We start from the raw sequence: 288,358 nt of genomic DNA on the forward strand, positions 1-288,358 counted from the left end.
AGTACAAAGGAAAAAGCGCTTCTCCCGCGTCATTAAAAAAGTACTTCTTGCCGTTGCGCAGCCAAATCATCACCTTGAAAAACCCAACCTTAAATCCCTTGTAAGAAGCTGTGAAGGGTTGAAGCAAACAATGTTATGTCCGGACCAATGACAGCCATTTTGCCTTCTTTGTTGGTCGAGAACAATAAAAGTATAAGAACAGGTGAGGTGTTGGCTCCATGCCAAGCGCCAGGCATAGCTGCCGAAACCCTTGCATCGCGGCCCAGCTGTTCGGATGCAATTATGTCGGCGCGACGTTGAGAAGACGAAGCACACCCATAAAAAATTTATCAAAAGGAAGGGTCACCCCTAAATCTCGGAATAGATAGTCATATACGAAAAAGAAGTCATATTCACATTCCCCTCGGCCAAGAAACACGAAATCCGATTCCCACGACCCGTCGTTCCGGCACGGCTTAAAGAAAAAGCCAGATGGAACTTCATCATCTGGAAGAGTAACAAAGTTTTCCGAATCGAACAGTAATGTAATCGACTCCCTATCGGTGTATCGAGAAAAAACACTACCAACTTCCCCATGCACCCACCTATAGCCAGGAACTTCTATAGGACCAAACCAACGAGTGGATGAACCAGCTCGGCGAGTATCCGGTCGACCCGCAACCATCTCAAGAGACGATGCTTCTTCCACACTCCGGGACTGCTCAAGCTCCTCAATAATCTCTACACTTGCCGATTTCTGCGTGGCCGAGTCCGAAGCCCCTTGCTGGGCCGATTCATGTGAACCCGAATCGGTAGAATCAGCTCGCTCTTGATAAGACTCATGCGAACCTGCGTCGGCAAAACTAGCACTATTACCCCTAGTAGAGCCAGCTTCCGAAACCCTATCCTCTACATCTATATTAAAGTCAGCCATTAAAACGTACCTTACTTAGACGGTCGCCTCGGACGGTAGCAAGCACTCGAACAACCTTTACGTCGGCTCGGAGCAATCACTCTTTGCAGTCAAGTAAGCGCGTTAGGGCTTGGTCCCCACCACTCCTATTTATAGTGTTCTCAAAAACACAAACGGTAACTGCTAAATCCCCAGGAACCGTTAGATTAATTTGATCCAACGAACCACAGCTTGCAACCTTCAAAGTCCTAATCATTATTACCCAACGGTTACCAACCCAATGGTTATAACCTTTCACATTCCCACGATTTATACCTAACGGTTAAGGTACATTAACACTCAGCAGTCATGCGTGTCCACGTCAAACCACATGCCACAACTGAAAAGACAATTCTACCCTTTGCGTCATTACACTCCTTAAGGCTGGGGGGCTTGTGTACCGGAAGGACCCTCTCGGCCACGTGGATCGGCACGTCATGACCCTCTCGGCCACGTGGATCGGCACGTCATGACCTATCAGATATTGACGCGGCCCAAACATCACCTCGACCCGACCACATGAATCGACCACGTGGATCGGCCACGTGGATCGACACGTAACACGACGCAGCCTAGATACCAATTCGGCTCGGCAAGGAATTGAAAGTTGTACTCCACCCCTATCGGCTCAGCCGGAAGCCGAGAGAAAATGTTTCGGTCGTTTTGTACCGGCTCGGCCAAAAGTCAACATTGAGTAACTAGAATAGCGATCATTATTAACAAGGGACAAAGCACAATTAAGGCCTAACCCGCCGATTAACATCGTATTACCTAATTTGGTGAGTGTCAGAGAAGGCCCACTACGCTCAGGCCCATGTCAGGTGTTATAAATAGGTCACACGTAGCGAGGTATGTCACTGTTAAATTATTATCCTAGATATTCGTGCTTGTCCTGACTTGAGCGTCAGAGTACCTTTTGCAGGTACCTCCCCCCTCTGAAGCATCCATCTGGAGTTCTCGTTCGGCTCTATTCCCACTTGAAGATTACGAGTGTACCCTTTGACTGGTACATCGTGCATAACTCCTCCATGGTATTAATGAGACAACTCTTAACTTGCTCATTGAACCAAAGTGATTAACGTTCTGTCTAATCATTTGTCAAACTTGACCACTAAATATAACTCAAGGAAGACAAATCATTCAGTCTTAATAGTCTTATTATATTATTGAGACAATAATATGATTTTGTATAATTAAAAATATATGCTTTTACTCACGAGTTGATGTTTTTCATTGATAACTAGTATTTTAATCATTGTATAATACAAGAAAAATACTTTTTTTTGTTGAATTAAAATTTAATTAAATGTTCTATATCCATTAAATTTTGTTTTAAATTTATAATGATATTTGAATTTATGATACAATATTATCTTTAAATCAAGATAAATAAATATTTAAGAAAATTACGTATATAAATATAACCAAAAAGTAAAAAACGTTTTTACTGAAGATATATAGTTGAAAGTGATATATTTTTGGTTTGATATGGGAAAATGTACGTAATGTATCTCTTAACGAGAGAAGTAAGAAAGTTACAAGAGTGTATGTGAGAGATAAAGAGTAGAGAAAGTGCAAAATGACCTAATTATTAGTTTTTTTTAGAGATTTTAAAAAAAGAAACTAATTAATATTTGTTTACAATCATAACAATTATTATTATTATATATTAGCAGGAAAAAGGTACTCCATGCCTGTATTATATTAAAATATATATATATATATATATATATATATATAAATAAATAAATACTCATAAAAAGGTAGTTATTAAAAAATAAAATGATTAATGTAAGAATAAAAACTAAAAGTAGGCATTGAAAGTAATATCACCTTTATATATTAATATAGATTCATTAATTTCAAGTTTTTAAATTTGATTAAAAAAATTTGTATAAATTTTTAAAATAAAAAGGATATAATGATTCATAAAAGTAGAGACCAAGTAGTTATTGAAAAGAATATCCTTTTTATATATTAGTATAAGTATATAATCCTTAAAAAAGCAACTAATTTATGTGAAGCTATTTAAATTAGTATTTTATTTAATAATATTTTAAATCTTTTTAGCTAATGATTATTTTAAAAAATTGAAATAAATACATGAAAAACTTAAAATGTAATTATTATTATTTTTTATAAATAAGTGATTTTTATGAAATTTTTTTAAGAAAATACAAATAATTCTTCAAGTCGTGAGTTTTAATTTATAATATAATTAAAATAACTATTTACACAAATTTTAAATATATTTTATAGATTCAAATGTAATATATATTTATATAAAATTTATTATAAATTTGTTATATAAAAATTTTAGTTTGTAAAATACAGAAACTAAAATACTAATTCATCTAATTTTATTTTCAAATCTGATAAATTATCTAATTATCACTTTGTGAATTAAAATCAGCTAAAATTATTTTTTTTTTACCAAATTTGTTACTGTAAAAGTTATTAAAAATTTAAAATTCTATTTATTTTGAAAATTATTTTAAACAATCAACGAAACAAATAATTATTTCATTAAAGGAATCAAACAAAAAACTATTTCATTTACTTTTAAAAAATATTTTTATAATGAAATGAAAATAATGGTTTTTTTTAAGGGGGAAATAATGGTTTTAAATAAGCATAATTTGTTTTTTTTTTAAAAATTTATATATAAATAAGGCTAAAACCCTATTTTAGTCCCTTATATTAATTGTTTGTTTCAATTTAGTCTCACTTCTATTTTTAGTTTCAATTTGGTCCCAAACTAATTAATTGGTTTCAATTTAGTCCCAAATTAATTAATTGGTTTCAATGTGGGACTTCCGTCCAAATTATTTAAACGGAATTAACTTTTGGCCACGTGAATGCCACGTAGATGCATACGTGGATGCCACGTGGATGACAATTTTTGGCTAAAAACCTATTTTGGTCCCTTATAATAATCGTTTATTTCAATTTAGTCCTAATTTTATTTTTGGTTTCAATTTGGTCCCAAATTAATTAATTGGTTTCAATTTGGTCCCAAATATATTAATTGGTTTCAATTTGGGACTTCTGTCCAAATTATTTAAATGGACTTAACTTTTGGCCACGTGGATGCAGTTTTGACCCCTCAAGTATTACAATTGTGCAGTTTTGATCCCCAAAATTTTAATTGGGTAATTTTAGTCCTTAAAGAATTTCAATTGCGCGATTTTGGTCTTTCAATTTTTAATTGAACAATTTTAGTCCCTCAAATATCATAATAGTACGATTTTAGTTTCTCCCATTAAAAATTAATAATTTTAATATATATATATATAAAATGTTTTAAAATTAAACAGTTATTTATCTATTCAAATTAACGTATATTATAATTTTCGATATTATATCAATAATATTATTAATATATTTATAGATAAACTAATAATTTGATAAATATAACTTGTTATATATTAATATACTTTTACAAAAATATAAGTATATTAATTAGAAATATATATCTGATCTTATATATTTATATTTTTGTAAAAGTATATTAATATATATTATAAAATTGTTTACATATGTAAATTAACGTATATTATAGATATTAATTTATTAGTAATATTAAAATACTAATAATATATAAATTTTATTTATTTAGTAATAATAAATATATATCATTTAATACATTAAAAAAAATTATAATATACGTTAATTTAAATATGTAAACAATTTTATAATATATATTAATATACTTTTACAAAAATATAAATATATAAGATCAGATATATATTTCTAATTAATATACTTATATTTTTGTAAAAGTATATTAATATATAACAAGTTATATTTATCAAATTATTAGTTTATCTATAAATATATTAATAATATTATTGATATAATATCGAAAATTATAATATACGTTAATTTGAATAGATAAATAACTGTTTAATTTTAAAACATTTTATATATATATATATTAAAATTATTAATTTTTAATGGGAGAAACTAAAATCGTACTATTATGATATTTGAGAGACTAAAATTGTTCAATTAAAAATTGAAAGACCAAAATCGCGCAATTGAAATTCTTTAAGGACTAAAATTACCCAATTAAAATTTTGGGATTAAAACTGCACAATTATAATACTTGAGGGATCAAAACTGCATCCACGTGGCCAAAAGTTAACTCCGTTTAAATAATTTGGACGAAAGTCCCAAATTGAAACTAATTAATATATTTGGGGCCAAATAGAAACCAATTAATTAATTTGGGACCAAATTGAAACTAAAAATAAAATTAGGACTAAATTGAAATAAACGATTATTATAAGGGACCAAAATAGGTTTTTAGCCAAAAATTGTCATTCACGTGACATCCACGTATGCATCTACATGGCATCCACGTAGCCAAAAGTTAACTCCGTTTAAATAATTTGGACGAAAGTCTCACATTGAAACCAATTAATTAATTTGGGACTAAATTGAAACCAATTAATTAGTTTGAGACCAAATTAAAACCAAAAATTAAAAATAGGACTAAATTGAAACAAACAATTAATATAAGGGACTAAAATAAGATTTTAGCATATAAATAAATATTCATTCATAATTTGTTTACTAAATTATTTTGTAAACTGAAAACGTGCATTTGACTCGCACGGTTGAAATCGGCGACTCGGACGTGACGAGTGATAACCACAACAAACAAACCTCTTTGCTGGAGGGTGTAACACCATCACTAGCAATTTTCCCTCTCTTCTCTTCTTTTTTATTATCCTCACAACCCTAACCTCTCCCCCACAATCCTCACTCTCTCTCTAACACCGCGTTCTTCTGCACGATCCAAACAAACCCTAAACCTTTCGCGAGTCTCCGAAAAACCTCAGAGACTCTTGATTTTCCCTCCGATTCCTCGATGGAGCCTCCCGTCGCAAGATCCAGAGGTCGCCCGCGGAAACGGAGAAGAGAAGAGGACGAAACCGTCGCCGCCGATCCGAAATCGCTCCTCGAAGCGAAGAAGACGCTACCGATAGCATTGGTTGGACGATACGTTTTGAAAGAGTTCCGCAGAAACACTGTTCTTCTCGGTAAAGTCGTGCGTTACGAGCGCGGATTGTACAGAGTCGTGTACGAGAGTGGCGGTTGCGAGGATTTAGGTAGCACCGAGATTCGTAGGATACTTCTCCTTGACAGTTATTTCGACGATGATTTGACTCGGAGGAAGGTTGAATTAGATGAATCAGTGTTGCCGAAGATCGCAGAGGAACCGGAGAAAGGTTCGAGCGAATTGCGCGGTGATTTATTGGTTGAGAACGAAGAGGAACGAGACGAAAAGGACGGTGATGACTCGTCCGGCGAGGCTAGGGATTCGAGTTCCGATGCGGAAACGTTGATACCGTCGCCGCCGCAGCTGCCGCGGTCTTCCGGAACAATTGGAGTGCCGGAACCGTTCGTTTTGAATCTCTTTTCAGTTTACGGATTTCTGCGATCATTCAGCATTCGCCTGTTTCTGAGTCCGTTTACTTTGGACGAGTTTGTCGGTTCTCTTAACTGTAAAGTTTCGAACACGTTGCTTGATGCAATTCACGTGTCGCTGATGCGTGTTTTGAGACGTCACCTTGAAAACATTTCAGCAGATGGCTCGCCGCGTGCATCAAAATGCCTCAGGTGCTCACCTCTCTTGTTTTTTTTGTTATTTCGATTTTTTTATTTTTATTTATTGCATTTGTTTTAGTTTAATGTTACCACTACTGCAGCTTTATCTCATTTGTCTTTAATCATGGTTTCCGTATTCTAGACCGTAGTGTGGTAATTTTATTTGTACTAGTATGTTAAATTTCATTTGATTTGACTGATGAAAGACATAGTATGTTGGTTCACGATGATTATCCATAATTACCTTAAAAAATCAGCTACCTATTCTAGACTGTAGTATGATAATTTTATTTGTACTAATATGTTATATTCCATTTGATTTGACTGATGGAAAACACAGTACGTGTGGATTCACTTTGAATATCCATAATTACCTTGAAATACCGGCTACTGTGATTATAGGGAAATATTGATTTTTGAGTAAACAACTTTAGGTAGCTTTTAGGACATAAAATTTATACCGGGTTTTAGTATTATTTTGCTTTTTGAATAAAAATATTCAAACATGAATCACTTTATTTTCAAAATAAATTTCATTTAAAATCTATTTTGCAAACGCGTCATTTTAATTTTTGGGGGCCATGTGGAGCACATGACTTCCCTTATTGCACTGATTGAAGTTTTTTTTCTTCTTTTCTTGTAGAGTCCAATAACACCGGAGCCATGTTGTATATGTGTTTTTGAGAGAGTAGGTTGAGTGTTGTAAAAAAAAATTGAAGCAACTAAATGTGTTGTTTAATCCGTTGACAAATTTTTATAGAGAACAATTATTCGGTTGTCTTCACATAATTGCAGCATTCTTTTAATATGGTCTTAATGTGTGCTAATAGCATATGCGTTAGTGTCGTTCTTTTCGTGAGATTATTTATATTAAAAAAGATATTAATCTGAATATGTATTTTTTCCAGGTGCAGTGATTGGAGCTTGCTTGATGCTTTGACTTGGCCTGTTTTTGTATTTCAGTATTTAGCAATTTATGGATACACAAAAGGACCTGAGTGGAAAGGATTTTATGATGAAATTTTTTATGGCGAGTATTATTTATTGCCTGCAAGTAGGAAGTTGATGATATTGCAAATTCTTTGTGATGATGTTTTGGCGTCTGAGGAGCTAAAAGCTGAAATGAACATGCGTGAAGAATCAGAGGTTGGGATGGATTATGATAATGAAGATATCCTTCCTGCTGAAAATGGGCCAAAAAGAGTCCATCCAAGATATTCCAAAACTACTGCCTGCAAGGATAGTGAAACAAAGAAGTATGTTTCAGAATTGAATTCTAAGAATCTTCCCAGTAACTCTATTACACATTTCAGAGATACTGAAACTACCGATGAAGGTGATGTTGATGGAAATGGAGATGAATGTCGCCTATGTGGCATGGATGGGACCTTGCTTTGTTGTGATGGTTGTCCTGCTGTTTATCATTCAAGATGTATTGGTGTGATGAAGATGTATATACCAGAAGGGGCATGGTATTGTCCGGAGTGCAAAATAAATATGATCGGGCCTATAGTTGCGCGGGGTACAGCACTTAAAGGAGCTGAAGTATTTGGAAAAGATTTGTATGGACAAGTTTTCATGGGTACTTGCAACCACTTATTGGTGTATGTTGACATCTCTTGCGTTTCTTTCACTCCTTCATTTGTTATACTGGATGATTCCTGGCGTCACTTTGAATTTGTGGTTTGGTTTTTCTATTTACCTGTTTTACTTTTTACTCTTTCTTACTTTCGAAGCACCTAAAATTTTGAGGCTTGATCTTTTATGATTGCAGGCTCAATGTCAACAGTGATGAATTTTGTCTTAAATACTACAATCAGAATGACATTCCTGAAGTTCTACAAGTGCTTCTTGCATCATTGCAACACAGACCAATATATAATGATCTTTGCATGGCAGTGTTACAATATTGGAATATTCCTGAAAGCTTCTTACCCCTTTGTGTCACAACCGGACCACACGTAAACTCAACAAATACAAAGACAGATATGAACATCTCTACTGCATTTCTCCATCCTATGGTCGAAGAAGACCATAAAGCTGTTAGTTTAGTGAAGCCAGAACACAGTTTAACCCTTGCAAATGGGATTTGTAGTGATAATACGGTGACATCATTGGTTACCAGTCAAAGTTCTGTTCCTGGAAGCAGTGGCATTTCAAGAACTAAGGACTCCTCTACTGTGAATTTGAAGCTTCATGACGAAACTACAATGGATTCAGTTGTTTCGACTGTTAACCATCAATCTGACCCAAAGTACCAAAATTCTGTTGATATGTCAGCTGCAGTAGGTCCTTCCAGGTGCTCCATGGTAAGCAGCCAATTTAATAATGATGGGCACATAAATGGCACAGGACTGCCTACGAAATTGTCGTCGCAAACTAGAGGTGACCAAGCTGCTTTTGGGAAGTGCAAAGGCAGTTTAACCAATGATTTTGTGTACATGGGTTGTTCCTATAAACCACAGTCATACACTAATTACTATATGCATGGTGATTTTGCTGCATCCGCTGCTGCTAACTTGGCCGTTCTTTCTTCAGAGGATTCTAGATCAGAGGGTCATGTGTCTGACAACTTGGGGAAAGCAACATCTGGAAACACTTATTTGCTAGCAAAAGCATTCTCACTAACGGCTTCACGCTTCTTTTGGCCAAGTTCCGAAAAGAAGCTTGTGGAGGTACCAAGAGAGAGGTGTGGCTGGTGCATTTCTTGTAAAGCCTTTGTTTCTAGCAAGAAAGGATGCATGCTAAATCATGCTGCTCTAAGCGCCACCAAAAATGCAATGAAAATCCTTTCTGGTCTTGCTCCTGTCAGGAGTGGAGAAGGAATCATCCCTAGCATTGCAACATATATTATATATATGGAGGAAAGTTTACGTGGATTAATAGTTGGGCCCTTTCTAAGTGAATACTGTAGAAAGCAATGGCGTAAACAAGTGGAACGAGCCACATCATTTGGTGATTTAAAGCCCCTTTTACTCAAAGTGAGTGATTATTATTATTTTTACATTAAGGAGACTTGCTATTTTATCATGTATTGTCAGAAAAGTTGGCCTTTGATGCTTTTCTAATTCCCTTCTTCCAAATAAATAGTACAAAGATATTTTCAATTATTTATGATAGAATAAATCTAATTCCTAATTTGTAGGAAGTCTAATTATATGCAATAAATAAATTGATTGTTATTCCTAAAATACATAATATATAATAGGAAATAGTAACAGTAATTTATTTCCCCATTAACATCTCCCCTCAAATTGATGCGGCTGATCAAGAAGTATCAATTTGTGAACTAGAAACTGTTTATAACTATTATCATTGTCCAGCCTCCAGATATATTGTTTTTATGTATAGTAAATATTTTTTAACATTACTTGCACCTGTTATATGAGCAAATTTGTAAATAATTTGTTAATTGGTTAATGAGATTGTAATTTTCAGCTTGAGGAGAACATTCGAACAATTGCCTTATGTGGGGAGTGGGTGAAGTTGGTGGATGATTGGTTGGCTGAATTTTCTACTATGCAAACTACTGCATGTACTCTTGGAACAACACAGAAACGTGCAACATGCGGGAGGCATAAGAAACAGTTATCTATAAATAAAGTTACAGCCGTTGGTTGTCATGAAAATTTTACATGGTGGCATGGTGGGAAATTTACCAAATCTGTATTTCAGAAAGCTGTTTTGCCAAAATCCATGGTCAGAAAAGCAGCCCGCCAAGGTATTCTTAAGTACATAGTATACCATTCTCAACCGCAACTAGTTTATTAGCTAAATAAATTGGATTGATGCTTGTTTAGTCAATTATTGATTAACCATGAGAACTGAAATGAAAAGCCTTTTCCCAAGCCACACCAATTGTTCATTTCCATTTAATTTTTATATTAAATTATAAATTATTGTTAATTTCTAAATTTATTATTAATATATTACATTACATTAATAAATAGTATATAATTAATTTATTTAGCTGGTGAACTTTCAAGTAAAAAATCAGGGGTTAAAAAATGTGTATACCAAACTTGAATTTGATACAATTTGCATATACAAATCCTTTTATAGTTTTATTTGATTCATTGATTGCCATCCTGTCCACCCCTACCTGCTGGCAACTATTTGTCAATTGCTTTCAAGTAATTTAAATTTGTTTGGGAATAAAAGCACACGCATTGACTCTTGTGGGCAACAGGTGGTTCCAGGAAAATTTTGGGTGTATTCTATGCTGATGGCTCTGAGATTCCCAAACGAAGCAGACAGCTAGTTTGGAGAGCTGCAGTTCAAATGAGTAGGAATGCATCACAGCTGGCACTTCAGGTATCCTTTTATTTATTATATAGTTTTGTTTTCTGCATTAGCATTTTTTTTTTTTGCATTAGCATGTTGGGTTCGGCAATAATATGATTATTTGCATCAGGTTCGGTATCTAGATTTTCATATCAGATGGAGTGATCTGATTCGTCCTGAGCATAACCTCCAGGATGGGAAAGGTCAAGATACTGAAGCTTCTGCTTTTAGGAATGCAAATATTCGTGATAAAAAAATTGTAGAGGGCAAAATTTTTTACAGAGTAGCCTTTGGGAGTCAAAAGCATCTTCCTTCTCGGGTAATGAAAAATGTTGAAATAGAGCAAGGTCCTGAAGGAAAGGAAAAATATTGGTTTTCCGAAATGCGCATTCCTTTGTATTTGGTAAAAGAGTATGAAGTACGCAATGGAAAAGTGCTCCCTGATAAAGAGTACCTGCATACATTTCAGTTGCACAAAAGGCGTTATAAAGCTACCTACAAGGACATATTTTTTTACCTTACCTGCAAGAGAGACAAATTGGACATGTTATCTTGCTCTGCATGTCAGCTGGGTGTTTTAATTGGGTAATTACCTTAACCTGGTTCTTCTTTTGTTCACGTTTATGTGCTATTCCTTTCTTCTTTACAACTGTTTTTTTCTAAGACCACAGTTTTTCTCTTGGTTTAATTTCAGGAATGCTCTCAAGTGCAGTGCCTGTCAAGGTAGTAACCCTTGAATGATTCGTCATTCTTTCACTTATTTTGTATGCTGTCATGAAGTTTTAAAAAAATATTGAAATGAGATATCCCAGTATCTTATAAAAAGAATCATATCGAGATCTTTCAGTTTCTTATAAAATGAATCATCCTGTTCCATAGAACAAATACACATGAATGCCCATACATAAAGAATCTACCCATTGTAAGGGTTTTCAAATTGGAATCCAAAATTTTATGTTGGTTAGAGTGGTATGGGGTTTATTTGGTTTGTATTTTGTATCTTGCTTCTCTATTTAGTTCGACTTTGTATCTTGGTTTAATGTTTTGTTTCATTTCATATGGGCTTTAGGTTATTGTCACATGGGTTGTTCCATAAGTTCAACAGTGTCTACATGTGAAGAAGTTGAGTTCTTAGTCACATGTAAACAATGTCATCATGCCAAATTACTTACCCAGAAAGAGTCCTGTAATGAATCTCCAACTAGTCCGTTACTCTTACAACGACAAGAACACAGTTCTATGACAGATTTGAAGGTTCCAAGGTCTAAATGTAATGGTCAAGGATTGATGTCCACTAGGATGAAGAATAGTCGACCTGATATGAAACAAGTTGCTTCTAATTCCCTTTCGGAAACAAAAGGCCGTAGCAGAAATTGTTCTTGGGGTATTATATGGAAAAAGAAGAATATTGAAGATACGGGCTTTGATTTCAGGCTCAAGAACATACTTCTGAAGGGAGGTTCAGGCCTGCCTCAATTGGAGCCTGTTTGTCGCTTGTGCCATAAACCATATAGGGCTGATCTAATGTATATTTGCTGTGAAACATGCAAATGTAAGTTTTTTTTTTTTTTTTCTAGTTAATAATTTGATTACATTTTCAACTGCTTCCTACCCTTTATTTATGTCATCTCTGTTGAGTTTTACAGATTGGTATCATGCTGAAGCTGTTGAACTTGAAGAGTCCAAACTTTTTGATGTGCTGGGCTTCAAATGTTGCAAGTGTCGCAGAATAAAGTCGCCTGTGTGTCCGTACTCTGATTTGTTGCTCAAGACGCAAGAGGGCAAGAAGTCACAGACCAGGGCTTCAAAGAAAGAGCACTTAGGGGCAGATTCTGATTCTGGTACGCCTATTGACATGAGAGCATGTGAGCCTGCAACTCCTATCTATCCTGCAGAGGATGTGTCGAGACAAGACAATGATCATCTGCTTTTCTCCCTTTCAAATGTTGAGCTGATTACCGAACCCAAGTTAGATGCAGATGTTGAGGGTAATACTGTCTCTGGTTCAGGGCATCCGAAGTTACCTTTGAGAAGGCAGTTTAAACCTGAGAGTGATTTTAGTGGTAATCTTCATGCTAGCAATGAAATGGTGTCCAAATCTGTAAAAGATTTATCACCTTCTGTAGAATATGGCTCTGCTGACTGCAATCTTCTTCTGAATGGCTCTGAAATTGTAAAATATGAATTGGTAGATGATTTTGAGCCTCATAAATACTTCTCTCTGACTGGACGGCTCCGCTCAGATAATAATAGTCAATTTGAGGAAGCTAGTGCATCTGGGGACTTCTCAGGATATTTGAAAAATTCTTGTACATTAGGTGTTCCTGAAGAATGTAGGACTGTTAATCTTGCATCCAACTGTGGACCTACAATTTCGTTACAAGAAAATGTTAATAATTGTGAGCAATGTTCAAAAAAGGAACCTGCCCCTGATCTCTGTTGTGAGATTTGTGGTATTTGGATTCACAGCCAATGTTCACCTTGGGTTGAATCACCACCTAGGCTTGGAAGTTGGAGATGTGGTAATTGCCGGGAATGGAGATAGCATACAAATTTTGACAGGCAATTTTAGCATTAATCATACAAGCTGGCTCAGTATATGTTTGCATTGATTGGTTCAGCTATATACCATTGGCGCAGAACTTGGGAGCAAATATGTTGTGCGCTTTCAGATGTTAATTGGCTGGCAGCGGCAGGTTGCTAAGAATTATTTTACCGCTCAAATGATATTGCGGCCTCCCTACGATTGATTGATAGTCTTTGAGCAATTTTGACTTGGACAGGTTCCCAACCTGCTGACAGATTGGTTGAATGATCAGGAACCATATCGGTGTATACTCCCTAGTTGCACTATTGCACGATTTATAGAAATTTGCTCTGATCACGAGAGGAGGATAAGCAGATTTTAATGTTGCTTATCTGACACAATTATTTGTATAGATACACATTTTTTTGGAGGTCGGTCAAAATTGAAACCTTCACCTCGGATCATAGCTCAAGCTGTGACATGCCTTGAGAGCTCCTCTTTCTGCCGGCCCCACCAAAAGTTATTCTTTACCCTTACTGCTCTGTACAACCGCTTTCTTTCTGCTTAATATTCATTCCCTAGGCGCCTCAGTATTCTACTAGTATACTATTGAACATAGGTTTTATGAGTGAAGTGTTTATCATGAATTTGAGAGATGTTTGCAATATCAGTTGAAATTTATTAAAAAAATTACAAAGGTCGTGTTAGGAGTCTTAGGACTTAGGAAGGTATTGCTAGCACCGTGTTTATTTTACGTTTAGTCTATTACAGTGAATGTTTGAATTTAGTCTAACTTTTCAAATGAATTAACATTTCTAATTTCTAATTTTTATGAATAAGTTTTTCTTTCTTTTGCGTATTAAAATTTTTTAAACTTGATTTCTTTAAATCATCACAAATTAAATTAAATGATTTCAAACCTTGTTTGAACTTTATCAATTAAAATATCAAACTTTGTGCAAGATAAATTTAAATGTTATTATATTTTTTATTTTTACTGAATGAGTTCAAAAATTTAAAATTTGTTTAAATATTTAATATTAATCATTTTTAACTACTTAAATAATTTTGTTACGATAATGACTTGATTTATTAAAAACATTTAAGATATTAGAAGTAAACAATTCAAACTAGTGATAGAAATTAAAAAAAGAAAAGGAGTATGAACATCTATGCAAATTCCTTTCAGCTTTTGATTCGCGGTTCGCATTAATAAGCTACGGCCTAAGGGCATACAGGAGCTTCAATAAATTTGCTTCACATGCCACAACCGTCTTGTGTATATATATTTTAATATCTAAGTAGTCGTCTCCATTTTAATATAATCATAAATATAATGGCCATTGCGGCCTTCATTTAACTCCATTTATGAAATTTCTCTAAATAAAGAGAACCGAAATATCTTGACTCGAGTGGTTTGACTATGATTAGTTTCATATTTCACAAATCAACAAAACTTCCATTTCCATGAATTTCACAAACCTTAATGTTTTTTTTTATGAAACATTTAATTTATTGAAAGATACAATGGTACAGAAACATCAATAAAAATAATAATAAAACCAAGTTTTACTTTTCACTTGAATCATTTCTTTTTATCTCTCCCCTATTTCTACCCGGATGTTTGTTAGACATTAAATAAGAAATAAAGTTAACTAAAACTTTTATTATAATATGAATAATTGACTCCAAACTGTTAGATTTTCACATCCACGTTAAACTTATTCAGGAAACAATGTTTTTATAGAAATATAACTTTTTAAATAATAAACTAAGCATCATATTAATTTCTAGCAAGTACTCCCTTAAGCTAAACACCTTTATTTTTACAATATTTCTCACTTATTTAGTCATTTTCATTCAGCTTTTATCAATCATTTTTCATCCAATTTTCCGTCTATTTATTTATTTCCTACCTACACACCTAGGTTTCGTGTTTCTAATATACTGAGCAATTACTGCTTAATTTATATCATCACGATGGATACAAATGAGCAGCAAAGTGCACATAAAAAATTATAATTGATTTACAGCAAAAAAGATGAATAAAAAAATGAGGAGCAGTGTTTCTCTACAGATACAACCCGAGACATTTAAAGCAAATAGCAATGCAATACATACCAAGATGTACTTGGTTTCTCAACATTTAATTTAGTAAGAAATAATGTCACTGTAACTTGTCAAGTATAATAGTATGCTTGCCATTCAGTATTCACACACTTCCAATAAACGTATTTTCCATTAATTAAATAATTAAAATAATCGATTACTTGACTTTTCAGTTCAGTCGTAAAAGCTCCACAAAAATTTTAATAAGACATTCTCTTGACACTTTAATATCAAATAAATTTTATACAAACCAGATTAAAAGATGAAAGATGAATATAATTTAATAAAATTTACTCAATAATAAAATATATGTATTTTTTATTTCTTAAATTCTTAAATATCATATAAATATTCTATTAACCACACTCTGGACATTTTTTTTAAGGTAAAACAAGATCTCTTGACCTCTTGGCTTTTGCCCACGTAATTATTTGCTTTAAGACAAGAATGATCTCCATTAGTGATACCAACCATCTACTTGTTTGTCAATTGACGAGAATAATTGCTAATTTTATTTTCACTAAGGATTACGTGATTGAACATTTTACTACAAAAAGATTCTAGTATTAGGGTAAATGCAAAATGATCTTCTCCCATGCTTATATCGGTACCCTAAACAAAAGAATTTGTTACTAGACCATGCCTAGTCATAAAAAACTTAAAATTTCCCTTGAACATATCTAACATAACTAAGTTACAAAACATTGGATGACCATACATATAAAATTGAGATTATAGAAAAGAAAAAGAGGTATGGTTTATTAACATAACTAAGTTACTAAACAAAAGAGGTATGGTTCTATTTTGATGACATCAGGATGGCCAATAGATGAAAAAATGATGAGAGCTTCACTTCTTGATTTGGTGAGAAAGAACCTTTTTCCTCCAAGACATGAATTTGCCTAGCCTAGCCAACTTTGGATAAAACTTTCAAAAAGGCGAAATTGAAAACATTCATTGTACGCCACTCAATTTGGCCCAGTCTACGAACTGCATGCCACCATAGATGTTGTTACCAAATCTCACACCTACAGTGAATGCCATTGCAACAAGTGGGACCCTCTTTGCCACTGGAGATGCCTCAACAAGGCTTTCAAGTCCATTGATAATTTGATAACGAGTGTTGGATGACACAGCAAGAAAGAATCCTGATCATGAGAAGGAAAACCAATGAAGAAAATTAAGTATCAATGGTAAAAATCATAAAGTGGACTAAAATATTAGTAAATCTTTACTAATTTTATTCTATTTATTGATATCATATCCAAAATATCCTTCATTTACTTGAGATTCTATTTCCAACGATCCTTTTTTATTCTTAATATCAAGCTTCACTGAAGGTAGTTTTTAAGAAAATAAAATATTTTTTTAAATAATATCAACTTTGTTAATTAGTGCATAAATTAGTTAGTTTTGTTTATACTTGAGGATGGAGGGAGTTTTGTTTCAAGTCGTATATGATATGTTTATTGACTTTTATATTAACTATCTTAAAAGTCATAAAAATGATAGAGTATAGAAATTAAACTCTAGCTTATGTTTCTCTCGTCTACCAACTAAATAACAGAAGATCGTGGTAATCCTCTGTCCATCTTGCCAGCAAGCCAATCAAGAAATAAATACTTTATTGAAAATAATAGAAACAACCTTTTTCTTTTAATAAAAGATAAATGAAAACGGCATTAACATAGAAACCTTTTTCTGAAATTAAAATTCAGGCATTTTTTCCGACTCTTAATACAGCCAAGCCAACCACAAGAAACTGAATAAAATAAAGCATAACACATTGGAGACAGAAATTCTGAATAAACGGGACAAGACATACCCCAAAGAGCAGCACTTTGCAGAAGAGGAGGCACAGGTATGTCATCTTCAGATTTGTTAATGCTCCTGTCGCAAATAAACCAAGATTCCTTACATAATGTACAAAAGAAAAAATGACACTGACAAACCCTCATAAAAGAAAATGCATTTGTAAATGTGCCTAAAAACAGATTCAAGCATTTATGATAATAATGTAGCCAACAAAAGAATTGGTCAATATGATATATGTTATAAAATTAATCAACAGAAGCAATCCTGATAGGCATACCTTTTGGCATTCATGATCATATTTGCGATTCCTTGACCAATAATACCACATCCAAAGCCAACTGATCCATATAATGCACCCTGAACACATAATGTCAGGTATTCGCAAGAATAAACTATCACCAGAAACGAAGTAAAAATTCAAACAAAGATAGCAGTATAGCATCATAACTAAGATCAAAAGAAATGGATGCATACTATTCCATGCAGTCAAATAACCTATATTCTGCAATAAATTAAATAGTTATTTATCAGTTCAAGTTTCAGAACACAGGACACCTTGTAGAAGTATGTGGCAAGGCGCTGCATCACAGAGAATTTACATCCTGGCCTTTCAGCTTCAAAAACACTGCATTCAAATAGTAATTCAGTATCATATCAATAATTTGACATTCAGTTAGAACTCTGAAAAGTATGGAGATGTTTATAATCAATTTTATAACAACTAAAAATTTCACTAGGCATAATCAAGGGAGAGAAAACAAATTCTTCCGGGGGTTCCTTGAAGAATCATTCTTCATAATTACTATAAACAAGGAATCAAAATTTAAGAAGTGAATTGCTAAATAACACCAGCCTCCATTTACAATTTCACAGAATTAATGGTTCTTTACACACCGAATACAACAAAGTCATCAAATGCCTTATCCACAAGGTGAGGTTGATTACATGGATCACACAACATCATTCTAAGATACATTACGTTTGCTATATCAAAGATGCACAAAAATGGTGACATTGAACTGAAATAGAATTCACACATTGGGACAAAACCGACAAATCATGACAATCACACATTGAGATAACACTATTGAATTCACAAGATTTCCACCCCTTTGCAAACACTAACCTGCTAGGAAGGGCAGCACAGGCGTGCTGAATTTGTCCAAGCAAACCTTTAGACAGAGAAGGCTTGCCAATTCGAGCATAGGGTGCTAAAAGACCCACCAAAGCAATGTCAACAACCACTCCAACCAGAAGATCAGCAGCGTACAACTCAAATTCAGCCCAAAAATCCTTGCCCCTCTTCTGCATCTCTGCAAACGTTGCACAACAGGAGTCTATAACAATCTACACAAGCCAAAACAAGGATAATCAAGTCAAAACATCAAATCCAAACAAACAAACTAAAATAAAAGCATTCAATCAAGTTCACATTAGGTTTTAAAAAACAGTCCACCACTGGTATTTCAGCCCCAACATCAAGGTTTTTGGAGTCTCTGTCATTGCAACAGAACCACAATTGTGGCCACATTCGCTATATTTGATCGCAATTTCTTACAATTTCAAGGAACAATGATGAAAAAGCCACAATGAGACCGCAATTTAAAAGCTTCGTTCACATCACAAGCACAACCGTATTATGATACTGTACCATCCGGGTCGGATTCCGACTGGCAAATGTGGCCCGACCCGATCTCACTTTAGCCCTCTAGCCTTATAGGCTCAGGGCTGGAAGGCAAGTGTACCTTCCCGGTCGTATTCCGACCTGTTTTCCCATTCAGCAATAAGGTCGAGCAGGATCTTCTGCTCGGCATTAACCCGATTGAAGGGCCAGCACAGACCTAGTCGGTCATAACCCGATTAGACCTGCCAGTTGGATTTCCCCACCTATAAGGGGATTACTCGGCATCTACCCGACTGGACCCTCGGTCGGAGTCCGACTGACTCGTCCCCACTAACTCCGTGCCCTCGTGATAAGAACGGTTAGGGAAATCCCTTCATTCTCGGGGCTCAAGAGGCCCATGAACGACGTATCATAAAACCCAAAACCCTAGAGTTGAACAAGCAGATTTCACTTTTGAATGCTCTGACTCGGAGGCTTGATCTAGGAAAAAACCCTAGTCCACCCTTTGGCCGGAACAGATACCAATACAACAATTCAGTTGGGACATAATTTTGAGTAAATTACTCCAACACTACCTGAAGTTTTGGGAAATTGCACAAACATCCCTTACTTTTTCTATCCCTGCACTCCTTATACATTACATTAACCTCCCTTAATTATTTTAAAAAATAAATAAATTGTTCCGGCCAAGGGGTGCGCTAGGGTTTCGTCCTAGGTCGACCCTCAAAGCCAGAGCATTTAAAAGTGTGATCTGTCTGTCTCAACTCTAGGGTTTTGTGGTACGTCGTTCATGGGCCCCGAGAATGAAGGGATTTCCCTAACCGTTCTTATCTTGATGGCGCGGGGTTAAAGGGAACAAGTCTAGTCGGGTTCTGACCGACTGGGTCCATGCCGAGGACCCAGTTGGATTAATGCCGAGTAGTCTCCTTAATCCTTATAGGTGAGAGGAATCGAGTTCGCAGGTCGAGTCGAGTCATGACCGACTAGGCCTGTGCTGAGCCCTTAGTCGGGTTAATGCCGAGTAGAAGACCATGGTCGCCCTACTGCCAAATGAAGGTGCAGGTCGGATTGCGACCTGGACGGCATACTTGCCTTCCAGCCCTGAGCCGAGAAGGCGACTGGGCTTGTGGCCTGATACACTAGTCGAGGATTACCCGAGCGGAAGGTCAAGTCGGATTTTGACCTAGACGATACAGATAGTATGTGTTAAATGTTTTGGTTATATCAAGCTATCATTAAGAAAGATAATTAGTCGATTAACCATCTCGCAAAGTCTGTCCAGCTTCTGGTCCCTGAGTTCATCGCGCTTCTTGAGGTGAAGGTCTTTCAAGGAGTGTGCGACGGCGGCGCCGATGACGGAGACAATGAGGACGCGGTGGAGAGGAGGAAAGAGGTTCCATGCCACGGCTTGCTCGGCGCTTAAGCCCCCGCTGATGGCGCGCGCCGCGCTGGCTTCGTCGGCGTGGAGCCCTGTCCCAATGGCGCGGATATCGGAGGGACGACTTCTCCACGCCGACGAAGCCAGCGCGGCGCGCGCCATCGGCGAGGGCTTAAGCGCCGAGCAAGCCGTGGCATGGAACCTCTTTCCTCCTCTCCACCGCGTCCTCATTGTCTCCGTCATCGGCACCGCCGTCGCACACTCCCTGAAAGACCTTCACCTCAAGAAGCGCGATGAACTCAGGGACCAGAAGCTGGACAGACTTTGCGAGATGGTTAATCGACTAATTATCTTTCTTAATGATAGCTTGATATAACCAAAACATTTAACACATACTATCTGTACCGTCCAGGTCAAAATCCGACTTGACCTTCCGCTCGGGTAATCCTCGACTAGTGTATCAGGCCACAAGCCCTCTCGCCTTCTCAGCTCAGGGCTGGAAGGCAAGTGTGCCGTCCAGGTCGCAATCCGACCTGCACCTCCATTCGGCAGTAGGGCGACCATGGTCTTCTACTCGGCATTAACCCGACTAAGGGCTCAGCACAGGCCTAGTCGGTCATGACTCGACTCACCTGCGAACTCGATTCCTCTCACCTATAAGGACTAAGGAGACTACTCGGCATTAATCCGACTGGGTCCTCGGCATGGACCCAGTCGGTCAAAACCCGACTAGACTTGTTCCCTTTAATCCCGCGCCATCAAGATAAGAACGGTTAGGGAAATCCCTTCATTCTCGGGGCCCAAGAGGCCCATGAACGACGTACCATAAAACCCAAAACCCTAGAGTTGAGATAGACAGATCACACTTTTGAATGCTCTGACTTTGAGGTTCGACCTAAGACGAAACCCTAGCGCACCCCTTGGCCGGAACATAAACACATTACACTATGACCCCATATAAAAAGGTTATCGTAAACTTTAAAAGTAAGAGGTGTATGTGTAATTTCATGAAACTTCAAGGGATGTCCGAATAATTTACTCCATAACTTTCCCATGTACCCGAAACAAACCTCGGTTCCAACTTTGAATAGAAAAGAAGGGTCCGCCAGCATTCGATTTCTCAACATAGAACAATGCTGCATCAGAAAAGACAGTGGCCAAGACGAACCCTGCAATAACAACAACAAAAAAGAGGCAAATTGAGTGCAAGCAGGGAAGAAAGAAAAATCGATTTTGAACCCAAAAATCAAAACTTTTTGAAAACCCACCTGCAACTCCAAGTAACGAAAAAGAAACATTTCCCGAATGCCAGTGGTCCTCGCTGCCTCCACCATATCCGGAGGCAACTTCACGCCACGAGCTTCTGATTCTCTCAAAACCTCTTCAAACTTCAACAAGGGTCCGAATTCTTCATCTCCTTCTCCACCCCCGTCACCGCCACCATATCCGGCTCCACCGTCACCTCCACCTCCGCCGCCGCCGAAATCGGGTTGATCGTGATTGGTTTGTAGCAATAGGGATTGCGGGGGAACGCAGTGGATCCTGAAGGGGCGGTTGGTGAGGTGCAGAACGATGGGTGGGGTGTGGGGAAAGTGACAAGTGTTGAATTGGGGGAGTGGCCACGTGGCGGCGCTGTTGGAGATGGTGAAGGTTGCCATGTTGGTGTGACGGAGGAACAAAAGTTAAGTTAATGTTTGTGTTGTGTTGGGTGTGAAAGAAGTGAGGGAGAAGAAGAATGAGTTGCGAGTTGGAACAGTTACATAGATCGACTCAAGAGTCACAGACAGACAAATTCCAAGTTATAATATTTATAAAAAAAAATGAAATCTTTAAGCGTCGCCTGAGAGATTCGAACTCTCGCGGGGAAACCCCATGTACTTAGCAGGCACACGCCTTAACCACTCGGCCAAAGCGACTGTTGTTGTACTTACCTCTTATGTATTATTTCTCGAAGTATTCCTACAATCCACTTTGTCTTAAATATTTATTCTCCTTTTGAATTTACTGAGTTGTTTGAAACAACAATTATTTTACGATGGTTGAGTTGTTTGTTCAACTTACTTTAAATATGATTCACATGAGAGTATTGGAAATCTTGCATTTTCGAGTTAAATGAAAAATTTTATTTCGATAAAAAATATTATATTATTTTTATTTATTTATTTAATATAGTAAAAATAATTAAGAAATGTTAAGTTACTTTTATTTTGTTTATTTAATGTAATGATTTTTTATTTTAAGTATTTTTTAAAAAAATTTATTACTAATTAAATAGATTTTAATTATTTTTAAGAATCAAAATTTTCAAGATTTATGATTTCTAAAAAATTATTATTTTTGGATGTGAAAAAGTTTCCTGCATGTCAAATGTTCCCTTACATATTTATTTTTGTACCAAATAGCATCATTGTTTGATTTTTTTTAATTTAACTAAAGTTTACATTTATTTTAGGGCAACTAAATTTATAATGGATAATTATTTTTCAATACATAAATTATATTCTAATTAAAATTTATAATAAATAAATATTTTATATTATGATATAGGTCTATTTTTATCGTAATTTTAAAAAATATTTAATTTTAATTTAAAATATAAATAATAAATTACAAGATAAGAGGTTAAAAAAAACTCTTTCATTAAAAAAAGTAATTAAAAAATACTTTCATTTGAACTTGCAATCTAATTTATATATTAGACCCTTTTGGGTTTTAAGTTGGTCAATAAATAGTTAATTGGTTTATATCATTTATACTTAAAAGTTTCTTTGTACTTAAATGCTTGAGACCATATGATTATGGACCCTCCTAGAGTCGAGTCAATCATGATGGTGTCTATCAATCACAAATCAATCGATTAGAGACTAATTGAATAAAAATACCTGATAGTTAACTAATATCTCTTAACTTATTTTAATCATATAATAATAAATAGATAAATCATAGAAGATAATAATAAATAATTGAATATAATTCGTATAATAGAAAATGTATCTAATGATATCATAACCTATAAAATATATTATCATAACCTATAAATGATAAATAATGGAACAATTATTCAAGATAAATAAGCCAAAAGATAATAAACAATCTAGATTATTAAGAATTAGTGATAGAAAAGACAAAAGAACTATATAATGACATAACTAGGTTTTTTCACTCATTATCATACACTTAGGTATATAAAGAAGGAAATTTTTTTTCATGTTTAAGAACCACAATTCTTGTGAAAATCCCAAAAATCAATAATCATAATTTGTAGAAATAATTAAAATGTGTTTGATTAGTCATAAATATTCTTAAGAATATTTATATTTGTCACTTAGAAATCAATGATTTTTATTGCATTAAATAAAAAAATAAAAGTAACATAAAATTTTATTAGAATAAAACTTTTCATCTAATTATGAAATGTTAGATTCTCATCTACCGCATAAAACAATTTCGTGAAAAACAGATAAAAATCATTCCCAAAAAATAATATTTTTTAAGAATATTATTTTTAATTAATATATCAAATTAAATGTTAATTTCATATTTTTATATTAATTTAATTGATTAAAAACATATAATCAAGCAATTTAAATTTATATAATTAAATGATATATAAAATATGCACTTGTATAATGCTTCCTATATTTTGCAGTCCTTTTTGATGTGAAATAATATATAGTATCTCACTCACACATCAATGTATACGGAGACACCAATATACTATCATTCCAGCATTTTCAACTAAACAAAGTTTAAAAGATGCAAGAATTAGCAGACATCATATAACTCCAAATTGCCGATCCTAACAACGAAATAGCCGCATAAATGACAAAGAACATGCAACATTTGCTTGTCATTTATAAAGAAATTACACTATGTCACAACTATACAGTATTTGTCATGAATGAAATAAGGTATGCTAGAAACACAACTAGTGAGTTCATGGTAAACAAAATTCGTTTGTGAGCTCTCCAACCTTTGTAGATGATTCTTTCTTCGATGACAATAATGTTCTTCACAAATGGGGTCTAAAATAACATCTTCCACTGTCAATATCTCCAAATGAAGAATAAATTTATACGGATGATAAATACAGAAGCTATTCCTCGAACAAACAGGACAATTTGTGAAATTGCCTACACAAGTGTACAACAAACTTTACACGAGGGAAAGAAATGGAAAATGTTCACATATGCAAACTGGTGAAATAAAAAAGGAATAATACATTAAGAAACATTTTCCTTCCCTTTCCCTCGTACAAAAAATTTAAAACCACACAACACTGCTATATGTATATATGAATAAAGAGGGACTCTGGTTTCTTGATACTCAAGTAAAACTTTCTGAGAGTTTGGACTTATGGGAACGCCGTGCCCGCTCTATGGACGCTCTCGGTGTGGATCCGGTGCGGTTGAGGGATTCTGGTTGAGCATCCGAAGGTCGGGGGACAAGCTTACACCCTATTTTCCTGGCAACCAACCGAGGCGAGCTTCGGGAACTGTGAGATTTGGTCACAGTTTTCATTTCTTGCTTTATTTTACTGAACTCTTCTTCAAGTTCTCCAACTCTAGAACTCATCCTATCCATATCCACCTTTAAGACCTGATTTTCGCGCACAACGGTCACCCATCCATCCCTTTGTACAATTTCGCCTGCCATATCGCCTAGGGCAGTTATAGGAACAGGAGCAGCTGCCGGAGCGATTTCGCCATCCAATGCATTGAGACATCCAGCTAATGCTGTTCTCAAATGCAGTTGTTCAAAGAACAGCACTTGAAGAACAACTCTGAGGGGTAACCTATCATTTTGTGATGCATGAGCACAAGCATGGATTGAGAGTTTCTGGTAGTCAATGATGTTGCATAGTTCTTCCTTCTCTCTATCAGAGAGCCAAGGATGAGCCTGCACAATACCATAAGCAGTCATCAAACTAACAATCCATGACCACAAATAAGCCTTTATGCAATAGTTTTTAGCTCAGAAAAATCAAACCTTGAAATATATGTCCAGTGCCCTGTAAAGCCCATCATGCAATAATCTTGATGATTCGGGGAGAGCCTCTGCAAGTCGGCGTATCTTTTCCGGTTTTAGATTAACATCAGAAGCAATTTCTGCAATGTAACTATCTATCAACTTGGCAACTTTCCTTGATGATTCAGATGATGGCGATGCTGATGCTTGCAGGTCACGCGATGAAGGAGAAAAGGAAGTTAAATTTGATTCTGTAGATATAAAGTAATGGACTATCTGTTCAATACAGTCGGTGTTATATAATGCATCAGAATCTGAATAAGTAGGAATCAAAAGACTATCCAATGTTGCAAGTTCCAATTGCATCCCTATTCTCCTCTCTAAAGAATCCTTGCAAGTTTGACTGACATTCAATATCAAAGAGACACGAAGAAGTCCCAGCAGGAAACGACAATAAGATTTTCCCTTCTTGTCAGGAAGAAGTTTCTCAATGCTTTCCAACAGAACCCTCTGATCAATGGTGGCAGGCGTCAAGCTGAAACTCGCAACTGTTCTTGTCTTGCCACCTTGTCCACCCTGCCACCGGCCCAAACCCGGCAAGTGCTTCCTAGAATAGTACATTATGGCACCAGCAAGGCTTTCAGGTCTTATACCTCTCGCTTGCATTGTCTTTATAAGCCTCTCAAACAAACTCACGCTGAGATATGAGATATCTTCAAACCACCAATCGGATTCTGAGCTCCGGATTCTAGCACCAGTGTTTATACCATTCCAAAGAATGCTTCCACCAGGGCTTTGAAAACTACCATACATCATCATGGGCCATCCAAACAGACTTGGGTCCGTGCAAACCATCATAGATAGAGCATTCAAACACTTGCCCACCAAATGAAGCTTTTCGGCTCTTGGTAGAACAGGCTCAGAACTTTGGAGAGCCAATATGCAATCTTTCCAATTGCGCAGTGTGTTTTTATGGAAAAAACTCTCTGATCTTGACAACAAGTTACCTTCTCCAAATTCATCTGTCATTTCAAGGTATTCTGCAGCGCAGTGGACCAATATTACATTTCTGGCTGTCAGTTCCACACGAGACCCGTAACAGAATTTGGCTGCAATTAAGAAAGCGTCACGACCACCAGGAAATTCTTCAAGCACCATTGTCAGAGTCTTGTTATCAGTATTCTTGGACTCTTCAAGTGCTCTAGCAATTTTTCCACATTTTGATACAAGAGGGAACTGCAGATCCATGGCATATCTTACTCAAACTCCAATGTAACAGTATACAAGTAATTTTTCATATCAAAGGCATAACATTATGACTACCATAAAATGAATCCTTGAATTACAGAAATGCCCACTAGCTCATCATACAATTATGCAGAGTCCAAATTGAAAAAATAGGAAAAACCAGTACCCAAAGCAATTTTTTCACAATATCTCAAAACTAACTTTTCCCTCTTAATTCTGATGGGGGACCTAGCAAAGTAATTTAGACAAAAACTGTTCAAGACATGTGCTATACCTCATCTAGTAGCATAACTTTCAAAACAGCGAGTCAAACGTGTTTGAAAACTAAATAAATTCTTAGCTTTATCCCTAACTGTACAGTCAAGCATTACTAGTTAATACACCAATGGAGGTACATCATGAATTACATGATTACATCCTATAACTTAAAAGCAAAATTTTACAACCATCATCTTAATTCTTAAATAACACCAAATGAACTGAAATACAATACATTAAGAATTTAAGACAGACTTGCCCCTTTCCTATCTCAACTTAAGCTGAAGGAATTTCAAAGTCAAAGTCCAAAATATAAACCAACAAGAACATGTGAGAACCACACAAATGGATTCCAGCGTAGAAAAATATGCGAGGTCATAGATAAACTGGTGGTATTGTACCAAATTCCAATGTATAAATAAAATTTATGGTGAAAGGTGTAGTATTAGAAAAAGTTGGTATATCTAACAAGTCTATTCCAATTCCCTTATTTGAAGAGGAGAGTTAGTTTCTACACTTAAACAAAAAGAGATGGAAGAAACCAAAAGCAAAAGCACAAGCCATAAATCACATCAACTGGGTTCGATCAAATTTCAAAGAAAACCACAAAGAGCAAAAGGATAAACCACAACCACAAAAAAGCCCCACAACTATTTCTATTTCATATAACCATAGACCAATGAGGGAGGAGAAGAATTCTGAAAGGAAAGTGTGTACCTTATGAAGATGGAAAGTGACACCCTCGATGGAAACAGTGAGATCACTTGGCAGTCCACCATTGCAGAACCTATCAAAACCACAAATCCAAAAAATTAACAAAACAAATCACATCAAAATCTCTCTCTTTTTTTTTTTCTTTCAATATACATGTCTGACTTGGACTCCACCCAGTAATCAGGTAAACAAAACGTGTCATTTTCTCACCAGTCAATTGAAGAAAAGAAGGAATTGAACTTCAAAAAATGAAATTTTGTGAGAGGGAATACCAGTCACTGCCTTCTCGACGAAACCCAGAAAGCTTCCCAGCTGGAGCCATGGCAAAGACCCTCTTTTTTCCCCGTTACTCTACCAACATCTTTTTTCCCCGTTACTCTACCAACACAACATATTTTTTTTACCTAAATTGTCAAAAGAAAAAGGTATAAATGAATAGTTGGAAGACAATGAAGGGAGCAAGAATAGAGTACCCACTGAGTGTTTCTTTTACATGAAAAAAAAAAAAAAAAAAAACACTACCCTCAAAAGTATGGTACAAAGAGCATAGCCCCCAGAAATAGAAGAATTAAAAAAACTCGGAAATTGGAAGAAAAAGAACAGAAAATGACGCAGGATGATCACGACGGCATAAACGGTCTTGGTAAAGTAAAGCAAAGTTAAATAAAAAAAGGAGCGGCAGTTTCGTAAGTTAAAAGCCTTGGCATAAGTAAAGAACAAGAACCATATATTAAAAATATTGTAGCCATAATAATAATAATAATAATAATAATAATAATAATAATAATAATAACAATAACATGAAGTTGGTGAATGGAAATAAATGAGAAAGAGCATAGGGAGCGTGGTGGAGGCCAAGGAGAACATTACAGATCAATAAAATGACAGGCGAGTGTGATGTGAGGTGGAAATTAATTTTTGTCGCTCTGCTTGTTTTCTTCTTTCAATTCTCTATTTTATTTAAAGATTTGTTTGGTTATTCTTTTGGGGTACTTTGGCCCCAACAGAATCATGTCCAATTACAACACGCGTGGCTTTCCTTCTTACCTTAACGTGCTGGCCGAGTGGTTGCCACTTGCCACTGGCCGGCGTTTGGTGAGAAGGGCCCACTGTCCCACACTTCAACATGCCTCCCATCGTTTATGCTTTCTTTGGTTTGATTTCAGTGAGACTAAGGAAAGTGAAATACAATAAAGTAGAGGAAATAATTATTCATGTTACATTTTTTTTAACGAAACAAGTTTAAATTTTTAATGATGTGAGAGAAATGGAGTGAAATTCAATTGAAATAAAATCTCATTAAAGAAAAGTGAATTTTCTGGTTAAAATTGATTAATTTGGTTACTTACTATTCTATTATAACCAAATTTAACTAATTTGTACATTAATTAAAAATTAGTTAATATTATTTAATTTTGTTAATATTAATTATAAATTGTCCTTTTTTTTATACTGTTCTTTATTGGATTTAATTTTTTGAAGATAAAAAATTTTACAAAAATAATTGTAATGGTCTCACGTGGACTTGATTCTAAAGTCTTAATATGTATCTACAACATATGAGATTCTCTCTAATATCTCTTAGAGTGTGATTGTTTCTGGGATTAAAAATTCATTTTCAAGAATATGAACACACGAGTGTCATATTCCAATATTTATTTGAAGTTTTGAAAAAGTATTTCAGGATATTATTTATTCTCATAAAAGTACTTACAATATTGTTTTCTTCATTTCCATTCTCACAGTGGAATATGAGAAAATTGCATTCTCACGAGAATGTGAAAAATTATATTTTAATTCAATCATTCAAATATTTTTTATTTTAATTTTTAAATTATTATTAAGAATATTAGAATCCTACTAAACACATTTATAAATATTCCCGAAAATAACATTCTAAACAATAATATTTCTAAAATTATACTGTTAGGAATATAATATTATACCTCTAAGGATCAAATCAAAATGCAAATAGTCCAATGATGAAGAAAATTTCTAAAAACAAGCAGGGAAACCTAGGACTCCAAATTCCAGAAAACATTCTTTATCTAGAATGCCCTCTTAGTCCTACATATTGTCCGTATGAATTAAATACTGGTATCTTTATGAGTCATTAAATGTTTAAGAGCAATGCTATCAATTTTCTGTATAAAAACGCGCTCCATATTGTTTCTATTCTAAATGTTAAGAACATGCTTATTTTAAAGTTAAACAGGATTGGTTTTTATAAATTAATTTTAAAATATTATATGTAATTCTTGCGTTGATATTGAATTAATCATAAATTTTACACTTATAGCCATAGTGAAGGAAAAATAATTCTAGATAAATTAAAGATCTTAATTCTTCTGTTTGAAACGTTATATTTTGGGACGGAATAAAGGCTTTGAGGCGGCTGTCCCCTCAAGATTCTTACATAAATTTGTAAAGTTGAGACATTTCATATTTTCATTAAAAATTAAATAATAAAAATATATTAATCCAACTGATAATGTTAATCTTTAAAGTCTTAAATTTAAGTTAAATAATAAAAATATATTAATTCAACGCATAACTCTCACTAATTTATATATGAGTATTACTCTCACAATTTAAAATTTCTAAACCTATCATTTTAAGTAACATCGTGGAATAAAATCACCTAATTAAGCACTTGTCACTTTCCTTTGCTAAAGAAATTTTTATTGATTTTCACTTTCAAAGAACTACACTAAGCCTTCAGTACGATACTGCACCCAATATTTTAGGCTGAAACTTGTACACGTCATTCCCATTTTTGATACAATGTAAACGTGATTTCAACTAGACGGGTCAGTAACATAATTGACATTTTTGTGAGTGAATGAAGGCAGATGGTATATATCAAAATTTAGGAAATGAGAACATAATGCTGCAAAAGTAATCCATAAAATAAATTAATGACCACTAATTTAGGAAACATATGTTACAGCTGAATCCGGGTCAGTAACATTTTTGTGAGTGGATGAAAGTCGGTGGAATTTATCAAAATTAGGAGATGTAAACATATCGCTGCAGAAGTAATCCATTAAATAAATTAATGACCATTAATTTAGGAAACATGATAAATGTTACAGCTGAATATGGAAAGACATCACATGAATGCCTGAGATATCACTATTCCATACAACACAAAAATGCTTCTTTCATCGTATAAATTATGCCCGAAACTCTGCATGAAAATTACAAGGCAGTAGCACAGATTGTCCTTGCTAAATTCCTACTTCCTCATAAATATGCAATAAAGAAGGCATGGGCTACCTTAGCTACCAAACCCAAAACCAAGGGGAAAATTACCATGTATATAAATAAAATCAACCAGTAAACTATACGTAAGTGCCCCTATGGGCTGAACACTCTTCTCAATGCAGTACATCACCATTAAGTTTAACTTGCCACTGGCTTTGCAATGACTTTCTTAATGGCTTCAGCATAAGTCCTGTGCTGATAGGTGAGAGTGGACTCAAGCAGGTCCCAAAGTGAGGTCTTAGGATTCCAGCCTAGCATTGAAGTAACACCCGTTAATAGGTAAAATATCTTAATAATCTTTAAGGTAAAGTAGAACGAGGAAACAATCAATGGAGTTTAGCTCAATTGGTGAAATAGTGTGCGTGAGTGATTGTAACCCTTTAGTACTATGTTTGATTCCTATCGATCAAAAAATAAAAATAAAAAGGCAGAGGAAACATACCAAGCTGCCTATTAATTATGGTCATGTCAGGAATTCTCTTGTCACTATCATCATATCCCTCACCATAAAATTCTTTGGAGCTCACATCAATAGTGGGTTTTTCTAGAGATGCTTCTCCGCTTACCTTTGAATAAACCTGCGGAATTGAATGAAAATAACTATAGAATGGCCCTAAAAACCAAGATGAAATTCTAATACGGTCAATCAATCAAAACTTAATCTTCTTAACCTGAGTCATCATTTCAGCAAGCTGCCTAACTGTAACCTCATTGTTTGGGTTACCCACATTAAAAATATGCCCATTGGCCCTTGCAGGATTTTCCTGTTAAAACGATACCATTCACATTTAGTGGAATCATCCAATAAGAATAGTAATTTATAGATGAACTTGTACAATCCTAATCATCACTTAAGATGCATAATGTTGCATAAAAAGATTGGTAAAAAATGGGAACCTACAATCATCAATAAGACAGCTTCAATAGCATCCTTAATATACACGAAAGTCCTCTGGGATTGGCCACCATCCACAAGCTTGAGGGGCTCTCCACGGAGGAGATTCTGCAGAAAATGAATGGAGACAGAATTTAGAATTGATATTTAAAAGCATTTAGTAACATATAACCATATATACAAGCTTAAACAAAGTCCAAATCAAAATGAAGACTGACATTGCTAAAGCAGGCCAGAACACGGGGAACACCCTCACTTGGCCCATCAACGCCAGGAATGAAATCCATCCTTGGTCCAATCCAATTAAAAGGTCTCACAATTGTGAATTCCAAGCCATTTTCAGCACCCTCAGCTGCCAACGATGTCACCCCAGTGAGACAAGTCAAGACATGAAAATGGAAAGCCGGAAACACCATACACACTCAAAATTAAACCCAAAAAATAAAAAACACCTCACCATAAATCAGCCTCTCAATCAACTGCTTAGCACAGGCATACGACCACCTCTGCTTCTCAATTGAACCAAAAATACAAGGAGACTCATCCTCCTTAAGCACATAGTATGCAGGATCCTATCACAACATTGGAAACAACATTACATAACTCGGCTCATTACCAAAAATTCAAACAACCAAATCACTCCCTTGCTAAAGTCTCATCCGGATAAATTTTTCCATAGTGCATGTACAAAAGAAAATAGAAAGGTAAAATTAATTAAGTTTCTTTCCAAAGCTAAAATTCAACTATGAATTCTATAGAAACACTATCATCTAACTTCTCTAGAAGGTAAAGTACATAAGTTGATAAGTTGTTTTATTGTCCTGTGATTCCTGACATAGCAATTTCAACCTATTGTGATTGTCATCGGAATGAAGGGTGTGCAAAAACGTGTAAGGACAAATAATAAGCACAGAATTTACGTGTAAGGACAAAGTGCTTAACCACTACGCGTGGTTCATAAGTTGATTTTAGCTTATAGGATATTCTCAATTTATTTTATTTTTTATTTTCTTCTTCTACAAATACTTATTGCGAAATTTATAACGTAATTAACATCAACAAAAAGGAAAAGGCAGACAAAAACCGTTGATCGAAAAGATCCATCATTGCCCAATTGAAAAGCATCGATGCATCGCAAATTCGAAAGCATCATTGGCCAATGGGCATGCACGGATCTAAATTCTAAAGTAACACCCACCAATGAAAGCGAAACGTTACCTTACGAAGAGGGCTATCTTTGGGGAGAAAGCTCCCAACCGTTTTCCCATACACTTCACACGTAGAGAAATGAATGAGACGCTTGTTGTTTTCCGAACAGTACTTCACCTGAACCCAAACACCAAATTCCAATCCTCAATTCAAAATCCCACACACACAGTGACACAGAGAGAGAGAGAAAGAGAGAGTAAAGTAAACGCACGACGGGAAGCGCGTCGATGAAGTTGCTGTAAATGGTGTCCAAGGGGCGCGTGTTGTAATCCGCGGGGGTGCAAATAGCAGCGAGATTAATGGTCTGAAAGAAGCAATTTTGAGCGGAACCCATAAGAGAGAAAGAGAAAGGGTATACGAAAAAGATAGGGTTATGGAAGGAACCAGATCTGCGATCTTGATGAGGCCCTCGAGGCGCGAATCGTGCTTGATGTTGAGGCGGTGGAACTGGATGCGACCGGCCCAAGGAAGCGTGTGGGGCTCCAAGAGGTGTTTGATTTTGTCGCTGTAGACATCCAAGGCGAGAACCGTGTGAGGGGTCTCCGACATTAGTTTTTCGCAGAGGTGGGAGCCGATGAACCCACCGGCGCCGATCATGCAAATGGTCATGGGCTTTATGGGCCTTCCGTCCAGATCTACTCGGCCCGAAGCCATTACGCAGAATCAGTGAGCGCTGCTGTGCCTGACACTGTTCTGTTGTGCGTTGTGTGACCCTAGTCTTGTATAAATCATTTCATGTCCCTGGAGTTTTACTATGGTTGTCAATACGTTTTCAATCTATGAACAACCCTAAACACATCGAAGTGAATAATAATCTTGGTTGAAGTTAAATCCTTCAATACAATCTTCTTATTTACTTTCACTTGTAAATACCTCACAAATATTTTTAATATGTGTATGTTTAGTTTTTTTTTATATTAAATATGGATGAAATTAATTCTATTATATTCAAAAAGATTATAATCATTTTTTGGCATGTTTAATCATCGATGAAATTAATTTTAAGATGTAAAAATTTATATTCATTCAATAATAATTACCAGTAACTTTTTTATCAAACAAAAGAAATTTTAAAATTTTATTTGTCTAAATTTATAATTATACACTTAAAATCAATTGTGATAATAAATTTTCAAATTACATTCAATATAAAAATCAAATTTATATTTTATATCAAATCTAATATTTAACGCAACTATTCGAACTCCTGACCTTGCTAAAATATAGATCAATCTCTACTGCTGAACCACACGCTTAGGATTTGTATTAAATATTTTAAAAGAGAATTTTGTCTCCTATTATTATTCTATTTGTATTAAACATAATTATTTCTTACAAAAAATACTTATAACCTCTAGAAAAAATGTTTAAAAATACTAACAAGTTTAAATAATATAATATTTAACTAAAGACGACTTAATAACAAAAAGTAAAGTATATAAATAAATACTTAAATTTGATTCTCATTATAATCGTTATAATCTTGAGGAAAAAATATTGTGTTTATAAAAATATTTTAAATTTAATTTTTTAAAATGATTTATTATATAAATTTATTTATCAACAAAATCCGGAAAATCAAATACACAAACTTTAATCCACAACCACAACGAATCATTCATATAATTTGGATGGCAAAGCATTTATTCCTATCTGAATGTGATGTGTGGGTGTATATGAATCATTCTATTTTCCTAACAGCAACAGAAAATTTGGAGCATAGTTTCGAGAAGTGGATAGCATGTACTTCCAAAATAAAAGTGACACAGTTACATTACATTCCAAAACAAAACAATTTGAACTCAATTGGTACACCAATTCCATTTGAGCTGTACATTTTTCAGACTGCTATCATCCTATCATACAATTTGGAAATAAATCAACTATCAATAGTTAAATTACAGATTTGAGTCTTTTGTAACGTGATTTTTTATAATTATTATTACTTATTTTTAAATTTTATTTTATTTAAAATGCTTTTCAAATTCAAACTATATATATTAAAATGGTAAGTATTTTGTATATATATTATACAAATATTTGACAACAAATGACAATAAAATTTGAAAGAAACACTTTGTGGGTATTATTTAAATTCTTGTTACTGAGACAATCTTAATAGTTTATAAGATATTAAAATTAAATATAAGAAAAAATGAAATTTTAATGTAAAATTTTAAAAGTATTTAAAATTGAAATTTAAGAATTTTTTTTTATCTTAATGTAATCGAAAAAATTAATACAGTAACGTTTTAGTTTTTATGCAAATTATTTTAGAACAATTAATTAAAAATAGTATATTAACTTTTTAATTGAATCATGTGAATTAACCGACATAAAATTATTCTAAGTTATCAAAAGTTATTAGTTCAACCAAGAGTTTCTCTCAATTACTTAATTTTTAAATTATTTATTTTCATTCTTTTGGAAATTTACTTTTTTGTTTTTTTTAATTTTTTTCCAGGTCATAAGCTGCTTTTTTTTATTTACTTAGTCATAAAAATAAAATTATATATCTATCTTATAATTTTTTTATTTTGTATTTATAAACACGTTCACTCTCTCTCATTCTTTCTCTCTCTATATATGTTAAAATTATTATTTTTCTCTCTATTTATATAATATTAACATTATATTTTTTTTATTCACCAGCACTAGACTAAATGGAGTTATTGGTACGATCTGAAAAAAAAATACAAGGATTAAAATTAAATAGAACGATGTTTACAGAAAATTTATAATATATTTAAGTCTAAACTTTTCTTTCAATTGTCTTTCTTTCAAACTAAAAAACATAAAACTTGCAGTTGTTATGAAAAGAAACCATAAAACTATTTCACCCACCAAATATGGCTTATGGTTAAAACCCAAGCTCACAAGAAACAGTTACCTGTTGCCAACAAGAAAAGCAATATTACGAGTTTGCATCTATTTAAAGCCTGTAATGATGTAGAATTTTCTTTTTCTTTGTTATCTTAAGGTAGGTAGTTAGGTTCAGTGCCTTATTAAATTTAACAAAACTTAAATATAATAAATTTGTTATTATTTTTCAATCAAAATTATAATTTTATTTTAATAACATACATTAAAATTTAATAAAAATATTTATTATACGTACAAGTGAAACTTTGATTTTTATAAAATAATATTATCTCAAAATTATAATCTTTCAAGATATGTTACTTTTATCATTGTAAGTTAACATAAATGGTATAAGATTTGATTCAAATTTGTGTTTTCTATAATACAAATTTGATATCATTTACGATTATAAAATTATAATTTAGTGGACAAACTTACTAAAAAAGGATTTTAGTGTTAGAGGTGAAATATGGTGAGTCGCCTTGTCCTACTTCAATACCTATCTACTATTTTTGTAGAAAAAAAAAAGTTACTTTTTCAAATCTCATGAGAAATCAAATATGACTTCAAATCAAGGTTTATCACAATATAAGAGAGGCAACTTGGGCTTAGTTCACAAGTGTGGTAGTTCAAGAACATAGTTAAGAATAGAGGTAGATATACAAACTAGTCTAATTCATTTAAAGTTTGATTTATGAAGTTCACGTTTTTAATGGGTCAGATAAGTTTGATTCGTGAAATAAATAAACTAATTTTTCAGTTCCGTATCCAACCCATAAAGCCTGCAAATAAAAGGACTAATTCGCTAAATGTGTTGCAATAATGAAATGTGTGAGAGTACTTAACAATGACGTGCTTGTGTGTTGATAATTAATTGTGTATAATGGGACATTGAAATTTTTTTATTTTAGACTTTTATCATACTTTGTATTTAATTTTGTATGATAAATTATGACTTATGACTATTAGTGATGCTAAATTTATGATTATTATGTTAATTTATAATTAATTTTAAATTTTAAATTTTTTTGATAATTTTTTTTAATTTTTTGGTGGGTTGGTGGACTAATCCATATAACCTATCAACCTGTGGTAGGCCGGGCTGGATCAGGAAAATTTTGAGAAAATTAAAAGTAGGTAAGACCGGATTAACCCGTTTTTAAAATGAGTTAAGGTGGACTAATCCATATGGGTCAGACTACCTGTTTTGACAGCTAGGGATGGGTAGATGGACCCAGGTCCGCAGACTAGTTCGTAAGCCCAAAAACTTCGCGGATAACAAATCCATTTTTTTAAAATCCGTATGATTATGTTTAATTTTCGAGTCCAGTCCGTGAAGTCCGCAGACTTGACGAATTTAATCTACGGGCTAATCCACGAGCTTCACTAATTAATATTTTTTTATATTAAGATTTTATTATTAAGTTGTGTATTTAATCTTTTAAATTATTATAACATTAAAATTATATTTAGTTGGTATGTATTTGTCATTTAAATTATTTTTATGACATTTTAATATTTTTATTATTGAAAGTTTGGTACTATTATATAAGTTTTTGTAATTATTTTTACTTTAACATTTTAATATTTAGTATTTTAAATCATTTTAACTATTGATAAATTTTAGTATGTGAAATTTAGCTTATAAATAAAAATAAAAAAATTATTCTAATTTTATATAATTTTATTTTTAAAAATTTATTTTTTTAAACCACTATTTAGACCCATAAATCTGTCTGTTATCCGCAAATTTTAACGGATCAAATATAAATTTTAAAAATAAGTCCATTTATTTTATGAACTAAACTTATTCAATCCGTATAAAATGCAAGTTTTACGGGTCAAAATTTAAACAGACCGGACCGATATGTATACTCACCCCAATAACAACTATAGTGACCGGGGAGAAGTGGAGAACATACACAAAAAAAAATATATATATATATATATATATATATATATATATATATATATATATATATATATATATATATATAGTTTTTTTAGTGGACTCATCAATATCATTCAATTCCAAGAGTGAAAATGCATAACATTACTACTATTCATAATAAGGCAACTCACGGAGTACGCAGACTTTGTAAGTGGAGCCAATAACTTTGTTATACTTATACGTATTTAAGAAAACTAAACTCGTATTTGTACGGATCGTGAGCTAAATAGACTGGTCCACAAATTTAGGTTCATATATTCACCCCCTAGTTAAGAGAGGCAAAAGATTATATATATATATATAATATTACTTTCTGTCTTAATTATAAATAATAATAATAATTAATTTCTAAAATCATTTAGGTTAAAATTCTTTTATACCTTTTATTTATTGTTAACTTTATTTTATATGCATTTATTTATGACTAAAATTAAATGTAACAACTACTTAAAGTAAAGGACATGTTTGGAATAAAAATTGAATTTATGATAAAATTAATTAAAAGTAACTATATTAATTATATTTTTTTTATGATTTGTCTATTTATTGTAATTAGAATAAGAAACGATAACTTTTATAATTATTATATTATATAAATAATTTTTTGTTTAATGCAAATTCAACCGATCAAATTATTGAATTGTGTAAAATTATACTTAAGATCGTATATATCAAATTTTACATGATTTGAATTTTTTTAGATAAGTCATCCAAAAATAAATTTTTTTATGTATTTTAAATTTCTTATTATACGTTAAAATAAAATAATGTGATGAACTACTAACTTTTATGATCATGTGAAATTTAATATACATGATCTTAAATATAATATCACGTAATTTGATATAAATTTTATTAAATTTTTATTATATAAAAAGTTATTGAAAATATAAGATTTGATGTAAATTTTTAAATTTACGTTGGATTTTAACAAATCTTAATTTTTTTAAAAAAAATTAAAATTATTATCTTATATTTTTTTTATATCTAAATAAAAATGTGATATGATTATTTGTATTGTTAATTTTTTATGTACATTTATAAGAGAATAAAAATGTTTATGATCTTTCTATTTTTTTTTTTGTTCTGGTTTCTTAAAAGAAATTATTTTATTGTAGTTCTTTTGATACACCGTTTTTTATCTTCAAAGTTGATGGTAAGAACAAAATCTAGTATCTTTAAAAATAAAGTGACTAAATATTCCTAATTTAAAATAAGGAACTGAAGTTGTAAATTAAAAAAAATGGGGCAAAAATACAACTTATCCTAAAGTTTAAGTTTGGCGGTGTAAATTTGATATGGTGGAAAAGGGAGATTGTTGAAGAAGCTGTGAGAACTCAGTGTATCACGTGCAAGATTATACTTGTAACCAACGTCCTTTCTTACCACTATATAATTTTTAGTCAGGTTTTTGGTTTTGGGAAATGTATAAAACAGACCAAGAAAAGGGCATTTGTTTGCTTCTTACATTACAATTCATGTTCATTCATTGCACGCTGAAAATTACATTCAGCCATACCATTTAACTTGATACTATAATAGCTCTCTTTGATCGCCATCTTCTAGCTCAAGACATTGACCATAATTTCGTTTTGGTAATTAGGTTTATTTTTCCACTAAATCAAGTGACACTTCGATGGTGCTAGTAAAGGCGGATCCATAAAATTTTCTTAATAAGGACAAAGAAATAATCTCTAATACTTTCATGGAAAAAAAAAACCATAATTTTTTACAAAATACATAATCTCATGACACAAAAAAAAAAATCAAAATAAAGGATATTTTTGTATATTTGTGTCACGGACTCAATTTTAATGTGCAATTAGTAATGAGAAATATAAAAAATAACAAGGTAAAATAGTAAAATTAATGCTAATTTATTTTCTTTTTATCTTTATTTTAAAAAGTGTGTTATGGAGGCAACATTTATTTTGTTGTGGGGGCAATTTTATTTTTATTTATTAAATATAATTTAAGTATGAAAAGAAAAAAACATAGTGGGAGCAATTGCCCCCATACTCACTAACCTACCTACAGTGCACTGGTTACAGCTAAGGATGTTTATGCTACCTACTTTTAATTAAAAATTGTACTACTACATTAACTTGTCAAATTTAGTTACATTAGTAGCATGCAAGACATTGATATGATACTGAGATTTGATAATTTAGTTACATTAGTAGCATGCAAGACATTGATATGATACTGAGATTTGATAATTTATTTATTTTGAGTAGTGTACCTTAACAGTTAAGTTGAAACATTTATAAGATTCTTGGAACTGTAGCCCTGCCAAACCAGCTCAACTGCATGCTATATAGTAGAGTATAGACCATTCCTCAGAAATCAGTTCCCAACACATTAACACCCCTTTTTTAAAGCCTGCACTCTCTTTCTCCTCTCTGAAGAAGCTCATAGCTGAAGAGAAACTGAGAAGCATGTGGTATTCAAGTTATTTCTTGACTTCATTGCTTTTGGTTGCAGTGTTCAATGTGGCTAAAGGACAGCCTCTGGTCCCTGCATTGTTCATATTTGGTGACTCTGTCGTTGATGTGGGCAATAATAACCACTTATACACCATTGTTAAATCAAACTTCTCTCCTTATGGAAGAGATTTCAAGAATCACACTCCAACAGGGAGGTTTTGCAATGGAAAGCTTGCAACAGACTACACAGGTATTCCTCAAAATTCCCATTCAAGTAAACACCCCCTTTGGTTCAATTCGGATAAACTTTCCTAGAAAAATAATATAACTAAGATGTTTTAGCCTATACATAAATTAAAAATAAGATTTTGAAGAAGTGATTTAAAAGGAAATTTTACAAATTAGTTCATAGATAAGCTAATCTTAATTTATATATAAAGAATATTTTATTGTTCTTTTTTTAGAGGTACTTTGTATAACTTAATCTAAATAGACCCTTATTATCACCTACATTTTCTTGTTTTTTCAACAAAAAGCTTGCTTGCTTGATCTTTGTTATGTTCATTGCAGCTGAAAACCTTGGATTTACCACTTACCAACCAGCTTACCTCAACTTAAAGGTCAAAGGAAAGAACCTCTTGGAGGGGGCCAACTTTGCCTCAGCTGCTTCTGGCTACTATGATTCCACTCCCAAGCTATATGTAAATTTACACTTGGAAGTCTAAGGCACTCCATTTTTTTTTCCCTTCTTCTCATCACTAATGGTAAAGCCTAATATGAGTGTGTGTGTTTTCTTTTCTTTGTTTCCTATTGGTCTAGGATGCAATTCCATTGAGCCAGCAGCTGGAATACTACAAAGAGTGCCAGAATATATTGGTGGGAATAGTAGGGCAGTCAAATGCTTCATCAATTATATCTGGTGCTATATATGTTATCAGTTCGGGGAGCAGTGACTTTATTCAGAACTATTATTTAAATCCACTGCTTTACGAGGTTTACACTGCTGATCAATTCTCAGACATTCTCATCCAAAACTATGCCACTTTCATTCAGGCATGTCTTTCTCAACCCTAACACATTGCCTTAGCAAACCATGTTCCACTTAAAGGGGGGTCATTAGTCATACCCAATAATAATAAGTTTAATTACCTTTTATAATTTTATAAGCCTTCTCTTTTAGTTTTTATGATTTTTTTTTTTAGTTTTGTCTTTATACATTCCTTTTTTTCTACCTTTTTCCCCTACAATTGCATAAATTTTCTTTTAATCTTTATAGTTATATTTTTTTTTAATTGTTATAAAAATAGATGATTGAGACTAAAAAGAAAAAAAATTGGTATATATAAGAATTAAAAAAGACTGTTTTAAACTATAAAAAATTAAAAAAAAAATGAAACTATAGGTATCAAAAACTTAATTAAACCTAAAAAAAAATACCACAAAAGACGAAAATGGTATTTATTTTCCTTTGTTGATTTTGACTTGCATTTCCAAATTCTAAACTTGCATGTGGCAGAATTTATATGGACTTGGAGCAAGAAGGATCGCTGTAACAACATTATCTCCATTAGGTTGTCTACCAGCAGCCATCACTCTCTATGGCTCCGGCAGCAACCAATGCGTGGCTAAACTAAACAATGATGCAGTTAACTTCAATAAAAAGCTAAACACCACATCTCAGAGCTTGCAAAAATCGCTATCTGGTCTCAAATTGGTCATCTTCGATACCTACCAACCTCTCTATGACCTGGTCACTAAGCCTTCTGAAAATGGTACACTTTAAAAGTTTCTAACTATGCTAATCCTAGAAAGCCAATCTTATTATGTATGGCTCATGAGCAAGTTTTGTTTGTGTGGCATACACTACACTTTCACAGGATTTTCGGAAGCAAGGAAGGCTTGTTGTGGAACAGGGTTGCTAGAGACATCTATTTTGTGCAATCAGAAGTCCATAGGAACATGTACCAATGCATCTGAATATGTATTCTGGGATAGTTTTCATCCATCTGAAGCTGCAAACAAGATTTTGGCCGATAACCTGTTGCTTGCTGGCATCTCTCTCATATCCTAATCTCGGGTCATATTTTCTTCGGATTATTTTTAATAAAACTTATATGCACTACCTAGGTATTGTTAGTGTTATTTTTCGATTATGAATTTCACATTGATAATATGTATAATGAAGTACTTTATTAAATGTTAATGCATGAAGTAAAACTTCAATAATGATCAGATAACAATACTAATAATATTTATGCTTCTGTATTGAAGTTTTGTACTTTTAAGAATTGTGTGTACTGTTGTATTTGTTTGTCTTATGTAAAAGCAGCTTAAATATGTTCAATTACAATGCTCAGTGCGTGTTTTCAAGTTTCGTGTAATAAGACCAATATTCCTGAGTTTTCATGTAAAATTTCTATCTCGAGTATTCAAAGCTGCTCCTGATGAATTTGTATTTAATTCAATTATTTTATTTAGAGAATTCAGTCTAATATGACAGATAAACTCAAACCATAAAAAGAAAAGGATATGAAAGTTAAATTTAGTGATAATAGAAAGTGATTTTTTTCACCCTTTAATTCCTAATTTTCTCGTATAAGTTCACACGCGGTGAGGATCTTGTCAACAAATTTGCCCCATAACGTAATTTTAAAATAGTGAGAAACTTGTGGGATTGTTTTGGTTGGCAGCTGACATCTCTACTCTATAATAGTAATACCGTGTCCGTGTAAATTTAGGACTAAATTTACATTAAGATTTTTAAATGCTTTTACATCCTTAATGAACGTAATAAAAGTTTGCATTAAATAAAGATTAACACAACTTATTAAAGTAAAATTATATTTCTAATTGAATAAACACTACGTTATAGTTTGTGAAAAACCCCAAGTTTTGTTCATAAATTTACCAACGAAGTGCCTTTTACTCGTCCATAATCCCAGTGGTTATAGTTTGTGAAATTTCAGATCAGTAAATACCAATCTATCTGTTTTGGACGCTTATTAAAAGATAACAATTTCCTTTGTAACAAACAAGTCACTTTCTTCCAACACCATAGTCAACACCTGGGCTGTGCAACTGTAAGTCATGTTCATTTATGATTCCTTTGATCAGAAGGGAGGTGCTATCAACAATTTTTGAACTAAATTGCGACTCTTTCAGAGGCACTAATTCACGAAATGCATTAGTCCTGAAGGCAGAAATGTGAAAAGAAACATCAAATTAGGAATTCTTTTTAATGCAAAAGGCCAGGTGCAAAACTCCTCCCACCCCCTTTAGCTTCTAAAAAGAAGAGTGTATAACGTTAAAATTTGTATTCATATATATATATATATATATATATATATATATATATATATGTGAAGAAAGATCATTTTATTCTAATTACTCTATTTAATAACTTATGTTCTACATCAAATTTCATCGATCCAACCGATCAATTTAAAATTTTTAATGCATAGATCAAATCTGTAAATTTTTAAAAGGTTTAAAAATTATTTTATACTTTATTTCATTAATTTAAATTAATGGATAATCATAAAATCATTTTATATATATATATAACTGCACAGATACAAAACAGCATCCGCAGGTGCAAAGCTTCCAAAGATTGTTTGGACAACCGTAAATTTAAAAGATACAGTAATTTTACTCGGAGAATTTATGACAACAATCCAACAATCTTTTTACATCTGTCTCACTGACAGGAACTTCAGCATTCCCATTATTCTCGGTATTCTGTCTTGTAGCAGTCCACTGATTCAGAATACTGATTATCCTCCTAAGCTATTGATTGCAATAGTAAAGGGAAACAACAAATAAATGGCAAAACAAGCACTCGGATAAATAAGCATGTGAATCTAACTGACAGTGGATGTGATTGGCATTTTAGAGTTAGGCAGGTCTGAATGGGTAGATAGAGGTCTAATGCTTCAGAGCTAAAGACCAGCAATCTAAATATGCAAAGCTCGCTAATGTTTTTGTTCACTGTTTAAGAATTGCCCTTTACTAAGAACATTGATAGATTGACACACTATATATAAATAAAGGAAAATAATAAATGTCATTAGTTGATTCTACAAAATTAGATACAAACAAAGAACCAGTGAAAAAAAAGGAGACATGATAATAATTTCTGCTACACTTGTACCTGATCTAGTAAGAAATCCTTTAGAACATGTCGCATTAGTAAATTGAAAAAAAAAATAAAAATTGCCCTGTATGTTAGACAGGAAAACAAAAATATGAACTAATTGCTAATGAAAATGATTTTTTGTTGAGTTTATAAATTGACATAAAAAATTATTGAAATTAGTCATGACTCATGGCAGCGAGGATAGGAGTTAAATTATATTCAACATGTTATTTCTACAAAATTTAAATCTCGTTGCAAAAATTGTGATTTTTCCTACATTTCAAATAATGTCATCCAAAGGGGCCCTCATAATCACAAACAACAAATTCAACTAACTATAAGAGAAGGATACAGATGTATTTCTAGCATTTGCTGCTGAGCCAGAAGAAAACAAGCTTTCCTGATCATGACCAGATTCAACTTGTTGGTTGAAAAGCTCATCTTCAATCAGATCAAGTTTTCTGACAAGAACAGAAACATAATGATATAAACTTGAAGGGCTCATTTCAGTTTCCCGAATTCTAACCAATATCCGAGCAATTACATTCCAGAGTGCATTTCTTGCTTCCACATCATCCGAAGCAAAAGGGAATGTGTCGAGCAAACCACCTAAGAGGTTAAAATCTAGAAGGTCCAACGCCATTTACCATTAAATTGAATAATCCAGAGACTCGAAGAAAAGAATACATAGTGAATTGAAGTTCAGAAATGAGAGCGAAAGATGTTTTACCGTGTGATATCTTCGAAGCATAATCAGCAACATCAGACAACATATTTGCTATCAGAACTGAAGCAGTAACACAGCAGTTCCCAACCTGCAGAAGAGATCACCAATAGATCATAGTTTTCAATTAGCAAAATCATTTTCATTCCCTTATCAAGAAGTTTGATATTATCCATAAATTGATCAAGAAAATGATATGAAATAATTATAACTGATAAAAAGTTGAGAAGATGTTTGGATTTAACACTTTAAATAAGTACAACACTTTCATTCCTTGAAAGTGTCAGATATATCAGTATTGAAAGTGTTAACTATAACAACGTACCTCAACTTTATCTTGGAACTTAACCAGATCACATATTAGTTGAAAGAGCTCTGTACTTGAACAAATTTCCTGAGAGTGTTCATCCATAACAGAAAGGGCTTCAATAGCGCGAAGAATTAAATCGAGAATTGAGTACCTGAAACATTAAGATATGAGGTTGTCATACCAATTCCACCAGATAGGTGGATGGAATAGTTATCCACTTATCTGCAAAAAAAATAAAAAGAAAGAAAAAAATTGCAAGACAATATAATTTACAACCATTCGTTAGTGATGTCAGAATTAGAATCAGAGGAAAATAGGACCCGTGCAATTTCATCATTGCAGAATGGTTGTGATCAAGGTACCTTTCAGGTATTCTTTGAGTCATTAATTTGCTGATCTCAAAAGACAAGAGACTGATCAATATATTTGCCAAACCAAGCTCCATCATAGGTGGAAGGAGAGCATCCACAACTTTCTGCTGACTTTCTAAGATAGCTAGAATAAGCCCGATGCTCTGTTAAAGAGTAGAACAATGTTAGCTCTTTGTATTCTGATGAAAATGAAAATGTCAAAAGATAAATCAAAATAAACATTATTTTTGTTCTGAAATTATTCAAGTTTCTCATGCATATATTTCATAACATGCTTTTCACATAGTTTAGTGACTTCCCACATTGAAACCTCTATAAAAGTAAAAAAGTTGAAACTACCTTGGATTAATACCAAGTATTGATTACCTTTTCTAAAAGCTGAAGGTTCAATGTATTTTCTGCAATCCATAATATTTGACATAGTATATGTTCAGACTGTAATACCTCAGCCCATGCAACAGATTCACCACTTTGAAGACCCACAGTCAACAATCTGTTTCAAAAACTAATTATAAGAAAAGTTTGTATTTTGAAAAATCAAGGCACTTATGTCAAAAATTAGTTTGATACCTACTTTACAGCATAACATAAATAAAAATTAATGTCTTTTTCTTATCTATCTATTTGGCTGGGTAAATCTGTGTGTATCTTTTTTCTAATACATACACACACAGAAGGAAATTAATTTAATAAGAGAATAGTACAAAGAAAATCCTCTAAAAAAAACAAAAAGAGCAAAACCAGAGCCAATGAGATCAAATTATGTAGCAAAGCATGTCAATCTTTCTACATGTCTGAAACAGAAACAGTTCTAGACACAACATAAACAGAACACCTGAGGCTGGCTAAAAAAAAGCCCCATCCAAAATGAAGTCAACAGTCAGAGAATATGGCAAATATGTCATGTAAAATTCTGGCCATAAACATCAAAGAATCAGCAAGATTTCACATAACAACAAAATCTTAGCTTCTTTATGAGAGCCAAAAACTCAGAAATTAACCAAGAGAAACTGATGCAAATCCTTAGTACCCAAATAATGAAAGGTTAGTCTGACCTGTTTAAAGTCTAATCTGACTTGACCTATTTAATAAAATGGTCAAGTTAAATTACAAACATATTACATTAAATTATTTATATAATATGTATATTAGGCTTAAAAAAAAGTTTGTTAGGCTTGATAGACTAATCTATTTATTTATATAATATAATAAAAAAATAATATACATATTACATTATTAACAATATAATTAAATAAATAAAAACTAAATTATTAATATTTTTTAAAATTATTACTAAACAAAATGTTTTACATTTCCTATTCATACGAAATCAAGAAATAAAAAATAAAAAATCTAGCAATCATATCTTCTCCTACTTTTTTCCTTCATCTTCACGATTGTTTATGTATTATTGTAAATGGGATATAAGAAATATTTAAAAAAAAATTATTTTATTTTATAAGATTATCTTCTTTCATTACACTTGTACGTGAGTATACATGAGTTGTTCCTCTTATATTATTTTTATTTTTATTTTAAATCCTAAATTTTAATAATAATAGAGTAAACTATTTTTTTATTACAAAAATTAAAAAAAAAACTCGCACATATATTTAAAAATAGATTTATTGGCTTATTTAAATTTAAATTTATTGAACTATTTAACATTATTAATCTAAAATAGGCTTTTAAATAGGCAAATAGACTAAACCAAACTTTTACAAAGGCTAGGCCAAACCTAGATAAAAAGTTTATGATAGATAATAGACCACACTTTTGGCTTTACTTTTATAAAATAGACTCAGCTTGTATATTTAAAGTCTAACTTGATCTGACCTATTTACAAAAATTACCAATATTTGCTAGATCAATTGGTATTGCATTTGGTCTTCAAAGATAAACATAGAACAAAGACACATTATTTCTTTTATAAAAATGACAAAGAAACAGATTTGATACTATCAGTGTTTCTTCCTCACTGAAGTGATGCATTGTAGTAAAGAGAAAATGAAAATAGCAGGAATAACACTAAAAAAAAAGAAAAAGGCATAAAATAGGGAAATAGTAACCAATCATGTAAATTTGGTCCTTAACGGAAAGAAAGATAATCAGATATCCCTAATCCAAAATTGAGAAGAAAAGTGTGTAAAAATGTTTCATACCGGCATGTTTCACATAGGCATAGAGGATCATCCATAAACAATTTGTTCACAATTATCTCAATCAGTCCTTTTGTCGAGATTACATGCTTCATTGGAACTTCATGACAGGCAAGGTTCCCAATAATTCCTATGCTAATTTCCTACATGTAATTAATCCATAAAAATGTATGACAGAATAAATAAGAGCTTCTTAATCATTTGATAGTAATAGTATTATGCAGTCTTAATAACATTGACTTACTGTAACACACTCTGATTTGCAAGCAAATAGATTAGCTAAAAGAACTTCAAGTATGAGATTCTCCACCTGCAGTATTATACCAAGTAACCATTTCATTTAAAAAAGACAAGCAAGTGGTTGAAAAGACAACAAACTAAACATATTTAAATCTCCTGTGTAAGAGGAAATTGCAATGATCGTTTTAACATTAATGATTATGAGCTTGATGGTTGATAATAGGTAAATTGGGTAGGATTGGCAAACATGCCTGAGGACATTCAAATAATCATTATTGTCTTCTTACAAAGCAGACATGAGGGATGTTTAAGACTTATGTCCAATTTTGTTTGAGAAAATATTTCCTATTCCAGCACATAATTACTAAACAGCCAATAAGTTTTTTACTCCCTCTCCTGCTTTTCTTTGTTGTTTTCACCACTTATACTAGCCTTTGAAAACAAGAAACAAAGTAAAACGCTTTCTCAAATCAAACAGAGTAAGAGACCCTTAAAAAATAGTTCAGCGGGACCAAATTCTGCCTGTACAGTCCATCTAACTTGCTCATTGTTTGGAGAGTAGAGACAATAACATGGCTTAGAAGATATTATCAAATGAAATTATGAAACTACTATACCAAAGTTATCATTACGTCCGCGTAAAGTATATTATATTAGGCCTATCGAACGCATTCTCCCGCAAATTTTTGCGATGTCAAGGATTACATCATAACTGTAATTGCGATTGCAACCACAATTTAGAACTATGATGAACTCAAAAGAAACACAATAATATACCATGAGTTCCGCATGTGTTTTACTGGCAGCTAAATCCCACAAAATGCAACCATATTCCTCCCAGGCGTCCTCCTCAACCGAGACACGAGAACGTTCAATTCCACTATCGGTATCTTCGCATTCTCCATGCAAAAATTCACCGGAAACATCAACATCCATATTCTCAGACTTATTCTTATACGATTCAAGGTTTTCATCATTCGAAACAGACGGCGTAGCTCCTTCTTGTTCTCCTTGGTTAGGGTTTTCAGAAGCAACTCCACTGAAGCTACTCCGAGAAGCAGAATCCAACGGCAGAAGCTTCCTTATCAAGGAGATTATGTAACTAGGATCAACTGTCGTTGATAAATCAAAAAACTGCATCAGGAATCATTCAAAACAATCACCGAATAATATTAAAAATAAAGCAAAAAAAAATAAAATGAAATCATATTTTTCAGTGGGTAACTTAAGAGGAGGCGTTGATGAAAACCTCGTGCGACGGAGCAGAAGGGTGGTGCGTGGGACCACCCTGTTCTTCTTCTTCTTCTTCTTCAATGGTTGGATCCGCCGGAACCGCCATGCGATTTTTCTACTTTGATTCTTCCCTCCAATTTTAAAAATTCATGAGAAATATCGATTTCATCCACAACCTAGAGCTAGAGAGAGGAGTTGCTATTTTTTTTTTCGCAAACTTTGGGACAATGGGCCGGTTCTCTGTTCAGGCCTAGCCCAAAGCCAACGTCATATGTCAACTACACGAATTTCTCATAAACTAATTAATTATATAATTTCAGCCACATATATTGTGTACACCAAAAACGCAAAAAGTATCAGCCACAGATGATAATGCCTTTACTCTAAATTTAAATTTGAATTAAAGATAATTTTACTATATTCTCTTTTTTTCACATGAGTTGAACTGTTGAAGAACAAAATCCAGAAAAATATGGAAATGAGAGTTTCGGATAAATTCACTTTTGGCCTTTTTGGTGGTTATCCAATATTACTCGTCACTTCTCTCGTTGTTCCGTCAACTTCATCGGAATATTATTTATTACTATAAAGTTAGATTAGATAATAATATTATAGTAATTAAAAAAATCGAATTCGGATAAATTATTCAGCTGTTCCGTTTTGATCGTTACGGACACAGCTTCAACTACCTCATCCTCTCTGCACGGCATGCACGACCACCATAACCGCTGCTGAACCACACCAACATGGCGCTATCTTGGCCGCACGTGCTGCAGTTCCGTTCTCAACCACTTCTCGGACACGCTAACTGCGTGTTCTTCTCGGATCTTACGGAATCTCGCTCTCTGGAGCTTTCATGCACTGATTCCCTCGCTCTGCTACGCCGGTGCAAAATCTCCGTGCCGTCTCCGGCGGCGGTGAGGCCGGTGAAATGCCTCGGCAGATCTACGGAGGAGAAGCAGTGGAGTGACGCTGAAACTGCCGTGTCCGACTCCGACGAAGTTTCCGACGGGCCGAATGAGCGGAGCCGGAATTCCGTTCCGACAAACGGTCGTGTGGAGTCGCAGAGGATTGTTTCCGCGTCTTCCGGCGATTCTCTATCTCTCGGAATTCGAGAACCGGTTTACGAAGTTCGTTCTTACGAGCTCTTTTTTACTCTTTTTTTTTTGTTTAGTTCTGAAACTTAATTGTGAATTTAGCCATTTAGGAATTTTTCCTGCTCCAGTTCAATGAACTAGAAGGTTAAGACTAAATTAGCAGCTTATTAAGTTTATTGCATCTTCTCAAGTTTTATTTTATCTACTAGTTTCGTTTTCTTTTTTTATTTTTATTTTTTATCTCACGTGTTTGTTGTGTTTTCTTTCTCCTTCTATATATGTGAATTGTGAAGGTTGTTGAAGTGAAGTCTAATGGGAAAGTATCAACTAGGAAAATCAACAGGAGACAATTGTTGAAGTCAAGTGGTAAGTAAAATGCATCTATGTCTAAGCTTGAAGTTGAGACTTGAGAATACTTAATACTCCGTGCCGCTAGTATCTTATCATGTTCTGTTATTCCTGTCATGCATACTTTACTTTCATGAGCTTAAATTCAAAGGAGTTGCTTATAAGCATAAATATAAGGGAAATAAATACTAACAAGTGCTTTAGGATACTGGTTAAGGAATATAGTAGAAAGCTTTTATTGAAAAATGTATATTGGTCACACGAGATTAAAACTTAAGATCTTAATATAGTTTTTAATTAACTACCTTCAAAATATTTTTGGGTGTATATTGGTCACACACGAGGTTAGAACTGGAGATCTCATGCATTAAGGTTAAAACTTTTTAAATATTGATTTCTTAATTAGTGCTAAGGATACTATATAATATGCATAACAATTCTTTTTTAATGGGCCAATGCATCTGCGTTGTGTTCTTTTCTTCTTCTGTGCAATGTTAAGCCTTCATGTTGAGTGCTGTTCACCTGTTATATAATTGGTTTTTTTTTTCATGTTTTAATTATTCAGGTCTTCGTCCACGGGACATTCGAAGTGTGGATCCATCATTGTTTATGACAAATTCAATGCCTGCTTTGCTGGTAAAATTTCTTCTTTTTTGTCCCCTATCAATTCATAATACCTTGTTGTATTGTATGTATAAATGCACACATTCAGAAGTTCATGAAGATACCCACTGAACTGAGTGCCATGTTGTCCATGTCATTGTAAACTGTGAAGTTCACATATTTTTGCTGAAAATTGGTATGTTAAATTACATAATTTAAGAAATATATTTTGATCTTCGCTTTCAAGTTTCATCCTCATCCATTCCAAATTGCTGTAAACTGTAAAGCACTGTCCAGTTACAATCAAGTATGTAGATAGGTAACATGGAAAACTAGAGCTGGGCCCTAGTGGAGTAAAAACTGCATTAGACTTCACTAAGAAATAAGAATTTAATCAACCTATTATGGAAGTGGATAGTTAAGTTGTTCTTGAACTATGTATTACATTGTTAATAGAAATTCAGCTTCAAAAATGAATTTATGGTTGATTGTATATACACGCCCACACACACACACACAAACCTTTTACTTTGAAAAGTTTACCCCGTAAGTGGTAAAGATGAAAATATATATCATTGATATGGATTGCTGCCTTTATCAATTAAACCTTTACTTCGTAAAGTTTACCCCGTAAGTGGTAAAGATGAAAATATATAACATTGATATGGGTTGCAGCCTTTATCAATTAATTATCTATTCCATTTCTTTGTCTTGTATTAGGTCCGGGAGTATGCTATACTTCTAAATCTGGGTTCACTACGAGCAATAGCAATGCAAGATTGTGTACTTATATTTGACTATAATCGGTATTGTTTTAATTCTAAAATGATTCATAAATTATGGGATGCATCACTGTCATTATTCCTTAGATTAAACAACAAAATACACTAAGACCTTATGTTGATATTTATCAGTATAGGAGGAAAAGCTTTTCTAGAGACATTGCTGCCTCGATTGAACCCCAAGAACAACAATGGAGGGCCATCAATGCCATTTGAAATTGAGGTTAGTCTTGAATAGGAGAAAAAGAAAATAGAGTTGCAGTCACTCCCGACATACTATTGTGCACTAATGCTATGACCTTGTGTTCTGCTATATCATTGAGACAACAAGGAGATCAGAAGTCCTATGAGACAATAAGAAAAAAGAAATTAATTTGAAATTAAATATGGTTTATTTTCAAGGGTTGAAATGTGATAGAATATGAAAATAGAATGCATTTCTTCCTAATTTAACTCTGAGGAATGAGGAAACAAGATAGATATTAGAATTATAGTTCAGTACATGTTTATGGCTCAAGGTTTAGTAAAAATAAAGATGGTGGTTATAGAATTGCAGTGGATGTTTAGGAATACTAATATAAAATAATGACAATATTATAAAGTGGTAACTTAAGTATAAATATGAAACAGAAGGATCTAAGCATGGTAACAATTACAAGTGCAGAAGGCCAAGAAAAGTGTGGCCTTAAACAGAAAGCACATAGGGGACTCAACTGTTTTTTACTTTTGGGCAGTCAATTTCCATTTTCCAAGTAATTGGGTCCATGGCGTGTTGCTTGTGGGGGATACCCTCTTCTTACAACTTAAAGGAATTTAAATATGACTGTTTATATGAGCTTTGCATATAATGAGCTGGTTACTGTGGGTGTAAATTTTTTCGTCATTTTGTATATTGTTGAGCATCATTTGGCTTGTCATCTTTGACATACTGTTGTGAACTTTCTTCCCCTAAGTCATTTGGTGGAACTTTCAGGTTGTTGAAGCAGCATTGCTTTCAAGAATACAGAGATTGGAGCAGAGATTGATGGACTTAGAACCTCGTGTGAGTATGGGAACACAGTGAGTAACTGAGTATATTATGTTAATTCTTTGTGTGTATGCTTACAGATGTGTTTGTCTATTTTTGTTTTTTATGATTTTGATAAGTAGTTATTTCCCAACCTGCCTCTGAATAAAAACTGGTAGGATATTTTTGGTCTACTATCTCTCGTGTAATATGTTCCACCCACTCCATGCAGACATTCTATAAAATCTTGCATCATAAAGTGCATCTCATGCTGCTTTATGACATACTTTTAGCATATCGTGTATCCAGAAGCAGAAACTTTTTTTTTTTATGGAGTATATTTGGGTTTTCGCTTGTGGGATTTATAACAGATTATAATACATTTACACCTCTCTATCTCTGAATTCACTCCTCAATTGGAACTTTCTCTCCCTCTTCCCTTTGGTCCTAGGTACAAGCTCTTCTTGACGCCTTGCCTAATCGCTTAACTGGTGACATCTTGGAGCAGCTTCGTATTAGCAAACAAACTTTGGTATTTTTGTGTCTAGATACTTTTAACCAATTTTAAGTGGTTCTGGATAAAACTAGATATTCATTTGCTTTCTGCCAAATTGCTAGGTTGAGTTAGGTTCTAAGGCAGGAGCTCTCAGACAGATGCTGCTTGACCTTCTGGAGGATCCCCATGAAATACGCCGTATGTGTATCATGGGAAGAAACTGCACACTTAATAAAGGAAATGATGATATGGAATGCTCAGTGCCTTTAGAAAAGCAGATTGCTGAGGGTAAGCTATTTTAATGCTAAAGGTGTTTTTTGTTGCTGATATCAATATGGATCTTTCCATTCCACTGTAGAGCTATAACATTGCTTCTCATTCTTTTTTCTCATGATATGTAGAGGAAGAGGAGGAAATTGAAATGCTTTTGGAAAATTATCTTCAAAGGTTATTCTCATTCCAGATATGTGCATTACATTTCATAATTGATTATTTGTAGTACACCATACTGTTACATTTGTGAATTTTCCCAATAGATATATAAGTCACATCCCAAGAATTGAGACAGACAATGTGAGGATTTCCAACACATACAACATTATTACATACCTTCATGGCCTTCCTTTGGTCATGTTTAAGATGGCAGCAGCCACAGAATTAACATGGAAGAAACAAGTTGAAAACCTTAACCCTTCACCTATCATTACTATTCATACACAAGACTTCTATGTTACAATCCCATGGATTATAGATATACAGAAAGCTTTCTGTTAAGTTGTCCTGCAGAGGCTAGGGAAATGATCCAAGTGGTTCTTATAAAATTTGAGCAATCCCCCCTCTTTGATTTAGGTTTTGGGGTTGAGTTAGACCAATCCATTTCAGTTGCTCACTTGTCCATATTACAATGTGTGAAGGGAATCTGCATGCAGAAACAAGTCTCGTAAAGCTTTCAAAATTCACACAATTAGTTGATTATTCAAGAAATTGTTTTTTGTTAAGTCTGCCATTTTTTAATGATTTCATCACAAAATTGATTTCTCTAAATGCACTTGCAGATGTGAATCTTGTCATGGTCAAGCCGAAAGGCTTCTTGATTCTGCAAGAGAAATGGAAGATTCTATATCTGTCAGTTTGAGGTTTGAATATCTTTTTTCTCTCTTGATAATTGATTGTAGATAATTGCATTGATTACGTAATTTGATGCTAGTAATTTTAGTGCTCTTCTAAAGCCATGACTATGCCAACCGTGTTGGGAGGGCCATCTTTGGATACAATGTGACAGCACAGGCTCAGAAATCACATAAGGCATTGAACAATTTGATTTCCCATATTGTCTATGAACTCGAAATCATGGTATAATATTATGATATTTAAGGACTTCAAACAAGACAAGTGAAGATCAATCAAAGAATTTCAAAATGCATATCTCACTATTAAGAATGCATGATATATTGTGTGCTCTTACTGTAAAATTAAAAGAACATTCTCAGCCACTATATATTAGGTTAATTTAAACTCAATTCAAGAAAAGCGATTTGTTGGCATCAATAACTCTATCTATCACACTACAAATGTTCTAATAAAATTGATTTCATTCAACAGTTCACGAAGGCTTGAGGTTAGCAGAGTAGAACTGCTTCTGCAGGTTGGAACATTCTGTGTGGCAATAGGTGCCCTCGTAGCAGGTATAGAGTTTGGATGTTTATTTGATGCGATGTATACAATGGGTTGTATAAAAGTAAAATCACCCGTAGTTTAACCAAAATTTATTAAATCAATCATACTCAAGTTCACATTAACCAGTTAACTTACAGTAAAATTAACCAGTAATCAAAGTGATCTCAAACTTGGTTAGTTATAAATTTTGTTAATGTTTTAGATGGCATCAAAACAACCAATTATTCTCATGTATTAAAATTTAATAAAATATTATTGATCAGTTCTGAAGTTTCGCTAAAAACATATGAACATGTATTTTACCATTTAATCACCTAAATTTGGCACTATGTGATCATGTCACCATTTGCTGTTTTAATATACTTATCTATAAAGGACTTGAGATTTAGAATAGGATGTATTGATTTGATCTTAACATGCAAGTTACATAAGAAATTTTGGTTATACGGTGTGAATAATAATTATGTAAAATGCAGGGGACAGGTTTATTATCTGAGACAAAAATATGTTTATTGCCTGATTTTATTAAGATATATTTTGGTGGCTTCAGGTATATTTGGCATGAACCTGAAGTCCTATCTTGAGGAACATGTGGTATGTGAGTTGGTGTCCGAAGTCTTATTCCATGCATGTTTTGCTTGATTCTTATTGGAAGCTGCTGCCGATTAGTCTTTTTAAAATAACCGCGTTTTTTTATCTGATGCAGTTTGCATTTTGGCTGACGACAGCAGGGATAATTGTTGGTGGCATTATTGCTTTCTTTCTGATGTATTACTACCTCAGAGCTAGGAAAATATTTTGATTGCAAGAAACTTCAAAGTTAGGTAATTTTAACCTGTTTTCCTGGCAACACAGCTCTAAACTTTTTTCTTCCGAGATCTTGAGTATAGACAGAGCCGTGGATCTATTATCGTGATATTGCCTATATAACATCTTTAACCCATGATATTTTCAAGAATTCCAATGACTTACCGAGGTTTATAATCAACATAACCACATTTTTGTATGAAGTCTTCGAACCTGAAGGCTGAAGGGAATCTAATTCATTTTTCAGGTGATGTCAGGTTGTGAACAATAGTAAGCACCCAAAAAGTTCAGTAATGTACACCAGGATCAATCATTCAAAATGGATTTCAAAGTATGCATGATGGCACATTGGCACTCACATTGTCATTGCTGAGCTGTGACGAGCGTTAGTTTTTATTCTTGTTTTGGAGGAGGGGGGTATACATTCTTTGTTTGCTTCGTGAGTTCATAATATATATGGCTATGATAGCCATGATAGCTTGTCAGCCATCAAGAGATCATTCGATTGTTGTCTGGGGGGGTGGGGGAGGATGTACACTAAAACATTATTCAACTTACGATGTTACTCGCTATCTTTAGGTTCAAGGTTACTACCATATGCAGAGACTGCATAAAAAAGGTAGTGGAATGCAGACGTCAATCAGCATTTTAGTTGGGTACTACAACCAAATTTTTAGGGTGGTGATGTTTGTCTAAAATCAGTAAACCAGGTAATAGAAGGACATAATGTGCTTGGTTGCATACGGTGCATGAATTGAATTATTGAACCACATATTAGAGAGAAATTAAGTAGTATAAAATTTACACCATAATAATCATGAACAACATCTGGCTCCTTTAATTATCGGTTTGACCCGCTTAAGTTTTTCTGAAAGTTTGAAAGATAAGAGTAAGATAACTGCACCCTCATCCTCTAATAAAACCCAGTGATTCAAATTCTCCTTGTTCCTCGCACGGCCTGTGAAAATTCGTTTATTTTTGGTTGCCTGAGCCTGTGATGCAAACTGAACAACATACATGTGACTTTCGAACTGTAATTGCATGACTTACATCTTAAGATTCAAACAAAATTAAAAAATTCAATTAAGAGGCTTAAATAACTTTTTAGTCAATGTAAAATAGGGTATTTTTTATTTTAATCCTTTTAAAAATTATTTTTTCATTTTTGTCTTTATAACTTTTTTTTTTTTGGTTTGTTTTTGTTCTTGCCACTGGATTTATTGTCAAATCTAAAAAATTATATGGACCAAAATAGAAAAATAAGAAAATTTTAAAGACAAAATTGAAAAAGGACTAAAATAAAAATAGCAAAAACTTGAGAAGAATAAAACGAAAAAAACTAAAATTGAGAGGATTAAAATGGAAGTAATTAAAATCATGAGAATTAGAATTAAAATAATATTATTTTAAAGAGACTAAACTTTTATTTAAATTAAATTTCTAAAAACTTTAATCTATTCTTATACAAAGTGAAAGTTTAATTTTTGTTGACCATCTAAAAAACTGAGTCTTAAACATAAAATTTCATAGAAGTCATTTAGGAAAACTGTAATCACCTTCAAGTTATGAAGGAAATATAACAAATGAATAAAACATAAAATATGACACAGATGTCAATTAGTTGTAACATACAAACATAAAATAATATAAATTGTGTTTAATGTAATCTATGAAACATATAGGTGTGATGTAAAAAGAATGTTATAATGAAATTTTGTTAATTCTTCATCTAATTTATTTATTAATTTATGCTCATGTGCTACATTTTTTGTTTTATCTCTACCTTATTTTATATTTATTTGTTATATTTACTTTTTGTACATTTATAATAGTGATTGTGTCATCATGACTTTTTTATGAAATTATATGTTTAATTTTTATAAATAAAAAAATATTCACAAATGCATTCATTATAACTATTTTTTATTATGTATTAGAGCATTTATTGTATTTAAAGTTTAAATTTATAAATTTGACTCACATAAATTTTTAAACCCTATAAAATAAGGTTGATTTTATTTTAATCTTTTTAATTTTAGTTATTTTTATTTGATCCTCTCAAATTTTGGGTGATTTTGTTTTTGTACTCTCAAATTTTAGTTATTTTTGTTTTGGCCCTTTTTCTATTTTTATCCTTATAAATTTTTCGCCTATTAGTAATGTATGCCACAGTACTATGCCTGTATCACTGATTCACTGTATGGCAGTAGAACCTAAAATTTAAACTGAATGGTCAAAAGCAGTGACTCCGTAGCTCAAACAACAATCATAGACGAAAAGGAAACTACGACATAAGCAAGTCACCTGCCCCGTAATCAGTCACCGATCGAGTAAGATTCAGAAGAAGAAAAAGTAGAAAGATATATTTACGAATAATTATATATATTGGGCAAAAGAAAATCCGGCCATAAAGTAACCATACATAAAACATGAAGATTGAGAATCCGCTTTTTAATGATTAAAGCCAGTTACATGAAGAAAAAGTAAAGTACCTAACGCTTTCAGGAAAAAAAAAATACTATAATTGTAAGGAAGATTTCTTTCTAAAAGAAGTACATTAATTTATATATTAAAAAATCATTTCACATTGTCTCACAAAGACCAACAATTTAACAACTATTATATGCACTTGCAATGATTTTCATTTTATATTTTTCTTCAACAGCCATTATATGCCCTAAGCTCAATTTTAGGTTAAAAACTAAAATGTAAATTACCAAAACTAGGAAATAAAAAGATGCAGTTTGTAAAATCTACAGCAACAAAATTTAATATGGCACAAAAAATAATAACTCATTAAAATGTACAGTTCGAGCACCTCAAATATAGCACTTCTGAAGAGATGAAAATCTAACCTAGGGAGAAGCCTCAAACAAACTCTCCAAGAAAGTAAAAAAAAAAAACTCGTAGTTATATCACAGTGCAGTTTCTGTAATAGGTGACTAGCTACCCTGAATGGGGTTTCCCAAAATACAACCTCTTGAATATGACCTTGGTTGCTTAATATAACAGTTAAATATAATATGAATCTCCAAGGACCATCTAGGCTTACCATATAAACAAAAACAGGTGCATACCCCATCCAAACAAACCAATTTGTTTCTATTCTGAAGGCTTTCATAGATTGGAACTCTTAGAGTGGCTTTGGATTTCCATCTATGACCATATTTCCCATACCAACTTCCACAGCCTCCTCCTCAGAATTTTCCCTTTGCTTCTTTTCAGATATCTCGCCGCCCTCAATAGCATCATGCTGCACTGTAGTCAATGAGGGCTCGAGAGTCCGGGGACCTGCATGGAACCATGGATGCTGAAGGCATTGTGCAGCCGTTGGCCTCTTTTCAGGGACAAAATCAAGTAATGGAAGAAGGAAGTCAGCCATGCTATTTGCATCTTGTTCACTGAATTCATACTTTTCCATCATCACCTTATTAAGAGGCCAGAAACGCAACCGACGGATGTGCCTCAAATCACCATATCTGTTGAAATAATCGCGGGAATAGCGTCCACCAAGTGCAATCTGAAGGCAATAAATGTTCAATTTTTGTGGAATGGAACAGATAAAATTTTGATAGTAATCAATTAAAACCAGATTGCATAAAACTACCATTTTTTTATGAAAAAAGAAGAAATCATTTAAAAAGCAAAACAGTATAATAAAATAGCATCAGGAAATGGTGCCTATAATATGTTGAATATTTTTTCTTGATCATATCAACATGCAAACCTATAATAACAACTCAGATGATTTACAGCTAAAGGCCAAACATGCCTACCTTGCGAGGCATCATCCCAAGAAGCTCCATCATCAATGCCAGATGATCCTGTAGAGTAAATTCCAAAATGTCAACACTAATTCATAGATTGGAATTGAAGTCCAGATAACCACAGCAGTACTTAACATTTTTATTCATTTATCCCATGAAAATAGGAATTTATGACATTTTCAGTAGCTATATGCAAGACAGTATACATTATATGAAATGAAACACGGGTTTAGAGCCAATAATTTTAAACGTTATTTGGCCTCTATTGGTGGTCTAAACTTCAAAAGTTTTAATAATTAGCGAAGCATAGTGAAGCTTCAATTCTAAGATCACCAAATGAATAAATGAAAAATATGTTCAAAATTAGAGAAGATTGCAACATCTTTTGACAAGAGCACATTTATTTGAAGAAATGCTTTATATGAGTAATCTACTAGCATAACTTTACAGATTGTGAGCTAAATCTCCATTCAACCTTCAGAAGACAAAGCTGAGCACAATTAAAATTATTAATTATAGAATACGTCTGCTTGGTTGGCTGTAAGAAAAGGTGAGAGAAGTAGGATAGAAAGTAGATGAGGAAAGAAATTGAGTATATTTCAAGTTGCTTGAATTTAGAGAGGAAAAACAGTGGAAGAGAAATAAAACCAGAAAAGTTTTGATATGAAGATATTTTATTCCATAAAATTTACAGAATTAATCTTTCTATTGTTAAAAGAATAGTGGTAAGGGTGAAATGGGGATTTGAAGGGCCTCCAATGAAAGTCTACAATTGAAGAGAAAGAAGGAATAAGGGCAGTTTAGCGAATGGGGTAGAGAATTCAGCTATACATGTCCCTGAATGAAGAGACACTTGCAATAGGATACTGGAGTGAAGGATAAAAAAATCAAAGGAAAGGACGTGATTAAAGGGGGTGTAGAAGAAAGGCACGGGATGTGTAATTTGGTAGTGGCAAAAGTCAAAGGGCAGGGAAGCACTGCTTCTTTGATATCTTTCTTTTTGCTTTGATCATTCTATATTCCTACAATTATAATTACAGCTTTGAATTCCTTCCTGTTGTTCCTATACTGATTTCAGTATCTATCAAGTAGTATCAGAGTTTTCCAGCATGTCTCTCAACTGCAAAGGAGGGCACAGGTGGTGACATTGACATTGAAGCGTTAACCTAGGAGCTTAGTGCACAGTCAACCCACATGGGCAGCAAGGCTGCGGCATGTGGTTGGATACAAGAAACCGATTGCAAGGCCAGAGACTTTGGGTCCAATTGGAAGCCTGGTATTCTAGTGTGAGGTTTTTAAGGTCTTGGATTCTCCAACTACAACTAGCTTTTGAAGTGAGGTTCTCTTAGGGTTCAAGTTAATTGGTATCTTCTATAATAATAGGTGTGATTCTCTTTGTTGGAAAGTTACCCTAATTGCGATCACCCCTATCCTACCTTTGTTGCAACTTCTTTGGGGGTTGCCTTAATGCAGAATCAAGGGTGGTGTTTAGCCTCACACTGGGTATAGATATGACTTAAATAGAGCTTATAAAGACTGTCCAGTTCTCACCTTAAAAGTTGATTTTGTTAGGTTAAAGTAGAGCTTCAGCTAAAATTCCAAGATAAAGGTATTACCAATTTTTAATACATTTACTTAACAAAACAAGAAGAAATAATTTTTAATGTAGATGTGATTCTAACAGTATGAGAAGGTACAAAATTGAATTGTACGATTGAATAAGAATTTAACCAAACTGTTAAGGACAACTAATTTCAGAAGAAAAAAAAAAGCCAATCTTCATAATCAATAATGATATTAATATTAACAGCAAGCATTATATGATTGTCGCCAGAAATGAAGCCAGCCAGTTCTTTTGAAGTCCAAACACCTGCACTTACCTCATCCCTATCATAGTTATCACCGCTATGAGGATCAAAAAGAACATCGCCTGCGGCAAGCTCAAAGCAAATGCATGCAAAGGACCATAGATCTGCTGGAGTTGAGTACTTAGATCCAAGGAGGACCTCAGGACACCTATACTGCCTTGTCTGAATATCATTTGTGAATTGTTTATAAGTCCAACAAGCATTACCAAAATCAACCAGCTTGCACTTAAGATCAACAGCTGCAAGCAACTCCTTTCTTCTAGAGCGGCTACCCCTCCTATGACCATGACTTCCTTCAGGAATATCCTTATTTACAGAATTCTTTGATGATTCATCTTTACTCACGGGACTACTTGGTTTAATTTCACCAGATTCTAAACTTGGTTTCACATCATTACTACAATCATCTTGCTCATTAGGTTCTTTTGAATCCTCCTCAGCTTCCTCACCATCTTCCTTCCCAACACAGCCTTGAGCTGCCTTTTTAGCCTTTTTCCGCAATTTCTTTTTCTGGTTCTTGGTCAGATCTCCATTCAAACTTTTATTAGCCATTGTAGTCCCATTCTTGGTCACAATCTTATCCCTTGTATTTGGAAGGATAAGTGGAACGCCTGATTTTCTAGGGTCCTTAGATGGATCTATTGGATACAGAAGCAAAACATTCTCAGGTTTCAAATCTGTGTGTATTACTTTAAGCTCACGATGCAAGTAATCCAAACCCACCAAAATATGGAAACAAATTTCCTTCACCATGGGAAGAGGAACCCCTCGATAATCACTATACTTGATAAGGGTGAGGAGATTATCACCAAGGAATTCAAAAACCATACAAACATGCTGGCCATTAGGCCCTGAATGCTTAAAGTGATCCAAAAGCTTTACTACACATTTCTTGTCATCTGGATCCCCATCAGCAATTTGTTTGAGAATCGTTATTTCATCCATTGCCGCTTCAGTGTAATGAGGAGCACTCTTCTGAATTTTTAAGGCAACATATCTCTACAAACAAATAATTTAGAACATCACTAATAAAGTTCCAAACTATAGATTGCCGTGTGCATGTTAACTAAGAATTGAAAGAATGAAGAATAAAATATGCCTTGTTAGGGTAAACTTCTCTATAAGTACTTATAACAGACAAATGAGAAAAAAAGAATTGAGTTTCTCCCACAAGTTAAAAACCGCTTATGTACTTAACCTTTATAGAAGTTCTTCTCATCTAACATCTTCGAATGCTAAGATGCATAGGTTGATATTAAATTATGGGAGAAGCTCAATACATTGAACCTTTTTTTTTCTTCTGCAAGTGCTTTGGAGAAGTTTATCCAAACAATGTCATAGTCCTAAAGTTAAATGCCACCTAATCACAGCAACACTAGTGTCACACAGTAGACATGATCAACAACATAGCAAATTAGAGAGAGCAAAGCAACCAAAAAACAAATAACTACTCACAAAATGTGTTAGCAGGAGGGGAGAGAGAGAGAGAGATCAATAGCAAGAATAAAATAAAAAAGAAATCAAGCAGCAGAACCTAGGGAGATCCTTTTATTAGATGAATTTTTTTGAACGATAAATTTTACCTAAGAACCAACCATTGACCAATAATGAAAAATATAAAATCCAATAGTGATAATCAATTTGAATCACCAACAAAACGAGGCTTGGCTATGGCAAATCCTTTGTTTAATAATCCCATAACACACACAATAAAAAAATTATAAATAAATAAAAATAAAATAAAATAAAAAAGAGTTTGATAAATAGAAACAAAATCATACACTTAGTTCAAAACCCTATACACATAAACTCCTTCACAACCCAGATAAAGGACAAAACTCAAACTATCTAAACTAATTGCAACTAGTCAAAAGCTTTCATCTTTTTTATCCCAGAGTTGTGTTTTGAGGAAACAAGCAAACGGGCACGCACCGATTTGTGAGTGTCCCAAGCGAGCCAAACAGTGGAAAAATGACCCCAACCAAGCTTGCTCTGCACAACATAACACCCATTCTTGAAAGTGTCACCAATCTGAACCGCATGGTACCCTCCGCGCCTGTAATCTTCGGTTCCTTCGTCCTCCGAACTGTAATCACTCACCTCACTGCGGTCCTCCTCCATTGAAGGACCTTCAAACACAAACACACTCTGAGATTACAGAAGGGAAAAATTGAGGAAGAAAAATTGGAAATTTCAACAATGATGAATCGATTCGTCCAATGGTGAGAAATGTTAGAGTGAGGAAGAGACGAGAGAAGGCCTCGAATTCAGGGAAGAGTGGAGATGGGAAATTAGGGTTTTAAGTTGGTGTTGTTGCCGGGAAAACAATGGAAGAACTAAGAAGAGATGAATTTCTCTCGAGTACGTCACGTTTTACCATTCTAAATATAAGTAATAAAATAATCGGGTGGTGCATAATTTAATTTTGGTCATTTTTGTTATTTCTTTTTTACAAAAAAAAAGTTTAAACATGGATAGGAGTGGATGATTTCTAAAGGGGACCAATATATTATATAGTTCATGATAGAAAAAAAAAGTGTAATTTTTATGTGATTCACTAGTAAAAAAATTTCTAAAAAAAATATGTTAGATATATAGATAATTAAATTGAATAGTTCAAATTCATTTGATGATAAAAAAAGTTATTAATGTATTAATTTTATTTTTTATAGTAAATGATCATTTTGTTTAAAAAATTTGTTTGATCTCCTCTCTCGAATTCAATTCGTAACTTATTTTGTGTCACGTGATAGGTTTTGGCAAACCTCAACATAAGTAAGGTCTTCGTGCGCTTCAGGTTGGTTCCACTCTACAACTTAGAGCTTGACAATAATAGTAGCAAAGGTGCCTTGAGGATTCTAAGAAGGTGGCGTCGTTTGCAAAGACATTGATGTCATGCGCAAATAATGGTGGTGGGTTCTTTGTGTCGCGATACTACACATCTTTTTGGAGTTTGGAGCTCAATGACGACAACAACGAAGAAACCTCAAAAAGTTTAAAAAAGTTGTCGTCGTTCGCAAAGACGTTGATGTAGTTGGACGCAAACAACCAAAGGTTCTTTGTGTCGCAGTCGAACCTTTAACCTTTAGTCCCAAACCCCTAACACTTCTTATTCAGTGATGTTGATTTTGACAATAACAGCAAACCTTAACTCCGACAATGACGACAACATTGACATTAACAACTGCACAACACTCTTTATCATCATTGACCTCGACTCGAAGCACTACGTGAAGCTATACACCACCATGATTGAAGCGATGACCACACAACACTACACATGACTACAAGTACGTGTGGCAAGTGTGCTTTTAGATATTGGCTCGAATCTATTAGATGACCTTGACTCAGAGCACTCCATGAAACTTTTGGGAGAGGTTGGTGCAAATCTACACCACCACGAGCGAAACGACAACTTTGCAGTCATGACCGGTGTGAGGAAGATGTTGAATTAAAAAAAATAGTAATTTTAAATAATTTAAATAAAAATATAAAATAAAAAAGAATTATTATTGTTCACTTGTGCACTAATGGACAATATGTTAAACTTGTTTATCGTAGTCATCACCATAGGAGTGAGTATGACCCAAATTGGGTTGACTTAAGGTTGATTTGAGCATGCTTGAGTTTTGAAATTGAATGTTGTCTATTTTTAGGACATGTTCAGATTAATTTTTTTATAGTAATTGCTTGTAATTCATTTGCATGAAATCAAAATTGCTAATAATCATCGACGAATCTATTCTTAAGCCTTACACACATTTCTCTTCACATGATGGGAGTTGGTTATGCCTAAAGTGGTTATCTTGACCGCAAGGAGAGAGATACCAAAGATAAACAACTCAATTTAATATATAATACTATCTTATAAAGTATAAGTTTTATTGAATTATTGCATATTAATAATAAAAATTGTCTAGTTATTAATATACTTATAACATGATATTATATTTATAATGAAATTATTATTTTAAAAATGTATATTTTAAAATACAACTTAAATTTAGTTTTGCACTTCTTTAATTTATAATTTAATTATACATAATGTTGAAATCAACATCTTATATATTAAACACAAAATTCTATCTTGTATAAGAGTATTTTTTAAGAGTTTTTTTTTCAACGAGAGAGTTTGTAAGAATTTCTAAACTTTTCATTTAATTGAGTTTTTACTTATCATAATTATTTATAAATAAAATATTAATATTTTAAAATAATTTATCAACAAATAAAATAAATTGTTACGATACAAATTATTTGTCATAAAATTAAAATATATTTTACATGTTTAAAATTATTTATGTATACTAATTTTAAATATAATTTATATATTTAAACATAACATTTATTTCTCTCTCTCTTTCTATATATATATATATATTTATTTATTTATTTATTTAAATTTTAATTATATATAATAAATATGTATGTGCAATATACAAACTAAAATATTAGTTAATAAAGTATATCAAAGTTTTGTTAACATAACTTTGTTCCATGTATTTTTTTTTGGCCTTGATTGTGTGAGGTTTGAGTTTTAAAAAGTTTTCCAATAAAAAATTTGGGTAAAGTTTAGATAATAATGGACCCAACTCATGCTCACTGTTAGATTAAGGTATGATAAAAGTCAACCACCAAATTAACTATAGTTCAAGCCCACAGATCCTATGTCTTAGCCTGTAAAAGTAGAGGAATTTAACTAATTATATTACTCTTGTAGAGTTTGTTGACGGGTATTTAAAAAATTTACTAGTGAAAATATTTTTTTAAAAAATAAAAGTTTATTTACCAATATGTAATTTTTTAAAGAAGGACGTGCACAAATAAAAAAAATGTAACAAATGTCAAATATAATTGATTTTAGATTAAATTACATTTTTATTCCTTTTATTTTGTGAATCTGTAATTTTAGTTTTTCTATTTTAAAATATAAATATTTAGTCTCACTGTTTTTTAAAATATAAAATTTCGATCTTACAGTCAAATTTTAAAACAAAGATGTTTAACCTCCCCATTTGATATTTGTTAACCTTTAAATTTTAATATTATTCAATTATCTAACACCATTTAAGAGACATAACATATAAAGATTATAAAAAAAAAGTAAAAATAGCATACAATTTTTTTATTATGTATATTTCAACGAGTGTTTGATATTTATTTTATTAATAAATATTATTTAATTTCTTAGTTTTTTTTAACCTCTTGATGTCATATTTTTTTTTTAATAAGAGCATGTAATTATAATAATTTTTCTTATTTATATTTTTTTAGACAATTTTATCTTTAAGTCTTTAAATTTATATTCATATGTAAGAAGGATAGATTAGTTTATAATCATTTTTCATCTTCATATTCTTTAGATGATTTCACTTTTAAATCTCTAAATAATAAAAAAATAATATTAAAAATTAATCATTTATATAATCATTGAAATCCTCAAATTCTTAACTATCTTTATTACTTAACCTTAATTTTTATTTTATTTTCAAATAAAATCTAGAGATACGGTGAACCTAATAGTGACTATAAAGAAAATGTCAAACAAAAAGAAAAAAATTGTTAAACAAAGAATGTAATGCATTTTGCATAATTAGAATTTAAATGTCAAATAAAAAGGAAAAAAATGCTGAACAAAGAATGCAATGCATTTTGCATAATTTAAATTTACATATTTTTATAGTATGTTTTTATAACTTTATCAAAGAATATAATTTTAAGGCGAGACTTAGACTATAATTTTATAAAATAGACTCGACCCGAATATTCAAAATCTAATATAACCTATTTTTTTTCCTACTTATCACCATGAAGATTCACCATTAACTAGAACAATTAACAAATAGTTATAGGATCTGCAACATTTTGTATCATTAAGAATAGGATAAATACTTTAATCTATAATTTGTTATCTAAATCTTCAATCTATATTTCAAAATCCTTACGACAAATAATTTGTGATCATGATAAGGGGGAGATCATGGTTTTATTGTATTTTTTAATTTAATTTTTTGAGTTTCCTATCAAGGTCTTAGCCTTTCTTTAAATATGGTCATGTGAAAAATTTGCGATATTCAATATATTAGAGGACCATAACCTTTTCATATCATGTTAACCTAAAAAGATTCTAATCATTTCATAATGGGTCAACATTGACATCCGTTCATTTAAACTTATATCACATAATTTAATTAGCTCACTTGATTTGACCCCTTAAAATACATCTTATGATAAATAGTCAATATAATTATTTACTATAATATTGACCTATAATAATTATTGAAGGATAACATTTCCATATTTGTATATTTAAAAATAATTATTTATATAAATTTTAAATATAATTTATGTATATAAATATAATATTTATTTGTATATGTAATTTTTTATAAACTTTAATTATATGTAATAAGTATTTTGTCCGCATAATTTACATCTTAAAATATTAGTTATATAAATAATATAATTCTTTTTGTTGATGTAGGAATTTTTATGCCTTTTTTTTCTTCCCCTTTTAGATTCAGAAAAATCGAGTATCTTGGTTGCCTTGTAAGTTTGTTGTTTGGATTGATCGTTCGTTTTGTAAATTATTTAGGTACCCAAACATATTTGTTGGTAAAGTTGGTACTTCCAAATATTTCACGCCAGATCCGGTTTCGTAAGTTAGCTGTTGGATGAATCGTGTTTAGAATACCAATTTAATAATTTTAAATATAAAAAAATTATATATATTTTTAATCTTTTAAATTTAAAATAAGTTTATTTTTAATTATTTAAATTTAAAATCTATCTTTTTTAATATTTATAATTTAACAAAAAAATAATTTAATTCATATAATCAAATTTCGTTAATAAATATGTGAATTACTCTCTCAATCAAGAATTATAGATGAAAAGGAAACCTCAACGTAAGGGTTTTCAATCCCAAGAAATCAGTCAACGATGGAGTAGCTAAAACCTAAAACTAGATTCAGAAAAAGTAAAATTAAAAAGATATATTGACGAATAATTAGTATGTATTTGGGCAAAAGAAAATCCGTCCATGAAATAACCATACATAAAAAGATGGAGATTTTGCACCTGCTTCTGCTTTTTCATGATTAAAACCCATTACATGAAGAAAAAGTTTAATACCTAACGCTTTAAAATAAACAACTATAATTGTACGGAGGTTCTCTTTCTTAAAAAGTATATTAATTTATATAAAGGTTTAATTGTATTTTTTTTATTAAAGTATTATGATTTTAGTCTTTAAAATTTTAATCGAATAATTTTAATTTTTTTAATATTAAAATTATAAAATTTTGGTTTCTCAAATTTTATTTAAATAATTTTAGTCTTTTAAATATTATAATTATATACTTTTTTTACTTATGTAAATTACAAATACTATAATTTTTATTAATATATTAGATAATATATATTTTTTGTTACTAAAATTAATAATATATGTAACTTAAACAAATAAAAAAATGTATAATTACAGTACTTAAGTGACTAAAGTCATACAATTATAATATTTAATAAATTAAAATTATTTAATTAAAATTTAAAAAATTAAAATTATATAATTAATAACACTTAAGCGATGAAAAATATATAAAGAAGATAGATTTTTTCGTATACACATTTATAAGATTTTTTAACCACTTCTAACACATTTCCATAGATGTACTCTTCAAACTTTTCTCACATCATAAATAACTACCTACTTCACAAATAACTACTTACAATTTTAATAATTATCTATTATTATATAATTTTTATTTATTATTTATAAAAATAATTCATAGACGAATTGTCTTTATACGCTAGCTTCAGATAAGATAATCAATTCAATAACTATTATATGCACTTGCAATAACCTTATATTTTATTTTATATTATTTTTCAACAGCCATGTATATAATTATTTCATATTTTTCTTCAACAGCCATGTATATAATTATGCCTACCAAAGAATCTGGTTTAGTTCATTGAACAAAGTGAGTTATTATAAACTCTGGGACCAAATGCATTTCCGATGTATAAAAAAATAACATGTACCTTCTAAAAAATTTAATTATAAAAATAATAACATGCACCTTTTTAAAAAAATAACACTATCTCCATTTTTATATACAAAACTCAAATACATAATTTACTAAAATTTTAAAAAATTAACATAATGAATAACAATAAAATTGCTTATATTTTTATAATTTTTTTCAAACTACACCTATACTATTTTCTTCTCCAAATTAATACCAATATTTCTATTAATTATTTAATATTGTTTTTCACATGTCTTATATATTTCTCTCTCATTTAATATTGTTCTATCCCATAATCTATTAGGAAACATTTAGAATATTGGGAGACATTTAGAATACGAAATATTTTTACATTTATAAGAATCTTGATTTACTATTTTAATAATTATTTTTTTAAAAGAGATTTATAAGAATGTAATTTTTTAAAAATCATTTTTATCTTACTTTTCTACAAAAATATTATCAAGAAATATGAAAATTTAACTTTTTTAAATTAGAAAAAAAAATTAATATATAGAAAAAGATCATAATATTTTTTTAAAATAAAAAATTCCTTTCTCTCTATCTCTCACAGACACTCCCCTCTTTTCCTCTCTCCCTCTCCCTCTCTCTTTTTCCCTCTCCCCTCCCTCTCTCTTCCCTTCTATTTCTCTTTCTTCTTCCCTCCCTCCCTCTTTCTTATAATTTAATAATATTTGTTATAAAATTTTAATTGATTAATCTAAATAAATAAATATATATATATATCCTTTTTAATCATTAAATAACATTTTTTTACTTATTTTTTTTAAATTCTGTATTTAAATAATAATATAACCAAACATAAAAATCTTAATTTTTAAAAATTTTATACAAACATTTTCAAGAACCTTCGTGAATAACCAAACATATTTTAATTATTTTAAAGAATCATGATTTTCAGAATTTGTAATTCATAAAAATCATGATTCCATATCAAACATCCCCTTAAAGTGCATCTATTCTAAAGAGTCCATTATTAATCATTTTACCAAATTAAGAGAATATAACTTAATTAGAGATATTTTATTCTAAAAATAATAAAATAATATAAATTGGATCTTACGTTAAGAAACCAACAATTGTTCCATAGGAAGAGAGGTAGTACCAATTATAACTACTAATCGTGTCGGAAAATTGGTTCCCACAACCGACCTAAAATTATCTCAAATTTTAGTATTTTACCGCTCAACAAATCTAGAAACTTATTCGGATACCCTAAGCTCAGGATTAGATTAAAAACAAAGATGTAAATTACTAAAAAGAATACCAAAAAAAGGTAGTAAAGTCTACAGCAACAAAATTTAATATGGCAAAAAAAAAAAAAATCATGTAAATGTACAGTTCGAGCCCCTCAAATATAGCACTTCTGAAGAGATGAAAATCTAAACTTAGGGATAAGCCTCAAACAACTCTCCAAGAAAGAAAGAAAAAAAAATGGTTATATCACAGTGCAGTTTCTACTGAATGTAAAGGAAGCTAGCAAGCTATCTTTTAGACATTATGTACTGAAACAGGTGACTAGCTAGTAGCTACCCTTTTTGGGGCTTCACAAATGAGTAATGACAACCTCACGAATCACCTTTGTGGCTTAATGTAATAGTTAAATATAATATCAAGCTCCAAGGACCATACAGGCTTACCCATATAAACGGAAACAAGTGCATACCCCATCCAAACAAGCCAATTTGTTTCTATTCTGAAGGCTTCATAGATTGGAACCTAGAGTGGCTTTGGATTTCCATCTATGACCATATTTCCCATACCAACTTCCACAGCCTCCTCCTCAGAATTTTCCCTTTGCTTATTTTCAGATATCACGCTGCCATCAATAACATCATGCTGCACAGTAGTCAATGATGGCTCGAGAGTCCGGGGACCTGCATGGAACCATGGATGCTGAAGGCATTGTGCAGCCGTTGGCCTCTTTTCAGGGACAAAATCAAGTAACGGAAGAAGGAAGTCAGCAATGCTATTTGCATCTTGTTCACTGAATTCATACTTCTCCATCATCACCTTATTAAGAGGCCAGAAACGCAACCGACGGATGTGCCTCAAATCACCATATCTGTTGAAATAATCACGGGAATAGCGGCCACCAAGTGCAATCTGAAGGCAATAAATGTTCAATTTGTTTGGAATGGAACAGATAAAATATTGATAGTAATCAATTAAAAACAGATTGCATAAAACTACCATACTGGTTTTTATTTTATTTTATTTTTTCTGAAAGGAGAAGAAATCATTTAAACAGCAAAACAGTATAATAAAATAGCATCAGGAAATGGTGCCTTATTGAATTTTTTTATCTTGATCATACCAACATGCAAATTGATAATAACAACTCAGATGATTTACAGCCAAATGCAAAACATGCCTACCTTGCGAGGCATCATCCCAAGAAGCTCCATCATCAATGCCAGATGATCCTGTAGAGTAAAATCCAAAATGTCAACACTAATTCATAGATCGGAACTGAAGTCCAAATAACCACAGCAGTATTTAACATTTTTATGCATGTAGAGACAATAATTTTAAACGTTATTTGGCCTCTATTGGTCTAAACTTCAAAAGTTTTAATAATTAGCACCAAAGAAGCATAGTGAAGCTTCAATTCTAAGATCACCAAATGAATAAATAAAAAATATGTTCAAAACTTGAGAAGATTGCAACATCTTTTGACAAGAGCACATTTATTTGAGAAATGCTTTATATGAGTGATCTAGTAGCATAACTTTACAGATTGTGAGCTAAATCTCTATTTCAACCTTCAGAAGACAAAGCTGAATGGGGTAGAGAATTCTGCTATGCATGTCTCTGACAGAGGGGACACTTGGAAATAGGATACTGGCGAGAAGGATACAAAAATCAGAGGAAAGGACATGATTAATGGGGTGCAGGAGAAAGGGCAGGGGACGTGTAATTTGGTAGTGGCGAAAGTCACAGGGCATGGAAGCACTGCTTCTTCGATATCTTTCTTTTTGCTTTGATCATTTTATATTCCTAAAATTTTCATTGTAATTACTACTTGCTCTTTGAATTCTCTCCTATTGCTCCTATAGTGATTTCAATATCTATCAAGTGGTATCAGAGTTTTCCAGCATGTCTCTCAACTCCAATCAAGCATGTCAGGTGGTGAAATTGACAGTGAAGTGTTCACCTAGGACTAATCAAAGGCTTAGTGCACAGTTAACCCATGTAGGGCAAGGTAGGGGACTTTGAGTCCCATTGGAAGCAAGATACTCTAGTGTGAGGTTTTTAAGGTCTTGGATTCTCCAACTAAAACTAGCTTTTGTTGTGTGGTTCACCTAGGGTTCAAATCAATTGGTATTTTCTATAATAATAGGTATGATTCTCTTTGTTAGAAAGTTACCCTAATTGTGAATTTGTGATCACCCCTATCCTGCCTTTGTTGCGACTTCTTTGGGGGCTGCCTTAATTACAGAATCGAGGGTGGTGTTTGGCCTCACATTGGCTATAGATATGGCTTAAATACAGCTTATAAAGACTATACAGTCATCACCTTAAAAGCTGATTTCATTGGGTTGAATTAGGCGCTGAGCTAAAATTCCAAGACAAGGCTCTTGTCAATTTTTAACACATTTATTTAACAAAACAAGCAGAAATAATTTTTAATGTAGATGCAATTCTAACAGTATGAGAAGGTACAAAATTGAATTGTACCATTGAATAAAAATCAAACCAAACTGTTAAGGACAACTTCTACTTTCAGAAGAAAAAAATGAAAATAAGCCAATCTTCATAGTCAATAATAATATTAATATTAACAGCAAGCATCAGATGATTGTAGCAAGAAATGAAGTCAGAAGTCCAAACACCTGAACTTACCTCATCCCTATCATAGTTATCACCACTATGAGGATCGAAAAGAACATCGCCAGCAGCAAGCTCAAAGCAAATGCATGCAAAGGACCATAGATCTGCTGGAGTTGAGTATTTAGATCCAAGGAGAACCTCAGGACACCTATACTGCCTTGTCTGAATATCATTTGTGAATTGCTTATAAGTCCAACAGGCATTACCAAAATCAACCAGCTTGCACTTAAGATCAACAGCTGCAAGCAACTCCTTTCTTCTAGAGCGGCTACCCCTCCTATGACCATGACTTCCTTCAGGAATATCCTTATTTTCAGAGGTCTTTGTTGATTCATCTTTACTCACAGAACTATTTGGTTTAACATCACCAGATTCTAAACTTGGTTTCACATCATTGCTACAATCATCTTGCTCATTAGGTTCTTTGGAATCTTCCTCAGCTTCCTCACCATCTTCCTTCCCAACACAGCCTTGAGCTGCCTTTTTAGCCTTTTTCCGCAATTTCTTTTTCTGGTTCTTGGTCAGATCTCCATTCAAACTTTTATTGGCCATCATTGTCCCATTCTTGGTCACAATCTTATCCCTTGTATTTGGAAGAATAAGTGGAACGCCTGATTTTCTAGGGTCCTTCAATGGATCTATTGGAGACAGAAGTAAAACATTCTCAGGTTTCAAATCTGTGTGTATTACTTTAAGCTCACGATGCAAGTAATCCAAACCCACCAAAATATGGAAACAAATTTCCTTCACCATGGGAAGAGGAACCCCTCGATAATCACTATACTTGATAAGGGTGAGGAGATTATCCCCAAGGAATTCAAAAACCATACAAACATGCTGGCCATTAGGCCCTGAATGCTTAAAGTGATCCAAAAGCTTTACTACACATTTCTTGTCATCTGGATCCCCATCAGCAATTTGTTTGAGAATCTTTATTTCATCCATTGCCGCTTCAGTGTAATGTGAAGCACTCTTCTGAATTTTTAAGGCAACATATCTCTACAAACAAATAATTTAGAACATCACTAATAAAGTTCCAAACTATAGATTACCGTATGTATGTTAACTAGGCATTGAAAGAATGAAGAATAACATATGCCCAGTTTGGGTAAACTTCTCTATAAGTACTCAGACTACAATAAGAAAAAATGAATTGAGTTTCTGCCATAAGTTAAAAATCATGTACTTAACCTTCATAAAGGTTCTTCTCATATAACATCTCCAAATTCTAAGACGCATAAGTTGATAAATTATGGGAGAAGCTCAATACATTGAACCTTCTTATTTTTTTCTTCTGCAGGTAGTAAAAGAGAAGTTTATCCAAACAATGTCATAGTCCTAAAGTGAAATCCCACCTAATCACAGCAACTCTAGTGTCACACAATGGACATGATCAACAACATAGCAAATTAGAGAGAGCAAAGCAACAAATAAACAAATAACTACTCACAAAATGTGTTAGCAGGAGGAGAGAGAGAGATCGATAACCAGAATAAAATAAAAAGAAGATCAAGCAACAGAACCTGGCGAGATCGTTTTACTAGTTGAAATTTTTAGAACGATAAAGTTCTCCTAAGAACTAACCATTGACCATTAATGAAAAACATAAAATCCAAAATTAATAATCTCTTTCAATCACCAACAAAACGGGGCTTGGTTAAGGCAAATCCTTTGTCTAATTATTCCATAACACAAAAAAAGAGTTTGATACGTAGAAACAAAATGAAACACTTAGCTCAAAACCCTATACCAAATAAACTCATTCACAACCCAGATAAAGTACAAAACTCGAACTCTCTAAACTAATCGTAAATTGTCAAAAAGCTTTCATCTTTTTTATCCCACAGTTATGTTCTGAGGAAACAAACAAAAGGGCACGAACCGATTTGTGAGTGTCCCAAGCGAGCCAAACGGTGGAAAAATGACCCCAACCAAGTTTGCTTTGCACAACATAACACCCATTCTTGAAAGTGTCACCAATCTTAACCGCATGGTACCCTCCGCGCCTGTAATCTTCGGTTCCTTCGTCCTCCGAACTGTAATCACTCACCTCACTGCGGTCCTCCTCCATTGAAGAACCTTTAAGCACAAACACACTCTGAGACAACAGAAGACAAAATTTGAGGAAGAAAAATTGGAAATTTCAACGACGATGAATCGATTCGTCCAATAATGAGAAATGTAAGACTGGGGAAGAGGCCAGAGAAGGCCTAGAATTCAGTGAAGGGTGGAGATGGCAAATTAGGGTTTAGTTGCTGTTGTTGCCGTGAAAACAACTTAAGAAGTGACTACCAAGAAGAGAGGAACTTCTCTCAAAAAAAAAAAAAAAAAAAAAAGAGAGAGAGAGAGAGGAACTTCTCTCAATGTCACGTTTTACCATTCTAAGAACAAAATTTGGTTATACTTCTTTAGATGTAGCTTTTCTTTAATCTTATGATTATAATTTTTTAATCTTTAATTCCTATAGTTAATTTTTTATTATTATATTTTTTTGTGTAATTTTATCTATTAATCTCCAGACAAGTTTTTCAGTTTAATCATTGTAAAATGTGTTCTAAAATATAGGATTAACCTAATAATTTTAAATTTAATTTCTATTTATGTTAAAATTATATTTGATTAGTGGAAGTGATACTACATTAGTAACACTTTTATATTCTATTAAAGTCATGATCCTATAACTCCAAGCGTGTAGTTCAGCGGTAGGAGTTGATTCACCATTAAGCAAGGTCAGGGGTTTGAATCCTGCCTTGTGTATGCAGCCACGTTAAATCTTGGGGCCATATCCTTTGAGGTCCCTCCAGGGACGAACAAAAAAAAGAGTCATGATCCTATATTTAATATATTAAAATTATGTTTGATGAACAGGAGTTATCTCTTGCAAATAACACTTTTATATTATATTAAAGACATTATCAACAGATTATTAGCCTTTTGATCTTTTTAAGCACGTATAAGTAGCACCACTTTTATAAATGAATGAAAACCAATTATGAATGATATTCGATTTAACTTATGCGCCACTTTAAAAGAAATAAGAATGAATGCATCTCAACCGTTTAGTTGTAGACATTATAAATTCATGCTTCATTTTTTTTTTCTCAAAAAACTTGCAGCGAATTGTTTTCATCCTCCTTATTCATTCTCTTTTTCACCCTTTTTTTGAACTCCAGAATCTTCTTTGTCTATATAGTTTCTTTTATGTCTTTAATATGTAATCCAAGATAGTTTCTCATACAGTTTTCCTCCCCCCAAACAATTATCAAATTCTCTAGGTAAACTATTTTGACAAAATTGAAATTTGATATATAAACTATTTTAACAATTAATAATAATTTTTATGTGTCATTATAAATATATTCTCAGTCCATTTAATTTGTTGAAAAATTATGACATTTTCTTTAAACTTCTTGGGTGAAAGAAATCATGATACATAGATTCCCATGACCAGTCATTACCAATGTTGTTTTCATAATTTTAAATATATTGAACATTATAATTTGTAAAAATTATATAACTGTCTATATTATAAAATTTTATTCTTAAATCAATTGATAAGTCGAAATAGTGATGCATTATAAAAAAAAATCTGATCCAACATAAAATAAATTTTTAACTGTAAAGATATAACTTGTCATTGGTCTCAGGGATTATAGCTTTAACAACATAGATAGTTTTTGTTGTTAGTATCTTTTGCAATGACTATTAATGAAAGTTAAGGTCAATCGCTAAAATATGTTAATGTCTATATTTTTAAATTTATGTTGCAATGTCAAAAGTTACATCAAGGAAATATATTGTCAATTGACAAAGAAGAATAAAATATAAACTTCACATCTAATGTTGTATATGGTGATGAAGTTCAGCAAAATCTTGAGGAGGAAAAATAAGCACGCTCAAAGTTTCAACAAGAAGGAAGGAAATGTTGTTCCATTTATTTACTTAGAGTGTGGAAAGTAAGGGCACATCAAGATCGATTGTCCAATTTATCTAAATAAGCAAAAAGAAGATAAGAAGAGTAAAAAACAAGCAAAAGCTAAAGCAAAGAAGGCCTATATAACTTGGGAGGATAATGATACAAGCTGTTTTAGTGAGTCAAATGAAGATAAAAAAGCAAATTTGTACTTAATGGCTGGAGTGGATCAACAAAGTATATTAACTGATTCAGACCTTGAATCTTCCCTTGATTATGATTAGCTGCAAGAGGCTTTCATCCAAGTGCATAAGGAAGCACTAAGAGTTAGAGCCCTTAATAGTAAGTTGAAAAACAAATAGAGTTGGTATGAGGATACTTTGATAAATAAATAAAAAAGCTAGAAGATTTTAAATTAGAACATGATGCTCTTAAAACAATTTATAAACTTAATGAATATTATTGTACAATACTTCATCTACAAAGAAATTGATTGTGAAACTTGTTTAGTTTTAAGAAGAAGAAAAAATGATTTGAAAACTAAACTAGCAAGGTTCACAAACGAAAAAAACAAATTTAAATATGTTGTTAGGAAAGCAAAGATACATATTTGATAAAGTTGGAATTGGTTTCAATTCAAATGATAAAAATGTATTTTATAAAAACACCTCCAACTTGGGTAAAATATGTCTTAACATAGATCATTTAAATAAACTTGTAAAAAAGTAATTGGTAATTGGATTACCTAAACTCAAGTTTTATAAGGATAAACTATGTGGTATTTGTCAAAAGGGAAAACAAGTAAAGCTAGTTTTAAAAGTAAAGCTTATATGATGTTTAATAAAATAACTCTTTAGTAAAGGAATTTGTGCATGTTGTGTTTAATGAAACCAACCCTTAAAAAGAAAAATGTGAGGTCATAGATTATGTTGGAGAATTGCTAAATGGTGCGTACATTGATAATGAACTTAAGGATGAACAAAAAGTGAATGAACATGATTGAACCATAGAGAAAGTAAGTAGTGAACTACCTAAGGATTGAAAAACTACTTGTGACTTGTCAATTGATAACATTATTGGAGACATTGAAAAATGGGTAGCCATTAAACATATCATTAGAAATATTTGCAACACAATGACACTTGTGTCTCAAATAGAACCTAAAACAACAACAACAACAATAATAATAATAATCATTCTAAATAAATATTGACTATTTGCAATGCAAGAGAAACTAAATCAGTTTAAGGGAATTGATCTGTAGGATTTAGTTCTTATACCAAGTGATCATCCTATAACTGGTATAAAATGGGTTTTTAGAAATAAGTTTAATGAGTCTAGAATCATAATTAGAAACAAGACAATGTTAGTTTCCAAGGAATATAATCAAGAATAAGGTATTATTTATAATGGAACTTTTGCCCCTGTAGCTAGAATAGAGACTAATAGGTTGTTGTTAGTATATGTATCTTTTATGGATTCTAGGCTTTACCAAACAAATGTCAAAAGTGCATTTTTAAATGGTTTCATTCAAAAATATGTTTATGTTCACCAACCCCCTAATTTTTTTGATTTTGAATTTTCTAATCGCGACTTTAAAACTAAAAAAAAAACACTTTATGGGTTGAAATAAGTCCCTAGGTCTTGGTATGAAAATTTAAGTAAATTCTTGCTTGATAATAATTATGAAAGAGGTAAAGTAGATAACACATTATTTGTGAAAAGGTTGGAAATGATACCATGTTAGTTCAAATTTATATGGATGGTATAGTATTTTGTACTACTAACTCCTTTTTATGTCAATAGTTTTCTAAGACTATGCAGGATGAGTTTGAAATGTCCATGATAGAGGAGCTAACATTCTTTTTGGGATTACAAATTAAACAACTGAAAAGTGAAATCTTTATAAGCTAAACTAAATATTGCAATGAACTCTTAAAGAAGTTTGACATGAAAATTTATAAATAAATTGTCACATCAATCTCAAACTTCTTGTTATCTTAACTTAAATGAAAGAGGTACAACAACAGAAAAATAATTGTGTTTGTAATAGATGTTTATATTAATTTTTCATTTATATTGATTTAATTATAATTATTTGAAAAATAATTAAATTATTATTTAACTTACAAACATTATATTTAAGGAGTAACAATTTTAAATTTGAGACGCATTAAATAATTATTGCTGACAAGTAAAGTTAATAATTCACGTCAATAATTTTTTAAGAAAATATTTAATCTTTTGTCGTCTATATAAATATATATTCCCAAATTGTCTTTAAAAACATATAGTTATTAATATAATAAAAATTTAAATATTTATTAACATATTAGATCAACCTTAATTTTTTGTAATGCCCCCTACATATAGTAGACAAACAAGATGATGTTGATTGTGGTACAGTTCCTTACTTCCTCACGTTACCTTGTTTATTTATTCATTAAGAAATATTGTAAAGTAGAAAAGACAACTTCAAACATTCGGAGAGGGACCAAGGCAAAGAAGAGAGGAAAATAAAATAAAAATAAAAATGGAGGAGTCTTACGAGGAAGCCGTCTATAGTCCCAACTTACCTAGAAATTTTATTTTTCTAGAAAAATAAGAAAATTTGTTTATATTGTTACCAAAAAGTTGAAAACAACATTGAAGATTCATGAATGTGCATTCATGTAGCTCACTACAAAATAAAAATAAAAATAAAAATTAGTCAATTAGTGACGATTTTTTTCTAGTCGTTTTAATAAACCGCTAGATAAGAAATTAACATGAGAAGAGAGCCAAAGTTGGTTTCCATGCATGATGCATGCCACTATGGTTGTTTGAATTCAAATTAGTATCACTCAGAATAAACCTTAGTTGCCATGTTGAAAACAAAATAATAAAACAGATTTCATCATCTTTTGAATCGGGAATTAATTCGATTTCAAGGCCATAAATCTCTGCCTTCATATTTTCATTCTCCACCAGAAAAGATTGAGCATTGAACTGGAATTTCTAGAGTGGTTTTCATTTGCATTTGTTTATTAAATGGTTAGCTAATTTGACTTTATTTATTGACTCACAACCTTATTGGCGAAAATGTTCATTATTTATTTGTTTAACAATCTAGGGATTCAAACCAGATGTGCAATTCCCTTGGTGTAACGTGGATTAAATATGCGATTAATTAATATGAGTATATTTAATTATCATTAAGGAATAAGATAAGAACAACAAACAAAACAAGTGATAAAGTTATTAGCAAATTTTTTTATTGGATATATTATTTGATGAATAATTGACAACCCAAATAAAATAATATTAAATTTATTATAATATAATTTTTAATATTAATTATCAAATAAATTATTATTATCTTAATAGAGATGAGGATAGAAAAAAATTGTGATGACAATAATAACATATGATAATATCAATAATTACGATAATGATATATATAAGGTGGTAGTGGATGATCGACAACGATAAATTATAATGGTAGTGATAATCTACAATAATGATAGTAGAATAATAATGATAGTACTAGATAACAATGATAAGGGTCAAGTTAGTGTTGGCACAATATCATGATAATAGTGATTAATGGATATTTTTGTATTTGAAACAAAAAAATTATCCCATAGTTTATTAAATAGCAAAAAAATTAAAATTTTAATTTGCCTTTTATCATTTTTTTGTTAGTCTCATGATCCTCTTATAAATTAAATACAAAACAATTATATATATCTTATTCATTATCATAATTTTTAACGAATTAAATGTACATAAAGAGTTGAATGATTTTTATATATAAAAAATATGTATGAAGAATGTTAATTAAGAATTTTTTTCTATCTTTCAATCAAAGATAATTTTGTTAAAAAAAGAAGAAGAAGAAGTGCAATTTCCTCTTAGATGAAGAAGTCTATGTCTTGCAAGAAAAGTTAAGCATAATTAAGTTGGTGAAAATATATAGTTGGCTATATCCGGTGCACAAGTTATATGAGCTTTACTCTATAGTTGCCGGCTTATTTAACTCATTAGTCTATAACCATTATTGCCATCCATGACTTATTCAAATTCTTATAAGAGTTTAAAAAATTACACGCTAATTAAACCCTTACTTTAAATGTATTTTTTACTTCATACGCCAACATCTTAGATTTTTTTTTGTTGGTAATATTAAGGGACGGAGCCAGGATTTCAATACTGGGGGGCCGAGAATTGGAATGATCAAATGAGGCGCTACATTTTTAAAAAAAAAAAAAAATTCCAAAGTGATACCACATAGCAGGCCGTACCAGAAGTCCAAAAGTTGAATAAAAAAATAAATTTGGGTTATTCATTTAATTATACATATGAGTTTATATTAAAAATAAGGGGTGCCATATAGTAATATATATGTATATAAAAAAAAATTAAAATTGTTGGGGGGGCCGTGGCACCCGTAGGTCCCCCCTTGACTCCGTCCTTGGTAATATAGATTTTATATTTTCTTTCCAAGGCTGAAGAAAAAAAATAAAAAAGGCAAACAAACATTAACAAATAAAAAGTATAAACATTTATATACTAAAAATATTGTTTTGATTATTTTGCATATCTCACAAAAAGCACGCTGGTTAAAATTATTTTTCCACACACAGAAAAATATAACTCTTAACTTAAAATGTATTTCTTTTATGGAAGTTTTGTCAACCAGGGGATCCTGTTTTGACAACAAAACAGTTGCAGCTGGTCTATGGTGTATCTATGTCAATCTTCTAGAATATATCATCATCAGTTTGAAATATTTCGTAGACTTTGATAATCAAACAAACACGGTTCCAATCAAACAAATAATTAATGTGAACAGGAAAAACGGCATCGTTTTCTAAGTTTTTACGTCAAACAAGTCGGTTGAACGTGTCACACAACCATTTATATATTCACTTATAGGGAATTATATAAGATGAAAAATTGCGTATACAACATTCAGAAATGCATTTTGTAATGTCCCTCATTTCTTAATATATAATCAATGTAGTTATTATCAACTAACGTCTACTTCTTAAGGTGGGAAATAGTGTAATTTTCTTAAGGATTATCGAAAAACGTTAAATTGTATTTTTATATTTTTAATTTAAAATATATGTGATTTTGATCATAAGTTATAAAGTAAATTAGTGTTTTAGTTTGTTATACAGGAACTTTTTATATATTAAATTTATAATAAATAAATATTTTTAAATATATAAATGATATTATAATAATAAATTTATTTTATTAAATATATAAATCATGATATAAAGTTATTTTACATGTTGGGATTTTTTTTTTAAAAATACTAAAATTTAATTTAAAAATGAGTGTTAAAGAATAAAAAATTGAGATAAAGATAAAAGATTAGTAGTTTGAAATGCTTGAAAAATATTTTGTTTAACTAATTAGCGGGACAATGTATAATATACCTCAAAATAAAAAAAAAGAGAATATATATTAGAGAGTGAGAAATCCACTCTCCGAATTATTTATTTCAGATTATAATATAGGAGAAATTAATTCTCTATTTTTTAATTAAGTAAGCTCTCATTTTTCGAAGTTTCTCTCTCTCTTTTTTTTTTAACATCTTTAAAAAAATAAAATTGTTCAAAATTCACCTGAAAAATCGAAATTAGCCATTTAAATTTAAATTCCACACACTATAAAATCCTTCAAATTATTAATGTTTTCAACAATTTTTTTAAAACATTAACATATTTTATATTCTAAATTCTAAATCCATTATAATGCACTAAATATTTAGATAGAAAATGAAAATTGATGGTTTTTTTTTTTTTTTTTTGGTTCGTCCCTGGAGTATCCACCGCCGACAGCAGTGATTAATCTCGCTACGTTGGAGGCACCTCAAAGGGTGAGATAGCTGGCCTCAAGATTAAAAAATGTCAAAAAAATTCACTTAATTTTAAAAATACAAAAAATAATTAATTGAAAAAAATAAACTAAAATAATGCACAATTTAAATTAAAGAAAATAGAAATACAATAAAAAGAAAAAGAAAATACTAAAAGGAATTTGAGTATCTGACAAGTGGACACAGGCAACTTTACAAGTTTTGTTTTGTAGCCATAGCCACATGAAAAGCATGCAATGGTTTAGAATGAACCGTACTGTCTGCTACGACTTCTCTTTTTGGGCAGCCTCTTGTTCTTCGCGGAGCTCGAAGGTTGTAACCTTCTCTAATAAAGACAATGGCCATAGCAATGTCTTCCTTTTATTAAAAAGATAAAAAAAAAAAAAAAAGCTTCATATTTATTTACAACGTAATAATGGGAATAAAGGCCCTACTAACATACCAAAATCAAAATTCCACCACTACCCATTCAACGTTACATGGGCAATAGTGAAATAGAAAAATAATTGAGGGTCAAATGGGAATATGCAAATTGAGACATGGTGGCTTTTAGGATGTTATTTATTATTTATTGTTATTGTACTTTATCTTTTCGTTTCTAAATCACTACAAGATTGAAAGAAGCAAAAGATGTGTTTGGTTGTTGTGGATGTGGACTATCTTTGAATCTAAAGGTGAAATTTGAAATAATTGTGCATTGGGGTTAGCTAAAGCTTCAATTGCTGCAATTTGCAAAGCAAAAGTTCAAAGTACTCTTGTTTCTTTCTTAGGCTTTTAATTCCCTCCCTATGCTTCCTCTCCCAGGTGGCACTAAATAATTGAGCGTTAAGGAACGCACAATCAATGTATAAGTGAACATTTTTCGGTTGTAGAATGAATATCATACATCGTGAATTAATTAATGATGTAAAAAATATAGACTTTTCCATATAAGTGTGAAAAAATCATTATAAACTAAACACCTCTGCCGAAATATATTACTTTTAATGCTTTGTCTATATCTTTTTTGTAAAGAAAATATCCTATTAAATAATACAAAATAATGTTTAAAATTAACTAAATCTAATACTTGAATCCAAAATCTTGAGATTCAAAAATTAAATATCATATCAATTAATTTAATAAATATTAATAATTCTTAAACATTTTTAAATAAATATAAAAATATAAAATGTTTCGAATATTGTGAGATTGACTTGTTCACTCTATATATATAAGACTAAAGTTGATATTTTTACTTGTTATAGTCATTTATGTCAACATTTGTAACTTTTAAAAATGTATGAAAACTTGAATAATCATAATTAATCACCAATAAATTAAGGAAAAACATTAATACAACAAGATATATTATACTATATATATATATATATATATATATATATATATTTATTTACATTTATCCTATTTTTCAAAAGCAAATCTAAAAGCCTTAATATATATATATCAATTTATTTTTCATCAAATACATTAGTATTATCATTTAGACGCGTCACGCGTACATAGTGAAGAGTCTATGTGCTAAAATATGTAATTTCTTTATATAGATCCATCAAAATTTCAAAAAATAAACAAAGTAATAACTTATAAATTAAAAAAAAAATGAATAAAGCCGATTCAAATTATACTTTCCTTTTTGTCATTTACCCTATTTTTTTATAAGAAAAGTTATATGTCTTACTATGAATATCAAATATCATATATATATATATATATATATATATATATATATATATATATATATATCATGTAATGTAACTATTTAATGATAAATCTAATAATATACCTAAATAAATCAAACCAAATATAATTAAATTAGTGAATAAAAAATAAAAAATTAAACCAATTCAAACCAATTAAAATTGATTGAGTTAGATTAAAATATATCTCAAATCTAATTCAATCCAATCCAATTTATATATATATTCTCAATCTTAAATGTATTTTTAATTAAAATTTATTTTTAATTTAATAATTAATAAAGTAAAATTCATGAATATTAAGAATAAATTAAAAAAAAGAAATTTAAATAAATAAATGTTATTGATTAAATTAATTAGTTTTTATTTTTTATTTTAAGTAATTGAATGTTATAAAAAGTAGGTGAGGGAAAACTGTATTCGGGTGAGTATACAACAAAAACTGATAGTAGTTTTATCTTTTTTGAAGGTAGAATAAAAACTGATAGTTTAATTTGCTGCGAACGAGTTTTAAGTGTATTTGTTTTGACCAACATCAAGAGAAACTTCCAAAACTAAGAGAGAAAAAAAAAAAAAAATAAGAAGAAGAAAGAAAAACGCGTGCGAAGAACGCACATGATTATGTAACATGGTGGAAGAAGTTGCGTCTTCTTCCCTTGAATTAACCGAAGAATCCATAAATAAAAAAGAAGACAGAGAATCATAGCTTTACTTCACGTAATCCACAGTTGAAACTAAACAACCAATTCTCTCTTGAAACCCAAACTTGGTTACAAATACATTCCCTCATCATTCATCATTCATCAACAACCTCTTCATCTTCGACCTTCACACACTCTTCTCTCGCGCGCATTAGACACACGTGTAACTACACATATACGTTAACACTACGCACGTACCAAATCTTTAGGAAGGTTAATTACGACACCACACCAATGGCGGCGGTAGCTTTTCTCGCCTCCGCCGCGCTGCTGTTGCTGTCGGCTGCGGCGGCGGCTTTTGGATCGCCGGCGACTCTCACGCTGGAGAGAGCGTTTCCGACGAATCATGGAGTGGACTTGAGTCGGCTGAGAGCTCGCGACGCCTTGAGGCATCGCAGAATGTTGCAGTCTTCAAACGGCGTCGTTGATTTCACCGTTCAAGGCACCTTCGATCCCTTCCAAGTCGGGTAACTCCGTCGCTTCTTCGGTTTTCGCTTTTCGCCTTTTTCTTTTTTTGCTTTCGTGCTGTTGAATCAATTCCAGTGGCTTTTCGACTTGTGTTTGCTTTTTTGTTCTTGCTTCTTCTCATGTAGATGTTTTTTTTTTTTTTTTTTTTCATTATTATTTTTTTCGTAATTAATATGTGGTTTTCATTTGCATTATATAATTATTATGTGTGTTTTAATTTAAAAGTTGAAATTAATGGCTTGTTGCAGGCTCTACTATACAAAGGTGCAGTTGGGTACTCCTCCGGTTGAATTTAATGTGCAGATTGACACTGGCAGTGATGTTCTCTGGGTTAGTTGTAAGTCATGCAGTGGTTGTCCTCAAACAAGTGGACTTCAGGTAAATGCATTTTTCTCAAAATAAGGCTATGTTTGATTAAACTTTTCATTAAGCACTTATAAAAGAAGAAAATAACAAGGTAAAATGAGTTAATCTTTTGTCGTAAGTTAAAATTAGATTTTGTATAAACTAATTTATTGGAATTCTCCCATTTAGCTCATTTAAACTAATTTTAATTTATGAAAAAAGCTTAATTTATAGAAACTCTCTTATTAACTTCTGCGTATGAAAGATGCTTAATTTATTTTATGGAGAAGTTTTATTTGAACATGACCTAATTTGATGTTATGTTTGTAGAATAGTTAGGTCAACAATATAGCCCCGGACTTTGTAAATATGGTGGTTGTTGGATTTTGTAACAGATTCAGCTCAATTTTTTTGACCCTGGGAGTTCATCAACATCTTCATTGATCTCTTGTTCTGACCAAAGGTGCAATAATGGAATACAATCATCAGATGCCAGCTGTTCCAGTCAGAACAACCAGTGCTCCTACACTTTCCAGTATGGAGATGGGAGTGGGACATCAGGCTATTATGTGTCAGATATGATGCATTTAAATACTATTTTTGAGGGAGCCGTGATCACGAATTCTACAGCACCTGTAGTTTTTGGGTGAGCTTTCAATTTCATGAGCCTGAAATGGTTGATGCCATTCCTGTTTTATTTATTTATTTATTTTTATGTTTGTCGGTTTAATCTTGGGAAGCATTAATTTGTGAATTGAGCAGTTGTAGCGACCAGCAGACTGGGGACTTGACAAAGTCTGACAGAGCAGTTGATGGGATATTTGGATTTGGGCAACAGGAAATGTCTGTTATTTCTCAGCTCTCCTCACAAGGCATTGCCCCAAGAGTATTCTCCCATTGTCTGAAAGGAGATAGCAGTGGTGGGGGCGTATTGGTTCTTGGTGAGATTGTGGAGCCAAACATAGTTTACACTTCACTTGTTCCATCACAGTAAGTTCCTTTCATCAGAATAAAACTGTTTTTCTTGGTGTTTGTTTTTGTTAAATAACAAATGCATGATGGGGGCTAATTCAAATTCTTTGGTAAACATAGTGAGTGAAGGGACATATGTGCCTTTGTTCTTAGGAGCCTAATAAGATGTTTACTTAAATTTTTAGCACTACTGATTGTTGGCCATTCTTTAATACCGGAAGCTCTCAGTATTCTAGGCTTCTAATTATTCATCTAAGCAAGATGATGTTAATATAAAGTTTCTGTCTCTCAATCTTGTATGTTGAAATTACTTTCTGACCTATAGCCTACAGGTTTGGAATGTGATTGTGAAGAATGAAATGCCTAGATGAAGATATGATTTTGGCACCAAATTACGGCTATGAATCTATGTATAGTATGTTACGGTTTTGTCATTTACTTAGGTGCCTGCTCTTGGAATAGTGCCTTGAGCGAGGTAGATGATAAATTTAGTCAGTGGTTGATTAGGTTGTCTATCTATCTGAAAAAGGTTAAACCAGAGAGAAGTTGAAATCAGCCCTTTAGTATCCAGAAGGGAATATTATCTATCTTGATTCAGAGTACTATGTAGATTCATTATTGTACATTCTGAGTTTTATACAGAAGTTGGATTAGGTTGGGGAATTTAAAAACGTTATTATCAATAGGTATCTGTACTGAAGTGGCTTGAAATAATGTCCCTCTATAGAAGCGTTTAGACTAACTGCTTCTTTGCAAATATTTCAGGCCCCATTACAATTTAAATCTACAGAGCATTTCTGTTAACGGGCAGACATTGCAAATTGATTCATCAGTTTTTGCAACATCAAACAGCAGAGGTACCATTGTTGATTCTGGAACAACTTTGGCGTACCTTGCAGAAGAAGCTTATGATCCCTTTGTCAATGCGGTGAGTTTCATTTAGGTAATTTAATGTTATTCAATTTATCAACAAAATTTGTTGCTTTGATGCTCAATGTCATACATTAATTAGCAATCATTACATACTTTTTTCTAGGTTGGAGGTTTATCAAATATTAATGCCAAAATGCTTTTTTTCATTAATGCAGATTACAGCTGCAATTCCACAAAGTGTACGCACTGTTGTTTCCAGGGGAAATCAATGTTTCTTAATCACCACCAGGTTAGGCTGAGCGATTCATACCTCTCTTTTTTCCAGCTCATCCTCCATTTGCTAATTGGTTGCTAAAAAATAGTTCATCTTGATACTCTCTTTTTCTAACTCTTTTTGTCTGTTCTGTGTTTAGTGTCACCGACACTTTTCCTCAGGTAAGTCTGAACTTTGCTGGTGGTGCATCTATGATTTTAAGACCACAGGACTACCTAATACAGCAGAATTCTATTGTAAGTATTCAAGTTTCAATTCCTATTTTTTCAATATTCTGAGGACTAGTCTGGATTGATATTTATTTCAAGTTGAAGTGAGTTGCGATAGACAATGGAATGATGGATGAAGAATATTTGTCATCAATCTAATTTTTCCCCCTTTCCTTCCACTCATTTGTCCCATAAAATCTGATTTTTACTTTTGTTCCTTTAGGTGCCTCGTGTGCCCTTATGACAATTTCCTCGATAACTTTTCAAGTTCTTGTATAGAACTAATAATTTCTTATGGCATGTTTATGATATGATTCAAATTATCATCCAGTAAAAGAGCTCATTTTGCTCTTCCACTATATTTGGTTAGATATTTCCTATTCTTATGCTTTTGGTAGCTCTCTTCGGGTGCATTATCATTAAAAAAAAAATGACAGAAAACTTTTCTTCTAATTCTCATTACATGTCATTTTTCAATTGAAATCTGAAACCTTAAAGTGTTGATAACATCTTTAGACATGTCTCAGATATTTATGGGTAAATTCATGGATATTGCTCATAGCTTTGATTACGTGCATTTATTCGTCACATACACCTTACTACTGCTTTGTATTGTCCAATTTTTATACACTGTATGTGATCTCACTAATCTATGGTGAACCTATGCATGTTACAGGGTGGTTCAGCAGTATGGTGTATTGGCTTTCAGAAAATCCAGGGACAAGGAGTAACAATTCTAGGAGGTACAATACATGAATACCGATTTGAACACTTAAGGCCATATATTCATCTCTTGCATGGTGATATCTAGCATGAATAAATAAAATATTTTTTTTCATTTTTTATAGAAATTTCAAATACTCGTTTCTTGTACATAAAGTCATAAACTATTTTTCATCATTTGTTGGGATCTTTTCTTCAAGAGTATGATACTAAAATCACTTTCTGTTGTGGCAGATCTCGTATTGAAAGACAAAATTGTTGTTTATGATTTGGCTGGTCAACGAATTGGATGGGCTAACTATGACTGTAAGTTTCAGCCGCACTACTAGAAGGGCATATATAATGATGGCATAATTTGCTTTTCTTAATGAGGCTTATAAGTTATAAGTTATTCCTTTTCCACTCAACCAAGAATTTTCGTTTTGTTCTTATAAGTTATAAGAGCTAACTTTGTTTTGTAGTCATAAGATATCTTAAACACTAGCTTCTGATTCTGTTCACTTCAAATTCAACGATTTAGGTTCTTTGTCGGTGAATGTCTCTTCAACAACTGGCACTGGCAGAAGTGAATTTGTGAATGCTGGAGAGCTCGGTGGAAGCACTTCTTTACGTGATGGACTTAAGTTGACAAAGACAGGGTTCTTGGCTTTCTTTGTGCAACTAACACTAATTTACTGCTTTGGATTCTTATAGCATTTATACATTGTGAGAGATATTCTTTTTTTCTATGTATATTCTTTTTGCCGGTATATATTTGTGAGAATCGGCAAGACCACATTAATTTGAATGTTGCTTGTGCCCTCTTTCTGCATAATAGGCTTGTCCGGTTTATCCTTAGGTGATTCTGTTGAACTCTATTAGTCTTGTAGAATCAGATAATTACTCTTTACTTTTGACAGTGTTGTAAATTACTTCACAGGATTACTGATTGAAACGCACACACGCGTTATAAAATATAGCTTTTTGTTATCTTGATTCAATTGAGTTTGGTTTTTGCTGATGATCAATGTAGTTGATGAAAGATGATAATTTAACTACTTTACGTTAAGCTGAATCAGATTAAAATAGCCAAAAATTTATGAGTGATGAAAAGAATATTATTATTCTTGAAAATGGCAAACGAAGAACTAAGAAAATGGGGTTTGACTGATTCAGCTACGGTTTGTTATTGGGAAGTGCGATTGGCTTTCTTTTAAATTTATTTGAATTTCGAAATCAAAAGCAATTAAACAAACACTGTTTGCTTTGCTAAGCTCAGTATTTTCTCTGGGTTTAGAGTGATTAACATTACGAATATTTTAATTTATGTTAAAAGAGAACAGTTTATAATTCTTGTCACTTTTCGCATCTATTAACAGGTGTGCCTTCTTGATTTGTTCTACATTCCCTCAAATGTCTTATTCGGCAGCCTCCTTTTCGGCTAAACGACCAGTAGGGCATTTTTAAAAACTTATTACCAAAATAAGGCTGTTTTGAAACAATTTACATCTTTGGGGCTTTTTTATTGGGTGTTGTTATGGGCCATAGCGACACCCATGACACGTGAGTGTTTTTTTAGGCTTGATTGGGCTGGACCAGTGTCGCTATAGGCTTGTCCAGTACGCCAAAGTGGCGCTGTGGCTCATAATTTTTTTTGTTTTTCGTTTTTAAATTATTTATTACATTATTTTTTAGTAGGCGCTGTGGCCCAGTACGCCTGAGTGGCGCTGTGGCTCACAGCGCCCCATTTTTTTATTTTTATTTTTTCGTTTTTCAATTATTTTTTACATTATTTTCTTAACAGGCGCTGTGGCCCAGTACGCCTGAGTGGCGCTGTGGCTCACAGCGCCCCATTTTTTTTTTTTTTTTTTTCGTTTTTCAATTATTTTTTACATTAAATAAAATAAAAACAGAATTAAATTAAATTAAATAAATTAAAATTTTAAATAAACTTATTTTCTAATTAAATAAAATTAAAACAGAATTAAATTAAATAAATTAAAAAATTTAAATAAACTTTTTTTCTAATTAAATAAAATTAAAACATAATTAAATTAAATAAATTCAAAATTTAAATAAATTTATTTTTTAATTAAATAAAATTAAAACAGAATTAAAATAAATAAATTCAATATTTAAGCAGAAATAAATTAAACGTATTTCAAATATAAATCAATTTTTTTTAATTAACATAAATAACACATAATTAAATTAAATCAATTTAGAATTTATATAAATTTAATGACATAGAAATAAATTAAATCATTTATAAATTTGTAATTATTTATCTTTTTAATAAACATAAATTACACAGAAATAAATTATATCAATTTATAATTTCAATATAATTATTTACGAAAAAAATTTAAATTAAGCAGAAATAAATTAAAGGTATTTCAAATATACATAAATTTTGTTTTTAATTAACATAAATAACACAGAATTAAATTAAATCAATTTAAAATTTATATAAATTGAATGACACATAAATAAATTAAATCATTTTTAAATTTTTAATTATTTATTTTTTTAATAAACATAAATTACACAGAAATAAATGATATCAATTTATAATTTAAATATAATTATTTACGAAAAAATTTAAATTAACCAGAATTAAATTACAGCTATTTCAAATATAAATAAAATATTTTTTTTAATTAACATAAATAACACAGAATTAAATGAAATCATTTTAAAATTTATATAAATTTAATTTTTTAATAATTATAAATTTCATACAAAAATTTTTTTATCAGACATTTTTTATAAAATTAATTTTCATTTTTTATATTTATAAAATATTAAATATGGTTTTTTAATTAGACTCTTGGGAGGCGTCATCAGCCATAGCGCCCCATTTTTTAATTTGTTTTTTTTGTTTTTAAATTTATTTCAGATTATTTTAAGCCGACTTGAGGCGCTTTAGCCTATAGCGTCTCTATAAAAGTAGCCACCAGCTACAGCGACTCGTTTAATATGGCGTTCATGACTTATATTAAAACCCAAATTTGCCACGTGTCATGGATGTCGCTGTGGCCCATAGCGACACCCAGTAAAACAGCTCCAAAGGTGTAAAATGTTTCAAAACAACCTCATTGTAGTAATAAATTTCTAAAACTACACTACAATGGTCGTTTAGCCCTCCTTTTCTGTTAGGTGATTCAATTCTTTACTTCTTTTATCTTTACGTCTTTTTCTGAAATAGTAGTAGTCACCAAATGAAGTGTGTCCTTGCTTTCATGATAATTAAGTTCATTCATTGTCTAGAGAAGGAAACGCTTTATAGGAGACTGACATAAAAGCCATGAATCTATAAATGATATTAATAGAAAAAACAATATAGCTTCATTGGAACTGTATAGCCGATTATTCAAAAGTGGAAACAAAGAGATACTACAATGATAGGGTCTGTTTAGATAATAATAATGGAATTACAATTTGGATTTCTAATTTCAATTCCAATTTTCTCGGAATTGAATATATATATATATATATATATATATATATATATATATATATGGGAATGCTAATATACTCTCACCTATTTTTTAGTAGGAGTATGTTAGCAACCTACACCAAAATTTTAAGACAAAAAAATCACTCATTTCTTTTTTTTTAAGGGAAAATCACTCATTTATTTTAATTTGGTTAATTTCGTACAAAAAAATATTATAATAATTTAATATAATTTTAAATAAAAATAAAATATTTTCTCTCTCTTATTAATTTCATTCTCCAATTCATTTATTTTTTCTATTAATTAATTTTTAATGAGTTGGATAAGAAATTTAATAGGAGAGAAAAATGACTTCAAGAATGAAATTAATAAGAAAGAGAAAATATTTTATTTTTATTTAAAGTTATATTAAATTACTATAATATCTTTTGTACGAATTAACTAAATCAAAAGAAAAGAGTAATTTTTTTGTTCTAAAATTTTGGTATAGGTTGCTAACATACTCTTACTAAAAAATAGGTGAGAATATATTAGCATTCCCTGTATATATATATATATTTATAAATATTTTGAGACAAAAGGATAATTGATAAAGAAATACAATTTCGAATTAAATGAGAATTCTATTTAAAAATGCCAATGGTGATGGATCATTGTGATCCGAAGACACGGAAATCAGTGATGGTTATTACTTATCAGTGGTCATTGGCAATGACATGACATGACATGTCACGTGCCAACTACCATTATGGTCAACAATAATGATTGCCGCTGTTCGTTAATGGCAATGCTACAATACATCAAAACTTAGATGTCAGATCAGTTCTTCATGCATTTTTAGTACAGTTTTTCAATTAAAATTAAAATTTTATCTTGTTAATTTGCATAATAGAAATTTACCTCAGATAAATATACATTAATTAGGTAAAACTTGAATTTTAATTAAGAAATACTAAAAATATTGAAGAAACTGTATCCAAATTCTGCCCTCAGCTATATCACACTAGTTTTTCAGTTCCATGGAATTAAACACAGAATTGGAATTCAATTCTAATTTACACACCAAATAAGATAATTAGAGTTAGAAGTCCAAGCACATATCCAACCATAGTAATCAATCCCAAACAATAATGCAAAGTAGCCAATTCCAAAACTGTTAATTGCTATTGTATAGTGGTCGAACGACTGAATGTATAATTCCAAGACACCAAGTAATTCAAATGTCGGATTATCCTCGTTCTCACATTTATCAACCAGTGCATTATCAGAACACTGACTAAAGAATCTAAAATCTAAAGTAGAAATTTTTTATTAAAAAGTGTATATTATAATTTTTAATAAAACTTTATACATATTAATTTTTTTAGATAATGTCGGAAGGGTACTAGTTAACAAGACTCTATTGAAAATAATTCTAGAATGTTACTTCATTTATAAGGCTCAATATATGATTTGAGTATGACACGCGTGGCTTGATGACTCATTCACTCATAATTAGATAAAATATCAAAAGATGTAAAGAGCAAGTAATATAGGTTTTTGTAATGGAATTATGGAAAATTGATCCATGTGTGAAGCTTGAGAGTACATAGAGTAGTCCCAACTCAGTGAAGGGTGGCCATGTGCACAAGACACCATCATTTTGGGTGTAAGAGTCAGAAACATAATCATACTCCCATGAAAAAAAAACAGGTTGTTTCGTGATTAAAACTCTTGACCACCAATTCTTAAAGTAGCAAGGCTCAACACTCAACAAAACATGCAGACATAAGCATTAAAATTCAGAGACCTCTCCAAAAACAAAAATGAAAAAAAAATTCTACAGTTAGATAGAATCAAATTTTTCTCCGAGGAGATCAACTTAGTGCATGTTTGGATTTGAGTTTAGGATCCACATTTTTCAACAAATCTACGTCCAAAATACTTCAATGATTCAAAAACAAGTATTCCTTACTTCAAGTTGATGCACGTTGACTTAAGAGTGACACTAAACCCAAAAGGCTTTTAATCAATTTCACATTACCCGTCTGATACCTATAACCTTCTCATGCAACAACCCAAACTAGCAGCATTTGTTTGGCAGCTGTTCCCGCCATAACATTGGAGACATGTATGATCGTCAGGCTGCGTTATTGAACATAATATCATTGATTCTGTCTATACCAATATCCGATATGGGTTTGATGGGTTTCTCATCTTCTAGAGAAAACTCAAGACTCAAAGGATCCCTACTGAATTCGTCTGAACAAAGAAATGTCCATATCAGCTATTGGAAAACTTGAACTAAAAGGTTCAGCACCGAACTCACAAATTATATATATATATATATATATATATATAAGGAGCATATCAAGTGAGAGAAATTTATTATGAGAGAGTGAGAAGGTTAAAATATAACCCTTAGATTAATTTTCTCTCACTTGATTAAATCCCAAATTTTCTCTCACTTGATTAATTTAAGGGTTATATTTTAACCCTCTCACCCTCTCATAATAAATTACTCTCACTTGATATGCTCCCTATATATATATATATATATTTAGATGTAATTGTTTATACAACATCATTTTTAGTTGTCACACAAAATGGAGGGCTTGCCACTGATAAAGACCATCCTTATCACCATATGCGGTTATGAAAACATACCTGTCCGAAATGAGAATATGCTAACAGCTGCAGTTGCTCATCAACCTGTGAAGAATGGGGTGCATCTGGCAATATTAGGATGAAGCGTGGTACTAAGGATAAAGATGGTGCTTGTGGCATTGCCATGGAGGCTAGCTACCCTGCCAAGCGTTAAGCAGTTTACTAGGCTAATTGACCTGCTACGGTTGGGGAATGATATATGTCAGCTCAAGAAAGTATGGCTCTGCAACTATAGTATTTAATTTAATAATATGCAGGTAGACTAGGAAATTTTTTTTTGGCTTGTGAATTAGGGACATGGGGAGGATAACAGAAGTTAGCTCCACAATCATATCGAAACAGTTAGAAAAAATACAAAATAAAGTGAAGTTAAAAACTCACAAATACCCTTCACTTCCTTTGTCATGTCCTTTGCATGGAACCCCAGTGGTCCCCAAATCCACCTAAGTAGTGACACCACCTCTAAACCCAAAACAAAGAATCCACCCAAACCCGGTGATGAGAATAAGTTTATTATCATTTGAGCCAAACGAAAGAGAAGTTAATTACAAGAGTAATAAGCCATATTAAAGTCATTAAAAAAAAAAAAAGAAGCTGGAACACTCTGTAAAAATTACACAGTATCACCCAACAATTTATAACCAGGTGCATTTAATATACTCACATTTTTTGAGTAATTGATATACATTTAATTACTTCCTGTGACAAAAATCTATTTTATACCAAATTTTGTTGAATTTGGTACAAAGTAACTAACAAATTTAGTTAGGCAAGGTAGGAATATTAATTCCACAATTCAAACGAAACCTTGCTCTGTTGAATATGCTCACCCAGTTCCATGCTTTGACATTACCCAAATGCTTTGTAATTCTGAGATCCTTGTACTGATACTGCATTACTCTGCGTCAGAGCATGAGAAAATCTCAGCAATGTCATTGAGAAAAGAACAGTGACACCATACTGCAAAAGTCACAAGTCTTAGCTACATGTAGTCACTTGATCAGCATTAAGCATTGTACTTGGCCCACTATAAATAATTTAACAGCTAAGATTTAAGTGCAGCAAATCTTTGTCTCACAGCACAAGCTATCTTCCATTCATCAATACTGGCCAAACCATCAATAATCTTCTGCCTGACCCTGATGTATGGTATAAAACCTCTTTCTGTCATCCCCGTTGCAACCTTTGCAGCCAAAACATATTCACGTTTCTCCAAGCACCCTTCAATCACTAACTCATAACTCTCAAATCCAACAAAACTACCCTCTTTCTCCAGGAATTCAATCATCTCAACAGCCTTCCATATCTCCCTGTTTGCACGTAATGCTGCCAACAATTTCACCAGTGTTCCCTGTCCTGGGGTTAAACCATATTGCACCACCATTTGCTGCATCAAAACCAGTGCCTCATCAGTCTTTCTCACTCTGCACATTGCACCAATTACAGTGCCATAACTATTTGAATCAGGAATACATCCTGCCCCACCCATGGCCCTCAGAACTTTAACTGCCTCCACTAGCTGATCAACAGCACAGAGAGATGATAGTAGATAATTACAAGTCCCACAGTCAGGATGATATCCAATAGATTGCATCTGAAGTAGAATATTAGCTACAGAATGAGACAGACCTCGCCAGTTCAACCAAGCAGATGAGAGAAGAACATGGGTCTGAGGAACAGGAAGGCAACCAGAACGTAAAGTTCGTTGTAGGACAGCTAGTGCAAGGGGGAAGGGATGGGAGCTCTGAAGGGTGTAAGAAAGAAGATAGGAATAAGCTAGCTGGGGCTTGGAGCGTGGTCTGATAGGTATAAAAGATTGCAACATTTCATCAACAATTTGCACTTGTAAGTTCTGAGGAAATGAAGAAAAGAAAGAAAAAGGATTTGAATTTTGGCAGGACTCCAAAGGAATGAGAATGTCAGGAATTTTAACATAGTTTTTGGCTTCTACTTCCACTCTAACAGCCTGCTCAAGCTTTTGCAGTGAAGAAACTGAACGACCTAAATTACAATGGTTCAGAATAGGGTGGAAATGAAGAAGAAACCTACGGTGGATTGCTGCTCCCATCACCATTCTTGATCAGCTAATACAGTAGTAGAACAACAACTTTTGACATAAAGAGAAATGAAACCTGTGGAAAAGTGCCAGAAAAATACTTGCTCGATCAATAGAGGAGGCAAAGGGTATGAGAACTATGTCACAAACAGGGAAAAAATGCAAAGACGAGGCCAAGCATTGATAAAATATCAAAATCATTTTTTTTCGTATATTATACAAAAGAGGCGCCATTACTTGGGGGAATACGAAATTGTGCATCACTAGAAAGTAGAAAATATCAACTGGACATTGCCAGGAAGAAAGTGAAATGATTAAATCACAAAAATGTGACATGTCATGCAGCACATCATCACCAAAAGCCATGATATCTGCATATCAATGTAAATGTATGTTGAAATTAACAACAAACATACAATGCAATGGCTAACATAAAGCATATATAACTAAGTTCAAACATTATTGTCAAAACCGTGATTGGCGTTGTGTATTTTAGGAAGTTTTATATTTGCTATGCTGTATTTCTGTAACAGTCTTATGCTGCCATTATTAGATTTATTTATGCAGGATTAATCCCGTAATCATAGGGATTTGTCTCCTTAGAATTAACTGTCCATATTTCCTAAAATAGGCTGCAGATTCATGTATATATTTAGAGGTTTAATAACCTCATAAATCAATAAGAGGGAATATTATTCCTTCTAAATTTGAGATGGTATCAGAGCTCCCGATCCTTGGGAGTCTCTGACCGTGCCTTTAAACCTAAGTCGCAGCCTTCATTGCTGCGCTATCTTTAACCTAAGCTGCAGTCTTCATTGCTGCGCTACCTTTAAGCCTTGTTGCAGCCTTCATTGCAGCGCAACCCTCTCTACCTTGATCATACCTGGTTATGGCTGAGGTCGTGAATCTGGAAACTGGGGACAGACCCCAGACTGCTGGAGAATTGCAGAATGTTCATTCCGCTTATCGGTTAAATGGGAAGAATTACCTCAAATGGTCTCAACTCATTAGGACCATCTTGAAAGGAAAAGGAAAGATCAGTCACCTGACTGGTAATGCACCTGATGAAACAGATCCCAAATTCAAATCATGGGATGAAGAAGACTCCATGATCATGGCGTGGCTGTGGAATTCGATGGTCCCAGAAATCAGTGATACCTGCATGTTCCTTAAATCAGCAAAAGAAATCTGGGAGGCAGTCGAACAAACTTACTCTAAGGCCAAGGATGCTGCTCAAATTTATGATGTAAAGGTGAAAACCGTGGCTGCCAAACAAGGAAATAGATCAGTTACAGAATATGCCAATCAACTCAAGTCTCTATGGATGGAATTGGATCACTATCGAGTTATAAAAGCAAAGTATTCAGAAGACTCAACAATTCTAAAAGAATATATTGAACAAGATAGGGTCTATGATTTTTTGGTAGGCCTAAATCCTGAATATGACCAGGTCCGAATCCAAATCCTTGGAAAAGAGAAAGTCCCAGGGCTTAATGAAGTGGTAGCCATTATCCGAAGTGAAGAAAGCAGGAGAGGGCTGATGCTGGAAGCCTCAACCACTGAAAGCTCGGCAATGATAGCTGAAGGAAGAACAATCATGGTTGCTAACCAGAGGAAAAACTGGGTTCCCAGTATGGAGAAAAAACATGAGGAGGTTTGGTGTACCCACTATAACAAGCCGCGCCACACAAGGGAAAAGTACTGGAAATTACATGGAAAGCCCCCAAGCCGAGAATGGGGGCTGAAAGATGGAAAAACTTCAAGCCGAGAATGGGGGCCGAAAGGAGGTCCTCCCAAAAAAGGAGGGCAAGGGCAAGCATACATTGCTAATGGACAAGGTGAAGAATCTGTCCAGCTGAACCATGAAGAGATAGAACGGGTAAGATCCATCCTTAGTAAATTGGAGAAGCCCACAGGTACATGCTCCTTAACATATTCTGGTAAGTTTCCACTTTCTTTTGGGCTTAATGTTTCAGATACACAATTTACACATTACTGGATATTAGACTCTGGAGCCACCGACCATATGACCCCTCTACCCAAATACTTCTCCACATATTCCCCATGTCTAGCAACAAGAAAATTTCCACAACAGATGGAACTCTTATAACTGCAGCTGGACAAGGAGAGGTCCAAATAAGCCCATCCATGACATTAAAAAATGCCCTTCATGTCCCTAAACTGTCCACCAACCTGATTTCTATACAAAAACTCACAAAAGATCTTTCATGTAATGTTTTTTATAGCAACTCTTGTATATTGCAGGACAAGAACTCGGGGAGGACGATTGGACATGCTAGAGAATGGAATGGCCTATACTACATGGAGGACCCTAATCTGCCCACCAAGAGTCTCATCTCTCAATCCACCATGACCAACAAAGAGAAAGCTCAACTATACCATTGTCGGCTAGGACATCCTTCATTTCGAGTTATAAAAGTGCTTTTCCCTTCTTTGTTTAAAAATTTAAATGTGGAGAGTCTCCATTGTGAGGTGTGTGAGTTTGCAAAACACAAGCGTGTACCTTTTCCCATTAGCAATAAGATGAGTTCTTTCCCTTTTTTTCTTGTTCACACTGATGTATGGGGTCCTGCTCATGTTCCTAATATCTCATGTGCTAAATGGTTTTTAACCTTCATTGATGATTGAACCCGGGTGACTTGGGTTTTTCTATTGAAACAAAAATCTGAAGTTAGCTCCGTGTTTGTTCAGTTTATCTCAATGATTAAAAATCAATTTGGGGTCGGTATTAAAAGAATCAGGTCTGACAATGCCAAGGACTACTTTAATCTTGTACTAAACTCTTTTTGCCAAAAAGAAGGGATAATCCATGAGTCCTCATGGGTGAACACACCCCAACAGAATGGGATTGCAGAAAGGAAGAATGGGCACCTATTAGATCAAACTAGAGCTCCACTTTTTCAAAACCATGTTCCTAAGAGATTTTGGGGAGAAGCCCTCCTTACTGCCACCTACCTAATCAATAGGTTACCCACTAAAATCTTAAACTTAAAAAGCCCCATGGAAGTTCTATCCTCATTCTACCCACACTTACATCCCACAAATAAAATCCAACCTAGAATATTTGGGTGTGTATCCTTTGTGCATGTTCATAGTAATGAAAGGGGAAAATTGGACCCTAGGGCTGTCAATGTGTTTTCTTAGGGTACTCTACCACACAAAAGGGATACAAATGTTTTCACCCCATTTCAAAAAGATTCTATGTGTCAAGAGATGTCACCTTCAACGAACAAGAGAGCTACTTCAAACAGCCTCATCTTCAGGGGGAGAATGTAAGAGAGGAAGATGAGACTCTCATGTTTCCAAATATGACATTTGGACCTGAAATTGGGACAAATGGCATTGCTGTCCCTGAAATTGAGGGAAGAACAGAACCTGTACGTGAACCAGCGCCTCCAGCAGCGCCTCTAGCACCTAATGGCGGAAAACTTGGAAAAAATCTGGTATATTCAAGGAGAGAAAAGGCCATTCTAGAATCTAGCAATGTCCAAGAATCCAACCCACCATCATTGCATGAGGTAACACCTTCGAACCCTATAAACTCCAATGATTCTAATGAGTTTGTTTATGAAAATCTAGAAGCACAGGTGGACCAAACTCTTGATCTACCCATTGCCCTTAGAAAGGGAACTAGAACATGTACCCAACAACCACTTTACCCACTATCAAATTTCTTATCCTTTGAAAAATTCTCACCTACCCATAAAACTTTTCTCACTAATCTCAACTCCACACACATACCTTCCTCTGTATCTGAAGCATTATCTGACAGCAAATGGAAACATGCCATGGATGTGGAAATGGAGGCGTTAAACAAAAATAGGACTTGGGAACTTGTCACTCTACCTCCTGGAAAAAAACCAGTAGGATGTAAGTGGGTATATGAGTAAAGTACAGGGCTAATGGGACAATCGAACGTTACAAGGCAAGGTTAGTGGCCAAAGGCTTCACTCAAACCTATGGAGTTGATTACTTGGAGACATTTGCCCCGGTTGCTAAGATGAACACGGTCAGAGTAATATTGTCATTAGCAGCAAGTTATGATTGGGATCTGCAGCAGTTTGATGTGAAGAATGCATTTTTGCATGGAGACCTTGAAGAAGAAATATACATGGAGTTGCCCCCTGGGTACAATGGACAGGTTGCTGTTGGAACTGTTTGCAAATTAAGAAAGGCTCTATATGGGCTGAAACAATCCCCAAGAGCATGGTTTGGAAGATTCACCAAAGTTATGACAAGTCTGGGCTACAAACAGAGCCAAGGGGATCACACATTATTTATCAAACATTCAGTTTCAGGGGGAGTAACAATTCTATTAGTGTATGTAGATGATATTATAGTAAGTGGGGATGACAAAAGGGGACAACAATTGTTAAGTGAATGCCTTGCCACGGAATTCGAGATCAAGACACTAGGGAGGCTTAAATATTTTTTAGGAATTGAAGTGGCTCACTCCAAGAAAGGAATCTTCATATCTCAACAAAAGTATATTACTGACTTGCTTAAAGAAACAGGGAAGACAGGCTGCAGACCAGCAAGTACTCCAGTTGACCCAAATATAAAGTTGGGAAGTATGGAGGAGGATATTGCCGTGGACAAGGAAATGTATCAAAGACTTGTGGGTAGGCTTATTTACTTATCTCACACTAGACCAGACATTGCTTTTGCTGTGAGTCTAGTCAGCCAGTTTATGCATCAACCAAAGGAAACACATTTACAAGCTGCTCTTAGAATTGTCCCGTACTTGAAAGGGACCCCCGGAAGAGGGATTTTGTTCAAACGAAATAAGAGTGTAAGTCTTGAAGCATATACGGATGCGGACTATGCAGGGTCAGTGGTATATAGGAGATCAACTACTGCATACTGCACCTTCCTTGGTGGAAACTTAGTGACTTGGAAGAGTAAAAAACAGAGTGTAGTGGCTAGATCAAGTGCTGAAGCAGAATTTCAAGCAATGGCCCACGGAATATGTGAACTTCTATGGCTGAAGATTATATTGGAAGATTTGAAGATAAAGTGGGATGAACCTATGAGGTTATATTGTGACAATAAATCTGCAATTAGCATAGCCCACAACCCGGTGCAGCATGATAGAACTAAACATATCGAGGTTGACAGACACTTTATCAAGGAAAAACTTGACAGTGGCATGATTTGCACACCATATGTATCCACTCAGAATCAACTTGCAGACATACTCACCAAGGGGCTGAACTGCACTCACTTTGAAAGAATTATATCCAAGCTGGGAATGGCAAACACCTATTCACCAGCTTGAGGGGGAGTGTCAAAACCGTGATTGGCGTTGTGTATTTTAGGAAGTTTTATATTTGCTATGCTGTATTTTTGTAACAGTCTTATGCTGCCATTATTAGATTTATTTATGCAGGATTAATCCCATAATCATAGGAATTTGTCTCCTTAGAATTAACTGTCCATATTTCCTAAAATAGGCTGCAGATTCATGTATATATATAGAGGTTTAATAACCTCATAAATCAATAAGAGAGAATATTATTCCTTCTAAATTTGAGAATTATGATGCAAAATATATTATTAGACCATGCACTTGAAATGAATTAGCAAAACGGACCAATACAATCATTTTTGGATTGGTTTAGGTTGAATCATCAGGTTAAATGTATTATATATAAGAGAAAAAAGCTAACAATCTGTAGATGATACAGGACTTGCTATATTCTCATAAATTGCAAACAGCATTTTATTTCCTTTCCCCCTTCTTTTCTCTAGATGATACAGGACTTGCTATATTCTCATAAATCAAGCCATCAAGGAGGTTTTGCTATATTCAATCAAACTTAGATCTGATTACATCATGGAGTCAGCAGTCTGCCATTAAATGGAAAATGGAGGCATGGGTAAACCCATTGATCCAGCAACACAAGTCAGAGCCACGAAAAATGAGACTCGGCAACAATAGTCTGCAGGGTTGACAACTAAAAATGCTGTTCAAATTCATTACTTTTTATGTACTGCTTTAAGCCTAAAGCAATTATATTCTAAGGATGCAGAAATTTTCCCAGCATATAATTTTTTATTTTTTTGTGCACCTAAACAATTACATCTAAATATCTAATAGTTGCCAAAGCTTCAAATAACAAGAGGATGATAGCTGGCGACTAACCTGCTACTGCAAGGATAGTAAGAGATGTCAAAAAATTGTAGCCATGATTCTGGAACATATGCCCATACCAAGAAAATAACTTTGCACAAAGGAAAATGAAAATAAAATAAAAGTCACAAACTTCCACTGGGTGACCAATGCATGAATTAAATATAAGATAAGAACTTCTACAAATTAGCTTCTAAATAAATTAATTTTAATTTATAAAAAAATTTATTTCATTTTTTCATCTTATTTTTTTCCTTACAATTATTTCTAAAGAAATTCACCCGAACAGACCTAAGTGATACATTAGTAATTGCATAACGTAGTATTGCACAAGGGTTAGAGAAAAAGGGAAGAAGACCTGTGACAAGAAGAGTGGTGATAGAACCCACAAACCCGTCAACTTCAGAAGGCTTTGGGCCGAAGGAAGAGGTTTTGTCGGAAAATACACAGTTGCCCTCCGCTGTTTCGACAGACTCGGGATTCTTCTTGTTCTTCGACTTTCCATAATTTACATAAATGTTGTTTGTTTTTAATTAACGCCTACCAATGCCAACGCATTCTAGCTTGTTGGGCTGTTGTCCCGGTTAGCCTTTTTTTTTTTTTCGATTGGGCTGATAGCCCCTTTGAGGCACAATTTAAACTTGGCCCATGCTGTTGACACTCCCTGTGTTTCTGTTTTATCATTGGCTCATTGCACCTTTGGTTTTAACAAAAACATCATTGACAAAAATTAGTTTATATTGTCTATCACTTGACTACACAAACTAGTTTCCGTTTTGTATACGTATAAAAGTTACATAATGAAAACTAGCTTTGTTGTATAGTTAATTTAATTCTGTATGCATCTAATGTTTTTTATTAAATGATTTTAAATTTTTAATGAGTTGAATAACTCGTTAAATAAAATATTAATTAATTTAGTTAATTTGGTGCTTATTTTTATTTATTTAAAAATAATAAAATAATATAAATTGTAAAGGCGAAAAGGGATCAGGTTTATTACACATTTGCAAACATCAGTTGACGTAGTTGACAAAGGTTTTGGTTTTGGAAGCCATTATTAAGTGCAATAATAATAATAATACTCCTAATGTCCCTCACAGTGACAGACAGAGACAAAGGAACAGATAAAAATGGTCTTGAGAGGAGGTGGCACACCCTCGTACTTCATTAGTGCGTGCTTGCTACGAGGAAGCATGATTGCGTTATGTTCCCCTCAGACGCTAACGACGTGTGCTTTTTCAGGAGCCATTTACATTCGTGGATTCCGCGTAAGAAAACCAAGTTCATATCCTTATTATATATAACACTTTTTCCATTATGTATTTATACTTTATTCATATATATTATACATATGAACACTAAATATTAGAGGACAAACTTTGTTGGGTTCAACTTTAGTAGCACAATCTTGGTTACTACTTTTTAATGGAACACTATGATTATGATCGCTTCATTATCTTGGGGGACCAATTAACTTAATTTGGGGTACTATGGTGCTTCCCCTTTAATTTGTTTATTTAGTGCTATTAGATCAGCTTGGTACTCTGCAATCCACCCTTTGATTATCTTCACCTCACTATTTCTCTGCGTCACTAACCATTCAGGATCCTTTGGATTTCTTGAAAGTATGTCCAGGCAATGACACCCTGAAATTGTTATAAATAATATTCCATGTTAATTAAAAAGAATCCAGAAAATGCCATTCTCCTTTTTGCTCCAAGACCACATGCACCCTCGGGGAAACTGGGTCCTGTTTCCCAAATTAAAAGCGTAAACTTAATTTGTTTATTTTAATATAAGTCTGATTTTAAGATTTCATTTGTTCTAAAAGCTCATTAAAGTCTAAGACCAATTAAATAAGATCACGAACATATATATCTCTAATTTGACTAGCAAATCTATACTTACGATATCAGAAAAGTAAGACTAATTTTCTGATATATTCTTTTTTCATGTATAAAGGTTGAATTCATAATTTTAGTTAAAAAGAATTATGCATATTTATATGTATGATTGTATAGACGATGAAGTACCATTTACAGTGGTAACGGCAATGACACTATTTGAGATACTCTCCAACACCCTGCGGTTCATTGAGAACAAAAAAGAAAGAAAGAAAAAGAGGTTATAATTGAAGCAAGTTGAAAATTAAAAATCAAAGAAGGCCAATGATTGCTGAAGAAAATAATTATATTTCTCATTATCAAATTTAGTTTCTTTAATTTTAGTATTAATTATACCCGCCAGAGCTGTACGGATCTCGCAACCCATTGGAGAATATGATGTTGCTAGCAAACCTATGGAGAATCAGTTTCAAATCCTGCATTTTGTTTCATATATGCATAAAAAAAACCAAAAGCATTAATATTCTATATCTAATCATAGAAAAGAAGAAACTATAGGAACATTAATTTAAGAGAACTATATATTAATTCCATGAAGCAAAATGATGAGAAAAAAACGTACAGGACCCCCATAATATGTGGTGACCCAATGAGGCTGGGGAAGGACGCCATATAAGTTCCTACACTGATGAACAAATCTCTTCATGTTGAAAGGTGCTGGTGGGAACATTGAGTCGTTCCTATCATGACCTATTGGCATAACAATCTCGCTGCATGTCTGTTTAATTATCAAGTTAATTTACTCTTAGTTAATTCATTAAAGATTAATTGATCTAATTAAACTTGTGCTTCATGAATCTGCAATAGGAGCATATAACATTAGATTTAATGATCATGCACCATATAACATTAAATTCAATTATCATGCACGGACAATTTAATATATAATCATAAATTATTATGTTAATAAACGGATGATTTTTACAATAATTATCTTAAAAGTCATATTAATAAAAATATAAAACTATTTTACATTGAGAATGTTTCTCCCATTTACCTGCCATCTCCAACCTATGTAAGTTTCAGTTGGATGATTATATTCATTCATGTCATAACATGAACGATGTTTCATATAAGCAACAACACCTTCAAATATTTGGCCAAGAATATCGGTTTTCTTAGCTGCCGCATCAATTGCTGCGCATATGACCGTAACTGGGTACTCAGGAGGGTAATTGTATTGAGCTGCGTCAGTATATAACGAATCTAGGTAGTCCTTGAGCTCAAAACTTTTGTTCAATTTGCTGAAACAGTAAAAAGAAAAACAATATATATATTTTTTAATCAATTGATGGAGGATTAGGATAATTAATCAACAGTTGTGTACAAACTGCAGAAGTAAATAAATGTAACTTACTCGCAAGTTTTAAATCTCTTGCTGAGAATTGAAAGACCATTAGGCTTCTTAGCCACTCGGTCAATTTCAGACCATGATTTACGGATAGTTTGGTAACAGTTCTCACTAGTTTCCTGAACCACGCAAATTATGAATCCGATGCAATAGTTATTAGGGGTTTAAATTAACTTAAACAATATTATTATATTTTTAAAGAAAATGTTGGCATAGTTTAATAGAATATTACTTTGAAATCCTTGGTGACAATATAGTAGTATCCGGCTTGTGGGGCAGTGCCATTGAAGTAAAGAATTGGTGCTGATGAAGCAAGAGCACCGAGAGCAATGTGGGGATACTTTAGGCGAAACCATGAGGCAAGCACTGCATAATAATTTATGAGGCAAGGAATTTATTTGTGTGATAAACTATACGATATGAGTGGTATAAAGTTATACTATATGTGTGATAAAGTTACATAAGTGTTCATATAAGTGCTAGTTGACACATATATATATTTCAATGATTTGAAGAAAGAACTAATATTATATAGGTAGTACTCCTTACTTCCACCATAAGAGCCTCCAATAACGATTATGGGGCAATTCTGAGCAGACAAAGTTTTCTTGATGTGTAGAAGTATAGCAGCATAGTCTGCTATTGCTTGGGCTGAGTTGAAGTAGCCTCGAGTACTTGCATTTCTCATAGATTCTTCCCTTGACCCAAATGGTATTGATTTCCCATAGTATCTATGCTGTTACAAACATCACACACAAATTATATTTGTATAAAACGGGTTTAACGGATTATTAGTATAAATTAGTTCAACACTTGCACGTCAAACAATCAGAAATTATTGTTGGTATGATTGTTAAAAATAGTTATCATAAAAATCAATAAACTAACAATACATGACAGCTTATGATTAGAAATATTAGATTGTCGAATGAGACTGAAATTATACATAATTCAAGGTCATCACATGTATAATTTTGGCCAATTTCTATCAGACAAGTATTGGTAGTCAAACTACTATATATGTTATGTGAAGATTAGTTAGAACTACCATGTAATATTTTCTCGAGATGATCGAAACTAATTGTGCTGATGAATGTTGTTATCTTAATTAGTATTACCTCAATATAAACAATAAGAGCATTGAAATGAGGAGCATTATCTCTGAGAAACCCCACGAAGCGTATATCAACATCCACAGGTCCTTCAGCACCAAAGAATGCAAAAATGGGTGCACTTGATTTAGCTCCACCCCAGTACTTGAAATTGATCATGTATCTTTGTTGGAAAGTGGTGTAGCTGTCAGGCCTGTAGTTGAAGTGATCCAGTCTTTGGGTATAATAAAATGTTTTGAGGTCATCATCATCATCCATGTGCGAGGAAGGCCTCATCATTTGGGGGTCACGTTCCATGGTTTTACTCCATGTTCCTAACCTTGGAATTTTGAAAGCAGAAACATTAACTGAGATGAATAGAAAGATAAAGAAAGAAAGCCATTGAAATGACTGCAAAACAGATCCCATGGTTCAATGTGTTTGAGAGTATATGTGTCTCTCCTGGCTAGTAGGCTACAATGTTATTAAGTTGCAATGTAAGCACTTGTATATATATTACATCAATATAAGTGACGTACTTTATTTAACACAACTTTTTATTATTTTTCTATAATAAGAGACAATCCTATTGGATTGGGATGTGATTATCATGAAGAAAAGTTTTTTTTCCAAGTATTTATCTGAATTGCATATTTTTGTTTCATATCACTTAAAGTAGAATTCCCCCACTAATTAGTTCTTAAGAATGTGAATTTTAGGTTTAATTTATCTTTATAAAATTTGTTTATAAGATAAGTATCAATTATCATTACTTATATATTTTATTTTAGTCATATTATTAGTTAATATGTTTTAACACATGTTAAACATGAAATTTACAGTACTGAATATCTCAAACGTAAAATTTACTAATTTAAATATTTATAAATAGTCCAAAAATGATTTAATAATATATGATATGTTAAATCTAAAACCCATTTTTTAAGATAATATAAAATTTATTTTAGATGCATAAAAAAGTTATAGTCATGATCATTTATTTGTGCACCAAATTTAATAGTTAGGCGTGAGAAGCATATTAAAAAAAATTCATGTTCTGTATAAATTAGAAATAAGACTAAAATAAAATACATAAATAGAAGCAATTTTTATATTATAAGTTAGTTTTATATTGATTTTGTAAGAATGTGTTATACTCAATTTATTTCCTTAAAATTAGTTAAGAATTTTTTTAAGCTTGCTTTTTTATATTAATAATATTTATCTTATTAATTAAAATTTGTTAATATCACAAAATTACGAGTAAAATTGATTAAATAGAAAATGAGATACATGTAAGGAAAAAAAAAGGTACATTATTTTATGAGTTTTAATAATAAAAATTACATTTAAAAAGGCGTGTAACTGAAAACATGGAAAACAATAATATAAAAACAAAAATTTTAAAAAAATGAAAAAGGAAATGCCATAAGATGGTGCTACTTTGCTAAATAATATACATCTATGAAGCTATACTATATAGCTTGTATATAGACACCTAGGATGCAAAATGGCTGAACCGCGTGTGGGTCCTTAAAAATTGAGACCATTGCAAATAAAAGTGCGATTCAGTTTAAGGTATAAGCATAAAAATATGTGGATGCAGCTAAGATCTGACTCATGCATGCATTCGATTAGTAGTACTTGAAATTAATAATTCTCTTAAAAAAAACTTTTTGAGAAGGTAGAAAATAATTGAATGCATAGAAATTATTACATCGTGTTTGGATTTTAGTTCAATGATTATATATAATTATGTTAAAATATCGATTAAACATGATTTTAAGTTTAAATTAAAAGTTACTTTCGAAGCAAAATTAATTCTAAATTAAAACAATTTTAAGTAGATTTTATGTTAGATAAAACAAATAAATATTAAATTACCATTAACTTGCATTAAAAAAAATATAAACATAAATTATTTTACTTTATAATCAAATTTATATAAGCACCCCTTTAACATATAACTATTTTATTTTCATAGGAAATATTACGATGATAATAATGATAATATTAAAATAAGTATTTATGCATCAATTCCAATTTCCAACCACTAAGTAGAGTCTAGAGATTCACTTCATAGCTATTTTATAAGAGTCTTGATAGCCCTAAACGCTTGATTTGTTGTTTGTATCTTTTGGTTAATAATGTTCACAACATAAACAAACACATTGTCTTTTTTATTTTTTTTGAGCAATACAACTCTTTATTGACAACTGAACTTAATTACGAACATTATCTAGCTAATGGTAATGCCGTGAGGGTTTAAAGTTTAAACCTACCAAATCTACACATGCGCATCATCCACATAATGTTACACTTACACAGCAAATCACTCCATATTAATTTTGTGCAGGAAAAATCTCATTTAACTTTCTATTTTATGAGTTACTGCTTCAACGTTGCCATAATGATAGCATCCAATAATTATATATGACTTTTTTTAATTAAGAAAAATCTAAGTCTCATGTTGATTAAAAATATGACAAGAAAATAAGATTGAGTTAAATTCAAACTCATATCTTAAGAGGAGAAATTCCTTTGGAGATATAAATGAAAGCCTTCTTTAATTTGGCAATGCTATATAACCTAATTTTGAATGGCAAGAGGTTGCCCGATTAGGGATGGCAATGAGGTCTCATGGGGCGGGTAATAGTAAACTCACTCCCGTCCCACTAGATGAAAATTGGTCCCATACCCACCCTATATCCGTGTAGGTATCCATTAAACGGGTATTCATGAATTTCTTGAATACGTACGGATATCCATGGATATTCATGAATATTTATAAATTTTTAAAAAATTAAAAAAATTATATTACAAATGATTTAAATTTATATTTAATGTTATTGAAATATTAAAAATGAAAATTCAATGTTAATTTTGAACTTGTATTTAACGTTAATTTTGTTAAAATAATAATAAAAATGTAAGATAATTAATAACTTAAAATACATCAAACTCACAAGTAAGATAAAGTCTCATCACAAAACTACAATAATTCAATCTCATAATTCCAAACGAAAATAAACAACTTAAAATACATAAATTTTATTGGTCCAATCAAAGCTAGAAAATTAATCGAATTACATCCAACATAATTCTATAACATGTTTAACACATGTTGGTAATTTCATCAACTTCACTTTTGTAAGAAAATAAGATGAGAGTGTAGTTTTAGGGTTATGTGGTACAAGGATAATTAGATATTTAAGAAATATTATTAAACGGGTACCCGCAGGTATGGATACATCATACCCGCCCCCGCCCCGTTTATAAACGGGTAAAAAATTATCCGTCCCCATTATCACGGGTACCCAATTAGTCTATCCATTTATTATCCGTAGCAAATTTTACCCGCAGATACTCACGAGTACGGGTATTTTTGCCATCCCTATACTCACTCTACCTATAAGCCGAATAAGTTTCCTTTTATTTTGATAAAATTAGAGTGGCTGCAAGTGGAACCAACCCACACCAGTTTCTTTCTCACTCTTTGTTATCATTTCCTTTATAAATTAAACACATAGTATATGTAGTAGCTTTTTCCTTCGTTATTATTAGGGATGTCAAATTGGTCGATTCGATTTAATTTGTCTTTAATTTACCTAAAATAAATATTGGGTTAAAGCTATTTTTTAAAATTGGGTCGAAAATTTTAATCCAATTCAACATGTGATAAGTTACAAATTGTGTTGGGCTGACCCATCAAAATTTTTAAAAAAATAAAAAATAAACTATTCATAAGTAAACCTATATCAAATAAATAAATATAAATTATGTAAACATAAAATCATAACCACATGGATATTGTCTAACTAAATCATCTTAACTCAACTTTACTTTTAGAAATTATCATCGTGAATTAATGTAGAGTAAAACAAAAAAATAATATAAAATTCAAAAGACTTTATAAAATATTATGTTGAATAAAATAATATTTAACTTGATAGTTATTAAAAAAATAAACAATTCATTACCCTTAATTTGATAAGTTGGATTGAGAGATTCTGTGAGTTGACTTTTCAAATTTAATCCAACTCAACCAATTTTTATAGATTAATTAAGTGATTTCATAAATCAGATTCATTCAAAGTAACATGATATTGGTTGTTTCTTAATTTCTTAGTGATGAATATTATTAATTAAATATAATTGTTAATAAATTATCATATGAATATATAAATAAGAAATGATCAAGAACATGTGATCTTGAACATGTATCAATTTATGTGAAGTTATTCTAACTTAACTCGTGATCTTGAGTTCAAGTTTTTGATATAGCAGGTAATGTGATTTTGGAAGAAAAAAAATGATTCTCGTGATCAACATTGTTCTGGGGGAAGATGCATATATCAGCCTCCGAAACATGCACCAAGTTCCCTCACCATGCACTAAGCTCTTGTGACCAACATGTACAATGATTCAAATGCACATGAATCAAGATGCTTTATGAAATCAATTACTCTGTGGACTCTAGTGGAGGCTTATGCGGTGAAAAGCTTAATTATGCTAACCGGATTAGATTAGGTAGCTGACTTTTTCCAGTTTTATTATAAAACGGATCAATCATGTTCGGTGCTTTTTTCTTTATTGCAATGATGGAAGACATTTTTGGCAGCAAAGATGGTGGTTCAGGAACATGATGAAGAAAGTGGAGGGGGAATGAGAAATACACTAACTGAACACTGCAAATTGTGAAACGTGGCTGAGGATAAATTAAGCATATTTCTTTACTCAATGGGAATTTTGTGTTGTTAGATGGAACCTTTTCAGTTCCACCATTTCTATTTTGATGCAATCACCAAACACAAAACACCACCCATGTTTTAATGCTCTGAGCTCTCATGCACTTACTTGAAACATTGGTTACAGTGAGAGTCGCTAACAACATATGTAACATTGTGCTTTCTTCAGCACACATGCGATTCACATGTAAATTGCAATCATGGCCACTGACCCATTTGGTTAACTTCCATAAAGAAATATTGCATTTCAGAAGAGGGTTTAATTTCCAAACATCAACTTATGGTGGAGATATACTGTCCCTTAAAGAAATAAATGTATATGTTAAAGCACCTTCTTATATCCACCTTAGATATACTAGTGAAAAATAGTTACTCTCTACTTCCGCTATAAAAAAATAATAATTGTTAAGTTAACTTTAAAAGAGTGAAATAGTTAAATAAATTAGTTAAAAAGATTAAAAAAAATTTAAAAAATATATATGGACACCAAATCATATATCTCTAGATATATTGATCTCTTTGTAGATATATTGAAATATGCAGGGATGCTTCCTTTTCGTGGAATTGTCATAAAACGATCCATTTTCCCTCTGATTAAAGCATTGTGCTTTCCTAGTTGTGTAGTTTACATTTCCACATTTCTTTGATTAAAATTTAAGCAAATGGGAACGTAATAGGTAAGGAGATACAGCAACGGTGTACCACGGGATGAAATAGATAATTTAAGATGAATTATCTTTGTTTTTACTCTATTTTATATTAGAACTCAAAATTGAATCTATTAAGATTTAAAGTTAGAAATCAGAAAATGCGTTGGATATAACTCACCTGACACATTTTTTTATAGCATAAATAAGTCAGATTTTTAACCTACCAAATCAAAATTGACTTACAAAAATCAAGGCAGAACGTGTCAATTTCCCAACTTATTTTCTATTTTATTACATTATGTCACTTTAATTTTTTTGTCAGGGTTCATTTCATTATATTGTTGTACAAAATTTAAATAAAATAATAGAATTAGTTTTGATTATTTTGAATTTATGTTTAATATTACAGTATATATAATTATATATGTATATTAATTAAGTTGTATCCAATTAGTTTTTTTATTCATATTTTTTGTTTAATTTATTGTACCTAATTAAACATTATATATAAATAAAAGTGTTTTTTTTTTTAGTTTTTAAGCAGGTTGACTCATAACCCTCCAGTAAACGAGACAGTTGAAATTGTGAGTCACTTCTCTGATAGAATATGGGCGAGTTAGTTTGTTTTTGGTTGGTCGAGATAAGTTGATCTATTTTATCACTCATAATAAAAATTCAAAAAATTATATATTTTTAAAAATAGTTTTTTAACTTGTACAATCTACGTCTTAAATACTTATTTTATATGACTAAACTTTATTACAGATAAAGAGAAAGAAAAAAAAAATATATAAATAAATAAACATTCAAATTTATGAAGGAAGGCAAGTATAGAATTATAGATAATCAAATAAATGGATAGATAGACTAAGAGTATTTTTTTTCTTCTAATTATCAAAAATGCCGATATGTGAAATGCACTTTCTAAGGAGATGAGAAAGTGTGTTAAAAATATTTAATTGAGGGAATGGAGAGTGAGAACTTGATGGAAGCACTTGGAGAAGATGAATGTTCTTCCAAGTTTTCCATGCAAGGACCGAAATACTCTTGAGACAACCTTCAAAATAAGGCTTGAATCTCCATGAAGGAACCTTCAATGGAGGTTGAAGCAAGGAAGGGATTCGGTTACTCCTTAGCTTGAGGTATAAGCTTGAGGAACCAAGCAAAGGTTGAAGCACCTTTGGTAGAAACCTAAAGAGAGAATTTTCTACGGTTTTTAGGAGAGACTTTTGAGAGAGAAATCTGAAGATTTATTTCTCAAATATTCAAAAGTGTTTACAAAGAGTGAAGAAACAAGCACTTATAGATCCTAGAAGCAAGCTAGGTGGCACTAACTTCACCAACCAATATTGGAGCCAAAAATTCAAATTTCAAATGGAAATTTGAATTCAAATTCAAGGCTCCATGTGCTTAGTCCGTGAATATGGGGTTGCCATGCATCTAAATGTCATTTAGGGGACATTTAAAGTGTATTTGGAGCTGCACATGTTCAGCCATGCTTGGCAAGAAACATGTGATTCAAATGCATCTCAAATGACTATTAAATGAAACCTAGATTTTAACTTCTTGGTCTATTTTAGTATTCCTTCAATATTCATATGCTAATGGCCTAAATACAATGGCCAAACATATACAAACATTAGGAAATAATAAAAGAAACAAAATGAGCCCAATATTTGGTACCAAAAGCCCAAAGGCCCACAAATCTCAAAAATAGGCCCAATAAGCCTATGGCCAAAAAAATGCTAATCTATGTGGTCCAAAATACAAGACCAAAATATGTGAAACCTATACTAATAGAATATGTACAAAATATAAGAAAAATGAATTTATTAAGAGATGGCCCATGTGGAGCTCAAATTGGGCCTTGACTGGCCCAAACCTTCATGCTTAACCCATTCCTCTTGGCTCCTTTAGTGTGTCACCCCTTACATTCCTAGGCATGATTCCATCAGAACTTCACTATTCAACATAAAGATTTTAATTTATAGTACAAGAACATATATTTTATAGTTTAAGTTTTAGTTTGTGTTTTTATTTTATTAAAAAAACAAAGTCTTTAAATTTTTGGATTATCATATATTTACAGTTTATTACATATTAAAAAGAGTTAAAAATTTATTAGACATAAAAAAATAACATCCAAAATAGTAATATTGTATAATCAGATGTCAGATTTCGATTTAGGTATAAAAATGTGATACAATAAGAAAAAAATTATAATTTATTTATAAAAATAAAAAAAATAATACAATTTTTTCACAACATAATTATATATTTGAGAAATATTAGAATTACATTATCATCTAATACACTCTCTTGAACACATTTATTTTTATTAGTTAAAATTTATTAAAAATTACATGAATAAATATAGATTTACATAATATTTGTTGAACCACTCTAGTGTTTTCATAGTTTTTAATAAACTTTAACTAACAAAAATGTGTTAGAAAATATTTTCTTAACGGTCCTCTTTTTTATTTATTTATTTATATACATACATTATTTTGATTTTACTTTTCTCCAAACAGTGGGTAATGCCTATATATATATATATATATATATATATATATAATCAATACAAAGAACATTATTATCAATATATATGTATGTGTTATTTGAAAGATTTTTTTTTTAAATTTTATTTAGAACTTAAAAAAGAAGACCTTATTTTTTTTCATTTTTTTTACAACAATCTTCATTTTTATTCTCACTTCTCTACTAAAGAACATAAAAGAGAAAACTAATTAATTTATAAAATTTGAAATATTTTAAAAGAAGATAATTTTTAAAAAATGAAGATTGTTGTAAAAAAAATGAAGAAATAAGGTCTTCTTTTATAATAATGAAGATAATTTAAAAAAAAAAAAATAGTTAAAAGCTAAGAATAAAGATATCGATTATAATTGTCATATAGGATAATATTATATATTTTTATGATAATTACTTTAAAAATTATTTATAGATGAATTTCTAATGTTTTTATAATTATATTATTAGTATAAAATATCTATCAACTTTGTTGATAACTGATTTTCATTGAAAAATCTAACGAGACATCTTTAACAAAACCTCTCTTATTAATCATTTTTTTTTCTTTCACAAGTAAATTCAAAATCTTATTTAAAAAACCAAATTCAATATTATATAATCTACCGACCAGTTGATGAATAATTTTGTAATTTATTGATAATAATATAGTATTTTTTATATCCACTATATACAGTAATTGAATTATATTTTTTTAATCTTTATGCACTAAGGATATATATTTTAATGGAAAAGTAATCTATTATTTCGATGAAGGTATAAAGGAGAGTGAATAATTTTCTTACGGATTGATATCATATCCTTATTCAAGCTTTAGTATAGTGATAGTGTGACACAGTCCATTCCATTGGCAATATGAAATTGTTACTAATAGAAATTACTAATAAGGTATATTAATGGTGGGAATGTTGTGTTATTTCTTTGACATGTGTTAATATATATAACTCTAAACTCGTGTGTTCATCCTAGAATTTTGAGGTCCCATTGAGTGCAACGTAGTACTGGGTGATCCAGCCTTTGATAATGTCGACCTCTTTCTTCCGTTGTTCCACTAACCATACTGGATCAGTTTCTAATGCACGCAAAATATCTAGGCAATGAGATCCTGAAAATGTTAACTCAACCAGTCAAACTAGTTTTATTTTTGTTTTTTCCTTCAAAAACAAAATATAGTTCATTAATGAAAACAGTGATACGACAAAATCATATAAACAGGTGCGACTAAGTAGAAAGTCAATTATATTCTACATCCATAAAATCTATATAGGTTATATAACTAATTTTAACTTATGTTAAATGTTTTCAATACATGTAGATACATGAAAATTTAGTTTATTTTTTTTATTGTCTATTATTGTTTACGCACTATAAACTAGTTTAAAATTGTCTTGAACAACTTAATTTGGATATAAAGTGTATATATTTAGTGAGATTTTTCTTTGAGAGAATAAAAAGAATAGATACTAACTATTAAATCTCATCGTGAGTAATTAAAATTAAAATATACAAGTTATGTTGGGATTTTTTTAAGTGACATGACAGATTGGGTATGCCTAAAATAAAATGATCTAGAGATTTTATTGAATGATTTTAATTTAATTTAAATATACAATTTTTATTATTTATAATTTTTTAATTCTTTAAAACAGTGACACTTGTAAAATTGTCTTTTAAATAAGTTAATAACTTTGTGTTATTTAAGTTATTGTTCTTTGTGTAATTGAGTTTTTATTTGTTTTTAAAGATCATTTGTATTTTACTAAAAACAATTATGTTTAAACAAGTAAAATCACAATGAAAAATACGATTTTCCTTTCAAATATTTAGTGCGTATACATATCTAAAATTTAAACTTTTAGATAATGCTGGAATAACATTGCACTTGTTGACCTCCGCATTAAATGGTTTGTGTAATTGAGGATATCACGAAATAATTGATTTAACATTATTTTTCTTTTAATTGTTTTTCATTCTTCATTATAAGGTTATTCATTGGAAATTTTTTATACCACTATAATTGGTCTAGTAATGAAAAATTGAGATAATAATGTAACTAGTATGAATAAAATTCTAAATTCAAACATGATGCCATTTAATGATTAAAAAATGTATATTTTCTTTAATTTTCTAACATCACATTAATTATTTAGTTAAGTAAATTCGTAACTTAAAATCATTATTATCCATTTTTTTTTCATAGACATGATGAACATAATATCTCAGTTAATAATTAAATATTAATTTACCAACCGTAACTTTTACTAGTCAAATATTAATTTAACATAAATTGACAAACTTGAAATTAGCATTATCATTGATGTATAATTATGGAACTCATTTTTTCTTTCCATTTTTTACATAAGAGTTATTAATCACACAAAATTTATGCTGTGTGAGAGAGAGAACTAAAATATGTAAGCATAATATAATATAATTAGTATGAATAAAAACATAAGAATACAAGTACATCATACCATTAACTGTATGGACGGCAACAAGAGTGTCTGATATGTTCTTGAGAACCCTGAATGTAGAAGATTCATACAAAGTTGTGTTTAAAAATATTATCATCCAACAATTACCCAAAAGAAACAATTTGAGATCAATTTTGTATTTTACCCGCCACTACTGTAAGGGTCTCTTAGTCCATTAGAGAAAATGATGTTGCTACCAAACTTTTGAAGGACCAATTCTATATTCTGTCATGCATGCATCAGCCACAACACAATGAAGCATATATCATGGCGTCAATATCAATTAATGTTACTGTTGAAAACAACATTTAATATTCCTGATCTTAGTTATAATTAATATAGAAAGCCGTTTTGAGAATGAATAATATCGATGCTTGCAACAAGAAGCACTTACATGGCCTCCATAGTAAGTAGTGACCCAATGAGGACGAGGTGAGACACCATAAAGTTCCTTGCATTCCTTGGCAAAGCTCTCTAAGATAAAAGGGTTGGGTTGGAACATGCTGTTGTTTACTATACCGATAGGTATCACCATTTCACTACATGTCTGAATGTACGGAGTAGTTCATATTACTTCTTTATCAACTAGAATGAGTGTGTACGAATGTAATTGATAAAATGCCATTACCAAATTAAATAACTCAAGCATAATGAAAAGAAAATACATGAAACATGTTGCACTTGTAAATGCAAATAATACCTGCCATCTCCAACCCTCGGTTGTCTCGGATACAATAGGAGGGCCATTAACTTTGCATGTGTCGTTTCCCCTGTATGCTACCAAACCTGAATATATCTTACTTAGGATATCACTTCCAAAAGAAGAATTATCAATTCCACCACAAATCACAGTAACTGGATATCTTGGTGGTTGATCGTATTGAGCAGCACCAGCATACATCAACACCAGGTAGTCTTTCAACTCTGAAGACTTATTTAAGGGACTGCAGAAAGTGACAGAGTCAGTATGTGGAGTTTCAATCTTAACTCCAATACTTTTATAGTTTCCAAAAATATATCATTCTTTTTTACTATAAAACTAGTATACTTTGAATCATTAAAAGCAAGAGATTAAAACCATATTAATTTTTTATTAAATATACGAATAAAATACAAATATATGTTTAAAAAAGAATATAATAAGAAACATCATATATCTAAAATCATATGAATCTTTAATATTCCTTTTTAACACCTTTTTTTGTCGGGTGAAATTCATTTGAGCCTTACTTACAGTGTGTTTGTTTTCCCGTTTAATGCAGGTAAACATACGTTTCTACCGAGACTCATACTTCTCCATTTTATTGCTTTGAAATGCCCGCCGCTAATTATACAAACACGCACTAAATATGAAAGTTATGTTTCCAAGAATTTCAACCAATAAGATATACAAGTGTGCATTTGTTTTTTAGTTAGCACAATTTTTAAGACAACAGAAAGGAAAAGTTTATGTCTTGTTAGATTGGATTAAACGGATGTTTGAGCATTTCAAACGGGAAAACAAACACACCAAAAGTATGTTAAGAAAAGAGTTGCAAAGTGTTATGCATGTTTAAGCAATAGTGTTTGAACCGGCAAGTGTTGAATCTCTGGCTAAGAATTGAAAGACCATTTGGCTGAGAAGCTACTCTGTCAATTTCGGACCAGGATTTCGATATAGTTTGGTAGCATGTTTCACTAGCTTCCTGCATGTACCAATTCATCTCTAAGTCACCTTTTTGATGATGTATATTATGAAAATTAAAAAAATAAATGGAAGATTAATATCAAATTGTGGTAAATTACTTTAAAATCCCTTGAAACAACAGAGAAGTAACCATCTTCTGGAGTTATATTATCGAAGTAGAGGATTGGAGCTGATGAGGCCAGAGCACCGATGGCTAGGTGGGGATATTTGAGCCTAAACCATGAAGCAAGCACTGCATATATATAAAAAAATAATATCAACATAAGTAGGATTTAATTGAAAAATCTCAGAGCACTAAGTGGAACACTATGATAATATGAATGAGGAGTATTTGATTTGAGAGACTAACTTCCACCATATGATCCTCCAAACACAATCACCGGGGACTTTTGGGCATTTAATGTCTTCTTAACATGTATGATGACATCTGCATAATCTGCTATTGCTTGAGCTGAATTGAAATACCCAATAGTGCTTGCATTCTTCAATGCTTCTTCCCTTGATCCAAATGGTACTGATTTCCCATAGTAACGGTGCTGATGAGAAATTTAAAGCAAGTGTTACAATTTGTCCAACTCAATAAACCTTTGAATATTGGAAAAATAAAAGGATAATCTAATTCTAATTCGAGAACGCACATATCAAGGTGATAATCTAATTTCATTCTCTTATAATATTTAATAAATTTCTTTTATTATGCAAATTACCAAGGTGATAATGTAATTCTAATTTGAGAACGCACATTTCAGTGAGAGGGCATTAAAGTTGTATATGATAAATACCTCTATGTATACTAAGAGAGCATTAAAGGAAGCAGCGTTATCAGTGAGAAATCCTATGCCTTGAGGGGAATCATCTATTGGTGATTCTGCGCCCAAGTAGACAAATATTGGGGCACTAGAATTGGCACCACCCCAGTACTCGAAATTGATCAGATATCTTTGTTGAAACGTTTCGTAGCTTTCAGGCCTATAGTTGAAGTGATCAAGAACCTGTTTGTAATAAAATGTTGTGAGGTTCTGTGTGTCCAAAGTTGCAGCCAGGCTTCCAGGGTCGCGTAAGGTTGTTTCAAATTCAGCAATAGGACTCAACCTTGGAATTTTCAACGATAATGCAGTGAGATAGGTTGAGTAGTACACGAGAAAGATGAAAATAAGACATTTAAATGACATAGGGTGGTGTTCCATTGGAACAAAGGAGAATAATAATAGCTTTGAGTTATGTTCTTTAGTAGTTCATATATGAATCAAAGACGCCCTTATATAGATGTGAATGTGATCCTGAGTGCATGCGCTGTTTATTGTTGAGTTGTGTACATGCGGTGAGATTTCTTGATGTAATGCGCGACAAAAAATTCGGTTTCTTTCCAAGTATATAATGCAAGCACACGGTACACAAATCTCAATTTCGATGTTATAATTTAACGGATTAAATATATTTTTAATTCTTTAAATTTAAGATAAATTTATTTTTGATTTATTAATTCTAAAATTATTATTTTTAATTCTTATAATTTTAAAAAATATTATTTTAATCCCTCAAATCACCAATAACATATACGAAAGTGATAGATTGAGATAATATTACAATATTAGTTAGATTTAATGTAATATTTTTACTAACAATGATACTATTAAATAGATTTTATGTAATAATATTTGATAATTTTTTTACTAAAATTTGAGTATTAGGATTAGAGCTGTTTTTTTTTTTTTTTTTTTTAATTATAGAGACTAAAATGATTTATTTTAAATTTGAGAGACTAAAAATAAAATTATTTTAAATTTAAAAGATTAAAAATATATTTAAATTTAATTTAAATTGAAATAACCTCCAGGATTTTCATGCACACACTTAACGATACTTTTTAGTTTTTGAGACAAAAATTAAAAGTATTATTTGATTTTTTATTCATTAGAATCGATCTAAAATGTCACTCACATTAATTAAAGTTAATTATAAGAATTTAAGAAAAAGGTAGAATTGATAGTCTTATTAATGTCAAGAATGAAAAAAATATTAACTTAAGATAAATGTAATTTTTTTACACCAAGAGAATTATATTTTTTTATTAAAATAATATTTCAGTATTGGAATGACATTTTACAAAGTTCCTTATGGTAAAATGTGTAGGATATCCTTGTGTTGGATATAACCTGGTGAGAGTTCCATGTTAAGATCGAAGGTAGTCTAACAAACCACAGAAAATGTGAGGATAATTCAAAATAAGATGAGAGTGACTGAAAGTAGGCAAAAGTGTTACCATGATAAGAAGATAAATGACTTTAAGTTTAAAAAGAGATTATATGTATTCCTTAACGTAAATCCTTGGACTGATATTGACAAAGTACTAAAATCTCACAAACTTACTTTCTGATTCATTGGTCGCTATCAAATCTTTAAGAAGATTGTTGAATTAGCTTACCAAATAGCTTTACCTTTGTCTCTGTTTAATTTACATAGTGTCTTTCATGTATCTCAACTTTGTAAGTGCATTCATGACCCTCATATCCTTGAATCTGATAGCATTCAGTTGAAAGATAATCTTAGTTATGAAACAATTCCTATAAGGATTGATGATAAGAGAATGAAATAACTAAGAGAAAATGACATCCCTTAGTTAAGGTTATTTAGGGAGGGAACACGGAGGAAAGTGCTACTTGAGAGCTGGAAAGTCATATGCAGGAATCATATTCAAATTTGTTTTCTTTAGGTGATTTTAGAGACAAAATCTTAAAAAGAGGAAAAATTGTAACATTCTAACTTTTCTTGGAATAAATTAATAAAGAATATTTAATTTAATTAATTGGGATTATTTTCTATAACAAGGGTTATTGATAAAAAGAAATATTTTATAATGTAATTATTATAGATAATTATTTGAATTTCAAGAGAAGAGTAAATAATAATGAATTAATGAGTTTTAACAAGTTATGCGCATGTTAGTATTCCCTCTATAAAAGATTAGTAAGACTAGGTTGCCTCACATACACATTAACACGCGCTCCCACGATTTGAAGAGGAGAGAGAATCAAATGTAGTTGGGACAACCTAACGCATGCCTGACGCCAAACACTCTAGCACCCCACATGAATCTAGACAGAGATGAGTCACTCTCATCACGTTTGATACCATTCAACTTATACCTGGTGAGATTCCAACCCAAGACGAGACTCTCTCCTCATGTTTGGGGTCACCGATCCTATGCTCGACATGATTGAGACAGAGACCTCTCTTTTGAAGGCTCACTTGGCGCTATAAAGGCGTGCTCGATGCGATATCAAATTCTACACTTGTGCAAAACCCGATTTTACCCAATCTCCTGAAAATCAACAAATCCCACAACATGCAACACAATAAACAACATTTATACAACATATACAACATAATTTCATCATCAAAAACAACATGCAACAATTAGAAATCAAGAATCAACTCAATCTCTCCTACTTCTCTTCAAGCCACAAAACCCTCTCAACTTCATGTTTACCATCCAATCTTCTTATCAACTCAAAAATCAATTCATATTCAACATTTCAACCCCACAACATATTCAACAATTCAAAATCACAGCTTCCCTTACCTTCTTGGAGAAAGTCCGCAACGAAGAAGAAGAAAAGGAATGAGCAACTTTGCACGACTCTGTCATGAATCTTCTACTTCCACAAGCTCAAATTCCAATCCTGCTCTAAATTTAACTACAAGAAATAGCTCCCTTTCTTCTCTCTAGAGTTTTAGGAAACATGAATTATAAGCTTCCTTTTAAAAAATATTTCTTTTATACCTTTTTTGAGTCGACTCCACTTATCTTTGATCTAACCCTCCAAAGATCAACATGCCCTTAGCATCTCCAAATTCCAAAGTTCTTAACAACAACTATCAAATCAAATAACATAATTATGAAATGACAGTGTTACAATTTATCTATGATTGTTGCCAAATACATAAAATTCTTGGATGCATGACTAATATTCCTATTCTGTTTAGGATTGCTTCAAAAGCATAGTATTATTTTGCATAGTCAAATTCCACATTACTGCATTTTAATTTTTTAGCAACATTTTATTTTTTTTACATTTGTTAAAATGTTACTATATATTGAATAAATATGTTATTTTATAACATTTTTTATAACATTTTTTTTATTTCAATGTTATTTTTTTTAATTATTTTTAAAATTAAAATCTCATATCGAGTAAAAAAATATCACATAGGTTATTTTGCAACATTTTTTTGAAAAATGTTACTATACATAAGTAATATTTTTTTTATTTTCTAATTGTTTATAAAATTAAAGTCCCACATCAAGTAAAAAAAATATATTTCTCTCATCTCTAATTATTAACTATAATTAAAGTCTCACATCGAATAAATGAATGACTCATAAATAATATAAATAATCATATTGAACTTTGATATTTGATATATAATTAGTAGTGACTAATTAAAAATATTTTTAACCTTCTCTTAAAGAACTCCTAGGAGTTTAGGAGACATAAAAACATAATAATTAATCAAATATATAAATTAAAATTAATTATCATTTTATAAAATTAACAAAAATTTAATAACATCATTAAAATATTATAAAAATATCATTTTGATAACATTTAAAAAATATTATTTAATTATATAAAAATATTATTAAAAATCTTTAATAATATAGATTATATACAATATTTGACAATATATTACAAAAGCAAATTAATAATATTTATATATAATTAAGTAATATTTTTTAAATATTACTAAATTTTTTTTTTATTATATTGTCACAATTTTTGTCTTAAGCAAATAATGAGAATATATAATGGACAAAAACCAAAGACCGATGACTATCACCATCATAGTGCAATGCCCAATTTTGGAGTTCCACTTGATTCTATTTGCTACTACTTTTCTTAAGTCTCACGGGTTTATATGGTTGCTTTCTAGTTCCTAATCATATTCACATACGTACCTTTCCCATATCCTTCAGAGACACTGAAAAATATCGTAGTTCACAAGGAAGTGCTTCCAAATATCTCTTAAATCTGCTAGTTATGACTTACGATCGTCTTTGACTCTATTTTTTCTTTTTTAAAAAAAACAAAAGTTGAGGAATTTAAACATAATTATAATTAAAAACTCTTTAAAAATTAATTTTGAATAAAAAAAGATAAAATATATTGATAATTCCATAAATTTTTGGCTTAGGAATTATTAATTGGAATTTTAGAATTTGTATGAATTTGATTAGTTTTTTATTTTATTTTATTCCACTGTAATGTTTTTCATTGTTGAATGGTCTAACTTGAAAACAACTAGCAGATGATGAAAAAATCAGTGGCTGGTCCAGATTAATTCTCATGGATAAAAAAACGTACATATATAATGACAAAATTATTAAAAATTAAAATTAATAATAAATAAATAAATAATAGTTCAATGTTTTGGTCAAGTTTTTTTTTCATTGATTAAATGGAAAAAATAGATCGATGTTGATGCGATACAATTCATTATCTAAGATAATTCTTGAGTGTGTGATATTTTTTAATGTAAAATTTAAATAAGCCGATCCTTAGAAAATATTTGACTAAATTATTTTGTAATTATTTTAATTTAACTTTAGACTCTAAAGAAATTTAATAATGTTAATTACTATAGTTTAATAACCACTAAGATTAAGTTATAAATTTTTTAAAAATTTAATCAGTATATTTTAATAATTTATTAAGGAGAAAAAATCTGAAAGGGAAAATTATTCCACACAGTGTGGGGAAGAAGATTGCAAGGTTGTAATAAGTGTGCACATCATTTTTGGTACCATGCCTGTCATAATGAATGAATGTATTTTATGTTTCTGAAGCTTGAAAGCATGACCCGCCATATCAATTGTGAAAATTATAATTTTAGATTTTAAGAAAAGTCCACGCCCAGTCGTGTGATTTTAATAGAATCCAATAAATTAAATCTAACTTAAAAATAATTTAAAATTTAATTTGATAATTAATAATTAATTTATTAAATTTAATTAATTTACAAATTAAAAGAATTAAATTTAAATTTAATAAATAAATAAAAAAGAATTTGAATTACATAAATTATTTATCACATAAATATATAATAATTTTTTTTATTTAATTTTAAATTATTAAAATTTGACAAAATCTTCAAAACTTAGTTATAAGTTAATAATAATAAAAAAAAATACCTTAAGATTTCATGTTATAAATTAGATTTTTTATTATATTTTATGTAAGATGTAGTTTTTATTTATTTAGACTTTGTTTCTCCTTTTAATCATATCTTGTAACCTTTAAATATTAACAGAATAAGTAACATTTTATCTTTAAAAAAAATAATTAATTATTTAATCCAAAATATATTAATAAATTAAAATTTTGAAATGTATAACATTAAAAAAATTCGACTTGTGATTTGAATCAATTAGTTAAGTTCAATCTGGAAAAAAAAAAAAGTTTATGTTAAATACGAATCAAGTTTTAAACTAATAATATAAATATTATCATATTGAACTAAGTTAAGTTAGACTCAACTTAACCCATTTTCAATCTTAGAACCTTAGGTTATTTTTGTTTGTAATTATCATTTTTTAAATCCACGATATGTACATTCATAATAATTATTAAGTAGACAATACTATTTGATTTGAGGATCTCATCATGTTATTGGTTCCAACCCGACTAGGCATGGTAACGGGGAAGGGAGGGACAGAGGCGAGGGCGGAATTTACATTCCCCGTCCCCGATATCATCTGAGGGTAAAATCTGGGTACCCATCATTATCCTTGACGGGGTTCGGGTTTCCCTGCCCCCGCCCCTGCACCTACCTTTTTTTCTTTTTTCTTTTAAATAAATATAAAAAATTTAAAAAATAAATAAAAGAAAAGTAAAATAATACAAAGTTTTACATATAAATATTTCTCATTTTGGTTTATATATATATATATAAATAATTTTTTTAATTATATTAGTAAGTGGGGCGGGGACGGGGACAGGGGCGGGGTGGGTATTAACATCCCCGTCCCTGCCTCCACCCTCGATTTTATTAATTGGGAAAAACCTGAATCCAAACTCAAACCTGATAAACACGAGTTTTTCCCGTCCAAATCGGGACGAGTTCGGGCGGTACCCACGGGACGGGTTAGATTGTCATGCTTAAACCCAACCTATGTATCAGTTTTTAATAATAAATATGATATGGTTATTTTTTTTATTATTAATTTTTCAATATTATAATATGATTTTGATAATAAAAAAATCCATCATTCATAGTTCTATAGAAATTTTTTTTATGACAATGGGATTGAAAGAGAGAAAAAAGGATGGCATTTAGATGAATAAGAAACTACTCAATAATATTTTTTTACATACTTTTATTATTATCCATTTAAATTATAAAAGTGTGAAAAGGATTTATCAAAAATAAGATAAAAATTTCACAAAGAAAATAAAATTCGATAAATTTCACTCGATCAAAAAAGTGCATTCTAAAGATTATATTAAATGAAATATACCTAGCATTTTTCTAACGGATAAGTGATAATTGGAAGGAACCTACACCAGAAAGCTTAGGTTATCCTTAGTTCTATCACTTGTGCTCCATGAGAGGTACATGTTTGTTTTAGTTTATAACGAATAAATAGAGGAGAGTTACTTGTTGTAGACAATGTTTCTCTTATTTTTATTTTTATTTTAATTAATTATTCAAATAAATGACTTAATTTGTTGCAGCCTACCAATCACAACGAAAAATAATATATTAAATTTTTCAATCAAATATTTCGCTGAAAATATTTTTAAATTAATTAATTAATTTTCAAATTTTATAATTCACATTAAATCATTCCAAGATATAATGTTATTGTTTACATGAGGTGATTTATCACGTGCAAAACAACAAAAAGAAGGAAGGGGATATTATTTTTAAGTTTGATCTTAAACGCTCGGATTATTTCACTTCAGAAAAGTAATTATATCTCTCATTATGCATGGTATTGCGTTCACACATTTATCCTTGTTATGGAATGAAGCCAAAACAAAGCTTTGTACTGGTCAGCAGATTACGTGAAGGAGATTCACTATCATCATATATGTTTATGTTGTGCATGGAGCAGTTAGGTGCTACAATCTCTCATATAGTCTAGGATTGGAGTTGGGAACCGATTCAATTGTTCACTAATGGTCCAAAAACTTTCCATTTATCTTTTTGTGCATGATGTGCTTCTTTTCTCCAAAGCAAAATTATCATAGGCTCACTTGATTGCCAACATTCTTAATGATTTTTGTTGTGTTTCAGGTATGAGGGTTAATCTTGACAAGTCCCCAACTTATGCTTCAAAAGGTAAGGTGTGGTTGGGAGGCGTAAAGATTCTATTTGACGAATTACCCATATATACTTTACGAATAATTTGGGGGAATTATCTTGGTTTCAACATGTTTTAAGGGAGGATTACCAAGGATGACTTCACTAATATTGTTAATAGAGTGGCATCCAAATTGGCTAATTAGAAGAATAGACTCCTTAATAAGTGAGGTAGGATATTTTTAGCAAAATCTCTCTTCTTAATTACATTTTTTTTTTCTTTCACAATACTTGACCTAAAATCTTATTTAAAGAGATTAAATTTAATATTACATAATCTACTGACTAGTTGGTGGATAATTTCTAATTCATAGATAATAATATAGCATTCTTTATATCCATTATATTCGGTGATTGAATTACATTTTTTAATTTTTATGCACTAAGGATATATATTTTAATGGAAAAGTAATCTATTATTTCGATGAAGGTATAAAAGAGAGACTGAATAATTTTTTTACGGATTGATCATATCCTTATACATGCTTTAGTATAGTGATATAGTGACAGTCCATTCTATTGGCAACATGAAATTCTTACTAATAGATATTACTAATAAGGTATATTAATGGTGGGAATGTTGTGTTATTTCTTTGATATGTGTTAATATATTGTTTGGGTAAAATTTTAAGATACTCAAATTTTATAAAATCGAAGAAGAGTGAGGAAATGGAGAGGGATTCAGAAACGAAGTAATGTTCAAAATAGAGGGAGGTTCGATATAATGATTAAAGATCTTGAAGAAATCATTCGATAATGTATTAAGAAATCGAGAGGGTAGTTGCGAGAGGTTAACAACAGTTGAGAGTGGTTATCCACGTCACATAATGCAGAGCGGTTATATATCACACGTTGAACTAGTGCAAAATAACCGCTCTTCCCTATTTTCATAAATAAATGAGTTAGGCTCATTCGTGGAGGTTGGAAATTGAATACTTAAACACTCACACACACCCACTACTTACATTCATGGCTCTCGTGTACGAGATTACTGAATATGATTTTTTGGCCATCTTCTTTTCTTTCTTAGCTTAGTTTTAGACTAACTTAGTTTAGTATAGTTTAGTATCTTTGTTTCTTCTCAAAATCCAATGCCCTGTAATTCACGAACTATTTGAAGTAAAGGATATGATCATTGTACTTAATGTACACATTGTTCATTTGATTTACTTAAGTGTCTATATGAATGAATCTTGTTTCGTGGTAGTCATTGAAGAACATATGGAAATTTTTGCATGCTAAATCACATAAAATTAAACCTCGACTAGTTTAGCTTATTTATTTCAATATAGTCACTTATATAATTGAATCTGGGTGTCTTATGCATACAAAATTCATTCGATTTGGTTTGATCTTTATAGTTGTGAAATTTATTGGTGATCATAATCTTTAAATACATAAGAAACATCGTTTTCTATACATACCTAAATTGAAACATATAAACTATAAACTTAAGTGTGTATAAATATGCACACATATGCAGGACAATAGTTTTATGAATTGATTATCGATGCTTGTGATACATATCTTATAATATTGAGAAAGGTTGTTTTTAACAACCATATCAAAAAGTACTGGAATATAAATTGATGTTACAATAAAAGATAAGATTTGGTGGGATGATAGGATATGGTGAACTTGACTAGATAATAGAGGAATTAGCGACTTTTGGTAGTGGAGTGGTATGATCTAAAATTAGAGTGTTGGGTTGGATAGTGGGTTATGACACATAAGTGGGACCTGAAGGAGATAGAGTTATTTGTGTGGTGATAGTATTTGGGCTAGATATAAGTGGGGAAGGTTGTTGCACATAGGTGATAAGAGAGAAGGAAGTCAATTCGGTGGCTAGGGTAAATTTTTTTTTGACAAACTAAACATGATGAGAGGTGTAGACCTTTTGTGAGGGTGGATGAAAACAGAGATAGGCACTTTGTGTATTGCTATATCCAATGAAGACACATGGTTCAAATTTTGGTTGAAGTTTATTTGTTGCGTATGGTGCAAACCATGGAAAACACAAGCATCCAAAGACTCACAACTTTGAGTAGTTTGGGGGTGCTTGAAATAAAGTTTCAAAGGATGTTTTCATTTTGAGGATAGGGACGGGCATACGATTTATTAAATAGGCTGCAGTTTGTAATACATATGACCAAAAAGTGAGTGGTAGTGATGCATGATGAAGAAGGGTATAAGCATTTTCAACTAGGTGGCGATGTTTACGTTCAGACAGGTCATTATATTGGGGAGTGTATGGAGGAGTGGTTAAACGGGAAATGCCATGTTTTGTAGAAAAGATCTTACTTTGATAAATTCACTGCCATTGTCACTATATAAGGTTTTAATCTTTCAATCAAATTGATTTTTGACTAAGGACTTAAAAACATGGAAGATGATTGATACATCATATTTTAACTTAATGGGATATTTAGAAAAGTGATCAATAAAAATGTCATAATAAAAATTGTCATTTATTGATTCAATGGAGGTGAGAACCCAAACATCAAAGAAAATTATTTCAAGAGGCCTAGGTTGACTTAAAAAATGGAATTTGATGACTTTTATTTGACAAATAATCTGAACATGTGAAAGACGTAGGAGTAAATTTGAAGGAAAAGACGTGTTTGAGAACTTGAAGGTGAGGATGACCAAAACGATTATGCCATAATTGTATGGAAGGATGACTATGGACATGATAAATTTTTGGAGAAGATGAAGGGAGTTGCAACTTGTACACGTCTTCTTTAGTCTTTCATTGCAAAAGAACTGCTCTTGTTGTCAAGCTCTTTACCTTAAAAGTGCCAAGGGAAAAATTTAACAGACACTAAGTTAGTCTTGCATAGTTGAGAAACAGAAATAAGAATTTAAATGAAGGATGGGACATGCAAGGTATTGGAAAGACGAAAAGAGATGTTGGGTGTGACAAGATCAGTTGAGCCAGAATGTTTAATGGAAAGACCCTAACCATTGGTAACATGCAGTTGATCTAAGCTAGTGTAATTGCTAGAGATGGAGAGATGATTAATATCATTTGTCACATGGTGAGAGGCTCTAGAGTCAAGAAGCCATGAAGTATCATCCTAATCGCTGCAATTGACAACATTGACTTGATGATTAGCTTGATGACGAGGATGATCAGGTGGGTAGCCATGAAGACGATAACATATGTTTTGGCTGTGGAAGTGATTTTTTCTTCTTCCCACGAAAAGCGCTTTAAGAGTGGGTCATGTAGTTGGCAGTTGCAAGGAAGCATTTTTGTTGATGATCATCCCGCTGCATGAATATTTCAAAACCTATCAGTTTGTCAAATAATTCATCAAACATCAAGGGAGGTTTCTTGTACGAATCGCAGTTGTGAATTCGCGGAACAATGGCCCTAAACCGTTAAGGGCAATAATAACAAGATCGAGGTCATCAACAAGATGACCGATGAAAGCCAATTCATCAGAGAAGGACAAACGATATCTCCAGTAACATATCCATAAAAATCATGGGCCTGGAGGAGATGGGTGATTTGGGTGTGCCATATGTGATGATTATTGGAATTTAATTTGATGGGAAGGGTGTGGTTGCACTAGAAATTTCCACCAGGGGGTGGCGTTTGCGAAAGTCATCAAAAAAAATTTGGGATCAAAACAAGTTATTAAGCTATTGGCAAATCTGATACCATGTATAAATATGCACACATATGTAGAACAATAGTTTTATGAATTGATTATCAATGCTTGTGATACATATCTTATATAATAGTGAGAAAGATTATTTTTAGGTTAAAAATCTCTTTTCTCCCCTTACATTATTTAATATTTTCAATTTAGTCCCACTTTAATTTTTTGTTTCAATTTAGTCCCCAATAATTAAAATCGTTGCAATTTGGGACTTCCGTCCAAATGATTTAAACGGAGTTAACTGGTGGTCACGTGGATGCCAGGTGCATGCCACGTAGATGCCACGTAGGTGGATCCAAATATACTTGAATACACCTGGAACCAGAACGGCCCGTTCTGGTTACATTATTGATGTGTAAAATTTGCACCTGGAATGGGCCGTTCCAGGTCCAAAATTAACGCATCAACAGTGTAACCAGAACGGGCCGTTCTGGTCCAAAATTTCGTGAAAAAAACCAAAGTACAAAGTATTTTTTTTTTAGGGAAAATACAAAGCATTTCAAACACTAAATTTAATAATATTGTTAATAGGATTAATAACTTCAATCGCTAAACATTTGGGCTATATAGTATATCATTAAGGATGATGCAGTGTATCACTAAGGACAATGATAACAAATTTTATTTCATTGTTAGTCAAACTGGAGTGAACTACTTACTACCAAATTGACACTATACAGTCAAGGATAAAACGAAACAGTATTTTTCCTTAAAGTCATTGACGATGTACCCCAACAATAGCAACCTGTTCTTGAGGAGGTACCCCTAAACCCTGAATTTTATTTTCAATTTTTTAAATACATTGCGACATTTTAGTCAAGATTTTGAACTAGATAAATTCAAATTAAAGAAATATTTTAGAAGGTCTTATCTTATTTGATTTTTTTTAGTTTTATTCATAAATGAATATTAATTTATTATATTTTTTATTTATTATATATTTATTAATATAGATATAATTAAAAAAAATATATAGTAAAAAGCATGGCGTTCTGGAACGGGCCGTTCTGAATTCAGAACGGGCCGTTCTGAATTCAGAACGGGCCGTTCTGGTTTCAGGTTTTTCCAAAAAAAATTGCGTTCACGTGCGCATCCACGTGGCCAACAGTTAACTCCGTCTAAATCATTTGGACGGAAGTTCCAAATTGCACTAATTTAAATTATTAGAGACCAAATTGAGACCAAAAATTAAAGTGGAACTAAATTAAAAATATTAAATAATATAAGGGACGAAAAGAGGTTTTTAACCTTATTTTTAACAATCATATCAAAAAGTACTAAAATATAAATTAATATTATAATAAAAGATAAGATTTGATTAACAGATTAGCTAATCAATAAGATTTAATTAACTAATTAACTAATCACGCCAACAATGTCTTCGTCCTAGAATTTTGAGGCCCCATTGAGTGCAACGTAGTACTGGGTGATCCAACCTTTTATAATGTCAACCTCTTTCTTCCGTTGTTCCACTAACCATATTGGATCGGTTTCTAATGCACCCGCAATATCTAGGCAATGAGATCCTGAAAATGTTAACTCAACTAGTCAAACAAGTTTTATTTTTGTTTTTCCTTCAAAAACAAAAAATAGTTCATTAATGAAACTAGTGATACAACAAAATCATGTAAACAGGTGCGCCTAAGTAGAAAGTCGGTTATATTCTACATCCATACAATCTATATAGGTTATATAACTATGTTAAACGCTCTCATGTATGTAGATGCATGAAAATTTAGTTTGTTTTTTATTGTCATTATTGTTTACGCACTATAAACTGGTTTAAAATTGTCCAGAACAACTTAATTTGGATATAAAGTGTATATATTTAGTGAGACTTCTTTTTAGAGGATAAAAAGAATAAATATTAACTATTAATTCTCATAGTGAGTAATTAAGATTAAAATATACAAGTTATTTAGATTTTATTTTTAAAATGACATGACAAATTGGGTAGGCCAAAAATAAAATCATCTAGAGATTTTAATTATGCAATGATGTTAATGTAATTTAAATATAAATATTTTATTATTTTTTAATTTTTTAATTTTTTAATTCTTCAAAATGATGGCACTTGTGATGTCTTTTAAATAGGTTAGTAACTTTATGTTATTTAAGTTCCTTGTCTAATTGAGTTTTTTTTTTAAAGATCAAATGTATTTTTACTAAAAAATAATCATATTTGAACAAGTAAAATTACAAAAGAAAATAAGGTTTTTTTTCCAAATATTTACTGTAAATACATATCTAATATTTAAACTTTTAGTTATGCTAGAACAACATTGTACTTGTTGATCTACACATTATAAATTTTGTGTAATTGAGAATACTAAGAAATAATTTGTTTTAATATATTTTTCTTTTAATTGTTTTTCATTATTCATTATTAGGTTATTCATTGTAATTTTTCTATAACCACTATGATTGGTCTAGTGATGAAAAATTGAGATAGTAATTTTTCTTTAACTTCCTAACATCACATTAATTATTTGTTTAAGTAAACACAAATTAAAATTATTATTGTTCATGTATTTTTATTTTACAAATATGGTTCACGCATGATAACTCAAAATCGATAGTTTATAGTCAAATATTAATTTAACGGGCAAACCTGAAACATTATCATATATAATTATATAACTCAAATTTATTCTTTCCATTTTTTACATAAGAGAATTATTCTCACAAAATTTATGCTGTGTGAAATTTATGCTCTGTGTGAGAGAGAGAACTAAAATATGTAAACAGAATATAATATAATTGGTATGAATAAAAACATAACAATACAAGTACGTCATACCTTTAACTGTATGGACGGCAACGATAGTGTCTGATATGTTCTTGAGAACCCTGAATGTAGAAGATTCATACAAAGTTGTGTTTAAAAATATTATCATCCAACAATTACCCAAAAGAAACAAATTGAGATCAGTTTTGTATTTTACCCGCCACTACTGTAAGGGTCTCTTAGTCCATTAGAGAAAATGATGTTGCTACCAAACTTTTGAAGGACCCATTTTATATTCTGTCATGCATGCATCAGCCACAACACAATGAAGCATATATCAGGCGTCAATATCAATTAATGTTACTGTTGGAAACAACATTTCATATTCCTGATCTTAGTTATAATTAATATAGAAAGCCGTTTTGAGAATGAATAATATCGATGCTTGCACTTACATGGCCTCCATAGTAAGTAGTGATCCAATGAGGACGAGGTGAGACACCATAACGTTCCTTGCATTCCTTGGCAAAGCTCTTAAAGATAAAAGGGTAGGGTTCGAACATGCTGTTGTTTACTATACCGATAGGTTCCACCATTTCACTACACGTCTGAATGTACGGAGTAGTTTATATTACTTTTTTATCAACTAGAATGAGTGTGTACGAATTTAATTGATAAAATGCCATTACCAAATTAAATAACTCAAGCATATAATGAAAAGAAGATACATGAAACATGTTGCACTTGTAAATGCAAATAATACCTGCCATCTCCAACCCTCGTCTGTCTCGGATACAATAGGAGGGTCATTAACTTTGCATGTGTCGTTTCCCTGGTATGCTACCAAACCTGAATATATCTTACTTAGGATATCACTTCCAAAAGAAGAATTATCAATTCCACCACAAATCACAGTAGCTGGATATCTTGGTGGTCCACCGTATTGAGCAGCTCCAGCATACATCAACACCAGGTAGTCTTTCAACTCTGAAGACTTATTTAAGGGACTGCAGAAAGTGACAGAGTCAGTATGTGGAATTTCAATCTTAACTCCAATACTTTTAGTTTCCAAAAATATATCATTCTTTTTTATTATAAAACTAGTATACTTTGAATCATTAAAAGCAAGAGATTAAAACCATATTAATTTTTTTATTACATATACGAATTAAAAACAAATATATATTTAAAAAAGACTAAAATAAGAAACATCATATATCTAAAATCATATGAATCTTTAATATTCTTTTTTAACACCTTTTTTTGTCGGGTGAAATTCATTTGAGCCCTACTAAATATGTAAGTTATGTTTCCAAACTAACAGAATGGGTGAATTCAACCAATAAGATATACAAGTGTGTATTTGTTTTTTAGTTAGCACAATTTTTAAGACAACTGAACGGAAAAGTTTATGTCTTGTTAGATTGGATTAAACGGATGTTTGAGCATTTCAAACGGGAAAAATAACACACCAAAAGTATGTTAAGAAAAGAGTTGCAAAGTGTTATGCATGTTTAAGCAATAGTGTTTGAACCGGCAAGTGTTGAATCTCTGGCTAAGAATGGAAAGACCATTTGGCTGAGAAGCTACTCTGTCGATTTCTGACCAGGATTTCGATATAGTTTGGGAGCATGTTTCACTAGCTTCCTGCATGTACCAATTCATCTCTAAGTCACCTTTTTGATGATGTATATTATGAAATATAATTAAATAAATGGAAGATTAATATCAAATTGTGGTAAATTACTTTAAAATCCCTTGAAACAACAGAGAAGTAACCATCTTGTGGAGTAATATTATCAAAGTAGAGGATTGGAGCTGATGAGGCCAGAGCACCAATGGCCAGGTGGGGATATTTGAGCCTAAACCATGAAGCAAGCACTGCATATATATAAAAAATAATATCAACAACATAAGTAGGATTTAATTGAAAAATCTCAGAGTACTAAGTGGAACACTATATGATAATATGAATGAGGAGTATTTGATTTGAGAAACTAACTTCCACCATATGATCCTCCAATCACAATCACCGGGGACTTTTTGGCATGTAATTTCTTCTTTACATGTATGATGACTTCTGCATAATCTGCTATTGCTTGAGCTGAATTGAAATACCCAATAGTGCTTGCATTCTTGAATGCTTCTTCCCTTGATCCAAATGGTACGGATTTCCCATAGTATCGGTGCTGATGAGAAATTTAAAGCAAGTGTTACAATTTGTCCAACTCAATAAACCTTTGAATATTGAAAAAATAAAAGGATAAAACTTATATGTAAAACAATATTGTTAGCGCTATTTTTCAATTAGAATTGAAGTTTAACTTTGATAACATGTATTCAATCTTAATATTTAATAAAAAAATTTATTATGCAAATTACCAAGGTGATAATGTAATTCTAATTCGAGAACGCACATTTCAGTGAGAGGGCATTAAAGTTGTATATGATATATACCTCTATGTATACTAAGAGAGCATTAAAGGAAGCAGCGTTATCAGTGAGAAATCCTACGCCTTGAGGGGAATCATCTATTGGTGATTCTGCGCCCAAGTAGACAAATATTGGGGCACTACACTTGGCACCACCCCAGTACTTGAAATTGATCAGATATCTTTGTTGAAACGTTTCGTAGCTTTCAGGCCTATAGTTGAAGTGATCAAGAACCTGTTTGTAATAAAATGTTGTGAGGTTCTGTGTGTCCAAAGTTGCAGCCAGGCTTCCACGGTCGCGTAAGGTTGTTGCAAATCCAGCAATAGGACTCAACCTTGGAATTTTCAACGATAATGCAGTGAGATAGGTTGAGTAGTACACGAGAAAGATGAAAATAAGACATTTAAATGACATAGGGTGGTGTTCCATTGGAACAAAGTAGAATAATAATAGCTTTGAGTTATGTTCTTTAGTAGTTCATATATGAATCAAAGACGTCCTTATATAGATGTGAATGTGATCCTGAGTGCATGCGCTGTTTATTGTTGAGTTGTGTACATGTGGTGAGATTTCTTGATGTAATGCGTGACAAAAAAAATTCGGTTTCTTTCCAAGTATAGACATTGAAATCCCAAATTCGATGTTATTATTTAAATTGAAATAGCCTCCTGCAACTTCATGCACTCATTAATTAAAAATAAAAACTCGGAGATACTTTTTATGAGAAAAAAATAAAAAGTATTATTTGATTTTTTATATTTTAATCGATCTAAAATATCACTCACATTAGTTAAAGTTATCTATCTAAATTTAAGAAATAGTTAGCCGAATTCATCAAGGTCTTGTTTATGTTAAGAATAGTTTTGAGGATAAAAAAACATTAATTTGAGATAAATGTAATTTTTTTACCCTAATAGGATTTTATGTAACATGGATTCAGATACAATACGAAGACACGACACGAATACAGACATGAAAGTACGGCAAAATCAAAAAATATAAGACACGTGAACATGACATATAAATAATATATAATATAAATAATATGACAAAAATATTATATATTAATATAACAATAACCTATTATATTTATAATAAAAAAATATTAAGAGACATCATATTTATAATTTTATTTTCAAATCTCAAATCCTCCCATCATTGTTTTTATTTTTATTAATATTTTTTCTTTTATATTACGTGAAAGTTAAGTAAGGAGAGATAAACTTCATTATTTTTATTTTTATAAAAAAAAATTCTTTTTTTTAGAAAAAATCTCAAACCTTACCTTTGTTTCTACTTTTATCGAGATTTTTTCTTTTTTTAAAAAATATCAAATTCTCCTTTTTTCGTTTATGTTTTTATTGAGATTTATTATTTTCTTTATTTAAAAAAAATTAAATCATCCCTTTTTTGTTTTTGTTTATATTAAAATTTATTTTTTTAAAAAAAAATCCCAAATTCACGTATCGAATACTATATTAAGATGAAGACGTCATTTATAGGTGTCTGCGATGGAGTCACGTCAATTCTGTAAGCATCCGCGATGGAGATGCGTGAATTTTATAAGTGTCCGCGATAGAGACACGTCAGTTTTGTAGGTATCCGCGATGAAGATATGTTAATTTTGTAGGTATCTGTGATGGAAACATGTCCAATTTGTATGGATGCGATCTGTCAAAATATCCAAAGTGCGTCCATGGCGTGTCCGCTCCTAAAAAGTGTCAGACTCGAGACACAACAATCCCATGCTGTGTCCGTGTAACATAGATAAGATCAGGTTCTTTTTATCAAAATAATATTCTAAATACAATGAGAAGTTTTATAATGAATATTCTCATAATTAAGTAAGATACAATTTCTAGTTAAAAAGTGAGTTATCAAATTACTTTCTGCTATATAAGTTTAAAAATAAGTGTTATTCTAAATTTTTAATATAATTTTAATTAATATTAAAATTAATTTTGTAACATTACTACTGTATCATTTTTCATCTATTTATTACTTCCTTAGAGTAAAAATATCCTTATTACAATAGTTAAAAATTATCAAATAAGTACTAAATACATAATATTTAGATATAATAATACAAAAAAAAAAATTCATAATACTTGTCACTAAAAACTACTTTATTTATATAATAAATACAATATATGTTGATATATTGTTAAAAAGTATTGGTATAAACTATAATGACACATAAAATATGTTATTAAGTCTCATTTAAAATCAACATTAAAATTGTATAAAACTATATGTCAAATAGATATAAATTTACATATATTATTTCTATAATGACGTTTTTTTTATGTTGATTTATGTAATATTTCTTAGTGTAAACTTTGTTTTAATTAAAAAAGATATAAACTTTGTTGTAGTCATTTAAATTCTAACTAATAAAACTATAGTAATTAATATACAAATACTATTTTTTTTTATACAATGATCGCACTAACACTATATTCTATGCATATTTCTCAACCTTACTAAACAATTGACTAACAACAATCAATGCATTTAAACACTAACTAAGAAAAATAAAATTTTATATATCAAATATATACAGGCTGACCCAAATAGTTTGTTAAACCTATACTTATTGGATTGAAAAGCCCACATTGAAATAGGCTGCATAGAGTTTTAGGGATTTTTTAATTTCTTATTTCTTTTGTTTTATTATTTTTATTTTAAAAAATCTAATTAAATTAAATTTATATAACAATATAACTTAGTTGTCATATATTTAAAATATAATTTATATGATTAATATTATTTATTATTTCAAATATTTATTATAACATAGTTTATATATTCAAAATATTTATTTCTATAAATTTAATTGTATGAAATAAAAAAATTTATTCACCTAAAAGGAATTACCATGAATACTGTAAACATAAACTAATATATATATATATATATATATATATATATATATATATTGATTAAAATATACAAATTAAATATTTAATATATATATATATATCATATTTTTCGATTAAATTTTTTTAATATATTTATACTCATATTATTATATTTATATTTATTAAAATATTAATTTATAAATTGATATAGTAAGAGAATTTATAATGAAAGTTGTTAACTATAAAAAAATTATTATTAAACAATTCCTATTGAATATGCTTTAATAATATTAGTAGTAGTATTAATTTACCGATAATATTATTAATTTTAATAAAATATATATATTTTCATTTAATAGTATAAATATGTTTAACTTTAGCTTTTATTGAAAATATATATTATTTTAGTGACTAAATATTATTATTAGAAGGATGGATGAAATTAATTCTTCAAAAAAAATATTATTTTATTCTATTTTTACATCTCACTTTATCACGCTAAAACAATTAAAATTTCATGATTATAATGTTTATTTGGGGGAGCATTTAAACCTATGTTTTAATTATATATACATGATGTTATTGTTCAATTAAAATACATGATTATAATATTTATTTGAGAATATATATAACGTGGACAAAAAATTAAAGAGAAATGATTATCACCATCACTACTACAATTATAATGGGAATAGAGTGCAATGCCCAATTTTGGAGTTCCACTTGATTCTATTTGCTACCACTTTTCTTAAGTCTCACGGGTTTATATGGTTGCTTACTAATCATATTCACATACGTTACGTACCTTTCCCATATTTTTCAGAGACACTGAAAAATATCGTAGTTCACAAGGAAGTGCTTCCAAATATCTCTTAAATCTGCTAGTTATGACTTACGATCGTCTTTGACTCTATTTTTTTTATAAAAAAAAAAAAAAAGTTGAGGAATTTAAACGTAATTATAATTAAAAACTCTTTAAAAATTAATTTTGAATAAAAAAGATAAAATATGTTAATTCCATAAATTTTTGGCTTAGGAATTTATTAATTGGAATTTTAGAATTTGTATGAATTTGATTAGTTTTTTATTTTATTTTATTCCACTGTAATGTTTTTCATTGTTGAATGGTCTAACTTGAAAACAACTAGTAGATGATGAAAAAATCAGTGGATTGGTCCCGTTTAATTCCCATGAATTAAAAAAAAAAAAAAAAAAAAAAAGTAGGTAAGGGCAAAATTATCTAAAGAATGTTTAATAAATATTGAAATATTATTTATAATTTCAATTTCTAAAATTAAAAGCGTAAACATATAAATAGTTGAATACAGTTGTATAAAAATGACAAAAACATATTATACGTTCTTAAGAAATGATGTATTATCATATGAAGAAGAAAAAAATTAATAATGGTTACACATTATACAAACACTTATGATAAAGCAGTGAATGTTCATAATTTGATTTATAGATTTTTAGTAGTGTAAGATAGGTCATGATTTAAAAAAAAAAAATTAAAGAAATTAGAGATAAAGGAAAATGAAGAAAATTATAGACAATTTTTATTTTTGATTTTACATTAACACTTATGTAACTTTACACCAAAAATGAAATAAATCAATAATACATCATATTTTTCTTTTTATATTTAATATTATATATTTATTTTCCTAAAATTGTTGGTAGAATTTTTTTACTAATAAAAAAATTGATTATTGATTAATTTTTCATAATTAATTTATTTTCTTTAATAGATTTTTAATAATTTAATTATACATTTTTTTTATATTATATACACAAAATAATTTTTTTTATGCACTTTGATATTGGAGTCTTAAGTGATTGTCCCACCTACCCGAGCCGTCACCAAGGAAATGTTTGATATTACTTTTTTAGGAATCTTAAGTTGAGAGTTATGATTTTCTATGTTTCATAGTTGTTTAAGACAAATTCAAGAATATGATTTTTTGAGGATCATTTTTATCTCATTTTTTTATAAAAATATTCTCATAGAAGTGGAGATTCAACTTTTATGAATTAGGAAAAAAGTTATATATATATATATATATATATATATATATATATATATATATATATATATATATATATATATATATCATTCTTTCTCTCTCTTTCACTTTCCTTTCTTTTCCTCTCTCCCTCTCTCTCTCTCCTTCTATGTCTTTTTTTTGCTCTCAATCTCTCTCACTCTTACTCCCCCTTTCTTCCCCCCTCTCTCTCTCTCTCCCCCTCCTTCTTTCTCGTCCCTCCCTTCTTTCTCTCTCCCTACTGTATTTTTGTTTCTCTCTCATATATCTCATTTTTTTTTAACTTTTATTAATTTTAATAATATTTTTAAAATTTATTTTATTTATACATTTTAATGGTATTTGTTAATATTATTTATTTATTTATATTTGAATAAAATGAAATAATATAATTTTATTCTTCTTAATTATAATGTAGAATTTTTTTTTAAAAAAATTTATATTTAAATAATTTTAATAAATTTTTAACTTTTTAAAATAATTTAATATCATATTTGTAATACAAGTCCATCATCAACTTCTTCCTAGTTTGTTCTCAAACCACATTATACTCGGAGAGAGGATTTGCTTTGACACTATTTATAACATCCTTCAAATTTGATGTCTCAACGATTTTATTTCACAATACTTCACACAACTCTTCGTTGGTTAGAACCTCTCACCATTCAAAACATTTCACGGTAGTCCTTTATAAGATGTTTGTTCACTTTTAGGATCAACCCTAAACCCTAAACTCCACAAACCAAAACAAGAATTTTTAGCTTGTTTTGTCCTTACTCGCACGTTTTTTGAAAAACTTTCCACAAAGTCACTCATTCCTAAATTGCTTTAAATCAAACACACTTAATTATGAAGTTATATTTTTTTGTGATGAGTTACAAAAAAATAAATGCATCTTATTGGTATAGGTAATACAAATTAATTTATAGAAATCATCTTTAACTACACAATCTCACATACATACAAATATCTAGATCTCTCACATTCTAGTGGTGTCTGAGCTATTATATAATGGAAACAAATTTAATTATCTTAACAAGAAGATCATGAAAAACAACAAATTAAGTACTTGTAATTAAAAAAATCACAAAATATTTAATTTTTGAAAGAAAGTATTAATCAGGTAAAATAAAATTTAAATTTTCTAAGATAAAAAAAATGTTAAATAAATTTTTATTTGATTTAATTTCTCTATTTTTTTAATATTTAATTTTGTTTCACTATTTTTAAATGATTCAATTTAGTCCCCAAACTTTAAGAAAAATATTCAATGTTCTTTTATCCGATTTCATTAATGTTGTCAATGTCAATTTGGATGAAATAATAACATTAAAAAATTAGGAGATCAAATTAAATCATTTTAAAATAATGAAACTAAATTAAATCTTAAAAATAAATAGAGATATCTAAAATATAATTTAGAAAAGAAAAAAAAATTAAGGCCTAAACCCACATCACATTAAACTATTTGGGAGGTGTTTGGTACAGGGACAAGTTTTTTTCATGCAAAGGAATCATGATTCTTGAGAATTACAAATCTTAAGAATCATAATTCTTGAAAATAATTAAAATATGTTTGGTTACTCATAAAAATTTATGAAAATATTCATAAAGGATTTCCAGAAATTTAAGATTTTCATGTTTGATTATAATAATATATTCCTGGGTATAAAATATTTTTTACAAAAATATCTTTATTAAAATAAATTCATTAGATATATTTATCTATCCAAATCTTATTACAAATATGATATTAAACTATTTTAAAAAGTTGAAAACTTATTAAAATTATTTAAATACAAAATTGAAAAAAAAATGCTACATTATAATTAAGAATAAAAATATATTATTTCATTTCATTTACATAAAAAAAGGTGTTTATAAATATCATTAAAATATATAAATAAAATAAATTTTAATAATATTATTAAAATTGATAAGGTCAAAAAATAATGAGATACAAGAAAAGTAGAGAAATAAAGGCATGAGAGGGAGAGGGAGAGAGAGAGGGAAGGGGGAAGAGGGAGAGGAAGATAGGAAAAGAGTTGAATTCTCACTTCATGAAAATATTTTTTCCCTAATTCAAGAAAGTTGAATTCTCACCTTATGAAAATATTTTTTTAGGAAATTAAGATAAAAATGATTCCCATAAAAATATATTTATAAAAATCTATTTTTTTAAATAACTATTAAATCTGAATTTTTCTCTAATAGAAAAATAGGTGTTTAAATTTTTGTTCTTTACTATTTACATTAGTTTTGGACTTATAATTCATTGACCTAATATTTGTTATTTTTTAATAATAAGATATAACTTTTTATTATCAAATCAACTCCTATAAAAATAAAGTGATATCTAGTTGTAATTTCATATCAAGTTAAGAATTGAATTTCAATCCTTAATTAAAAAAACATAAATATTAAAGCACTTATGTTAACAACTTTTAATAAATGCCTTGTTACACTATTAATTATATTTGTTATTTGTAATTAAATAATATTTTATAAATTTGAATTGTACTGCTTATTTTTTTGGTGGTCTCTCCAATTACCTATTACGATAACTTGGGAAACAAGAAAAGAAATGAGATTTAATAATTTCATAAACATAGAATGATCGACATTGTAAATATTAATTCTTTGCTTGACTTTGTTATACTTTGCATGCGATTTTTTTCCTGTTAGTTGTCTTTAATGTTGGGATACAAGCAAATTCTCATATCATTCAAACAAGATGATGGATATGGGTTTATATACACACAGTTATCTCCATTGGTTGAGAGGCTTTTTGGGTTATGTCCAAAAGCAAAATCGTGAGGGCTTGGGCCCAAAGCGAACAATATCTCACCAATGTGGAGACATGTGTGTATGTGTGGTAACCCCCTCAGTGATCAACAAGTGGTATTAGAGTCGATTGTCTTATCAGATGACCGACTCGACAAGTATTTCCTTGTGTCGAAAGTCTTCCTAAATGGTGGAGGGTTAGGAGGCGTGTCCCGCTGTCATGAGGGAGGTCATGATGGAGCGGCGGTGCAAGCACTCAGAACATGAGTGAGCTCTATGGGCCGCTCGACGAGCAGGTGGATCCAAGTTTGGGATCTCTTGTGTCGAAAGTCTTCCTAAACGGTGGAGGGTTAGGAGGCGTGGGTTAGGAGGCGTGTCCCGATGTCATTAGGGAGGTCATGATGAAGCGACGGTGCGGCCGCTCGATGAGCAGGTGGATCCAAGTTTGGGATCCCTTGTGTCGAAAGTCTTCCTAAACAGTAGAGGGTTAGGAGGCGTGTCCCGCTGTCATTAGGGAGGTCATGATGGAGCGACGGTGCAAGCACTCATAGCGTGAGTGAGTTCTATGGGCCACCATCGGATAATACTCGTAATTTCTGCTGCATAGGAAAGGGTAAAACCGTGGTCCACCATCGGATAATACTCATAGTTTTTGCTGCATAGGAAGGAGTAAAACCGTGGTCCACCATCAGATAATACTCGTAGTTTTCACTACAGGGGGTAAAATCGTGGTCCTTTACTTGAGGGTTTAGGGTTTAGGGTTTAGGGTTTAGGGGGAGGATTGTTGGGATGCAAGCAAAGTCTCACATCGTTCAAACAAGAGGATGAACATAAATTTATATACACACAGTTGTCTCTATTGGTTGAGAGACCTTTTGGGTGATGTCCAAAAGCAAAACCGTGAGGGCTTGGACCCAAAGCGGACAATATCTCACGATTCTTACCAATGTGGAGACATGTGTGTATCTGTGGTAACTCCCTCGATACTCAACATTTAATCATTAAACAATAGTTTTATTTATTCTATGATAAAGGAGTAATAACTAGCTTCAAAGTTCAAGGTGCTGGTGAATGTGTAATTGCAGCCACCATGTTTAGTGCCATGCAAGGCTGATCAATAGGTACCTGCATGCATCAGTTTAGAGTAGCTGGGTAAATTACTCAATTTGAATTTGAAAACACAAAATCATTAGATCTCATAACACCAACATGATTCATGAAAGAAATGCAAACAATTATATATCTCCCACACTCAAGGAATATGCGTAGTTGTGCCACTAGCTTTTTAACATTTTTACATATAATATTCATGTATAATTATAAATTGAAAGAGTAATTTTTTTTATATAAATATTGTTAATTACCACAAATTTAATTTTAGGTTATGTACGATTATAAATTGAAATAGAGTGATTTTTTTTTATAAATATTGTTACCACAAATTTAATTTTAGGTTATGTTTAAAATGATGGTAGAAAATGTAATAAAATTAATTGAAATATATTAAAATAGAATAAAAATGTCATTCTAACTATTCTAATGTTTGAATAGTTAATAATAGAACGAAATAAATATTTTATTTTATATTTAGAATTTTTTTAATTCTCACATGCTCTTTATTAGCATTTTAACTTGTATTATGCAAAAGAAAAATATTCATTTTATATAAGTTAAATTTATAATAAATTGGTAACTTAAATATAAATCATATCGTATTTTTAATTCATAATAAATAATTTCTAATATAATTTATTTTATATTTATATTAAATAATTTATATTATGATATAATGATATTATTAATTATTTTTAATAAAAATATATAAATAACAATTTTAAAAAAGGAAAATAATAAATTAATATATAGAGAGATGAATGATCTGTTTACTCCAAGAGTAACTATATCTAGACTTACTTCATTCAATAACTCACGTAATTTTAATGATTTAACCATTAAATTTAAAGTTTTTAATGTATAGATCAAATCTACAATTTTTTTTAAAATTTTAAATTCGTCACACCAAGAGTGATAATGACTCCTAACACTATCCTAATTGGTTTTAAAGGAAATTTTATAAATATTATCGCTAAAAAATAACAATTAAAAATAATATTTGAAGATTGTCATTGTAATTTATATATAAGAATGATTAATTATTATTTATTAAATTATCATACTTAAAGAAAAATATTAAATGTTTTAAATTATTTAATTTTTTGACACGTTAAATACATTAAATATTATTTATTAAATTGTCATACTTAAAGAAAAATATTAAATGTTTTAAATTATTTAATGTTTTTGAGACATTAAATACATTCAATATTATTTATTAAATTGTCATACTAAAAGCAAATATTAAGTATGTAACCCATAAATTAATTATTTTTAGTTTTCTATTTTCTTAATTAAGTTTTTTAAAATAAAACTTAACAATATTTTCTCTATTGAAAACACAAATGAAAAAAATAAAAGGGGAACTGAATCTTGAATAGGAATAGAGAAAGGTTTTAACAAAGGCATAAAGCGTAGTTTACATTAGGTCTTGGTTAGGTGTGACTTTATTCAGAAATATACATCAACAAGTTTTTTTTATTAAAGTTTATTTAGCTAATTGGAGACCATTTAAAAAATCTATTAAGCTAACTACTAGGCTAGTCTATTTAAATAAAAAATAAATATTTATTATTAATATTATATTAATTTTATTATATTGTATTGTAGTCATATATTTATTTATCTTTTTAAATATTAAATATGTTAATTTATATAAAAAAAAAGTGAAAGTTATAAGTTGATTGAAATAGATTTATGTCTAATTAGAGAACTTATTATATTTTTAAATAAATTATAATGAATGTCATATTAAATATTTAATATGTGGTTATGTTCTATAAATAAGTTAGATTATAAAATTTAGTATATCTAATTTTACTTTTATTTAATGTTTATTACAACAAAAAAATACATTTAAATAAATTTGTAGATCAAACTAGACTTTTATATAAATCTCTAAAAATCAGCTATATAAGTTAAGTCTTTAAAAATAAATCAAACTTAAATCATATATTTTCGACCAAAGTCAGGTATTAGTACTTAATTATTTACTAAGTTTTATTTGACAATACTATAAGCTTACGATGGTAACTAATAAAATTTTTATCCTCTTGTGATTGTTTTGATTCTTATGTTTTCATGGATGATAAGTACATAATAGGTAATTCTATTAAAGTTGCTACTATTTTTTAATAATATATTTATTTTAAGAATAAATATATTTAAATTTATGTCGTTCAATAAATCATGTTTTATATTAAATTATAATGATTAAACTGTGAATTTAAAATTCTTAATATATAGATTAAATCTACAAATCATTACAAAATTTGAAAATTATTTAATATTTTGTTTCATTAATTCAAATCAATATATAAAATATTTTTATAATTATCCATTAATTTGAATTAATGAAACGAAGTATCAAATAATTTTTTAATTTTTAAAAAATTTACAGACTTGATCTATACATTAAAACTTTAATTTTAATTATTAGATTAATGAAATTTGATGTAGAACATAAATTATTGAACGAAATAAGTTTAGATAAACTTATTTCTAAAGTAAACAAATCCCTCTTCTATATACTAGTAGGTAGAGACACTTTGTGTCTTTATATTTTATTTAATAAAAATATTTAAAAATTAGTAATATTTAATAGATCAATTGATACTATCTTTAATTTTTAATTTAAAGGTCTTGAGTTTGAGTCTTATCTCATTAAAAATGATTAATTTTTAATATTATTTTTTATTATTTAAAAATTTAATAATAAAATCATTTAAAAAATGTGTAGGGCAATCTCCTTTATTATGTTATATATATATATATATATATATATATATATATATATATATATATATAATAAGGCAAGTGATATAATGCCAAATGTTACAAAAATAGGCTGTAAAAATATAATTATTCTTTCTTCCTTGAAAAAAAAAAAAAAAAGAAGGAATTCATAGCTATTGAGATGATGATTGATCTTGACTTACAAAATGGCCAGCTCCAAGGATCCAATAGAAATTTAGGTTTTTATATGACTTGAAAAAGCCATTGGTCTTTCTGTCACTTCCACAGAAGATGGGGGTTCTGTTTTTCTTCATGAAGTTTGGAAGCCCTACCCATCTACCCAATGAACCCAAAAAGAAAAAAAAAAAAAAAAAAAAAAGGAAAGCACAGTAATGCACATATGATTGCTTTCACCAATCTTGAAAAGGGTAAATAAACCATAGAGTTGCTTACTTGAGTTTCTTAAGCCAAGCTTCTGTTCCCCTTGTTGCACAAATGAGATCAACCTGTAATAGACATAATAATATACAAAATAAATAAATAAATAAATAAATAAAAATGATCTGCTTAAATCTAAGAAAAAAAAAAAAAGAGCAAGATGGTCATCACATATTCTTAGTTAATTTGATTAAATCTAGACGGAATCTACTCAAGACTGTATTTAAAAAAAATTTGAAAAATAAAGAAGATGAAATGAATTGTATGATAAGTTTTATAGAGATATATCATCTAAAATTATTTTCTATATGTTAATAAAGATTTGAGTCTAATTTGAAGATAACATATAACAAGTTCAAATTCACATGATCAAGAAGAAGGGTTAATGGACTTATGTTTAATTAGTTGTTGAGCCAAATAATTGCTTAAGTCCATTTTGTTCACTATTAATGTGATTTTGCAATTTTTATATATTATCTAAGTCAGTTTTACTGTATTTAGGCTCCTTAAACCACAATGATAATTGGTGGAACAACGGGGAATGCATTTTAGTAAAAAATAAGTGTTAGTGGAAATTTATTACTTATTGCATATAAAAAGAAATTTCTTGTAAGATGTTGAAGACAAAATTGAATTATTCAAATTTTAGATTTTTTTTCAATTGAGAGGATTGTCTCTCTCTAGATTCTTGGAAGTTACTTTGAATTTTCTAGTTCAAAATGACAAATCCTTTTCAACTTATAAGATGTTAGGGGAGAGAATTGAATTATTCAAATTTTGGATATTTTTTCAATTTAGAGGATTGTCTCTCTTTAGGTTCTTAAAAAATACTTTTAATTTTTATCTTTGAATTTTCTAATTCAAAATAACAAATCTTTTTTAATTTATCAATCTTTAAGAATTGTGACATTATTTTTTTATTTGTTATCTCAATTCATATTTTCCTTTTAAATTTCTTTATTTTTTTATAAAAATTTATATTTTGAGATGCTGGAATTTTAATAGGATTTCATATCAAGAAGAATTTGGAATCCAATCAACATGTCTAACAATTGGGTGAACAATATCTATATTAATAAATAGTAGAATTAAGGGACACTCACTTGTCCACTGTACACAGTCACATTGACCCCAAGAGCCAGCAGCTTATCAACCTGAACTTGTTAAACTAGAGACGTCAAATATATAAATACAAAAAAGAGGAAAAGAGAAAAAGATATTACCAAAGTTCAGAAAATCAGAGAGCAGAATATTTCCAAGTAAACCTTTATTAATGGTACTATTTTTTGGTTGACTTAAGATGAATTTAATTGAGTTAAATAGAAGCTAAAAATCAAAGTTCCAAGTTTATTATAATTAACCTTACTAATGCTTCTTACCTCAGCAATTCTAGGCTTCATAAAATCACCTTCAAGATTTGTGAAAACATTATCGGACTGGTCAAACCAACTGCCAGATCAGTAGCAACTAGATCACACATTCGAATTGAATCCATGTATAGTTTTTTCCAGAGAATTTTAGGCTTACCTAATATTTTCAGGAATTATCTTTAATTTCTTCTTTATGACACCGTTTAATAAGTTGTTAAGATCACCATTAACACCAGGAGAATATCTAGTTGAAGTAAGATGCTTGGAGTATCGCCTCATTGATATTTCTTTGAATAATTTCCGCTTCATTGCGGATACGGTTGCTGAATCACTTCCAGAATCCAGCAGAAAGTTATAGAAATCCTTAAATATCCCAACATAAAACTCCATGAGCAGTGGTATGGAACTTTTAGCATTTTGGAGATTGTGGAAAGATATCACATAAAAGATAGTGATTAGTGAATAAAGTATAGTACCACAGAATTGCTGTTGATGTTAATTACATATTCAAGCTCACTCCATGAGTTAGTTGCATTAACAAATTGACCAGCTTGAAGTTGCTGCTTGACCCTCTTAGCTATACTGTTCTTGTCAGATAAATGAGAAAAGGAAAATGTTGCATGGATATATGAAGAGAAATAAGTGTAGATAAAATCGGTGGATATAATGTGATAAGAGATGAGAGGGACAGAATGAAGAGTGTGAATTAAGTGCATGTTTGGATCTGTCTCTCTCCACGTTCAAATAAAAATAAATAAATAAAAAGAAAAAATAACTATACATAACTTCTGCTGAACACAAAAAATCACTTCATTGACTTGAGAGCAAAGTAAATAAATGTCCATTTATGTTACTCATAAGAAAAAGGACAAACTTATAGAATAAGAAAAATGCTATAACACTTTTTTTTCCTAATACCTTCTTGTTAATATTCTTTTCTTATTAGTTGAAAATTAAAAAATATTGTCGAGTCCTATTATAAAATCAGAAAAAAATTGTTAATTAAGATGTACAATATATATAAAATTTGTGATTTTTAATTAATTTCAGTCAACTTTACAAACCATAGAGTGTAAAAAGAGGGTTTCAGACAGAGGGTGATAGCATTCCTAACACTAATACTGTTGCCGTACTTTTCTTCAATGTGTCTATTTGAAAAGATGGAAAATAGATAAACCTGTTTGATATTTGCAGCCCCTTGTCATCAAGTCTTGAGAGGTCTTTAAGCAGAGGGCCCCATGAAAACTGCAGAGTCAAATTGAATATTCGGAAAGAGAAAAGTTATAAACGGGTGGCTACAACAATTCTTGTACTTACTACAAAATCTTCGGGGGAGATCCAGCTGTCTCCTAACACCACACCTAAATAAGAGAAAAAGTTACTGAATATCACAAAAAGTCTTCATACAAGGAAGAAATTAACATATAAACCACTCCATGGATAAGAACTGTTTCCGGTCACTCTAATTTGGAATCTGACAGATGATGAATACGCTTAAAGAAAAGAATGTTTAGTTATATACCTCCAAGTTTAAGCTTCAGTTTTCCTTTTTGAATAGATTTGATAACAGATAATCCAAGAGTGACAGCAAATTTTCCACCGTATGACTCTGCCACAATGAAGAGAGGACTCTTCTGGAGTCTCAGATCACTGTTGAACAACTTGGTCAACAATGTAGTCAAGTCAGTGGCTGCCTCCTCATCTGTTTTAACAAGGAGTCTAGAATCCTCCACAAAACTGTACCCAGTTCCTACTGGATTGTCCTATATCATAACAGCAAAGGCATTGAGTGATGAAAATCACAATGAAAAGAACTAATATGAACTGTTTATAGGATAAATAGAACTTATGGTAGCTTTGGTACTATTTTTTAATCAGAATTAAAGTTTTATTTTTGTAATATGTTGTATATCATCGAGATCTGCATTAATGTATTTTATTAAAGTAAAATTTCGATTTCCATCGGAGACCAGTAAAATGAGTACCAATCGTACTACTGTAACCAAGTTTTGTTTCGTTTCTGACTTACCACAAAAAGCAGGTCTGCGTTCTTCAACCATGTGAAATTCCTTGGCTTCAAATTGGCATCCAAAGGACCAATCTCTCTGAAGTTTCCAAATCCAACTCCTGAAGAGCCCTGTTCAATGCAAATAAAATTTCATACCACAAACATATATAGAATCTATCTGTTTTGCTCAGTTAATCAACATCATATAGCACAATTCGAACAAGACTCACAGGTCCTCCTTGCAACCAGAGAATAATTGGCCATGGCTTGGATGGATTGTCCACTCTGTAGGGACTTCTGTAAAGCCACCAGAACATGTGGGCTTCTGTGACAACACACACAATCCCAAGTAAAAGGTAAACACAATTACTATAGTCACCTTAAGGATTCATTTCTAGTTTCTTCACAAAAGATGCAAAATTAATGAAGTGAACTGAAACACTCAGTGTGTAACAAAATTTTTCAAAATAACACCATGCATAATTGAAATTACATAATTGTAATGTATTAGGCTTACTGGGTCTGACTTGTACATAGCCCCATTCTTCTGATCCGTCGTTAGTCCTCAAAGCAGTTACATTTTCCCCAAGAAACAATATACCAAGGAACACAAGAGTGGCCAAAAGTACACAAAGCTTTTCCATTTGTACAGAGAGGGAGCAATAAGAGTACGTAACAAGAAAAGAGTAAACAGTACCAATTGAATGGTAAATAATTTATATTGGATTGGTTTTGAGGTGAGTCAAGTGATGAAGAGCGTTTTGGTAAGAGTTCCCGACAGAAACATCATGTCACGAGAATAGAACTCTAAGAGCATGTATAACGTATATGTTCTTCATTTTCCATTTACCAACGTAACGTGTATCCTTGACATGATGCACGTGAGAGTGTGACCAAAGCTTAGCTGGGAAAACAGAACGCGAGAGTTGTGTGGACTGAATTTGAAAGGATATGTATTCATGATGATGACCAAAACTGTAAAGGAAAAAATGACTTTGGCTTTTGATTAACATGGGTTGTGTCATCATGCATGTTTTCTTCTACGCGTTAATTTTCGTAAACCCGTGAATCTATAAAGTTTTCTTATTTTATTTTTTCATCATAATTATTTGAATCTACATCCTTTATCAATTATCTTAACCTCCCACCACTCACCACACTCAAATATCTATTTTTAAACTTAAATATGATTTTTTTTTAGTCATCTCTCAAAAAGTTTTATTGTCTGAATTCTAAATTATTAAAAATAATTTTGATACAAGAAATTTCATAATTAAATCTACAAATTTTTTTATTTTTAAATACTTGTTTGAGATTCTAAATCAATCATTATTTACGTTTAGAGTTATAGGTTTAAGATTTAAGATTTAGAATTATTGATTCCAATATCATTGATAGAAATCAAAATTTATACACACATATATCTATATATGTAACATTTTTTTTCTTCAACTAATTTGTTGAATTATCTTATCATTTTAAGTTAACTATACATTTTTTTTACAATGACGTTACAATATGTCTTACACTAGTGCTAATTATGACGGCAAAGGAGTTTGAATGATTGGACAGTGTGGGGGTGTATAGGGAGATTGTGTGTAGAGACTACAGCGAGTGAAGAAAGGGTCATATCTCATATCATGATCATTCAGAAAGTCCAACTGCACCCTACACAAAGTTAGTGGCCTGTTGGGAAATAATTCGTGTTCAATATTTTCTTTCTTTCTAGTTAAATTGGAGCGGTTTAATTATATATTTATGTTCTTTTAAATGATATATGAAATAAGAAGGAAAGAAAGAAATAATGAGAGAAACAATAGGAAGATGGGAAAACAGACAGATATGTATTTAGTTTTTAAAAAGAAAAATACTTTCTTTTTTTTGTAAAATATGAAAAATCGACTCTTAAAGTTTTATGATGATTAAGTAATACTAAGTTTATATACCTATTAAAGTATTTTATACTGTAGAAGGTAAATGGATTATCTAGCACTAGGTTGTTCAAAATGAATATAAATGCACCTTAATGGTATATTTGGTTGGAAAGAAAGAAAATAAAATATATATACGTAGACAACAATAAGTTTTCATTTATTTAGTGGAGAAAATGTAAAAAATAAAAGAAAAAGTTAACTTACACAAAATAAATTTTCTTCTTATAAAATATTTTATTTTTCTCCGCCATACCAAAAGTGATGGGAAACATGTGAAATACAAATTAATAATGAATTATTGACTTTCATAATTTGCTTTGTAATTTATGACAATGAAATTAAAAGTTTTCATATAACATTAGTGTAACACTTTGAGTTTTAAAAGTTTATTAAAAATATGTTTTAATTAATTAAACAAGTTTTATAAATATATTTAGAAGTTTTTAAATAAGTATGACTATTTTTAATTAAATAAAAAATGGGTGAAATTATTTTGTTATAGAAAATATTTGGACAACATATATTTTTTAATTAATTATGTAATTAAATGAATTTTGAATAATAATTTTATATTGTGGGATATTTGATTGTGTTTTTGTTTAAAAAAATGAGGGAACACGAGTGAAAAAAGTAGTTTTAAATTAAGGTTTTAAGATCGGTTAAAAAGTAATTGATCTTAAAAGTGAAGTGGTGACAATTTTGTAAATAATGTAAATACTTTTAAGATCGGTTATTTTTTTACCAATCTTAAAAAAGTATGTTTGATACAACTTTTAAGATTAGTTACAGAAGAACCAATCTTAAAAGTGGTATACAAGATTGGTTCTTTTAATACCCAATTTTAAAAGTTGTATTAGACATAATTTTTAAGATCAATCATAGAAGAATTGATCTTAAAAGTATCGTAATTATGTATGAAATGTTCTCCCTTGTTTGGTCCCCCTGACTTTGCGAACATAGTCTTGCGTACCTTCATCGTTCCACGTCGATCGTTCTCTCTCAAAAGATTGATTATTTCATAATTGATCTTAAAAGTTGGACTTTTAAGATCGGTTAATAACTAATCTTAAAAGTTCAACTTTTAAGATTGTCTCTTTTAAGATCGATTCTTTAACCGATCTTAAAAGTAAAAAATAACTGATCTTAAAATTCTTTTTTTTTTCACTAGTGGAAAGAACAATCTTTATAAAAAGTTAAGCTTCCCTCGTACGCTTACGCACTTTTCTCTCTTAGAGTATTAGAAGAAAAGCCTGGAGAACAAGAAAGAGATCATTTTGGAACTATGCAATTATCACCTAAGGAGAGAGTGAGTAGTCTTACTCTAAACATAGAATATATGTTGAGTAGTGAGATTGACCCCAATTTCTTTCTCTGTTTTATGTGAGAGGGCAATCTCAAACTATGATCTTAATTTGTGTTTCTATGTCTCATATCACTCTTCAGTGCTCTAATTGATTTTTTGATATATGTATGTATATTTAATTATATGTAATTTAACTAATTATATGGATCTTGGATTGTCCACGGGTTCCTAGGGAACCAAAATGAACATATTGGATTATACGAGATAATTGAGATGAGTATGTGAGAATATGTGAAATTGATATTGGAGTTGAATAATTGATGGTATAATATAGTAGTAATTAGCTTTAATAATGATTTTTACCGATTGGTTAGAGTTTTGGGGTTTTGGATTTGCAATATGCGATTTCACAAATGCTATAAGTTTTCCACAAATTGTTATCATGTCGAATATCAAATAGATCACATTGGGCGCCATCTAACGTTGTTCCTGTGAAGTTTTGTGTCGAACGTGACCTTAACCATGCTAGGTGCAGGTGTGGTAAAGAGGGCTCTTGTACATGAGATAAAATGTCACATAGAGTTTTGTACATAAAATATGAATGATAAGAATCTTTGTGCTATATAATTATTAATTTAAGGAGGTGTGCTAAGTAGAGTATGATGAGAAATGTAAATGGATTGACATTACAACATGTGTAATGGGAGGACATGATTGATTAAAATTTTTACGGTATGAAACGTGTAGCGGTTGAGTATGAGATATGGTTATGAGTGAGAGATATGTGTCATGAGCATGAGATATGTGTAATGATTGAGTAAGATATGTGTGTTATGAGTATGAGATAATGTGTCACGAACATGAGTATAAGCCTTCGGACCATGAGACTAAGCCTTTGAGTCATGAGATTAAGCCTTTGGGCCATGGACTAAGCTTTTAGGCCATGAGACTAAGCCTTCGGGCTATGAGTAGAGTTATTGCGATTTTGACATATATATAAATTACTTATGTAAGTATCATCAGAAAAGTGTAACTTAATGAGTTGGGAATGTTGAGTACAAGTTGATCTTAATTTTTTTTAGGAAACTAAGACAATTATCTATAATTTTATGTTGTAAAATTGTAACGTTTCAACCTAAACCTGACAACATGATCTTCACTCCCTATTTTGATCATAACTTGAGTTCTAAACATCCTTTTTAGGTGATTCCAATGACATTTTAAATCTTACATATTCAAAGCTACAATTCATATGAAAGTCACAAAATCTAATCCTAACATTATCATGCTCGGTGCATCATTTTTCGTGCCTAGAGCGGAGAGGACATAACCTTCTTAGTAACACCTACACACCAATATGGTTGAGGTCATGCCTAGCGCAAAACAATGCAGGAACAACATTAAATGGCACCCAACGCAATCTATTTGACACTTGGCATGATACTAGTTTGTTAAAGACTTGTAGGATGAGCGAAAATTGCACATTGTGAATCCAAAACTCCAAACCAAATAGTAAAAATTACGATTAAAGTTTAATATTACTTTATTATACCATCAATTACTTAAATTCAACTTCAATTTCACATTCTCACATGCTCATCTCAAATATCACACATTAACTTAATATGTTCATTCCCTAAGGTTCTCACATGAACCAATGGACAATTCAAGATCTTCAAGATTAGTTTATATACACAATTGAACATACATATATATCAACAACATCAGTTAGAATATTGAAGAATCATATAGGGAGTAGAAGCACAAGTTAATATCAAAAGTTGGGATTGTTCTATCATACAACAAAGAAAGAGATTGGAGGTCAATCTCATTATCCAACATATATCTTATGTCTAGAGCAAAATTATCATTCATTCCTACCTCAATGAATAGGACCCAAATCTCCGAGGTGATCTTCATTAATATCTAGTTTCTCTAGTTCTTCAAAACACAAAATGTAAAATAAAATAATGAGAGTGTAAAACGTAAATTGACTCCCCTTCTTTAAACTTCTCTTTAAAAACTTAACTTCCTTCCCTTTTAATTAAAACAAATATAAAATAAAATAATACATAAAACACTCATAATATATATAAATATATATATATATATCAAAATATCATAAAAACACACATATTTCCAATAAATTATGGGTGTTCATGGATCGATTTTTTTGAAAAATTTGAACCGAACCGAACCAAACCGTTTTATAAAAGTGGATCGGTTAACCGATCCATTTTTTATAAAGTGGATCGGTTTTTTTAAAATTGGATCGGTTCGGTGCGGTGCGGTTATCCATTTTTTACTCATATATGGATCAATTTTTTAAAAAAATCAAATCGAACTGAACCAATCCATTTTGTAAAAATGGATCGGATATTTGAACCGGTTTCATAAAGTAGATCGGTTCGGATTTTTTTCAAAATGGATCAGATTTTTTAATGTGGATCGGATCGGTTATGGATCGGTTTAGATCAATTTAGATTTTTTGCATACTCCTAAAATAAATATTATACAGAATAATTTTATAAATATTTTTTATTTAATTAAAAATACTCATAATTATTAAAAGTCTATAAAATATTTATAAAATCTATTATACAAAGTAATTTTATCAATATTTATTTTTTTATTAAAAACACTCATAATTATTAAAATCTGTAAAATATTTATAAAATCTATTTGATTAATTAAATCATTCTTTTAATAATTTTAGCAAGCTGTTTAAATAACTAAATTTGAGTTTAGAATATTAATGGACATTTTCTTGCATTGCCATATAGTCTTCCTTTATTGGAAGTTGATACCAGTTTTTGAGGATAGAGAGAAACAAATATATATCTCTTGTTATTAAAAGGAATGCTATCTTTTAAATTTTATTTAAATACTTATCTTTTGAACATTGTTTGCGGGTCAAAAGATACATTTTCCTCGCGAAAGGAAATATTTTCTCTTTATATACAGACAAAATATAATTCATACATACAGATTAAGTATGATACTTATGATGTAGTTAAGTGTGGTAGAAATAACGTGGTTAGATTTTATAAACCCTTATACTCTTATTGGGCCTTAGAGGCCCATTCATTTGAGAATATTTTTTTAATTAAAGTTTGTTATGATGTTATTGATTAAAACACTTTTAATTATTGATAAAAAATTATAATTATTGTTAATTTAATTCTTACAGGTGTTACATCAATCACCTGTTTGAATAAGTAAAGTCCTCCTCCCAATACACGAATTAATTGTTTCAAAGAAGTTTTCGATTCTCTCCTCTCGTACATTTAGATCAATATAAAAAAATAAAAATAAAATAAAATAGCAATGACATTTATAAATAAATGTTAAAATCACACTTGTAAAAGGAGACAAAAAAGGACATGAATAAATGTTAAAATATGAAATTAATTAATTGTGGCATTTACTTAGTATATAAAATTTTTTGTAGTTAATACTTTTTTAAAATGTTATGAATTATATTACAAGAACTAACTGTAAATTTTCTTGAACGTGCATGTAGTTGGGTTATAAATTTAGATTGACAATAAATTTTGTAATAATGATAAATATCTATATCACTTTCTTTTATTTAATCAAATTTATATCACTTTTTTTACAACTCATCTGATAATATTTATCTGACTTTTCTTCTTATTTAATCAAATTTATATCACTTTTTTTACAACTCATCTGATAATATTTATCTGACTTTTACCTTTTTCAATATATTTACATGTCATTTATATCATTTTCTCTCTCTATTTTTCTTCTTCTATCTCTCTTTTCCTCCCTCCACCTAATCCACCCTCATTTTAGGTTACTCAATTTTTTTTAATGGGTTTGATGGGTGGAAACCTCAAAAGCTTTGTTGTATGGGTATTTGATTGAATTCAATTTCACATGTGCAAATTGCTTTTTTATCTTTCTCACAAAATAATGTTGTATTCTTTTTTAATTTTTTTGTCACTGCTCTAGTAACAGGTCACCAAAAATTACTAACATTTGAAAGGCTGCAAAAGGATATCGAAAAGGAAAAATCTACCATTTTTCGATCCAAGGGTCAAAAACTCCCTTAACCTATAAATCTATCTTAGCTCTTATTTTATGTTTTTTTGTCTTCTCATCTCAGCTCCTGTCTTGTTTGTTTATTTTTTTAAAATAATTGTCCCTTCCTTTCACTGTTTTATGTGATTTTCTTTTCTCTTCTAGCATCTATCTTTCTCTTGTTCTGTCGCTCTCTAGCCATAATCAATATCGACAATGGTAATGTATACTCATACCAATTGCAATGTATGTTCAACTTATAATCTTTAATTTTTTGTGTTATTAAATTGTTTGATTTCGCTCTTAGGAATCCAAGACTGTGCCATCATGGCTGAAAACATTGTTGTCCCTTACTACATTTTTCATTGATTGTGAGCACCACACTGAAGAATTTAAGAGAGAACGCAACATGTTCTGCTTCAATTGTTGTGACAAAGCAATGTGCATCCACTGCATACAATCCAGTCACAAGGATCATAAGTACATTCAAGTAGGTGTTTAATTTGATTTCATACAATTGAAGAAAAAAAAATGGCCTAGTAGCAATTTTTTATTACATTTGAGCAATATTTTTATTTTAGCTGTAGAAAAATCAGATCTTGATAAGTGTATGTGCAATGCAGATTAGGAGATCCTCATATCATAATGCTGTGAAGGTGTTTGATATTGAGAATGACTTGGATATCACTGGAATTCAAACATATGTGATTAACAGCTTTAATGTTGTTTTTCTGAACAAGAGGGATCTGGAAAATCCTAAGAGCAGAAGGGCTGGTAAAAGTTGCAAACACAGTTCCCAATGTGAGACATGCAGAAGAAATATCTCAGACTCTTATCAATTTTGCTCTTTGGGATGCAAGGTTGGTGCCACTTCTCTCATTTATATTTAATTTTTCATTTTTCTTATACTTTTCTCACGATTTAATTTCATTTTTTATTTTAAGAATCTCATTTTTATGTACCTCCTGTATTAAATTTAGTAAAAAAAATATTATTTTTAAAATTATTATTATAAAAATTAATAAAATTATATCAATTGAAGAGTTTGATTTTTATCGACACACAATCTATCGGTGAATTATCTTGTTTTATTTTAAAAAAGAACTTGGGAGAGATGATGAATTATCTTTAACTTGTTATTTTTTATATTTTACTTTTGTTTATTGAGTAGGAATATAAATAAGTTAGACCAACCTTTAAATATATAGGTTGAATATGTTGTATAAAATTAAAATTTAAGTCTAATTTATTATCAATTGTAATTTTATATAAAAAAAATATAAAATGTTAAAGTGTAGAGAAAATGTCAAAATATTGATAGTTTGATTTTTGTTTTACAAATTTATTTATTTAATTATATTATTAATAATATAATATGTATATTAATTTTTTTTATTATGTTACATTATATAGATAAATAGATTAGCATATTTAATCTAAGAATTTTTTATATAAATTTAAGTCCAAAATTTTTTTAAAAAAAATGTTTTTTCAAAAGGTTAAATTTATTTTTTTATTAAATAATTCAGATCATAAATTTTTATTTAAAGTCTAATCTATTGTCATCCTATTCACTCATATATATGAGTAAAGATAAAGTATAGATGTAAAATCTTAAATATTTAAAATTTATTTTTATAACAATAAATAAAGTATCATTACTGATCTTCATCAAAGAAAATTCGAACTCTAGATTTTACTTAAAAAAAAATCAAATCCAATATCACTCAAATCAACTATATATTGTATATTGTTTTGCCTATTTTAAAGAAAGAAATATCATCACTTGAAAATTTATTAATTTGTCAGAGCAATTCCTAGTTAAAGTTATCTTAGCAACATCATTTCGTATTTTGAATTAGTTGTGCTTAACCTTTTAATACGAGACTATGAACTTTTCAATTACCAGTGATGTAACTTGTTGGTTTCAATTAGCAGTATATGCTTAATAATGATGTTGTTAATTACTATGTGTAATATAGTATGCATGGGTCCAAAAGAGTGAGATTGAGAGTGGGATGAGTGAGAGTGGAAGCGGAAGCACTGTCATGAGCACAAACAAAGCAGAAGGAAAGAGAAAAAGGGAAGAAGAGAAAATTACTGAGACATGGTCACCACAAGAAATGAAAAGTTTCAGTGAACAAATTCCTAAAAAAAGAGTTCCTAAAAGCCGCAAGACTTCTCTCAATAATTTGCCGTTGCAGACAACTGATGAAGTTGACTCAAGTTCAAGGAAGAATAAGACAACCTCAAATTCAAACAAAAGAAAGGGAGTACCTTGTAGGGCACCTCTTTTTTAGGAGTTATATTTGATCAAATTACTGAAAGAGAGTTTAGTAATAATTGTAGAATCTCATGTGTTGTTTTAGCTAAATTTGCTTTCTCGTGATATTTATCCACCACATTAATTTCCCACAATCTACATGCGAGTTAAATGTGGATTTTTAAACAATGGATATTATAAATTATCTTAATGGAGAATTTCAATAAGAGATTTTAAAAGAGGTACTGAGCATTGTTAACATTGGCTGATTTGAGTACAATTATGTTTTGCTTCATATTAGATTCACTATATCATAGTTTGAAACATGTTAAACTTAAACATTCTCTTTCTCTCTATACAAATAAATACATGAAGTATCAGTTTGTTTTGATATTCGTTTCATTCTTTGAATCTATTCTTCTTGTATTTTAATGTATTAACTTCTACTTCTTTTAATATTTCAATCAAAAGATAATTTTTTTTCTCTCACAATTATTGCTTTACATAATATTATTCAAAAATCATCCGGACTCAAAAGTTTAGGGTTTATTAAGTTTTGAATTCTGTCGACGAGTCCATATCATTCAAGTGTGAAATATACATACATTTAGATGATACATAAACTGAAAAAATAAGTGTGTGTATATCATTAATTTGAATCAAAGTATTTCATAAACTTCATTTCCTTTTAAATTAAAAGTGGATACATTATTGTTATTATTTTAAACTTTATACGCACCCTTTTAGTTTAAAGAAGATATATAATAACAATTCTACAAAAAGTTACCATGGTAATGGTTGTTCTTTTACTTTGAAATGACTTTCTTTTTTCTTTCTTCTCGTTATAATTATTTCTTTACTTCATGAATTTCCAGTTAACAAAAAATCACACATCAATTCGCATAAAAATGAAATGATAAATTGTTCTCTTGTGCTCACCTAGTTTTAATAAAAGCCTTAGCTTGAAAAAAAAAACCCACAGAAATAGTAGTACTTGTTAAAGCCACGCCAATTAATGTTTGTAAAAATAATTTGCTTACATCAGAACCATTATAATATCATGATTTATTCATTTATTTACTTTTTCACAAACTCATTCCACCTAAGTTGTAGAGTAATTTATATGAAATCAATTTTATAAAGGATAAAATTTAGATATAATTCTTTAAATGTAATTGATGTTATCCGATTAAAATTGAAATTTTATTTCATTAATATATATACACTTATATTTAATATATATATATATTATTATTAATATATATTTATATATATTGATAATTAGATAAAAATATCAATTACACATAAATAAATAAAAAAGTGTACCTACTTTTTGCCCTTTTATCAATGCAGGAAAAAAAATACCTAATCAAAACTACACACTTAATTGATGTAACGAAGCTGCTAACGTTATGTGTGTTTTTCACATGTATACGATGATGTTTCAAATGTATCGATTGAATGGGATTCTCTTCAATGTTTAATAAGTTATGAATACAGTTCAATGAAATTGTAAAATGTAAATTTGTGATCTAAATTAATTAAGTTCGGATTTATTTGATATGGATCGGATTTGATTCAATAAAAAAAAATAAACAATTTAGTTAATTTGATTGAAATCATAATTTTATTGAATTATTCAAAATAACAAACACCTATGGTAGTTATAGTGTGCGGCTAGGGTTTATAAACCCTGATACTCCTATCGGGACTTAGAGACCCATTCATTTAATTGAAGAATATTTTTCTTTTAATTAAGGTTTATTATTATGTTATTAATAAAAATACTCTTAATTATTAATACAATCTATAATAATTATTATTAAATTATTAATTTAATTTTTACAGATGCTACATCAATCACATGTTTTAATAAGTCTTCCTCACAATAGCTGAATTATTTGTTTGAAAAAAAATTCCAATTGCCACCTCGTACATTTAGACTAAAACAAAAAGTTTTTTTTTACCAAACAAAAAGTCAAATTTAAACAAAGTAGTAATAACATTTATACTAAGTTAATAAATTTGGATTCTCCTTTTTTTTTTTCATTTATGAAAGGAGACAAAAAAAGACATGAGTAAATGTTAAAATATGAAATTAATTAATTGTGACATTTACTTACCACTTAAATATTTTTGCAATTAATGCTTTTTTAAAAAAAATTATGAATTAATTCAGTAAATTTTCTCCGGCGTCAATTTAGTTATGTTGTAAATTTAGATTGATAATAATTTTTTTTAAAAAAATAATAAAAATCTATATCAATCTCTTACAACTCATTTCCACTATTTTTCATCTGATTTAATTTTACCTTTTTCATCACATTACATTTCATTTCAATCATTTTCTCTACTTTTTTTCCTTCCTCCACCTAATCCACTCCATTTCGGGTTACTCAAATTTTTTAATGGGTTTAATGGGTGGAAACCGCTCAAAAGCTTTGTTCCCTGTGCATTTCACAGAATTTAGTTTCACATGTGCAAATTATCATTTCACTCTTCTCACAAATTAATGTTATTATTATTTTTGGCCACTGCCCAAGTAATATGTCACCAAAATTTGCTGACTTGTGAGAACTTTTGCAAAAGGAAACTGAAAAGGAAAAATCTAGGGTCTTCCAATCCAAGGGTCCAAAATTAACCATCTTAATCTATGATCCTATCTCAGCCCTTGACTTATGTTTTTTTGTCCTTTCATCTCAGCCCTTCTTGTCTTGTGTTTTTTGTGTATACAAATGCTCATTCCTCATCATATTTTATTCATTTTTATGTGATTTTCTTTGTTCTTTTGACATTTATCTCTCTCTTGTCCTATCACTCTCCGGGAATAATCAACATCTGCAATGGTAATGTATACCCATATCATTTGTAATATGTGTCCAATTTTTAGTCTTTTAACTTTTTGTTCTTAAATTGTTGGGTTTGTCTCCTAGGAATCCAAGACTGTGCCATCATGGTTCAAAAGATTGCTGTCTCTCACTACATTTTTTACTGATTGTGAGCATCACAACAAAGAAATCAAGAGAGAATGCAGCATATTCTGCATCGATTGTAATGACCAAGCGGTGTGCATCCACTGCATACAATCTAGTCACCAGGATCACGAATTCATTCAAGTAGGTGTTTAATTTGATTTCATACAATTGGGAAAAAAAATATGGCTTAGTACGTAGCAATTTATTTATTAGATTTGAACTAGCGATGGAAAAATTAGATCTTGATAAGTGTATGTGCAATGCAGATAAGGAGATCCTCGAATCACAATGTTGTGAAGGTGTTAGATATTGAGAATGACTTTGATATCACTGAGATTCAAACATATGTGATTGATAGATTTAATGTTGTTTTTCTGAACATGAGGGATTTCGAAGAGCCTAAGAGTTCTAAACACAATTCCCAATGTGAGACATGCGGAACAAATATCTCGAACTCTTATCGATTTTGCTCTTTGGGATGCAAGGTTGGTCTCTCTTACTCTCATTTATGTTTCATTTCTCATTTTTCATATATTTTTTTGTTATGATTTAATTTAGCTTTTATTTATTTTATGAGTTTAATTTTTATACATAGACTTTAGTAAAGTTATCCAATAAAATACATGATTTTTAACATAATTATTAAGAAAATTAATATACTTATCATCCTTATTCGTTGAAGAATTTAATTTTTATGAACAGAGAAACTATGAATTATCTTATTATTTTATTTTAAATGAAACTTAGAAGAGAGGGTGAGCATAGAAAATCTCTATCCTTAAATTGTTTTTCACCTTTTTTCTTTGCCAACAGTGACATAGCTGGTTTTTGATAATGTAAATGTCACTATGCTGCAAAATATATTTAATTAATCCCAATTGAGCTTTTAATTTAAGCCATGATCATACATATAAGAAAAGATAAATTTTAGATGTAAAATCTTAAATGTTTGTGTAAGTTATTATTTGACTAAAACAAGTCTCGCCTCGCTGACTCTGCATTATTCTACATATTATTAGGATGACACTTCAACAGAATAATATAAAAATACAAAATATTATAACTGGATTTTGTCTTAAATAAAAGAATTAAAACTTAGAGTAAATTTTAGTAGAGTCTCTCCGCTTAATAATTTATAATTTATATTAAATTTCAACGATACAACTGTTATATATATTAAAAGTTCTTAATAAATATATTAAGTTTACATATTTTTACAAAATTTAAAAATTATTTAATATTTCATTATATAAATTTAAATTAATGTTATAAATAATCATTAATATGAGTTAATTTATTAAAATATTAAATAATTTTAAATTTTATAAATTTAATTTATTCATTAAAAAATTTTAACTTATCGTTTGAATTAATAAATTTTAATATAAATCATGAGTTTGAATTAATAAATTTTAATATAAATCATGAGTTATTAAGTAAAGTAACTTTCATATTCAATTGTTAAATTAAAAGTTTTAAATACATAAATTAAATATATAAATTTTTACAAAATTTTAAAATAATTTGATATTTTGTTTCATTGATTCAAATCAATATATAAAATATTTTTATGATTATATATCAATTTGAATTAAGAAAATGAAGTATCAAATAATTTTTAATTTTTTTAAAATTTGCATATTTGGTCTATTGTTAAGAATTTTTAATTTAAATATTATATCATTGAAATTTAATATAAAATATAAATTATTGAATAGAGTAAGTTTATACAAATTTAAGATCATTCCTTAAATATATAATCAGAGATCAAATGACTCAAAAAGCAACTATCGATAAAGGTTATCTTACTCAATAACTCATTGTATATGTTGAATATCAACAGTCCAACCATTAAATCAAAAAAAAAAAAATGCTTAGATAAAGTTTAAATTTTTAAAAAAATTTAAATAGTATTTGATATTTTATTTATTAATTCAAATTAACAGATAACCATAAAAGTATTTTACATATTAATTAAATCTATATAATAAAATATCATATAATTTTAAGAAGAAAAAATATGACTTAAAATTTATTAATGTGCTCAATGCAATCACTAGGCTCGACAGAAACATTCAAAATTATGATAACAAAAATCTTGTTAAAGTTATCTTAGCAATAGCAAGATCATTTCATATTTGAATTAGTTGTGCTTAATTAACATTTTGTTTTTAAAAAATAATAATTTTATTAAATAAAGTCAATTGCCCACAAGAAATATTTATCGAGATAAGTACACTAATATTGTTAAATCTATGTTTTTCGTTAATTAAACTTTTTGTATGTATGTGCCTATGAACTTTTCAATTACCACTGTAACAGTACGTGCCTAACGAGATTGTTACTGTGTATATGATAACAGTATGCATGGGTACAGGAGAGTGAGAGTGAAGGTGGGAGTTATATGAGTGGGTGTCGAAGCGAAAGCACTGTCACGAGCACATACAATGCCGAAGGAAAGAGAGAAATGGAAGAAGAGGAAATTACTGAGACATTTCCACCACAAGAAGAAAAATATTTCAGTGAACAAATTCCTAAAAAACGAAGGATTTCTACTCATTTGCAGCTAAGTGATGAGGCTCACTCAAGTTCAAGGAAGAATAAGGCAATCTACATTAATTCAAATAAAAGAAAGGGAATACCTCGTAGGGCACCTATTTTTAGGGATTCTAATTAGTCAAATTACTGAAAGACAATTTAGTGATAAAATCACATGTTTTTTAGCTCTCTCATGATATTTATCCACCACATTAATTCCTCACAATCTACATGTGGGTTAAATGCGGATTCTTAAACAGTGGATTATAAATTATCTTAATGAAGAGCTTCAATAAGAGATTTGGAAAAAAAAATATATTGAGCATTGTTTAGATTACGTACTGTTTAACATTGACTGGTTTTGAGTACAATTATGATTTTCTTTGCCTTAGATTTCACTAAATCAAAGTTAGATAACAAGCTGGACTTAAACAATCTATTTCTCTCTATAAATATATACATAAATGGAGAGTAGTTTGTTTTGATTTTCATTTCAATCCATGAATCTATTCATTCTGTATTTTATTGTATTAACTTCGATCTACTTCTTTTAAGTCTTCGATAAAAAAATAAAAATAAAATTCTCACAATTATTGCTTCGCATTATATCATTCATGCGAGCTCAGAAGTTTAGCGTTTATTAAGTTTTGGAGTCTCTCTAAAAGTTCTCTTGGACTCTCATAGCTGGTTTTAATAAAATCTTTAGCTTATCCAAAAAAACACAGAAATACTAGTTAAAGTCACGCCAATTAATATTTGTAAAAATAAATTACTTACATCCGGAATGTTGTAATATCGAGATGCATTCATTTAAATTTATTTATTCATAATCTCAACCCCTGACCGAGTTGTAGATTAGTCTCTATGGATCAATTTGTCAATGAAGGGGAAAAAAATCTATCGACACTGCACTATTTCATGTAATTCATGGAACAATGCTAATTAACGTTATGTGTGTTTTTCACAAATATGATCATGTATAGATTTGGATAAGATCGTCTCTTCAATGTTTAAACAGTTATAAATTAATTAACGCAGTTTTCCCCTCATAATTATGTAACTTCATTCAAAACTCTGTGATCTATTATTTTACCAGTAATGTTCGATTTAAAGTTAACGTCTTAAATCTAAGTCACCCGCATAGATACTGGATTTTCTTTACCAAAAAAAAAAAAAAATTAGATGCCGTGATTTTTGTCATACACTTATGGTTAGCAATTTGCAATTTTTGAAAATAAACATATATAGCACGTATAGTCACCTTTTACAGCTGCTGTGACAGCTGGTTTAAGTAGGCTTGACTCTTAGAACATTATATTTAGGGGTTTTTTTTTTTTTTTTTAATCTTTGTAAGGTAGTTTTAAAAATTATATACGGAAATAAGTTTGCTGCAAAATTATTTACACTTTTAGGTACTTTTGAAGGTCCTACACTTTTATGGTATACGCACTTATTAGTGTTTAGTGAGTCTAATTATGTTGTCCTAACATGTTTATTTAGGGTCTAATTTGTAACTAGTCGACCTCAACACAAGACTTCCACTCTAGTGTTGCTCAACGTGAGGCAAGATGACAACAAACCATTTTGAGCTTTCATGGAGAGGTTTTCTGTTGTTGTCAATAAGATACGGGACCTTCACCCTCAAGTTACCATTATTGCCATGCTAAATGCATTAAAAGAAGGATCTTTCTCAAAGCGACATGTACCCTGAGACATGAATATTCTAAGAACTTGCACCACTGGTTTCATTCAAATAGAAGAACAGGAAGCAAGTTGCTGCAAAAGTCAATCCTTAACTGACATTAAAAGCAAATTCCCCAAGTCAGACAAATTACATCCCCACAGTGACAACAAGTTCAAAAGTAGTAGACCCCCTAAACCACCAAGGTACAATAACTACACCCCCCCCTCCCCTATTATCGCTCCCACACAAATGCATTTGAGGAAGCCTTTAATATGCAAATACTCACTCTACCTAAACCCAGGTAACCTCACAAGGACACCGACTATAGAAAACATTCTCGATACTACAAAATCATTGGACACACCACTGAAGAATGTTGGGCACTCTAACAAAATTGAAGAGCTTATCCTAATTGGCCACCTCAAGCAGTTCATCCAAACGAACAGTCACTGAGAGGATTGCCCATATAGACGAGAACAAAGTCTGGAAAGGGACAGTCAACATCGACAAGACAGGCACAATCCCAACCCCTAAGATAAGATGTCGATACTTTGAGTAACGAGGAAAGTACAATCAAAGGAATCATAGACACCATTAGTGGCGAGTTTATTAATTGGCGATGGTCCCACCAACTCTTCACCTAAAAGGCATCTAAGAACTATCAATAGTGTCACCACGACACAAGATAAGTCACCCAGATCGCTACCTTCAATTACTTTTACTGACAATGATTTATGCTAGGCATGGATCCAAATCAAGATGACCCCATGGTCATCTTTATCCAAATCGTCAATTAGAAAGTCCAATATCATTGTCAACTAATGCGTCATCACACATGAACCTACAAAGATCTCTAATAAAACCTGAGTAGTTTAAGTGGTTTGATCCTATCGAACTAACTCAATCATTTTCACGCCTTATTTGCCTGCAAGATCAACAACTAAATTGGGATATCAATCCCTGACCTCTAATTTCTCGATTATCATCACTTAGCATGGGTGTGAGTATAGTATAACTTGGGTGTGAGTATACCACAACCTTAGCATGCATTAACCAAGTCATTTGTGAGATTAACCAACTAGCATTCCTTATGATTCCACACACCTCTCTAGTAATCAGTTAAGGGTGATAGACCTCGACTTCATACTTGACTCCAACACTGACCAAGGACCTAGAGGAGACTCAATAATCCATTCCAAGAGTTATCATATATTCAAGGAGGATTTTCAACAACTAGTCATCCAGAGTGTCACACCAATATCACACAATGGGATATTCAACTTCAAAACATCTTCTCCTCTAGTCCTAAGTCAATAAACATAGTTTAATGCCATAGCATTTTCAATATCAACACCTCAACAAGTCAACACACCATGCTTAAATTCCTAAAACACTCTTCAACATTCACCAACAACATTCATCTATATTCATTACCCTTAGCCAATGGATATAGATCTAACAACATTCATAAATTTATATTATACCAATGCATATCAATCAATCAACCATATAATCATATACATATATCATCTCAAATCAATATAAAAAGAGCAATATCACCGATCAACATACAACATGCAATATATTCACTTAACTTATCCATGTTCACCATTTAATCATACACATAACAAGTGTTTTCAAAAGAAATTGCGTTTGACACCACACACCCTGTGCTCAACGCCATTAAGGTAGGAAACTCTCTATCTTGTCCACGTTTGACATGGCTAAGGTAGGGAACCCCTAGGAACTCATATCTAACGTGGCAAAGTCCTATGTCCAACCTCACGCCAATCCAGACAATTCTCTCTCCTCACATTTGATGCCACTTCTTTGGCACCGAACGTCAATCCAAGCAAATTCATTTCTCTCACCTAACGTCTGGTGCCAAATTCAACCTGAGGTAATTCTTTATCTTTATGCCTAACACCACCAATCATGCACCTGAAGTGAGTAAGACAAAGTGTCTTTGATTAAACCATGCTCGACAACTTGAGGGCATGTCCAACATGACGGTGAGTTTTGTACTTGTAGACTCACGAGTTTGGCTCAAACCACCAACATGCAAAGCACCCAACAACATATATTCATCATCCACAACTTATTTTACACCATAAAACCAACATGCAACAACAACCTTGATCATTCACTCAAAATTCACTTCCATGAACTCGAAACCCCAAAGCTTAACCAACAAAAATCCACACCTCAAAAATCACTCATACAAGAATACATTCAATGAATTGAAGGTACATACAACTCATCAATCTATCAAAGATCTAAGTTGTAGCTTCATTTACTTTGGATTCAGAGAGAATGAAGGAGAAAGAGGAAGAAGAGGAAGAAACAACTTCAAGCTAACCCTGAAAGTTATGCACCAACTTAGATTCTTAGCTCCTCAGCTTGAATTTTAGCTTCTACTATGCCAACTAACCAATAGGGGAAGAAAAGGAATCTTCTAGTAGAACTGGATCAAGGATCGGACTCCGATGGCCCTAGAGCACCCCTCTCTAACTTCTCTCTAAAATTGTAAGGTTGTAAACTTATGGAGTTCATTTCTCATAATTTGCCTTATATATCTCAATCCACCTCAGATCATGATGGCATCCTTACTTGCATGAACTTGAGATGATGAGCAAGGAGGAGGACGCCTTCTCCAAGGATCAAGTTCTTCAAAGGTGGACCAAGGTTTTAGGGTGGATGATGATGGAATGGACGAAAATGAAGGTTGGGTAGAAGGTGTTTGAGGAAATCCTTGAGAATGGTACTCTAGGGTTGGCTCACTTCATGATGATGAAGGCCACTTCTAGGGTTGTTTCTCTCAAGGTGGAGATGGTAGGGTTTGGCCGAAAATAGCCAAGGGTGACTAAGGAAATATATAAAGGCACTAAAGGCTCTCTTTATATTCAATATCCAAAGTATTTACAAGGTGTGGGTGTTGGGTATTTATAGGAGGGGAGGCATTTAGGGTTGCATTTGGAGTAGGAAAATGCATTCCAAATGAAATGCAAATGAACCCTAGATGCAACTTGGTGGCCAAGGATGGAATCTTTGGGTTTAGATTGGCTATATCTAGGTGCATGATAAGACCATGCAACCTTTGCCCTCCACTTGGGCCTAAGCCTTTCTAACACCAAAAATAGATCCAATGAACACAAAAAAAATTTGTCACCCTTCTAGTTAACACCCTAGCCCAAAATTAAAAACCCTAATCATCTAGAGCACCCCATAATACAAGGGTAAAAAGGGAAATACAAGGGAAAATAAATTCTAAGTCCTAAACACCCCAAAATACAAGGGTAAAATTGGAAATACAAGTAAAATAAATTCTATGATTAAAAAGAACTTAGGAGCTAAGGTCCAAAAGTGGCCTCACTAACCCATTCCTCTTGCCTCCTTTAATATATCACCTCTTGGTCTTCTCGCCCTTAGTGTTATTCCATCATTCCCTCCCTCTTGAAAAGGATTTGACCTCAAATCAAGAGGTTCCTCATGGTGGGCATCATGACCAACAAAAACATAAAAATAAGCATTAGAGGTAATAGTATATGATAGAAATGGAAAGTGTATCCTAAGAGGAGTTCTACTAAAAATGCTAAAAAGATGGTCTAAATTAAAAGGACTAGACTTTCTAATATTAAGGATAGAATCCTCCCCACAGTGAAGTCTAGGTGTATAACTAAAACCTAAAAAGGTAAAAAGACTAAAACTATAGCACACTAATTTATTAGTCCTAAAAACTAAAATATCTTGTTGGAAGTGCCCAATGTAATGATCTAGGTATGTATTGGAAAATAAAGAAAACTTAACTAAAAAATTACTTAAACAACTTTGTATTACATAATTTGTTAGATACATATGAGAAAAAGGTGTTAAGAGGAGTCTAGGAAACTCATATAATCTAAGTTTGTCTTGTAGGAAAGTATTCAAGTTAAGTTCAAATAAGTTTGAACTTCCTTCAAGATCAAAAATAGAAGATACAACACCATGAGATGTATCCAACAAACCATACAAACCAAAAGTTGGGTGCTTTATGAAGAAAACTAAAGTAGAAAGAGTCTTAAAGAAAGAAGGCTTATCTTCCTTGGGCACCACCAAGGAAGTAGCACAAGAAGTGGGACTAAGTGAAGTCCACTTCTTCTTCACTAAATCTTGAAGTTGAGATTCTTTTTCTTTAAAAAGGATTTGTTTTTGAATCTCCACTTCATGACTAGTGGCAACGTGAGAGAAAGAGTTAAGGTCTTGATGAATGAAGAAAGTCTTTTTAAAATCATTTTCAATGGGAAAGTGACTCTCTTCAAGCATAAGCCCTTTGGAAGAAACATTATCCTCCTTACTCTTCTCTAAGAGTGTTGGTTGTTGTTTTTCATTTTCTAGCCACTCTTTAACCTTCTCTATACTTTTCTTTATTTTTTCTTTCTTTTCTATTTTCTTTTCTTTTTCTTTCCTTCTAAGTTCCTCCTCTCTTGTTGTATTTTCTTGCTCATGCATACTCCTAGGAACTCTAACTTCTTTGCCTTTTTGAGATCTAGTTGGAACAATCCTAGGTTGGGATCCACTAGTTTCTCTCCTCTCAACTAATTTTGCAAGTAGTTGTTTTATTTCCTCATTATTTTTTTCAAATTCTTTTTCTTTTCTTCTCAATTCTTCCTCTCTTTTTATATTTTTCTTTTCTTTTTTTTCTTAGGTATTCTTTGAGTTGCCTAATTTCTTCCTTAACACTAGACCTAGTACTACAAGAGTTATGACCATGGACACTAGAATGATCACTCATCTTTGATCCAAAAAGGTTTTCACAAAGTGTTTTCAAAAAGGTTTGAAAAAGTTTTCACAAAGAGTGAGTGATAAAAGGGTTTTCACAAAAAAGGATTTTCAAGGTGCAAGATAGGTATGAAAAGGCCTAAGTGTACAAAGTGAACTATCAAGGGAGGTGGACTACTAAGAATCACTTAAAAACCAAGCCTTTTCAAGTAAAAATCACTAAGCCTTTTCACACTTTTCTCACAAAAACAATTTTCACAATACTAAGGTGTGTGATGTGCATGCCCCCCTAGTAGGCAAATGAAGCCTTCTAAACGAAACAAATAAACAATGTAAAGTCCTAGGCAAATATACTACCAAAGCTTTAAAGCATGCAAAGGAAAGCACTTAAACCATATGCTAGTCGGATTCCTAGGTGAAGGTTTTCAAATCACCTTCAAACTACACGAAATTACTACCAAAAAATGAAGAGGTTTAAAATGGCCAATTACAACCCAAAATGGAAGAAAGCAAAGGCCAAATACAAGAAGGCCAAAAATAAAACAAGAAAGAAACAAGTAAGAAAAAGAAATTGTTGAATCTCCAAGTCTTCAAATCTCCACCCCTTCACAATGAACACCCAAGGTTAGCCTTTCAATGGTGTTTGCACTCTTTGATTTGGTGTAATCCTCCAAAGTTCCTTGAACTTAAATCGGACAGCCCCTCCACTCAATCCACCAAGAAAGTGTGTGGTGTTTAGAAGCTTTCCTCACCTAGGTCAAGGAGAAAACACAACCCAAGAGTACAAGAGGCCAAGGAAGAAAACTAAAAAGGCACAATTAAAAAGGATAAACTCAAGTGGATTTGTTGAGACAAACTTAAGAGTAGAAAGAAAGACTCAAAAACTAAAATTAAGGCACATTAACAAAAGGCAAGCACACAAAAGAGTAAGTCCTAGAATGGCACTAGAATAGAATTCAACAAGTAGGCTTAAAAGAAAATAATGCACTTAAGGTGTTTGATTAAATGTCTCATAAGGTAAATAAGCATTGTCCAATGGTCCAAGATTAACTCCAAGTGCCAAGGTATGAAAATTTTGGGTCCAAACTCCACAAGTCTAGCAAAGGTTCCCTTTTTTTTTGTCTTTGATTCTTTTGATTTTGTTTCTTTTGTTTCTTTTGACACTTGACTAGGTCATGGTTTTGAGGTCCAAAAGTCCAGCCAATACTCTTTTTTTTTTTGAATTTTATAGTTCTCCTTTGCTTGGGTTTTACACTTGTGTTTGTTAGTTTGATGAGTAAGTCCTTGGATTATCTTTTTAGCAACTTACAATGGCTTAAAGAGTCAAGTTTTGAGTGTCTTCTTAAGGTTTTTAATGTGAAATGTCCAGCAACAAGAACTTGCACATAAAAGGCATTTTCATACTCAAAACATCAAACAATACATAGGCATGTTAAGTGCACCAAGGAATACACAAAGTGGCCGAAAATTTTAAAGCAAGTATGTGCAAAGAAATTAATCACACATGATATTTTAGGAATGTAGAACATGCTAGAACTAATTAGCATGCATGATTGACTCTCTAAAGCACATCAAGGACTCACGGCCATTTTATCAAACAAGTGGCATGCATGTCATTTTTTGTTCATTTCAAAGGCTAAACATAAAAACTTGGAATTTCTTTAAAGGTAGTTCAAAGGAAACAAGATTATGACAAAACCATATGGATTATAAAATGAAAAACATCATTATATCATGCAGCCCAAAAATTTCCAGCAACTCAATTTTAAAGAAAAAATGGTAGGAACCCTAGAAAGGAAGCCTAAAGCACCAAGATGATTCACAAGAATGATGAGGCATGAATCAATACATGAAAAGGAGGAATAAGAATCATGACATATGACAAGATGATGACTCAATCACGCACAAAAATTTAGACATTCAAGGAGACACAAATGACATGACCGAAAATACCAAAGATGGAAAAGTTACCCTTGAAGAACCATGGCTCTAGATACCACATGATGGCATCCTTACTTGCATGAACTTGAGATGATGAGCAAGGAGGAGGACGCCTTCTCCAAGGATCAAGTTCTTCAAAGGTGGACCAAGGTTTTAGGGTGGATGATGATGGAATGGACGAAAATGAAGGTTGGGTAGAAGGTGTTTGAGGAAATCCTTGAGAATGGTACTCTAGGGTTGGCTCACTTCATGATGATGAAGGCCACTTCTAGGGTTGTTTCTCTCAAGGTGGAGATGGTAGGGTTTGGCCGAAAATAGCCAAGGGTGACTAAGGAAAGATATAAAGGCACTAAAGACTCTCTTTATATTCAATATCCAAAGTATTTACAAGGTGTGGGGTGTTGGGTATTTATAGGAGGGGAGGCATCTAGGGTTGCATTTGGAGTAGGAAAATGCATTCCAAATGAAATGCAAATGAACCCTAGATGCAACTTGGTGGCCAAGGATGGAATCTTTGGGTTTAGATTGGCTATATCTAGGTGCATGATAAGACCATGCAACCTTTGCCCTCCACTTGGGCCTAAGCCTTTCTAACACCAAAAATAGATCCAATGAACACAAAAAAAATTCGTCACCCTTCTAGTTAACACCCTAGCCCAAAATTAAAAACCCTAATCATCTAGAGCACCCCATAATACAAGGGTAAAAAGGGAAATACAAGGGAAAATAAATTCTAAGTCCTAAACACCCCAAAATACAAGGGTAAAATTGGAAATACAAGTAAAATAAATTCTATGATTAAAAAGAACTTAGGAGCTAAGGTCCAAAAGTGACCTCATTAACCCATTCTTCTTGCCTCCTTTAATATATCACCTCTTGGTCTTCTCGCCCTTAGTGTTATTCCATCAGATCAACTCTTACGCATTTAAGCTACAATAACAAAATAACATGAAATAAAATACTTATATATCTTAAATATACATAATTAAGAAAGCATGATGTTACGGGTTATTACCCGTAACCACCTTACTTCGTTGCCATCCTTACTTATGAGAATTAGAACTTATGACCTTCAATATCACACTCACCATTTAAACCACTAAACTACTTAACTTTTTTTTTCACCATTTAACTTTCATATTTAAAGCTTTAATAATATATTAATTATAGCTGGAGTTATTTTTTAAAAAAAAAATCCTTACATAATGTTAGTCTTGTTTAAAATTATTAAATAATAAAATTATTTAATAAAATAATATTTTTTAGTAAATTATTTATACGATTTATTATTTAATACATTTTTATATAATAAATATAAACATATGAAATAAAATAAATTGTAACAAAAAAATACAATATGAAATAAATAATAATATATTAGTATATATTATTTAATATATTAATTTATTTTGTATTGTATATTTATATTTATTGGATAAAAACATATTAAATAATAAAATTTATAATTATTAGATGAAAAAAATATAGTAAGAGAGACTACGATTGGTTTCGCATCATCGTTAAAGTGTTATCTCATCCATATTATGTGAGTTGACATCGCCATTGCCAAAGAAAGATGTCATTAGTTCATGACAACATTAATGTCATATCACAATTTCATAAACAAAATGGATTAAAATTATTTAATTTTAAAAATTAAGAGATCAAAATAGTATAAGTTAATATAAGGGTGTAACAATGTATCAAATAATAAATAGTATAAATATAGATTGATAACATTGAATTTGTAACAATGTATCAAATAATTTACATATATTTTAAAGTATTTAAATTTTTATAATAAATAAATAAATATAATTATGTTGATCCGATTAACCTAACTCAACCCAACCCAACTCATTCATAATTGGGTTGAGTTGGATTGGATTTTCAAAAAAAATTACACAAATTCGACTCAATCTAACTCGTTAAATTTTGATTGGATCGGATAACAGATTTGTCCAAACTCGACTCAATCTAACCCACATACACCCCTAATTTAAGAGAGAGAGAGAAAGAGAAAGAAAAAATATAATTAAAAATTATAGAACTAAAAGTGTAACTTAACCTAAAATTTAATTTGTATTTAAATATAATAAGCATAACAAAAAAAATTAATAATATATATTTACAGATAACAATTTAACCATTTGAATTCAATGAAATGTATTTAATGCATTTATCAAAATAAATTAATAAGAATATATTTATATTACTAATAATATTTATAATATCATCATGTAAAGGGATAGATGTATGTCTTTCACAATGGAAGCAATTGCACCCACAACATTTAAATTTTACTTATATTTATATTTAATTTAATAAAAAAGATTTTGTCCCCGTAAAAAACATAGGTGATTTCCATAACACAATATTAAATATTAAGATAAAAAAAAGTTAATTAATAAAAAAATAAATTAGTATTAATTTTACTATTTTGATTCTAACTTTTACTTAAACTAAGGTGATGGTTGACCACTAGAGTTAGCGTAGTAGTTGGGTGGAGAGGGATTGAGGTAGTTAGAAATATCTTTGTAATTTTTCCCATCTTTACAAAAAAAAACTAAGGCGGTGGTTCTATTTTTCCTATCTTATTCATTTTTGTAAAAATTTATAGCCTTTTTTTTCTCTAAAATATAAAAGATTGTTTATTTTCCACCACTAAAAAAATTATGGATCGGCTATTGCTTATAATAAATTATTATATTTAAAATTATTTAGTATAATTTTTTTATCATAATATAAGTTAATTAATGTATTAAATGTGATAATAATTATATTCTTTGGTGATTTTTTATTGATAAAAATTATTGTAATAACCATAATAAGGATTCTTTGTATCTATTCCAAATTTTTCCAAAATATGCGATGAGGGTCAGCCAAGTACTTTTATATTCTTTATGACATTTGTATTGTTTATGTTAACTAATATTTTTAAAAGTTAAAACAATTAAGATACATATTTGAATACATATTTTTTTGGGTAAATACATTTGAATACAAATTAATAATTCACTATAGATACTTTTTGTTGAAAAATAAATAAAATTGTAAAAAAAATAAAAATTAAATTAAATTAAAAAAGAGAGAGAGAAAAAAAAGTTATGCATAAAATGATTAATATAAAAAAAAGTCTAAATTGTGGAACTTAAGTTATCATTTATCGTGATTTATGTCGACATTAAAATGTCACACTTTTATCAATTAATAGTCAATAAATAAATATGTGAGACTAAAATTACATATTTTAAAAACTAAAATTACATAATTAATAATAGACACAGTCGCATATTAAAAATAATAGAAAGAGTAAAAGTGTAATTTAGTCTTTAAAAAAATTCTTTAATTTAACTAAAAAATGTAATTAATATATTTTATTAAATACATTTTGAAAACTGATTAACAAAACAAAATATTCAATGAGTTAACAAAACAAAATATTCAATGAGTTAAAAAAAAAACAAAATATTCAATATACCAATCAATTTACAATAAAATAAAATAGAAATAAAAAATAATTAACATGAAAATTAATAATTAATGGTACATTTAAACTATGTATTTGTTATTAATTTTTTTACTACATTACAAATGCTTATGATTAAAATAATTGAAATGTCTAAATACATATTTTATTAATTATTTGATTTAATAAATGCAATAATTAATGCATATAAAAAAATCTATTTATATATATTGGAGGTGTATATAGTTCGAGATTTGAATCATGTTATCTTTATTGCAATCGTTACTGTTCATAGAAATGTATATCCAAAGGATAAAGGGAAAGGATGGGAAAGAGATATCTAGTGCAATTTTTTTCTCTTGCACTTAGAGTGGCTAAATTTTTATTAACTTTCTTAATTTTTTTATTTAATTCATCAATTTTTTTTATAGAGTACAAGTATTTTATTGGAAGCCATCTGAATTGAGTCATGTAAAACTACCATTGACGATAAATCTCTTCCCCTAAGAATGTGATTAGTATTTGGATTCTAATTTTCGTTTAATATTTTTGCTTTTGGAATTCTATTTATTTTTTAAAATATAATTTTGCACCATTTAAGAAGTTATTTTTTTTATAATAGTCATACTGTTTGAATTTATGACCTCATATATATTACTTTAATTTCACGTACAATTAGGTCGATTTTAATATTCAAGTTCATTCTTTTTTATTAATGTTTATTGTACGTGTGTTAATAGAAAAATAATTTTGTTATACAAGATAATGTTAGAGGACTAAATTAATATATATATATATATATATATATCCTATATTTTTAAAATATTATAAATGAGTAGAAAAATAAATATGATACATATGAATTGTAAATTAGAATAACTACCTTCGCTCAAGTAATTACCGCATGTCCTACATTTACCGCGAGATCGACATTAAAATTTGAAATCTACCGAAGTCTCGTTAATTATTTTTGTTTTTACTTCTATATGTAAGGCCTTATTAAGTTTTCTTTATAACACAACAATACCATTATTTTATAGATAAACATTTTTTAAGAAAAATTGGAGTATTACCTATCTGGAAGTAAACAACTAATTTGTGAAGATACTTAATCTATTTAAGAGATGAATATTTATCAACAATTTTTTTTATATATACATAAATCATAAATTAAAACTCCCACTATAAATTTAAAAAATAAAGTTATTTATTAAATATATCAAACGTTATTGATTATAAATATCTTTTTAATGCTTTGTTTTTTTTTTTATCCATTATGCTTTGTTGTTGGTCATAGATAAACAATCAAGTCTCTGCGTTATAGATACTAATCATGATTTTTTTAATAAAAAAAAAAAGATAATTTAATGTATTTTACAGCTTTTCTTTTATCGTAATTTTTATTTTTTAGTTGATATTTTTTTTATTTATTAAAATTATAATGATAACATCAAAATTTGAACACTATATCAATTCCATTATTCCCATTTTGTAGTTAAGATGTATCAATGTCATTAATTATATTCATTAATTTAAATATTAAAATAACGTGTGGATCAATGCAATTTTTTTTTTTTTTACATTCATGCTTCAGCATAATATGTGAAATATTAATCATATTCAAGATAAAAATGAATTATTTATTAAGAATTTAAAACCTGAATCCAAATAAATCCTTTATTCATATATTGATATGCATTTGACCAAATTAGCTATTCATTGATTTAGGCATTTAGTCGTGGAAATAACAAATTCAAATAATACATATTTTAGAAAGCAAGTAAATTGGATGTTAAGAAATAATGAAACTATATTAAAAATGTTGTATAATGTTTTATACATTACTTTGAATTAAATAAAAAAAATATTTCTCATCTCCTCTATTAAAATTTCTCTCCTCCTTCTCTTTTCTTCTTTCAATACATTCCTTCTCCGCATGGTACTCTCATTCTTTCGACTTTCAAGCTTGAAAATTCTAAGGTTGAGAGGCTTTCAGAATTCTTAAAGTCTTCCTATAAAAAGGGGAAAAGGTACACACTAATAGTAAAGGGGAAAAAAATTCCAACTATCTACTCTCTTTTGAAAAAATTTAATTATTTTTTTTATAAGACAACAAATCTTTTTTTTTTTTTTTGGAGATGAGTACAAAGGGTACTCAATGTACTCAACATTTAATTATATTTTTTCCACTTCTTAACTATGTTAATTTTTTTGACATAAAAATATGTTAATATATGTATAGCCAATTGGTCATTGCTTGTATAATTTTGTTCAATAATGTTTTGCTAGTGAAATCCTCAATGACTACTAGATCAAGTGAGAAGCAAGGTACTACAGAAACTGAAGGAGTGATCACTAGTCCTAAACAAGGAGAGAAAGATTATTTGGAGCCAAAGTTGATGATTCAACCAAAAAAGTTGATGGAGGAGATAGAAGAATGCAAAACCCCAAATGGGTCATCAGGTAACCCAATAACGACCATTCTGGAGTGCCCACCAGCACCAAGAAAGAAAAGACAGCCAATTCCATCACGCAGGATGAGAAAATCATTAGAAACTAATGATCATGACCAGTTTAACCTCTTTGAAGAGACAATGCAAGGGGAGGTAGAACTCTTCTTCCAATCCATGTAAAAGTGTATGAAATCAAATATTGTTACTTTAATTTGATGCAAAACTGTGGGGGGATACTGAATAGCCTCACATGCACAATTTCCTTATTATGTTATAGGGTTTTAGTGGTTAGTTTTCTAATCTCAATGACTAGCGCTGCAGTCCAAGAATGATTAGTTTTTTTTATTGATAAGAATTATAATAACAATAACAAAACTTGAATATAAAAGTTGGTATATACTATCACAGCTTCCATCATTAGAAATAATATGGATATTGCCAATAAATATTATATTTATTGAGAATAATCCAATCTATATTGATAAGAATATTTATGGATCTGAATAATCTGAAAATCTGAAATGATCAAAATTAACTCAATTATTTGGAATGGAATTTTCTGAGTGTTTGGCTCAATTGATTTTATTATTGTAGGAATTTTTTTATGTTTCGTGCAAACATATGATAACTTTATGCCACAGTAGCAGCAATTTGCATCACAGCAGCTACAATGTTGATCTAATTTTGTATAGTGTTTAATCCCACGTCTCATGTAATTTTAAGAATTTAATAGTTCTAACTTTCACTTCTCAAACATGATTTCTTGCTCCTCATAAGGTGTTCCACATTTCGGATGTGATTTAACATATTTCAAATGTGATTTTTAAAAGTTAATAATTATAACTTTTATCTTTTAAATTTTTTTAACGATTTTCCAAACATGCTTTCAATAAACTTCCGAACACTATCGATAATTTTACTATTTACATTAAACATTTTGTCTCGGATTTCAGTTATTTTACCCTCAAATTCTTACACTATTTTTTAATTTATAATTTTTATTTTAAAATTTAAGTATTTCTTTTTTGTCATTGGTACATTATTTCACTAAATTAAAGACTAATCTCTTTTACGATAATGTGAATATTACTAATTCAAAAGATTTTTACATATGATGAAAAATCAAAGACAAAATTCTCTGTTAAATCAAATCCAAGTAATTTGCATTTATTTAATTAGATTAATTATAAACAAGGTGACTTTCGAAACAATTGTAAAGTTGCTTTTTTGTGACTCGATGGAAGGCTAAGGGCTAGGAAGGAAATGATGGTAAAGAGAAAAGGGAGAGAAGTGGAAAAGGTTATCACTGTCAGTCAGATTCGTGCATAAGCAACTTCCAACCACTTTAAATGAGTTTTACTATGCCACGTCACTTTTAAGCAACTCATACTATATTTTTATAATTTTTACTCCAATAGAAGTTTCTTACAAGCACCCCTACTTTTTTACAACTCATACTACACTTTTTGACACCTCACACTATACTTTATTATAAATTTTTTAAAAATTAATTATTATGAATAATATATATATATATATATATAAATAACAAATAAAAAATTATAAAATAGAAATACTGAAAATGTGTTTAATTTAATTACTTTTTAATAAAATTTTACAAAATGTATTTTTTATTATAAAATATAAAAAATAAAAATAGAAAATAAAATATAAAAAATAAAAACAGAAAATAAGATATAAAAATAAAAAATAAACGTCTCTCTCGTCCCCTCTTTCTCTTTCAAGCTCTCTTTTTTATCTCTCAATCTCTCTCTCGTCTCTCATTCTCTCTGGTGGCTGGTGGCTGGTGGGTGTTGGGTGTTGGCTGTGGCTGGTGGCTGGGGGCTGCGCGCGGCTGGGTTTCTGGTCGGGGGTTGCGCGCGGTTGAGGGGTTGCTCGCGGCTGACGGGGTCGGTCAGGGGTTGCGCGCGTAGGGGGAGGGGGTTCCGGTCGGAGTCGCGCGCGCAAGGGAGGGGGTTCTGGCGCGGGGAGGGGGTTCTGGCGCGGGGGCTGTCGGGACTGATTGTTTGGAGGGTTCCACATAGATCTGATTCAACCAATCAAATGCTTCTTCTCGGTGCTAAGCACCGTTGCTTGCAGAAGCAACAAAGAAAAATTTTTAAGCAACTGGGTTGCCACGTAAGTTCACTCCAACGAGAGTTTCTTACAAGAACCGTTCCTTAACGTTAAGCAACCCACTAAGCACCTACTGTTGGAGGTGCTCTAAGATATCGAAGAAAGTACACCCTGAAATGGGAATTTATTCTCAGGGAGTGTCATCATACTTTGTTCAAATGGTTTGACCGATTGAACTCAACGACTTTAGAAAAACCCGACAACCTGTAGTCATGGTGTCCCCTTAACAAAAATAAAAGATGGAAATTTTGAGTTTGGTTGAAATATTATAAAGGAACTTAACCACTGCACCCCAACATATATATATATATATATATATATATTAAGGAAAAATTTATTTATTTTAAGAGTAAATTTATTTAAATTTGTTACATTTAATAACTTATATCTTACATCAAATCTTAACGATTTAATTATTAAATTTAAAATTTTTAATACATAATTCAAATTTATAAATTTTTAAAAGTTTTAAAAATATTTTTTAAAATGTTTTATACTTTTTTTATTAATTCAAATTAACATATTTTATGATTATTTGTCAATTTAAATTAATGAAGCAAAATATTAAATAATTTTTAAATTTTTTAAAAATTTGTAAATTTAATTTATATATTAAAAATTTTAAAGTCAACAGTTGAATCGTTGATATTTGATGTAGAGTATGAGTTATTGAATGAAATAAAATTCTTATAATATCATATAAATTATATATTTAATTACATACTGATTCATGAAATTCAACTAATAACTTACTAATTTAACTAGTGATTCATTAACTTCATATTTTGACAAGTCGATTCTAATAACACTGCCCACGACTGTTCTGAATAATTTGATGAATGACATGTTTGAAAGTCTTGCTGATGAGGCAGCAATGCTGAAAACGTACGCAGAACATCCAAGGATCAGTGACGATGGTTTTGCCCGGAGACCTTGCGAAGCATGCAATTGCTGAAGGAGCCAAGGATGTAGTCAAATATATGTGTGAGCGTGCAAGTTTTATTTGTTTCTGCTTTCTTTAAAGAGAAACAATCCATACAAATGAAATGGTTGCCATTTATGTGAACGGCGTCACTGGGTTAGGATTGTCGATAACTAATTGTCTCTAGTAAAAGTTTCGCCACTTTTTTAACTGATTATTTGGGTTGGTCATTAGTTTACATCCAAAATTATCTCTTCAACTTCTTTCTTCAAAATAAATAAATACAATCTAAATCACAGGACTGACACGAGTACCGTACGTAAGAAGAAAACCAATTGCATAATGCGTATTGGAAAGAGTGTAAGAATGTGTTCCTGACCTCCTCTATGCAAAGAAATATGTATAAAAAATATGCCAATTCTATTAAAAAACAAGATAATGTCAATTAATTATATGGGAAAATAGTTTTTCTAGATAGTACATGACCCAAGCGTGAATTAAGCCGTCACTTGTCACGTAAATTCTGCTTATTTCTTCATCAAGAAATCTACACGCAATACGATGAAAACAGAGAATGCAAATTTACATGGCAACCGATCTGATTTTATCCAAATCTAGAATAATAAAAAGGAATCTCAAACACAAAAACTCAAGAAAACAAAATACTTATTCATTTCAGAATCATGGCCTCAAAAACAGCCATCAGGTTTCCCATTGGTGCACTCGGCATAAATACAGTAATCACGGCAAGAACAAAAAAAAATAATACAAAAAAAGTACCTGGAAGCGTCCAGGCGATAGAACTTGTAATGATTCTGTATTCTGTTATATGTGACCCTTTAATGTCAAAATTATTGTATAGAATAAGCTCGTATCACTTCCACCACTGGTGCTTGACACATTGGACACTTTCTTCTACTTTGGAGCAAATCATTGGCACATTTTGAACATGTGCACATGTGCCCACATCTGCAAGACAAATACAATAGCAATATTAGCACCAGGTACAAATAAATAACTGATTTGTCAAGCTGACACTGAAATAGCACCTGTACAACAAAGAATCAATATTGCCTTCGCAGCATATACAACAAAGTCCTTTCCTCACACATTCCCATTTAGATTTATCGTCTGTTGAAACACAGTCATGCCCTCCTGTGATGAATTTAACTTGGTCATCTAAGACTATTAATAGAGGAACGTTATTTTTCTTAAACAATAACGTTACAGATCAGGTAGAAAGGCTGTTGAACAAGTATATTAAATACGAAAAGGACAAACATAATCAGACCTGATGAACCAGTTGAGCGATTTAGGGCTGCAGAGACTTCCTGTCTTATTGAGCGTTGTAGTTCTAGTTGCATATCCATACAGGCCTCCAGCATTCTCTGCATATTATTCATCCTTTGCTGTAGCCTAACCATGTCAATTCTCAAGTCATTAACAATATCCCACTCCTGCCAAAAACAAAAAAAGTCCAATCAGAAAATTATTAAAATAATAGCACGATTATGAGATGGGAAGAGTAGGCACTTGAATGTCAAGACTATGGAGTACATCAGCTAAAGAAAAGCAGTTACGTCCCGCAAATGAACGCACAATTCCTAGGCGCTGATTATTTATGTCACTTTGTGACCAATTGTCATGACGTGAGTGCCGATCCCATATAGGCTGAGGCGGAGGTGTTGGTGGCAAGGGTCGGTCAAGTGAGCTATTAACAGTACCCTGAGGACCAACAATTGGTTCTCTATTCTGTTGCCCTGAGTCTCGTTCAGCCAAGGGAGAAGAAGGGGTTGTTTCTTGCAGCTCCCATTCAACATGAGCATGACCTTGCCTTTCAACATACGATTGTATCAACTGGTCAAGACTTTCACGAAAACTGCTGCGAAGGAGGTTTGAGACACTTCTCCTGCCAAAGGAAAAGAAATATTTATTCTAATTTGCTTGTTTTGCTTTCAAAAGAGATTTGCAGAAACTCTCCAGACATATAAACATACCTACTTAGCAATTCCCTGAGTTCAACACTGTATACATTGTCATCTTCAGGAAAATAAAATCCATGAATTCTACCAACTGGAGCTGCTTCGTTATCAGAAGGTCCTCCTAACCAAATTTCCACAGCCTCTTGAAAGCCACCATCCTCTTGCCACACTTCAGGGGCTTCTTGCTCTTGCATACGAGAATTTTCTCCATCTTCACTTCCCAATATGTTTTGGGGCCATTCATTTGCCGTGCTATTGAGCTGATTATCATCCACACTTTGATGCCAGTCACTTCCGTCATTTTCAATAATAACTTCTTCCTGTTGCTCTCCTTCCAGAGCAATAGATTCAATCAAATCTACATCACCAACAATATTGCTATATACACGATCATCATGATTTGATAAATTGCTTTCATCATTAGTTATATCACCCCACTGAGATTGCTCAGTATGTACCTCGCTCAACTCTTGCATATTGCCATGCTGTGTATCTTCAATTTGCAAGCTTTGTTGGGTAAGATCATTAGAATGGTCTTCAGTTGGCATCATATCAGTATTTTGTCCGGTGCCATCTCCTCTTTCAACCCTGATGAAGTAAGGTGATTCTGAATCTCTTGTTTCTACATGAGCAGTAGAGCCTTGCCAATCTAAATTCTCACAGGTGGTTCCTTGAGAGCAAATCTGATCACCTGGTATCTCAAGTCCGTCACTTCCATCATTATTATGCTCAGATTGTTCAGAATGTACAGTTGGGACTACTTGTGAACTGCTAGCTCCAGTTTGTTCAAATGTATTAGCATCAATATCACTCTCGGATGAGGTGTCAGATGGGTTACTGGCTGTTTGACTGCAACCAAATTGGTCCTTTCTAAAAAAGAAACCTTCCCTGTTCAGAAGACAAGTAAACATCATTGGCACAAAGCAGATAAATAAAACAATTAAACATGAAGGAAGGAAAACGTACTGGTAGCTTTAAACAGTAAAGCTAAAGTAACAAAGAACAGTTACACTTTTATTTGGTTTAAGGGGACATAAAGTAGAGAAGATTATTTCAACCAACAATTTGGATTTGATTTACTTAACATCTATTTCAAAATGATCTTCAATCACCAGTTGCCTTAAACCCTAGGTCTATCATTTTCCAACAAAGTACACACTACAAAATAATATAGTTCACAAAAATTCTGTCATCGTTTGTATTTTAACTAAAACAATAAACCTTTCTTTGAACTCGAAATATATGGTGTGAAACTGTCATTAAGTAAGGTTATGAACAAAGCTGCATGAATCAAACCACAAAAATATAAGGGTGTATTAGTGAAAACATATGAACTGAAAATGAAAACAAAACACGATTAATGTGCCCTAAGGGCCATTTGATTTGACAAGACGTTGTGTTATCACTTTAGTTACAAAAGGTCACCTTATTTTCACTTTGTTTTCTGTTTTCAAAAGTTTGTATGGAAAACAATAAAAAGTTGTTCTCACTGTTTCCTATACAAATTTTTGTAAAGGAAACAAAGTAACATATTGTAATTAAAAGTGAAAACAGAGAGCATTTTCTCAAACCAAACAGCTCCTTAATTTTCTTATTAAAAAGAATCACCTACATTTCAAATTTACTGTCTTCTTTAGAAGTTTTATAAATGTTTTAATATATTTTATATGATACATACAATGTCTTGCTTTACTCTCATTCAGTTAAAAGATGCTTATAATAGCAGAAGTTTATCTTTTGTTATACCAAATTCAAGTGACCACATGTTTGAACAAATACAGCAGATGTGTAGCTATCTGCACCTATAATTTTTAGGTTGTAAAGTTTCAAGGATATATATACAAGAATAAACTCATTAGACGTTCAAAAGATGGGGAAAAATAAATAGCAGAACCTCGGTACAATACATGTCAGCTATATGGATCCAAAATAGAAAAGAAAGTCAGCAAAAGATGTTTGACCTATTTAAGTAAAATATAAGAATCCAGAAGACTTCACATAAAAAAGAAGTTTAGCTTCTTCTCAACTTAACGGCAATATGAACTGCATACCTTAGACCTGATACAGTCTGCTTTTGCCGCAATAAACCTAATTCACTTTCTGCAATGGAAGTGGACCTGTTATTATCAACCGATCTATCATTTCTCAAGAACCTGCCTCTAAGCAAGGCCTGAAAATATTTCAGAAACAATCATCAATTGCAAGAGCAAACCTCCGATTCAAACCAAGTCCTAGATTTAAAATTATTTGTTCAAATGGATTCAAATTTACGGTATTCCCCGCTGGCCACTTCATCTTTCCCATGTTTTCTACATTATTTGCATTACAGATTCTAGGAATTTTTCTATTCTATGTTTACAATTTTCCATTCACAATGCCTGCAATGAAATTGTTACACTTCATGTTCCCCAACAAATTGAGCATAAAAATAAAACCAACTACTACAAGTTCCCCTAAAATTATTACAGGTCAAGTTCACTTAAGAATACCTACTGACACTAAATTAAAGCAAATATTTTACTAATTACATGGGGAAAAAGAAGATCCAATGTCCGCACATGATACATGTATGGTACCGAAAAAGTAAAGAAATATTGCCAAAAAGATATCAACCATATAACACAAACCTGAATGCGATTGCGATGGGGAAAATGAGATACAGCCCGATGGTCCAACAATTCGTGAACTTCTCTTCGCCTTTCCATCTCAGCCTTCTTAAGCATATCAAGCAGCACCTGTCGGCCACGTAATTTACGGATTCCCCTCCGTGCATGCTCCGTTTGGCCCTCACTCTGATTAACAACAAATCCTTCACGAACACATTCAATTTGGGTACCAGTTTCCGAAGATTGTTCTTCCCTATTTTCCCCAGAAGAAACACCTCTCTGCTGGCTACTCATCTGCACCCACTCCCTTACGATACTCACCCTTTCCTGCTCAGTTTCCCCGAGCCATTCTCCCCTTGAACCATTATTTCCTTGGGAACCATTTGATGCATGAGCCCTAGAACCACTATTCATCCATTCCCTGAATATCTGTCTCACTCTTTCTCTCTCAACTTCTCCAAAATCGGAGGAGTTTTCACGACTAGAATTGTTTAATTCCTCGTGTTCATCATGGAACTCATTCTGACTTTGAGACCAGGTTTCAGAATCATTCTCGCCCAAGACTGCATCCTCTATCATATGCCCTTCTCTATGGTTGCTTTCCGGCATATTTTCCTGAGATAGGTCAACATCCAACCCATCACTCCTCTGCTGAAGTAGCACCTCCCCAGGTCTTCCTTGAACTTGTCTCACTACCTGCTCATCCTCAATCTCTCGCCACATTTGCAAGACTGAAGACGACCGGGTGCCTCCCCTCCCTCCATCTCCTTGCCTCCCAGATGACTGAGAATGGGACTCCCTTAGGAAAGTAGATTCGAGCACAGTCACATTATGCACACCAGCAACAGCCATTTCTAATTTAGTTTCACAACAAGTACACAGATCTTTTCAATCCATGTGACTCAAATGCACTAAAATTCACACATCGGGTGGGGAAATCAAAGAGATTCAGAAACAGGCCTTACATTTCCGGCTTTTCCACAGATTCGAACCACTTCTGCTATTACCATTCCTCTCCCTGCATCATCATCACCATCGGTATTATTAGCCTCATCAAGAAAAAAAATATTACGAATTTTGAATTTCGCAAAATTTGCAACCGAAAGAAATTACTGCTCGTGCTAACTATACCTTAGCCTGCCAAACACAAAATAATAAAAATAATTACGAAATAGCAAATCAAACAATTTATTCAATTTTTGTTTTGATTATATAAAAGAATCAACGTGAGTTTTCATACCTTTATCCAAAACAGGCTAAATAAATATGAAATATCTATGCTGAGATAAAATTATTGAAGAATGAGAATCTCAAATTTTGAATTAAAGCAAAGCAGCCTCGCAGATCATTCAATTTTCCGATTGCGAAGAAAGAAAATGTAAAATACGAATGTGATTCCAAACTAAACAGCAAAACACGGCATTAGAGCATCAAAATTCAACAGTGAAGCGCGAGACTGAGAGTGAAAGGTGAAAAGCAACGTACCAGCGAAGTTCTGCCTCTGATTTCGAAGTAAAGAAAAAGTAACCCTATCTCAGCGCAAAAAAAAACAAAAATAAAACAGAGAGAGAAACTTAGAAAGTAAACGAAAATGGAAGACACAGTATAGTGAAACAGTGAGAGAGGGAAGAGCCTGCGAATTTAGAAAAGAGTCATAAATTGGACACGTCAGCGTCTGCGAGACTTTTCCTACAATTTTTTTGTTTTGTTTTTGAAGCAGTTATCATTCCCGCGCCACGTGGCGGCTTCTCTTTTGTTCCGGGCAATTGACGAAACGTTCCAAATCTTAAATCGAACGTGAGGTTTGGTGGAAGGCAAATCTACGCACCCAACGGCGTCGTTTCGGCATGGTATTATGGTGTACTAATGTAATGGAATTTATTTAAATAAAAAATATATATAATAAATGATAAATAATCAAAAATAAAAATATTCTAAAAAAAGTAACTATTATAAAGGAAGAATTATGGTTGATTTATGATGATAGAATTCTAATGATTAGAAACTAAAATTTAAGTTAAAATCATATTTAAAATTAAATAATAAAGTCATAAGAGATGATTTTTATATTAAAAGGTAAAATTGACTATTAAAAAGTAGAAGTTAAAGCTGTTTATCTCCATTATATATTATTATAGATCACTATATCCTAAAATCTTTTTCAACAATTAATTATATTTATATATTTGTTGTCCCTTTTTCTCCACCAAACATAGACATCTTACAATAGTGAAAATGGGAAACGTAAACGTGTTATAATAAACTATTTATTTTAATGCATAGGATTTAGACAAACAATTGCAGATAAGTACTACAATTCAACAAAAGAAAAATGTTTGTAGCTTTTTTCTATAAATAAAACAGAATAAGATATGGTTAAAACGTCACAACATTAAGTAACTACTAAGGACTAGAGATTTAAATAATTTATCGCTAATTATAATCACTTGAATTTTTCTTTTGTCTAACACCTCTTTCTTTTTAGCTTCTCATCATACAGTCATGGTTACGTTTTCATTTTTTATACGATATCTTCGATTAATTTATCAGCATGAATTATTACCCTTACCCACGTCAAATAAAGTAGGCACTAGGCACCACAAGGTGGGGGACTAGGTCAATATACAAATTCGATCACTAGTAAGTATAAAATTCATGGTGTAAAGGAATGTTCTACGTACAAGCGGAATAAGAGGAAAAGCTAATTAATCAAACAGTAAAAATTATTGTCAATCATGAAGAGAGCTGAAACCTCAATTGTTTCCGATAATGTATTCATTAGATAATTGAACGTTAAAAACATATTAATCATGGGGTCATTCTTTATATATAGCATCCAATTCTACAACTGGTTCTCTCTTAATTGGCCACATTAAGCATATAACTGAAAAAGAGAGGCAAATTAATAATCACAGGGAGTAGTTACAACATAGTAAATGCCTTGTCCACACTCCAAATATTTCAAACTTGGTGTGAGTGTGACCTGTGTCCATTTAAGTTGATTAAATTTCTAGATATTTTTACACATATAGCTAGATGATTAGATCATATTGTAGAAAAATGTTTAGTAATTAAAGGAATGAATAAAATTTGATTCATTATAAGAATACTTACAACTAAACATATACTAAAAGAATATATGAAAATAGTTGCAAAATTAACCCTAGAAGGTATGGTCATGATGATGTTCACAAAAGGCTGTATCCAACACATGGATGGCTTTGTGGTCGCAGACCAGACTTTAACATTGGTCATTAATTGGTGCATTTAAGTTCCTAAAATCCGTGGATAGATTTGGATGAATTAATTTAGTATTAACTAATTGAAGAAATACTTTAATAAACATAATGATCTGCTAAACATGTCTACCTAAAGGTGCTTCAATGTAATCATAAGCTTGCTTTGTATATAAATATAACATATGCACAGCAGATTCTTCTTTGGAAATTAAGGCAATCAACCCTCAAAAAAGATGCAATAAAAAACCCACGTCCCCTATTAAATTAAGGCCCCTTGTCTAGACCCACCTTTCTGTCTCTGATTTATGGTTGTCTTTGTTAAGTGGCAATTTTCCGAACACATTGCATGCATGCTCCGAAGGACGCGGGAATAGCCATGTTTCTTTGTCTTGATGTCTGAGAGCCATTTTACTAGTAGATGAACATGTAATATATGTAGGTAGAGATTTATAACGACTTCAGCAGATTTGATTTCCGAATATCAGTGTTAGAAGGATGAATTAGGTTACTCTTATCTCTTAATTTCAATTAAAGAACTTGTTTCAATACCATTAAAAAAATTTACATTACTTAGAGAATTAAAGTCAATAGTCATTTATAAATTTTTTTTTTTAATTTACTAAAACACTTTTTTAATAACAAAATAACAAAATTATATCAACTTAACAAAAATACTAAAATAAACAATATTTTAAATGCATTGATTCTAATAAGTCTAACCAACTTTAGGTTAAAAGAATAACCATTGAAGCTTTGAATTGGTAATTATTTAAGTAATCCGTAGCTCAACTTTATTAAATATTATCTTTATGAAATTCTCTAACCAACTTTAGGTTAAAACAATAACCATTGAAGTTTTGAATGGTAATTATTCAAGTAACCCGTAGCTCAACTTTATTAAATATTATCTTTATGAATTTTTCAAACTCTATGCGTGTGTTGATGTGCATGGATGATCTACCTTTAATTGCACTAAAGCAATTGATAAATCATGTGCACAATTGGAAAAAACTAATTTGAATACCAACTAATAGCGAGGATTGGATCTAGGGTTAATATCTCCTAAAATAATGAATTATGGTACAATTTTTTTAATTAGAAGAGGTGTTTAGACTTAATGTTTGACTTTAATTAGAAGAGGTGATTAGACTTAATTTTTAATAAATATAATATTTTATAGTATTACCAAAATTAATTATATATTATATTTACTAAATACATAATTTAATGTTATATAAGAAAAAAAAATCACGAAGTAATCACTTTATTTTTTTTTATAAATATCATACTGTATTTAAAAACACAATAAATAATATTATTTAAAGATAAATTTTATTTATTCATATGTCTATAAAATATTACACTAATGAGATCATATTAATATTTGTGTCTTCATGTTTTATTTTCTAAAATTTGGATACATTAAATATATTTTATGAATATAAATAATTTAAAAACCAGCATTTTAGCATTTTGGGAGGAGGGGCATGATATTTGAATAAAAAAATTTAAAATTGTAAAAATTTGTTTATAGGTTCTAAAGCTTGTTGTATTTGATATTAAAATGTTAAATGTCTATTATTCCATTCTATCTACTTATAGTAACAAATGTTAATTAGCCAAGGGAACATTGGCCAATGTTGATATTCTTGTGCGCTCACATTTCCGGCCATTAGATTTAATAAAATTCAAGAAAACATTGACTAAAGCTTCAAATTAATTTCATTCAATTGGTAAAGTGATAATAAACAGACGAAACTCATCCTTAAATAATGTTTGTCAAACTCATAAAGAAGACTGTTTCTATATTTAACAGGAATATTCATTAATAATGGAAAAAAAATCCTTAAACAAAGTTTCGACTATTTAGTTCTACGACGAAAATTATTTATGATTGAAATCAGTGGTGTTTATTTTGTACCAAAACATATTTATAAAAAAAAATTATTGAACTTTATAAAATAATAATTATAGTGTTTTATTTAGTTAATCTAGAGAAGAAAAATCTGTGACATATCTAACCACAGAGAAATGCAGTGGGATAGGAGAGTGGTGTTAAAAGGTTAGAGCTTTCTTTGAGCTGAATCCTTTCTGATCTAATTGGCATTAATTGGTCCAATGAAGATAAATGATTGAAGAAAAGTTTCCAATAACATGACAAAATTCATATATTTCAGTATGATCTGGATGTGAAATGATGTAGGCCACGGAGCAGAACCACCACTACCAAGTTGCAATACCTTTTACTTTTATCATAAGATAATTTATTATGGGTGCAACGTGACATATTTATTGACTTTATTTATGGTTAAAATCAGTTGAAAAAATCGGTTCAACTTTTTATTGAAAATTTTCTTCTTAATGATATTTTTCTATCAAGAAGCTTTAAACTCAGAACATTACTTAAAATATTTGAACTTAGTTTTTCTCAAACCAAAGTGTGTTTCAAATTTTTAAATTTAGATAAGATCGATGAAAATGGTATATTTTATATATATATATATAATAAAAAATAATATTATTATTTTTTTATCAAAATTAATGTCTTCATTATCAAGAATAAAGATTTTTTTATTCATCAAAATTACACTAACAATATACATATTGTCTCAATCTCTCATCATTATGTCAACCTTAATACTATAAAATAAAGAGTGTAATATAAGAATAAAATAATAAAGAAATATTTTTAAAAAAATTCAATTATTAATTCAATAAAGTGATTATTTAAATCAACATAAAATGATATGATATTTATGATTAAAATTTTCAAATTTATAGATGTAGAAAATTTCAATATATATGAATAATTAGAAAAATTAAGATAGATTAAAATTAAGTAATATTATTTTATTATAAAACACTTCATATATGAGAAATCAGTATTTGAAGAGAGAATGCATTAAAAAAAAGTCATTATTAAATTAATAAGTTATAACATTGTATACATAATATATAATTTAAGAAAATTAGAGAGACCACACACCCTTACCTTATTCTATCCATCCTTGCATACTTGTTTAATGAATTTTCCCAAAACATTTTAATCAGATCACATTTCTTTGATCCATTTTCTCTTTCTACAGCCGTCGTGAATATCTGAAAGTAAAAGATAACCAAAGAAGGGGAAAAAAGTGACGTTGCCTTTAAAAGTTAAAGAGAATAAATAAAGATATATTTAACTAAAGAATTACACCTGAATTCTTTCCTTTTCAAAATACTACATATTCCTTTGATTTCAAAGCATGGCACATGGAATTGGTCCATTGCACTGGATGCTTCAATCATAAACCCCACGAAACAGTTTGCATCTTGATCATGCTCGTGCAAGATATGTAGGTATATAGCATTTTGATCTAGAACTACCTACCTCGTCTGTTTTGGGGGTAAACTTTTTTTTTTTTTTTTAGTCCCACCACCATTAATATTTTCAATTAACTAGATCGGAAATTAATCTTACTCAAAGGGTTTTGAAATAAATTTTAACTTATTAAATTAAAAATTAATCTTACTCATAATATTGTAATTGTTATTTGTAGAAAGGTTATTTTGGGACTAAATTTTGCTTGGTGAAAGTTGTATCGGGGAGCACAAAATCCTAGTTTTGGCATTAATCTGTGCCGATTGAAGCATGATGCAAAACAACTAGCAAACTGTTATTTATTTGGCTTTTGAGTTTGCAATAGAATTAATCAATTATTGTGATGTGAGATGAAATGTGATTATGATTGGTATCGGCAAAAGGGTTTATAATATAAACCGTGTTAGGAGATGTTGTCCTACAACTCCAAGAGTCATTTTCCTGGAGGTAATTAGTATTGCTTTGCTTGTGAGGCCTATTTCCCCTCATCATTGCATTTTTCATTTTTGATAGGACCTCTCATCATTACTTCAAAGGTGATATATAGAATTGAAAGGATTAGTTGTCACAGGTTTAGGTCCACCACCAACTACTCTTCACCGGTAACCAATACAAGTCACCTTGATACTAGGGTTTTATGTTTCTACTTTATAGGACACATTAAAGAGTCTAGAACTAGTTTTGGATTATATATCTTTCTTTTGGTCAATGGAATGCTATACATTTTTAGATCAATCAACCTCTATATATATTAAACATAAATGGTTATATATTAGAAATTTTTTGTTTGATGAGAAGATTTGTAGAAATATTCTTAATTTTTCATTCAATTTAGTTTTTATTTATTATAATTATTTATAAGTTAAATATTAATATTTTAAAATAAATTATGAATAAATAAAATATTTTTTTAAAATTTAATTTTTATATTTAAAAATGCTTATTTATATAAATTTTAAATATAATTTACATATTCAAATATAATATTTATTTATACATGATTTATTATAAATTTTAATCAATTTTTATATATTAAACACGAATCACGAGTTTTTATTTTGTGCAATAGTATTTTTAAGAATTTTTCTTCAACGAAAGAGATTTAATAATTTTTTTTAACTTCTTAACTAGTCTGATTTTTATATAACTATTTATGAAATAAATTTTATTGTATTTAAAATAAATTATCAATAAAAAATATTATAATATAAATTATTTATTATAAATTTAAAATATAATTTACATATTTAATAATATTAATTTATATAAATTTTAATTATAATTTATATATTTAAAATAATTATTTATTTATATATAATTTATTATAAATTTTAGATATATATAATAAATATTTAGCAAATATATTACACATGTTAAAGTATAAGTATTTGTTAAACAGCAAATGTAAACATCCAACATTATTGTACTCACATTTGAAGCCCAAAAGTGCAAATAAGCCCATTTGAAAAATAAGCTCACTATCTGTACAACCAGGCTTTGGTGTCTAGAGGCCCACTCTTCTTATTGGTCACTACAGGTGTCACTCTGTGGTGCTCAACGTCGGAACCCTCCTCCAATGCCCTAGCAAAACATGGGCTTCTATGTGAACATTTTTACATTAAGGTTTGAAATAATAAAGTTTAAATCATAGGAGTATGCAGGGCACGGATCAGTTTATTTTTGTGTGAATTAAACGTAAAATTTTAACAAGATTATTTATTTAAATATGAAACCTAATTCGATCAAAATATTCAATGATATATGTAACAAATCATATTAACGTGATATATCAATATTAATATTTTGTATAATTAAATCTACAGCTAGAAGATTCATATAAGTTTAAATATGATCTTTTTTCTAATGTCCAATTGTACTATTTTGCAATATCATATTGTCATAACAAATATCAAGTTTGCTCTATGTTGTTGATCAAATTTAGAATAAAAACTTAGTTTATATTGAGTATTTTGATTATTATAAAGAGTGTCTCTCATGTTGAGTGTAAATTGCATTGATATGTGTTTATGTTTTATTTGTTATGTTTTGTTCTGGTATGCCTAAAAGTTCCATATCGCTTGGGAGTCGAGGTTAAAGATAGTTTATAAACACTCTTCCTCCTTAGCCCACCAAGACGCCTTTTAAAGGACAAAATCGTGACGGCCCAACGAGGCAAAGCGAACAATACCTCGGATGCAGTGACCCTAACGATGACAACGGATTTACGATAGGAACATTGGCGCTAGAAGAAGGGCCCAAGCCACTCATGCCCCTTAGCATCGACTTGGGGGTCTTATTCCGGTACGCCTAAAAGTCTCACATCGCTTAAGAGTCGAGGCTAAGGGTAATTTATAAACACCCTTCCTCCTTAACCCACCGAGGCGCCTTTTAAAGGACAAAACCATGACGGCCACTTTTGCCCCTTAGCATCGAGGTAAGTCCACTGTCATCGTTAGGGTCACCGTATTTGAGGTATTATCTGCTTTGGCTTGTTGGGCCGTCACCTTTTTGTTCTTTAAAAGGTGTCTCGGTGGGTTAAGGAGGAAGAGTGTTTATAAACTACCCTTAACCTCGACTTCTAAGCAATGTAGGACTTTTAGGCATATACCGGAACATGTTTGTTTTGTATAAGTAACTTAATCATATATTTCTTATTAGATGATGAAAAGAATTTTAAATTGATTTTAAACTTGAAAAGTCAATAATTTGAGTTTATCACTCAAAATAATCAATTAACCACTTATAATGATTGATTATTTACACTGTGTTTTCTCATTTCGAGAAACTCATTGTAATGATTATTTTATAGTCATTTCTCTTTAATAATCGATTATTTTAATAATTAATCGATTAAAGTATTTTTGACCAATTTCAAATTTACCAATAACAAAATAATCAATTATCTAGAAAAATAATTAATTATTTCAATCAGATAGTTCTATCAATTTTCAAACTCATAACAAAAAATCTGAAATACTTGTAACTTGGTGAAATCTTTTGGAAAAAAAAAACTATTTAAAATTATTTGTTTCTTTGTGAAATGATCCTTTGTGGATAATTTCAATAAGGTGTTCAAGAATCATCACCATCAAATTAGAGAGAAAGGTAGAGTTACTATGAATTTAATTTACCTATTTTATTGATTTTGTATTCAGGTGAATTCAATATAAAACTCCTTTTATCATTGTTCTTAAGTAGGTTTCTCAAGATCAAATGTTTTATAGTGGGAGACTATAAGAACATTTCTTGGGGTTCAAAAAATGAGTTTATCTTTAGGATTCTAAGAGTTTATTGCATGTGTGTGGTTGTAACATTCTAAATATAGAGATAATGAAAAATCTAAATCAGGTTGATTGGGAAGTGAATATAAATTATAGTAGTAGTGGTTGAATCGGTATAAATTATTGTGTCTTTTCTCTTTATCTCTACACTCTTTATTTGAATTCTTTGCATTTAATTTTTTATTTTTAATATTGCATATCATATATGATTAAACTCGTAATTTGTTGTTAAGTTTAGAAATCAATCTTAATATTTTATTCTATTATTTAAATCAATAGATTTTTTTGAAATTTTTTTGAAAATTAAAGATCTTAAAAATATATTTTAAAATACCCAATTCAACCTCCTCTTAGATAAATTCATATTTTCTAACATGATTTTAAAGTAAATTGTAGGGATGACAAATATACTCGTACCCGCAAGTAATACCCGAACCCGTCTCGACTTTGATGGGGAATACCCGGTTTGACCGGGTACAGGTAAAACCCGATATATTAAATCGGGTATGGGTGCGGGTACGGGTATGTACTTACCTGCCCCGTCCCCGTCCCCGTCCCCGTTTCCATTCTTAATTTAATATCCACTTTTAATTTAATTATATTAAAAAAAATTAATATTTTTTTTATGTGTGATTATTTATTATAATATGAGATAAAAAAATAACTTAATTATAATTATAATATAATAAAAAAATAATTTAAAAATATTATTTTTTTTACAAAAATAAAAAATAAAAAATAAATTGACGGATACGGGTACGGGTATACCCGATACCTGACGAGGACAGGGATGGGGATGAAAATCACATACCCAACAGGTACGAAGATGGAGATGGATTTGACTCGCAAGGATGGAAATGAGTATCATGAAACATGTACCTGACCCGCCCCGTTGCCATCCCTAGTAAATTGTCTATTTTTTTTTAGTTAATTGTGTGAGTAATTAGAAATAGGTTAACTTTACTCATTTACACCACTAATCCCTATTTTGACTAACTATTATATAGTTAGGAGATTTGGATAAGACTGACAAAAGGGTCTATGCAAAGTGAGGTGAAGTATGTGATTCATGCCAAGAAAAATAAATAATCTCTATTTTGTTGAGCATCATTTGTTTTGTGTCCAGTTAGATACCGGTAAAGTGTCCCTTTCTCTCTTTGTACCCCTTCACCTAGCTACACATACTTGGTGTTGGGCGCCATTTGTATGAGTCCACATTTTAAACTTTTAATCTACATTTGTGATTTTTGGAAGGAATTTCAAAGGTTTAAGATTCCATGCCACCACTCTATTTTCTCCTTTCATGACTCCATTATTTTCATTTTTTTTTCTCTCCATAACAACGATGAGTTAATTTCATCTAATACATTTTTACTTTTATTAACGTGAAGATAAAAATATACTACACTGCTTATAAAATTTTACTATCGAAATTTAGCTTAAATGATTGAAAGTGCCTTTGAATTGTTGTAATTCATTGATATTAAATTTGATTCTCATAAATAAAAATTAATAAATTTATTTAAAATTTTAAAAATTGATCTTATTTCTCTAAAATAAAATATGTATTTTAAAGAACAAAATGTAACAATGACTGTTGATTAAGAAATTAATGATTAAAAATTGTGATAAAATTAATAAATGTTTTATAAAATTTAAAATAAACTAATATTTAATATTATTTTTTTAGTTAAGAGTTATTATTACACTTTATTCTCTAGAGTGAAAATTTTTCACTCTAGGAAAGTCAAATCCAGATTAATAAGGAGTATATTTACTATTTGATGATTGAGCCTAAGTTTCACAAAGTTGTGCAAAAGAATCTACTGAGTGTTAAAAATATTGACAAATATAAAGAATAACAATCGACTATGATGAACATAAATGAACTGTGAGAAAGGTAAAATATTTGAGATTATAGAAATTATACTAAAAGGTTAAATAATTGAAATTATAAAAATTATAAAATACTTTAACCCTAATTATTATTTATCATTTTTATTGATATTAGTATATAAATATTTTCATTAAATAATACTTTTATCTCAAATAAAAATAGGTAGAGTACAAATGATAAACTATAATTTTTTTAATAAATTTACTAAAATTAATTAACATAATTATTTATATTAATATGTATAATCCAATTAAATATACCTTATAATAAAATATATAAGTGATTATATGCTATCTAAACTAGCACAAATGGCAAAATCGATATTAAAGAAAACGAAGAATCTGTTTATATATGCTTGGCCAAGAGTAAGGAACGAGAGAACTTAAATTCATATATGCTATAGTTTGAGTATTAGCACAATGTTGCTGTTTTATATCAGAATTTTCTTTTGCTACCTCAATTTGATGATTATCCATCAAATTTGCATCTACAACCACACTGTCAGGGTTTCAAATATGCTAACTTACCCGCACAAATTCACAATAGTTAAAATTAGTTGCCTACCCCTAACCCCAAATAATAATAAATTAACAAAAACAATTACAAAGATTATTTTTAGCTCCCTTAAAACAGATAAATAATAATTTTATTCTTTCAAAATAATTAACATACTTCAAAAGACTAATAATTCACTTTAATAAATCAAATTGTGCATTGAAACTAGTTTTTATGAAATTTTTTCGAATTCATCTTTTTGAAGTAAATTCGACATAAGATTTATTACATAAATTTAAAATGAATTGAAATATTAAGATACCCGCTTATAGTGAATATTAAAATTATGGCGCGTATAAATAAGAAAGCGGAAACTAGAAAATGACGAAACACAAGGCGAAATGGAAAACCAAAATCCGGAGAAAACGTATCGCCATCATCGCAGGGTTAGTTTGGGCATTGGGGAAAACATTAAGATCTCTCCCCTTTCTCTCGTCTTCAACCAAACCCGTCTTTTCCCCAAATCTCAAATCCTCCACCCTCCGCAAACCCTAACCCTCGACCCTCCCTTCTCGAACCTTCCGTGATTTCGTCAAATCAATGGCCAAAGGCACCGATTCCGACGAGTTCGTCTTGCTCTCTAGGGTTCGCTCCGGCCTCAAGCGTGAGTTCGCCTTCGCCATGAAGGCCCAGTCCGAGATCTGCGCCGCCTCCTTGGGCCGGACGCGGGCCAGCAAGAACCGTCCCGACCCGCCGCTCCAGCCCGCCTCGGCCCGCAAGCGCTCCAGGAAGGCCGAGGAGCCCAAACCCCACGAGGACGCTGCCATGAGCGAGGAAGAGGCCAAGAGCGATGTCGTTGATCTTCAGAGCGACGATGAACCCAAGATTCACGCCGGAGAGTCTACGCCAATGCCGGTTTGCGAAGAGAATTGTAATCCTAAAAGCGACGTCGTTTTGGAAACTGAGGAGCCCAAGAATGACGTCGTTTTGGAAACTGTTATCAATGAGGAAGAGCCTGTGGTGAAGGAAGAGATTGTGGATGAGATGGCAGAAGCAGAAGCAGAACCTGAACCTGCACCTGAACCTGTTTGTGGAATTAAAGAGGAATTGGAGAAGGAGAAGGATATTGGTGAGACAACAACCCTAGTTTTGGTTAAAGATGATGTTAAGGGCAAGAAGAAGAAGCGGTTGGAGAAGCCGGAACCGGTGAGAAGGTTTACTCGTTCGTTGTTGAAGGTGAAATCTGAGGAAGGGAATGATGAGGGACATGTTGGTGTGATTGAAATTGATGATGATGTTAAGAGGGAAAGTGAAAGCGAGGCTTCGTTGGTGATGACGGGTCCTTCAACATGGACAAAGAATTCGAGTTATAGGTTGAGGAAGTTTCCTACCAAGTTGAAGGATCTTCTTGCTACGGGGATTCTTGAGGGATTGCCAGTGAGGTACAAGAAGGGGACGAAGGTATTGTTTGTTTGGTTCGTTTGATTGCCTTGGTTTTAGATTTGAATTGGGAGTTTCTGCTTGATATGTGAGTTTCATGTGTTTGAGGATTTTTGTAGGCACGGAAGCCTGGAGAATCAGCGCTTCAAGGAGTGATTCGTGACTCTGGGGTTTTGTGCTTTTGTGATATTTGTAAGGGGGTTGAGGTAAGTAAGTTGAGGATAGGTTACTTTTTTATTTTTTTGTGTTTTTAGAGTCTGATAGATTATGGGTTTGTATTTTTTTTTAATTTGGTTTTTGGTGTAAGTAGGTTGTCACGCCCACTGTGTTTGAGCTGCATGCTAGGAGTGCAAACAAGCGTCCCCCGGAGTACATTTACATTGATAATGGAAATGGTGGAGTTACCCTTCGTGATGTCATGAATGCCTGCTGCTGTTCTTCATTGAAGTCCCTGGAGGAAGTCCTCCAAAAGTTCCTTGGTGACTTCACTTTGAAGAAATCTTCCGTCTGTTTTAACTGCAGAGGTTTGAAGTCCATATATTTGATTTTCTACTCTTGATTCTCCTAATGTATTTGCAGTTTTGCTTACTTATTTCAAGCCATGTAAGAAGTAATGGTGATGGATTTTCGTGTCTATCTTAGGTGCATGCAAAGGTGTGGCAAGACTAGTATGTGATTCATGCGTAGGGTTGATCGACTCTCAACAAAACCCCCCTCAAATAGCTGCTGCTAGCATCAAAAGAGTTTCACAGCCAGTTCAACCCAGGTATCATTTTAGTTGTTATATAAACATAATTGTTACTAATTGTACATTATAAGATATAAAAAATTGGTCTCTTTAACTTACCCCGGATGAAAAATCTGATTAAATATTTCCATATAAAATAATTGAATGATGCAATTAATTATGTTATTTAAAAGGTTTGGTATAACTTTATTAATTGTATTAATCATCTTCTGGGGTTTGTTCCTGTTTAACTGCATTTTTACTTGGATTAAGTTAGACAACCCCAAAAGAAATAAGAAATCTATACTAATCTATACTAATATATAAAGGGGATACCCTTTTTAATAACCACATTGGTCTCCATATTTTGTTGATCATTGTACCCTTGTATTTTAAAAATTATAAAAAATAATATTTTTTTATCAAACTTAAGAACTAGAAACTAATAGACTAATCATAACAACAATTAAACTAACATATTTTTATTAGTTAATTTTGATTTTGATTTTATTTTTAATAGAGGCACGAAGTGCCTCAATCCTACTAGTTAGGATAAATATTGTAACTTTTCCCTACTTAAAAATTTTATCTGAAATATTTGTAAATTGTAATATTTGTCTACTTTTTGCACTCCCTGCCTTATACCATGCTAAAAATGCACAGCCTCTTATAGTATAGGATGACAAGTTATTTGTTTAATGTCACTTTCACTTTTATTCCTAATTAGTTACAAGTAAACACATTGCATATTTCTCAGATCTCCAGAACCAGTTCCATGTTCCTTAAATCTCAGTTCACCAGAACCAGTTGGGGTTCAAAAATCATCAGACAATGGGATGCAGCCAAATTCATTAGACAATGGGATGCAGCCAAGTTCATTAGTCATCGGGATGCAGCCTAGTTCATTAGACAACGGGATGCAGCCTAGTTCATTAGACAACGGGATGCAGCCTAGTTCATTAGATAACGGGATGCAGCCCAATTCATTAGATAACGGGATGCAGCCTTATTCATTAGATAACGGGATGCAGCCAAATTCACCAAACAATGGGAAGCACCGAAATTCATCAAACAATGGGATGAAGCACAGTGCATCTCGTGGTAAGAGTCAGGGAAGACTAACTAGGAAGTAAGTGTGTTTGTAAAACACTTATCTAAAACTTTTCCTTGGCTTAGGATTTAGGAATGAATTATTTGCTTTAACATATCATATTTTAGACTTGTCAGGGATTTAATTTATATCTTTTATTTATTTTTTAATTTCAAAAGGGATTTGCGGTTGCATAAGTTGGTATTTGAAGCAGATGTTTTGCCGGATGGAACTGAAGTAGCCTATTATGCTCATGGAAAGGTTGCTTTGATGAAGATGGTTTCTGTTTTTCCTAATATTTACTATTTATAACATTTACCTTTGCTGATTGTACTTTTGTTGTGGTCAGAAACTGTTGGTTGGTTACAAAAAGGGATATGGAATTTTTTGTACCTGCTGCAACTCTGAGGTACTTTTCTTTGTGATGTAGCATATTTTGTGTCACGTATTTGGATTCAGTGTATGTTTGATTCCTGTACATTTTTTTTCTATTTGAATTTTTTTTAATGAGCAGGTCAGTGCCTCAGTGTTTGAAGCTCATGCTGGCTGGGCATCTCGACGCAAACCGTGAGTTGTTTAATTTTTTATTGGATTCAGGGTGTATCTGCATTGTCTATCTTGATTTGCATTTTCCATTGCATTTTATTAATACTCCCAAGTTGTGGTAAAATATGATAAATAATTAAGTTAAAAGATAAAATAATTGAGAGGAAAAATGTTTATAATTATGACGTGCCATTTTTAAAGTAAAGTAGAAAAGAAATTTAAACCATTTTACCTCTTTCTTACCTTTTCCTTTTTTTCCTTTTATTTTTTAAGTTCTTAGGGCATTGTTAGTTTGCTACTTGAATTGAAGGAAAATGTTTTGTACAATTGCCATCAATCATCTTCTCCTTGTTTAATATGGAGTTGCTGTATTGCAGTTACCTGCACATATACACATCTAATGGAATCTCGCTCCATGAGCTGTCCATCTCTTTATCAAAAGATCGGAGGTTTTCCAACAATGATAATGATGATCTCTGCAGCATATGTGAAGATGGAGGGGATCTTTTGTGTTGTGATGGGTGTCCAAGAGCTTTTCACATAGGTGAAATGTTTTTTTGCCTTTTCTTTTTGTGTGTAAATCTATTCTGTATTTCTGGATTTACATATGTTACTTTACCCTTTTCCCAAGTTGTGGCATTTTATTTAGAAGTATTAAGTTGTGGGAACTGAACATCATAACAAGAAATTAGAGACGAAAACAGTTATAGCAACTGGATGGAAAATGAGTATTGATATCTTTCCAGCTAAAAATATAAAATAAAAACAAGAGAAGAAAGCATCTTTCAAAGATAGGTGTCTGAAATTTTTTATAGTTATGACCAGATAATTTAAGGCAAGCTTGATGACATGCCATTTAAATAATATTTTTTTTAGTCATCTTGAGGCTCCAATATTGATTATTTGTTTTCTTCATGAATTTCATTGGATTTTTTGTTATACTTTCTTTATAGTTTCTGGCCGCTTGAAATTTAGTAGGCATTATGTTAGGTGGACAGAAACTCATAACAAGCAGGTTGATATATAAGAGAAATAGGCAAATGGTTGAAAACTGCTTGCATCTCCCATAAAAGGAAAAGACAAAACAGTCTATATGTAGTCTTTTCTAAAAGTAATTCCAGGGATATAATCAACTTAGAAAAAAAAAGGATTTATAACATCTTTGAGGGTTTAGGCATGTTGAAGTATGCATGGGGTTTGGTGTATTTGATAAACCTTTCTAGTTCAAACAAGATTTGCCTTTAGTGCCTTATTAGTAAAACGAGTAAAATATTCATGTTCTTTAAAAATAACTAGTCACTGTTATATGGGACACTTAGCAGATAGAAGCGTATGTAGGTTTAATTTTTGTGCAGTTAGTTTATGTAATAAATGTAATGCAAAAATATTCCAAATATCAATCTTCTCCTTGTTGTAATAACTTTCTTTAGTGAAGCATATGCTGTTCTGTTCCTATTTATTTCCAATTATAAAGTTATGTTGATCTCACCTAATGGTTTTACTTTACCAAGTATTTTAATTATCATGGATGTAAATCGTTGCATTCTTGATTTTAGATATGTTTGATTATATGTGTTTGGTTTTTTGTCTTTGGAGATAAGAAAGCATGTTTGTGGAGTAAAAATTCTTGAAAATAGTACCAACTTGTTTGACTTGATATGGGGAAAACCATGATCATGAGATCATGCCATTATTTAACTTTGTTTAGGGGTGTGGAACCCAACTTTGTAATTTCAATTTAATACTGATTGTGAACTTTTAATTAAGTTTTGCAATTTTAATTTATTTACTTTCGTTTATTTATAATCAAATATTAATAGACATACTTATTATTTAGTTAATTACACTTTTGGAAAGCCTTTTTTATTAACATGATTTAGAAAAAAAAAAGCCAATTTGTTTTTGCTCAACTGATGTTAATAAAACTATGGAGATAAATGATTGGGTTTAGTTTTTTAAAGTGATCCTTCTTTGGGAAGTCACCTGGAAGTCCTTTAATCCCAATTCAATGCTGGCAGGGCATGGAATTGGGCAATCCTCTCTCCCTCCTAAAACTTGCCACAAAAAATAATTCAAACACGATGCATTATTTGAAAATCCTTTTTCCAATAAAGGTTTCTAAGTATATGATTCTATATTCAAGTCTGCTAACACCTAGATTTATGGTGACTCTGTTTGATTCTTTCATGAAATTGTTACTGGATTTTTTGCTTTTGTTTAGAAAATGTAATATGTAAAATTAATGCTTCAGGTTGATTTTATGATTCTTTATCTTGTTATTTGTGTAAAAGTAGTTTTTTTCCTCTGCAATCTGAACTTGATGCTGATATTTATGGTGGTTGTTCTGACTTTTTATTTTTACAATATCAGATTGTGTCCCTCTACCTTGCATTCCTAGTGGTACTTGGTATTGTAAGTATTGCCAGAATGTTTTCCAGAAAGATAGGCATGGGCAGCATAATTTGAATGCTTTGGCAGCTGGAAGGATTGCAGGCACTGATATTTTAGAACAGATGAACCCAAGATGTATTCGTGTTGTCAAAACTGTAGAAGTTGATCATGGTGGATGTGCCTTGTGCAGGTAATTCTGTGTTATTTATTTATTTATTGGCAAGCTGTTTAATGACAGAAAGTAAATTTTGTTTATATTTTAATTCCTCTGGCTCTTCTGTGGGTTGTTATGACTTCAGCAGCCAACTTAAGACTGACTGGTATAACACATGGCTTCTCTATGGGTTGATATGATGAGCATGTGTCAGCCATTTTTTTTCTGTTGCTTTTGAAATATTTCTTCTGGATTCAATCTTGTGTTACTTTTATTTCCTTTCATTTTTTGGGAAGTTTCTATACATTTGATTTTAAATGACAGCTTTAAGACATTATATTTACCTTTCTAATGCTTTGATTTAATCTACAGTCGTCCCAATTTCAGTAAAAGCTTTGGTCCTCGGACAGTAATTATTTGTGATCAGGTACTAGTTTATCTGAATTTTAGATAGACAAGCAGTAATAAATATTTTCTTTTATTGATATCAGATTTTTAATGAGCTAATTGTTATATCCTTGCAGTGTGAGAAAGAATATCATGTTGGATGCTTGAAGGAACATAACATGCAGAATCTAGAGGTACAGTATGTTCTTTTTTTTTCCTCTTATTGAACTTTTGTCTTTTGTAATACATACAGCTTTTGACATTATTTTATAGGAATTGCCGGAAGGGAATTGGTTTTGTAGTACAAATTGCAATCAAATCCATTCTGCTTTGGGGGATTTGGTGGCTTGTGGGGAGAAGAATATTCCAGATTCCCTTCTAAGTTTGATTAAAAAGAAGCATGAAGAGAAAAGTCTTGAGATTGGAGATGGTCTTGATGTTAAATGGAGGGTTATCAACTGGAAGTTAGATAATTCGGTTGAAATTAGGAAATTGCTTTCAAAAGCTGTTTCGATTTTCCATGTGAGTATTTTATGTACTTTTACTTTATTTATTAGTTTGACTTTTTATCGTTGCTTTAATTTTATTAATGATTACCATTTGTATTTGAAGACTTGGTTTATTTTATGTTAGTTTTGAATGATGTGCACTTTTACTCAGAATCTTTTGTTTTCCAGGAGAGGTTTGATCCAATAGTTGATTCTACATCTGGCCGTGATTTCATCCCCACAATGTTGTTTGGGTAAATATATTTTTTTTCTGTATTTTTTGTTTTTATATTTCTAGATGTGAACGATTTTTCCTATTTGTTTTCATTTACATAGAAGGAACATTCGTGGTCAAGATTTTGGTGGAATATACTGTGCAGTGCTTTCTGTCAAGTAAGTATTCTGGTGGAATGATTTATTTTAGCGGTGCATATTTGGTTGGAATAGTTACCTGATTGTGTATATTTTATTGTTTTGCAGCGGTGATGTTGTGTGCGCTGGAGTATTTCGTGTCTTTGGGTCAGAAATAGCTGAGCTTCCATTAGTGGCTACAACTACTGATTCACAAGGACAGGTTATTTGATTTTTTTTAGTGATAAATATATCTTACTCTTAGTGTTTTCGATTAAAGATTTTTGTGAATGTCGGTAAAAATTCCAACTGAATGATATTTTTCAGGGCTATTTTCAATGCCTGTTTTCTTGCATTGAGACGCTACTTGGATCCTTAAATGTGAAAAACCTGGTCCTACCGGCTGCTGATGAAGCTGAATCAATATGGACCGGTAAATTTGGATTTTCAAAACTAGAGCTGGATGAGGTGTGTAACTGGATATGTTGTTTGATTTAGATTTTCATTCGTTGCTTCTACTCATTAGATTAGACTAACGGTTGTTTTCGTTACAGATAAACAAGTATAAGAAATTTTATCGCATGATGATATTTCAAGGGACCTCGGTGTTACAGAAGCCTGTTCCTGCACTCTGAAGTACTTTTAACCTGGAGTTTGTGTAAAGTTTTTTTGGGGCCCTCACATGCAATAGACTTTTTACCCTTGGTTGTTTTGCTTGATGCAGCAGATCAGACTCGTTTAGTATGTACAGGGATCTGCCTTTTTTGGTGTACAGAAAAAGAAAAAAAAACAACCACCTCTAGCTGTTATATTTTGTTTTCGTAGCAAAGAAATGAAAGGAGGTCAGAGTTGAAAATAGAGGATACTAGGATCATGTGATTTTTCCCAAACTAGCCAAAATTTTGGTTGTTATAATTTCGTTTATTATTGGCCACCTCGTGGTTTTGAACTTGTTATGCCGTCGACAGATTTTGCTGCTTTTTCTTAACCTCGTTTAATCGGATATATTTGTCGATGTCATCGTGTTTACCTTTGAGTTAGCAATTCTTCGAGAAAATCTGTTAAATTATTTTATTTTTATTTGAAAGGCTTTCCGCCGAATAATATTCACATTAACTATAAAAAGTTATGTGTAACATGTTGGTTAAGTTTTACAATAATAACTATTCTTGATTAGTAAGTGTTTTTTTTTTTATAATTAAGTTCTTTGGAGATTAAATTCTGTTTTTTGAGATTAACTATAAAAATTTTTGTATCGATGTTAAGGTTGGAGGAACCAATTTGTGAGTTAATGATTTTGGTGGGGGATACTCTTATTAATACTGTGATTACAAAAATTAAAATTATTTCTCATTTTGGATATAAAATATACCTTTTGTGGGAAAGAAATAATCAATGTGTTCACGTATTTTATTGGAAATATATTTTTTTATACGTAAAAATCAGAGTTAGTATCAAGATAATTATATCATACACTTGGAAGAGATCGGTCACTCATTTTGACATTTCGTAATTGTATGTATATATATATATATATATATATATAAAGGGTTTAAACGATACTGGTGTAATTTTTACTAATTGTTACACTGCTCAATAACTTTATATTAAATGTGAATTTTGAAAATTTAACCGTTAGATTGAAAGTTCATATCTCTTAAATCATATATATCAAATTTTGTTAAAATTGAACAACTTAAAAGTAATTAAAATATTTATATTTTAGTATATTTTAAAATATATATATTAAGTAAATGGTCGAAAGCAATGTTAATGGTAGATAAGGATAAACATTTTTTTACGGCAGCACCTTTTGGATTACTTTGGTTATTAAGTTTAAGCTATTTTATATTATTTTATTATAGGTAATCTGCCTATTAATTAAAAAAAAAAGATTTGCCGGTAACGTGATTGTATTTAGTGTAATTCGGAGGAGTAAATAGTGATGGTTTGAATTAAGAAATTAAATAGTTTGACATGTTTTGGAAAGTAGCAGGTGCTGGGGGGTTAAAACACAATTTTTTTCTTCAAATTTTAGTTAATAAATAAATAAATCGATAAGAATACAAAATTGTGAGTATGTATGTTAGAAGTAAAATAACCATTTACCAAAAAAAAAAACTAAGAAAACTACTATTAGAACTATAAGAGAAGATAAAAGACTACATAAAAGTTGGATATGAACTAAGATTTTTTAATTGATGAAACCCTTTAAACAAAAATACACTTATATACCTTTGATAATCGTCAATCAATAAATAATATTCATTTATGTTCCAACATTTTGTTGTTTTAAGAGAATAAAAACAAATATTTAACGTCGTGTGATATAGTCTTTAAGCACTTTAATTATAGGATATTTTTGGATCTCGACACAAAAAATGTAATATTAGAAGTGAAATATATATCGGAGCTTAGAAAGAGAAATACCAAAATAGATATTTCATTTGGTCTTTATTATATCCAAACATTATGTCTGTAGAATTAATTTTTACTTTATAAAAATCCTCTTATTAAATACATTTATAAATTTAATAAATAAGTGAAATTCATTTAATGTTTGTCTCGTAAACTACAAATAATCTCCTATTTTTGTTCTAAGGATACAAAAGCTTTAAAATATATATTAAATATCTCGTTAATTTAATGATAATTTTGAAAAGGAATAAAAATTTAAGATTATTTATTGATTAAAAAAAACATTTTTTAATGTCAGCAAATTATTTAGTTGTATGTTTGTAATAACGAAAAAGTGTATAAAATATGGGCACATAAGAAGGTGTTTTGCGTTAATAAAAGAATATTATTTGGATTGGAAGAATCTACGATGGTTGGTGGTGTTGACTGGTAAAATAATTGCACATTATTAATGAAGTGATAAATGAGAAGGGTGGTGGCAGAGCTTTGAACAGCTTTAGTACTCATTGGAGACATCTATTGATGGCAGAGAAGGCTGTGAAATACTGTGTGGTATGTATGTTATTCAAATGTTCCTTTCTTTTACATCCTTACTATGTGCACTCTATCTGAGTGAGATAAGCAGGTGGACGCGTTTACTGAGTCAGCGTTCAAGGGGAACCCTGCAGCTGTGTGTTTCTTAGAAGATGAAAGGGACGATGATTGGTTGCAAGCTGTAGCTGCTGAGTTCAATGTCTCTCAGACCAGTTACTTAACTCGCATCAATGAGTCTAAACAAACTTCAATTCCCCGTTTTCATCTCAGATGGTTTACTCCTGTTTCTGAGGTACAATGCATTTAGTTGTTGGAGATTGTCACTATTGATATATATGACTAGAATAGTACATATAGATAGATGTTGAATCTCTCTCATGAATTAACTTTCAAGGTTGAGGTAGGTTCAAGTTTAGATTTTGAAGTATATTATGAGTCTCTTTTCTAGTTGTTGATGGGAAAAACCCTACTTCACACAATTAGATTATTCACATATAGATAAGATTATTGATAGCTTCCATTTTCTTTTAAGTGTATGAGTTTTTTTTTTTAATAATCTTGACTTATTGGATGATATTTGATCATCTGGACTACCCTTATGCAGGTTAAACTTTGTGGGCATGCCACATTAGCTGCTGCCCACTCACTATTTTCATCTGGTTTGGTGGATACTAATGTAATTGAATTTGTGACTCTATCCGGAGTGCTAACTGCCAAAAAGATTCCAGAGATCAATATCACTGGTGTCTCAAACTTGCCAAACGGTGAAGCTCGGGATGAGTTTTATATTGAATTGGATTTTCCTGTTGATCCTGTTACAGAATTCAGCTTTGATGTGACTTCACAAATTTCTGAGGCATTGAACGGTGCTTCCATAATTGATATAAAGAGGACACAAATTGGAGATGACTTAATTGTAATTCCTATATATGCTATCTTCCATTTCTATTATTGTCTAGTACACATCATTTACCTTAGAATGCATCCTTCTAATAATCTTAGAATTAGAACAATACATATGTGTGTGTGCTACTTGACTTTTTACATGCAAAATAACAAGTTGTGTTATGAACAATTTGTGCACATTCAACATTATGAAACCTGCAATTTTTTCTAGGTTGAAGTCACATCCGGAGGAGTAGTGGCAGAACTACAGCCACAAATTGATGCAATAGCTAAATGTCCTCGAAGGGGGATGATTGTTACGGGGATTGCTCCTCCAGGCTCGGGATTTGACATCTATAGTCGATTCTTCTGCCCCAAAATAGGAATTAATGAGGTAAAAGTGGCTGAGAATTTTGTCTATAATGTTTCTTCAATTGCCTGGTGTCTCCTTAGTTATGCAATGATTGAAGACACAGTCCAAACAAGGTGTTGTTCAAATTTTGATTTTGAACTCATCAATGTTGATACAATTTTGGAACTAAATTATCTCTTAAAACATGCTACTTCTATTGGTATTGTTTGTAATTAGAATTAGAATTTTCCCTTAGTAATTTGTAAGATACTGTGAAAGTTTGCATTAAAAGATTATACAGATTATTGAGATAAAATTTCAATTTTGATTAACCATCATCTATGGAATTATATACAGATTATCGAGGTCCTGTAGCAAGCACTTCACCATTAAAAATTACATTAGAAAAACTTAAATTGAAGGCTCATATTATCATCATTACTACCTAAGTTTACAAGTTCATTGATGCAATGGATAATATGAAATGCAAGTCCAATCTTCCATTTCACTTCAATACATACAAGTAGAATTAGTGAGATAATGTTAAATAAGTCATATTTTATTTTCAGGATCCTGTTTGTGGGAGTGCACATTGTGCATTGGCATCATATTGGAGCAAGAAACTGGGGAAGTGTGATTTGAATGCTTATCAGGTACTCTCCTTCACCTCACTAAATTAATGATTATCTTTGTCACTGTCATAGTAACATGTAGATTACATTTGTGCAGGCATCAGGCAGAGGGGGAGTTCTCAAAATTCATATTGATGAACAGACCCAAAGAGTGCTTCTGCGTGGTAAGGCTGTTACTGTGATGGAAGGCTGTATTCTGGTCTAGTGACAATAATTGTTATTCAAGTGTTACCATACTTGAATAAACCTCTCAGCATTCTGTGTTTGATACACTAAAATAAAACATGGGTATGCAGTATAATACCCATACCCATACTTAATTTTATACTGTTATTATTTTAATTATACTTCTAAAAGTAATTTTTATTGATACTAGAGTTAATTGCATTTTCTAATGTTTTCAAATAGGGTTAATTGTGATGTAAAAGGATTTTATATTATCAACTAATTAAAATTAATATATATATATATATATAATTGTTGAATTTTAAAATAATTAATTAAAAATCATTCTTAACGTAATTTTTATTGGTTAACAAATATTAAAAATTACACAAAAATAAAATCCATACTTATTAGTTATTTTGCCTGCTGTGGCGAACTGGCGATGGACACGAATGTGTTCTGATTTTGTGCATCGAGAAATTAACAAAGACATGAGCAAAATAAGTTAAAGTGATGCTTTAAAATTAAAAAGTTGAAATAATTCAGCCTTATATATGTAAAACACGAATAACTATTTTATTTGAAAGAATGTTTAGAAATTTTTATTTGATAAAAAATTTTAAAATGTTTTTTATATTTCAAACAAACAACACAAACTAAACATTCGTGTAGAAAGTGGGTATCACTCCATAAAACGATTTTAAAAATCTGGAAAACGCGGAGTAAACAAAAACTTCAAATTCGTCCAATTCTTCGAACTCCTCAGATCAGAAAACCTCTCTAACATTCGTTACGATCGACTAAATCTACATTACAACGGAATAAACTTTAAATCATATGTTAATTTCACTGGATTTTAGGTTATCGCGATTACTTGGACGTCGTTCAAACATCACACACTTCAATCGACGAGGAGGCAGTGAATAGTTGAAAGCTAAATAAATATTCATTGAGTCAAACAAAAGAAGTATTTCATGACAATGTAAAAGGCATCGACTAAGACTCAGCTTTACAAAAAAAAAAAAAAAAAACAGTGAAAACATAAACCCTAGGAGCTAGTGAACTTGGTGACAGCCTTGGTTCCTTCAGAAACAGCGTGCTTGGCAAGTTCCCCGGGCAGCACGAGCCTGACCGCGGTCTGAATCTCGCGAGAGGTTATCGTCGGTTTTTTGTTGTATCTGGCAAGACGAGAAGATTCCTGCGCAAGCTTCTCGAAGATATCGTTGATGAAGCTGTTCATGATTCCCATGGCCTTGCTCGAGATACCGATGTCAGGATGCACCTGCTTCAGCACCTTGAAGATGTAGATCTTGTAGGTCTCCACGCTCTTCTTTGACCGCTTCTTCTTCTTGTCGGCGCCGCCTTCCTTCGGAATCTTCTTCTCCGCTCGCGGCTTCTTATCCGCCGGAGCCTTCTCCGCTGGCTTCTTCTCTGCTCCCTTTGCCATTGCTGGAATTTCGCTTGAAGGTTGTGTGAGACAATGGAGAGGTTGTGGATTTTGTGATGAGAGGGATTTGGTGTGTGTTGCTGTATATATAGGTTGTTTTCGGTGGGATTTGATTGGTTTGGAGGGGTAGGGTGCGGATCGCTGACGTTGACCGTTGGATCTTTTTGGACGGAGGGGATTTGTTTTTGCATTTTGTTTTGGTTTTCCCTCGCAGGCGCGGGATTGCGAAATTTAAAAGATCCAAAAGTCGCGAGTGAGAATCCGATTTAGTTGTCTCTTGCGTGGGGGTTTAAATTTAGAGGGAAAGCCATTTTTAGGACTGCATTTAAATTTATCATATATTTCAACAAGAGGAAAGAACGTAGGAACAAATAATAATAATTTTTATTTTGGTGAAGAAAATTAAAAGTAAAGGAGTTGTTATTTTAAATTTCTAAACCTAAAATTTCTTTTCTTTACTTTTATTTTATCTTTGGTTTATATATTAAAAAAAGTATCTTTAATCTTTGTAATTTAGAGAATAGATGTACTTTGATATAAAATTAAAAATAAAAAAATAAATTAAATATTTAACACATCATTTAGTCTTCAAATTTTTTGAAAATTTACAATTATAAACTAAAAAAAATGTAATTAGATCCTTAAATTTTTTATTTTATATATTTTTGTAATTTAATCTTTGTGATTCTAAATTCATTTTTTTTAGGGGAATTCTAAATTCATTTACACTCCATATAATTAAGTCAAGAAATATATTTTTTATGCTAGCATTCATAACTTACTTTTTGTAAACTCTATATTATATTATATCTTATTTAAGAATTAGTTAGTTTGTGTAATATTTAACCTAAATATTCATTATATATAATGTATAACTAATATAATAAATTATATATACAAATCAATTTCATATTTGAATACATAAATTATATTAAAATTTGTATAAATAGATATTTTTAGACATATAATTTTGGCTAAAAACCTATTTTCGTCCCTTATAATAATTGTTTGTTTTAATTTAGTCCCACTTTTATTTTTGGTCTCAATTTGGTCCCAAATAAATTAATTGGTCTCAATTTGGTCCCTAATAAATTAATTGGTTTCAATTTGGGACTTTCGTCCAAATTATTTAAACGGAGTTAAATGTGTGGCCACGTGGATGCCACGTAGATGCCACGTGGATGCCATTTTTTTGAAAACACCTGGAACCAGAACGACCCGTTCTGGTTCCACTTTTAGTGTGTAAATTTTGCATCCGGAACGGCCCGTTCCAGGTGCAAAATTTACACACTAAAAGTGCAACTAGAACGGGCCGTTATGGTTCCAGACTCCTAAGCATTAACGATCGATGATTATAGTTCACGGTTGTGAATCATGGAAGGAAAAAGACCCAAAGTACAAAGCATTTCAAACACTGAATTTGGTAATATTGTAAATGGAAATTGATAACTTCAATTGCTAAACAGTTAGGCTATACAGTGTATTATTAAGGACAATGCAATGTATCACTAAAGACAATGATAGCAGATTTTATTTGATTTCAAACTGGACTGAACCACTTATTACCAAATTGACACTATATAGTAAAGGATGAAATGACATAGTATTTTTCCTTGAAGTCATTAACGATATACCCTAACAACAACAACTTGTTCTTGAAGAGGTAGAACCTGAAGTAAAGGAAGATGATACACAAGACTAACATTTCACCACAACCGTATGCAAGGACAGATCTAAGTTATATCTAATATAATAAATGTTTTGTTTTAAATGAATGCAAAAATTTAGAAGACACTAAAAGAAAATAAATTAATAATTTTATTATGTTTATCCTATTAATTTTTTTCATTTTATTCCTCTAATTTTAAATAAGTTGCAAAAAATTATAAAGTGACACTTAAATATTTCTTCAGACAGAAAGAGAAAAAGAAAAAGTTATTACTTTATTTATAAGACAATTGTGTTTTATAAAAATAAATAATTTTAAAATTTTTACCATAAAAAATATTTTTCAAAATTATTATATTTTTTAATAAAATTAATAAGGAATATTCTATTCTCAGTCTTGGAACGGTCCGTTCTGAATCCAGAACGACCCGTACTGAAACCAGAACGGCCAGTTCTAATTTCAGAACAGCCCATTCTGGTTTCAGAACGGCCCGTTCTGGTTTCGGAATAGGCCGTTCTGGTTTCAGAACGGCCCGTTTTGGTTTTGGAACAGGTCGTTCTGGTTCCAGGTGTTTTCACAAAATTTGGAGTCCACGTGGCATCCACGTGGCCAATAGTTAACTCCATTTAAATAATTTGGACGGAAGTCTCAAATTGAAACTAATTGACTTATGAGGGACCAAATTGAGACCAAAAATAAAAGTGAGATTAAATTGAAACAAACAATTATTATAAGGGAGCAAAATAAGTTTTTAGCCTATAAATTTTTAAATTTATAATGAATAATTTTATATTATAGTATAAAATTATTTTCATTTGATGATAATTTATTTTAAAATATTAAAATCTATTTCATAAATAATTATGACAAGTAGAAATCAAATTAAATAGGAAGTTAAAAAATTTCTTATAAATTTTTCCCTGTTGGAAAAAAAATACTCCTAAAAAATACAAGATATACATAATTTTAAGTGTAATAATATCACATAATTTTGGTTGAATTGATTAAATTTATATTATATAAAAAAATAAAAATAAAAGTAAGATTTAGTGTAAATTTTTAAATTTATACTTAATATCAAAAGATTTTGACTTATTTATTTATAATATATATAATTTATTTATAATATATATAATTGATAATATATTTTTTTGAAAATGATTTTATCTATATTTAATTATGATTATATTAATTTGATATTGTACTATTTGTTTTTTTTACGAATTCAATCATTAAATAAATATTATATTTGATTAAAGAAAGAATATTATATCAACATAAGTAAGGATAAGAATTCTCAAGAATATAAGGAGAGAAAAATTAGCTCCCAATATAAATAGAAGAATGATGATTAGCTAAAAATCTCACATCATTTTCATGACACACTGACCAACAAAATTTAGTGTAACAGAGGAACAATATTGACAGCAAACAAAATTTGTTATTTGACGTATAAGTGTTTGGAATAAATAATTCTAATTTTGTTTTATTGAATGAGAAGCAACCATATATATAAAGGTTTTGTACAACTGAATGAAAACAGAAAGATAATAATAACAATAATTTAAACATTTGAATCAATGATAAGATGCACAACAGAATCTGTTTGTTATGTTATCCAATATGCCCCCTCAAGATAAAATCACCGTCTGTGACTTTTATCTTGGCTGTTAATTGTTGAAATCGTGTAGTTGCTAATGGTTTGGTTAACAGATCTGCCAATTGATCCTTGGTTGACACATGAGAGACAAACATCTTTCCAGCTTGAACTTGTTCACGGACAAAATGATAGTCAAGTGAAATATGTTTGATTCTTGAGTGTAGTACTGGGTTTGAGCATAGGTACGTGGCACCAACATTGTCACAAAGAAAGAGAGGTGGACGTCCTATGGGAACATTCAATTCTGTGAGTAGATTTGTCAACCACATGAGCTCAGTTGTGGCAGTAGCTACTGCCCGGTATTCTGCTTCTGTAGAAGATCTTGCAACTGTTCGTTGTTTCTTTGACAACCATGAGATGGGGTTGCCACCAAAGAAGATGATGTAAGCAGATGTAGAGGTTCTATCATCAAAGTTCCCACTCCAATCTGCATCAGTGTATGCCAACAAGTGGAAGGAGGAAGATGGTTGAAGGGAAATGCCATAGTTGATAGTGTGTTTGATATATCTAAGTAAGCACTTGAGATGTTAGAGATGAAGAGTTGTAGGCTTATGCATGAACTGTGAGAGTTTATTGATGGAAAATGACAAATCTGGACGAGTTAAAGTAAGATATTGAACTACGCTAATTATTTTGCGGAAGTATGTGGCTTCAGTAGTGGCAGTGCCATCATGTAGTTGTAGAGTAGCTGAAGGGGAAAGAGGAGTTGGTGCTGGTTTTGCCCCTTCCATGTCAAATTTCTCCAAGAGGTCACGAATGTACTTGTGTTGAGAAAGGAAAAGTCCAGATTTGGTGGGTATGAATTCAACCCCAAGAAAGTAATGTGGAGCTCCCAAATTTTTTAGTGCAAACCTGGAAGAGAGAGCACTAATAAAACCATGAAGAAAGTCATTATTATTTCCAGTTAGCAGTAAATCATCCACATACACAAGAAAGTAAGCTTTTATGTTGCCAGTTGCAAAAATAAATAAGGAAGGGTCACTCTTGCTCATGATAAACCCATGTGAAGTAATGAATGACTTCAAGGCATCGTGCCATGCACGTGGTGCTTGGCGAAGCCCATAAATGGCCTTATGAAGTTTGCAAACATAGTTCGGATGTTGACTATCTTTAAGACCTGGTGGTTGAGTCATAAAAACCTCTTAAGAGAGATTGCCTTGTAGAAAGGCGTTGTTAACATCCAATTGATGCATCTGCCATTTGTTGGTCAAAGCTAAGGTTTGATTGTTTGTGGACGCACCACTGGTGCAAAAGTCTCATGGAAGTCCACACCGGCACATTGAGTGAACCCCTTTGCAACAAGACGTGCCTTATATTTTTCTATGGAACCATTAGATTTTCGTTTTACACGAAAAATCCATTTACAGTCAACTATATTATGACTTTTCGGTGGTGGTACTAATGACCATGTGCCATTCCGTATGAGTGCATCAAATTCAGCGGAAATGGCTTGCCTCCAATGATCATATTTCATAGCCTCTCTTACAGTAGATAGTTCAAGGTTCTCATGGAGTGGGTGTTTTGAGACACTGAAGGCTCTTTTTGGTTTGTGAATGTTGTTCTTTGAGCGAGTGACCATATGATGCCGATTTTGAGAAGTAGAATTCTCAGTCTGATTGTCAATAGGAGGTGAATAAATATTTGAAGGAAGAGAGGGTAGGGAAGGATTACCTGGTGGAGGAGCAAAAGTCACTGGTGCCTCTTGACATGGTGGATCAGAATGTGTGGTGGTTGCAGTGCCATAGGCTGGTCTATGTTCAGGTGTATGCTGAATTTTAAGGACTGGTATAGGTGTGAGCGTTTGTTGGGTGTCATTGGGTTGAAGGGTGTTAGTGAGGGTGGAGTATGGAAAATGATTGTCATGAAAGGAAACATGACGAGATACATATAGACGGTTGGTGGTTGGGTCAAGACAATAGTAAGCATATTGAGAGGGTGAATAGCCAACAAATAGGCACGGCTTGGATCGAGGTTGGAGTTTGTTTGTTGTATAAGGACGTAGCCAAGGAAAGCATAGGGAACCAAAAGAGTGCAAATGAAGTGGATTGGTCTCAGTTTGGTGTAGTGTGTGATATGGGGATTTCATTTGGAGAATTGGGGTTGGTAGTCTATTTATGAGGTAGGTGGCAGTGGTGAAGGCATCCGACCAATATTGTGGCGGCAATTTTGCATGGTGTAATAAGGCACGTCCTGTTTCAACAATATGTCTATGACGTCGTTCAGCTGTCGCATTAAGTTCTGGGGTGTGAGGTGGGGTGGTGAAATGTGAGATGTCGTGTTGACTTAAGTAATGTTTAAGTTTGAGAAATTCGCCCCCATTATCAGAATAAATAGACACAAGCGGTGTATTGAAATATTTTTCAACCAAACTTTTGAATTGAGGAAATATTATTGAAACATCTGACTTATTTTTCAAGGGAAATAACCAAACATATTTAGAAAAATGATCAACAAAAATAAGATAATATAAAAAACCATCTAAAGACCTAACAGGAGCTGGACCCCAAACATCAGTGTGAACAAGATCCAATGGTTTCTTGCTGTGCAAACTCGAACTCGAGAACGGCAGCTTGTGGCTTTTGGATATGCTACATGAGACACACGGGGCAGTAGGTTGTGCTTTTATTTTATGCAGAGAGATCAGATGATTGAAAATGCGTTCAGATGGATGACCAAGGATGTGGTGCCATGGAGAGTGAGATGAAGAGGTGGAGGAGAGAGCTATTGGTTTGATGATGGAGGAAGGTATGTGATATAGTCCACAATTATGGAGTCCTTTGAGGAGAGGCACCCTTGTCTTCCGATCCTTCACCAAAACATGGTCAGAAAAAAATTCAACAGAGACATCATTAGTTTTGCACAAGGATGAAACAGATAACAAGTTTTATGCAATGGTGGGAACATGTAAAACTGTTTTTAATTGAAGTGGGTGTGAGGTGGTGTGTAAAATAGTGGTACCAGTGTGGGTTATAGGAAGAGCAATACCATCACCAACAATGACTTGATCTTGTCCACGGTAAGAATTGGTGAGATGCAAGTTGTCTAGGTCGTTAGTGATGTGATGCGTCGCACCAGAATCTAGGATCCAATTATTTGGTACATTTTACGGCAAGGTGCGGGCATGATGTGCAGCAGGTTCATTATTGCGTTTTGGATAGCCATGTAACTTATAGCATACCTTAGCTGTGTGACCAGGTTTGTCACAGTATTGACAAAAAATCTTGCGAGAAGAGCCGAGAGAAGTGGAATGATAGTTGTTGAAAGATGAGCCATGATTCTGAGGAGATGACTTTTTGTTATAGGTATGCTTGCTCTTTTTTGCAGCATGTGCAGTGGCCACCAGTTGTAGATCATTAGTATTGTAATCCCTCTTATGATAATTTTCAGCATCAGAGAGAAGATCATGTAGTTCCTCAAATCCAATAGGATTTTCCCTTGTGCGAATGGCAGCAGAAACCTCTTTATATTCATCACCTAAACCATTGATGGTATGGATGACAAGATCAACATCATCCAAAGGAGAGTTGATGATGGCTAATTCATCAGCCAAGGATTTAATTCCATGAAGATACTCAGTCATGGACCGAGAGCCCTTCGTGTACCGAGTTAAGCGTTCCTTCAAGTGCATGATTCGAGCACGGGTCTTGCTGGCATATCTCTTGTTAAGGATATCCCATGCCTGTTTGGATGTCTTGACGTTTCCAAGCAATGTGATCACATTCTGATCAACTGAGGAGATGATTGCGTGAAGAATCAATTGATCCTGGCGCCTCCAATATATGAAATCATGATGATTTGGTGTTGGGCACGTAAGTTGGCCATCAACAAAGCCAATAAGATCATACCCTACAAGAAGGGCATTGAGTTGTACTTTCCATGCAGGATAGTTCATGCCATTAAGCTTGACAGTTGCATGGTTATTGAGAACTACAACAGATTGGGAATCTGATATTGGAATGGTGTTGTTGGGGGAAGACATGATTGAGGATCGATTAGATTGCTGTGAAGCAAAAGCTGCTGATACCATATAAGTGTTTGGAATAAATAATTCTGATTTTGTTTTATTGAATGAGAAGCAACCATATATATAAAGGTTTTGTACAACTAAATGAAAATAGAAAGATAATAATAACAATAATTTAAACATTTGAATCAATGATAAGATGCACAACAAAATCTGTTTGTTATGTTATCCAATATGACGAACCAGTAATTTTTTTTAATTCTACCTCTTTTTTATTATATTTTTTTTTCATCAATCACATACAAGTTATTGGTCACACTCACAGTGCTTTGATTTTTTGTGTTTATTGTAAGACCTCCTTCATAATTTTTGTTTTCCTAAGACAATTATTTTTTTAATTTGAAACATGATATCATTTAGATTAAATCAAATGAAAGGCTTTGCTTATTAGTTTATTATAACTTAAAGAAAGAATATTATTTTACATTCATTCTCTATTCACATTATTTTTATTTTGAGACTCGAGTTTTATGATTGTGACAATTAAGACTTAGCTTTTATCATTCATATGTTTAGTTGGTGTTGTTTTTTAATAAGAATTAAAATTTTATTTCAATAATATAGGTAAATGTATATTATATTGAAATTTGCATCATATATAAATATAACATTATTTTTGTATTTATCTCTAACTATCTTTGATAGACATGATAAGTAACATTATTTGTTATCAAAATAAATTTTTTAATTCTAATTAAAGAACACTAATACTCGTTCCTAGAGAATTGTAACCCTAAGTTTTGTCATTATGAAAAAATATTTATTGAGATAGTGAATAACATTGCAAAACATAACTGTTATGCAGTAAAAGAGAAAGGATGACAAGTGGAGCAACATATTGGTGTTACACATGTAGACAACCAATCCAAGTTGTAGAAAGGGATGCTATTTGTCGTTACTGCAACGAAGGCTTGCTGGGACAATCTAATGAGATACTAAGTGTTATGGAATCAAGAAATGTATCTAGAGATGTTGTTGGTAACTTTATAGGTCACTTATAGAGGGGAATATACTTATATTTTGGTTTTGGTTGTACCCTCTCTATTCGACTCACAAGACATCTTCGTACTTCATCATCTAATGCTACCTCAATGGGTGACCTCGTTGAACAACACAATAGAAATAGAGTGTCACAATCATCCATTGATGCAATGCTAATTATTAAGATTACACAATCTGATTCACAGTGTCCAATTTGCTTGGAAAGTTTTGGAGTGGGTTGTGAAGCTAAAAAGATGCCATATGATCACATTTACCATTCACATTGTATTGGTCAATGGTTATTTCACAATAACTCATGTCCTGTTTGTCGTTTTCGGCTTCCACCTCATTCTCAACAACTTGCTAATACTCAAAATCATGTCGTTGGACAAATCAATAATGGAAGAAGGAGAAATCTAATAGTCTCATTTGTTAACTTTTCTCTTTTTCTAATGGTACCAATAGTTTATAGTTTTTTTCTTCGTAAATGAGACTTAAAAAGTGAGTTTTCATGTTTTTATTTATATCAATAAATGCTTGTAATTTAAATGATATCAAAAAGGTTTATGCTTTCAATTTTATCTCATAAATACTTAGATCATAAATTGAGATTAATATATATTTTTTTATTTCTAACAAATTCCATTCGATTGAAAAGTACATGTTATAGTAATAAATTAATAATTGTTTATATATTGTAACGTCCTATTTTTTAATATAAACAATTAATTAAAAAACAAAAAAATATATTTCATTAATAAAACAAAAGGGAGAGCTTGTTAGAAATATTTGGACTAGACTTTGGGTCCAACCCATAGGCTAATTCAAATAAGAAAGGTTAGATAGGATTGTCACCCTAAAAACTCACAATAGGAGAAATAAAGGAGACCACAAGACAAAACACAATTTGATGACATAAGCTACCAAAAGGACACAATTCTATAAAATTCATCAATCTAGATAGGAGAGGAAGAATTATTAAATCTTGAGCACGTATGAGAGATGAGGGAAGACGGACGAACCCTAAGTCTCATAGGTTATTTGTTTGAGGAAAATCTCTTATGTATGATTTCTTATTGGAATTATATTATTGTTGTATGTTATGATTATTATTTATTTAATAATTAAATTGATATTGAATTTTTTTACTCTAAGATTGAGGTGGATATGTATGAATTTTTAGAATTTTGAGTAAATTGTGATAAATTAATGTTACTACAAGATTTTTTGAGTGTGATTCGATTGTTTGAACCGAATACATTTTTAAGTTGAAGTATGAGGTTTTTTTCAATGTGTTTTGATTGTTTGAGCCAATTGTATTTTTAAGTTGAAATTAACTAGACTGATATAGTAATGGCATCTCGTGAACTATCCCTTTAATTACATGCTATAGTTATGCAATAACTTCGCACACACCATTATTAATTAGTCTCATGGATATTTGGATACAGTTATAATTTTTCCATCCATTTACAATGTTTGACAACACCAAGGAATTCCGATAAAATCTTGTCTACGGTAAGATTGTAAGTGTGTTTCCACCATTATAATTTATAAATAAGTATACATCACCCCCACTATAAAAAATATATAAAAGTTAGATTATCGATCGATCTCGTCTATATATAAACATTGTTTTTTCAAATAAGTTAAAACATTAAATTAGTATAAGTATTATAATTTGGATGAACCTAAAGTATTCATTAGCCGAGGAGCCAAGGTTTAATGTTTTGAAATGATGAATTTCATTTAAGGTCTGACTGATCAGTTAAATATTTTTCTACATTCAGACTTAAAGATTGAACTCTTCATGATAACATATATACTACTCTATGACACTCCTTTAGCAATTTTGTACTTTGTTTTGTATTGAGTTTTCGACTTAAGATCAAACTTATAGGTGATATATATTAATTTTTATGAGTTTAAAGTATATGCATTATCCGTATAAATCAATTTATACTACCAAGTAATCACGAACTAAATTAGGAATGAATTTTAAGTTAGTTATAATAAAAATACACAATATATATTAATTTTTGACTGCTAATTGTGTAATTTTTGTTTAGTTGTGGGTGCATAATAATAATAATAATAATTATTTTCTATTAATGAAACATTTTTATTAGTATAATATACATCATATTGTTAGCATATGCATCTATATCTATTTATAAAAGTGATTCTCTATTTTTGTATATATAATTTTTAGATTGTCTTATATTTAAATTTTTAAATAATAAAAATAATATTAAAAATTAATCATTCTTATAAATTTACTTAAATTCAAAATTTTAAAATATAAAGATTAGATGTAATACAAATTGATTCAATAAACATTGATAATTATTAAATATCTTTAAATAAATATAAAAGTATGAAGTATTTTATTTCACAAATGCTTATAATATTTATATTATTAATGTTATTTGTTAAAATAAGATTTATATCAATTAAGACAAACTTATACAACAATTAACCGTTAATATAGATTTTTTAATAGTGTTCGATCACTAAATATAAATTAAGGGCAAAGCACACTTATTTAGTCTCTTTAAAGGAATATAATTACAGGGTAATCTGTAGAAAAAGCACTCAGAAAATAGAGAAGAACATGAACATATATGGTGGTAACCTAAGTTATGGATGGATTAAACAAATAGTGGTGAGGAAGTGCAAGACAAAATAGCCTCCATTCCATGATCCAAAAATCCGCCACCGAGCCAGCGCCACTCAAACTGTATAGCGAGACCAGAGATATCTTCAAGGCAATGGCATGCAGACAAGCCCAACTGCTACAAATATACATTGAAGCTGCACCTAAATTTATATATGTGTGTGTGAAGTGTAAATACACAATAATTTATGCATGAAATTTCTACATTGGTATCATGAATTCTAATTTAGTGTTATTAATTGATTATTAATGTGATATATTAACTATTGAGATGCTATTATTATGTTATGCTAATAATTAATGTAACAATAAACATAATGATGTTAAACGATTAAGAAATAAAGTAACAAGATGTAGAAAATTTGATTATAAAATGTGCAATTTTGAAAATTGAACAACAAAATTCACGAAATTGTAACACATATAAGTGATAAAAAACATAATTAAACCTAATTTATTTTAACTTATTTTTCTTATAAATATTTAGAGAAATTTATCTTTAATAGAACTATGTATATATTATTTATGTAAAGCTAGAGGAGTACCTCTTTATGAATCATATGAAGACATAAAAATCATCTTGAGCTACCATCAATGTGTACGTGGTGCTCCAATTAATTTGGCAGAATATGACAAACCATTGTTGATGATAGCAGGTTGGTGCCCCACGAACAAAGCAACATGCCCCATAAGCTTATCTTTCCTAGAAAACGAGGTGCCACACGTGCACTGCCACTTGAGATCCCCACAGTGCTTCTCATGTGTCCTCAGATCAGAAAGCACCGAGAACTGCTTCTGGTTGCACCTCTTGCACACGTACATTTTGGGGCAATGGCTCCTCTTGTAATGGTTCTTGGCACAAATCATGGACTTCAGTGGCTGAAACTTGGCATGCCTTTGGTTCCACCTACACCCTTCTTGAGGGCACGAATATCTCTTTGCTTTCACACTCATCAAACACTGATCTTTTCCACCTTCCAAACTCTTCATTGGGTTACTCAATGCAGCATTGGTCTTGTACTCGTCCCCATGAGCCCTCATGTGCATCCTCAAATTTGCATCACGCTTGAACCCTTTGCCACAAACTTGGCAATAGTGTGTGTACTTAGCCAACAAATCCGCAGCATCCAATTCAATTATGTCGCTATTATTTGCTGAAAGCCCTCTATTGTTTTCACTAATTGAAACGCTAGGATCATCCTCCTTAATCCTACTAATATTGCTATTATCATGGTTGTTGTCATAGCTTTCAGTAAACCAGTCTAGTGCATCTGACTCAGTACTAGAAAACAAACCCTGATTAGGGTCAATAATATTTGTGTCTGTGTTATTACCAAGGACACTTGTATTTGTGCCAAAATTATTTGAGTGAGGCAATAACTTGTTCTGGTGGTGCAATTTGTTTGTGCATGTAGTAGTATTACTATTAGTACCTGGAAGGGTGGTGAGAGCCATGTGTTGGCAGGTGAACATCATTGATGTGGCAGTGACTATGATTTCGTGGATTGTGGAGTTCATGCTGGATATGGCCATGGAAGTTGACTCGGGTAGGCATTGATTTGGGGAGAGAATAACACTTACCAGGGTCTGAACCTCACTGAGTTTGTCCTTCAGAATAGAGAGATTGAAGAGGAGGGAACTAGATTGCGAACCTGAGGCTGAGGTTGAGGCCGAGGCTGAGGCTGAGCTAGAGTTTGTTTCCAGAGAGGGTAACACCAAATCTTGGGGTGGTTCAGGGAACATCTGAAGCCCTTCATGGACACTTTTGAAGCTAGATGTGGCCCTTGAAATCATTACTAGCACCAAGCTGTTCTCTAAAGATTGATTCTCCCTTCTGAGTTTCCTTGCTTTGAAAGAAGTAAAGTTATTATATATCGAGAGCATATGTGCTTAGTTTCCATTATATGAGGTCATACAAACAAAGCATATTATAATATGAATATACTTTATTATGTTATCCATACAAAGTATTTACTATTTTGTCAATAATTAATCTTTACTAAAAAATTACGTTGATTGTCTTTAATAATTTTTTTAATTGCGTTAACGCTAGACTTAATTAATGTACATGATTTTTTTTTAAATGATTGAATTTAATTTACTAAAATTAACGAATGAGATTTAAACTGAGATTTTTTAGAAAAAGACCCCTTCACTAGAATGAACGACTTGTTAATAGATATATAACATATGTATATGGTGGTGTGAGAAATAAGAGAGAGAAGTCAACTGATAGATATAAGTTGAAGTTCATCCCCACTTACGACCTCCCTTGCATGTACCCAATCTAAGGATGGGGCCATTATTGATTAAAAATTGGAAAAAGTTTGCAAGTGACAGGCACAGACCAATGGGGTATAACTTTATTGGAGTGCCCGGCATTTACATGTTGAATTTTTATATTATAGGTTGCTTGGATCTATAAACCCTATTATGCTTCTGTCTCTCTTCACTCCTTCAGCGGAAGAAAGAAATATTATTCTCTTCTATTTAAATATCTTTTTTAGACTATGTAAACATAGTTAAATTAATTTTAGTTTTATATTGAGATGGCCAATCTTATTCAACAGACATGTCGAAGCGTTGTGCGTGTTTTTCCGCTATGAAAAATGCAACAAGCATCATATGGTGGCATGACATGAACTTACCCTGAGCCATAACCAAACAATCAAAACTCGTGCGAAAATTGCCATATTTTCATATCATTTCATGCCATAGTTTATTCCTCGTATTGAGCAATTGAGTAGTGTGTTTCTCATTTTTAACGAATTAATAGATTAATAGAACATGTTTGTTTAAGAACTTAAAAAAAAATTGGCTGAAAAAAATATACTATTCAAGTATTTCTGTATGTATATAACGAATAACTTCTTAATTTTTTTTACATGATTTTAAAATTATAATTTTAAAACTTAAGTAATTAGCCATAGTTTTAATGTATTATAAGTATAATAAAAATATATTTGTATATTACAATATCTACTAATAAAGTTTATATTTTAAGTAATTGTTGATATAATACATTTATTAAATGATTTGTAAACACAAAATTTTGATAGTATAAAATTTGACTAACATAAGCCAAATTGAACTGCAAATAAATATAAATATGAATTTAGTTTGTATGTATTGTAAGTTTAAAACATTTTTACATCCAATAAGAACTAATCAATTTATATTACATTATTTTATTTATTAATATGATGTGATAATAAAATAAATTGCTATTAGATGTTTGTGTACAAATCTTTTTTTTTTTAAATTCTTTTTACCAAGAATATATATAAATTAAAGTCTATAAGATTCTTCCAATTTGTGTTTAGAAATTATTATTTTTGTAGACATGCTTTTAGTAAGGATCAACATGAGTCATATCAAGTTGGACTTTATCTTAAATAAGTTTGATTTATTTTCCGAACTTTACATTTGAACTGATATTCCCTAAACATAAAATGTGAATTGGGTGAGAGATGAGAGTTTGAAAGGAATAAACTTCAACCATATACTTAAAATAGATAGTTAAAATTAAAATTATTTACAATAATTTTAATTTTTTTTTGTATAATTTATGAACAAAAAAGTTACTCTTCTCAGATCTCATGATTTCTTTAAATATGGTTCATAATATATATATATATATATATATATATATATATATAGTTTTAACCAAATATTAATCTCCTTAATAATAATTTAAATTAATAAAAAATTAACCTAGTATATAACAATTTTTTAGCCTTAAATAAGTATATAATTCATCCTAAAAGTATGACTTTTACTTCAACTGGTTATTATATCTACTTGGGCCACCAGTAGATCCATTTTCGCTCTTCTCAGTCTCAGCCATGGCCTATGCTATAAGCCAGATATGCTGCTTTTGCCTCTAAACATTTTTTTTTTATCTCATGATGTATATATATATATATATATTATAAGTGCACTTCCTTTATTTTTTTTTATAAATATTTATAATTTTTTTTTTAATTTTACACTTTTAATTTTCAATTTATTACTTTTTTCTTCTTTTTTACACATCTCCTTCCTTCTTTCCTTCACTTTTTATATATGTACCCTCTTGTCTTCTTCTAATTTCCCACCTATTTTTAGTAAGTTGTTTTAGTTATCTCGGATTTTACATTATTCTCTTATTCTCTTACCTCTTTCACTTTTTCACATGCACCCAAATCGTAGAATTGATATGCGAAAATATTGTAGGTATGTGTGACTTCCTCAACAACTTTTTAATATTAGACACACATGTTTTTCAATACTTCCTCTCTTTTCACCCCTCCAAAAACCTTAACATTAAGTTTAGTGATATGAAAAAAAATATTTTTACTATTTTATAATACTGTGCTGGATAATGAAATTAGTGTTCCAGATAAAACTTTACAAATTTGTTTTTTTTTATACATATTTTTAGAAAAGTACTTTTCGGAGCGAATTTAGTGTTCCAAAAAATACTTTTTAAAAGTATGTAAAATAAGAAGCTTCCAAAAAGTACTTTCCGAAATAATAAAGTTAATGTTTCAGAAAGTACTTTTCAAAAGTATGTTATTTTACATAATTATGGAAAATACTTTCTGAAATACTAAATTTATTGTTTCGGAAATAATTTTTTAGAATCATGTAAAATGACATATTTCTGGAAAGTACTTTTCATAACAGTAAATTTAGTATTTCGGAAAGTACTTTCTACAAGTATGTTAAAAACTCAATTTCAAAACATGACTTCGGTAACATTAATTTTACTATTTTGAAAAGTACTTTCTGAAACACTAAAATTATTTGATGTTATGTTTAAATGAGAGAAGTGCTCGAAGAAAAAATATATATTTGACTCGACACTTTCGACACTGTCAAGAAAGTCACGCGTGCTTATAATGTTGTTGAAAATTAGTTCTACATTTTGGGTGTGTGTGAAAACTAAAAACGGGGAGGAAGAAGATAATAGTGAGAAAATTAGAAGAAGAGGGGAAAAGAGAGTAATGTAATACTGAAAAAATTAAAACTACTTATTAAAATAAGTGAGATGAATGAAAGGTAAGGGGGGACTGAGGGTACATATGAAAATTGAAAAAAGGAAAAAAATGTGTAAAAAAAAAAGAAAAAAGTGCTAAATTAAATATTGAATATGTAAAATTAAAAAATTAAAATTATAAAAATTAAGGATATTTAAAATATTTAGTTAATTTTCTTTAAAAAGAGGTGTACTTTAAAAAAAAAAAAAAGGAAAAGAAGGGAAGTGTATATATAATGACCTTTTTTTATATATATATAATGGAGAGGCTAAAAGCCCAGACTTTGCTACTGCAAATAAAAAAGGCTTTTTGTTATTTGTACCCCCATCTATTAGATACACCTCCCATTCAAATACGAGTGGTTTTTTTTTTTTTTTTTTATGAAATTATTTCACCGAAAAATACATATATCAGGATAAGGATATTTCTTTAAGAAAATGACGCACCTTCCTTTTTTTTATTATTTTTATTTTCCTTGTATTAAAAATTTATTGAAAATGAATTTATTTGTCACTAGTTTAAAGCATTTTTATAAATTTAAATTTGTTTAAAGAAATACTTTTCACAAAAATTGAGATTAGTTTTAGATACTTTGTGTATAAACACAACAACAAAGTTGCTGTGGTGTAGTGGTTATCACGTCAGTCTTACACACTGAAGGTCCCCAGTTCGATCCTGGGCAGCAACATTTTATTCCTTTTATGTCATTTTTTGTTTATATTAATATATTTTTGGCACATATAATTAACGTGATAAACATAATGATATATTTTGATAAAATATAATTTAAGATTTGGGATATTCCTTTTATGTCATTTTATGTTTATATTAATATATATTTGGTACATATAATTTACGTGATAATTAAACATAATGATATATTTTGATAAAAAAAATTAAGATTCGAGATATGAGCTGGATTAGGTTTGTATGATATTTAAATTTAAACCAACTAATATTTATTGATTTGAGTTAGTTATAATTTTTCACAAATGATTCATGACCACAAACACTTTTATCGTTTGAATCAACTCATTTTCTTTATATTTTTGTATTCTTATTCTTATCTCTTAAATGAAAAATAAAAAGTTAACTTTAATTGTTTGCTTTTAATTTTATTTATCTTAAATAATTCAGTTCAAATCTTAGTTTCTCTTTGTTCATATTATAATCGTCTTTTATCAAAATTTTATAATAAATCATTTCTAACATTTAACTCTTATATATATAAAAAATAATAATTTATATATATATATATATATATATATATATATATTATTTGACATAGGTAATCTTAGATCGATAAGATCTAAAAAAATTTAATTAAAAAAACATTTTTCAACAGTAACTAGTTATAAATATTTTAAAAAATATTTTGATATAATCTAATGCTTGCAGTGGAAAATAAATTTCTTTGTATGTACTTCTTACGATATCTTTATTTTTAAAAAATACAATTAGTACAATATTTTTCAGTGCATCCTCATCAAAGCTTTTCAATTCTAAGAATTCAAATAAAAATTAAAAATAATATGATATTTTAAAAATTATTCGATTAGACTTTCACCTATAGTTGTAAATTAATTTAACGCGTAATGTGTATAATATAAAAATTTGTTAAAAAAATGATCACTATAAAAATAATCTTTAGTCAAGCGTACGTGTCATTTGATTATCAGCATTTTTAACCAAAATATGATTTTTTATATATCACTAATATATTCATTCATTAAATATATATACTCTATATTATAGTCAATAATATTTTTTAGGGTAAGGAGAGGAAGAGTCCAAAATAAATACAAAACAATTTTCTTAACTTTTAAAAATAAACACTACAAGAAATGTTACATATAGTGATATACAAAAAGTGTCACTATAGGTACAATATATGTAAGTATATGTATATTTGACATATAGTTACATATAATTTTAGTATTGATTTTGAATGAGATTCAATAACATATTTTGTGTGTTACTATATATAGCTTATACCCGCACTTTTTAATAATATACCAACATATATTATAGTTATTGTGTGAGTAAAAATAATTTTTACTTTTTTAGTGACATGTATAGTGTCACTATAGGGCGTGTGTCACTATATGACAATTTTCTTGTAATGAAACAATAAAATTACACTTAAAATTATTTACAATAACACTTATTTTTCATATATTAAGATTATATAGTTTTGTCAATACAAATAATACTAAGTAATATATTATATCGTAAGAAAATATATAATTTAATAAACAATTTATATATTAAGGAAAATGAAAAAAAAAAGTTGAGGTTCAAAATAATAGGAGCCCTAGGCATAAACTTCATTTGCCTCATGCCTTACACTAACACTACTTGTCAAGTCTTGGTATATGATTTAGAAAAATAAAAACATTATTTCTTAAAAATGTTTTTATCTATATTTTCTACAACATTGTTTTCACGAGGATGAGAAAATCGAACTTTCAATATAGTTAAGAGAAAAATTTTGATGATGTAAAAAGAATATAACACCCTTATTAATTTATTTTAGTATAATACATCATTTCTTCCTTACACTTTTTAAGATTTTTAATAAGCTCTCTAAACTATTTTTTTTAATTAAAATAAAGTCTTGGTAAAATTACTCTATTTAATAATTAATGTTTTACATCAAATTTTAACAATTTAAATTTTAATTTAATTTTTTTTAATGTATTAATCAAATTTATAAATTTTTATAGAATTTGAAAACTATTTGATATTTAATTTTATTAATTTAAATTGACAAATAATTATAAAATTATTTTATATATTAATTTAGATTTGCATAATAAAGTGTTATATAATTTTTAAAATTTTTAAAATTTATAGACTTGATCTATATATTAATAATTTTAAATTTAACAATTGAATCTTAAAATTTAATATAAAAATATTAATTATTGAATAAAGTAAGTTTATCAAAACATATTCTTAGAGAAATTAAATCCCCTCTCTTTCTCTTATATATATATATATATTAATCCCTAGAGTGTACAATTCATGAAATTTTACAAAATATATGATAACATAAAATAATAATCTAATATAATTAATTAGATATGCATATATTAAAAATATTTTTTGAAATTTTACTAAGAGTAAATGAATTTCTAATCACAGAACCAAATCACAAAAACATAAAAAAGATGAAGGACCTATTACATCTTTTAAAAAAATTAGAAAATCTAATTAAAATTTTTAGAAAAGTTTAGGGACTAAATGATGTATTAAACTCTTATTTAATATAATTATAATTTCATTTGAAACAATTTCTTATTAAACTTTATAAATAGTTAAATTTAAGATTAAGGAAGACTAATAAGGGAAAAAGAAAGAAAAAAATCGAAATAAAATAAATAAAAAGGGAACAAAGTAGTGTTTACAACAAGCATATTGAAGGTATGAGTTATCCGATCCCTTGCTTAACTCAAACACTGGACAGTTGCCATTATAAATGCTTATTATTCCAGCTACCAGCTACACTTCATAAATCCTCATAACAAATTCGAAACCAATCTCGATTAATAAGGGTTTTGTCAAATTAGTTCACACTTTGGATGTTTTATTTCTCTATATCCTCAATTTTTGTGAGCAAAATTCATATTTATTTTGTATATGTTTAGATATTAGTTTAAAAATTATGTTAAAAAAAAAAACAAAATGTTGAGTGTAATTTTTTTTTCAACCCGATTTGAGTTTAATTTAACTAGTTTCTAAACACACTCTCAATTTTTATTTTCACCATTTAAGCACCATTTGTAGCCACAAAAATTAAGCCAACCAAACCCAAACCAGTGAGGTAGATCTTAGGTAGCCACACTCCACCAAAGTAAGAAGCACCACTCAAATAATGAAAAAGAGGCAAAATTAAATCCACATTTATTGGTCCGTGCTGGATACCAAACCCAATTAGTATTAAACTAATTGTGATCATGGTTTAGTTTCCATATTCTTGAACCTAATCATGTTGATGATCAATGCTAAATAGATGATTAAGCAAGGGAAACAATTATTCGGTGGAATTGAAATTTGTTCAACACTAATAACAAAAATAGAAGTGAGGGTAATGCCCAATTTTTCGGTCATGGCTAGCTAGCTTGCATAGTAGGGACAATAAGCCACATAGTAAACCGACTCATGCATTTCAGCCTTTTGTCTTTATCTCCAAAGAGTGAACCAATTCTGCTACAATACATCATCAAGAAGCAAAGAAGATAATTAACAACTACAAAATCCATGCTTCAGTTTGGTCGAGTACTTTCTTACCCAACATGATAAAGAGTCTATTTGAGTAAATTTCTTTAAAACACTTATAAGAGAGAAAAAAAAATGAAAATGAAAATTAATTTTTTATAAGTTAAAATTATAATTTATAAAAGTTTTATCATATTAGTTTATATAAAAAAATTATTTTAAACTTATGAAAAAATTAGTTTTAACTTACATTTTTTTTCTTCTTCTTTTATTATAAATACTTTTAAAAAAGTTTGTTCAAACGATGTGTATACATTTTAAAGTAATTGAATCAGCAATTGAGGTGTTAAGATTGGAAGGCACGACAAACCACTTTAAGATAGGAAATTGTTATTCACTCAAATCGGCTGGAAAATGAGATTGTGATATGTGGTAGAACAATTAAATGTGACTTACCATATTAACTCTAACGTACAATTTAAATTCTAATTTTACGCAAGAAGAGTGAAAATGTCAATGTGTTGTTGTACACATGTCATTTTATTTTTGTGCGTGTATGTATGTATGTGTTTTATTATCCAAAAAGGCAAACTGTGTGAAAATGATGTGATACAAATAACGTGGGAATATCGTTACTGATTAAATTAAAATAATACAACTCAAAAAAACTCGTTATTCCATTTTTTTACTGAAAAGGACATTGACATCTCATCATACCAAGCCTTGTCTCGCCGCTACTGGTAATTGAGGAATGATGAGATCAAAGCCATTAGAAGCACAAGCACGCAAAGAAGCAAAGTGAAAAAAACTTAGTACACAAAAATCTGGGTTCTGTTTTTATCTGCATGAAGGGTACAAATATTGAAATTGCACCTCCTCATCATATCATGGCCAAGTTCATGCCAGTATTGTGGAAATAATTGAAGAAATGTTGAGTGGCCAGAAATTAGGATAAGCCTATGCCTAATTAACAAAACAAGCAAAGCAATGATTTATTATTATAGTATTAGCGAATAATGAGGTTCCTTTTTGTGTGTAATAAGAATATTTATATAAAACAAAATATTATTTTTTTTATCCTACTATAAGTATTTCTTATTTATCAAATTAAATACTAATCTCGTTCATAATATTATGATTGTTATTGATATAAAATTTTATATTGAATAAATAATTTTTAAATATTTATTAATAGGAGTTGAATTACAAAAGATGGAAGCATGTGGTAATGTGAATGAGTGATGTTTTCTCTCCCATTTCTTATGCATTCGGACACCTCACGCAACGTATGTGTCCACATGCTTGGCTTACCAGCATTCACCAAAACGTGCACATAACTAACTTTAGATAAGTGGTTTGTGTAAGCGACTTAAAAACTCTTTCATCCGTGTAATACGTGTCGACATTTATGCCCTTGTGTCACCCAAAGACAAATTAATGCCATTTTTGTACCTCTACTCTAATTTTGTTATTTTTCATGGAAGAGAAAAAATAAATAAAAATGTTGTCACTTGTCGGGTCCTTTTCTCATCTTCATTCTGTGAACTACATAAATAAGGCTCAAGCTTGTAACTGGAAACTAGAAAGATGGATAAAGAGTATGGTTGATGGGTCCAAGTAGTGGACCATAGTATAGCTATTAAGTGTTTGTGGTGTGAGAGTCAGCAGTATCTTTCTTGGGAGCATCAACTTTGTATGGGCTGCAACTTCCATGACATAATCACAAAGCTACTACCCAACTATTCAATTTTATAATTATCTAACAAAATACACTATATCAAATTTAATTAACATTTTTATTTTGTGACTTGCAAAGTAAGAACAAAGCAGTTGGTTAATTAGGTGGAATGAGGGTAGTGGACCAGGAAACATGCATAGTAACAACACCTGGTCCTATTAGACATTTTTTAAACCTTGTTATTTTAATTTGCTAATCCTTTTTATTCTTAGCAGTAAATGAAACAGAGTGAGAGTGTGGTAGGTAGAGTAAGTGAGAAGTGAGAACTGAGGAAGAGAGAATGACAAAGAAGATGTTTCATGTTTTATTAAAGTAATAACACTAATAATAATAATATTAATAATAAAAAAAGCCACACACACAGAGAAGCCTATTCCATGCTCATCCATGCTACTGTTTCATCGATCACATAGGTTCTGTGATCATTCAAACTAGAATAAGATACAGACCTAAAACATTAAAATTAATGAGAGGGAAAAAAAAAGAGAAAGAAATAAAGATGCTGTGTGACTGGATCACTTTTCGTGAATGAAAGGCAACCATGAACACTAACCACTTAGTTACTCAAAGTATTCCAAAGCTTGAACAAGTAGATCATCCAAATGGGAAATTATTAATAAACTGAAAAATAATCCAAAGAATCGATAATTAAGAATAATTGTAAATTAAAATAAAGCTAATAATTCACAATGATCATCATTGATCAAATAATATAACTTTTTCCCCCCTCTCCATCCAATTCCCACCCTGGCTTCTAATAATGGCATCCCACCAAAGCCGGAGCAGCCGACAGCATAATAGAATTCTGATTCGCCGGAAACTGAAACTTGGAGTCCCGGAGATCTTCCTCCGGCGCCGGAAGGTTGAGATCCAATTCTAGAAGATTCCGAGGCTTAACTTGAACGGCATCATCAGAAGTTGTTTTGTGAACAGTATTATTATTGTTAGATGCCCTATGCCTCCTCATGTGACCACCCAATGCTTGCCCTGATGTGAATTCTGCCCCACAAATGGAACACTCATGAATCTTGGACTTGTTTCCATGGAAATTGGAGCCACCCTTGTTGTTGCCACACCCTAATTGAAGGGAAACAGAAGGAGGGCTAATAGCCTTCATGTGACCTTGTTTTGCTTCTTCAAAGCTAAAAACTTGCGATGACGATGGTGGTGGTGGTGGTGATAACGATGATGATGAGGACTTCTTGTCTTCTTGAGCTATGATTTTAGGCTTCTTGTGACTCGCCCTGTGGCCTCCTAGTGCTTGAAAAGAAGGGAATGTTCGGTTGCATGTTTTGCACTCATAAACATAAAAATCAATACTTTTGGTGCTACCCTTCTCTGTCTTCTTCACATCATCTGGTAGGGTCTTACCACGAGAATCCCCTCCTTTTCCCTGCGCTAGGAGAATCAAACAGTTAGCCATGTCTTCCTCGTCGTCCTCGAAGGTGGTGGATGAAAGCGATGCACCGCCGTCACCGGAAGCGCTTGAACAACTAGACATCATGGCGACAGCAGTAGTGGTGACGGTGGTCGTAGTGGCGACAAGGCAAGGAGACAAAGGCCTCAAGCGCCGCTTTGTGCGCTTCCCTTTGGCTATGTTTGCTGAATCGTTGTTACTTGAGACATGTTCCTCCATGGCTTCTGTGTTCATTTCTGACAGCATTAGGTGTTGATATGATATATATGTGGTATTATAAACTTAGACAATGAAACAGTTTTGTCTATGAAAGAATACCACAAAGGGGTTTTGGTTTTGGTTTTGAGGAAGAGATGAAGTAGTAGTGGTGTAGAGAAAGAAAGATAATTTATATGAAGGAGGAGTGTATGAACAGGTTATATATATATGGGTAGTGAATGGACAACAAGAGGTTTGTTATGTTACAGTAGCTACTCCAAATTAGTCAGCCACCCAAAATCTTCCTTGCTTTTCCAACCTTGGAAGTGTTGCTAACAAGAAAAGTTGTTTCCCTTGCTTCACGCTCTGAAAACAGCGCGTGCTGACACGCTTCAATCATGACCACACTTTTTGCCCTTTCTTTCTGTTTTACACTGCTCTTTTTTTTCTTTTCTTTAAGGGTGGGAGTACTTTTTACGAAAGAATATTTTATTTTCCGCTAGTTTAGAGAGTATCGACACATTAACACTACTGCGTGCGTATGATTCATCAATGATTAAACATGCTTTGTATTTTGCAATTAATGTTCAAGTTGAATGAGAAGGAGCATGTCAATTGTGTGGTGTGTTATTATATCTTTGGAGTGATCAAAATTAATTATTGAAAGATAAGAGGTGGAAGTTTTAATTTAGGTGGTGCTTAAATGTTTTAAAAGCGTTATTTAGGTGAACTAAATTGAAGGGAGGGGTAAGATAACAGAAAAAGCAAAGGTGGCACGTTAAAACTTAAAAGCTAGCTAGCATGTCATTTAGTTGAGTTAGAAAGAAAAGTAGTGATTAGAGATCCGGGTGGCTTTCAAGCAAACACAACACTGGATCTCCTTTATAAGCAGTACTCCAACAAGAAAAGAAAAGGACATGAGTAGCATGTGATTAAGTATAGGATTCGGTTAAGGACTATGGAGTAAGAAGGGTATATGTAGCATACAAGTATGTGACATAAGCACTATAGGACGGTTCCTACTTTGATTAAATTGCTCACTTAGACTTCATCTTAATTATGCTTAAAGGTGTGTAATTCTATTGCCTTTTGGTTTTTAATTTGGACAAATGGGTGGTTTAATTTATCTATTCTATGTAATTAAGGAATGGTAATTGCATCTTGAATTGGGCACATGGATAGGATAATCTTGTCATTCAATATTCAAGCCTTTTCTATTTCTCAATAATATTATTAAAAAAAAACAACAACTTAATCTTCTGCTTAAAGGCATGTCGAGGATTGAGGTTGCAGCTAATCTGTCATAATTTATTGCAGAACCAACGTTAATAATGATTTCATGCCGAATGGGACTTTTGAAAGCTAATCAAATCATGGTTTAATTTTGTTAATTTGCAAAGAAGATTTGGTTTGAGTATCCATTGTGTAATATATACGAGCTTATTTTATTTTTTTCCCCTCTGATGTACACTTTTATTTTTCCCTGTAATTTTGTACTGCCGGTTTGAATTTTTTGTATGCATTTAAAAAAATCACTTGCTGATTAAAAAGCTAGTTATTAAACTTATTCTGTAAATGTAATTTTATTTTATTTAATAAAAAGCAAACTATTAATATAGATAATATAAATATATGTTAATAATATAACAATATTACATGATACTATCTGGTATCTAATGAAAGTTAAACAGTAATTATAGATTATTGGATGTATATATTAATGTGACGAAGTATGAAGTGACCATGAAAGAAAATTAAAAGCAAAAATGATGTGCATTTGGAATCAATCAACAGTGGTTAAGAGGGCAATTGGGCATATATATAGTTTTGATATTATTAGTATAGGTTAGAGACTCGAAGAAGGCCAAAGGTTGAAGTATTTCATTATAAGGGAGTGGTCCAGCAATATTGGTTTAATAAAATGTTAGTTACTGATTAAGTGGATCTCAAATCATTGACTTAATCGTCTTTACAAAGGCATGGTCCACTAGTTGGTGAGCAATATACTACCCAATATTAATGTGTAATACCATTGAAAAGTAGAATAACATGCACCACTAATGGCAACAACAGTGAAATGAAAATGTTCTTAGTTGGTAGATGTTTAGTTTCACTCCAGATGTTTATTAATTTATTTTTTTATAACCGTGATATAATTCTTTTTTATTAAATTAACTTCCTTAAAAAAAATAAAGTTATATCTTCGACCATACATACTTTTCTAATCAAATTAAAAATTAAATTTCAATTATCAATTAGAAGCATCGAATCATTGTATTTAATATATTTATAATTTATTATAATATGATAAAATAATATTTAATCAATAAAAATTATGTTTTATGAACATAAATTAATTTTTAGTTATAATTTTAGTATACATATCCCATGAACTATGTTAGAGAAAAAAATTAATCTACTATAAATCAAATAGTTTATGTACCATGACTCTAATACTATTGTCTAGTGGTGTCTAGTGGCATCGACTGAGAAGACCCATTTCACTTTTGATATTATTACTGGTCTACTAGTTAGTAGTTAACATCTTTCATTTGGTGAGGAGGTAAATTTTTTGCTGACATAGATCTAAAGTTGACCATTATCTGGTTCATTTATGGTTGACCCACATCTTACGATGATGCTATAGCTTATTGAACTCTAATTAATTTGCAGTTGCTAAAAGATCAAGCAAGTTGGTTGGATCAAATTAATTCTTTCATTTGTAAATGTATTTAAAGTTTATTGCATTTGAACTCTTTCCTAATTACATGACAAGATAGTAGAAAATTAAAGTTAGTATAATGATCACAAAGAAAGAAGTTGAAATAGTAGAAGTGAGAGGAGTTAAATTTGATTCTCCTTGTGTCGTTATAATATTTTCTATGAATAAAAAAGAAATTAACAAAAAAGTATGAATTGGTGTTCATATGATATGAGCCTAAATTAATAATTAATTGTGAGTCATAAAATATTATGTAGATTATATTCATAGAAAAAAATGACAATAATATTCTTATAAATAGATAAAAAAATTGTTATTAACTATAATATACCGTTAAATCATTACAAGAAAGAAAGTCTTTGATACTTACGGTTTATAATGTTAAATTAACTTTAATATTGTTATTATAGTTTTTGTTTAATAAAAATTAAATTGTTAATATGAATATTATAATGTTTTAAGGTTCATCTTAAATTAATATAAAAATATAAATAAAATTTAACTAAAGATTATTTCTATGAAAGATAAAACTCGGATTACATTATATTAATAGTGTAATTTCAATTTTTCTTATTAAATATTACCAGCACATCAAATGTTAATATAATGCTTTGTACTGTTAGTGTATATTGCTTATATTAAAATATTAATTTCCATTAAACAATATTTTATTTGTTAATAAATAACATTTTTTTTAACAATAATCTTGATTGTTTGTCATAAAATAGACGCATGTCTGCACAGAATAAATTGTGTCTATAGAAAAGAAGCAAATCTTCACATATGCCTTTGATTTTCAATTCTTGCTGGGTTAATTAGGATATCAATTAATACCTGTCGCCAAGAATAATACTCCAAAAATTCAAGTACTTGGAATTTTGAAACCAAGTCCCAATTAAGTTAAGAGTTAATCCCCAAAAAAAAAGAATCCCAATGAGTTACTTGCACATTTCTTAGTAGCTATGCAATACATTGATTATATATGTCCAAACAAAGAAACTGGGTTATTATAAATATAAATATAAAATCGACCACCAAATGGTCAAGTACAATGTCTAATTAAAAAAAGTAAAATAGGTGACTGAACCAAACTCTTGTGAAAAGTTCGAAGAAGCTTCATGTCTGGTTTAGGAGGGGAGCAATCAAAGGTAAATAGAAATTGATTTGATAAGAAGTATGAAAAAATAAAGTAAAATTTATAGTTTATTAATAGTATAATTAAGTGAGAAATAATGAAAAGTTAATATTTTAAAATTGTATTTTATGTAATTAAATTTTTATGTAAAGATAAATAATGTACACAATTAATATTTTATTTTTCCCTCTATATTTAGGTTTGTTTCTTTGTATCTTTTATGTTGTATGAACATGCATTATTCATTTTATCATAATGCATTATTCATACTAGTATAAGTTACAGAGGCATAAAAAAAAAACAAAAGAAATAAAGAGTTGGAGGGCATAAAAAACAAAAGAAATAAAGAGTTGGAAGTTTTTTTTTTCTTTTTTATTTTTCCTATTCTACGATAATCCCTTCATATTACAGGATAATATTTTTAACTCATGGACCCACCTTCATTTCCACATAAATACCCACAAATTCACCCTCCCAAACACAATTGTTTTTCCTAAATACCCTCTAATTCATTTCTCCTCAAATATTCTCTAAATTCACTCTCCCAAGCAAAGTGTAAAAGAAAAGAAAGAATAGAAAGTCTTTTTATTATTATTTATATATATATATATATATATTGTTAAGTTGTATAAAAATGAAAGGGAAGAATATATTATAATAATAATAATAATAATAATAATAATAAAAAGAGGATGTATAATAAATAAATGTATTCTTATTTTTTTTATTCACATATTCTTTCACTTAAGGTGAATTAAGTAACTTAACTCACTTATAACTCAACAAATTCATTTGTTGATAGATAACATTAGTTTATAAGTATTGCCCACATAATATCCTAAATTTTATAATTAATGATTAATCTATACTCATAAAATATAACTTCTATTAGTAAGTATTATTTTAACACAATCAAATTAATATCTTAACACCTATATGAAGACAAAACTAGTTAGAGTTCATATATTTTATAATACTATATATTTATAACAAGATTTTTATATATGATAAACTTGGGTGCTATCACTCCACCATATAGAGATTAAAAAGAAAATCAACAAAAAAAATTGATACTATAAACACAAAAATAAAAGGAAAAAAATAAAAAAAATTACATATTAAAGTAATAGGTGAAGGAAGATAACAAGTAAAATATAAATTATTTATGAACTAATAAAAGACTCATAAAATTCATAAAAAATTAAATTGAAATCATTGAAAACACATAATTCATTCTTCAATTTTAAAAACCTTCTATACTAACTTACATACAAGATTAAGAGGATTAATTTAATTATTTTTTAACTTTCAAATGACATTTAAAAATTTTCACAGTATACAATGGATTAAAAGTTCAAACCATTTTTTTATTATTTTAAATTCTTCCTTTCTGGGGAGGACAAATTTTTTCTGAAACATTTATTTTCTGATACATGCATTTGTACCACCACTAAATCGGAAAATGAGCACCCTCCTTGTGGAGTGATGCAGCAGCATAGCATAGGTAAGTGGAATGCATTTGCAAATTGCAGCAGCCAGCAGAAGGTTCAATGCACAGTGCTGAATAATTAAAAAGAATATACATTATAAGTCAGATTCTTAGCGTAGCAAATTAAATGAGGTAAGTTGTTTTGTGCGAGGCACGTAACGTAAGGATTGGATACTGCCATAACCTGCTAGTGACATTTTCTTATTTCTTTTATCTGCTTCCTCTGCTCTCCACCATTTCCTTTTGAAAAAGAAAAAGAAAATATTAATTAGTGGAAGAAGAAAAAAACAAAGCAAGAAAGGGATTAGAAGAAGGGAAAGTACACACACCACTCTCCCTTATCCCTTCGCTGCACTCAACTTGAGATCACATGTCTCACTATGCACCCTTTTCATCCTAAGACCATGCACTTCGCCGTAAGTTGAAAACTTTCGGTGACCAACACTAAATTCATATTTTATGGTCACTATATTTTATTTATATGTTTTAATAATTAATGTAAAATTTTAGTAATAAATATTTTTATGTTAAAAGTTGAATATTTCGAATATAAAATTTATAGATTGAAAAAAGTTTAATAGTTACTAGTCTAACAAGATTAACAAGTGATAACCCTTACTACTATACTATATTGAAAAAGTAAATTTGAGATTAATTTAACCTTATAAAATCGACTTATAAAATAAAAGTAGTCTTCAATATAATTTATCATAGTTTTATTTTTAACTAATGTGTAACTTAAATATTTTTCTAAATACATTTGCTCACATCTAACATTATTAGATTTAAGATTGTATAAATAGTAGGTGACTTTATATGTGTGTGTATATATATAGTGACTCTAATATCATCTTAAAATATCAAGTTTCACTCAATACTACATAATCAATTTAAAATTAAATTAATAATTTTTTATCACTTGTTTGTGTTTAAATAAGGAATTTAAATGAGATAGTTCATTTTTTTTTATGAATTTCAAATATAAATATTTTATTTGAATAAAGAATTTATAAAAAAATTAAATTCAAACATTTATAAATTTTTTTAAAATAGTAGAATTTCAAATTCTTAAAAAAAAAAAACAATTTGGAAATTTTCATATTTTTGTTTTCTTATCTCACTTATATATGTTTTATATATCTCTCTCCTAACTCTTAATTATTAAATATTCAAAAATATTTTTAAAATTATTAAATATTATCTAATATTAATTTTTAAAATCATTAATTATTTAAAAATTAGCTAATATTTTTATAAAATTTAATCTTAAAATTTCATTATATATATAATCAATTTTACCCATAATATTCAAACTAAGAATTTAAAGTTTAATAAATTTGAGTTAACTCATTCAAATAAATTTTTTTAAAAATAATAAAAATTAAAATTAAAATAATTTAAATTTCAAAATTCTAAAAACATTTTTTTATCGAAACACTCCTTTATATATTTTATATCAGTGATATCACTGGTATGTGAAATTTCTAATATAGTGGTGAGTCAAACCCATATTTGTTTCTTGTCTAAGCATTTTGTTTCTTCTCTATAAGAGTAAAAAGAAATTTAGAATCCGTCAAATGAAAATACAATAAGCTTGTCAATTAAGACAAAATAAAAAAAGATGGGCCATATTTGCATCTTACGTATGATGATATATCGTGCTATCCTCCTATTTACCTTAATGAGATGACAATGACAGCTCGATTGTCAAAGAGTGAGTTCTCACTTTCAGAAGTAGAGAAAGAGAGAGCAAAAGGGACACCTCCTATAGGTTACAAATAAATAAATTCAGGTCTTCATTTTATCTAATATCCACAATTTGTAAAATAAAGAAGAGAATAATAATTTGATGAACACGCTCCTGAGAGCAAGTGGGGACTGTTTCAGTTTATGACATGTGCCCTTCATAATAACATAATTTCTCAAACATAATATGTATAAAATAAAAAAAATTGGTGACAGAAATTAAATTTACTTGAATAATTTTTACGTCTAAATAAATATATTTAAGTGATATGAGGTAGAGTAGAAACAGTAGATATGACACACACTAGACAAGCAATGAAAGTAGTGGACTTAATACTCCAACTCCACTTTAAAAGTTCACACGTCACTGAGAGGGAGAAGCTTGTGAACCACTCGTAAGAAAAACCAAGTTGGTTGTAGCAGAAGCACCTAATATAATATATATGTGTGTATGTGATGATATATGACAAGCACATTTTTTTTTCTTCTTTATTTTTCTTTGGTCGGCAGTGAACGAAATATAGATCTTTTGAAAACAAAAAATGAATTTGGTTTGTTACTGTGACAAACGCAAGAAGGTGATAGGCTCAAAAACAAGCCACTTGATCTTTTTTCTTTTTCTTTTTTTGGGAAAAATACCCACTTCACTAGCATAATTTTCAACTTTTCTGTGGGATAACCAAGAAAGATGCTTTTTTTTGCTAGTTGCATTAGAGAATGGTCTTCAAATAATTCTGAGCTCTCGTGGAAGAAGATGCTTCCCTTATTTTTCTTTTCCTCTTATTATGACACTCGAGAAATTGTTGTGCTAATAATTTGTTAGGTTCCGGATATATTTGTATCATGATATGGGATAGGTGTGAGAAATTAAATATTTAAAATAAACATATAATACCGATAGAGTGAATAATTATAGCGTGTTTATTTATAATTATATTCAATTTGAGCAAAATTATCTCCTAAAGATACATATGGTCTTATCAAAAAATAATGTTAAAAATAGAATATCAAGAGCTTGATATTTGATTTCATAGTCATTGATTATTGTTTATGAAAAATGATATAGTTAAATCATTTTTAACTTTTAAAATTTCTAATTTCTAAATTATTTTTATTTTATCATTATTATTTAAGAATCAACTTTTGTTGTCCACGGATGAGAATACTGAACTCCAATACATTACCTTAAATGACTTATCTCAGTATTTATAAAAAGGATAATAAGATTATAATTAATTTTAAAATGTTTGATAATTAAAATTAATTAAAACTATAACAGAAATTATTATATATCATTAAAATCGATATTAATTAGGTTTTAAATTTTATAATTAATAAAATAATTATTTTGAATTTAAATTTAAATTTAAAATAATTTTGTGAATAAATTAACCTTTTGAAATATATCAAAATATATAACAATCATCACTTATTTCAAAAGGTTTAACAATAAATTATGTGTTCTCATATAAGATGTAAAACTTGAGACACAATGTGTATTAGAGATTATTGTGCTTTTAAGCCATGCATGCAACCGTGAGTGTTATAGAGATCGAGATCTCACCGAAATCGCATGCAAGTAGCCTTACTTGATACTCATATAGGTGATTTTAATTTATACATCACCCATAAGAGATATGAAATCATTAAAATATTTATAAGAGGTCAAACTTTTTCATAATTACATATAACTTGACTATAAAGACTATCCTCTTATTAATGCAACTTTAGTACTTTTTCATATCATAGTAAGAGATTAAAAAATTAAAATTAATTAAAATCAATTTTAGTGCAAACAAAACTAACAAGTGATTTGTTTTTTCATTTTTCATAGAATCTCCAATCACAAAGGTTGGGTTACATCATTGTTTGTTTTTGAGTGACTTTAGTAAAATCTTAAATCCTAAACACTAAATCTTAAACCCTAAATTGTAATAAAATCTCATTCTCCTCAATGTTTATAAGTGACTCTCAATGTTTTATAAATAATATATTTCCTGAGGTTTAAAGTCAAAAGATCATACTAATCCATTATTAACTACACATAATAATATTGGTTTTAAGATGATTCCCATTTCATTCTTGAGAACCAATAGTTTAGTGGCATACTAATAATTAATTCTTCTCACCATAAAAAAATCTCAAGAATTAATTACTTACATTATTTTTCATATAAAATCTTGTAATAATTCTTATTACCATTGAAAAATTCTCAAATGTTAATCGCTTACATCATCCTCTAAATGATATCTCATGTTTATTTTCTTCATTTCATCACCACACTTTATATTTTCTCATAAAGAAACTTTAATTCAAAAAATATATAATTTTTCTGAATGATATGCATAACACAAATATTTAAAAGAAGGCATATATATATATATATATATATATATATATATATATATAATATATATAGGGAGCATATCAAGTGAGAAAGAATTTATTATGAGAGATGAAAGAGTTAAAATATAACCCTTAGATTAATCAAGTGAGAGAAAATTTGGAGTTTAATCAAGTGAGAGGAAATTAATCTAAGGGTTATATTTTAACCTTCTCATCTCTCATAATAAATTCCCTCTCACTTGATATCCTCTATATATATATATATATATATATATATGCTTCTAACTTTTTATATACTCTAATATTTGTTCAAATAATAAAAAGTAAGCATATCAAACATATAACTCTATGTAAGAAACATAATTCACAACCAGGAATTAATAGAGTATAACCCCACAACAAGCCACGTTCAACTATCATTCATGCATCAAAATTTGTTCCCAAAAAAACAAAACATGAGTTTAAAGAAGGATACAATTTGGATCTTAAACATCCAGATATAACTCATCTACTAGCTTTCCTTGCATTCCAAAACTTTTAAACCTTATATATGAACGGACAAATTCTACGTGGCAATCATAGGATTAAATGTCTCACACATTATTATTATTAATTAATTCGATGGAAAATTATTTATTCTCGTTAACATATTTATGGTTAGGCCTATAAATTATTCCATAAATTAATTAACCCATCCAGTCAGTTCTTTTAATATATTTGATATTATTTTTTTAAAAAAATGATAACATAACTTCGGCCAAGGTTCAACAATCGCAAGGTAAAACACTCGGAATTTTTCGGTAACACGCTCTCCATCCATACTTTCCTCTCTCTCATTGAAGATAGAAGAGGCATGACCCGATAACCACTACCTCGTGCCTTGTGCACTAATTGAATATGTATAATCCCACAATCAATGTCTCACACATCCAGCACATTTTTACCTTGGAAGCTTCAGATGATTTGCACATTTCCATGAAGAATAAAAGTCTTTTTGATTGTTGTTCATGTATGTTGGGAGTATGAAATAAGACGTACAATATCTTAAAGGACTTTCCTACACGTGTGGATTAGACTCTACACAAATTTCCTAGACACAAGATTTTTCGGGTACTAAACTTAAAGATGCATAATTGACAAATTTTTAACCGAGAAAATAGAGAATAAAGAAGAGAGCATGCATTGTTCTAAAGGACCGCACAAGTACACTACATTGTGTAAAGAAGATAAAAAATGGACTCTTTAAATTTTCTCGGGACTAGATTAAGACAAAGTTTTAACCTAATAAGAAGAGAGAATAGAAAAGAGAGAAGTGTTTTTACTCCTACTCATTCTCAATATTTATAGAAGAAGATATTCACTATGATAATAATTAATCACAAATATTAAAATAATTAATTTTAAAATATTAGATAATTAAAATTAATTAAAACTACAACAATTACATTATTATATTTTATTAAAATCAATATTAATTAGATTTTAAAACTTGTAATTAATAAAATAATTGTTTAAAATTTAAATTCAAAATAATTTCATAAATAAATTAACCTTTTGAAATATGTCAAAATATACAATAACATGTATATATAAAACACAAATAATTTCTTTTAGGAGCTTTTCTTAAATGAGGGAGTTTGTAAGAATTTTTTTAATTTCACATTTAATTCAATTTTTATTTATTATAATTATTTATAAATCAAATTTTAATATTTTAAAATTATCAATAAATAAAAGTAACCTTCAGATACAATATAAATTAGTTATTATAATCTAAAATATAATTTATATATTTAAAATATCTATTTATTTGAATTTTAAATATAATTTATATATCCAAACATAATATTTATTTATATACATAATTTATTTTAACTTTTAGTCATATATAATACAAAATTAATATATGTATTGTACAAGCTAAAAATACTAATTAGTTATAATGCTTATGTTCATTAAAACTTTACATTAAAATTTCAAATAAAGAATTATACTGAATTATTTTACTCAAATATAAAACTTAAAATATAAAAAATTGTTTATTTAGATAAAATATCTTTAAAAGTAAACAATAATTGAAACAATTAAATTTTCATACGTTTCAAATTTCTTAAAATTTTAAAACACTCCATTCGAGCACTATCCAACTTGCAATAAAAGATAAAGTTAAATTTTTTTATAAAGTATGATATGGTTGATAAATAAATTATTATGGAAACATATATCTTCTGATGTTTGATTTCTGAATTCATATTTAAACATTAATTCCTTGAAATGAATTTCAATACTCGAGTTGTTAGCTTTTAGCCTAAGGATGTCTAAATTATATATAAAAGGAAATAAAAAGAAGACAAAGTTAAAATTAGTTGTAGTAGAGGAAGAGCAATTAGTTTGGCAATGCTTATTTTATAAGGCATGAAGAATGGCAAAGGAAACCAGTAAACCTAATACTCACTCCATTTCATGACGGTAAAGACAAGGCTGTTTGTTGCAACTAAGCATGAAACACTCCACTTTTACATTATAACAACACAACACAAATACTCTCTCCACTCATCTTTGTTTTATTCAATATTTTGGTTGGTAGCTAGTGAAGCAACTCGTTTTGACAAACACAATCTTAATTTAATAGATTCTATATAACCAGCCATATCTCTACAGTTTCCATTCATCAGCCTAAACATTTATAAAAATAATTAAAAAAAGTAAAATAATAATCCCTTTACTGATATATAAAAGAAATTTCTAAGATTGATATCTATTTTTAATTGACCAAAATATTAATAGTCAAAAGATATTTAAAAATATACGCAGTGTAGAACTTTTTTTTACAGTCATCTGATTACAAAATATATTATATAAGTTTGTTGATTTTAGTCTTTAAGTCCCATCAAAATTAATTAACAAATGTAAAATCTTTTACACTTTTCCAACAGTATTCCATTAAGTTATGAGCAGCTATTGCAATTAAACTTTCTTTGGATTAGCATTGTTTTCCTTTCTCTATCTAAAATTGTTCAAGATACTTGTTCTTGTCTAATTGACACTCAGCAGAATAAAGACAGTGTCTCACACAACCACTTCGGGCAGTTAGGCACACAATAATAACAAGGGAAAACTGAAACCAAAGAAAAAAAGTTTCAATCCATCAACTATAGAGTATTGAATGGTGGAGGTTATGATATATATGAATAAAATTAATTAAATGAAAGTAATTGCAGAATTGGAGACTCACGGGTCAGCAAATGAAAGTATGAAACCTTTAATTTGTTTGAACGAAAATGACTCAGTGCCGACTCAACCTTATGTTAGGTTCACACTGCTTCCAGATAACACAACTATTTCACTCCCTTAGCTACTATACACTTTAATTTCTCACGCCTACCTCGTGAACAAATATTTTCACCACAAAACATAACCATATTTTTTACCATAATATGCACAAGGTTGAGGTTAGGTGGCATCACATGTATTTGTTCTTTTCAAACTTTGTGAATGCAAAATTAAATTAGCACAAAAGGAAGAGTTACAGTTACTGCTGGGTGTATTCACTGGTAGATACCTAATTGTAGGTTGCTTCTGTTCTAAGCTCAACTGCTAACTACTGCAAGTTGTTACTTGCGAAAGAAGTGGTGACTCATAATTAATAATGGAAAAAGGAGTTAGCTGAAACTTTCAAAGCCACATTATTTCATTATTATGCTAACAGAAGCATTCTTAAGCCACAAAATCGACGGTTCTTCAGCAAAAGTATATAATATAGAAAGTATACAATCCACATGTACATTTAATTATGTATAGGGAAAGTTAGGTGCGTGGGGGCTGAAAGTGCTACTTGCCTTGTGGATAATACATTTGAATTATGTTTCCTTTTTTTTTTCCCCCTCAGTTTCTTGCATATGTTTCTCATCTCATATCTCCTTTGACATGACATTTTCATGCAAGACCATCACATACACACGAATCATGAAGTATTAAATCAAAATTAAGTTTGGTTAGGCATGTTAACTAAACATCACAGAGACCAACTTGATAATTTTCCAGTCTGGGGCATGTTGTAAAACGGATGACTCTACAATACATCAATCAACCATTATGATATGAAGCCAACACGAATACACATAATAGTGGCAGCAGGAACACTCGGGAAAACTTTAGAAAATGGATTGCGTATTGGATAGTTCTCTAGAAGAATTGGAAATGGCAATACCATGATTAGAGAAGTTTTGTATAAGTCTTAAATTGGTGGCAGTGTGCCCATAAGATTATTTTTTTATGGGCTTCACAAAAAAGTTTGTTTTGGCATAGGCCTGTTTGTGCTATGAAAGCCAACCCATTATGCTAAAATTGAGTCCACACTCCTGGTGGACAAGGCCAGTACAGGCCTCAATATCATACCGCTTTGTCTTGTGAAATATACTAGAATGATTCCTCAGAATGTGTACTGCTTTCCCCATTACCTTCCCTTTGACATCAAAATATTGCAAAAAAAAAAAACACTCTAGGAATCATTTATGTACCAAGAACTATTATTTGTATAACAAATTTTACAATAAAGAGAAAAAAACTAATGAGAGAAAATTGAAAAGCTTGGGGCTTTGAGCACATCCCTGCACTCACTGTTGCACCCTTATAGCTAAGCTGTCACACAAGCCAAACTCTACAGAAGCCATTTTCTATACATGCAATATAGTGTCACTCTCGGTAAACATCAGTCTATAAAAACATGGTGAAAATACTGAAGTACCAACATTTAACACTAGGTTTATTCACAAGAAATTCATCAGAAGTATAATTTTATTGAGATAAATCTCTGGTGCCTCAGCCTTCACGATTCCATTTAGCATTCATCTTTAGAAGGATGTCATGTTTCAGAGCTTACATGGGTAAATTGATGAAAGCAAAAAACAGATAAAACACAACTGCTCCAAAAACATTTGTTGCATTTACACTGGAGTCAAACCAACCACACCTGCAAACAAGAAAGCCAAACAGGGATGTTATTAACAATTTAACAAGGAGAAGCATTAAGCTTATAATACAGAGATTTACTAAATTCAGACAATTGCAGACATCCAAAATAAGCAGCAATTTTCTGAATTAGATTATGAAATGAGATTTTCCATGCCTCGGAGAAGATAATCATCTATAAGCAGACAAAGATTATCCACACCAAATCTTAGGTGAAGACTCTATGCAAATTTAATTGAGATTTAAGAGTTTAATTTCTAAATAACTCTTCTTTTTAAAAGGAACGAGTAAAAGGGAACTTGATATATATTCATCTTACTTTTATTGAACACTCCCATAGTCACATATCTATATCATACTGCAAGTCTCTAATATCATAGGTAGATAGATGTTTTTTATCAAGACCTCTAGCCATCTCTCTACATCCAATATGAGAATGTACTAATACACACACACACAGATATACACATATATATATATATATGAAGAATTCACTTACTCTAAGAGTAAATTTATCTAGACATACTCCACTAAAAAATATGTGTTATACCAGGACCCAATTTATTTAGTAGAGTGGTATGCACAACTGACTTTTGAAAATCACATATTAGTTTTAATCATATAGGCACCATGCATATTTTTTGGAAACATTTTTTGAGTCATTGGGCATTCTATCAAAGGAATAAAATTAGTATCAAGGTTATAGAAATTTAGTCATCCTTAACATTAAAGCAAAAAGTGAATCAAATAAGATATAATCATATCTGAATGGATGGATTGATGAATTTAGAAAGAACAGAATTATTATTATTATTTTTTTTCATACCACATGCCAATCTTCCACCAGCATTTCCAGTGCTCAAACTAAGTTCCTGCCCGCCTACAAAAATATAAGCAAATACAAATGAGAGTAAAGTAAAATGCTTCAATAATGATTGAACACGAATGAAATCTACTATACAAGTCCAAAATTGCAGTATTATGAGATATAAAATGATAGCTGGAATAGGAAAAATCAATCTCATGTTCATGTCATGACATTCTTCCTCTGTTATAAGCATGCATCATTTGCACATTCATCTCCTGTTTAATTGGCTAAAATAGAAGTGCTGAAACTTGTAACAGTGATTTTCTCCGTAGACTATAGCAGAGTTGTAAGCAAACATAAATATACATTCAAAAAGTTATTGCTTGGAGCTAACCCTTTCCAAGGTCATCCTCAAGCTCATGAACAACAAAGGCCCTTCCAACTACTGAATTAGGTCCAATGAGTGGTATCTGCACATTTTAGGCACAAACACCTCATTAATCTAACAAATACAATAGAACAAATTATATTTACACCCTCTATGATTTCTTCGAAATTCACGTTACCTACAGTAATCCCTTCATAGGGATGCAAGATGTAATGTGTTTCTTGGGTAATAATAGGGTGTCAATATAATATATTTCAAACAATTAAGGGAGTTATTGGAAAGTTAATAAGGCAGAGATAGTGTGAATTTTGAAAAAAAAAAACAAAACAAGCACACACTCACATGGGCTGCCAATTGTAATTTGTTCAATACAACCAAAAAAGAAACCATAGTTCTTAAAAGTATGAGCTGAAATTCAGACCCGCAGACATAAAGAGCAAGGGTTGTACTGCACAACATGATGATATCAAAACAGAAGGAGCACCTGATTGTCGACAATTGTTGCTTCTGCAACTCCTGTACTTCAAAAATAGCAAAATGAGGGTATGTATGGATGATAGTATTAAATAGCATTCCAAAGAAAGAGACATTACCATCAGCATTAGCAACTATGTTTCCCAGGTCACCCGCATGGCGAATTTCATCCTTTGGAGCACCATGTGTGAGTTTATTAGGATTGAAATGTGGTCCTAAATATTACATACAATATTTGAATCGAAGAAACAATTAGTCTTGTCGACTTCATCAACGATAGTATATGTGAAAGGTGACTAAAAATAGGAAGTAACCAAGGCCTTACCAGTTGATATGCAGCCATTTGTTATATCACCGTACTCATGCTGCATGAGGAAATAACACAAGTTAGAACAGAAAAGTGATGCGACATAACAAGAGCTGCAATTGATACTGACGAGGTGAAAACCATGAGGGCCAGGAGTAAGACCCGAAACACGAACATTAACCGTTGTTGCGCCTACACACATCACATAGCATAACACGGTGAGAAGGCAACAAAGAAAGTATTAATTTTTCAGAAATACTTTTTTTTTTTTTTTTTTTTTTCCGGTGTACCAAAACTGCCAAAATTAGTAAGAGTTATAACTTATAAAAAGTTTATTTAAAATTTTCTTAATTAATTTCTAGTATAAAGTGAGTTTGGGAAGTTTATGAAAGACATTAAGGTTGAGAGGGGAAGAGAATGAACCGTTTTGTTGTTGGGTTAACGTGACAAGGCCTTGGACGGAAGAGTTGCCCTTGAGAACTGCTACGGCTTTGTTGGTAGCGGCAGGAACAGGAAGAGCTATGGAAAAAAGAGGAGCTTGGAGTGAGAGAGCCATGGCCGCCAATGCTGCTTCCATTGTCAACTGTCAACTCACTGCTCACTACTGACTAAGGCTAAGCTATCTGTTTCCTCTGCCACTCTTTTTACGCACGGATGAAATCAATTTACGGCCTAGTTTTTAAATTTGCTTTTCTTATATACCACTAGGTTCATTATATTTATTTTTATCCAAGGATTTTGGTACATCATGACTTTAAAATATACATATTTTAAAATAAGTAACTGTATTAAGATTTTAAGCTTTTTTTAATAATGACATCTATTTAAAGTTTAAATGTTTTAATCATTTTGTAACCTCAATTGATTGATTATTTAATTTTTATTAATATTTTAGAATATATAATGTATAAATTAAATATTTATTATATATAACTCAAATGTATAAAAAATTATATATATAAATAAGTATTATATTTGAATATATAAATTATATTTAAATTTTATATAAGTAGATATTTTTAAATATATAATTTATATTTTAAATTTATGATAAATAATTTATATTATAATAAATATTATTTTTATTTTTTAAAAATTTATTTTAAAATATTAAAATTTAATTTATAAATATTTATAATAAATAAAAATTAAATTAGATTAAAAAAATTTAAATTATTTTTTCATCGAAGAAAATTTTTTAAAAACTCTCTATTATTTATATTATGGTTGACTTTTTTTTTTAATTTAGTTATTAATTTAATTTCTGTACCAAAAGAAAGTTATTAATTTAATTTGAATTTGAATTACAATTTAAATTTAAAATTTAAACAATAATATATACTATCTATATATAAAAATTATATAAATTAAATAAAATTTGAAATGAAAAATAGAAAAAATAATAACTTACGTTTATTTATTTATTTTTTGATGAGTAAATCTTGCCTATCTAGATAGATACAGCAATAGATAAAATGAAAGTAGAGATATGACATGAGTGATTTTGTAAATGGTTGAGTTTTCACTTATGTCTTGGAATTTTAAGTTGAACCCTTTAGACCGAACTCGAACTCGAAAGTCCACGTTTAGCGCAAGAAGTAGTTCCATAGCAGTGCAAACTGCGGAGTGCGGAGCGAACTCCCAAAAGTGAACAAAATTTTAAAAAAAAAGAAAAAAGAAAGAAAAATGGGATGAAGTTAGCTGGATATCGAAATCTGGCAGAGCAAGGAAGGCATTGATATTTGATGGAGCCACGAAACCCTTCTCCTTCTCCGTCGCCGTCTCCGGTGCGAGTCCTCATTCGCCCTCCCTCCTCCTCCTCCTCCTCCTCCTCCGCCGCCGACCCCTCGCCTACGCCTACGCCGCCGCCGCCGCTCCCTCGCTCCGACGGCGTGGTCGTCGTCGGCTTCGTCGCCCGCCGACACGACGATTCCGCGCAGCTCCTCAACCGAGTCATCGACTCCAACGCCTTCGCCTCCGGCAATCTCGACACGCCGCTGCTCGTCGACGATGAGGAAGCCAGGGAGTGGTTCAGGCGGAGGAGAATCAGCTACTTTCACGACCACGATAAGGGGATTTTGTTCCTTCAGTTCTCTTCTACTCTCTGTCCCTCGATTCACGCCGATGATGACGCCGCGCCGCCGGGGTTCGACTCCGCTGTCGAGGAGCACGAGTTCGGTGATCTCCGGGGAATGCTTTTCATGTTCTCTGTAAGTCATTTTCTTCACTCTTCTGAAAAAACATTACAGTGTCAATAACCTAATCTTACCGTCTGAATTATTGTCAAAGAAGTTTTGATAATGTCTTCATTGTGCTAAGTTTGCAGAATTAGAGTAGGTTTACCGATTTTATATTATGAAATAGATTAGACTGTTAATCTTGAGTGGATTTAGGAAGTTCGATTTTAATGTTGTGGCTAGTTTTTTGAAATTGCAGTGTGCGTCTTATGTATACTTTTGATTTTAAATTGTGCGTAGTTGATGGTGTAATTGACGACTTAGAAACGCAGGTTTGTCATGTTATCATATATATTGAGGAGGGGTCACATTTTGGTACTAGGAGTTTAAGGAATTTTCGTGTCCTGCAAGCAGCCAAGCATGCTATGGCTCCATTTGTTAGATCCCAAACTATGCCGCCTTTACCCTCTAGGTCGCATCCTACGTCATCCTCCCGACCTGCTGCTTCGGCAGCGAACAATTCTTCTCCAGGTAGAGGTGGTGGTAACTTGAGTCGCAATGTGTCGGCCATATCTCTCATGTCAGGTTTAGGTTCTTATGCTTCTTTGTTTCCAGGACAGTGCATACCTGTTACACTGTTTGTATTCGTAGATGACTTCTCCAATTTATCAAATTCCAGTGCAAATGGGGAGGAGTCTTCAGATGTCTCTTCAGTTAGTCAATCTTCTAGTTTGAGTGGTGTAACCAAGGGAAACTTGCCTGCTAAAGGTTGTGGTTCGGTAGTTGTGCTGGCACGCCCTGCAAGTCGATCTGAAGGTGGGTTTAGGAAGAAACTACAGTTGTCTCTTGAAGCACAAATTCGCTTTCTGATTAAGAAATGTAGGACGTTGTCAGGCTCCGAAATAACTCATTCGGGTGTGAGAACTGGGGGTACCTCAACTTCTGCACCTCTGTTTTCACTTGATGCATCAAGGACAGTTGTCTTGTTAGACCGGTTTTCAAATCAAAGAGGCGAGTCTCTTGAGTTTGCCAGTGGACTTGTTGAAGATGTCTTAAATGGAAAAGCAACCTCAGATTCTCTTCTGCTCGAAAGCCATGGTCAAAGTTCAAGCAAAGAAGATTTAATATCAGTTAAGGAGTTCATTTACAGGCAATCTGATATTTTGAGGGGGAGAGGAGGACTCATTAATACCAACAGTGGCTCAGCTGCTGGTGTTGGTATGGTTGCTGTTGCAGCAGCTGCAGCTGCTGCCTCAGCTGCATCTGGGAAAACTTTCACTACTCCTGATCTTCCAAATCTTGAAGTTTGGTTATCTTCTAGTCGTCATATCTTGAGTGGAGTTCTCTGTGCAAAAGGTGGTTGCTTGGATGAATTTGAAATCATCAAAAGAAAACCTCGTCCAAGGAATAATGTTTCATCAACAGTGGAAGGATCTTTGAAGAGTACAAATCCTCTAGATGTTGCAGTATCTTGGTTACAAAGTGGTAGAGGGTTGAACACTAAATTCTCTACTTTGTGGTGTCAAAGAGCCATTCCATCTGCAAAGGAGATTTATTTGAAAGATTTGCCTGCTTGTTATCCTACTTCACAACACAAAACCCATTTATATAAGGCTTTGCATGCATTTCGCTCAATGGTAAAAGGACCTGCAGTGGAACTATTTGCAAAAAGGTTGGAAGAGGAATGCACTTCCATATGGAATTCAGGAAGGCAACTATGCGATGCTGTTAGTTTGACTGGAAATCCATGCATGCACCGAAGGCATGATATTGAAACCAATAATTCAGACAGAGCCTTGCCCAAGCCACATTCAAGTGGCTATTTTTTCCTTCATGCCTGTGCTTGTGGTCGTTCCCGACAGTTATGTCCTGATCCCTTTGATTTTGAATCAGCTGATGCTAGTTGCTTCTTTGACTGTGATAAGCTACTTCCTGCAGTAAAATTACCAGAAATAGTGTTTGCAGGACCTGTTCAATCTTCCTCTTGGAGTTTGCTTCGTATTGGGGGTGCAAGATACTATGAATCTTCTAAAGGCTTACTTCAAAGTGGATTTTGCGTCACTGAGAAATTTCTTTTGAAATGGACAATATACCTAGAGAAACAGAAAAGACCAAATGACTCAACAGAGAGTATAGTGAAGCAAGATTCTGTAATTAGGGCACCCAAGGTTGAATATAGTGCAGATTCAAGGAAAACTGGTGTTAGGCAAGCCCATGCTGCTGTGCAGGATGGAGTGGAAGACCAAGGAACATCTTTAGATATCATGAAGGCTGATGATAAAAAGATAAGTTTTGGTAGAGGTTTCCCTATTTTCAAAATGAGGAAACCTTTTTCTGAGGTTGTTGCTGGATCAGCAGCTAGTGATTCAGGATTCCCTCCTCTTCAACAAAGGAAGTTACCTACCCCAGGTTCTGAAAAGGGTATGAAAGAAAGCAGGTCAAGTAATCAGAATGTTGAACAGGTTAATGCTGCCATTGATCATCAAATATCTCAAAAATCTCAACATGTATCATCTACACAGGAACATCTTGATGGTAATGGAAATAATAATATCTGCAGGGATGATGATCCTTTTTTGAGGATAGGGAGCAATGTAGTACCTGTATACTTGAATGGAGGTGAAAGGAACAAATCACACTCTTTAAAGCATGCTATAGTATATGTTGGATTTGAGCATGAATGCCCCCGTGGCCACCGTTTTCTGTTGAATGCAGAACACCTCACTGAACTTGGACCTTCATACTCATTATCTGAAGAATCTCGAATGTCTTCTATGGAGCCTGCTGGCAGAAATCAGGCATATCAAACTAAAGTAAGCAAGAATGCTTCCTGGAACAAAGCTCATCGTAGCTCAAATGAAATTCTTTCTACAATCTCAAATAAGGAAAGAGATGTGAACAAATCTAATGAAATGATTCCTAATGGTGATTCGAATTCCGATGGATTAATACATACTTCCATTCCACTAAAGCAACATAATTTGACATCAATGAATGCATTGTCAAAACCTGTGAATCTTATAAAAGATAATGGAGGGGATCTTCAAGCTATTAGCATGGATAATGATGATCTTGCATTCTCCATGTTGAATCAAAACTTGCCTGTCTACATGATCTGTCCTCACTGCAGGCATTCGAGGAATAAGAAGGATACACCCAAGGTTAAGTTTGCTAGTGGGATCTCACAGCTTAAAAGGATTTTTCTGGTATGAGTTGCTGCTCATATAGGCATTAAATTATGTTTCAATTAGCATCATTCATTTTTTTTTTCTGTTAATAAAATGCATATTAATATTTACACATGTTCTAATTTTGGAGTGTGTTTTGTGATTTTCTTTTTTATTTTTATTATAAACCGATGGGGGTTGCACAAATTTCCTTTTGTTGTTTATCTTTTACACTTTGGCTATGAACTGCACTTTTTGCATATTTGCTCCATGTAAAAAATTGGATGTCACTTTCTATGCTAATAAACTTATACTTTCATCATCATTTACTTTTTTTATTTTCTTTTTCATTCCTCAAGATAAACTAAAACTTCTTTGGGCGTACTTAACCATAACCATAAGGAACCATTGATGGATTGATTGTTTATCAAATTCTGTGGTAAACACTGGTTTTCTTCTTTAAAACGAATCTTACAAACCATGCATTACTTTTTAAGGATTTATGTTTTACTGTATGGCATCTTCAAGATTGAATTAACTGGTTACTGATAAATAGTTTATCATTATTTCTTGTTTGTTGGGCATTTTCCCCGGCAGTTAAAACCATGCATATATTTTTAGCTGGTGTATGTATTATATTCCACATGATAGTGATATTGACTGTTGAGTTTAATCATCTTTTAAAATTATTATCAGATCAGTAAACTAAACTATAGATGTTAATTCAGGTGACACCTGCATTTCCAGTGATACTAGCAACATGCCCTGTTGTACAATTTGAGGTATGTCTTGTTCCAGTCTGCAGTTCTTGAAATTTTGAATGTCATTTAACAATAATTCACATTTAAAATGCTAAGTCTTTATGTAGTTACTAGTTAGAGTTAAACTTCTCAAGTAATAGATGTTTTATGACAGGAAGGAAAAACATTCCGGTATGTACTATATATGTGTAGCTTTGGCCGTTGTTTCATCTTTGTAATTGCTGGGATTATTTTAACCAAACGGTTGTATGATCAACAGAGAAAATGAAAGAATATAAAATTACCCGTGCTGTAATTTTTTAGCTGCCATCTGTGAGTGGGTTTCATTATTGGAGTTAAATTTATATGGCTGTGATGCACTGATGCTTGGTTTATAGTCTGTTGGTGTTTGGTAAAAGGAATAATCACGTTTGAGGGAGGGAGAAATGCTTTGCACAGTATTCAAGATTGTTTGTTTAACTTTTGGGTTTTCGAAACCATTTTTGCAGCAAGATTTTGAGAGAAGTTGAGTAAAATTGATTCTAGGTATGAGATCCACAAAACTTATCTATATTTATACTTAAAAATGATGATGTTTTATCTTCTATACAAAATTGGTTCTTCTAAACTCACTTTTAAATATTATTCCCAAACACAATTTTTTTTAACCTCAATTCTTTCAAAATCAATGTCATCAATATCTAAAACAAAACAAACTCAAATCCAATTTTTGCATGGCTTATATCAAGATTGTAGTGCATTCTGTTGATCTGCTGAATTTTATATTACTTTTGCTATTTTGACCTTGTAGACATCATGCCTGTCTCCCTCAGTTCCAGATCGTGAACAAAAGTTGCAGTTTAGCCTTGGATGTCAAGTGATCTTGCCACCAGAGAGCTTCCTTACTCTTAAATTACCATTTGTGTATGGTGTGCAGCTTGAAGATGGAAACAAACATCCTCTTAACCCCTTTGAACAACAGCCTGAAATGACTGCCTGGATCACCAAGGGCACAATACTGCAGATCTTGTCCAAGGGGAACAGTGATGAGGGATATCAAACACAGTAAAAGCTTACTAAATCTTTGAGTGGCCTTGCTAGAGTGAAAATGAAAGAATGTCACTAGCTTCTACAAAACTCAGGTGCAGTTCATGCCCCTTCTTTTTACCTTTAAGCTAACATCATTTTTTGAAAATTTCACGGGCAAAAGTATGCACCTTGCAATAACTATTCATTATAGAAACCAGATTCTTTATATTATGTGCCCTTTCAAGATGCCCTTATGGAAAATGTTAGTTCAAGGTAAAAATGTGTATCATAGGAAGCAATTGGCAAGAGGATATTGTGGCAGAGTCCCATCTAGTGAAAAACTTGTGCAAGAATGTCTAGATGATCAGGCTCCCATATGTCGTATCTACCATGAAGGACTAGCAGAAAACTTGTCTCAAGTGCATTTTTTTTCTTTTGGCTTCATTGTTCTTGACAGAATATATCAAGGTGTGATTGAACTTTTTAGTTGTTAACTTAAAATTTTGTGTGAAGTTTTCCAATCTTCTTTTTAGCTAAATTACCGGAATTTTTTTTGCTTATAAAGATTATATATGAATTTTGAAGGTATAAATAAAACTGCATAATAAATGTCTCAGATCAAACATTAGGCCATTAATGCTGTTAAATTGATACACTTGATTATTGTCTTGCATGAAATAATTATGTTTGTGACATTGCTGGGATTGGAGATGTGTGCAGGACAAGTAATTTTGTGGATGATGGATATGGTCCAGAATTGAATTGCTGAGCTGTAATATAAACGAGTTGAGTTCATTACTCGGGTCAGTCATATGAACTGGTAACATGGATTTCTTATATTGTGATTTTTTGGTACTAAAATCGCCAGCCTTTTAATTTGGTGCAATTGTTTGTGGGCCTTTTGATTATTTGCAGCTCTGTGGTTGGCTTTCTAGCCTGTTCATAAGCTCTTCTATATCTCGTGCAAATTCATATTTCTGGTATTGCTGTCTGGATTGATTTGGATGATACTGCCCTTTACAAATGAAAAAAAATTCTATGGTTGGGAGGAATCTGAGATATGTGCATCAATAGCCAGAGAATTAGAATGGACCTAATAATGGTATGTGATTATGTTTTACAGATGCAGTCCTTATTTTTTCATATTTGTTTTCTCAATGGCCCACTCTTAAGAAGACTTAAATTGATATGATAGCTGATTAGTTTTACTCTTTAGCCTTCCTGACAGATAATTTGTTGTCTGGTTTGCTTGGATCTTCGCATGTATCTTAATAATTTGACTAGTTAATTCGTTCTATCTACATTGTGCAGTTTGTTGTAATAGAACTATAAAATTAAATAAATAAGAAAGTAACAGGTGCAGTTTGTTAGATCATGCAAGGTTGGGGAAAATGTAGATTGCACCAGCAACTCTGAATTTAGATTGAAGCCTGTTAATTGATTCACTACTAGAATAAGATGTTAAGGAGTAAGATGTATACTATAAAAGAATCTCATTATTTGGTTTCAGATAATTCTTGGACCTCCTTTTGATTTATGAATTATTGTTCCAAATTCCAATAATAATAATTAGGATGCCTTGGCCCAAATACAGGCTGGTTCATGTCATAATTTTTAGCATGCTGCTTATTTATGTTATGACTCACCAAATTTTCAGATTATAGAAATTAAACTGCCAGACTTACTATGGAGGCGAAGTTTGCTTGCAGGTGAATCCCATTTTAGTTATTGTTGATGAAAGGGTGGATGGCAGCATATACATAGAAGATGATGTTCTTCAACGTGAGGCACAATATATGAGCGGTGATATTGATCCTGTGCATTTGAATGTTATGCTAAAAGCACAAATGGATAAAAGGGGCAAGCGAAGAAGAAATTATGAGCATTGGTGTTTCCTGATTTCCTGGAGGGGGCAATACGATAAATGTAAGCTTGCTGATCATCAATGGGGGTAAAAAATCGTTCAACTGGAACCTGTGGATGGCCTTTGTGAAATTTTCAAATCGAGTATTCTTTATAATGTTGAAACTTTGTTGGTTTACGCATTACGTTATCAACTAATGAGCATTAGAGGGGAACAAGCAAACTATGTACTTTTATTAGTAAGCTTCCATTTTAGTCCATGAGACTATAAGCCATTGGTCGCTTCATTTTATTTCTCGATTTTACATCATCTTTACATTAGTCCTTTATTTTGTAAAAAAATATATAAAAAAAAGTCATTCGGTGTTTTAACTTCATTTTTCACTAAAAAAATTAAAGGGAATGACATTGCATAAAATGGAATATTAAAGTAAATTTTGTAAAGTAAAAAAAATCAGTGATTGATGCGTGCAAATTTAGGGACTAGAATAAGAAAATCTTAAACGTGAATTATTTCTGAATGTTTAAAACTTCTTTTTATTTTCCTCGTGAAATGACAATAATTGTTTTTTTCTCTATGAAAATTGAATTTGATATTTAGTGGTTTAATTGACGTCATAAATTTTTGATTTGATAATACACAGAAAAGTGACGCTTGCCTAGGAACTTACTTTTTGATATTCGTATTTTTATGACGCAACAAAATAGGAAGATTGAATTGGCAAGGAGAGGAGAGCATAGATGGAATGTAAAGGGTAAAACCCTCTCCTCTCTCTCTCTCTCTCTTTTTCTTTCTGTTTCTCATAATGCAACACCACCGGTTTCCCTTTTCTTCAATGGAGCTTCGTTGCGTGCTACTCACGCTACCACTTTGCGGCCCTTCTCTTTCCAAAATTCACTTTCTTTCTTTAACGTGGACAAGAATTTGAAGGAGGTTTTGAAAGATTTTCATGAAATATTATGAGAGTCTTGGTTTTCTTCTCCTTGCACTCATTTTTGGATTTTCGACCCATTCTTCCATTTTCTTTCTTTCTAATTATATGCACTTGTTCTTTCAAATATCATATTAAATCATTTTAGCTAGATATGCCAAACAGATATTAATCTTGAGCTTTAATTTAGAAAGTTTCGTTCATCTTCATTTCATTTTTCACGGCTAACAGAATAAACAAAGAATAGAGTTCTATTCAAGTCCAAGAAAATAAAAATAGAAAAAAGAGTGCATATATGCATGGAGAACTAAACAAACCAAACCAACACTTGAGGGTAGCATTACATCAAAATCTTTCCAAAACCCCACCTAAATTCTTCTTCACTTTATAGAAAGAAAGAAAGTGATGTTTCATAAGTCTTGCCTATCAGAGTAGCACCGGTAGAAGGAAAGAGAAGAGCAACAAAACAGGGCGTTGAGGTGGGAGCATGAGGAGGACGCAGATGAAACTTCAACTTCCATAATATCATACTCTTATATATATTAATGGACAACATCCACAAGCCCCATGGGCTAGGACTATTTCATGAGCTATTTTTTTTTAAAAAAATTAATAAATTAAACTATTAAAAATTATCTTATGAGCTAAATTTTCATTTAAATTTTTTAGTAATAGAATTATTAAATTTAAATTAAAATCAAGTTATTTTAAAATATAATTAATATTTTAACCAACATTAAAAATTTAAAATAAAATTAACATTTTAACCAAAATTAATATAATTACATTTTCCATAATAATACATTTGTATACGAATTCTATTAATTTTCTAATGATCTAATCGTAAATACTTTATTAAAAAAAAAACCAAGAAAGCACTTAACAGGCTATTCAAACTACATGCTGCTTCATTAAAAAAAAAAAAAAAAAAAACCTAACAGTTAAGATTAAATATTTCAAATTCAAATATAAAATCAAGATTAAAAAAGTTAACTTCTTAAAATCACAACCGATTTACAAAGCATTCCTCCTTTTCTTTCAATAAAATCCACACCATGTAACAGAAGGAAAATAAATAAGCACCTATGAAATTTTTTATGTTCTTAAAATTAATTAATCAAGATCTCGTTATTAGCTCAATTATTAGAGATAAAGTTATAAAGTGCTAGCTGCTCAAACGTAAAATATAATTTTTAATTAATGTCTATAATAATAGTCAAATATAACATAAAATATTATAAGATTGTTAAAGATTCTCATTCCTTAAATTTGTTGGCTATGCAGCATTTATGTCAACATCTTGTAATGCAGCAACAACATGGAACATCAAATTCCCAAGTAAATTTGCAAGCTCACTTGTTGCCAATTGCCATTGCTATCAAATAATTAATGATTTGAGCGTATTCGTTCAGGCAAGTTAACAAAATCTCAAAGACAAATATTGCATCAAACATACAATACACAGTGAACAAATAATATTAATTTATTTGTAATTGAAAAAAAAAAATTGATCCAAAAAAATAAATGAAAATTAAGTAAATAATTGTATAACATATTATCTGAAGAGATATCACATGCGGTATAATATTCTTGAACAAAATATGTATTGAATTAAATTGATTAACTTCAACAACATTTTTCATTTTATATTTATACCATCACTACTAGCCCCATTTTTTAATAGCAAATTATATTTCTCCATCTCCGAGTATTTAACTTTTTGATAAAATATGATGCTTATATGAATCAGAAAACAGTTACTATTGAAATATGTGAGTATAAGCCAAGATAAAATAATAAAAAAAAGATAAAATAAATAAATACCGATAATTTGTTTAACGAAAAGTGATATTTTAATTGAATGTAGAACATATGAGGATGAACCTTTTCATCAAGCACTAAGATCTCGATGTTGTTAATTTCAGCAGGATTTTTAAATTATGGATTGTGCAAAGACAAATTATCCTAACCTTCCATTCAATCTTTTTTGGGTACAATATTAGATATTAAAGTAACTCTTTCGTGAAATAATATTAGTGAAATAATATGCTAACTTTCATTGACAAAGTTTTAAATAAACAAGATTAACAACAAAGAATTTTCATTTCCATGAAGAATCCTAATGATTAAAACATCACAAAACACGGTAGTCTCAATAATAATTATCATTATTAATATTTGTCATAATTATGAGAGTTTGTAATTGAAACAACGTTATTATAGATATAAATAACAAACATCACACTATTATATACCGTTTACTAATCTTCCAAAAATATAAATGGAATATTACATTTACTATACGAAATTTACATATCGTTATTTGTCGGTAACAACTTGCATTAAACTCCTTGTGCATCAAAGAAGAATACAAAGATCTCTCTAGATTCCTATCAAATTAATAATTAATATTTTTAATTTTATAATTTTAAAAAAATTATTTTAGTTCTTATACTAAAATTTTATTAGAAAATCTGTTAAATGTTGTCATATAAAATTTAACTATTAATATTTACCTTAAAAAATATTTTAATTTTAAAATAAGATAAGTTATTGTCAATCAATCACCGTCTGATATGTTATTAGTGATTTCAAAGACTAAAACAAGATTTTTAAAAATCATAGAATTAAAAATAATAATTTTAAATTTAAGTGATCAAAAATAAATTTATCTTAAATTTAAATAACTAAAAACATATTTAAACCTTAATAATATTATAAAGTAAGAGATTGAAACAAAAATACTGCAAATCAGTTAAATAAATATTATTAATTTGCTTGAAAAAGCACAATGGTTTCATGTGAATATATTAAAAAAGAAAAAAGTCACGATTCGTAAATATATATTAATTCTTGATTGCCAATTTTAAAATATTACATAAATTATATTCAAGAAAAAGAAAATACTATTTAGAATTATACTAAAATTTTTATACATCTATTTTATGTCGTCTGTTAATATAATTCTGAAAAGTATAAGATAGCTATTATAATTATGAAAATTTACAAAAATCATTTTTTAATGAGGAAAAAAAATCTCCAACCTACAATATTTAAAATAAAAATGCTGTTGATTTTAATTTGTTCATTTTCTGTTTGGATAAACTCATGACGTTAATGGTCATTTACCTTGTGAAATTTAAACAAAGAAAAATAAATATTGGATTTGTTGCCTTTGTGGTGTTATTATTTTTTAGTGAAAATTGGAGAATTACATAGAACGAAGGTAGCAACGGTGTTGTGCTTATAATATGTAACAATAGTGTTGTGTTATTGCACAGATGGTATTGGAGGCTCATACTAGCTCAGTACATGTTTCATGGCTCATTATAATCTCTCAAATGCATATTCTACGTCATAGTGAGTCAAGCAGGAAACGATGTCACGAATTCAAAGCCTTGGTTCAGAAGAGCACCAGTTACCCAAAGCTTCAAATTTGGCAAGTTAATTTCTGGTTCAGATCCTTTTACCTGTTTTCAACACATCAATCACCAAATTAATCCGTATATAAGCATATATAACTCATAACTCTTTTCAACAAAATAGAAAGATTAAATTATTGGAACATCTTACATTCAATGTAAATGTGAGTAGATAACTCTCACAAACTGTAGCCAAGTTTGAATTCTGAACATTAAAGCCTGCAAGAGACTCAAGAGCCCTATAAAGCGATGCAGCCATCCCTTCTCCTTTGTTGCACACTATTTTTGCATAATACCCTCTTTCCTCCACTTGAAACATGTCCACCTATAAAGCAGCATGCACAAGTGTTAATGTAATGCATCTGCATAGACTAAATGAAAACTTATGAAGTTGACAGGAATTTCTTTTATATATCAAACCAACCTGCATGATCTTCTTGCATATTGGATGACTATTACGTGCTACTTGCACATTTTTGGGATTGTTAATTGATCCTTGATAATTTTCAGACATTAATAAGGATGCTTCAAGTCCTGCAACCTCAGCCTTCAACTTCCTGGCTTGAGCTTGAAGCTCATGCACGTATGACACTGCATCTCCAATTATAGAAGCTTTATCCATCTGTGGACATATCTCAAATGCAAAACCATATCAGTTTTAATCGGAGAAAATACACTATTACACTGTCTTGCAATAAAAAATTACTATAAATGGTAAGTTTATTAATTTTCACAATAATATTTTAAAAATTATACAAATAGTGATTTATAATTGATTGACAGTCTAAAATATTTTATAATAATGATACATGATTATTAAACTCTTTTGGTCGAACATTTTAGTATGTTATTAAGTTTCATGCAACATTTTTACATTAAACTTTAACTACAGTTTTACTATCTTAATTAATTAATCCAAATGGAGACCTGTACCTTTGTTATGTTGGGAACCAAAGAACGCAATGCATAAAGCTTCTCCTTCATTCGACCCCTCCTTCTCCTCTCAGAAATGAGAGTTTTGGACCTATCAGTTTTTAGTTTCGGTTTAGCATCACCATTCTTAGTTGTCATTGTCGTTGTCGTGGTTGTCTCTGAAGAATGCTCTCCATCATGTTCTTCTTCTCCATGCCCCTTGACCTCCCCATCAAAGCAAGAGAAGGAGCTAAATGTGGAGCTTGGATCATAGACACTCACAGCATTATTATTGTTCTGATCAAATGGGTTTGTAGGGCATGAAAGAAGCTGATTGTTAACAAAACAATCATTGATAAGGTCAGAACCGAAGTCACAGTTGGCATCTTCATCCTCCCCTCGGATCAAATTGATGAACTGATCAAAATTTGGATTGTGAACGAAGTCATAAAGCTCAAAATCATTGATGTATGTAAGTGTGTTTTGGTGCGCATCCATCGCGTTCATAGTTGGAACTTGGATAGTTAGAGAGGTCTAATTGTAATATATAGAAGGTTGACAGACATGATTATTAATATCTAGGTTTTGTGTGAACGGAATAAGATGAGTTTCCTTTCATGTTAGTGAGGTCTTATTTTATATTTCCGCCGTTTGTTAATAAAGTATAGTAGAGATGTGTTTGATTTCTATTCTGGTATTTAATTACAGGATGGCCATAACCGTTATTTGGTTAGTGTGTCCAAGGAGCAATGGATATGTGATCTACTTGTTAATAAATTCATACTAGATAGTTCTATTGGGTGTTTGTATTTATTAAATTGTATTTAAATTGAGGCTTGTATTTTCTTTTTCTGTTTTTTTTTTCTCAAAGGGTATTTTTAATTTATTAGATCAGAAACTAATCTCATTTATAATACTGTAATTATTTTTTTTAACAATACAACAGATATTTAATAAATAAATTGTTTTCATAACATGTGAATGCAAAATATTTGATCATTATATCAACTTATTTTATTTATTTTTTATTATTATATCAACTCATTTGATCACATTCTTAGCTAATGAATTGAAGAAATTGTTATTTTGAATTATAATATTTTTTTATTATAAGCATATATTAAGTGAAATTAACCTATTTGCAGCCGATCTCAACTTTTTTGCACAAATATGAAGTTATAGCAATTGTCAATAGGAAGAATAATGCAAAAGCAGAACTAAGAAAACTGGATTTTCAAGTAATTTTAATGGTTAAACTAAAGTAACCTTTCTCTAGAAGCAGTTTAAAAAACCCTCGTCACTTTCTTATATATCATGCTGATTAGCTAGCATTATTATTTTATGCTGATCTAGAGGCCGAATCTGGGAGTATCTAATCACTCCAGGTTTATCTATATATATATGATTAGTTTTCTATTTAGTTCTGCATAACCGAGCCTGTGAATGAACATTTCTCGACTTTTATATTATATTGATTGAAGCTGAAACCAATTTATTGATGCCTAGCTCATTGTCACAAAGGTCACTTTCTGTGATTACTTCCACTTCTTATTCGGGATAAATAAATGACCGAAGTGTCTACTACTACTGTGTGAAAAGAATCAATTGGGAACATAATGACGTTCCTCATATTTAAATTTTATAAAACAAATGGAAAGTACTTTCATAATTAATCATAACAGCCCTCAAACTTTGCACCTAGCCGTTAATATGTGGGCACCAGATCCTCAAGACAATAAAATAACTGACCTTAACATGCAATGTGGTCCCTAATTAACGTTTTACACCTATAGATTTGGAAAGAACTTCCTGGGGTTTTGTTTATGACTACAAAATATTAATACTCATATGGAAGTATGAATAAGCATATTACCTTAATTAGCTAGTGGTCTTACTTTGTTTTTTATTTTTAATTATTTACTTGCTGTTACTGAAAGATGTGTGTGCATATGAATTCCTTAACTGTAGAGAGTAAATAATTGAACCCTAGCCACTGATGCAGCCATCATGTTGCCCTCATTGACCTTAATCAAATGATTGATCCTTTGACCTTTTCTTTTTTAGGGAGAATCAAGACTAACATCAGCGACCACAGTTTTGATCCCTTGTGTATGCATATGGAGGGCATGTAAAGGGACGTGTTGAGATGACGCTTACACGTGCCATGCAGCACTATCTTCCATCCATGTCATCCTACCACGGGTAAACCATAAGCTTCATAGCCACAAACATTAATGTGATAGAAAATAGGAATTAATTTTTATTTGGTTCTAGAACTAGAAACAATAGCAGGAATATTCTACACAAATGAGAATATATGAATATGAGAGGGTCGTAACTTGTTTTATTTTATTCTAGTTTGTCAATTTCATGCGACATTTCGGGTGCTGCATGATCCATTCTATACTTTCGCATTGTTTTTCAGTCCCAAATACTGAAATCAGGGTCGGTTGAGATTTTCCATCCCATCTAGATGCAGTTTTGAAACTTCTTAAACTGATTTGACATCTCAATTCAGAAAATAGAACTCAACTTCGGATCAATTCGTTTGGATTTGTAGGTTAACTGAAACTTATGTCTCTGTAATTCCCAAGTCCCAATTCTTCTGTTCCAGTCAGACTTAATTACCAGTTCCTTCTAGCAGACACCAATCAACAAAGTACATGCATGTCGATTATGTCTGATCAAACATTTACAAACTTGATTTTGTTTAATCTTGATTTTATTAAAAATCGTAAGTTTGTAATAAAATGATTTATGTGTGGAATTTATACTTTAAAAGTAACTTTACAAAATTTAGTATAAAATTCTCAATTAACATAAAGGTTGTCTTAAATTTCATCTTAATTCATTTTAAATGACAAATCCCATTGAAAATCAATACAAACACTATCAAAATGTTGGTGGTGTATTTGATACACAAATTAACTTTTTTTGTGAATCAATATACTAAAGAGAGATGGAAAGTATATAAAATTCGCATTAACCAGTAATATGAAGTATATATTAGTGAGAGATAATTTATAATAAGCTATTTTTTTGTGATGGAGGCTTAATAGGGTGTTCCTTTTATGCATATTATATATAATGTTTTGGTGAGATGAGAGGAAGAAATAAATAAAGTCTACTTGGATAGAAATACTTCTAAAAAAATAGGAAGAAAAATAAAAAAAAAAAATTGTAAGCTAAAACTAGCTTAATTATATTAGAGTTAAAAATAAGATTTTAAAGAAATTAATAAAAAAATTCTAAAAATTAACTTGTTTATAAGATTATAAGTTATTTTTAACTGATAGAGAAATTTATTTAATTTTTTCTTTCTATTTTTCTCTCCAATAAGTATTTTTAGAAAAGTTTACTTAGATAGATCCATAGGGTAGATTATTGAATTATTTCCTTTAAGAGAAATAAGAGTGTTTTTTTTTTTTAATCTATAGAAATTACAATAACAACAAAGTTTGAATTTAAGATACTATGCATACTACCAACTATCACCACAAGAGAAATAGGAGTGTATTTAAGGGAAATTTTTTGAAGTTATTTTCAATTTTTTTAGAGAAGAGAGAAATGAGATCATAGATAATAAAATTAAATTACTCTCATACAACTTTGATGATATAAAAAGAGAGAATAGGTGATTTGCATTCTTATCCAACCACAAATGATAAGTTGTTGACTTTTATAATTATTAAATAAAAAGTTATTTCAATGATAATATTTAATTGATTGACAATATAAATCATTTTATGTTTTTAGTATATGACCATTAAACTCATATAAAAGAGAGAATAAAAAATGAATTAACATATTAAAATAGTTTTACACAGTTATTCAATCAAATATCACCATGAGAGTTATTGTTATGCCAACAAGACTCACTAGAACTTAAAAAATCAATTTACTCTATGTGAGAATTGATTATCATCGTTGCATGACTCTTTGTAGCACACAAAATTGACTTCCCCTTGTGAGAATTGACTATTATCATAGCAAACTCTCTTGCACTTAATAATTAGAAACCAGAACCAATTATCATATGGAAGAGAATCGATTATGAAGAAGAAGAAAAAAAGGAAAAAGATATATGAGATGGCGGAGCAATTAATCGATTATCAAAGAAAATAAAACTCATTGTTATTTACTTGGAGTAAATTGAAGCAGATTCGGTATGAGAACATGCGAGCAACTCGATGGCTGAGAAAAGATCTAATTTAAGGTGAAAAGGTTAATTTAGGCTGTAACATTATACTTTAGTTTCTCATCCTTTTTTTAAGTGATGCAATTCTTAACATCCCATCTTTACCAATGTTTAGTGTAACTTTAGATCACAAAGACTTCAATTTTTGTTTTTTATGCACCCAATTAATTTTGTCTAAATTCCTTCTTTCATATTTCATCTTTATCAAAAAAAAAAAAATTATAAGCAAAAGAAATTATTAAGCTATCTAACCAAGCACAAAGTGTGCATAAGTTGAAACAAAACAGTACAATACATCTCAATCTTTTAATCCATAAAATTAGAATAAATAAATAAACTCAAACATATAAATTTCATGCGGCGTCTAATTTGCTGCAATATTGCATTGTGATGCAAAAACAAATCCATTATCTCCGGTTGTTTTATCAAATAAATTGCCCTACTACACATCCAGGTAGACATGAAAACAGGCTCAACATTCAACCACCATATTTTTATTTTATAATTACACACTGACACTGACACTCAAAATTAAAATTAAAAAGAAAAAAGAAAGAATTACCCCACTGTCACTTCAAAATGAGAATTACAGGGGAAAAGAGAGAGGGAGATTACAGAACAAGATCAATGCCTTCTTGCTTTATGTGAAAGTGAAACACAAGATTTGTTAAATAAGTTTTTCGATCCTGAAGATCACAATAGTCAGATATGTGCATGAAAGCAGTAACCCATAAACCTTTCCAGACAAAAAGCATTCACTAGATAGCAGTTTTTGGTGAGAGCCCCTATTTCTATTCGTGAAGCTTTAGAAGAAAGCTATTTCAATGTGTTAATGTTCTCTGCTGAAAAATTCTATTAGCATAGTTTTTTTATGATTAAAAGAAAGGGGAAAATAAGAGAGAGGAAGGTACACTAAAATCAGTAATGTTGTAACAGAAAAGAAAGAAAATAAAAAAAAGGAATGAAGTTTAAAAGAATGTTAATAGAAAGTATATGTAAGAATAATGTAACTCTAATCCATTTTAAAGAATTCGTACGTTTTTGGAATAAAATTTTTCTAGTAACATAAAGAATCTTATTGTTTCTTGGACCAGTGCCTTTATTCAAAAGAAGGACCTTTCTGTTACTGTTACATAGAAATTCCAAGTTTGAACGGCACTGTTTTAGTCAATAATCTATATAATGTTTCGAAAAAATCAACCCCCACCTTTTCAAGATTGAGCCTTGGTGTCTTCTTTCGTAGCCTTCAAGGACTTAATAAGATTATTTCACATCATTTTCTGCATTCACTCTCCAGTTATAAATCAACCATGATAATTAATGGAAAGGAATTCCAGGTAGAGTAGCATTAGTGTATTACAGCATTATTCTAAAATTAGCATTCGGCCACGTCTTAGCCTGTAAACACAATTTGAAACGTGAAAAATCACATTTAACGTAAAGCTACACATTGTAGCTTCCACGTTAAACGTGAAACGTGAAAAATCACATTTAACGTGAAGCTACACATTGTAACTTCCACGTTAAACGTGATTTTTCACGTTTCAAACGTGAAACCAAACACGCACTTACTGTTAAGAATTACAAACGTTTCTCCATGTTGCTGAGTACTCCCCCCTCACATAAACATAGTTCTTATTTTTGGTATAAGTACTCATTTAGACAATTATCAATACTATTTTACTCACCAGATGCAACTTCCATTATCCTAATTTATAGGCTCATGTTCTAGAATCATATTTGCAAGCCCGTTATACACCAATTCTAATTATAGCCTCATAACTTATCCTCACCAATTTGATAATAAATACAGGCTTATACGTCAAGTTCAATCTCACATACAACATGTTCGGCAACACCACCACCAATGCCAAGAGAAGAATGGTTTGAAAATGACCCAACACTTTATTTTGTGTGGCAATTTTTACCCTTGGAAATGCAAAAAAAAGATGGAGGCACTAGCTTTAAGCAAACAAAAGCTGGGGGGGCAAAAGAATATAGTACGTGTAGTTACAAAAAATTGTGCAATCACTTCATTTCAGGTGGCAGTCCCTATAAGGTTATAACCAACACATGATATTTCAGGATGAGGAATGGACCATTGGGACCACACGTGTACAAGTAGCCCCCCATGCAGTGAATAATCTGTCACAACATTTTCACGTTGTAGATTTACGTATATATCACGTGGACCTACATAGATATATACCATCATGTTGCATTCAAACAAAAGCTGTTACTTGCCATGTTGCAAGATGGTTTAGATTGGATTATAACCCGAGCTCCTGAAGCAAGCCTGTTGAATTTAAAATCAAAGTCGTCAATCAATGACTTTAAAGTGTAAAAACATGCTCCCAAGTTCTAGCAATTTTTAAGAACATAAGTAGAGACAAGATAGAGTCAACACTTAACTTTCTTCAATTTTGATTACACTCTCCTCTTCTCTAAATGACTCTACCCTTTTAGATTGATTTCTCCCTGACCCTAATGAGGTTTTAGAGATCCTTTTGCTGCTACCATTAGATGGTACTGACCCATCAGTTCTATCCATGGAATTTCTTGATCCATCGGAAATAGGAGATCTCATGCATTCAATTAGTGGCTGCTTGGTCATCGAAGCCTTAACTGACTGCTGAACACGATTTGAATTTCCTGAGGATGATGATTCCTCCGTGTCTAGTGATTTCAACTCTTTAGATGTCCTGCACATTTGTTACAGATGAAACATCATGTTCCTATCACATGCCAATCGCAATCAATCACAACACTAACACATGAAACCACAAAGGTGGCATAATAATTTTTTAAACCCAAGTTATTTTTAGCAGCATGTGATAATAGATAAGCCTCCAAGTAAGGACCTCATTTTGTAAAAAGGCAATAGCACGTACATTAAAATTACAAAGGCTTGGAAAGAACTTCGTAAACTGCAACTTTTATTTAGCAACAATATACAAGAGAAATTCTACTTATTCTCACGGGGATTCTATCAACTCTTTACAGAAGAATATATTATCAAATTATGATGTTATTCCCAAAATTGATTCAAAAGGGCACATAAAAGAAGAAACCATATTCTTCTTTTAAGTGTTTCACATGATAGGAGACAAAAAGAATGAAAAAAAAACTCAAGAGAGGATCCAAATCCCCCATTAGTCCAGCCTCTCTTTTTTTTTTCTATTTCTTTTTTTACTTTTATTTTGTTTTCTTTTCTCCTTTTCCCCCTGAGAAGAATGCTAGATATTGGAAGTTCTAATTATATCTATTTGTTTTTCCTTAGAATGATAACTTCATTAATAAGCAACAAGGACCCCCCATCTTTTGTGCCTTGGAAGCCACTTCCTTGAAACATCTTTCCATACTATCTATCACAAATATAGATCTCTATAAGCATGTGAAAGCACTTATATTCCATTAAATATTGTTTAACTTTTAAAAACAAGTGTAAAAAAGAAATAAGTCAGGGGGAAAGTTTTAGAATCTCACAACTTGAACAAATTCAGAACTGACAAAGTGATTAGATAGATGCACAACTGGTTTCTTTTGTCCAAATAAATGTTTAAAGTAATCTTGTTTAAATTTTAAAAAGGAGTGAAAGCATATGCGAAATATGGGAGTATAGAAATATAGTGTAATTAGTGCACCGGGCTCTAAATTGGTAATAATCAAGACAAACTTCAGGTCCGATAGAAACTGGAAATAACATAAGCATTTTCCACCTTTTAACTATGACACAACCTATGTCACTATGTGGTAACGTAGCGTAATCTAGCATTGTTCATTTTTTAAAGAATGACTGTATAACCCAAAAATGAGTCCTACTACTTCATCAGACATCAAACACTCTCATTTCCTAAGCATTGAACAGGTGTTCCCTGAAGTTATGACTAGTGCAGACCATGTGCAACCAACCAAACAGTAGTATGTAATAAACCATTCATTTAGGAGATCGATTTGCTGGCGCCATAAATTTTGGGAAAGGAAGCAGTAATTCTTCCTAATGCTAATTTGTCATGTTGCAAGAAATGAATCAAAAGCAAAACCTACCTCTCAGAATTGCAAGAAGAAGAGCGTTTCAGAACATTATGTCCACCTTCTTCCATCAGTACTTTAGACTCAACCATGCTCCCACTATAATATTCTTTGTCTTCCAATTTGAGGCCCATCACCTTTGTTTTCTCTGATAGGCAATCAAATTCCCCTAACATAACAGAAGTTGAGAACAGCGGGGAGGAAAATTTCGAATGGCAAAACCTATCCTTATAGGAGGGAATAAGACCAACACTATGGTTTTTCACTGATATAGACCCACATGAGATCAGTTGCATCAGCAGATTTGAGGCCTTCAGCCTCGCGCTGGTCTGCATCCGAATTCGCTCCTCTTCAAGAATCCTAAAGCTGTTCATTTTACTCACATCAGCTCTAATCAAGGACTCCAACGTCTCAGTTTTCCCTCCAGAAGATGCTGGACTAGAAGTTGAAGGAGGAGGAGAAACCACAACCCTACAGAGTTCAGGATTATCTTTCCCTTGTGGCACTTGAGTTTGACATATTTCATGGCATTCAGGTTCTAATGAACCATCATCCTCGGTTGATACACCCCTTGTACAAGTTTTCTGTGTTATTGGTTTGCTAACATTTTCTTCTGTCTGAGTTGAAGCATCTGCCAATCCATCACTCTTGTAGATTTTGTATTCTGCCAATGGTAAGCTAAGAGAATCACTCTTTCCAGCTCTAGACTCTGGAGACACATCAGATGAACCAGTTTGTTGTCTTGGGGAAAGCTCATCTTCTTGGGAGTTTCTTGTTTCTTTCTCATTCAAGCTGGAAGAGGTGGAAGCATCATCATTGCTCCTACATGAAACTGGTTCTGGTAACTGCTTCAGGTTCTGTATTTTCACATTGCTAATGTGGCCAAAACTTTCTGCAAGGGAAAATCCACAATCATTATAAGATTTCAATAGGACCTAAGAAAACACAACAAGACGAAGATAAACAAAACGTTATTGACCTGAATTCGATTCGTAAAATAGCTCAGAACCTTTGAGGACATACTCATTTCCATGTGCAGGTAGAATTAAATCATCTTCGCAGAGATCATGCCACACAAATCCGTTTTTGTAGCTTCTAAATTACATAATAAACAAACATCCTTTAAGAAAACTGAAACACAAAGCAAAAACAATTTGACCATAGAGTGAAATAACACAAAGCTCAATCATGATCGATTCATCCAAATACACTATAAAGTATAAACACATTAAATCCGCGTTGACTTTCCCAAAACGCCAAAAGAGAAACAAGGGACAAGGGCAGACCCTATCATTTCTCAGTTTTACTCTTTTTTATTCTCTATTATTTTTCTCACCATACAAATTAAACAACGAACACCATAACTTTCTCACCTCTTACAGGACCATGAATACAAGGAAGCCATGCCTCTACCTCTCAAAGAGTTTAGTTTATCAATCACATCTGCACACAAAGAATCCCTCATGAAACCAAACCCCAGAAACCAAAAACAGAATTTGAAAATAGAAATCAAACAAACCTAATTTTCCTTTGTTTTTTTCTACCTCTCAGATATAATCCATCAGGGGATGAAATTGGAACCTCCATGAAATGAGGGTGCTCAAGCTGCCTGTTCCTGCAAAGATAGTAAAGCACTGGAACCTTCCGGTTCTGATGATACTTTGGGGACTTTTCGGTCCACACTTTGGCCCTCTCCGGACTCACTTGCCGGTACTTCTTCATTCGTGCTTCCATGCCCACATTCACAATCTCATCAAAATGGAAACTTTCTCCACAACTTGTTACTGGGTCCAAGTCATTAATTCTCTACCCCCATAAAATCTTATTGAGGCTGAATATTCATTAACAATGTCAATAACAATGCAAAAATTAAACAATAAAATAAGAGCTATGTTAAAAAAAGAAAATAAAGTGACCACCAATAAGAAAGGTCGTACGAGAATCTATGTAGTCACGTTGGATTGTTTAGTTGCAAACCATGAGAGGTTGAATTGAGCCAAGAGGAACGTAAAGTGTTGCAAAATTCCAAATGAAATGGGGTGAATAGAAGAAAATTAGAGAGAGAGAGAATGGTTTGTGGTGTGTGAAGTGTGAAGAGGGAATTGGAATTTGGAAGGTTGGATATAAAGCGTTGGGAAAGAGAAAGTGAGAGAGAAAGGTTTGCGTTGAAATGAAAGAGAGACAAGACAGGAAGTGAAGTGAAGCTTGCACCTCACTAGCTTGCAGGTGCCTTTTTCTACCACTTTTCTGTTTTTATTTTATTTTTTCATTTTTCAGTTTTGATTTTCAAGAGTCTCTGATTACAATTTAAGTTTTACTTTAAAAGTTAGATTAAATTATATTTTTTTATAATTTCTAATTTATAATATTTTTCTCTCTATTAATTAATCGATAATGACATAAATTAATGATGTTCAATGATGACATAACGATTTATATGTATTGATGAGTTAGCACTTTAAGAATGACATATCCTGCTGACACTAATTTAGTAAATAAAATATATAATTTATTTATAATTAATTATTTATAAATTATTAGTATAAATTTTTTTTACATTAATAACTAATTATATCTTTTAATAATATTATATAATTTACTTATTTAATCAAATTAAAATAATAAAAAATACGATATGATTGATTATTAATGTAAAAAAAAATTATATTAATAATATATAGGTAATTAACTCATTTATTTAAAAGTTAAATAACTTAATGATTTAAGTAATGAAAGTTATAGTGAAAGTGAGACTATTTTTTTATTATTTTAAATAAATTTTACTACCTTTGTTTTAATATATATAATTTAAATACTTGATTTATCAAAATTTAAAAAATTTATTAATTTAGTTGATAATAATAATTTTATTTTATTTTTATTTTTTAAAATTATTATTATATTACTTTTATTTTTTAATTAATATTTATCTTTCTATTACTTAATTAAAGTACATATTATATGTTATTTTATTTTCATAATTAATATTATTTATTCTCGAATGTATGTCTTTAAAAAAAATATTATAATTGATGTATTTTATCAAATCAAGAAAATATATTTTAAATATAAGTATTTTAATCTAAAAATAAATAATACATCAAAAACTATAAACCAATCTTATATAAAAGAATAAATAATTATTTTAAATTAAATTTTATAACAAAAAATAATATATTTTCTTATTGCATTAACGTCATGTTATTATTAAAGTATTATCTCATCAAATTTATCACATCATCATTAATTTACGTCAATATTAATAAGTTACGCAATTTTTAATTACTACTCAAATGATTAAATTGTTATTTAAATTGTAACTACAATATATCAAAATTTCATTAGATTCGTCATGTCAACACCAAAGTGACATATCATTAATATATATTAACATTCATATCATATAATTGATTCATTTTCAATTAAGAGTCAATTGATAAAAAAAAATTGTAATTGTATCATTTAAAATAGATATATCAAAATTAAAGATAAGAGATTATGAAAAATAAAAGGACAACTTTTTATAATAAATAAATAATAATAATATAATCCTTAATTGGCAATTTTTAGTAGCCACGTTATATCTTGGCCATTCCATTAAAAATAGTCTTGCATTCACAATCATCTTGATATAGATTTGGCTACAATACAATGAAAATACTCATCCCTATCATGATAAACTTTGTATTTTGGACATGCAGTGAATAATATGAATTAAAATGTATGTATTGTTACACACGAAGCCAAGATCCACTTAGAGGTGCTAATAAGTGTTTAGACAGTACTTAAGCTTTTGGTTACTGGGTGCTTATATATAATTTTATCAAATTTTTAATTGAATTACCTACAAATTGTCTTCTTTTTTTTTTTTTTTGTACAGTATACACCTAAATGTGTGTGTGTGTGGATAACACTGGGTACAAATGAGAACAGAGTCAAGGCATTGAAGCAAATAGTTGTAACTTGGAAATGATTGAAGTATGATAGGTACGTAGGATAGATAAACTTCTTCCATTATGGGAAACGAAAATGCTAAGCCTCCCAAAGTAATAGTCGAAAAATCGAACGAATAAATATGAATCAATATTATATTATAAAAAATTTTACGAATGTCATTTGATTATTAATTTGGAGGATGTTTCGACTTTTAATTTCAGAATCTACAGAATTACTCTTTGAGAAAATAATGACATAATCTTCTTTTATAAATTATAATTAGTTTATATATATAAGTTAAAAATATTTTTTTTTTAAAGTTAATATGCAAAACTTTTAAAAATTAATTTTTAACTTATGAAGTGTTTAAAAAAATATATATCCACAAATACTTATTACGTTGAAAGAAGTTTAAAAAAATTTATAGATGTTTAGAGGTATTACTTTTTAGTTATACAAATTTTGTTACAAGTTTTAAAATTTCAAGAAACTAATTAAAATTTAAATAAAATTGTAAGATAATTAACAGTAATTTAACCTGAGTTTTTAACTAGATATTTATGAGCTCAAGTGTATATTACTATAAAGGTATTACTCAGATGATTATGTTGATTAGGCTTTATCATCAATTGTTTGGGGCATGGGATCGCCACATTAACCGTGTGCATGTGTTTGTATATAAAAATAGAACATTATAATTCCATACAGTTGCAGTCTAGAGCCCAGGTCACCTGAGTTAATTATCATGTCAAATACCAACTCAACTAATTCATTGAATCATCACTCAAATCAGTCTATTTTAATTAAGTTATATACAACACATGCAAATATATATATAGTTGTATTGTTTTGAGGAAATTTTTTTTTACCAACTTTCGTTGATCCCATGGATAGTGTGATTGGTTTTAAATTTGAAAGTCTCATGAGTTTTGAATTTGATAAAAATATATTTTGAAAAGATTATTTTAAAAAGTATTTAATAGGAAAGATATAAAAAAGGAGAGAGATAAAGATAGATAGAGAGAAGGGGAGTGAGAGAGAAATATTTTATTTAAAAATAATATTGTAATATTTTATATGTATAAAACTTTTCTCTTAATTTGAAAAAGTTAGATTTTCACTCTAAAAAATATATTTTTATGAAAAAGTGGAATAAAAATGGTTTCTAAAAAATTATATTCTTGATAATCTTTTTTTAAAATAGTTAGCATACATATGAAATTAAGATTTTTAATTTAAAATTTTGAAAAAGTAAAAAAATTTGCATACTAAACATCCCTTAATATAATCAAGATTTTGAGGAAGACTTCTTTCCAACGAAACAAAAAACATGTAATAGGAATGTATTATTAATATATAAAAATAAATTATTAGAGAAGAAAATTATTAAGTAATTAAAAATTGTCATTGACATAATTTCTAAAATAATTATTATAAAAATTAATAAGTTTACATATATATATATGTACTTATTTATGATTAGATTTCTTTATAATATCTAATTACCGGTGAGAAATCTAGGTGATTTTTATTGAAGTTTTTCTCAAAAAGACATTTTTCTATCCAACTTAAATTTAATGTCTTACTTAAAGAAATTTAATTTAATTTTACTTGAACAAACAATCTATTAATTAATCGTATTATCTAATACATATACTTGAGATTTTTATGGAAGAGAAATATTGAAAATGATCTGACTACCATAATAGATGTTAGTAAACATGTTTTAGATGACTTTGTATATAGTTAGTATATTGTTAGTGCATATATTGCTCATCTATTCTTTACTTTCGTATATAAAGTAAATAGCTTAGAATATAAATATTCCTCTGAAAGGGGAAATACGGATGACAAATATATCCCATGCTATCTTAATTTATTGGTTTTCCGTTTTCCACGTCTTCATTGTGATAATTATGCCCTAATAATTATTTTAAACAAAAGTAATATTTCCCTTTACATTTTCAAATTAAATTATATAAAATTTATTCACTCTAGTAACATGATAAGAAAACACACGAATTTAAGTTCATGATCCTTTACAATCAGGAACATAAATGTCTTCTTGTTTGCATAAAAAATTTAAATGCATTTGAATCAGACTTAGACATGAACAAAATACTTAAATAATGTAAAATCTTAAATCTTGCATACAATATAGACTTCAAATTATTGAGCCTCACTAACTTAACAAAAATCTCAACCGTAACAAGCCAAATTGACAATTCTATCTTGTAACTTTTTCAAAATCAAAGGTCCACGTGGTAGAGATCTCATCATTTCTTCTAGGGTAAGCAATCAAAATAATTAAGAAGATTTATATGCAACAAACAGTGGAAATTCGCGCTCCCTTTGACGGTGATGGTAACATGAATAATAATTTCAGAATATTTGGCGACCAATTATGGGAGGAAAAGAGAAAGAGTAAAGAAAAACAACAGTTGTCATCACATTTTAATGACACTTGTCAATGACTTAAAAAAATGTTAAGGAATGTAGTTGGAATATTTTTGTTTCATCTTCTCTCTATTGCTTTATCTTCTTTTATTTATGGAAACGAAACTTAGACTAACGATTTTTATGAATATTATTGTGGGCCACTGCATTGCATATTTGTATTTCAAGCTTTCACTTTGCTTTCTTTACTCTCACCTACTCTCTTCCCCTTCGTAGCTACTAGCTGCACACCTACTTATTACCATTTAACACCGTCAAATTAAAATGCATATATTTTCATAATTCATGTTGTTTGAAAATCACTTCCAAATGAACTTACCGATGAAAGCAGCCCAAAAAGTTGAGGGTCTCAAATTCAAACTTAATTTATAACTTGTTAATGACCCTAAGAAAACTCCAAATGAAAATACATGTAACATTATGATATGCCGTAAACAAATCCACTGAAGAAAAAAAATAAGAGGGTAAATAGAATTGGAAGGAGTAAACAATAAGCATGCATGCCTCAAACATGTACAATTGTGCGAAATATATATGTGGATTGTATAAGTGCATGAAATGGATTGTTTAATGTACTTAACTAAAAATAAGGGTATTTAGACATCCACAGATTAGGGACAATGTCGTGGTGTCACGAAGGTTCCTTTTTGTTTAACTCTCTGCATCACAATTGATAAGTGATCACTTACATGAATATGATGCAAATGTAATCATCTGTTAAAAAGAAGCAAGGTGCAAAAGTAGAATTCGCTATGCTTTGTCAGCCAATTAAGCAGACAATTAAAGTGGTGCAGATCTGAAGTTATAATGTATGTTACTTTTCGTGGTCTTCAAGAATTTTATAGCGGCAGAGAAGTATATTAAACTAATAATTAAAGTACTCTAAAGAGAATGACCATGAGAAAGTGTAGTTGTGTGTGAATGAAGTTAAATTGTAGTACTATATTAGGAAGTTTATCAAAAGAAAACAGAAGTTATGAATGACATCAGGCGAATAAAATAAAATAAAAAAATTATAACACATGAAAACAATTATATATGTTTCAATTAGGTAGTAAAATTATCATGAGTGACTAGTGAGATTTAGATATTTTACATGTTTGAAGGACACACTAATAATTTTTTTTGTATTGTGAAGGCCGAATGAAAGTTCTAAGTAAATATTCCGGTAAGAGAAAGGGTACCTGTAAAAGAACTTCGACGCTCAAGTTATGACAAACACGAATATTGATAATAATTAATGAACATTGTTGTTACTTCGAGATATGAATCTTTTATAGTGACATTAATGAGCCTTGCCTTCCATGACCCTGTACTAAGGTTACCTGATTAGGTAATAGGTTCTTAATTGACTTATTTGCATGATTAACCCTTAATCACTGCTTAGGAATGATTATTGGTTTCATGAATTACTTCCCTCAAGGCCTTTCAACTATCGGGGATGTTGATCGGGAATCAGCCACCGAGTACGGTGGGTTTGGCCGATCTGTCGCGATCTTGCTCGGCCTCCCACTGAGCCAATCTAATGTAAGTGGCCGATACGCTTCCGCAGAAATGACTCAAGCATAGTCAGTTCAGCCATGTATACTGAGAGATGTGGCGAAGGATATGGTCGAATGGTCCTATCCATACATATGTGTTTCTATATTTTATTTAATAAAATATTAAAAAAATTATTTGTTAGAGAAACTATTATTATATTTGATTATCAAATTTTAAAATAGTACAATCTTATATAGGTTGATGAAAGCGTTGGTGGTATTATATAATTGTTGTTTTCTGGTTCCTGTGGAAGATACTTTATATCATACGGAGGAATATTTATTGTGAGCAGGAAACTGCATGCGAATTGGAAGGAAATTGGTTTATCCAAAGAAGCATTAGTAACTCCACGTACGTGGTTCAGACGGAATACTGGTTCGTCAACAAATGGACATTTATGATCACAAGGTGCTGCTTGTAGGTTGCAGGCTGCAGCATTGATGATGATAAATAAAACCATATATTCCTCCCAACAATGGTTACCCTTACGGTAAGGATGAGTGAAGGTGTTACTCCCAACGGAGTAGTATTTTCTCTCTATGCCACATTTTTCTTAATATATTTATTTTTAGTGATTATTGAAACTTTAAAATTAGGAGAGAAAGTTAATAAATTAAGATATAAGATTTACTAAATTTTATATTTTTAATAAATTTTAAATTTAATCGATTAAAGATAATATATTTAACAAAGAGTATTATTAACATTTTTCTTATTACAATACTACTATGTAGATATAACTATCACAGCTGGACCCTTAAAGTTCTGACATTATTCAATTTGACTGAGGTTGCATTTCCCTTCATGCATATCATTAATTAAATTTGAAATGTCTATGCCCAAATCCTCAAGGCAAAGACTTGAAATGAAACGAGTGCATAACAAATCTCTCTGCTTAACTGAGGCCCACAAATCAATTTGGGAATTCGTTCCTTTTTTGTAGCCTTCTTTTTAAGCAGTTATACAAGTGCATCACTTATACAATTAGTTTCGTATAGTTAAAAAGTAATCTCACTTAATCACGTGGTTAGATTTCAATCTTTACATAAGCATATATGCAAAATAATTTATTTTAAAAAACCAACATTTTAAATAAATTTCAGTAACTCAAGAAATTATTAGTCTTTATCTTTCCGTAGGTTATACTGAAAAACAATATATGATTATATAGGAAACTAGATGATCTTGGTCTAATTTTGCTTAGATGAGTCATTAAATCCTGGGGTATATTTTCAAATATGCATGTATATATTAGATGTACACTTGCAAGTTGAAAGTCATGTATCTATCATACCAGTTGCCCACGTTCAGGGCAACTAAACCTAACAAGAACCAATGTGCAAGTGTGTAAGAGACAAAGATAGGAACCTGATGACATCATATCAACAAAGGGAGGGAGGGCAATGCCCTTATCCAAGGGTAAAATGATTCAATGCAACACACAATTTGTCTGCGTCTCAAAAAATACCAACTTTTTGGCCATGAAGAAAATTCTATTTATATCATATTTTATTATTTTTAGACGACTTTTTTTTACTTATAAAATAAAGAAAAGATAAATAACGTGATGAACCGAAATAAAAGAAAAATGAACAAAAAGACTGAGAAATAATATAATCCAAGATGAATGAACATAAGGCACGAATTGTATTGATGTTTACGATAGATTAATGCAGGAGTACAACACTTATGACTTATCCAAAGTTGCTTATGTGGTTGTG

General features: G+C 30.8%; 26 protein-coding genes and 2 non-coding genes across 75 annotated transcripts; 8 read left to right on the plus strand and 20 right to left on the minus strand.

Moving 5' to 3' along the window:
- Positions 1-5,572: 5,572 nt before the first annotated feature.
- LOC109811633 (DDT domain-containing protein PTM) lies at positions 5,573-14,197 on the plus strand. Its single transcript, XM_083065734.1, has 9 exons — positions 5,573-6,559; positions 7,456-8,151; positions 8,322-9,528; positions 9,986-10,268; positions 10,737-10,861; positions 10,962-11,416; positions 11,526-11,554; positions 11,901-12,383; positions 12,478-14,197. The coding sequence occupies exons 1-9, from the start codon at positions 5,808-5,810 to the stop codon at positions 13,374-13,376; spliced, it is 4,929 nt and encodes a 1,642-aa protein (XP_082921860.1). The 5' UTR covers positions 5,573-5,807; the 3' UTR covers positions 13,377-14,197.
- A 1,914-nt stretch (positions 14,198-16,111) lies between these two features.
- RER1 (reticulata-related 1) lies at positions 16,112-22,163 on the minus strand. Its single transcript, XM_020375446.3, has 7 exons — positions 21,553-22,163; positions 21,355-21,453; positions 18,409-18,629; positions 17,838-17,907; positions 17,560-17,639; positions 17,293-17,357; positions 16,112-16,615 (listed from the first exon to the last, which is right to left on the minus strand). The coding sequence occupies exons 1-7, from the start codon at positions 21,940-21,942 to the stop codon at positions 16,422-16,424; spliced, it is 1,119 nt and encodes a 372-aa protein (XP_020231035.1). The 5' UTR covers positions 21,943-22,163; the 3' UTR covers positions 16,112-16,421.
- On the minus strand, positions 22,119-22,200 carry TRNAS-GCU (transfer RNA serine (anticodon GCU)). Its single transcript has one exon. It is a non-coding gene; the product is annotated as a tRNA-Ser (tRNA).
- A 2,136-nt stretch (positions 22,201-24,336) lies between these two features.
- On the minus strand, positions 24,337-28,305 carry LOC109811629 (Phototropic-responsive NPH3 family protein). Its single transcript, XM_020375414.3, has 5 exons — positions 27,995-28,305; positions 27,745-27,876; positions 27,476-27,545; positions 25,274-26,488; positions 24,337-25,183 (listed from the first exon to the last, which is right to left on the minus strand). Exons 2-5 carry the CDS (start codon positions 27,792-27,794, stop codon positions 24,611-24,613), a joined length of 1,908 nt encoding a protein of 635 aa, XP_020231003.1. The 5' UTR covers positions 27,795-27,876; positions 27,995-28,305; the 3' UTR covers positions 24,337-24,610.
- A 2,206-nt stretch (positions 28,306-30,511) lies between these two features.
- LOC109811623 (UDP-D-apiose/UDP-D-xylose synthase 2) lies at positions 30,512-33,654 on the minus strand. Its single transcript, XM_020375408.3, has 9 exons — positions 33,228-33,654; positions 33,055-33,147; positions 32,853-32,960; positions 32,092-32,206; positions 31,853-31,986; positions 31,641-31,742; positions 31,411-31,503; positions 31,182-31,317; positions 30,512-30,990 (listed from the first exon to the last, which is right to left on the minus strand). Exons 1-9 carry the CDS (start codon positions 33,495-33,497, stop codon positions 30,878-30,880), a joined length of 1,164 nt encoding a protein of 387 aa, XP_020230997.1. The 5' UTR covers positions 33,498-33,654; the 3' UTR covers positions 30,512-30,877.
- A 6,205-nt stretch (positions 33,655-39,859) lies between these two features.
- On the plus strand, positions 39,860-42,516 carry LOC109811627 (GDSL-like lipase/acylhydrolase superfamily protein). Its single transcript, XM_020375412.3, has 5 exons — positions 39,860-40,332; positions 40,653-40,783; positions 40,902-41,135; positions 41,599-41,854; positions 41,960-42,516. The coding sequence occupies exons 1-5, from the start codon at positions 40,095-40,097 to the stop codon at positions 42,151-42,153; spliced, it is 1,053 nt and encodes a 350-aa protein (XP_020231001.1). The 5' UTR covers positions 39,860-40,094; the 3' UTR covers positions 42,154-42,516.
- A 1,098-nt stretch (positions 42,517-43,614) lies between these two features.
- Positions 43,615-49,530, minus strand: LOC109811601 (ARM repeat superfamily protein). 3 transcript variants are annotated; one of them, XM_083065613.1, is made up of 10 exons: positions 49,271-49,527; positions 48,799-49,155; positions 48,026-48,091; positions 47,785-47,924; positions 45,989-46,115; positions 45,610-45,765; positions 45,267-45,398; positions 44,948-45,032; positions 44,570-44,841; positions 43,615-43,868 (listed from the first exon to the last, which is right to left on the minus strand). In XM_083065613.1, the coding sequence occupies exons 1-10, from the start codon at positions 49,358-49,360 to the stop codon at positions 43,731-43,733; spliced, it is 1,563 nt and encodes a 520-aa protein (XP_082921739.1). In that variant the 5' UTR covers positions 49,361-49,527; the 3' UTR covers positions 43,615-43,730. The 3 variants fall into 3 exon arrangements, 2 of the variants coding, with proteins under 2 accessions (XP_082921739.1, XP_082921740.1); XM_083065614.1 differs by having other exon boundaries at positions 48,799-49,133; positions 49,271-49,518; XR_014430214.1 differs by having other exon boundaries at positions 43,674-43,868; positions 44,570-44,678; positions 49,271-49,530.
- Positions 49,531-49,722: 192 nt separating this feature from the next.
- MGT10 (magnesium (Mg) transporter 10) lies at positions 49,723-56,811 on the plus strand. Of its 9 annotated transcripts, none has more exons than XM_020375440.3 (14): positions 49,730-50,384; positions 50,645-50,717; positions 51,265-51,335; positions 52,023-52,108; positions 52,217-52,307; positions 53,058-53,126; positions 53,542-53,622; positions 53,709-53,874; positions 53,988-54,033; positions 54,642-54,722; positions 55,189-55,271; positions 55,814-55,857; positions 55,970-56,082; positions 56,318-56,811. In XM_020375440.3, exons 1-13 carry the CDS (start codon positions 50,001-50,003, stop codon positions 56,063-56,065), a joined length of 1,371 nt encoding a protein of 456 aa, XP_020231029.1. In that variant the 5' UTR covers positions 49,730-50,000; the 3' UTR covers positions 56,066-56,082; positions 56,318-56,811. The 9 variants fall into 9 exon arrangements, with proteins under 9 accessions (XP_020231033.1, XP_020231032.1, XP_029129863.1 ...); XM_029274028.2 differs by having other exon boundaries at positions 56,328-56,811; XM_020375441.3 differs by having other exon boundaries at positions 49,731-50,384; positions 55,970-56,087; positions 56,328-56,811.
- Positions 56,812-58,837: 2,026 nt separating this feature from the next.
- LOC109811647 (uncharacterized) lies at positions 58,838-64,082 on the minus strand. The gene is made up of 4 exons (XM_083065612.1): positions 63,638-64,082; positions 61,718-62,704; positions 59,847-59,894; positions 58,838-59,590 (listed from the first exon to the last, which is right to left on the minus strand). The coding sequence occupies exons 1-4, from the start codon at positions 63,824-63,826 to the stop codon at positions 59,204-59,206; spliced, it is 1,611 nt and encodes a 536-aa protein (XP_082921738.1). The 5' UTR covers positions 63,827-64,082; the 3' UTR covers positions 58,838-59,203.
- Positions 64,083-71,036: 6,954 nt separating this feature from the next.
- On the minus strand, positions 71,037-75,961 carry LOC109811606 (uncharacterized). Its single transcript, XM_020375391.2, has 4 exons — positions 75,476-75,961; positions 73,606-74,592; positions 72,138-72,185; positions 71,037-71,865 (listed from the first exon to the last, which is right to left on the minus strand). Exons 1-4 carry the CDS (start codon positions 75,662-75,664, stop codon positions 71,479-71,481), a joined length of 1,611 nt encoding a protein of 536 aa, XP_020230980.1. The 5' UTR covers positions 75,665-75,961; the 3' UTR covers positions 71,037-71,478.
- Positions 75,962-85,651: 9,690 nt separating this feature from the next.
- On the plus strand, positions 85,652-90,618 carry LOC109811632 (Eukaryotic aspartyl protease family protein). Its single transcript, XM_020375420.3, has 10 exons — positions 85,652-86,246; positions 86,496-86,625; positions 86,988-87,238; positions 87,355-87,582; positions 88,330-88,492; positions 88,653-88,726; positions 88,851-88,947; positions 89,597-89,663; positions 89,878-89,949; positions 90,164-90,618. Exons 1-10 carry the CDS (start codon positions 86,014-86,016, stop codon positions 90,334-90,336), a joined length of 1,488 nt encoding a protein of 495 aa, XP_020231009.1. The 5' UTR covers positions 85,652-86,013; the 3' UTR covers positions 90,337-90,618.
- Positions 90,619-94,888: 4,270 nt separating this feature from the next.
- Positions 94,889-108,772, minus strand: LOC109811617 (uncharacterized). 13 transcript variants are annotated; one of them, XM_083065367.1, is made up of 13 exons: positions 108,315-108,772; positions 107,746-107,932; positions 107,429-107,562; positions 107,203-107,315; positions 106,843-107,089; positions 106,408-106,563; positions 106,182-106,261; positions 105,975-106,024; positions 104,297-105,587; positions 103,951-104,029; positions 96,110-96,190; positions 95,729-95,904; positions 94,889-95,323 (listed from the first exon to the last, which is right to left on the minus strand). In XM_083065367.1, exons 1-9 carry the CDS (start codon positions 108,714-108,716, stop codon positions 105,430-105,432), a joined length of 1,527 nt encoding a protein of 508 aa, XP_082921493.1. In that variant the 5' UTR covers positions 108,717-108,772; the 3' UTR covers positions 94,889-95,323; positions 95,729-95,904; positions 96,110-96,190; positions 103,951-104,029; positions 104,297-105,429. The 13 variants fall into 13 exon arrangements, with proteins under 13 accessions (XP_082921493.1, XP_082921491.1, XP_082921499.1 ...); XM_083065365.1 differs by having other exon boundaries at positions 95,729-95,907; XM_083065373.1 differs by lacking the exon at positions 103,951-104,029.
- LOC145952608 (pentatricopeptide repeat-containing protein At1g06270-like) lies at positions 96,228-97,802 on the minus strand. Its single transcript, XM_083065375.1, has one exon. It carries the CDS (start codon positions 97,800-97,802, stop codon positions 96,774-96,776), a length of 1,029 nt encoding a protein of 342 aa, XP_082921501.1. The 3' UTR covers positions 96,228-96,773.
- Positions 108,773-117,007: 8,235 nt separating the features above from the next.
- LOC109811584 (uncharacterized) lies at positions 117,008-121,726 on the minus strand. Its single transcript, XM_020375366.3, has 9 exons — positions 121,182-121,726; positions 120,749-120,935; positions 120,498-120,631; positions 120,285-120,397; positions 119,413-119,656; positions 119,107-119,259; positions 118,858-118,937; positions 118,713-118,762; positions 117,008-117,343 (listed from the first exon to the last, which is right to left on the minus strand). The coding sequence occupies exons 1-9, from the start codon at positions 121,584-121,586 to the stop codon at positions 117,204-117,206; spliced, it is 1,506 nt and encodes a 501-aa protein (XP_020230955.2). The 5' UTR covers positions 121,587-121,726; the 3' UTR covers positions 117,008-117,203.
- Positions 121,727-132,387: 10,661 nt separating this feature from the next.
- On the minus strand, positions 132,388-138,411 carry LOC109811634 (uncharacterized). Its single transcript, XM_020375423.3, has 9 exons — positions 137,617-138,411; positions 137,162-137,348; positions 136,907-137,040; positions 136,694-136,806; positions 135,923-136,166; positions 135,615-135,767; positions 135,377-135,456; positions 135,232-135,281; positions 132,388-133,957 (listed from the first exon to the last, which is right to left on the minus strand). The coding sequence occupies exons 1-9, from the start codon at positions 138,019-138,021 to the stop codon at positions 133,818-133,820; spliced, it is 1,506 nt and encodes a 501-aa protein (XP_020231012.1). The 5' UTR covers positions 138,022-138,411; the 3' UTR covers positions 132,388-133,817.
- Positions 138,412-144,113: 5,702 nt separating this feature from the next.
- LOC109811625 (serine carboxypeptidase-like 51) lies at positions 144,114-153,875 on the minus strand. 2 transcript variants are annotated; one of them, XM_020375410.3, is made up of 13 exons: positions 153,465-153,875; positions 153,178-153,272; positions 152,969-153,076; positions 152,462-152,702; positions 152,257-152,300; positions 152,117-152,184; positions 151,416-151,521; positions 151,097-151,302; positions 150,949-151,018; positions 150,673-150,723; positions 149,585-149,637; positions 149,335-149,467; positions 144,114-146,407 (listed from the first exon to the last, which is right to left on the minus strand). In XM_020375410.3, the coding sequence occupies exons 1-13, from the start codon at positions 153,589-153,591 to the stop codon at positions 146,339-146,341; spliced, it is 1,371 nt and encodes a 456-aa protein (XP_020230999.1). In that variant the 5' UTR covers positions 153,592-153,875; the 3' UTR covers positions 144,114-146,338. The 2 variants fall into 2 exon arrangements, with proteins under 2 accessions (XP_020230999.1, XP_020231000.1); XM_020375411.3 differs by lacking the exon at positions 149,335-149,467.
- Positions 153,876-186,019: 32,144 nt separating this feature from the next.
- LOC109811595 (uncharacterized) lies at positions 186,020-191,598 on the minus strand. 10 transcript variants are annotated; one of them, XM_083065119.1, is made up of 9 exons: positions 191,444-191,598; positions 190,924-190,976; positions 189,980-190,757; positions 189,404-189,522; positions 187,368-188,240; positions 186,904-187,279; positions 186,662-186,827; positions 186,420-186,555; positions 186,020-186,339 (listed from the first exon to the last, which is right to left on the minus strand). In XM_083065119.1, coding segments are annotated over exons 2-9 (2,568 nt in total). In that variant the 5' UTR covers positions 190,926-190,976; positions 191,444-191,598; the 3' UTR covers positions 186,020-186,221. The 10 variants fall into 10 exon arrangements, with proteins under 10 accessions (XP_082921245.1, XP_082921240.1, XP_082921246.1 ...); XM_083065114.1 differs by having other exon boundaries at positions 189,980-190,812; XM_083065120.1 differs by lacking the exon at positions 191,444-191,598 and adding an exon at positions 191,199-191,425.
- Positions 191,599-202,616: 11,018 nt separating this feature from the next.
- Positions 202,617-210,756, plus strand: LOC109811594 (uncharacterized). Its single transcript, XM_020375378.3, has 18 exons — positions 202,617-203,692; positions 203,791-203,877; positions 203,982-204,195; positions 204,314-204,437; positions 205,156-205,527; positions 205,668-205,749; positions 205,838-205,897; positions 206,003-206,055; positions 206,412-206,578; positions 208,405-208,615; positions 208,952-209,006; positions 209,104-209,160; positions 209,240-209,488; positions 209,644-209,708; positions 209,791-209,847; positions 209,935-210,028; positions 210,133-210,273; positions 210,360-210,756. Exons 1-18 carry the CDS (start codon positions 202,832-202,834, stop codon positions 210,438-210,440), a joined length of 3,030 nt encoding a protein of 1,009 aa, XP_020230967.2. The 5' UTR covers positions 202,617-202,831; the 3' UTR covers positions 210,441-210,756.
- A 1,861-nt stretch (positions 210,757-212,617) lies between these two features.
- Positions 212,618-215,013, plus strand: LOC109811621 (uncharacterized). Its single transcript, XM_020375406.3, has 6 exons — positions 212,618-212,775; positions 212,849-213,049; positions 213,362-213,673; positions 213,875-214,036; positions 214,564-214,647; positions 214,724-215,013. The coding sequence occupies exons 1-6, from the start codon at positions 212,746-212,748 to the stop codon at positions 214,829-214,831; spliced, it is 897 nt and encodes a 298-aa protein (XP_020230995.1). The 5' UTR covers positions 212,618-212,745; the 3' UTR covers positions 214,832-215,013.
- Positions 215,014-215,715: 702 nt separating this feature from the next.
- Positions 215,716-216,307, minus strand: LOC109811642 (histone H2B.9). Its single transcript, XM_083065938.1, has one exon. It carries the CDS (start codon positions 216,236-216,238, stop codon positions 215,840-215,842), a length of 399 nt encoding a protein of 132 aa, XP_082922064.1. The 5' UTR covers positions 216,239-216,307; the 3' UTR covers positions 215,716-215,839.
- A 4,473-nt stretch (positions 216,308-220,780) lies between these two features.
- On the minus strand, positions 220,781-223,594 carry LOC109811641 (retrovirus-related Pol polyprotein from transposon RE1). The gene is made up of 3 exons (XM_083064894.1): positions 222,746-223,594; positions 222,043-222,373; positions 220,781-221,757 (listed from the first exon to the last, which is right to left on the minus strand). Exons 1-3 carry the CDS (start codon positions 223,592-223,594, stop codon positions 220,781-220,783), a joined length of 2,157 nt encoding a protein of 718 aa, XP_082921020.1.
- Positions 223,595-227,039: 3,445 nt separating this feature from the next.
- Positions 227,040-229,319, minus strand: LOC109811640 (protein SENSITIVE TO PROTON RHIZOTOXICITY 2). Of its 3 annotated transcripts, none has more exons than XM_083066026.1 (2): positions 227,795-229,319; positions 227,040-227,364 (listed from the first exon to the last, which is right to left on the minus strand). In XM_083066026.1, the coding sequence occupies exon 1, from the start codon at positions 229,131-229,133 to the stop codon at positions 227,841-227,843; it is 1,293 nt and encodes a 430-aa protein (XP_082922152.1). In that variant the 5' UTR covers positions 229,134-229,319; the 3' UTR covers positions 227,040-227,364; positions 227,795-227,840. The 3 variants fall into 3 exon arrangements, with proteins under 3 accessions (XP_082922152.1, XP_082922150.1, XP_020231018.2); XM_083066024.1 differs by having other exon boundaries at positions 227,040-227,386; XM_020375429.3 differs by having other exon boundaries at positions 227,040-227,392; positions 227,795-229,315.
- Positions 229,320-232,885: 3,566 nt separating this feature from the next.
- Positions 232,886-232,958, plus strand: TRNAV-UAC (transfer RNA valine (anticodon UAC)). Its single transcript has one exon. It is a non-coding gene; the product is annotated as a tRNA-Val (tRNA).
- A 5,552-nt stretch (positions 232,959-238,510) lies between these two features.
- Positions 238,511-240,063, minus strand: LOC109811618 (C2H2-type zinc finger family protein). The gene has a single exon (XM_020375403.3). The coding sequence runs from the start codon at positions 239,890-239,892 to the stop codon at positions 238,984-238,986; it is 909 nt and encodes a 302-aa protein (XP_020230992.1). The 5' UTR covers positions 239,893-240,063; the 3' UTR covers positions 238,511-238,983.
- A 13,700-nt stretch (positions 240,064-253,763) lies between these two features.
- Positions 253,764-256,899, minus strand: CSD2 (copper/zinc superoxide dismutase 2). The gene is made up of 8 exons (XM_020375389.3): positions 256,654-256,899; positions 256,361-256,422; positions 256,249-256,288; positions 256,043-256,138; positions 255,934-255,965; positions 255,456-255,531; positions 255,080-255,133; positions 253,764-254,254 (listed from the first exon to the last, which is right to left on the minus strand). Exons 1-8 carry the CDS (start codon positions 256,805-256,807, stop codon positions 254,229-254,231), a joined length of 540 nt encoding a protein of 179 aa, XP_020230978.1. The 5' UTR covers positions 256,808-256,899; the 3' UTR covers positions 253,764-254,228.
- Positions 256,900-257,673: 774 nt separating this feature from the next.
- LOC109811592 (uncharacterized) lies at positions 257,674-265,498 on the plus strand. Of its 12 annotated transcripts, none has more exons than XM_083065946.1 (8): positions 257,681-258,440; positions 258,740-261,613; positions 262,303-262,356; positions 263,126-263,456; positions 263,636-263,811; positions 264,064-264,163; positions 264,259-264,445; positions 265,053-265,498. In XM_083065946.1, exons 1-4 carry the CDS (start codon positions 257,976-257,978, stop codon positions 263,381-263,383), a joined length of 3,651 nt encoding a protein of 1,216 aa, XP_082922072.1. In that variant the 5' UTR covers positions 257,681-257,975; the 3' UTR covers positions 263,384-263,456; positions 263,636-263,811; positions 264,064-264,163; positions 264,259-264,445; positions 265,053-265,498. The 12 variants fall into 12 exon arrangements, with proteins under 12 accessions (XP_082922077.1, XP_082922078.1, XP_082922079.1 ...); XM_083065948.1 differs by having other exon boundaries at positions 264,064-264,146; XM_083065950.1 differs by lacking the exon at positions 263,636-263,811 and having other exon boundaries at positions 257,682-258,440; positions 258,740-258,938; positions 259,023-261,613.
- A 3,858-nt stretch (positions 265,499-269,356) lies between these two features.
- On the minus strand, positions 269,357-271,231 carry FRU (FER-like regulator of iron uptake). The gene is made up of 4 exons (XM_020375428.3): positions 270,494-271,231; positions 269,985-270,182; positions 269,712-269,885; positions 269,357-269,608 (listed from the first exon to the last, which is right to left on the minus strand). The coding sequence occupies exons 1-4, from the start codon at positions 270,977-270,979 to the stop codon at positions 269,504-269,506; spliced, it is 963 nt and encodes a 320-aa protein (XP_020231017.1). The 5' UTR covers positions 270,980-271,231; the 3' UTR covers positions 269,357-269,503.
- Positions 271,232-276,552: 5,321 nt separating this feature from the next.
- On the minus strand, positions 276,553-280,917 carry LOC109811611 (protein SOSEKI 3). Of its 3 annotated transcripts, none has more exons than XM_020375396.3 (7): positions 280,640-280,917; positions 280,247-280,533; positions 280,076-280,145; positions 279,682-279,797; positions 278,718-279,594; positions 277,082-277,372; positions 276,553-276,966 (listed from the first exon to the last, which is right to left on the minus strand). In XM_020375396.3, exons 2-7 carry the CDS (start codon positions 280,434-280,436, stop codon positions 276,882-276,884), a joined length of 1,629 nt encoding a protein of 542 aa, XP_020230985.2. In that variant the 5' UTR covers positions 280,437-280,533; positions 280,640-280,917; the 3' UTR covers positions 276,553-276,881. The 3 variants fall into 3 exon arrangements, with proteins under 3 accessions (XP_020230985.2, XP_020230986.2, XP_082921477.1); XM_020375397.3 differs by having other exon boundaries at positions 280,622-280,917; XM_083065351.1 differs by lacking the exon at positions 280,640-280,917 and having other exon boundaries at positions 280,222-280,357.
- Between the last annotated feature and the right edge of the window lie 7,441 nt (positions 280,918-288,358).

This window comes from Cajanus cajan, chromosome 10 (genome assembly GCF_000230855.2).
Source record: "Cajanus cajan strain Asha chromosome 10, NIPB_CcT2T_4, whole genome shotgun sequence".
Classification (NCBI taxonomy): domain Eukaryota; kingdom Viridiplantae; phylum Streptophyta; class Magnoliopsida; order Fabales; family Fabaceae; genus Cajanus; species Cajanus cajan.

What these genes read in the sequence shown, in the direction of transcription:
- LOC109811633 (XM_083065734.1), top strand. Translation starts at nt 5,808, where the DNA reads ATGGAGCCTCCCGTCGCAAGATCCAGAGGTCGCCCGCGGAAACGGAGA. An exon ending in CGTGCATCAAAATGCCTCAG is followed by an intron (nt 6,560 to 7,455) that starts GTGCTCACCTCT and finishes TATTTTTTCCAG; the next exon opens with GTGCAGTGATTGGAGCTTGC. An exon ending in TAAAGCCCCTTTTACTCAAA is followed by an intron (nt 9,529 to 9,985) that starts GTGAGTGATTAT and finishes TGTAATTTTCAG; the next exon opens with CTTGAGGAGAACATTCGAAC.
- RER1 (XM_020375446.3), bottom strand. Translation starts at nt 21,942, where the DNA reads ATGGCAACCTTCACCATCTCCAACAGCGCCGCCACGTGGCCACTCCCC. An exon ending in TGTGCTGCCCTTCCTAGCAG is followed by an intron (nt 17,908 to 18,408) that starts GTTAGTGTTTGC and finishes ATTTGAATGCAG; the next exon opens with TGTTTTTGAAGCTGAAAGGC. An exon ending in TTGCCACATACTTCTACAAG is followed by an intron (nt 17,640 to 17,837) that starts GTGTCCTGTGTT and finishes TTATGTGTTCAG; the next exon opens with GGTGCATTATATGGATCAGT.
- LOC109811629 (XM_020375414.3), bottom strand. Translation starts at nt 27,794, where the DNA reads ATGGCTCCAGCTGGGAAGCTTTCTGGGTTTCGTCGAGAAGGCAGTGAC. An exon ending in CGTCGAGAAGGCAGTGACTG is followed by an intron (nt 27,546 to 27,744) that starts GTATTCCCTCTC and finishes TGGTTTTGATAG; the next exon opens with GTTCTGCAATGGTGGACTGC. An exon ending in CACTGGACATATATTTCAAG is followed by an intron (nt 25,184 to 25,273) that starts GTTTGATTTTTC and finishes GGTATTGTGCAG; the next exon opens with GCTCATCCTTGGCTCTCTGA.
- LOC109811623 (XM_020375408.3), bottom strand. Translation starts at nt 33,497, where the DNA reads ATGGCTTCGGGCCGAGTAGATCTGGACGGAAGGCCCATAAAGCCCATG. An exon ending in TCATCAAGATCGCAGATCTG is followed by an intron (nt 33,148 to 33,227) that starts GTTCCTTCCATA and finishes TGCTTCTTTCAG; the next exon opens with ACCATTAATCTCGCTGCTAT. An exon ending in TTCTGGCCTGCTTTAGCAAT is followed by an intron (nt 31,743 to 31,852) that starts GTCAGTCTTCAT and finishes CATTTTCTGCAG; the next exon opens with AATCTCCTCCGTGGAGAGCC.
- LOC109811627 (XM_020375412.3), top strand. Translation starts at nt 40,095, where the DNA reads ATGTGGTATTCAAGTTATTTCTTGACTTCATTGCTTTTGGTTGCAGTG. An exon ending in GCTTGCAACAGACTACACAG is followed by an intron (nt 40,333 to 40,652) that starts GTATTCCTCAAA and finishes TGTTCATTGCAG; the next exon opens with CTGAAAACCTTGGATTTACC. An exon ending in ACTATGCCACTTTCATTCAG is followed by an intron (nt 41,136 to 41,598) that starts GCATGTCTTTCT and finishes TGCATGTGGCAG; the next exon opens with AATTTATATGGACTTGGAGC.
- LOC109811601 (XM_083065613.1), bottom strand. Translation starts at nt 49,360, where the DNA reads ATGGCGGTTCCGGCGGATCCAACCATTGAAGAAGAAGAAGAAGAAGAA. An exon ending in TGCCTATGTGAAACATGCCG is followed by an intron (nt 46,116 to 47,784) that starts GTATGAAACATT and finishes TTTTTGAAACAG; the next exon opens with ATTGTTGACTGTGGGTCTTC. An exon ending in ACCTTCAGCTTTTAGAAAAG is followed by an intron (nt 45,766 to 45,988) that starts GTAATCAATACT and finishes ACTCTTTAACAG; the next exon opens with AGCATCGGGCTTATTCTAGC.
- MGT10 (XM_020375440.3), top strand. Translation starts at nt 50,001, where the DNA reads ATGGCGCTATCTTGGCCGCACGTGCTGCAGTTCCGTTCTCAACCACTT. An exon ending in CTTATATTTGACTATAATCG is followed by an intron (nt 52,109 to 52,216) that starts GTATTGTTTTAA and finishes GATATTTATCAG; the next exon opens with TATAGGAGGAAAAGCTTTTC. An exon ending in GTATTAGCAAACAAACTTTG is followed by an intron (nt 53,623 to 53,708) that starts GTATTTTTGTGT and finishes CCAAATTGCTAG; the next exon opens with GTTGAGTTAGGTTCTAAGGC.
- LOC109811647 (XM_083065612.1), bottom strand. Translation starts at nt 63,826, where the DNA reads ATGGAGGAGGACCGCAGTGAGGTGAGTGATTACAGTTCGGAGGACGAA. An exon ending in ATAACTATGATAGGGATGAG is followed by an intron (nt 59,895 to 61,717) that starts GTAAGTGCAGGT and finishes TTTACTCTACAG; the next exon opens with GATCATCTGGCATTGATGAT. An exon ending in TTGGGATGATGCCTCGCAAG is followed by an intron (nt 59,591 to 59,846) that starts GTAGGCATGTTT and finishes TATTGCCTTCAG; the next exon opens with ATTGCACTTGGTGGACGCTA.
- LOC109811606 (XM_020375391.2), bottom strand. Translation starts at nt 75,664, where the DNA reads ATGGAGGAGGACCGCAGTGAGGTGAGTGATTACAGTTCGGAGGACGAA. An exon ending in CTTGGGACACTCACAAATCG is followed by an intron (nt 74,593 to 75,475) that starts GTTCGTGCCCTT and finishes ATTTGTTTGTAG; the next exon opens with AGATATGTTGCCTTAAAAAT. An exon ending in TTGGGATGATGCCTCGCAAG is followed by an intron (nt 71,866 to 72,137) that starts GTAGGCATGTTT and finishes TATTGCCTTCAG; the next exon opens with ATTGCACTTGGTGGCCGCTA.
- LOC109811632 (XM_020375420.3), top strand. Translation starts at nt 86,014, where the DNA reads ATGGCGGCGGTAGCTTTTCTCGCCTCCGCCGCGCTGCTGTTGCTGTCG. An exon ending in ACAGCACCTGTAGTTTTTGG is followed by an intron (nt 87,239 to 87,354) that starts GTGAGCTTTCAA and finishes TGAATTGAGCAG; the next exon opens with TTGTAGCGACCAGCAGACTG. An exon ending in TGGATGGGCTAACTATGACT is followed by an intron (nt 89,950 to 90,163) that starts GTAAGTTTCAGC and finishes TCAACGATTTAG; the next exon opens with GTTCTTTGTCGGTGAATGTC.
- LOC145952608 (XM_083065375.1), bottom strand. Translation starts at nt 97,802, where the DNA reads ATGGTGATGGGAGCAGCAATCCACCGTAGGTTTCTTCTTCATTTCCAC.
- LOC109811617 (XM_083065370.1), bottom strand. Translation starts at nt 108,716, where the DNA reads ATGGGATCTGTTTTGCAGTCATTTCAATGGCTTTCTTTCTTTATCTTT. An exon ending in CCACATATTATGGGGGTCCT is followed by an intron (nt 106,262 to 106,407) that starts GTACGTTTTTTT and finishes AACAAAATGCAG; the next exon opens with GATTTGAAACTGATTCTCCA. An exon ending in TGCCGTTACCACTGTAAATG is followed by an intron (nt 105,588 to 105,974) that starts GTACTTCATCGT and finishes TAACAATTTCAG; the next exon opens with GGTGTCATTGCCTGGACATA.
- LOC109811584 (XM_020375366.3), bottom strand. Translation starts at nt 121,586, where the DNA reads ATGGAACACCACCCTATGTCATTTAAATGTCTTATTTTCATCTTTCTC. An exon ending in CTACTTACTATGGAGGCCAT is followed by an intron (nt 118,938 to 119,106) that starts GTAAGTGCTTCT and finishes CATGCATGACAG; the next exon opens with AATATAGAATTGGTCCTTCA. An exon ending in TGCCGTCCATACAGTTAATG is followed by an intron (nt 117,344 to 118,712) that starts GTATGATGTACT and finishes TAACATTTTCAG; the next exon opens with GATCTCATTGCCTAGATATT.
- LOC109811634 (XM_020375423.3), bottom strand. Translation starts at nt 138,021, where the DNA reads ATGGAACACCACCCTATGTCATTTAAATGTCTTATTTTCATCTTTCTC. An exon ending in TTGTTTCAAGGGATTTTAAA is followed by an intron (nt 136,807 to 136,906) that starts GTAATTTACCAC and finishes TGGTACATGCAG; the next exon opens with GAAGCTAGTGAAACATGCTC. An exon ending in TGCCGTCCATACAGTTAAAG is followed by an intron (nt 133,958 to 135,231) that starts GTATGACGTACT and finishes TAACATTTTCAG; the next exon opens with GATCTCATTGCCTAGATATT.
- LOC109811625 (XM_020375410.3), bottom strand. Translation starts at nt 153,591, where the DNA reads ATGGAAAAGCTTTGTGTACTTTTGGCCACTCTTGTGTTCCTTGGTATA. An exon ending in ACATCAACAGCAATTCTGTG is followed by an intron (nt 151,303 to 151,415) that starts GTACTATACTTT and finishes GGGATATTTAAG; the next exon opens with GATTTCTATAACTTTCTGCT. An exon ending in TGACTGTGTACAGTGGACAA is followed by an intron (nt 149,638 to 150,672) that starts GTGAGTGTCCCT and finishes TGTCTATTACAG; the next exon opens with GTTGATCTCATTTGTGCAAC.
- LOC109811595 (XM_083065114.1), bottom strand. Translation starts at nt 190,810, where the DNA reads ATGGCTGTTGCTGGTGTGCATAATGTGACTGTGCTCGAATCTACTTTC. An exon ending in CCCATCGCAATCGCATTCAG is followed by an intron (nt 189,523 to 189,979) that starts GTTTGTGTTATA and finishes AAATATTTTCAG; the next exon opens with GCCTTGCTTAGAGGCAGGTT. An exon ending in CAGACTGTATCAGGTCTAAG is followed by an intron (nt 188,241 to 189,403) that starts GTATGCAGTTCA and finishes TCTTCTGAACAG; the next exon opens with GGAAGGTTTCTTTTTTAGAA.
- LOC109811594 (XM_020375378.3), top strand. Translation starts at nt 202,832, where the DNA reads ATGGCCAAAGGCACCGATTCCGACGAGTTCGTCTTGCTCTCTAGGGTT. An exon ending in TCCAAGAGCTTTTCACATAG is followed by an intron (nt 206,579 to 208,404) that starts GTGAAATGTTTT and finishes TTACAATATCAG; the next exon opens with ATTGTGTCCCTCTACCTTGC. An exon ending in ATAACATGCAGAATCTAGAG is followed by an intron (nt 209,161 to 209,239) that starts GTACAGTATGTT and finishes ATTATTTTATAG; the next exon opens with GAATTGCCGGAAGGGAATTG.
- LOC109811621 (XM_020375406.3), top strand. Translation starts at nt 212,746, where the DNA reads ATGGCAGAGAAGGCTGTGAAATACTGTGTG. An exon ending in GGTTTACTCCTGTTTCTGAG is followed by an intron (nt 213,050 to 213,361) that starts GTACAATGCATT and finishes ACCCTTATGCAG; the next exon opens with GTTAAACTTTGTGGGCATGC. An exon ending in GTGATTTGAATGCTTATCAG is followed by an intron (nt 214,648 to 214,723) that starts GTACTCTCCTTC and finishes ACATTTGTGCAG; the next exon opens with GCATCAGGCAGAGGGGGAGT.
- LOC109811642 (XM_083065938.1), bottom strand. Translation starts at nt 216,238, where the DNA reads ATGGCAAAGGGAGCAGAGAAGAAGCCAGCGGAGAAGGCTCCGGCGGAT.
- LOC109811641 (XM_083064894.1), bottom strand. Translation starts at nt 223,594, where the DNA reads ATGGTATCAGCAGCTTTTGCTTCACAGCAATCTAATCGATCCTCAATC. An exon ending in AACCTGGTCACACAGCTAAG is followed by an intron (nt 222,374 to 222,745) that starts GTATGCTATAAG and finishes GTTTTGGTGAAG; the next exon opens with GATCGGAAGACAAGGGTGCC. An exon ending in TCCTGTTAGGTCTTTAGATG is followed by an intron (nt 221,758 to 222,042) that starts GTTTTTTATATT and finishes TTGTTGAAACAG; the next exon opens with GACGTGCCTTATTACACCAT.
- LOC109811640 (XM_083066026.1), bottom strand. Translation starts at nt 229,133, where the DNA reads ATGCTCTCGATATATAATAACTTTACTTCTTTCAAAGCAAGGAAACTC.
- LOC109811618 (XM_020375403.3), bottom strand. Translation starts at nt 239,892, where the DNA reads ATGCTGTCAGAAATGAACACAGAAGCCATGGAGGAACATGTCTCAAGT.
- CSD2 (XM_020375389.3), bottom strand. Translation starts at nt 256,807, where the DNA reads ATGGAAGCAGCATTGGCGGCCATGGCTCTCTCACTCCAAGCTCCTCTT. An exon ending in AAATGGCTGCATATCAACTG is followed by an intron (nt 256,139 to 256,248) that starts GTAAGGCCTTGG and finishes TGTAATATTTAG; the next exon opens with GACCACATTTCAATCCTAAT. An exon ending in TGGTGGAAGATTGGCATGTG is followed by an intron (nt 254,255 to 255,079) that starts GTATGAAAAAAA and finishes TCTTGTTTGCAG; the next exon opens with GTGTGGTTGGTTTGACTCCA.
- LOC109811592 (XM_083065946.1), top strand. Translation starts at nt 257,976, where the DNA reads ATGGAGCCACGAAACCCTTCTCCTTCTCCGTCGCCGTCTCCGGTGCGA. An exon ending in GAATGCTTTTCATGTTCTCT is followed by an intron (nt 258,441 to 258,739) that starts GTAAGTCATTTT and finishes TTAGAAACGCAG; the next exon opens with GTTTGTCATGTTATCATATA. An exon ending in GCCCTGTTGTACAATTTGAG is followed by an intron (nt 262,357 to 263,125) that starts GTATGTCTTGTT and finishes TTGACCTTGTAG; the next exon opens with ACATCATGCCTGTCTCCCTC.
- FRU (XM_020375428.3), bottom strand. Translation starts at nt 270,979, where the DNA reads ATGAACGCGATGGATGCGCACCAAAACACACTTACATACATCAATGAT. An exon ending in TATGCAAGAAGATCATGCAG is followed by an intron (nt 269,886 to 269,984) that starts GTTGGTTTGATA and finishes GCTGCTTTATAG; the next exon opens with GTGGACATGTTTCAAGTGGA. An exon ending in TACTCACATTTACATTGAAT is followed by an intron (nt 269,609 to 269,711) that starts GTAAGATGTTCC and finishes TGTTGAAAACAG; the next exon opens with GTAAAAGGATCTGAACCAGA.
- LOC109811611 (XM_020375396.3), bottom strand. Translation starts at nt 280,436, where the DNA reads ATGGAAGCACGAATGAAGAAGTACCGGCAAGTGAGTCCGGAGAGGGCC. An exon ending in ATTTTACGAATCGAATTCAG is followed by an intron (nt 279,595 to 279,681) that starts GTCAATAACGTT and finishes TTTCCCTTGCAG; the next exon opens with AAAGTTTTGGCCACATTAGC. An exon ending in TCTTCTTGCAATTCTGAGAG is followed by an intron (nt 277,373 to 278,717) that starts GTAGGTTTTGCT and finishes ACAAATGTGCAG; the next exon opens with GACATCTAAAGAGTTGAAAT.